Raw genomic sequence first — 261,647 nt, 5'->3', positions numbered from 1 at the left:
AGCTGGAATCAGGAAAAAAGATTTCCCTTGAGTTCATAAAACACAGGGCTGACCAAAGCAACCTCACCACTGTGCTTACAGCTTTGGAAAACCACTGGATATCATAGTGAAAAAAAAAAAAAATAATAACAGCTAAGTTATCATTTTAAATGAAATGCAGATTTTACAGCCAAGTGTTTTAGTAAACACTACCAGATCTGAGGCTACTCATCACAGGATGAGCAATCCTCCCCTCGGTGTTTTCTTTGTGACTTTTGTTCCTTGCTTAACTAGATGAAGTCACTAAGAAGGAATTAAACCTAAAATCAAGATTCCAGCAGGTCTTCAGGAAGAATTGGCTTAGCTGAGGAGATCTCTGTGCCTTCTGCAGAGCACACCCAATATTTGCACGTTGGATAATGACCTGGGGTGCGACTCAAACTGACTGATTGCTTGGGCAGGATCCTAAGGATGCTAAGGCAAGCAATACACATCTCCTTGCTTTAATTCCTCCTCCCATTTAGTATCCAATAGGATCATTATGGGCTTGTGAGTGCATGTTTCTCATCAGAGACCCTCTAGGTGAGTAAAAATCAAATTTTAAGACAGTTGGTGAGTTTTATTTAGCAATCTCTGGGAAGAAATACTATAGGTAGCACAGAGGCAGATTTGACTGAGGTTTCTAGGCTGAAGACAATCTTCTTCCTGAACCTTGAGAAAGTTTGTTTGTTGCAATACTTGTTGCACCATTTTTAATCCAAACACTATTAACACCCCTTTTCTTCCACATCCAGGTGTTGTTTCTCATGGAAATCCAACCATGTGAAATTCAGCCAAGGTTGAGCTCTCTTCTGAAAGCTTTATTTGTAAGGATCCATCAGGCTCCTGACCTGTGGCTCTGCAGCTGATATTGCACGGTAAATGTGGAGTCCTTGAGCAGGTTATTAGCTTAAGGTTAGGGAGCATGTGCTGTTTTGGGAACACCTCAGGAGAGGTAACTGAGGTCCCTTCCAGGATGACTCTTTGCAGCCTGAATGGAAATAATATCTCTGCTGCAGCTATAAAAAATGCATTAAAGGGAGTAGAGGCGATGTCTCAGCTATAACATTTATAAAACATCAAGGATGGCTTGTGAAAGAACATGTGGTTTTCAAGTGCTAATGGAGAAAGGCTTGGGAGCAGGGAATATTCACCAGGTCTTGGTAAATTAGCATTTTATTTCAAGGCTCTCAATGGGTGATAGAACTCAGGGGAAATAACCAAGGTCCTCTCTGGTTTGTGCTACATGAATGTTGTGAATATTTAACATTTCTCCAATAGGGAAGGTCTCCATTTCCTAACTGATCTTTTTGCATGAAGAGTTACCCAGATTCCAACATCCAGAGCTGAAAGGATTCATCCAAACCCACGACTGTGCAGAGAAAAAAAGCTCCCTCTTTCCTGAGGCAACCTCAGGTCTGCCAGAGAGACAAAAGAGCTGCAAGGAACAAAACCATATTTGATTAGATTTTTTTTTTTTTTACCCTTTTTTTTTTCATCCTGAGGAGGAGTCTGATCCCCCTGAACTGGAAGGATGTTGAGAGGAATAAGATCTCCAAAAGCACAGGATTGGGACACTTCTGTCTGTCCAACAAAGCACTGCAACACAAGGTCAGGCTGAAGATAGAGGCTGGCAAAAGGGAGCAGGGCAGCCAAGAAAATGCAGTTCATGGGGAATTTAGGAGATCAGCTCACCAATTCTCCCACCTCAAGTAGGAATTACCCAGCTCTCCCTGAGAGAAGACTGTTGTAAATGCAGGTGAACCCAATGGGAAGAAATGACCATGTCTGACTCAATTCAGAAGGCTGAATGATTTCTTTATTATAACTATGGTGAAATACATTAATATACTATATAAAAGAAGGATAATAAAACTACATACTACTTTCTCTGATTCTAACACAACTCGTGACCCTCTCTGAGAGTCCAGCCCCAGGTGGGTTGGATTTGCCATCAGGCTCAAACAATCCTCACCAGAATCCAATCAAGCACTCACTCCAGGTAAACAATTCTCCAAACACATTCCAGATGGAAAAAACAAGGAGCAGAAATAGAAATAGTTTTCTCTTTCATTTCTCTCTGTGCACCTCTATGAAAAATCCTGAGAGGGAGAGAAATGGGCTTGCCACAGAAGACTATTGCTTGGACTCAATTAATAGCTGGACTTGATGATTTTATAGGTCTTTTTCAACCTACATGATTCTCTGATTCTAAAAAGATGAATATTCTTAAAATTCTCCAATGGCAGAATTTCTCCCTTTGTCCCCAACAACTTATTGCAGCTCTTAACCAGCCTTAGTCCTGGAAAAGGTGTCCTGATGCCAGCCTAAATCCACTTTTTGCAGTTCAGACCCAGGGAATTTTGCCTCAATGGCCATAAATTCAAATGTATCCTAAACTTGAAGGAACTTGCATCTGGCCATTCTTACATAAGAACAACACAAGATTAATTTCCAAGAAAGAAATTGATTGAAAGAGCAAATGTTGAGCATTTCTAGCAGTTCTATCCCTGTCCAAACAGTCACAAACCTAAGGATCCTCTTAGAACCATGGAATGGTTTGGTTTGGAAGTGACCTTAAAGGTGATCTAGTCCAATCCCCTGCCAAGGGCTCACCTCTGCAGGAATGTGGGTGATGTATGACCTCAAGAGAGTCAAACTTGAAGCAGGGACATCATCCCACAGGGCTGGTGGGACCTGTGGGGGTTTCCTTGGTGCTGCTCTAGGAGCTCCCACCCTGTCCAGGGTGAAGGGATGGCCATGCAGAGCAGTGGGCTGTGCCCAGGGGCTGGTCTGCAGAGCTGAACGAGGGGAGGGGAAAAGGGTGAAACGTAAATTTTAAGGAATTTGGAGATTTTAGAGGAGCTAAGATTTTAGTTAGAAATAAGCCTTACTATAGTTAATTAAAATAAATGAGTGGGCCTTGATGAAGTTAAGAGTTAGTAGTTTACTAATAATTGATTGCTTGTCAGCACAGTGTTTAGTTAGCTGGGTTTATAATGAAGAATATAGAAACTGATAAATAGCTTTTAGGAACATAAGACAATTGTGGGGCTCCTCTGTTGAAGACAAGGAATGGGAGTTCTACCGAGAGTTCATTTGTCATATTTGCATTGGAAAGGTAGAAAGGTCAGAAGGAGGAAGACTTCATTTACTTCCTCATTTTGGGACCCCTCCCCATGGAAGGGACACCGACCCATTTCAAGGGACAAACTACGCATGCTTAATAACTTTTAGAGTGATTAGCATACGAAGAGAGGAATGGGATGTACCAAAATTATGAATGTGTATTTGTATTTTGTGTATTCAATACTTGTATGGATAAAAAGACTCTGTAATCACCTGGAAGCTGCTGTGTGGATTTGGGAGCTATCCCACATGCAATAAACACATACTTTCTAACTTTAAACTGTTAGAGTTTTTGTCTGTCACAGTTGGATATTGGTACTATATCAATATTCATATTTTTTAATAAATCAAGGGAAGCTGAAACCTTTCTCTTTCTACCTTTCACAGTTGGGCACGGACCTGCAGGTCACTGTCCCCTGCCCCTCTGGCTTACACAGCCTGGGGGAGCAAGGCTGGCAATATTGGAGAGCCTCAGCTCCAGGCCAAGCACAGCCAGCCAACAACACCACAGGTCCTGTAAAGTGGGAAATTATTCCCATTAATTCCGAGCAAGACACTGAACATCACAGCTAAAGCACTTATTGAAAACAGAAAAGAATTACCTTGACAATTACTCCTTGGAGTATCCTGCAATACAAAGTCCTGGCTGATACAAAAATTGGTGTTGGCCTCTTGCTTATGAATGTAACCTGGAACTGATTGTTCAATGTGCTAGGCCTTGTAAAATGGGTAATTCAGCAAGAATAAGGTCTAGCTACTATTTAATCAGCAGGGATCACTGCTGTTGGCAGCATGAATAAAATCTTTTCCAAGTATCAGCTAAAGGATGAAAGTCTTCCCAAGAGATCTTGTTTTCAGAACTAATTTCTTCACCATGTGGTAAATAAAACCAGATGAAAAATTGACATGAGCATCATCCTGGAAAGGGCAGCTCGGTGTGTCCCCCTCCAATCTACCACAATAACCACTTGCAGACCTGCCACTGTCTTTTCCTCATCCCCACCATCAAGCTGGGGACTCTGGGAGTACAAAACACCTGAGTGCTTTGGGGGCAAGTGAGCTGAAGAAAACAATGCTGTGTGGCTATTGCAAAAATGGACATTGATGCTTTTGTGACTCTTTTCTGACATGAGGCCATTGCTGAGCTGCCTGGAGCTGGAGCAGACTTAATTCATCCAACCAAAGTCAAAGGAAGATGTCCTGAGAGAGGTTATTCCTCTCCACTGGCTATGAAAGGAGGCAGGAGATGTCTTAAAAGGAGACATCTGAAGCCAACTAAGGTGGATCCTACCCAAAAGTAACTTGTGCAGAACAGGGGTTGGATTTTCCATCCTGTGACCATACCAGGACTGCACTAAGGGCATCCAAGGCTATGGCAATGTTACAAAAAGGAGTAGACCTAAAAAAAATAGTATCCCTCTGGATCCCAAGCCAGCAGCTTTTCACAATTAAGTGCCCTTGAAGTGAGGAAGCCTTGAAAAGCTTTGTCCTCCTCTCAGGTCTGCTTTGAACCCAGGCCCAGCCACAGCACAGGCAGCTGAGTGTGAGCAGGTACCTGTGCCGAGTGTCAGATGTGGGCTGGACAATTTTCCCAGTGCTGCAAAACACTTTTTATTTTTTTTAATTTACTTTTTGGAAACAAAAAAAAAATTGACTTGTCTTTTTGAGGCAGAAAGATTCCAATAACTTTATTAACTTTTTCTAACTGTACCAGAAAAGTTTTGCCACAAAGCCTGTTCCTCCAATGATGGCTACTATTTCTGCAGGGTTTCTTCTGGAGGAGAAAAAAATCCCATTTCCTTTCTGTTTCTTATTTTCTCAAATGCTTGCCATTCTTCATTGCTTTCTCCAGACTCCAGCACATCTTTGTGTGATGGCAAAACTGGGCTGAACCCAGCAACTGCCCAATTTTTCTATAAAACTCTCCAGATCACCCCCTAAAACAGGGAGCTGCAACATTCCTCATAACAGCACCTTTTTTTGCTATCCATTCACATTCTGTCTGCAGGACATTTACATCTCCTGATGCTCTTTCCAGCCACTTTCTGCCTCCTTCCTTCCCTACCACTCCCTGCATTTCCTTTTGTTGACTCTGGAACCATCCCTTCGGTTTAACAAAATAATTCCTAATTTTCACCCTAACCTCATGCAGGGTTGCAGACTCTTCTAGTTTGATATCCTTGATGTTCTCCTAAGGGTTTAATTTACCTTTCCCAGCTTCAGATGCCCATCTGAAGCCATCACACTGCTCCTGATGCAGCAGCAAACAGCTTCTGGAGCAGCTGGTGGGGCTTTGTCTGGAGGTGGTGCTCCTGCAGGGCTCGTGGGTTTTACTGGGGCAGCAACACCGTGGCAGGCACATTCTTCTCTCTTTCAGGATTTCTTCATAGAGGAGCACAGAGAGAAGAAAGAGAAAACAATTTCTATTTCTGCTCCTTGTTTTTCCCATGTGGAATGTGTTTGGAGAATTGTTTCCCTGGGGTGATTGCTTGGTTGGATTCTGGTGAGGATTGTTTGAGCCTGATGGCCAATCCAACCCACCTGGGGCTGGACTCTCAGAGTGGGTCACGAGTTGTGAGTTAGATATGGTAGTTAGAAAAAGTAGGTTTGTAGTTTTAATATCTCCTTTAAATAGTATATTAATGTATTATAGTATAGTTATAATAAAGAAATCCTTCAGCCTTCTGAACTGGAGTCAGACATCATTTCTTCCCACTGGGTTCACCTACATTTACAATACAACACAAACCTTCCCCAAGCCAAGATACACCCAGTCATCCTCTCAGAGCAGAACCAGAACTCCCTTGATATGATTTATTCTAGACAAATCCACATTGGTTGTTTTTTATTACCTTATTATCTGCTAGGTGCCTATAAATTGATTATTTGATAATTTTTACCAGTGTTCTCCTAGCTACTGGAATGAAGCTGGTGGGTCTCGGATTCCTCAAACCCTCATTCCTGTCCTCACAGCCAGGCACAGCATTTACCCTTCTCCTGTGATAACCCTGAGGAGCCAGACTTTACCCTGCCCACTTCACAACTACTTTTGCTTAGGTTTCTTCAGGCCCTTGAATCCATCAGTCTTGATTACTCTCATCTTTTAACCTGTTCTTGTGTTATCACTGCTCATATTGCTTTAAGTTAATTTCACTAGCTAATCCCTTTTTGGAAGGATGGGAAAATTATGGCATATTCTGTGGTTTCCATTATTTAGTATTCCATTCTATCACAGAGTAGAATACTGTTGTTATGGAGAATTCACAGACTTCCTCCATCCTTCATTCTTCCTTGTACTTTCATAAATAGCCTGTGTTAGTTTTTTACATTCTTTATCACTTGAAACCACTTTGATGTTTCTGATTTTATGCTTAAGCACATGGCCTAATATTTTAATTCCTTTTTCTTAGGTAATTTTTTTTATTTAATGATTCCTTTATTAAGTTCTACTTCTTGCATAAGTGCTTACTTGACTTGCTTTTTCTTTTGCTGGATGTTTTTCAAATATTAGAAACATATAATGGTTTGGGTTGGATGGGACCTTGAAGATTATCTCATTCCACTCCCCCTGTCCTGCAGGGGGACAGTTCCACTATCCCAGGTTGCTTCAACCTGGCCTTGGATATTTCCAGGGATGCAGGGGCAGCCACAGCTTCTCTGGGCAGCCTGTGCCAGGGCCTCACCACCCTCACAGGGAAAAAATTTCTTCCAAATATCTAATCTAAACCTGTCCTCTGGCACTGTGAAGCCATTTCCCCTTATCCTGTCACTCCATGCTCTTGTCCAAAGTCCCTCTCCAGCTCTCTCAGAGCACCTTTAGATACTGAAAGGGGCTCTAAAGTCTCCTCAGAGAACGAAAAACCTAAGGAGTTAAAAAAACAAAAACAAAAACCAACCAACCAACCAAACAAAAAAAAACCAGGGAGCCAGCGGTGAGGCATCTTAATTGCCAAAATCCTAGGATCAGAATTTAATAATCAAAGCTCTTGGGCTCCACTTGGGATACAGACAAAACTTCAAGACTCTTTGCATGGGTTTAGAAAATACAAATATTTTGAAGTGCAAATGGTGCTTTTGATAAAGCAAAGCTGTGTTTTCACGGAGCACCGACAGCCACTGAAGGAGATCTGCTTCTACCTGCAAGGAGGGGGGAAATCAAGGCTTTTCTGTTTATTGCCCTCCTGGAGCCTGAGTGTTTTCACACATGGGAGGCACTCTGCTCCCTCATAAAACTATCAGCACCTGGAAATAACAACTTTGTCCTGCTGATAAAGCAGCTGGGAGAAATCACCATTAATTGGGCTTGAAGAAAGGGGAGGAGGCAGCACTGGCTTAGTGGGAGTTTTTGAAAAATTGTCCCCTTGGGCAAGACCCTCATACATCACAGATAATTTGTGGGTTATTCACACAAAATGAAATTTTGTTTAAGAAATACTCATCTTGGTTAAATGTCTTTTTTTCTCCCCACTTCTTTTTCTGCAATTGTTGTGCTGTACCTGGGCAAGTAGAGTCCAAGGCACCTCCCAGGGGAAAAATTACCATCCAGCAATTCTTGAAAATGCCTTTATAACAGCAACCTAGGAAATCTGAGAAAATGCAAAAAAAAAAAGTTAGAGCCTGAAGAAATCTCTGTTAAAGTGTGTACTTAATAGATGCTTCCCCACACCATGTGCTCAACTGGCTTATATAAAAGCATCAACTTTAATATTTGATTTAGAATTTAATATAAAATCAACTGACTGCAGAACACAATCAGATTTACCAGCTCAGGGGAATGAACCTTTTTATGAAACTAACAATTGCACATACAAAATCAGCTGAAAATGAGTTAGTGAGATGAAACTTCCACTTTCCTGGCTGGAGTCCTGATTAAACCATGATTAAAGTCAGTGAGCTAAGTGAACAGCTATCAACCCAAGAGTCAAAAAAAAGAGAGGAGGGACTATTTTTGTTATTTCAGTGATGTGCTGACTGAGTTGAGGAACAAGGCTCCAGCCTAAACTGCCTGGCACTAATGACCTCCCCAGAACAGGGGATTCCAAGCCCAGGAACAACACAATTCCCTCCTGTGCTGCAAACTGGACCTATTTGGGAAGCAGGCCAGGTCCCATGATTTTCTTTTCTCATAACATTTACTGCTGTTTATAAGGCCATCCCTCAGAGTCATATGACAGGATAAGATTTGCAGCCTCTCTGGTTTTGTAACTAAACACAAGCTCCCATCCTGCAAAATCAGGGAGGGAAATTTCACCATGTGACCCCAGTGCTCCCTAAAGATGGCCTCAAGTGTGTTGAAAAGAGAGAAAAAATTAAACCTGCCCTCTGGGTAGGAGGCTGTAGAGGGTGGTGGCAGCAGTGTTACACAGAGGAGCACAAAAAGAGATTTGAGGCTGCAGTTTGAGAACACAACCTCATCAGCAGATCCAAAATCCCACCAGGACTACCCCTGGCCCAGCACTCTAAACCCTGCTGGGATCCTCTCCAGCCTGGTACCCCAAACCCCACTGAGACCCTTCATCCCAAACCCTGGTGTGACTTCCCAAACCCAGCACCCCCATCCCTGCTGGAACCCCTCATCCTGGCACCCCAATTTTGATCAGTGTCCCTACCAACCCTCCCCAGTCAAGCATCCCAAAATTTGCAAGGACCTCTTCAGCCAGGACAACCCAAACCCTGCTGGGACCTCCACATCCTGACACCTGAAACACTTCTGGGATTACCTCATTTCAAACCCAGCATTTCATGCAAAGTCCAGTATTTCAAATTCCAACAAAACCCCTATCCACCCTCCCTGGCCCAGCACCCCTATCCCACCAGGACTCCCCCAACCCAGCTCTCCAAAGCTCAGCACAATTTACCCAACCCAGCACCCCAGTTCCCTCCAAGACCTTACATCCTCATCTCCATCATCATCCCCACCTCTATCTCTGTCCTCATCCATGTCCATAACTCCTGTCCCCATCACTGTCCCTGTCTGCATCTCCATTCTGATTTCCCGTTTCATTTCCATCTCCTTCTCCATCACCATCCCCATCTCCAACCTCATCTATATCCACATTGTCACCTCCATCTCATTCCCATCCTCATCCCCACCCATTTCCATCTTCGTCCTAATTGCATCCACACCTCCATCTTAATTTCCATCCTGAACTCCATGCCTCTCTCTGTCTGCCTGTTCCCATTGCATCCCCATCTCTGTCTCTGTCCCCATATTTGTCCCCTTCCCTATCACCACACTCATCCCCATCTCCATTCCATTTCCATCCCTGTCCCCATCACCATTCCCATTCCCATGGCTGCCTCTGTCTCAATGTTGGTGCCCACTGCATCTCCAACCCCTCCCACATCCTCATCTCTTTGTCCCTGTCTTTGTCCCTGTTCCCATCCCCAACGCAACTCCATTTCCATTCTTGTCCCCATCTCCATCTTTATCACTGTCCTCTTTGTATCCTCATCTGCAATTTCTCCCACATCCCAATCTCTGCCTCTGTCCCCATCCTTGTCCCCCTCCCCATCCCTGTCCTGATCCTCATCCCTGTCCCAATCTCAGCTCCATTCCCATCCTTCTGTCTGTCTCTCTGTCCCCTTTGTATCCTCATCTCCAATTTCTCCCGCATCCCAATTGCTGCCTGTCCCCATCTTTGTCCCCTTCCCCATTCCTGTCCTAATCCTCATCCCTGTCCCAAACTCAGCTCCATTCCCATCCTTCTGTCTGTCTCTCTGTCCCCTTTGTATCCTCATCTGCAATTTCTCCCACATCCCAATTGCTGCCTCTGTCCCCATCCCTGTCCTGATCCTCATCCCTGTCCCCAACTCAGCTCCATTCCCATCCTTCTGTCTCTGTCTCTCTGTCCCCTTTGTATCATCTCCAATTTCTCCCGCATCCCAATTGCTGCCTGTCCCCATCTTTGTCCCCTTCCCCATCCCTATCCTGATTCTTATCCCCATCCCCAACTCAGCTTCATTCCCATCCTTCTGTCTCTGTCTCTCTGTCCCCTTTGTATCCTCATCTCCTATTTCTCCCACATCCCAATTGCTGCCTCTGTCCCCATCCCTGTCCTGATCCTCATCCCTGTCCCAAACTCAGCTTCATTCCCATCCTTCTGTCTCTGTCTCTCTGTCCCCTTTGTATCCTCATCTCCAATTTCTCCCGCATCCCAATTGCTGCCTCTGTCCCCATCCCTGTCCTGATCCTTATCCCCATCCCCAACTCAGCTTCATTCCCATCCTTCTGTCTCTGTCTCTCTGTCCCCTTTGTATCCTCATCTCCTATTTCTCCCACATCCCAATTGCTGCCTCTGTCCCCATCCCTGTCCTGATCCTCATCCCCAACTCCATTCCCATCCCTGCCTCCATCTTCACCCCTCTGTTTCTACCTCTCTGTCCCCTTTGTATCCTCATCTCCAACTTCTCCCGCATCCCCGCCTGTGTCCCCATCCACGTCCCTTTTCCCTGTCCCTATCTCCATCCCCTTCGCCATCCCCGTCCCTCCCCTCCCGCCCCGCCCCGGGTGCCGCTGCCGGCGGGGCGGGCCGGGGGGCGGGGGCGGCTCGGGGCCGCCTTTGTGCGGGGCCGTGGCTGTCCCATCCCCGTTCCTATTGCCAGTTCCGCTTCGTTCCGCGTTATCCCGCACCGCATCCCGCATCTCCATGGCCGCCCCCCGCCCGGCGCACGGCTGCGGCAGCGGAGCGCTGCTGGGGCGCTTCGGGGTGCTGCTGCAGGCGCTGCTGGCTCTCTGCGCCTTCAGCACCCTCATGCGTGAGTACCGGGGAGCCCGGGGCACCCCTGCCCGCTGGGGGTGGGTGCCCGTTCGCTTACAAACCCGAGTTTTGCGCTGGGTGGCGGTGGGATCGGGGAGGAAGGGACGCGCTGAGGATGCTGCCGAGCCGGCGGCTGCAGCGCCAGATGCTCCTTCTCCAAAACTCCCGTCCCCGGCCCTAAGCTGACGGGAATGGAGCTCCGCGGAACGCGCGGCTGGAATCCCTTAAAATTGGCTGCGCTTCTGTCAGCCATTGCTCAGTCACTTAGAAAATTTTAATGAAGGGTAAAAAAAAAAAAAAAAAAACAAAAAAACCCCAACAAACTATTGGTATAACCCCGCGAGTTGCCGGGGAGGAGCTGATAAAAACGGGGCGGGTGTCCGACACGGCGCTGCGTGCTGAGGGTGATTTAATTGCGCTGTGATATTGTTTTGTTGGATTGTGGCTTCAGCTGCCCCAAATTTTAGGGCTTGAGCGGCTGCGGAAGGAGGTTAGAGAGGGGAACGCGTTTTTCTGGTTAGTGGGAAGGCGAGAAATCAGTTGAGGAGTGAGAAAAACCACCCGGGGTGTGATTTCCAAGGTCCAGAGAGAACGGCCTTAAGTTACACTGTAGAAAGTTCATAGTGGATATTTGGGAAAGTTTATTCCCCGGAAGGGAAAGGCATTGGAACAGCCTGCCCAGAGCAGTGCTGGAGCCTCCGTCCCGGGGGAGATTTAAAAGACGTGTGAATGTGGCACTTAGGGACGTGGTTTAGTGCAGGACTTGGCAGTGTTGGGTTAATGATTGGATTTGATGATATTAGAAATGCTTTCCAACCTCAGTGATTCTGCGATGCTGTGAAAAGGTGCGGAACGCTAAGGCTGAAAGAGCCGTGAAAATTCACTGTTGTTCTGTGCTGCAGCTGTGTTTTGCTCAGAGCAATGTGTGTGTTGCTGCTCTTCAGGGTTAAGTGGTTTAGCACAAGTTGAATCAACATGCCAGAACTTGATCTGTTTTCCTTGTTTAAAAGCCTGTGGTGACAGTGAACCGAAACTTCCAAGTTTTCTGGCTAAGTAGCTGCAGATTTTGAGGTTCTCTTGCCCCCTCTGCCTTTTGGAAATCACTTTCAAAGGCTCCAGCGCTGCGGTTAACGCCAAGCTGCCAGAGAAAATTGCAGCAAGTCCTTCCCGGGATAACTGATCCCTTCTTCCAGCTGGAGCAGCCCAGTTGCAACATGCCACTGCTTGTGTTTCACCAAATATTTTTCAGTAAGAATAGTGGTAATTTCTCTTTCGGTTCCTGTTCTCCCTAGTGATGTGTGCATGTGGGTTAATTTTCCCATAAACACCATGGGGTGTCCCATAAAATCAAGGACTTCAGTAAATCATGTTGGAATACCTCTGTGGATGAGGTTATATAACCCCTGCCAGAAAGTCAGCGACTCTGGGCTAACTGCTGGTGCAAGGGCTAGTATTTCTGTGAACATTAACAACCTCTTGGTTAATGAAGAGAAAGTGAAAGCTGAACCTTTGTGGTTTTGTTGTGACTCAGCTGTGCAGGAACTGCTGCCTGGGACCGCGAGGGCAGATGTGTTTAGAGCCCTGGAATCCCACCCACAACACCTCCTCTGGCTGCAGCTGGGCTGGTGGTCCCTAATCCACCCCGGCTGCTCCCTACCTGTGCCCCAGTCACACATTTCCAGCTGGAGGCTTCCTTGGATCTGCTGGAGGGGCTGTTTGTGTGCTGACTCTAAGGTGGTAGGTTCATGTTGGGCAGCAGCTTTTGGGTTATTTCTGTGGCACATCCAGCTGGCAGCCTTCTGGGAAGGAGATGGCTCCAGTGCCTGGGAGGTGTGGAAGCCTCTGGAGATGAGACAAAAAACTTCCTGGGAATTTTGGTTGCATTTTCATTTCACCCAGCCAGGCAGTTCCTGCTGGGTGACTTACATCATGTAGGATTTAGGATGTTGCTGTTGTTGGAGTCAGCCCTTTGATACTTCTTTCCTTCACTACTGTGACATTCTTGGTGTGTGTTCCTCTTGGTTTTATTACTGTGATTTTTCTCTTTGCTGGGATGTTGCAGACCATGGTTTAATAAGCAGAAACAAGGTCCATGAGGGTGGGGAGGCCCTGGAGCAGGTTGCTCAGAGAAGCTGTGGCTGCCCCTGGATCCCTGGAAGTGTCCAAGGCCAGGTTGGATGGGGTTTAGAGCAACCTGGGATAATGGAAGGTGTCCCTGCCCATGGCAGGGGGTTGGAACTGGATGATCTTTAAGGTCTCTTCCCACCCAAAACCATGTTACAGAATTCTGTCCAAACCAATGTCTTTTCTATTTCTTCTACTTTAAAGTACCAGCTCGGCTATAGGAACACCTGGATTTGGATAGATAAAATTTCCAAATTGTGCAGAGACTGTTCAGACCTCTTGAAAACATGTTGAGGAACTCAGACTAACAGTAATGTGGCATTCTGCAAAGTTTTGCAGGTGTGTGTGTGTGTGGGCTGTGCTCAGAGTCTCCCTCCAGAATGTGGATCCTAAGCATGGCCATTTCAGGGAGGATAAATCTGATTGTGTCAGTGCAATTTGTGTCATTGAAATTGTGTTTCTTTGGGCTGTGGGAAGATTCTTCTGCCAACCTGGTAGGAAAACCAAATAGAGGAGGAAATTAGTCTTGATTGAGTGGGATGAGTGGAGTGGTTGCTCACCATTGCTGTGGATTTTGTGAAATGGATCCTTTGTGTGGTGAAAACAGGACCCAGAAGTAAATGATGCCCAGCCTTGGCAGGGAGTCAGGACAGCTGTTTAGTGGAGTTTCATTATTCTGTCAACTCCCATGAGCAATACTGGTAAGAGTTCATTTTAGCCTACGAACACTCTCCTGCTGTTCCAGCAAGGTTTTTAAGGTTGTAGCCAAGCCTAATCCCAGTATGAGCAGAGCTTGCTCTGGTTGCAGCTTTGGGAGACAAGTGGCAAAGAGCTGTTTAACATTTCCACCTGCCTGGGGTAGCTGTGGAGGTCCTTTGACTGTAAGGACAGTCCTAGAACTGAGACACAAACACTTGAAAGCAGAGGCAGCTGTGTGTGTGTGGCAATCTGGCTTCCTGTGCAAGAAAGTCCCGTGGGGAGGTCATGGCCCTGAGGAGTGGGATAATTGTGCAATCCCATCAAACTGAAGCAGTTTGCAATGCTTTTCCTTGAGCATCACTCAGCTGAGTGGAGAAAGCTTGTTGCAGTTATCTCAGCTGCAAGGGCTGGGTGTGCTTTGAGGGCTCAGTCCTTGAAATTGCTGCTGTTCATTGAAACTTTTTTTTTTTGGGTGGGGGGAAGGGGTTCTAGACTAGCAAAAGTTGTCCAGGTTTGCACAGGGAACAGCAAAACTCTTTGAAATGTGGGAAGATCTTTTGTACATCTATAGCCTTCTTTGTGAATTAACTAGAGTACAGGAGAAACAGATTTGGGGAGTTGAAGAATTTTTGTCTCCATTGTGAATGGAAAAAGTTTTCCTTGGAGCTGGTCTAGTCGTTTTCTACTCTACCACAAACAGCATTGAGGAAATGCACAAACCTTTGTTTCTCTTCCAGCTTTTTCTGAAACTGTCTTGGCAGCCCTCTGAGCTGCAGAATGAGGTGCAGTAACACTCGTGATGTTGGTATGAAAATAGATGTTGCTCTTGGAAAACACTCGTACTGCCAGGCAAGGAGATCTGGACTGGACTGAGCTCCCATAACCCCATGGGAAATCTGGTTTTCCGCTTTACTTTTGAAAATGTCTTGGCCCTGCCTCATGTGGCAGCAGTGTCCCTCTCTCCTCTTGCATGCCACTGCTGGACACACTCTTCCAGCACATCTTGCCTTGAGCTTACTCCTAAGAAGAGCCAGTTTGCAGTAGGGACCCTGGTTCTGACCCCCTTGCAGGACTTGGTGCTGGAGATGCTCTGTTAGCACCTGGGATGGTCTTTTAGACATTGGTCCAAGTAGTTAGAGGCAAAACCACAGAATAGGAATTTACCAGACTTCCTGTAAAAGAAATAGTGTCTCTGTGGTAGAAAACACTTGTTAAAGAAGATCAGAAATATCCCCTTGATCTGTGGCCTGTGTTTTCTTGATCCCCGTGTCTTCTCCAGCTGAGCTTTTCATGTTGATTTTCTCCTGGATGGTGAAATGGCAGAGAGCATCCTCACGCTGAGAAGTGTCTGAACTTTGAGAGGGACTCATGGAAGCTGTCGCACTCATCTCCACCAGATAAATCAAACTTAACCCACCTTTTATGGCTTTTTATTAGGCTCTCTAGTGATAGGAAAAGGAGAATTTGTTTTAAACTGAAAAAGGATAGATTTAGACTAAATACAAGAAGAATTTTTTACAATGAGGGTGCTGAAGCACTGAAACAGGTTGCCCAGCAGATGATGGATGCCCTATCCCTGGAAACATTGAAAGTCAGGTTGGATGGGTCTCTGACCAGCCTGGTCTAGTGGAAGGTGTCCCTGTCCATGGCAGGGGGTTGGAATGAGGTGGCCATCAAAGGACCCTTCCAACCCAAACCATTCCAACCTGCCCCAGTCCTGAATTCAGGGTGGTTGCTGTACATAGTTTGAAGTGAAGTGCTGTCTATGTGCTTCAAAAGCATCCTGACAGCTTTCTGGTTTGTGTTTTGACTTTACACTGAAAATACCTCATAAGGGTGGGTGGAAGTGTGAGTCCATGTCAAGAAAAAGAAGAAATAAGTGCTAAAGCATTTGATCTGTCCAGACTTCCATTTTGTTCTGAAATACATCTGCCCAAGACACAAAAACACTGCAGGCTTACCATGCCCAAGACAGCCTCTGCTGACTCTGCTTGCTGTCACACAAGTGCATAACTGTGTGCGATTTCAATTATTCACACACAAGGACATGTAAATTCCAACTTCACCCCTGTAAATGCTTTTCCCTCTAGAGAAGAACAAAGCCACAGAGGTTAGCTGTGTCTGGCAGTGTGAAGCTTGGGCCCTTGCTGATTTACATGGAGGTTTGTGGGTTAAGCAACGAGCTGCACATGGCAGGACTCTCAGCACGTTTCTCTTCTGCTTCAGTACACCTGAAAACTGGATGAGCTGGAGAGCATGTGTTGTTGCACTTTGTGGGCTGGAAGGTCTGTGCAGCACTCGGTGTGCCTCATTAAACTGCACACAGCTTCCCACAAAGCTTTAGGACTGCAGCTGTTGATTGCTCTGACCTCTCCTTGGCTGTCACCCCTCGAGCGAGCGGGGGACTGGGAAGCTCCTGGTTTCTGAGAGAACAAAGGCATGGGGAAGATGGGAAATGAGGTGGCAGAGTAAAGCTTCATGAGAAGTTACATGTGAGCCACAGGCAGCTGAGCACCTTGCACCTGGCTGAGTTGGTTCTGCAATGTGTGGTGAGCTGTTGCGGTTATGGGTGACTTAACGCGACAAGAAACTGTACAGGGAAATAAGTCTAATTATGAGGTGGAGCATGCAAAGCTTTAAGGAGTCTCTTAAATTTACAGCTTGTTTTTTTTAAGCAGCTTTTGTAAGAAAACTGTATGGTAGAGAGACTTTAATGATAAAAGCTGGGTTGGGATAAAAAGCAGTCTTTAATGCTAAAAGGGAGTAGAAAGTAGATGATGGTTAATGTGCCTTCCAACCCAAACCATCTGTAATTCTATGCTAACTTGTGCCTCACTTCATTCTTCAGGTGGTGTTCCCTTAGTGATCTTGGATTTTATGGTCTTACTTTTATCTTTGATTGTCTAAACTCCATTTTTCAAGGGACTGGCTTGTAATGTAGTGATGTTTTTTTGGAGGGAGTCACAACTGCCTCCTCCAGGATGCTCTGCAGCTGAGTTGGAGCCCAGCCTCAGTCCAGGTGTCCTGTAGGACCTACTGTGTCAGCAAATAATATGTTCTGTTCTCAATGTGCACAGCACAACTGATGGTTGGTCTCTCACAGCTTTGGTTGGTGACCACCTGGCACTTGGCTAAAATAACAGCTTTAAAAATCTGTGTAAAAAGAAGACAGAAAGGGTAGAGCTTAAAACTGAGAACCATGCCAGGGTCCTCTGTGGCTTTCATTGGGGCAGTTGCAGTCTCCAGAAGGATAAGTGCTCCAGCTGAGGCTCCTGAACAGCCTGGTCTGGTGGGAGGTGTCCCTGCTTGTGGCAAGGAGTTGGAACAAGATGTCTTTAAAGACCCTTCCCATCAAACCATTCACAATCTCAATTTCTGTTCCTTCCTCTGCCAGTTTTGCTGGAGGGGCTTTCACTCTCCTAACACTGGTACAAGGGAGGAGCTGACAAAACACACTGAGTGCAGACCTGAGGATGGAAGTCAGCAGCAGTCTGTGCCACCAAACCACTGACAGCTGTTTTGAGGAGGAAAACCAGCACTTTTGCTGCTCCCTGAATTGATGTGAGATATAAGTTTCACACTTTTCTGTCCAGCAGCACGTTGGCTGCTCTCTGCAAACAGTGGCTGCTGCTTCCTCCCATTGTGTCTGGGGTCGAGCTGTCTGAGTGGCTGCAAGCTCAGGCTAAGAATAGTGCAGACCCCAGGGTTTTGGCTCTGTATCCTGCATGTTGGCTTCTTTCCTGCCTGGGGCTTGGAAAGGGCCTGGGAAAGGGTGTGTCCTGCAAAATAGGTTGAAATGTGTTATTGGAGACTGTACTGCTGAAAATAACACAGAGGTTGGGCAGGGGAAGAGCTTCTGTTTCCTCCCTGGTACAGTAGCTCCGAGTCCTCTTTGGCACAGGCCAGAAATAAAGTCCTGATCCTCTTGCTAGTGGGATGTGGCCCTGGATATGGGGTTTATGGCAGTCAATTTAATCCCCTCTTAAAAGCAGGCAGCAGCATCACCAGTTTGGGGCATTTCAGATTTTATTTTTGATGGACCTTTCACAAGTTAGGTGTATTAATGCATCTATAAGTGCTTCACACATCAGGTTCATTTTTCAGTATCCATCCCCCAGGCCTGCTGCTGAGCTCAGTGGGGTCAGGATCCCTGTAAATCAAATCCCAAAAGTTCTGTCTGTTGAGTCAACACCTCCCTCCCAAACCTCAGCTTCAGAATCCTGTGGTTGGTGGCAGTAAGATTTGCCAGGGCGGTGGTCTGGCTCTAGGCCAAGCATGTCTAACCATATCCTAGGGAGATAATTTCCCCCTGTAATTTTGTAGAAACTTGACTTGGTAGCCTGATCAGCAGCTGGTTGATGCTGCAGCTAATTCTGCTTTATACCTGTGCTGGTGCACAGATCTGCAGCAGATCTGCCTGGATGCAGTGTGGGGTCCATGGGGGATGCAGGGAGGATGTTCCAGCACAAGGGACTAGGGCTGTTGTTGCTACTGTCCTTGTCTTAATCCATTATTAGAATCAGATAATTTGTTTAAAAGCAGAAGTAGGCTGTGGGATATTGACTGTGACAAGCTCTGGTAACTTCACAGCATTTGTCTTTGTGTAGGGCAGCAAAGCTGTCTGTCCCCTTTCTACTGCATCAAGAGAACACCATAATGAATATTAACCTCCATATTACCCTGGAAAAAGAGTGAGGACAGCTGTCATTGTGCTTTTATCTTCTAGCTTTCTGACTATTTCCACATCTATATTGAAACACTCCAGCAATTTTTTTTTTTTTCCTTTTAACTTTTCACAGGTTGTCATTCAGATGTCAGCTTCCACCCAGCCTGGTGGTTCTGAGGGAGTTTCAAGCATGTATGATCTTTTTTGTCCTTGACTGAAGAGGAAGGGCTGGGAAGTATTTGGTTTCCTGTCCTACCCTCTCTCTGCTGTGGGCAGGGGGATCTCTCGAATTGTCACTCATCTTCCTTCCCTTTTGGTTCAGCTTTTTGTCTGCAGCAGCTGGAGATTGTGAGGGCAGGCACCATCCCAGTGCTTAATGGGATAGAACTGGGTCCCCTTCTCCTGGCTGCCAAAATCTCAGAATTCCAAAATGGCTGGGAGCTTAAAGATCATCCAGTTCCACCTCCAGCCATGGGCAGGGACACCTTCCACTATCCCAGGTGGGAAAGCCACAGCTTCTCTGTGAAATCCATTCCAGGGCCTCCCCACCCTCACAGGGAAGAATTTCTTTCCCAGATGTGCACTAACATTGCTTCCTTGCACAAGGCAGCTTGCTTTGCACATGGACAAAGCTGGGAATATTAAAATGTTCAATACTGTGGTTGGAACACTGTTGGGAAGACAAATTCCTGATGCCTTCTGATATAGACCAGCTACATTCCAGTCTCATGTTAATCTAATTGAATGGGGGTTCTCTTCCATCTTGTGCAACTCTGTGTGCAGTAAACGACATTTTTAATTTGTTTCAGGTGTTTTTATGGAGTTTAATTTTGTTGTAAATGTTAGAACTCAAATATCACTTTTTTTTTTTTTCTTTAAAGTAAATATTAAAGATGGACTGATCTGTCTCAGCCAGGGTAGCAAACCCACCTACAGCTGGTGGAAAACTGAGTGGATTGCAGTGATTGGAAACACATTTTGAGAACAGAGGAGATTTTAGCCTTTCTCCAGCTTGATCCAGCTAAGTTGTGCATGCCATGGCTTGGCTCTCTGTAGCATTGGGAAGAGGGGAGGGAAGCTTTGCAGTTGCTGCTCATTCTCCAGAGCCCTGCTGTGCTCACTGAGCACAAAGTGCTGCTTCATGGAGGGCTCCATCATCTCCTGGAGTCTTCAGAGATGTGGTGCTGCTCCTGTGGATTTAACAACCCTGGGTCACAGCTACCAAACAACTCTGCTCCCTGTTTAAGCTCTGGTAATCTTGGCTGGATTTCTGGTTTAATTTGGAGACAGCCTGCTGCAGCTCTGCACAGTAAATGCCCTATTAAGCAGTTAATTATTTCTCTATAATACTAGCTTTTATCTTTAATATAACAGTTTTACTGTCTCTGATAATTACACAGTCTCAGATAACTCTCTTAAATCTAATGAGGCATGACAAGCTGTGTTCAACAAGGCACCACACCATTAACTTCTTACCTCTTACTTGTCATCTTATCATACTGAATTACTGTATTTCTAGCCTCAGTGGCTGTGGATACATAACATGTCACTTCTCATTAAGAAAATAATGAAAACCACCCCTGGTGCTCCTGTGGTTGGGCTGGTGGTCAGCTGGCTGGCCTGGTGGCCTGAAGACCCCTCCAACAGCTCCTCTGCAGCGTTGTGCTCTTTGCCCCCATGAGCTGCGGGTTGCTTTAAACACTTCTGGCCACTTGGTTGGTCCATGGCTCTGATGCTTGTGGATAGGTGAAATGAAAATTGGCTTTTGAAGGGCATCAGTGGTGATGGATGCTGTCTGTGCTGATGGCAGTCCTTGCTGCAGGAATATCTCCTGGTAGGATTCCATTGTAAATGCAGGTGAACCCAATGGGAAGAAATGATGATGTCTGACTCAATTCAGAAGGCTGAAGGATTTCTTTATTATAACTATGCTAAAATACATTAATTACTATATAAAAGTAAGATATTAAAACTTCACACTACTTTCTCTGACTCTGTCTCTTAACTCTAACTCAACTCGTGACCCTCTCTGAGAGCCCAGCCCCAGGTGGGTTGGATTGGCCATCAGGCTCAAACAATCCTCACCAGAATCCAACCAAGCAATCACCCCAGGTAAACAATTCTCCAAGCACATTCCACATGGGAAAATCAAGGAGCAGAAATAGAAATTGTTTTTTCTTTAATTTCTCTCTGTGCACCTCTCAGGATTTTTCATAGAGGGAGAGAAATGTGCTTGCCACAGGATTCAGCTGGATGAGGGAAACTGGTGGCTTTTTTCTGGACAGGGGTAGGACAAGCTGCTGCAGCAGTGTCTGGTGTGACTTGACTGGTGCTTTGTCATCACTGGCAATAATGGATCAGGTCGTTGTGGTGCTGGGTTTCTGTGGATTTGAGACTGGCACCAAATCCCTGCATGTGCCTGACTAAATCCTGGGATTAGGAGAGATCACAGGATTGGGGGATGGTTTGGGGTGGAAGGGATTTTACAGACCATCTTGTTCCACCCCCTGCCATGGGCAGGGACACCTTCCACTGACCCAGGTGGCTCCAAGCCCTGTCCAGCCTGGCCTTGGACACTTCCAGGGATGGGGCATCCACAGCTGCTCTGGGCAACCTGTTCCAGGGCCTCCCCATCCTCACAGCCAAGAATTTGTCCAATATCCAATCTAAATATCTCTTCTTTTAATTGTAAGATTTTCTCATTGTCCTATCACCCCTTTCTCTTCATCTATTGCCCTGTCACCTTGCAGTACAAAGCTGCACTTTTGAAATATCCTGTCAGGGAAGTCCCTGCATCCTTGTTGGATCAGGAAGGCATTTCCCAGGGGAAGGAGCCCAGGCTGCTCTTTGGGGGCAGCCTGAGAGCTCAAATACAGCTGGAGAGAACAGAGCAGCTGCCTGACCTTACATGTTTCAAGAAGTGAAGAGTTCCTTCTCTGTCACTATAATTTCAGGTTGCCTGGGAGGATTATTAGGGCTGGTAGGTGATGGTGACCCCTCCCTCAGCATTCCCTGGGTCCCATGGCACAGGAATGCTGCTGCTGAGGGATGCCAGGAGCACACACCTCTCTCCAAACACCTCTGCTGTCCATCCTGCTGACCCCTGGGTGCAGGCATTGCCTCTGGTTGGTTTGTCCAGGCCAGAGAACAGAATCATGGAATCATTATGGCTGGAAAAGCCATCCAGGATCATCAAGTCCAACCATTAACCCAGCACTGCCAAGCCCACCCCTAAGCTCAACATCTGTGTCTTCTGGACACTTGCAGGGACAGTGATTCCACCACTGCCCTGGGGAGGTCCTTTGCCTTTGTTCAGCTTTAAACTTGCAGATGCTGAGGGCCCTGCAGGATTTTTTGACTGCTTTTGCAGCGCAGTTTGCACACATGGAGGGCTTCATCCGGGTAATGTAACCTCTCTAAATTCTCTTTGCAGTAAAACGATTTAAGGAACCAAAGGCAGAGAGGCGTCCCTGGAGGATATGGTGAGGTTTTTCATTTGAAACTTGAAAAAACTGTGTTTATAATATTTTTTTTCTCTTATACTAACAGTCTTCTAGGCCCCCTGTGTATCCTATATGACATTTAATTGTTAAATGAAATGTGCTGCTGCTTCCCAAGGAAACCTCCATAAAGTAGCTGGTGTTCCCTAGAAATAAAATTCCCTGCATAACTCCTTCAGAAAATCTTGGGTTTTTTCCTCCAGGTTTTATGATACCTCCAAACAAGCCATAGGTGCCCTCTTCATCCACTTTGCCAATGTTTTTCTGTCTGATCTCACTGAGGAGGACCCTTGTTCTCTGTAAGTACACGAGGCACTTTTATTCATGCCCTACATCTGTCTAAGGGAGAATTGTGTTGGGAAGGGTCATGAACAATGGAAATGGGTCCATCTGAAGCACTGCATGGTGATAAACCCTGCTGAGCTTGTTTTTGTGGTCTCTGTTGTCTTCTTTGCTTGTCCTGTTTGAGGAATTTCTAAACTAAACCTCAGAGTAAATGTAGAAGTGCCACCTTTACTTCAGACACTTTGCAGATAAAAATTTAGTTTCAGCATGAACATCATCTCATTTTGAGAAACTCCTTTAGGCTTCAAAATGCTCCTTAAAACCTTCTGGCCCATCTCCTTTTTTATATTAAAGTTCTGCACCTTGATATGTTTTTTTAAGCAGACACAAGTTTAGCTGGGGCTGTACATAACCTCTCAAATGATGTATTGTTGTTTCTTTAAACAGACAGTGTTTTAAAATAAACCCTTTCATGCTTATGCTGTGCCCTTTGGGTGTGTTGTTTATTTTTGATGTGTGTTTGATGTTTCCCTGCACTGCCTGACTTCTCATCCTGAACCAGGCAGCTTAAAACCCTCCAGCCCTGTCCCTGGGCTTTGAGGCTCATACTCTGTGTCCTGCCCAGAATAAACCACCAGAGCTCCATGTTTGTATGGAATGCTCTGATTTTCAGCAGCTGGAAACTGTAAAAAGCCAGTCTGAGTTTTTGGATGTAGAAAAACTTAATGTTATGCTTTCAAAGTGGATATCAAAAGCAGATTGTTGTTTTCAATTTTTTGGTTCAGAGGCAGCATCGAGTTCTGGAAAAGGAAATGTTCACTGCTGTAGCCTTGTGCTTGGCATTTTCTTCATGCTGTAGAAATCTGGCAGAAAATACTGCAATAATGGAAAACTGCATAAAAAAAACACATTAGTCTATGTGATTTTTTTTTTTTTTTTTTTGGAGTTCATTAAAATACCAAGCCCTGGATTAGAGCTTGAACCCTGCAATTCCCAGAAGGTCCCTGCAGGTCTCCTGCCTCTGGCACTCTGCCCAGTGACACTTCAACATCCAGAGCTGCAGAACTCAATTCCATGGAGCCAAAATCTCCTGGCAGGGATGGGTTCAGCTCCTGGATCTGCAGTGGGACCTGAATTTGAGATTTTCGGGACCTCAGTGTTCTTTCTGCTGAGCCAGGGCCCATCCCCTCTCCCAAAACCTACCTCTCACTCTATGTCTGTGTTTTTGGGAGCATCTTGCAGCTGCTCAGAAAAATGGACTTTTTGCCTCTTGTGCTGCCCAGTTTGTAGAGCAGCTGTGGCGCCCGAAAAGCTGCCATTTTCTTGGGTGAAATTTTGGGAAAAGTTTGGTTCTGTTTCCTCTGAATCTTGGGATTTCATTCTTTTTAATTAAAAAAAAAAAAAAAAAAAAAGATGCTGCAAGTGGAAAGTCTCCTTTATGGGGGGTAACTTTTAAGAATATTTATTGCTATATGAAAAAATGAGTAGTGCCAGAGAGTTGGTGGAGCCTGTCCCTTCTCTTCTGAAGAAGCTTTTAAACTAAGAAATTGCTGGTAAGGCTTAGGAAAATGCAATAAAAGAGAAAGGAAGCGAGTTTGGATTGTTAAGCAGGCTTATTTAAAATCTTGGGGTTTTAAGATTAATTTCCATTATGAAATGAAAGATTTTGATTAATACTTAAGAACACAGCTGAAACCTTGAATTTTCCTCTGCTCTTAGCTACCTTATTAATTTCATCCTGGATGCCACGCTGGGGATGCTGCTGATCTGGCTGGGTGTGAAAGTTGTCTCCTGGATCGTGCAGCACAAGAAATACACATACCTGGTCTTTGGGGAGTATGGTAGGTGTCACCTGCTCTGCCCAGGGGGGGTTGGTGTGCTTGGTGTGCTCCCAGCTGGGGATGGGGACAAGAAAATGGCAAGAACTAGAGTCTGGGGCTGAAATGTGAGCAGCTGTTATCCCTTCTTCAGAGAGCTCAGGAGGGTGAGTTAAGTGCTGGAACCACTGGAGTGTGGCAGGGTGGTGATGGAAAGCTGAACATTATTTGTAGAATATACCCCAGGACATTGGTATGGTAAATTAAGGTGTATAGGGTTCTTTTTTGGGGTTCTTCCATGGGTTTTTCCCCATTATCTCCATTCAGAATGTGGAGTTCTTGCATTTGCCTTGAGCTGTGGTAGGGATCAGCCAGGCACAGTGTGACGCCAAAACTTGAGTTCTCAAGTGTGGCCTCTTTTTTAAATTCGTGCCTTGAGATGGAGAAAACGTTTCCAAAAAGCTGCTCTCGGCCAGCCCCACTAGAGGGTAGCAGCTCCCTTCCAAAAGAGCAGAGCCAGCTCGCTGGAAAAGCTGCAGGAAAGGGAAAAATTAATGCTTTGCCTATTTTACATTACATGTCATATACAGATGAGTTCATCCTATTTCAGGAAATAAATCTTATTCATAAAAATTACAGTCTTGCCATTAATCACAGAGTCACAGAATAATGGGCTTGGAAGAGACCTCTAAGATCATCAAGTCCAACCTATGCCCCAACACCTCAACTAGACTATAGCACCAAGTGCCAAGTCCAGTCTTTTTTTAAACATATCCAGAGATGGTGATTCTACCATTCCACCTGAAAAGACAATTCCATTACTTTATTATTCTTTTGGTGAAATTTTTTTTCCTAATATCCAACCTAAACCTTCCCTGACGTAGCTTGAGACTGTGTCCTCTTGTTCTGTCAGTTGTTGCCCAAAAAAAAAAATTTAAACCACTTAAATGCTGTATACAAAAATATCTTTTAAAAACAAACAAAACATCCTACAAGGCATTTCCAGGCATAGAGGAAGGAGAGCAACCCCCTCTCTTCTATGTTCACATTGAGATTAACATTAAGATGTTAATCATTCTGTTCTGAAGGTAGCCTTGTTTCTTTGTGTTTTTAGTAGCTGGTGTGGCATCTGAGCTGGTGAAACTTGGACCCAGCTGGGATTATTTTGGGGACCCCAGTGCCTTGTGCATTCACTCAGTTTGTGCAGAGGGTGAAGGGCCAGGCTGGGTTGGTGAGGCAGAAGCAGCAGCTGCACACTGGGAAGGAGATGATGTGGCAGGGCTGGATCTCCTCAAACCTGAGAGTGGCCCCCAAGGCTGATCTCCAGAGCAGTTTCAGCATCCTGACAGCAGGCATTTGGTGGGGGCAATACCTTTTGTATTTTCCCTGATAACTCCTCCTTTATAATAGATCCCTAAACTTAGTCAGATGAGCCAGCAGAAGAATCCAGATATTCTAAGTTCAGGAACTGGAGTTTTTTCCCTTTGGAGCAACAAGGACTGGAAGCCCAACCACCTCAGGACACAGATTCAGCTTCATGTGCCACGTCTGCAGTTGAGGAGAAGCAAAAAACATGAAAAGTCTGTTGGCAGAGCAGTGATGAACTTCTGTTGAGCTGTAGCTGGCCCCTCATTAGAGCTGTCTTAGAAACTACTCAATCCTTTGAGAAAATCTTGCTTTTATTAGTAAAAAACAAGTTTGTGCTGTTGCTTCAATTTGGTTCTTGGACTGGGGGTTAAATATCTCATCCATCAAGTACAGTTTTTGTGCAGGTCTCTGGCCAGAGTGACCCAGTGGAAAATACAGGTGGGAGCCAAGTGACATGTCCAAGGCAATCCTGTGGCAGGGCTGGGGAAGGAAAACACTCCCGTCCTCATCTCTGGTGTTAACTTATAAAACAGTTGGGAAGACGCTTGTAAACTTTGTACAGTTTGATGCAGGCTCCAGGAATATGATTCATTTTCTGGGCTAATTGCTGTACCAGACTTTGCTCCTCGGGAGAATTGAGGGAAGCAACATAAGTCCTGCAGAGGGGAAAACCAGGGGAGCACAAAATCCATGTTGCAAACAGCAGTTAATGCCATTTCTCCAGCCATCAGAGCAGGAGAGTTTTGTCCCAGTCCAGTAGAGCCAGTACCCATCTTCCTGCACCAACTTGGAGGGGGGAAAAAAAATAAATCTTTCACAGCTGTGTCCTTCCAGCAGCCCTGCAGCTGATGCAAAGCACTGCAGTTGTCCTTTGGTGTGGGCTGCAGCAGTTCCTCTGCTCTGTGGCTGCTTCTCCTGCCTCCACAGCCCTGGCTGGCTCCCCCTGTGCAGCTGCAAGAGCTGCATTGAAGGGGAAGTAAAGTAAAGGGGAGGGAAAGCCCTTAAATCTATGCTGCTATTTTAAGAATGCAGCTGTCCAGAATTGTTTAGAAAAATCAATTTCCATATTTCCAAAATCCCAGGAACAGGCATTCTGTGATCAGCCTCTCTTGTGCCTGAGCTCATGGCCAAAGCCTGCTGCAGCCAGGAATGACCTGTTTTACAGCTAGTAGGAATCAAAGGCTCCTGTTCACTTATGTTCCTCCATCTTTTGCCCAAAAGCTCTGGATTACTCTCTGAATTGCCTCTAAGCACAGGAAACTGCAGTTTGGAAAGTGCTGTCTCTTCTCAGGCTGCCTGGCTCCTGGTGTTCCTGGCACAGGTGGGCTTTGGGAACGAGGGTTGCCTTACACCTACTCAGAGCTAACAAACTCCTACCCCTGGAGGTGCTGAAAGCCAGGTTGGATGGGACCCTGAGACACTCCCATGGCAGAGGGTTTGTAATAACTAGGTGATATTTTTAAGGTCTGTTCAACCCAAACCATTCTGTGATGATTCTGTGGAATTCCACAAACTCACCGTTGCTGTAGCAAGTCATGGTTACAGGAGCTGTCCGTGTAGGGAACCATCACAGGGAGGAGAATAAAGGAGAATTTAAGCTTCAAAAGATGTGGGAGGTGGATACCCAAGTTCTTGGAGGTGCTGTTGGGCTGGGACAGACTGAGCAGAGCATGTGCTGGCTCCAGTCAGGGTGTGCAGATCAAGCCTGACTGAACTTTGTGCCTCGTCTCCAAACTGGTCCAGCTCTCTTCTCCCTCCCCATGGCAATGAGCAGCTCCCTAGAGAACACCTTTGTATGGCTGCAGTACCCTGACATTTTAACTGTGTTCAGTAATTCTTCAGGATTACTTTAGAAATACCCCAGTATTTTCTTTTAAGTCAGCAAATGGGATGAATTTTCATTGAGAGAGATATTTCCTGCAATGTGCAAGTAAATTTTTCTGGAGGAGCATTAAGAAATGAGGGGGAGGAAAAGTGTTCTCAGTGGAAAATGTCCCTCTGGCTGCCCATCTGGATGTTGACTTGTAGCTGTGGTCACTGGCTATCTAAGCCTGATGCTTTGTGCTTGTTCAGTGTCTGGAAATGGAAAGGCATCTTGCTTGGAGGCCTTCAAAGTCTGTTTAGTGGCCTGTTGAACTCTGCTGGTCAAATTTAGTGCTAAGAGAATATGCTCTGTGCCAGCTGCTGAGTTTAACTGAGGACCTGTGTAGGCTGCTTTTGGCCCCGTGGTGCTGTTGTACAAAATTTCCATAACAAATATTCCCACGTCCTGGAGCAGTCAAGGGAACTGGCTGCTAATGCTTGAGGAAATGCTGCTGGAAATAGCTCTAACCTGAGAGGCTCTCCTGTCCTCAGCCTGCTGGGCTTTTCCACCCCTAGGACCAGGGGGGAAAAGTGAGGAGAAGGCTGAAGGTCCTGCTCAGGGATCGTGTGTGGTTGGGTCCCTTGCTCTGAGTGGGTGCAACCTCTGAGCCTCCTGAATTTGGGTGACAGCAGCACTGTTCCCTGCAGTTTGAATATCCACAGGGCCCAAAGGTCCCTAGCATTGGTGTGACACTGCACACTGGGGACAGATTCTAACTGTGCACTCACTTTTCTGTGGTTCAGCAGTGTGACAGGTTGTCCAGGGGAGCTGGGAATGCCCCATCCCTGGAAGTGCTCAAGGCCAGGTTGGATGGGTTTTGAACAGCTTGGTCTAGTGGGAGGTGTCCTTGCTTATGGGGTCCCTTCCAACACACACCATTCTGTGATTTAGTAATTTTAGTTCAGGTGCAGAAAATGCCAGAGAAGGTCTGGGGTGTCCACTGGACCCATCTGCTGCTCTGATGCACCACATTCCTGTCTAGAAACCTGGTTTTGCCCTCCAGGTGAGCATTTCACAGGATTCAACTTTACTGCTATTTCCTACCCTCTGTGCTTGGCACAGGTAATTATCCCTTGGTTTTGGAGGTACCATTTATGTGTCTCCTGAGAAGTTTTTATTGACTTTTCCTACCCTCACCTTGTCACCCAGTACAACTTCCAGTGCTTTCAAATACTTGCCTTTCCTCAAACCACCTGAACCCTTCACTTTGGCTGGGATTGAGCTTTTTCCCTACCTGCTCTGTGCACACAAGTCCCCAGAAGACTGTAAATAAATAAAGCTGTAACATGTGGGCTGTGCTGACAGCTTGGTGCATTAGGCAGCCTGGATTAAAATTAATCCTGTTGTGTGGTAACAGCTCCAAAACCTCAGGCACTGCAGCTCTGGCTCCCCAGCAGCTGGGCTCCCACGCACCAGTGCAATGTGAGAAACATTTGTGTGAGGTTGCCATGGGCTCCAGTGGTTCTTGGGCTGCTCCAAGGAAGTTTTGCTGGAGGTGGGGGCCACTAGGAATGCTGCTGGAGGAGAGCAGTCATAATTCAGTGGGTGCATCCTGCGGGGCAAAGGAGGATATTAATTTCTACAAGGATGGGAGATGGCTGCAGGAAGGTTTTAGCAGAGGCTGTTCTCTAAGCTAGAGGTTTGTGGTAGGCTCAGTGTGGTAGAGCTGAGATGTCCTGGGTTACCTCCCAGCTAGAACCAGGGACAAGAAGCTGGAAGGGTTCAGAGGGAGTGTGATACATATAATCACCCAACAGGTGTGATGTGGAGGCTGCAAAGGCCACTCAGACCAATTCCCCACCCTGCTGTGTTCAGAGTTTTCCTTTCCTTGTAGGAAAGAGGAGAACCTCTATTTTATTCTAATTTTTTTTAGCCTTTAGGTAGCAGATTAGTTTTGGCTGGCTGGCAGCGTGGTGTGGCTGAGTCTTGTGGATTCTCCTTGAGGTTTATGTATAGAAACACTTCCTGTAAGAAGAATCCTTCCAAATTTACAGAGCAGGGCACCTCTGGGGAGCTCTTGATCCACCAAAGACTGAATGTGAGGATGCCTCTGCAAATGCTTTCTGTAGGAAACCAGCACTTACATGAGTTCAGCTCCAGTATTCCAGCCTTTCCCTACTGTGGAAGGAGAAGGGGAAAATTTTTGTCTAGGGACCATAAAGCTTCCCTGATGAGGTTCCAGGAAATGTTGGCTTGAAGGCTCCTGGTGTTGGTCGAAGTTAGGTGAATTAGTGGTGGATGAGTGGATGATGGCCACTGGGGTGAATCGGTGGTCCTTGGGTGACTCCACACCTGCTGAGGTGAGAAGCAGAGAGCTGCACTCCTTGGTGAAGTGGAAATGAGCTGTAGTCTCTAAGTCACCTTTGCAGCCCTTAAGGCCATGCTGCTCTTTTGTTTTCACCTTTGTCTTGAATCATTTTGCTGCAGAGCAGCCTCCTGTCCCTGGGAGGTCAGGATGCAGGAAAAAATAACAGTAGAAACACCTTCTGTTCTCCCTGCTGGGTGAGGAAGTTAAGTCCTGAATACCCAGGCAAGCCCATGCCTAGGGTGGGTTAAGAAGCAGGTGGGCTCCAGTGGTTCTTGGGCTGTCCCAAGGAAGTTTTGTTGGTGGTGGGGAGCACTAGGAATGCTGCTGGAGGAGAGCAGTCATAATTCAGTGGGTGCATCCTTCGGGGTGAAGGAAAATATTAATTTCTCCTTTCTCTTCTTTGGCCTGGTGAGCCAAAACCTGCCTCGGGCTGTGCAGTGCACAGAATGCAGAGCAAGGAACCACAGGGCATGGTTGTGGTGGTGAATGGCAGTGACCTGTCCCTGCAAGGGGGCAGGTATTTGGGAGAGATCTCAGACCTGCTGCTGCTTTTTGGGCAAGCTGAGGTGACAGAGGGAAGTGCTGTCACAGAGAGACAATTCACAAAGGGTGGCTTTAGTCCTGTCCCTCCACGGGGGACAGAGCACAGCTGACAACACAGAGCAGAAGGGAAAGAGTTCAAATGCAGGAAGGATACAACGGATGTATTTGTTTTCCTGGTTTGTTTGTACTCAGAGCTCTGATGGGTGGTGATAATGTGGGGGTTTCTGGGAGAATTGGTTTGTTTTGGGGTACAGGGGCAAAAAGTTTCACTAGACCCAAGGTGTGTGCCAAAGGCAGCCAGGCTTCCTAATCTATTGGGAGAGGCTTTTAGGAGGATCTGATAGATCTTTTAGAAAGCCTCTCTGACACCAGCCTGTGGCTTCCAGCTGCCTCTGACACTGCTCCCATCTCCTCACAGACCACCCATTAAGCTGTTGCCTGCCAGGGAGCAGAGATTCCTCTCTCCAAAATCCTCCACAGGCTGTGCTGGGTGTGCTTCCACATAACCTTCCTGGCTCCTTCTTCCTGCCCTTCCTCCCTGCAGTTCTGCTGCTTTGGCTCTCTCTGCTTGCTCTCCTCATCCCTGCACCCTTGGTCCTTCCCTCTCCTCTTCTTTGCTTCCTTCTCAGTCATGGCTTGAGCAATTAAGAATTTGGGGCAGGAGGTGATCCTACCTTGGACACTACCAGCATGCTTTTACTTTTTAGCTGTAGCTTTGGAACGAGACAGGTGTTTTGGTATGTTGCTACCAAATGACAGAAGAAGGACAAATGTACCTGAAAACCTGTTTTGCACTTGCTGGGAAGCTGATCCCCACAGAGCTAGGGCTTGGTTGGACACCAGCTCTCACCAAATCCACTGGATGTGCTGCTGGTTTTTGTGGCTAGAGGTTTTTATCGGTGTGGATAAATGTCCCTTTGCAGACTGCTGGTGTTGTCTCTCCCTTCCACATCTAGACAGAATTGTGCTGAGAAGTGGGGAAAAGTGGACAAAAGTGAAGCAAGGCTCCCAGCCTGCTGCCATCTGACCTCACTGAGGGTTGGCATCTGTCAGTGCCAACTGCACAGGCTCCCTTGCATGGATGGAATTCCAAATTCCGGGCAGATTATGCTGGGAACGAGTGTTGCCAGAGGTTATCTTTGTCTTTAAATGGTAAGAGGAAATGCTGCAGCTTTCCTGAGCCAAATAGTTTATCATAATAGAATATCTCAGTTTTGCAGACCTGAGATATTCTGGTGAGCCAGGGGAGGTGATAACCAGCTGGCAGGGTGCTCACAGAGGGCTGAAGCAAGCACATGTAACAGATACAGAACCATTATTGTTGTTACCAATACAAATATGCTTTTCCTTATTTCTTGGTGAGTACCCCGTTGGAAACATTCATATTTAATTAGCATTGATTCTTTTTGAGTGAATTGCTTTAAAACCTGGGGTGATGGAGCCCCTGTCTCTTGCTCAGACAGTATCACATAACCAGCCTTCACTTCATCAGCACAATGAAATAATTCTGCTCAGGCCTGACAAGTTACGCTGCTTGTAGTGAAAATAGTGAATTTAAATTTTCAAACTGCTCCTGGTAACTTTGTGGGTAAGGCTTGGCAGGGAGCACATTGCAGATTAGATTTTTAATTATTTATTTGCATTTTTTTAATAGAAGAGTGTGCAGGTACTGACTGGTCATTGTAAAGAGGAGGGTCAGTATCAAGCATGAGGCAACTTTTCTGCAAGACTCTCTCCCCCTGTCCTCTGCCCCAGATTTAATATTCTGTTTTTCCAGGTGACCCTCCACAAGCTGCTGCCTGGATTGGCCAGTGCATCCTCTACTTGCTGATAATGGTTTTTGAGAAGACTGTGATTAGCCTTGTCCTGCTTATCCCTGGCTGGACAAAGGTAAGCAGTATTTTTCTAGCTGTAGCTGTTGTGGTTTCTTTTTGTCAGCTTTGCCTGATTCATGGTTCCCATTATTGAGGGCCTTTAATCCTCACACTTACTGACTTCACTCTGTAATCATTAGCTATTACTTACATTTTGGGAAACATGAATTTCATAATGGTTTGGCTTTTGGTGCATTATCTTGCTAGTCAAAAGCTAATGGAATAAGATGATACTTTAATTTTCTTTTTTGTTCTTGGAAGACTAAAATGGGCTGGGCTGGCAGCTGAGCTCCTTCAGTTCTGCCAGAGGATTTCTGTGTTGTTCTGTCAAGTCAGTCCATGTTGGTGTTTTGTGATCCTGTGCTTAAACCAGGGGATTAATTTGGAAAGTGCTATACAAGTAGTGTGTTGTGTTTTCCTGCTCAGCTGCTTCTGTATGCCAGCACTGTTAATTGTGTTGATCAGAAGCTTATCTTTAAAAACATAAAAATAATAACCTGTGGGGCTTTTAGCCACTTACCTGTTGGCACCTGTGATGGGTGTAAAAACCTAATCCTGAGAGTCAGGGGTAACTCCAGCCTGGAGTCCTCTTTCAGCAGGCACCGTGTGTAACTGAGGAGTTGCCTCCAGCAGTCTGGGAGCACTCATCTCTTTAAGGGTTGTCCTTCAAAGCCAGGAGCCCACAGTGCTCACACTTGGATGTGAACTTGAGCAGCACAAATCCAGATCCAGAGATGCTGCTGGATTCCTCTCTGTGGTTACTGTTCGTGGCTGGTGTCCTTGTTCTGCACATGAGCTCCAGGGAGCCAAGGGAAGTCCCACCAGCTGTTGTCATGGATAGTTACACTGAAAGACTTGTTTCTGTACAAAATCTTGTGTTTGGCAGCTGGGCTAAGGGAATATCCTGTGTAATCTTTTTAAGAGCTGGGTTGAAGCTCTGGCTGCTCACGTAAGAAGACAAGCAGTTTTCATCAAAGATCTTGCAACAGAGCAGTTCAAATAATGCTAAAGTGTTCTAAATGTTTTCTCCTCTGCAGCTTCAGCAGATCCTCCTGGGTTACATCCCAAACCCTCAGCTGGAGCTCGTCCTGGTGATGTTTGTTGTGCCTTTCATAGTCAATGTAAGTGGTGCCTCTGCAGGTGCTGGGTGGGCTGGTTTGGAGATTACATTCAGCCTCGTGGGACTGTGCCCAGGGACTGGCTGGGGGCAGCCTTGAAGTGCCTGGGGCAGGGTGGAGGGGTGTGTGAAGAAATCTATCTTGTCACAAATCAGTCACTGCCACAGTCTCTGTTCCCAATTCCCTCCCCTTCTCTGAGCTGCTGTGGGGCTGACTCTTCACCTCTTGGAATAAAGCTGGGTCTTGTTAGGTGAGAGCTTATCTCAACAGCATGGGGATGCCCAAAACATTTTAATGTCCCATAGGATGGCTCATGACCTTGACAATCCAGTCATTTGGCTGGATGTCAGCTTATTTATTTATTATTATTTATTACAGCAAGACAAGGTGCTCTGAACCCGGAACTGTTGTTTTTCTCAAAATTAGTTTGACAAAACCTCTTAAAAGCTCAGCTCTTTCCTGGTTCCCCTGATTCTGGGTAATCCTTGAGCTGCTGCTCAGTTCCTGCTAAGGTGGGAAGTGGGAGCAAGGTGTTTTAGCACTCAGATACTCCCTGGACAAGCAGGGAGTTGAACTCGCTTTCAGCTCATCCCATGCACATTTCAATGGATGCAGCACTGGCACAGCTGGATTGATCTGCCTCTCTGCACCATCCCAGGCTTCATTTCCACATTGGAAAGCAGATTCTGAAAGAACTGAGCAGGGACTGGTTCAGGCAGATGAACTTTGGATGGAGCTTGGTTCAGTGGTGATGTTCTGGTGGAAACTTGGCCTATTGTGGTCTTATTTAATCTGAAAACAATAGGACTTGTGTAAGAAGGGACTTAAGGAGTTTGACTCACCCAATCCCCATGGACACAATTGATGCAGGGCTGATCTAGATACAAGGATGATCAAGGCTGGATGTCTGGAGAACCCAAGAGGGGAAGAAATATCTGTGATTGAATGACTCTGCATTTTGGCCTCTGCAATCTGTTGATGTAACTTCTTTCTCCCCAAGGCCATTATGTTCTGGGTTGTGGACAGCTTGATCATGAGGAAATACAAGCAGAAGGATACCCTAGACATCAATGGATCCACAGAAACTCCTCGGGCCAGGAGGACTGAGGAATCTCAGGTAAGACCAGGGATGCAAACTTGTTTTTCAGACCAAGATGCAAGTCTGTGGCATGGTCTGTGTGTTTTACCACAATCCTGTAACAGAACATCACATTGCCTGGAGCTGGGGTGGTGCTTCACGAATGTGGGTGATCACCTTGCAAAGTCAAACTCACTCTAACCACGAGCAATGTCACAGCCCAGGAAGTGTTGCTGAAATACTGCCCTGAATGATGACAATATCTTGGGGGATGAGCTGGCTTCTGCACTGATCTGTGTGAGCAGGCTAAAAGTGTCCCTCTGAGCTTTATTATATTTAATTTTAATTAATTTTGGCTGGGTAGAACTTACTTTTCTCTGTTTGATTGTTAGCATCCCTTTTAGAGGACAAGGCTTAGCTGGGAATCCTATTTTTGTCAACATTTGGTATTTTTTCAACCAGATTATTGTTCCTTAGCTGGAGGAGGCTGTGCTTTGTATAGTCTGAGCCCAACAGTTAAAAGTTATGGTGGGGGAGGAAACGCTGCAGTTCCAGCAGACTTTGTGCTTCTTAATCATTTTGGGTAGGTGATGTCTGCATCTCACTGACCTTTGGGCAGAGTCCACAGTCTTGGTCCCTGGGAGGAATTCCCTTCCTTCTGCTGGCACCCAGGCCTGGTTTTAGTGTGTTCTGTGTACAAATGCTGATATCCTGCAGCTCACTGGTGAGACTTACCAAGATAAGATAATTTCTGGCAATCGCAGCCTGGCTCCTGGAGGAGCTTCTGCTGAGGAATTCAGAGGAACAGAAATAGCTCTTGCTCTCTGAGAGTTCTTTCACAAGAAGTAACTCAGCTCTGCTGCTGATAGATGGCATGGCCCATCACAGGTGACACTGCAGCACGCACAGAGGTGGCAATGTTTTAACAGCGTGTGCTTGGCAGCCTGCACAGCAGCCAAGGCTTCTGTGTCCCAGGGGTGCAGCAGGGAAGTGGCCACTGCTCCTGCAGTGTCAGAGGAATCCTGGCTCTGGCAGGGAGGGCAGGCAGATGTCAGCAGCTGTTGAGACAGGAGGGTCGCTCCTGCTGGCCCTGCCTCTGGATGAGCATCTCTGGTGAGGTCGCTGGTGGTCAAGCCCTGCCCTGCTCACTGGATGTCCAAGCTCAGTTAGAATTACAGTAGCTCAGGGGCAGAGCTGGGGAGGTGACATCTCTGAGATAAAGATCTCCTTCTCAGCTTTTGGAACCAAACCTTGCAGCATCCAGGCTCCCAGGTGCTGGCTGCTGTGGATGTGTCACACATGGTGTCACAGGTACTGCTTCTCCGTGGAGATGGAGCTGACCTCTGCCCAGTTCCACTGGAAGTGGAAGTGTTTTGTGACCTCTAGCTCAGTTTTGGATAATCTGAAGGAACAATACCTAATTTCCAGGTGCTAAGAAAGCCTCTTCTAGCAGGAGTTTCAAGTGATGGAAACATTTCCCGTAACCTGCCACTTTCTGCCAAAGGTTTCTCTCATCTTCCAAGAACCTGACTGCTTTTCTCTGAAGACTTCAGCAAAAATTCAACAATGTGCAGGTCATATTTTCATCCTGAAACCCCCTGATCCATCCCTGCAGTGGAGCTACCAAGCGGACTGGTTTCTCCTCTGAGCAGTCTGCAGGGATTGCCTCCTTTATGCTCAGACATGTTCCTGTGCCTCTGGCCTGACAAATATTTTGGGCAGAGTAGGAAACTTATGAAGAAATAGAGAAGTGGGTGACCTGTTTTCCAACTCTTTCTTGGCACTGGGCCTTCAGGAATAGCCTTAAGCTCCTGCTTCAGGTGTCAGCTTCTTAAGCTGAGAACTAAAGATCATGTTGACTGGCTGAGCCCTACAGCTGGATTGACTGGAATTTAGTCTCAAAAGCAGAAAATGTGCATTTTCTGGGCTTGTTGCTGCTAATTTCATGTTTCCCTGCTGCTCAGTGGAGGAGGAAGGGGGGCTGGGGAGTGCAGGGCAGAGCTGATGTGTCCCCCAGGTTTATCAGGGCTCATCAGGGCCGTCTCGCTGCAGGCGCCACCAGCTCCCATCTCGCTGCCGACTTGAATTTCAACCCTCTGCCTATCTCACCAATGGAGTGTCATTATTTTCACCTGAACCAGCAGTTTGTGTTTGGAAAAGGAGGGGGAAGAGATAGGAAGGAGAATGGAAAGAGTGGGCTGGAGTTAACCTGTCACTTTTCTCCAGGGGCAGCAGGAATCCTCAGCTCTGTCCTTGGCTTGGTGGAGCAGCTGGGTAGACAGGAGAAACCCAGCAACAGCAGTGCTGCTGCTGGTGTCGCTTACTGATGCTGTTCCTGCAGCCAAGGAAGTGGCAGCCTCTTGTGGGCTTTAAATCTCCTTTGGTGAACCAGAGGATGAGCTCTTGCTACTTCTTTTACACTGAATCCCTGAAAGGGACAAACTCCCTCTTATGGTTGGAAGAATTTCACCCTTCTTTTCCTTCCATGTCAGTCTTAAGCTTTGTGCTGTTTCAGCCTCCTGCCGTGCCTGGTAAATGTTCATGGAGTAATATTTTTTCCCTCTTGTGGGATAGGAAAGGATCTCTTGAATACCAGTTTGCATCCAGTGCTGTTCAGCCTGGGGAAATTCATCTACAAGGCCCTTATTTTGGCTTTGTATGTGTCCTGCCCTTGGCCAGGCTCTTTTCCCTTGCCCTTGTAACTCCCAATGAACTTTAGATCTTATCAGTGATTTCTTTGTTTCCTCCACTCAAGAAAACAAGTCCGTTTTAATAATGTTTTATTTGATCTTTTTTAAGTTGTTTTTTTTTCCCCCCCCAGGGAGGTGGATGAGTTTCTGTTCCTTTCCCGAAGGCTTAAACTTTTAGAGACAACCCTTAAAGCAAAAGTCCAGTAACAGTGGTACCTGTGAGAAAAATTAAGGTGAAATTTGAGACTGCTGTGAGGCTGGAAGGAAAGTTAATATACTGCATGAGGGCCTGCCTTTGGTCAGGATGGAGTTCACCACCTGCCCTAATTCCCTTCATAAGGAACTCTGTATTTTGGCACTCATTAGATGAAGATGCTGATAGACACCAATACAGTGCTGCTTACTTATAAGTGTTGAAACACTTAGAAAGTCCAACAGCAAGTTGGATTTGCCAAGAAACAATTTTAATTTTTATTTTTTTTATTTTTAATCAGCTCAAACTCGTGGTGAACTCAGGTGCCAGGTCCTTACAGGGAAAATAAATGAAGGTGGACATAGAGGTGCTTTGGGAAGGAAACTGTACCACCTCAGAGTCCTCCTGACCTGTGGCAAATCATGATGTGGGATGTGAGGTGTGTGAGGACTGCTGAGTGAGACAGCAGCACATTGTCCCAGGACTGGGAAACCATATCCCACTCCCAGCTGTGCCATCAACCTGCTGTGATCCTGACCTGGATGCATCTGCAGGGAAAGAGCCTTGTCCAAGTTGTTCTGAAAACTCCCAAATTAGGGTTGGGCTTGCAAATGATATTTGAGGGTGTGGCGATGAGGTGCTCTCTTTTGGTGCTGCTTCCTGGGAATTGTGGCAAGGTTCCCAGGGGACTGTTGCTTGTGTAACTTCCCATTAGTGAGGTGTTGGGGCTGGGTTGGACTTGATGAGCTTGAAGGTCTCTTCCAACCCAGCCATCCTGTGAAATCTGTGAAGTGTGTGGTGGGCAGGTAGCAGCTTGGATGGGTCTGGATGCACGACAATGTATCACCACCCCTGCTTGGCTGCAAAGGGATTTGAGTTTTCAGCTGAAAGCCACCCAAATCACCAGTTCAACAGGCCCCACAACCAGTCTGTTGCAGCCTGTCAGAGCTCAGTGAGTTCATAATGTAACTACACACACATTTCTTCAGGTCCAACAGCATCACAATACCAGTGTGATAAACAGAGGAAATCTTCACGTGAGAGAGATGGAAACTTTCCAATGTGTGTCCTGAACCAAAAAAAAAAATCTGTGGGATCAATGTTGGGGACAAGAGAGCTTAATCTGCTCTGCTGTCCTTTGGGTGTCTGACTGAAGAGAACAGCCCTGGACGGAGGACTGCGGTGTGTATGAGGGTGGGGAGCAGGAAATCTTCCCCTGCGGCTCCTCTGCTGCTTTGAAGTCACTGACTCACTGGAGTTGTGTTTTTCCTGTTTGGTGCTTTTGTTGCTGTGGTGACTGGCCCCCTGGTGCTGCCTGAGCTCTGGCAAGTGAAGGGCATGTTCATTCACAGCTGTGTGTGGAGATGGAGATAGGAGTAATTCCCCCTGCTCCTGATTTTGCCCAAGGAATCCTGAGTTCTGGAATGTTGGGAATGTTCTGTGTGTGAGCTCTGGGCTGAAAGTCCACCAGCCATCCATCCCTTTGAGCTGGGAGGCTGCTGAGGCAGGCACAGGGAGACTTCATAGTGACAGTGCAGCTTCTCTTGCCCAGATGTGGGTGTTGGAGGAATTCTGTGTAGGACAGGGTGGAGCTGGTCTGCAGCACAGCTCTGATGAGGAGCAGCTGAGGGAACTGGGGGTGCAGGAGAAAAGGAGGCTCAGGTGTGACTTTATTCCTCTCTACAACTCCCTGAAAGGAGGTTGTAGCCAGGTGGGGATCAGTCTCTTCTCCCAGGTAACAAGAACAGGACAAGAGGGAATGGCCCCAAGTTGCACCAGAGGACGTTTAGATTGAATATTAAGGAAAATTTATTTACTGAAAGGGTGGTCAGGTGCTGGCACAGGCTGCCCAGAGAAATGGTGGAATAACCATCCCTGGAAGTGTTGAAAAAACAAGTGGATGTGGTGCTCAGGGATGTTTAGGTTTAGTGGTGAACCTGGCAGCACTGAGTTGATGGTTGGATTCAGCCTAGGAGGTCTTTTCCAACCATGAGGATTCAGTGATTCTAACCTGTCCAGCCATTAATATTATCTATGCACCTGCTGGCTGGCATTGGGTTTCAGTTCTTCTGCAGTCAGTGCAGCCATCTCCTGGATAAAATCCAGCCTTTTTCCTCTTCCAGAGGATGTGGCTGAAAAATGCCCACATGTGGCTCCGTCTGCATCTTGCAAATATGCTGATGGGAACCAATTTAGAGTAGGCCATAGTATCCTCAGGTGTGGAGTTAACTACTGAGTTGGGTAAGGGTTCCAGCAAGAAAAAAAAGTGCTTTTTTACCTTGAACACCAGTGAGAGGTGTCAGTGCTCAGCTTTGGCTCCCACAGCTCAGACTGAGCCAGGAGCTGCTGTGTCAGGCAGAAATGAGGTGCTGCCAGGCTGGGGCACCACTCCTGAGCTGGCTCCATGGCTGAAGCTGAGCCTGTAGCCCTGCTTGCCCTTCTGGCTGAGCTGTGGAGGTGACAAGCAGCTGGGGGCCTGGGAAAAGGTCTACATGAGGTACAGCTGGTCACAAAATATGTGGCCTCATTTTTGTACATGTGTGCTGAGGCTTCAGCCAGGCCTGGACATCCAGGTGTGAGTTCTGTCCCATGGGGATCAGAGCCTTCAGCTGCCCATTCTGCTCTCAAGGAAGGGCACTGGGATGGTCGTGGTGCCTGTGCCCAAATCTGTTTGGCTGCTGTTGGAGAGATGGTCTAGATGACCCTGAAGCCTTACCCAAATCTGACAGAGAGGATTGGTCTGGCAGCAGACCCCTCTGTAGGAATGCTTGACTCGTTCAGCATGCAGTATTGAGAAGCTCTGAGAGCTTTGACTCCATCAGCATCTCTCTGTTCTCCTTTCTAGGTATTGCTCTCTCCAGACATGGATTTTGAGCAGTCTGAAAGCGACCAGGATACTTCAGGACTCTGGGGAACCACCCAGAAGATGAAGCAGCCCAGCTATCAAGTGGTCATCTGACAACAGCGGGACAAGGAGGAAGGAGCAGCACTGTGATCTTGAGCTGGCCAAGGAAGGGCAGGGTGGGGAATACTGGGTGACCCTTTTGGATCTACAGAGACCCTTTTGCCTGCCTTACCCTGGACCTATCCTGCAGTTGTCCTGTGGATGCTGTCTGTGCATCCTGTACAAGTTTGAGCAGGATCTGCTTTACCTGTCTGCCCCTCACGCAGGCACGTTGAGGTTGGGGATACAGGGATGTGTTTTCCCTGGCTGGACAACTGGGTGTGTGACTTTTTTTTTCTTTTGTCAGGGCTAGAGGCTGAAATGAAAATACTGTCTGGTTTTTTAATAGATAAAGGAAAACAAGCTCTATTCTGTATTACCTGAACTGTGACACTTTTATATGCACAATGCTCAAAGAAATGGTTTGCAATATGTATTTAAATGTCTTGAATTGGGAAGCTTGTCCCAGCGAATCTGATTCTTTTTACTGTTTTATAAGGAATCAAATAAATATTTGACCTAAATCGCTTCATAGATGAAATGCCTTCATGTGCCTAATGTTCTACACAACCCTAATGCTGTGAAAGGGAGGAAGGGGAGCTGTTGAAATCTTTCCTGACCAGGGAAGATTGTGCTTCTGCAGCAGGGCTGTTCTGGTAAATCTAAAGATGAAGAGCTTGAGCCACAGAGCTTGGTTTCTGTGGTTGAGCTGTAGGAGCTGCTTCAGTGCAAAGCCCTGATGCTGCAGCATCAGCCTTTGCTGGGCTCCAGAATAAACTCAGAGATGGATCCCAGCCAGCACCTTACAAGGGAGTGTTTACTGCAAGTTGACAGCTCGCCTTTTACTTAGCTTAAAACAAACAACAGAAATGTCTGCAGGATCTGATTCAAAATATATCTGAAAGCCCTATTAGCTAGCCCTGGTTTGGGGGTAAGGAAGGACCTGGGGTAGCAGTGCTGCTGGAAAAGACTCTGGGTCACCCCAGGCCTGGCACTGTCTGCTCCAAGTGTGAAGTGCTGGGCTTTGCCCTGTTTGCTTTCCTCTTAGCACGGTGTATTTGTCTATAAACACAAAAATGCAAAACACTTTGCAGCTGTCCTGGGGAGAGAGCGAGCACAGAGCAGCTGCAGCACCCCACACCCAGGCTGGATGCAGACACAGCTGTGAGAGACCCAGCCAGAGTCCAAATGGGGGGACAGTCCTTGGAGCAGGGATCCAGGGCCCACTGGGCTGCTATCCCTGGTGGAGCCATAGCCAGGCTTTGCTTCTTGCAAGACAACTCCCCTTAAGCGATGGATGGGAATGAGCTTTTATTTTTCTTTTCCCCCTTGTACTTTTCCCAAGAAAACAGCCCTTATTAAGGGGTAAAAATTAAAGGATTTGGATTTTCTAACTTGGATGGATTTAGATGCAAAGGCTGAGCTTGGAGCATGTGAAGAAATTTGGTGGGGTTTTTTTTATTTTTTGGGGGTTTGGTTTGTTGTTTTTCTCCTGACTTCAAAGTGGTTTGAAGCCTTAGATGCAAATCAAAGTCTCGGATGCCCCTCAGTGAACTAGACACGCTTGGCTACACTTGCAGCTGTGCAGCTTTAAACTGTTTTTCTGGAAATTAAGTCCTTTTTTGTTTTTCTTCCTTAATGAAGGGTCAAAACCCTACTTCTGCTGGTGCATCAAAAGGCTTTTGGAACACATGGCATACAGCTCTCTGAATAGATTATTTATATTGCTCAGTGCAGTTGGTTTCACAACACAACTTCTGCTTGTCTGGGGGGTTCTGCACTGGTAAGGGTTGGAGTAAGTCCTGTGCTGTACAAGTTTTTGACTGGAAATAGATTATTAAAACAGCTTCCCTCTTAGAAACTTGTTCCCTGCTTTGAGGAATACTGGTATTTTGGACTTTTGTTCTTGCTATGGGCTGCACAGTGCCATCCTGCAGTGGGTAAAGAGTGCAAATTTGGCCAAAGCAATGTCCTTGTTCTAAACTGGACTGCGAGTGACATGATCTTCATTTGGCTCTTAACTGAAGCTAAGAGAAGGTTCACAATTGGCAATAGCAGGAGAAGTAAAATGTGGGGGAAGGTTCTCCCTGCCAATCCTTGTGTAGCCAGTGCTGTTTCAGCAGCCCTGTTCCCTTCCCATCTCTGAAATGGTGCCATGCAGTTGTTTCCATTGCACTCCAGAGTGAGTGCTCAGCCTCCTTCCTGAGCTGTCTGAGCAATGTGCAATCACTAGACACAGCCCTGTGAATCCAAGTGCTCTGTGACACTCTTGGAGATGAGAACAAATGCATCTTACTGCAATAGTTGCACAGAGGTCTGGGAGCTCTCTGGGACAGCATGAAGGGCTGTGAGGATCAAGCCTGAATATATTCCCCCTCGTGAGAGAGGGAAGTGTTGTGCTACCCACTTCAGAGCTGAAAAAAATTGAGATTTACAGTCCATGACCTGCCTTTGCTCTTGGGGCAGCAGGAGCACAAACTGTTTTCCCATGTCCTATTCCACTGCATTTAAAGTCTGTGGTTAAACTCATTTCAATGTGGGAGTAGAAGCCTAGAATCTGTTCTCATCTCCTACCAAGTGCATAGGGACTAAAGAACATCAATGACCTTTAATTTTCCACTGAAATTCATTTGGTTCCCAACTTATTGTTAACTCATGAGTGGTTCTTTCATTCATCTGGTAACGTGAGCCTGTCCAGCAGCATAAAACACACACAACCTTAGCTTCAAAGCTTGTTTTACCTTTGCCAAATGAAAGCTTCACTGCAGTGTTCACTGTAAAATATTTATTGTGAAATGGATAACTGGAGCCTTAAGGAGACCTTGAGTATATTGCTCCAGGTGCTTCATTGGACTTGATCCTTGTTATCTTCAGGCCCTGAAAGAAATGTGTTTCCTTGGCTGGAGGAGGAGAAAGAGGAGCAATGATGCACCCGAATTATTAGCAGTAGGTGTGTGTTTATATATATTATATACATATCTATATACAGAGGAGATGAGAGCCTAAGCCAGTCCCTCCCCTTAGCAATACACATGGACAGCACAATGTGGGAGGAGAGGGGAGGTTTCAGTAAGGACAGTTTGGAAACACCTGCCAAACCCTGGGGTGTCCAGAAATCCCCTGCCACTTTCCTGTTCACTCCCTGCTAGTGAAAGGGGAGGGTGTTTGGGTATGGGCTGTGGGTGATCCTCCTACTCTCTTCTTGGGCGGAGAAGTCAACTTCACAGCTGTTCTTCCTCATCTCTTTCTGGCCCACAAGCAAACTGCAGAGCATGAAACCTCTGTTATTATTCCACACTCAGGACTGTGCTGAAGGTCTTGCCTTCAGCCCTCCCTCACAGGAGAGCTATTTCTCAAGATAGCAGGGCCCAAAGCAGTAGTTTCTTCTTTATGTTCTGTTCCAAAGTACAAGCCTTGGCATGAGTTTTGTGCTAACTGAGCTCTCGGTAAGGATCTTCCAGAGTGCAGTTAAATCTTGCTGGTTGCTTTTGGCTGTTTCCCTCTTCCAGGCAGCAGCACATGGTATGAGTAAAGAAACCATGCTTGCCACCTGCTCTGCTGCCACGGTGCTTGCAGCACTAACAAGCTGATCAAGCAACTGGAAAATCACCACACTACCCCCAGCAGCTGGAGCTCCAACAGCAATAATATGATTTAATTGTTAAATATGAAAAAAAAAAAAAAAAAACCCAAAAAAAACCCAGGCAAGATTGAACCTATTTCTGTAGGTCCCTGGCAACTGTTTTCTCCTAACACATGGATATAATTTAATTCCTGGAGATGCTTCCACACCCAGCCTCTCTCCTTTTCAATTCTGGAAAGGCAGAGTATTCATGAGCTCAGTTTGGCCTTGCCATGTAAATGTCTTTGTGGTTGTCAAGTCCTCTTTGGACAAGTTCTTTGCTAAAACTCCCCTGTGGCTGATGTATAGCATTGCTCAGTGATGCCTCACTTTAAAACACACCACAGCCTTGCAGTTTTGGGTTTGGAGCACCACCTGCAGTGGGGGTGGCTGGCAGACCCTTCTGTAACCTCCTGCTGCCAAATTCCTGCTGCGCACAAATTCCTGCAGTGTAAGGAAGGAGAAGAAGCCAGGGGAAATCGGGATGAAAGTTTTTTGACGATTTGGAATAAATAAAGACTTCCTCCCTGATTACAAAAGCAGCTAGAGTCGTCTAGTCAAAATTCAAGAGGCTGCTTTGTAGGCTCACAAGCTGTTGTGGGTTCTGGTTTGTCATCCCTTAGGAAATTTTTATCTTTGCTGAGCAGAAGGGGCGTGATCCTCAAGGACACGGCAGGTCTGGTAGAAGCTCACAGTGGAACTTTGTTTCTTCCTCAGGGAGTCAAGACTCAAAAAATCACTACCCCTGCAATGTTATTTAAATTGTATTGTGTTGAATTAATTGCTCCATGGAATGAGAGCCTGCACCACTCCTTTTGCTGCTGAGGACCAGAGGTGCTTTTTAAGCATGCAGCCTGTGCACCAAGACAGCAACAAACCCCATCAAGGTTTTCACCACTGTTTTAAGGGTTTTTAGTGATTCAGGGAACATCAGGTTTAGTGGCAAATCCAGACCTCATCCCACTAACCAGAAAAGCAATACCCTCCTGTGGCCTGTTGCTTTCAGGTTTTGATTTTGTTTGATGCTAATGGGTCACTGCAGATGAATATCCACCCACATCTCCTTTCTCTTTTTGTCTTTCTCTCCTTTCCCCATGGACCAAGGTTGGAGCAGGTGCTCCAAGTCACTTCTTTGCAAAGCCTATCACCTCAACAGGCACTGTTCTGTATGATCTGCCTCTTGTGGGGTGACTCACCAGGCCCAGCGGGTATTGCACAGATCCCTGCATTGATTTATTTTAAGGCCAGGAGACTCTGCACTGTTCACTGGCTTATTTCTCCCTCCCTGACCACTGAGACAGCATCAATCATGCCTTTAACCACATCCTTTCCCCCAGCCTTCTTTTTCTTCAGGAATCTGATGAATGTTCATTTAGCATGAGAGAGAGACAGCTGATTTCCAAGGACAAAGTCCTTGGTTTCTTTGGCACCAAAAAGTAAGGAAATGCTCATAAGTTTCCTAGTAAAGGCTTCAGAAGGGACCTGCTGTCACACGTGCTGCTACAATGCATTGCTGTGACCAGTCTTAAAGGCTGTGAATTGTCCCAGAGCTGGTCCCTGTGTCGAAGGGGTGAGAAGCCAGATAGTCCCTATAGCTCCCATCGATCAGTTTGTCCGCGTTGTTTTTGGCAAACCAGCAGTCGACTTCCTGCTGGCCATTGTAGATCCTCCTCTGCTTCCACACGACTGGAACCAGCCTCCCCTTCACCTTCAGGGTGTTTGTGGGGTTTGCCTTCAACGCCTCCGTTTGGTTCTGCCCAACCTCCCAACGACTTGTGTTTAGGGATTCCTGAAGGAGCTTAACTTCATGGTTCAAGAACTGACCTGCAAGGCAAGATAAAATAAGAGTTCATGACTGGCTGATTTGTGCCTGTTTATAAGTTGCTGTGGTTTGGTGGTTTGTTTGGATTTTTTGGTAGGATGCATTTGAGGATTCTCAGCTTATGGATCTCTAAAGGGCTTCTCTGCAAGAGCAGGATGAATCTTCCTGTGATTCATTTCTGAATCCCACAAACACAGAGGTTAGAATAAAACCCTATTTTTTTTTTTTTTCCACGGGTCACTAAAGAGTTAAAGAGATTTTTTAGCTGCCAGTAGTAAGCTCCCTTCTGTGGGCCATGGTTACTCACACAATGTCTTTCAGGAAGCAAAAAGTCCTAGGCCTGAAGATTCAAGTTCTGTTCCCTTGCCTTCATGGGAGAACGTTCTTCTAGGCCAAACCTAAGTGTGGATTTAGAGGTTCGTCCATGAGAGTGGCCTGAGTCCAAAACACCACTCCTACAGGATCATCTCCTGTTTCACCTGGGAGTGTCTGAGTGGCACAGAAACTACAGCAGAAGTTTTAGAGTTCTGTACCTGTACATGACCCAAAACATCAATACTTCTCATTGGCTGAAAGAGCACAACCATCTGGCCATTAGCTGATCCTACCTAAAGCCTAGTTCCTTCAATAGGTAGGGGTGGCTCTTTTTTTATTTCACATTTTAAAGGAGCCACAAAAACTTCTTGTGGAAGATTTGGTTTCTGCCTCTGTACTGGGAGCACCCAAGCATGTGTATTCTAATAGTAACTGTATTGAAAAATCATTAAGAGAGTGGAAATGTGAAAACTAGGCACAGCTGGTATAGGAAGAGATAGCTCCTACAAGAAAAGATAAGAGGAGTTGAAGGTGCTAGAAAGAAAGAAGTTGTTTGAGAGAGGATGTGAAAGTCTCACCTGGGAGCTTAATCCCCACCTACTTTGCTCTTTCCCTCCTGTCTCTGCTCAGAAATAACATTTTTGTCTGATTTACAGCTCTGAACCTGAGAACCTGTCACCTACCCAGTAGCCCATGGGAGTCAGAAGAGAGGCCTTTACTGTTGGAGATGTAGAACCCCAGGTGATTCCTCTGGTATGGGGCAGGCTTCTTGTAGTGGTGGATGAGGATGACGAAGCTGATGGAGTCCCGGATGGTCACGGTGATGTTGGAGTAGGCAGAGATGGACACCTCCAGGCTCCTGCTCCTCACGACAGCACTCCGGCCACAGGACAGGACAAGCCTTTCCCCATCATCCAGGATGACCCTCTTGGGTGTGATCTCCAGGTAAGACCTCTCTGGCTTATTGCTGAGGATGGTGATGGTGCTGAAGTAAGTCCGATGCTTCTTGTGGCCATTGGGTGGTGCAGGAGCTCCAATTAATTGGCCATTCACGGTTACACCTTGCAGGAAAACAATCAGTAAATTAAATCTGGAACCCAGGATCACAGTATCACGGAACAGTCTGAGCTGGAAGGGGCCCAGCAGGAACAGGTCTATTGTCTCAATGACACAAGCATTGTGACTGAGGGCATGCAGGCTCGCCACCTCATGCTCAATTATTTCACTTACCAGTATTCAAACGAGTATAATCAGTCTGTTATGAAATTATGACCTCATGCAGAGCACATAAATTTACCCAAGCTCAGAAATACTGGCCTTCTCTGCAGGCAGGTGCCCCCAGCCCCGTTAATCACAGCATACACAGTGCCACAAAAAGAATCACTTTTGAATATTCTAAGGTGCAGAGCCTACTGAGTCAATTGAAGCCTAAATGTCCACAGTAAGATTCCCAGCCATTTTAATATTTGTGGTGACCTATTGTCCATAAGACAGTGACTCACTTCCCACAAGCTTCTGAAGACCCACTGAAGAATGACAATTAAGGAGGAGGCTTGTTGCCAACTCAAGCCATTAACACTGAGATGAAATGTCTCCATATCCCATTATTCCTGATGGGATCTCTCATTTCTGTCTTCAAAGATTCAAGGTTCTCATGCTACAGAGTCTGTTTTCCTCAAGCTCATTCTGCATTTGAGCCACAAAATCATTCAAGCAGTAGCACAAACAGTCTGTGAAGGAAGTTGAAGGGAAGCATTGCCTGGAGCTGTATTTTACTAAGGCAGACATGAACACAGAAATATGGGGGCTAGACCACTGCCAGACAGAGCAGAATCCTTACAACTTTTTTATGGGGTTTTGTAAAACAAGCCTGTGAATTGTCTCTGGTTTTTACACCCCTTTCTCCCACTGTTGCCCTGAGCAGGACATAATCTGCTTATTAGCTGCCCTGCTTAGAATTCCAGATGGGATCAGACCACTTTGGCTCAGACTGGCTTGGGTAAAGCAGATCCTGAATCATGTGGGTTTTCTCAAGACTGTCATGACTCTCTAGCCAGTTTGATGGTTCTTTACTGAAAGAGCCACGATGCTTGGTGAGCCTGACTTTGCTCTGTCCTAAATCAAATACTGCTGTGAGTAAAGAGGGAAACACCCACAGCAGAGCAATTTTGGTGAGTCCAAAACTTTTATTTGCAAGATGTGACTTTATATCTGGGTGAAGTTGAACCATAGAAGAAATTTTTTTCTAATTTCCTATCACTTTCTTGCCTGTGAGGCACCTTGGTGCCTGGTCTGCTGCAGGGCTGGCTTTACACTTTGATTTTCCTCCACAAGAAACTGCTTAATTTGGCTGCTCACCAGATTCCTTGTGATCAGAGACCAGCCGGAGAATGTCTCCTGGTTCTCCATCAATATTGAAGCAGACAGAGAACTTGCTGGAGGGAAAATCAATGACGAAGTGAGGGTCCCCATCCGCTGAGAAGACATGGAAAAAGAGATAAATGGGAGAGGCTCACACAAAACTGCATTGTCCAAGATTGCAACAAAAATGCTGTTTAAAGTGTGTTTGTCCCTGTTTTTTCTAAGTCCTCCTGGTTTGTTGTTTTTAGAGGGTCAGATGGAGTTTGCCAGGAAATGCCAAGTTTTGCTTTGTTTTTCACAGAGATTGTTTTGTTTTTCTCACAGAAGAGGATGGGTTTTCAAGGACAACTCGAAACCCAAAACAGTCTAGATGAAAATCAGGATATTTTCTTCCCGGAATATAATTTTGGTGATTTATGGGAATTATCATGTAGGTGTTTTAAACTCCTCTTCTCCATTCTTTCTTGGCAAGCTACATCCCCCACAGCACACAGAAATGTACTTTCTGACCAAGGGCTGCTGCATGGCTCCACCTCACACTGACCCCTCCTGGCCCTCAGTATGAGATTGGAGCAGTCAACAGCAGCTGTTGATCCCACAATTTTAATTTTTCAACAGTCCTTGACCTATCATCAACTATCAGACAGCTGCCATTAATAAGGCAAGCCAAAAATGCTAGTTTCTAAGGTAAAATTGACCCTATCAAGAGAAATTCAAGTCAGAGTTCTTGATCTGGACTTATTCTTCAGTGTTTAATGTATGAAAATTTAAGTAAAGGTACAGGATGAACAGAAAAATTGTAAAATACTATATAATTTTCTATTTTTTCCATCTTAAACAGCTTTTTTTTACATTTCAGCATTATTATTTTAGAAAGGTTTTTTCACTATCTCTAGTACTGAGAGAATGTGTTTCTGTTCTCCCCTAACCTGCAGAAGTCTCAAACATGAGGATCATCTGCCTTGCTCACATTTCTTCTCATTACTGACCCTCTCTGTATTTTGGTTTTGTTTTCATTTTCCTCCCTACTCTGTAGGTCTGACAAACAGAATTCTGGCTGGTCACTTGGATGGTTATACCACAGTGATATGAATCTGAGGTTTTCATAAATCAATCACTATTATTTTGCATTATGAAAGGCATGAAAACAGGCACTGACCTGAAGTTTTGGAGATTTTAATTCTCTGTTTATCTTGCCCTCTGCGTATACCTAGAAGTGGGGAAGGAAGGTTGTTACAATTACTTATTGAGCAGCAGAAAGAGATATATTACAATATATTACAAGAGATATATTACAATACAATATACTACAGTTCCCCAAATATTATTCTGAGAGATTATGGGATATATTCCTGCAGCCACTTTAAGTTTGATGCAGAACACAAATTTTTCTCCAATAGTTTCTACAAAGCAGTAAGTGCTTCAAGGGGGTGAGTGAGGGGCCTAAAAGGTTCGCTAAAGGTTACCCAGCTTACCCAGCCCACAATTAGCAAAATTGGTATGAAAATCTCAGCTTTATTCCTCAGTTCACTGTTTAGATCACCCCTGTGCCAAAGTTGGCCATGAGACATTGCCCATGAAAGAGGATTTTTTACCAGAATGAGGTTATTCTTCTCTCATACCTGGTGGGGCCTTGTGCCCCTGCAGGCTCTGCACCTTTTCCCCGATGCCATCAGTAGAAGGGCTGATAAACTCCTCCTGAGATGGCTCTGAGTGGAGTCCAGCCTCTTTCATCTTCAGAACAGTGAAGGGAGTCACAAAATTGTAAGCTAGAGCCATCGACTTGGCTTTTTCCATCAGTTTGTCCTTTTCCTGAGCGTCATCACTCTTCAGTCGAGAGTTGAGCAATTCCTTGATGGTGAGGTAACTCCACGCCCTCTCAATGTAGTTATTGTCACCTTTGCCATCCTCCAGGCCGGGGACACCTCTGATGTCATTTCTGCTCAGCAGGTCAATAGCCACATCTGTTTTGAGCAGGATGTACTTCTTGGAATTGCTGGCAGTCACCTCCACGTGGAGTTTATCCGAGGTGCGGTTGATGAGTTTGCCGGCTATGATAATTTCAGAGCCATTGAAGTAGTTGGGGAAGAAGTTCTGCGTGACCTGTTCTACATCGTCTTCAGGGTAATCAACACGGATGTCAGAGAGAAGGGGTGTCCCTATTTCATCATAGAACCTTAAAGCAAGACACATTTTTCACTGTTAGCACTGTGTGAACACACTCTTGCACTTGTACACTGACAAGGACACAGTCAGGTTATGTAAAATGGCTCTGAAGTCATTCAGGGGTAGTTTGGGCCATCAGAAAGCAAATTTAACTACCACATCCACTCTAACTTGGCCTAGAAAAACAGGGGGGGCTCTGCCCTTAGGGCTTTTTCAAGGTCTCTGCCCTTAGGGCTTTTCAAAGCCCTGAGAATCCTCACCTAAATTTGAAGTTAGCTCTTCTCAGAGCAGGAGGTTGAATTACAGGATCTCCAGAGGTCACTGTCAACCACAGTTATTCTCTGCCTCATTTAGATTTTGGATGTTTAGATGCCTGTTCCTTAGGAATCTAAATGGAGTCTCTTAAGTATGTTCAGAACCATCCCAGCATGGCCTGGGAGTCACTTCCACTACGGTTCCAGATCTCTGCAAGAAGATATTTGTGACCATTTAAAAGTAAATTATTGGCTTCCAAGATTACAGAAAACACCCCGGTTATTAAGAAAAGTACTTAGATGAGATGCTGTTACCCACAGGTTTCTAGTGGTGTTACCTATCCCAGAGCTAGAAACTGTAAGGCCAAAATTTGGGTCCACCAAAGCTGAAGAGATTCCAAACCAAAGCTTCTGAATCTCTGAAAGACTCCTAGATTGGGTTGGTCAGTGTAGGACAGGCAGGAATACAGTTTTCTGAGAGCCAACAGAGAAAGTAAATCAAGAAAGAATCTCACCATGCCCCCCATAAATGAGAACATCTCAGAGAAATGGAGGAATCCTAGCTGCTCAATACAGGCACCCTGGCACAAGAGAACTCATTTCTTTGTGGCTGATTTTCTGTTGGTTAGGGCATGGCTTTCCTGGAGCCAGGGAGCTTAACCCTTTAATGCCTTGTTAACGTGACCAACCACACTTGTGAGAACACCTCACACTGTACAGCCAAGAAAACCTTCACAAGGCTCAAAGCCCAAGTTTACAATACTGTGTTTTCCCCACAGCAATGTGCTTTTGAAGGTTCCTCCCAAGCTGCTCCAAGAATACCATATTTCCCATTCAAATGCCAAACTGCTCATCTCTTGGCAAGTCATTTGAGTTTAATTTGGTAAATAAACAAAGAATTGGCCTCAGCCCTTTTTTTAGTCAAGCTGCATTTATTTGACACATCTGGTTAAACAGACTGTCTGGAAGCTAAAGTCACACTTTCTGCTTTATTCTCTCTCCAAGGGAACCCAAAGCCTGAATTGGTTGACTTTCTTTTAAAGTCTGTCTGAGCGCTCATTGTCTTTCATGCAGAGACCTCACCAGATTTAAAAACATGACTAAATTAAACTTGAGGTCTCTCTGTAAATTAATTTCTGAGTTGTAACAAATGGTGGAGATACACAACCTGTCTTAGAGTACAATTCAAGGAAGTATCTGTATAAAAATACAACCTGCAGAGCATAAAAAAAAAATTACATTGGCACCCATTTAGGTTTTCCCTCCAACCGAGGTTTGAATTGGCCTCCAGCAGTGATTGTGATTTTCTGTATAAGTTTGGCACCAGGTGCCAGATGGGTTTGCCATGACTGAGCTTGATAAACAGTGAGCTGTTCATCGGAGAGAGGCGTTTGAACAAGTTCTTGCAGCACTGGGCTCCTGCAGCCCAATCAATCAGAACATCCTCCATCTGCCAGGGAACGCCACTTGCTATCCAAAATACAGGAAATGGTGTGGGTGGAGTGACAGATGGATCTAGAGAATTTAGTTTTGAAGGAATTCTTGTGCATGCATTACTGCCACAGACGGCAAAGTTCTGGTGGAAAGTGCTTGGATTTATTGTTCCAGAGGAGTTAGGCCTGAGCCAGGAGAGAGGTCAGTACTTAATAACCTTCTCTTTTTGGTTTCTGTGGTTAAAACACTAATATTTTGGGAGTGAAAGCCAAACATTTTTATTTGGAAACGTTGACACATTGCCAAACATTTTGGTCAGAGATGTCATCACACATCTTTCTGCTGTTCATTACCAGGGTCTCCCTTTGGACTACAGCTCCCTTTTTACAGAAGAGGAACATAATCTCTGGTCCTACTAAAGGATGAGGATTTCAGGAAACTTATGAGGAGTTTGAGTCACAAAGAATGAGGAAATTAAGTGACTATGTTATCCCCAGTCACTAAGTGACTGTAGTTATCCAGAAATGATCTTAGTGTTTTTTTCCAAGTCAAATATTTTGGATCTTGGGCAAAAGGTTATAATTTTCAAAAAATAAATAAATAATTTTTTTGCTCCAAATTGGAATCTTCATTCCTGATCCCCTCCATGCTGTTTATGTTGTTGATTTGATGTGTAAAAAGCATCCTTTCATCCTGCAATCTACCTGTGAGGAGTTGAGTCTTGTGGCCCCCAGCTCTCTGGGTCTACATGTCCAAAACAATGATCTGAATTAGGGAAACAAATGCCTTGTTCTGAGGGGCTGGGAAGCTCCAGTACATCTCAGGGGGTCTGCTAAGAAAAAGGAAATTTCTGGGTAGACATTCAGAGTACCTGATTGTACTCTGCCTCTCCCAACCAGAGCTGAGCCTCAGGGAAACTCCAATTTCATGCCATATCTCATTAAAGGATTTTCCATCCTAAAATACATTCCCAGAGAACCCAAGGAACAGAAAAAGCAGAACAAACCCCTTGAGGTGGCTGGCTGCATCCTCATCCTCCTGGAAAAGCCTCGTCATGCCGCAGTTCTCCAGGGCCATCCTCTCCAGCAGCTTGTGGTCCACGTCGTTGCCAATGCCGATGGTGAAGAGGCAGAATTTATCCCGGATGGCGTCCTTGGTGTTGCTGAGGATTTTGGATGACTGTGTTTCCCCGACAGTCGGCCTCCCATCCGTGAGGAAGATGATCAGGGACACGCTCCTGGCGTCGATGTCGTTCTGAGCAATGTAATCATTCAGCAGCTTTGCCCCGGTCTGCAGAGCCCCGTTAATATTAGTCCCTGGGAAGGTAGAAGAATGATCAGAGATAATTTCTCTTTCTAAGAGTGGTGTGAATAATTTCCCTGAGTTCCCTTTAGTGAGGTGACAGCTTCTCTGGACATCAGGATGTCCCTTTTCTCCACATGAAGTTGTTGTAGCCCTTGAATTCAGTTCAGCTCTGTTGCTTAGCACAAGTTTGGCACAGCTGTTTATGGTCTTATGAATTGAAATATGAATTTCAGTTTGTCATGTGAAATTGCTGTTGAATGTCTCAATGTACAACAATCAGCCTGGTAAATAGTCCTACTATGTCTGTCTGGTACAAATAAAAATTGTTAAACTTAATTACAGGACTCTCACAGATGATATCTGAACTAAAAAGTTCAGCTTTTTTTTTTTTTTTTTTTTTCTGAAGGGCACAACACTTGGAGTCAGGAAAAAAGCCTTCAAATGGGAAAACAAGTGGATGGCTTCCTTCTTTACACCCCAGGGTTAGAAAGTTTAAAGGGAAGAGCTTGGTTAGCTGAGGAGCGTGTTTGCACAAAACAACTGGCTAGTGAAGAATAGAACTGCCTGAAGTGGGGTGGGAGGGAGAAAACAAAGTAAATGAGGGAGCAGATGCACATTAGAATAGGCATGAAAAGGATCCAAGCCCACTGAGTGTTCAGAAAAAAAAAAAAAGGAAAACAGGAAAATGAGTGCAAGTATTCACTTTTTCCATGTATTTCTAGTCAAAGCACAGAGGGATTGGCTGTGGGACCTTTGCAAAATCAGCACATCATGGTTAGAAACAGCTCTTAAAAACAAAGCAGGTGAAATGGTTTAAGAACTATACACAGCTACCTCCTGGGGTCCAGAAAGGGAGAGCTAGGAAGGTTATCAACAGGATGTGATAGAAAGTCACCTCATACAGAACATACCTAGAAACTCAGTGTGCACAGTGTGCAGCAAGACAAGGAACAGGAAAGCAGCAAAGGCTTCTGAAAAGTCCTCAAAATCCTGACTGTCTTCTGCAAAATGGTTCTCAACCACAAAACCTGCACCCAAATATTCTAACTCTCTCAATCTCCAGCAAGATCCAAAATTTCAGAAAGAATTTTTTCCCAAAAACCAGAAGAAAACCATGTCACATAGCAGAGTATGTAGTTTTATACTCAGTTGTATCATAGAACTAGTAAGAACTGAAAACTGCCTTTTGCCACGTGTTCAAGTATTTAACAGTATTTAGCAGCAGGGTTTTTCTCCCATTTCTTTGGTGTGTAAGTACAACACAGAGGTGTAGCCAAACCATGTTCTTTGTGTGTGTTCAGGATACTCAAGGAACATCACCTTTATAGGGAAAACACAGAGTCAGCCAAACCTGGAAAAAACCTGAAGCACGTGTGGTGAAGAAACACTGCATCTTCCTATTGAACCACAGTCAATAATTTCCTTTGACTTTTGTTCTCTGGCAGGTTCATGGGCAAACCCAGCTGGTTCCTGTACAGCTCTCTTGGCACTTCAGGAGTAAAAAGCTTTGTTCTCTGAGTTTAGTCCCATTATTGGTAATTGTTTAACTGGGCAGGTCCCTTAACCACTTCCTAAGCAATTCCTCACACGACACAAACAGCAGAGCCAACCATCCTGTTTGCTGTGTTTTTCCATCAGAGGGCTTCCTCTGCTAGGAGTGGTCACTGCTCAGGGCAGCCATGGGAAGGCCCTCCCTGACCTTCAACCAGCTGTGACCACTTCCACGGGGAAGGGTTTGAATAGGTCATTTTGCAGCTCTCTAGGCACAGCTGCTGGAATATGTTTGATTGCAAACCTCACTGTAATGAGGAAATTTGTAGTTGGAGACTTTTTACACTACTGTTCATAGCCTCACAGGAGACCTATGAATCAAATTAAAACTCACACCTGCACTCTGCCACTGTTCTGGGGTTTTCTCTGTTTGCTTTGCCCCAAGCAACAAGGCACAAGCAAAAAGGGCTTAGAAATTCTTAAATATAATTTGGGGTACTCCTTGGTAGAGACAAGAGGACAGTACTAGGTGAGAAGGCAATCTGCAGTAGTCAATCCAACATCCCACAGCGTGTGCTCCATCCCTGGAGTTTCCAGCCCAGACAAAATCATGAGCCTGCTTTCACAGAGCCTTTCAGAAAGTACACAATACTGGCACTGTGTGTCCTTTGCCAGGGTATGTTTGCATCTGCATCCTCAAGAAATAACCTTGGAAGATCTCCCATTTTGAGGGTGTCACCAGATAAGCAAGAGAATGGAATCAAATTTGTTTTAATAAGTGTATGGAATCACAGACTAATTTTGGTTGGAAGGAACATTTAAAGGCCATCTTGTCCAAACCTCCTGCAATGGGAAAGGAAGGTTTCCCTGAGGAAACCTTTCCATCATGTATGTTAATAAAGAAGACATAACCCTGAGCAGAGGTAAAGGGATCCCCTTGTCCCATGACCTAAATCCCAAAGTCTTTTTATTCTATATGCTCCAGGACCACATTCACCACTCACTGTTCCATTGTAGTTAGTCGGACAACACAGATAATGCCATCTGTATCTCTGATCATACCTCCAGTAGGTGACATGTTGTGGATGTACTTTTTGGCATCCCGGATGTTATTTGGAGTAACTGGCACCAGCCGGTCCTGCTGCCAGACCTTTATTCTGTTGGAAAAGCCAATGATATTGAAGTGGTCTTCAGGCCTTAGGTCCTGGAGAATTGTGAAGAGAGCTTCTTTGGTCTAGAAAGAGAAAAGAGAGCAGCAGGCACAGCTGTCAGTGTTTTAGTGGGCAAGAATTTAGTTTTAAGATGTTTGCTGATCTTTTATATATTTCTACACTGTCAGTTTGGCTGATGAAGAAAACTGGGATATCCCCTGTCTCAAGGCCTCTGTGATGCCAGGGGCTGGGCAAACATGAGATGAAAAACAGCTCTTGTCCAAAAGGATCTGTAAGGCACATCTAGACCTAACTAAGCTTAAAAATCAGGCACCACAATTAGGATAAAAGCTCCCAGGCACTGGGAGAACCATGTTCTGAATTAAGGGATGGTGAATAATAATGACTAATAACAAACTCTTAGAGTTTGTCTAATGCCTTCTAGACTGGCAGGAAGCTGCAATGGCATATATTTAAAATAGGTGACTTATAAGTTTAAAAAATCACTAAACATGTCAAAGGATGCACACTTTTTGTTAATAATTAGGATACTATTTGCTACATATACATTCTAATGAAAACTTTCAGCAATTAATAAATGTTTAGGTTAATATATGAAATTAACTAGATATAAAAAGAAGCCCTGACTAGTCATTGCAGATTCTACCTGCCAGTCACTTTTGTCCCAGGCATATTATTTTTCATCAATATGCCAACTGTTCATCATCCTGTGTAAACACAGGCAACAGAGTGATGAAAGCTGATCACAAGATGAGTTCTTAGCAAAGGAGGTTGAGGATCCTGGGTTCTGGGAAAGCCAGATCACTGAGGAAGAGGCAAGAGGAAGACTGCAGAAGTGTCCAGCTCCCCTCAGTGAGACCAGCTTGGATTTAGCAGCCATGCAGCTGTGTTCACATGGAGACAGACTTCAGCTGAGTAAGATGCAGAGAAATTGCCCAAGAGAAATTGCTCTGTCCATGCAACCATGCCCTATATTTGGATGCAAAAATATGAGGCAATATCTAGGCAGAGGAATCAGCAGGTTCTCAGCTCAGCCCCTTATTGGCCACCATTAAGCCTTCAAATTCCAAGAATAGCTATGCAAGAAATTATATTATGGGCTCACTAGCATTTAAAGGTTCCTCTCATGCCTGTCAGGAAAAAATGTGAAGGGCTTGTCCAGAAGAAATGTAGAAGTAATCAGCAATGCTAGAAACCACTTAAGCCCAGGCCTGATGTTGCTATGTAAAGACTGTTTGGAAAAAGACTCAAAGACTGATCAAGTTGTGTCATCAAAATCCCCCTGGATTGTGCATGGCAGATGATGATGCAATGATGCAAACAATTCTAATCCTCACAGCTGGTGCCTTGGCTCCCAGTCCACCTGAAATTAAGGGGAATATTTCCCATAGCTTCAAACATTCTGGAGCCAGGTCTGGAGACTCTCCCTGCCTGTTTATGTCCTCTGTACAAATCATTTTGCTCTGCAGGGATCTCAGGCTTAATCCCTCCACTTGCTTAGCTGGAACATTCCTCCACGTCCCACCACTGTTTCACAGACAAGAATAATAAAGCAAATGTTGGTGGAAAAGGTTCTTTCAAAGAGAACGGGAGATTCCCACTCTGTTCACATCATGATATGCACCAAGCAAACCTTCACAAAGGTGAATTCCTGCCCCAAACATGGAGGCTGCCTCCAGTCTAACAGTCCACAGAAAATGGAAAAGTTGGGCAAAATAATCAGCTGTTTGAAAAAGAAGAGAAGGTTTTACTCTCTCTCATCTGCTCTTTTACAGCATCCTTTGTATTGTAAAAAATGCTTCAGATAATGCATGACATCAGCCTTCAGAGACACCCTCCATCAACATCCCACTTTACAGAGAGGAAAACCAGGCTACTTTTGTAATTATGTCAAAGTCAGAAAGTGAGAGGTTCTGAAAACTTGGGGTTCCCAGCCCTCAGTTCAGTCAGCCAAACCATCCCACACATGCACAGGCAGGAATCACACCATGGAGAAAAGACTCTCAGATTTATTCCATGATAAAAAGGTTGGCCCAAGTATTTGTCCCTCAAAAAATGTGTCAAAATAAGTAGAAAGTGAAAATGGAGAACCTTCTATCCTGTGTGTGAGCAGGCCTCCATGCCAAGATCTGCTGTGGGAAATTTGGGCAGGGTGTTAAAGCAGGGAACAACAAGACCACAACAACTCCCTACATACACATCCCCCCTCTGCTCCCACAAAGGAGAGAAACAGAAGTTCCTAGAGGCAACGAGTTAAAGAAAAACTCTCCAAATCTCATTATCTATATTACAGCTCTGATTATAATTAACATTGCTTGACCTCTCCCATTACCAAACCCCTCTCTTCAGTTTTGTTTTTTTTGTTTTTTTTTTCCAATTCTGTGAAACTGTACTTTTCTCAGAGGGATTTATTGGGCCGAAATAAGCTCTGCTGCTTCTGAGAACAAGGCAAGAGGAGAAATAATCTTGTTTTGGCCTACTTGCAGAGAGGCTGCATCTCACTTCCCTTGTGCTCACAAATTCCTTTTGACGTTCTTGCCTGTGTTCAGCCAAAAGAAAAGGAAAGGAAAAAGTAAAACAACACAAAGCAGAAGTAGCTTGGTGTACACAGCATCCAAGCTAGAATTGCAGAGAGGATCAGGAGGGAACTGAAACACACATTCCCAGGAAATCCAGCACTTCTCCACACCCTCATACAGGGGCCAAATGTGGGCCTGGGACCATCTCTCTCTCTCCCCTTCTTCCATTTCTTCTTTGCTTTTTGTCTCATTTTCGTCACTCCATGGGGTTTGAGTCAATTTTTCCCAGGAAAAAACTTGTCATATTTTAAAGGATATGCATTGACAGCCTGGATTCTGGCATCTGTATCCTGTGCTTGCCTCTGCAACTTAAATTAAAACCCTTTGAATTTATGTGACATGCACACAAACATATGTACAAGTGTGCGTGTGTGCACATGGTTTTGCTCCAAAGCAAACAGAGTGAGGGAGGCCATATGGTTCATTCTCCTGCAGCTTTTACTCCATTCACAGCAAAAAATAAAGGGTGGGATTCAGCTTTGCCAACTCAGTCATCAGAAAGCTGGGCATCACATCTAATCCTGCTCAAAGCAGGGGAAGCCACCTCCAGGGAATAATCCATGCCACCTGTTTTGGAGAGGTTTTAGGGTGGGCTGAGTCACTGTCTGGAACTTCCTGTCTCCAGGCATTGCCTTCAAGCAGAGAAGGTGGGACTTACCTCAAGAATTAATCCTGCCCCATCCTGAGCATTCTGATTCTTGCTGGAGCCAAAAGGAGCTGAACTGTCTCTCCACCTCTCCCAGAGTGCTCTGAATCCTCTGTCTCTTCCTATTTCCGTCTCTCTTCCCAGCTCATGAGGACTCCCAGGTATGTCCTAAAGACCACACTCCTCATGGGGTGGAGCAACATTATTTTCTATCTATCAGCCTTCCTCACCTGTTCATAATCAAAAAATTCACCCACTAATGCCTTATGAGAGAGATGTGACTTCCCTCAGAGTGCTGGATATGATTCAGCAGCTGGCAGGCAAAACCAGCTTTCAATAAGTAGAATATCTTGGTAAAAGTGCACTGCTTGAAATCCTGAAGGACTCAGCCACGACCAAGCGCAGTTGGTGCCCAGCCCTCTCCTCCCATCTCCACCAGACCCCAGCAAGACTTTGCAAAGCTCTTCTGGCTGCAGCTCCAGCTGGGATACAGCAGCAGGTTCCTGCTTCTGTCCTTGCAAGGCCACAGCTGGAACTTCTCCAAGAAGCCAAGGGCTGTGGCTGCCATGGGATTCCCAAACTGCTATGCTGCCAATGGGGTCCTTGCAGTTCCACTGCCACCTGGAACAGTGAGTCATTCCACTGAAACTGCTGCCAAAGAGGCAGAAAATTAACCATTTCTACCCTGCTGAGGGCCAGGTCATTCCTCCATGGCTGTGCACATGACACTTGTTCATTTGGAGATAAACTGGACCCACTCACACTGAGAGAAAAGAGTTTAGGGGTCCAGTGCCTCTATGCCAGGTGCTGCAAAGTGAAATACTTTTCCCAACATGTTTGCCTGGGGAGATTCATTTGGAGCAAGGATTAAAGGAGAGGATGGCAGGAAGTAACAACACAGAACAGCTGAATAAAAATCCTTTTTTACCATTTGGGAATGGTTTGTATGTGTCAGAGTCAGGTTTTAAATGAGGATTTAAAAGAGGATAACTTGGTGGAGGAAGATTCCTCCATTTCCCTCAAATTGGCATGGATAAAATTGAGGTGAGAGGTAGAGACTGAATTGCCACTACATTTGAGAAATTGTACTGGTGAATGAGCTGCCAACACAGCTGGAACCTTGGGACTGAACCAGCCACCTCCAGGGCCACAAAATGTCACCCCCAAAGCTGGAGCAGTACAACCCTGCTCTACAGCTGGGGACAGGCAATGTGACCATGACTGTCAGGGAGTGGCCACAGTTTACTTAGGTCCGTGCTTCATGAATGATGAGAGAGGAGAGGAATTAAATGACTGACGTGCCAACAGTGTCTGCTCAAGCCTACAAGGCCAGAGACAAGCCAGCTCCCAGCCACCACTCTGACCTTTCTTGTCACCTCTGCGCTGACACCTGGACATGCAACACAGCTGCTGCCTGTCTGGTTCTTGTTTGCTGCAGCCCCTGCATCAGAGCCAAGGTGATTCAGAGCTGTACCAGCCCCAGCAACAGCAGAAAGAGCAGAACTCCCTCAGCTACATCGAGTTTGGCTGTGATTTATCACCCTTGTACCCAGCCCTTGGAGTAAGCTCTGGCAGACCTCATCTTGCTTAAACACTGGTGGAGCAAAGCATGGGAAGATACACACTCTTATGAGAAAGCTGAGAGCTTTCAGCCTTTTTTTGGGTCAAAGATCTGCCTCAGAGACATCTGGGATGATGTCAGACCATCTGGGCACCTTTTAGGAGGAATCTGACATTTCTTTCACAGTCCCTTGTTTGTTTGGGGAGCAGGGCGAGGGTGAGGCCTGGCTACCCTGAGAGCTGTGCAGCTCACAGAGACACAATATGTGGTTGTTAGGAGCTGTGGCACTGCCAGACATTGGCCCTGCTGGGCAGCAAGGGGAGAATTCAAGCACCTCATTAAAATGCATATCCCAAGCCCACGTATTCACACTTTCCATTGCCTTAGGAGCACTTCTAAGTGTTTCATCCAGCCACCCTCGCAACAGCTGGGCAGCAGGACTTCATCACCAGTGACACAGCCTCTTCCAGCTCCAGGGAGCTGCTTGGGCTTGGGATCTGCTAGCAGAGGGGAAAGTATTCCCAAACACAGCCTTTAGAAAACAGCACCCACTGACAGGAGGAGACGCACAAGAACAGCCTGCAGAGAGCAGACCTGGGGCCACCTGCATTCATGTGCTAAAAGATCCCACCACTAAAGACAAAATTTCAGCACCCTTTGTCTTTCCAGATTCCTTGTGAGAAACAAAATTTGACAAGAAAGGAGCTAAGGCACAAGATGTAGGCTCAGAGGGAATTAGGAAACCATAGCCCTGTCCAGTAATGTGTCTGAGAGTGCAGCAGTGCAGGGAAGGGCTCAGAAATGAGATGTCCTACAGCAAAAAGGAGAAAAGTACAAGTGAATATATAGTTTGGCAAAAAGATTACAAGGAAATACAGGGAGAAAAACCAAAAGAGCTCCTTCTTCCCCTTCAATATCATCTGTGCTTTGGTTCTTCTCTTTCCCTTTCCAAACACGCAGAGGCAGCTGATAAAAATGTCCAGAGCTGGGTTTTTCAAACAGCAACAACCAAAACCCATCAATGTCCTAATAAAAGGATTAATTAGTACTATGACTTAAGGAAAGGCTGGCATCAAAGTCACACCTGAAATGGTGCTAACAGGGTCAGACAAGGTGCTGCCATAGGTTTGGTTTGGATCCAGAGCCAAGGGGAATGCAGTGGGAGCACCATTGCCCCATTGCAGGGAGCAGCCAAGTCACAGGGAGGGGAGAGGTTTGGGCAGTGTTGTTCCTGCTGAGGTTGGAAGCCACATCACGTGAGTTTTGCTTTCCTCCGTGTCCCAGCGTCCTTTCTGCCCACATAATGCTGGTGACAAGTCACCTGCCAGCATCAGGGACTTCTGTACCAAAACCAGGGGTTAACCCAGGAGTGTACACTTGGATTGTTTTACCTTCCTGCATCCCACTCTCAGAGGACAATTGGCCCTTTCTGCCTCCACAGGGAATGTCCTGCAGCTGAGGAACTGCAACTGCCCCTCTCCCTGTCAATGTATCTTTGTGCTTTCTTCCTGGCAGACAAGAACAGCGTAGCCAGGGAAAACTCCTTCGCAATTCTGGACAACAAGCATTTTGTTCAATACTGACACAGGCCTGTGATGGGAGGGAGTTTGAATGTGGAGTTCTAGACAATAAAGGTCTGTCTCCAGTCCATGGTCCAGTCTCCTCCTGAGCATCCCAGGTCCTTTGCTGGTCACTTGAACATTGCTGACTCCCAGTATGGCCTTAAAAAAAACTGCTTTGTTGTTTCCCGGGCTGAAAAACAACCATACTTTAGAACAAATGTTTGTTCCTATTGCCTTTTCTGAAAAAGGTTTTCTATTTAGCATTGAGTAAAACACTTAGCTGCACATCCATCCAGGACACTTAAGCACTGAATTTTTGCTCAGTAGATGATAAAACTGTCTTCAAGGATGTGAGCAGTTAGGGTAACTCACTTGTCTAGTAAGGATGGTAAGGATAAACATGAAAAACTAATCTGATGATCAAAAGCAGATCTGATTTCTCAGGAACTGGAGTTCCATGGGTCCGGGTGTTCAGTCTTTGCAATCTCACTGCAGCACTGAGGATGTGAATAAATGCCAGTGTGAAGATTTAAGGAGGCAAGTTCTAATCAGCACCAAGCATTGTTACTTGAAGCCCTTATCCCAGTGCAGAATGGATTACAGTTGGAGCACTGAACAATTCCGTACAGTAAATAAGGCAAAGGGAAAAGCTTAAGGGCTGTCCCACAGTGCTACACTGAAATAACCCCACGGGAAACAACGAGGCTGCATGGGCACACAGCCAGACTGACACAGCAGTGTCTGAAGGCCACATTCTTCTCTTGTGCTTAGCTCATTTTAAGTGGAATCAGATCCCAAAACATGCCCATCAGACAGTCAAACCCCCACCCTGTCAGCATGACGAAAAATTTCCATGGACAGAGCAGCAAAAAGGTCAGCACCAAGGGAAAAATGCCCCATGCCCTCTATGCAGAGCTTGACATCTCTCCCTCTGCCCATCCTCGGAAGATGGAGTTCATCCCAGGGCACAAAAACTGTTCCAATAATTGGGTACTGTCATTTTCTCTCAAAAAGATCAGCCCCAACACAATGCTGGGAAGAGCTGACATGCCCAAAAGCTGTCCACAACACATCCCCTCAATTTCAGCACTCATCAGCTGCTGTTCTACAGAGCAGGAATTGAGCTGAGAGCTCATCATGCTCTTCACACTGATTACAACCATCCTTCATCATGTGGCCACTCTCACAGAGTGGGTGTCTCAGCAGCCAGAAGCCTGCCAGGTTTGGAGCTTTCTGGCCCCTACTCAGAACATCCCATCCATGGGTGTGACCTGCCAGGAGAGATGTGCTGCTCCTCCCTTGGCATTTCCCCATTTTCATTTCTTCCTACAGGACATGCAGTAGGGACCTTACAAGTGGATCCTAGTAATAGGACAAGAGGGAGTGGGTTTAAACTAAAGAGGAGAGATTTAAGTTGGATATTGGGAAGAAATTCTTCTCTGTGAGGGTAGTGGGGTCCTGGCACAGGCTGCCCAGAGAAGCTGTGGCTGCTCCATCCCTGGAAATGTCCAAGGCAAGGCTGGACAGGGTTTGAAGGAACCTGATGTAGTGGAAAATGTCCCTGCCCATGGCATGGGGTTGGAACTGGATGATCTTTAAGGTCCTTTGCAATCCACACCATTCTGGGATTCTCTGATCTCCAGTCAGTGAGGGATGGTGACACTGGTTTATTCATTGAAGCAAAGCCCCAGCACTTTTGCTCAGGGTTAGCATTAAGCAATGCACGAGCACTAAATTGCTCCTTAAAGAAGCAAATTTGCCAGTTTTCCCACCTAAGAGTGTGCCACAGGGCCCTCACAGTCCTCTAACACCTGCCCTCTTCCAATTTTCACCATTTCCAAACCCCCTCAGCATCTCCAGCTGCAGGATCCCCATTCCCTCCTACACATTTCTGCCTCCAGCCCTTCCCCTGCCCATTTCCATCCTAAGCCACTGCCTCAGACATGAGAAGAAGCCAATTCTTCACCCAAAACTCTGCAGAGAAGAGAGCAGATGTTTTGGAGAAGATTATGTCACTTCGTCAGGGGTAACTATCCAAGCAAGAGCTCTCTCCTCATGACACAGCATCATATCCCTCATTCCTAAGGGACTTCGAATTACATCATGTGGACCTCAGAGCTGCCTGTGAACACTGTTTGATGACAGTAATGCAGCATGGAAGACTCCACTCCAGCAAGAGGTGCCACAAGCACTTCTGAGCTTCAGCTGCTCTCCACAGCCAGAAACAAATGGCCCCAGTTGAGCAATGTGTGGGACATGCCCTGATTTAGGGTGAAGGGGTATCTGCTTGGAAACAGCAGTGTTGCTGCAAACAGTGCTAATCTAGTAACTTCAGTCTTGACAAAGGTCTGGTGTCTTTTAGGCCTGGGGGATCTTTGTACAGCCATAATCCAGGCATGGGTTTGCCAGCTAAAGAGACAAGACTCTGCAAAGAGACAAGAACAGGCAAAGAAAATAACCTACCTAAATTCACATAAGAGATCCATGATGAAAACACATATAGAAGCCAGGTCTGGCTTCCAGGTGTTGCTCCAGCAGCTGGAAAAAAACCCTTTAATTCAAGCTTGGAAAGGACTACTAAAGAAAGATCTTTCACTTCACTGGCTTTTATGCATTTGCCAGAGCCTTGAGGATACCAAGAGTCTTTAGTAGCTCTGCCCAGCCCCAGCTGGAGCCTCCACCCACTCTCCTGCTCATTTAAGCACCAGCCTGGGCCCTCATCCCAGTCTCAGACCAAGACCTGTTCTGTCTGTAGCGCTGCTACATAAACCTCAATGACCCCAGTCCATGACTGACTTCCCAGCTTCATTTAGCCACTTCCATTTCACTACAGCTTTGTCTGGTGGTCACTGGGCTGTGTCTGGAACATCAGCAGCACCTGTTTCCAGTTCATCCTTTGCTGAAGTTAGTGACGGTCCAACTGAAACATTTGGGAGAGCTCTCAGCATCTTCATGAATTTTCAGTTCAAGCCTCAGCAGCGTTCCCATGCAAACTCTGCCCTCACCTTTGCCTCCTATTTACTCCAAACTCAGTTAAAGGACTTGCACTTTATAGGTGGTCTGGGACCTTCCTGGGAAATTTTGTCTCTGCTCCTACTGCCTCAGCATGAAGCAAAATTGGCTGTGAGTCCCAAGACCAGAAGCAGATGCTCCATGTCCTGGATACTTGAGAGCATCTTGCTCTGAAGGTTGTTTCTCTGTGTGACCCCGTCATTATTTAGTAGTTTTAGGGTTAGGCAGATTATTTTGCTTTGTGCCAAGTACTTGCATTTCTCTTGGAAGAGAAATTTTATTTTCTTTGAACAAATAAAGTCTACATAGATCTGATGTCTTATTTGCTGTAGTATTTCTTATATCCCATATTCACACCTCCAGAGAGGACAGAGATAACACTGCTGTGGTGTATTCCTGAGCAGGAGGCAGATGCATGGGGTTGTTGGTGCTGCAGACAGCTCTTCTGTGTTCTCTGGGGTTGTTTCTTTCCAGCAGAAATGGAAAACCTGACCAAACTTCCCTCGTCACAGTAGCTTTGAATGCTCTGAAGGCTGTAATTGGAATTAACATTTTTTTCCAAAGTTCCCTGGCAATTTAAGGCTGTTCTCCTGGGCAGCAGCTGTTACTTGGACTGACAGACAATGGGCTCACACCCAGTTCTGCAGCCACCAGCAGAAGTCAGGGCAATTTGGAAGGAGAACATTGAGTGCTCAGGTGCTTGTCTGCTCCTTCACCACGCTGAAATTCCTAAGGGGTGTGAGTGCTGAGGCACAGAGGGTGAGGGGCTGGGCACACAGGACCCTCAGATGGGCTCAGCAGTGTGCGTGACTCAAGGGTATCAACAGTGTCCCTTGGACAGGTGCAGGCAGATCAACTGCCTGGGAGCCCAGGACATCCCTCTGGCTGCCCTGGCTGTCTCCAGACCCTGGCAGGGGGCTCAGAAACCTTGGCATGAAGTCAAAAACACCTGTGGCTTCCATTTTAGCCAGTGGAAAAAACTGCCAACTCTGTATGACGAATTACAAACCACAAGGGTTTGAGTAGTGTGATAGTTGAGCTAACACAGGATGGAAAAGTAGAAATTTGGAGCTTTTAGAATGTAGGTCAGGGGGTCAAGATGGAGGGATTTGGACGTGTCCTGGCTTTCTTCTCCTTCTTCTTGTCCTCCATGTCTTGGTGTTATGGTGACACTTTTCTATTGGTTTAAGGTAGAGACACACTGTCTAACATAAATGATAGATATTGGCACAATATTGTAAATATAATACACATAACTTATGATATAAAATGTAAACGCTGCCCAAGGTGACACACAGATTACCACGGCCTCCTTGCTAGACAGAGCTCAGCAGGTCAGAGAAAGAATGTTATAGATAAGGAAAAACAACCTTGAGAAGCTGATCCTATACATTCAGACTCCTTCTTTGGCTACACGGGCTGGGAAACAAGGAATTTTACACTCTTGGGGTCATCCCAGCACAACAGACCCTGAGAGAACTGAAGCCCTTGCAAATTCCCAGCAGGTCCCAGTTTCAGCTGGGTTCCTCCTGGAGCAATTAACCTCAGAGAAAATTACAGTCTGGCACACCACCACTGACAAGTTGCCAGGCTTGCGGTGAAGCCAACTGCTTAACTGAGTGTGTGGCATTTATTGCCTGTGGGAAAGGTAAGGTGAAACAAATCTGTGGTTGAAACAACTCTATTTTACCGTACCTCTGCAAAATACCTGCAAATTCATCCTCTTGTGGACATATTCACAGTTGGGAATGTTCTTGTTCTGTAACAAGAACCTTTCTCACCATGTTCAGTGAAGCTGGGTGCAATGATGGTTATCACAATAAAACTGGCCCCTTTTTCTCCTGGTTATACCAATGTAAAGCTGCTACATCCCCTTCTACCTAGCCAAAGGTACCATAAAATCAGCAGAGTAGACTGCTCAAAGGGCAAATAATTATTCTTCCCAGTAAATCCTGCAGATATAACCTCTTCCCCAGGCTCTCCTGGTTGTTAAAAGCAGCTATTCCACACAGAACTTGCTGTCTCTTGGCAAACGATGGAACAAAGTTCATGGGGATTTTCCTTGCCAGTGGGACAGCAGTAACGATGTGCAAAGCCTTGAGCACATGAATATTTTTTTTTCATCATGCTCAAGAATTTCCTATTCATGAACTTTTTCTCCCTGCCAGTGCTAAAATGAGACTGTAGCAAAGGATCAAATTCACAGAGGAGTTTGACTGCTGCAACACATCTGAGTCTGCTGGACATCACCAGAGTTCAGAGGCTGTGAAAACTGAGGAGAAATATCTTCCCCTCAAAGCTAGTACATCTCCTAGTGACATGAGGGGAATGTATCAAGGGTCCTAATCACAGAACCAAAGAGCTGTTAAAGCTGGAAAAGACCTTTACAGTCATCAAGTCCAATCATTAACACAGCACCACTGTGCTCACCACTAAACCACGTCTCCAAGTGCCACATCCACATGCTTTTAGAACACATCCAATGATTTGATTGAAGCTGATCAATCAGTCTCATTCTATGTGTTTGCAACTGGACATTTGTTGCTTCAAAGACTGAGATATCTTAGGAAAAAAGGGATGGCACCAACAGATAAAAATTCATGTTGAAAAAGGAAAACCTTGGGAGAGGAAAAGATAAATGACTCACAAGTGTGTTGTGGGAACTGTAGGATGCATGAAATCCTGATCCCACTTGAGTCACTTTGCCATTTACTTTGTGAAGACAGGTGACTGAAGAGTCCAAAATCTCCTCCAGCTGCCACAGAAAAAGGTGCACAGCTCATGTTTCCCATCCTTGCTTATACCATCTTAAAAACTGTCCTTTGCCATAGTCACTGCAGCTGACCCACAGGAGCACTCTTTACAATTGCTGACTGTATTTTTAGCTGACCTTGCATGTGACTCAGCAGAGAGAAATGAGGAAAGACAGTCCCATGGGATTTCCCAGCTCTCCACATACCACCACAGATCACCACAGCTGTGAGAGTCCAAGAGAAAAGACAAAAAGGAGACATTTCCTCTGCTCAGATGTACCCTGCCACCAGGGAGTCTGTTTTTAATTTAATAAGCATCTTAATGACATCAACAGCTGGTAAAAAGGACACTGAGCAGACACGGCTGTAACTGATCACACTTTCCTCGAGAACCAAGAGAGGTTTATTATTCAGCCAGTCCTAGATTTTGGTCTTTTCTCAATTAATCTGTGTGGAGGATTTTTGATTTTTGATCTTAACTCCACAAAGTTCTATTTTTTGGAGCAGCTTGAATCAAAGGAAGGTAAGTGCTTCCATCCCATAGCACTCCTCCAATGTACCAGTGGTTTTCCATTAAAAAAAATACATTGAGATACCAGACAAAAAGTTTGGTACAGCCTCACAAAGGTTCTGGACAGACACTTCTCTCACTTCAGGCTCAAGAGGAACCACTCTGTAGCTAATTTGCCTGAGATCCATGTTTAGCAGCACAAACTGCCTAGGCTATGAATTAAACCTTTAGGGGTTAATGGCTTTGTTGTTATTAGTAGGTGTAATGAAAAGAAACTCTGATATTCTGGAGGAAAATAAAAGCTTTCATAGTGCAAGGTTAATCTGCTGACTACTTGTGCAGCTCACAAAAGCACCAAAGCCCTTTAGAGTTTTAATCTCCCTGGTTCAGCACTTGGTCACTGGCTGACTGCTTCCAGCCTGGAGGACTGGGGGCATTTGTGCCAAATTGATTATTCTCAGAGGCAGGGTGGTCATTTTTCAGCAGGAGGATAACAGAAAGCCAAGAGCCAGGCTCTGTCCACAGAGCTTTTTACAGATTCAAAGGTATATTGATTTGAGACCTCATTCAGGAGGACTAGGATTGCTTTTTAACAACTCTCTTGATGAGTAATCTTCTTCCCCAGTCACTGGGGAAGATAAATTTGGATCCATAGAATCCATATTCCATTTATGTTTGATGTGCTCTTCAGCTTGGTATGGTGGCTCATATTAAGGTCTGTGTCCTGGAAAAACATCTGAGATTTGTTCTGAAAGACTCAGATTCCCAAAGAGGACAAAATTACTTTTCTTTCAGCAGAACCTCTTGAGTTATACTTCACTAAGTGTTTTGCCAAGGTAATTTAAAGACAGCAGTGTCTTCTCTGTGCTGTTAGACTGGATACAAGAGTCGGCTGAATGCACTTTGCTGGGAATTTTGCCTGATCTGCCTCTCCTCAAACTGCTCAGAACAGAACTGCCCCAGACCATCCTATGCTCAATTTTGGCAGCACAGACTTTTATGGGGTGATAAATCCTTCCACATTCCTTGTTCCCATCCCATTCCCACTGACACAATCATTTCTCATTGCAGGTAGATCACCTTGCCTTGAGGCATCTTCAGAGCCACCTCTCACCTCAGACACAGCAAATATTTTGCAGGAGAGAAATGGGGAAATCTGAACCAAGATTTGACAAATCTGAGCCAAGCTTTGCCACCTCAGAGCCGAGCATCCCAGAAGAGACACGAGGAGCTCACCTGCTTCAGCTTCGTGCCCACCATGGAAGCGCTGCTGTCCAGCACGAACACCACATTCTTGGGCAGGGGAGGAAGATCCGTGGGGGCGAAGTAGTGCACGAAATATCCATTCAGGATCTGTGGAAGAGCAAGGGAGTCAGGAATCAAAGGGAGATCGTGATGCAATGTTCTACACACATCACTGTGGGACATTTGGGTGCTTTCAGTGGCTCTGTCTGTGGGATTCCTTAAAATCAGAGGGTTTTGGGCACGTTGCAAAAGGCAGGCCTCAGAGACAGCAGGATGATGATTAGAGATAAGCAGTAGCTGTAAGATTTGTCAGCAGTAAAATTATACAAGAAGTAGAAAGAAAGGACAAATAGAACAATGGTCTGTGTATTAACGCTTGGGTAGAATAACTCCCTAAGTTGCAGAAAAGTATATCTGGTGAGAAATTAGGAAGTTCTAAGCTTAATAATGGAGCTCTGTGTGTTGTATCTTAAGGCTTACAAGCAAGTATTGTATTCAAAATAAGCAAGCATTGTTTTAACCAAAGGTACGTGTGCTTATAGTGGTTGGATAGAACTACTGTCAATATGCTTTTGCTTTGTGTGATTGGTCAAAAAGCTTTTAAAGTAAGCTGTAACATTAAGTTCTTGGTCTGTTGCCTGGATGTGAGCTGCTGGCATCTTCCCATTGTCATAACCATGGAATGAGAGTGATGCTAAAAAATAAACAGCTCGAGATGATTTCTAGAGCAATCCCATCCTGTTTGTGATTTGTACGTAGTCCCTGGCCAGCAACAGTGTCTGCACTGGAGGGTATGAATGCTCCTTGGAATCCCTCTGAATTCTGTTCCCAGATACCCTTGGGATCCCCCCTTAATTCAGTTTATCCAAACTGGATGAGCCAGCTGGAGCTCTCCACATCTCCTTCCATGGCTGACATCAGGGTTTCCTTCCAAATGCAGCAAGGATGTAACATATGTGCCCAAGATCAGAACCACAACATTCCCTTGAGGAACTGGCCTGGTATCCAGATATGTACAGCCAGTATGTTGAGAAACTGAAAAGCACACACAAAAAAGAAGCTCCAGGAAGATGGGATTTAAGTACATCTTGTGGCTGCTAATTGATTGGTTTTATTTTAGATAGTTCTTACAAGATGGAGGAGTAGCCTTCACTTGGAAAGCATTTTCTAAGAATTTGGAGCAGGCAAAACAATTGAACCATCTCAGGCACAGTTAATAAGACAGAAAAGAGGAATTATGTGTACAGTACCTGAACATCCCCAACACTCAGCTCCCTGCTGACATCATATCTAATTATGAAGTCTCCCAAAATTCCATTTCGGGCAATCTTGGTTTGCTCAACAACACTGGGGTTGAATGTAACCTTAGCTAAGGTTTTGGTGTGCCCAATGACAGTAGAGGGAGGAGGAGACACATCACCTGTTGAGATAAAACCACAATATTACAGGTTTTTCCTGTTGGCTTACAGATGTCAAAGCACAGCACAGGTGGTGTTGCCATGGAGCCAAGTCAGCCAGCAGAGTGACTTGCTCTGAAAATTCAGCTCTCCAACGATAAAAAAAGAAAGATTAAAAAAAAAAATTAACCCATCTCCTCAAACTTTAAACTGAAACCCATCTTGCAATGCTCTCAGGGGTATAAATGTTTGTGAAAATTCCTTTATTCAGTTCTGTTTGGCCAAACACACAACCTCAGACATGCACATGCTGTTCATTCCAGCCAGCTCTAGACATCCAGGACACAAATCCTACACTTGAAATCCTGACAATCAATGCAGGTATAATTCATTTGACCTGTTTGAACATTTCTTACAGGATTAGATGAATCACACTGCAGATTTTTCCTTATTGATTATAAGGAATTCTTGAGGTGGCATGTTCAGGTACTGCAGGCATGTGGGGTGGGATTGATCTGACTGATCTCTTGATCTGAAAACTCTCTTATGTGTAATGTCTACATTTTAACAAGTCACCTTAGCTGCCTTTATGTTCAGCAAAAGTTATCATTATAACCACTGCAATTGCAATCTAATCCAACACTGCCAGTGCAGTCACACAAATTGCATCCCTAAAATGTAACTCATCCTAAACTCTGAAAATCCTTCCTGAATCAATAAAGAGGGATGTGCCTGGCAGAGGGCACCTCAGATAAAGACAATTATTTAGGTCTGAGTCATCCTGCAGGAAATTCTCCTTGTATTGTTTTTTGTGCTCATTCTCAAAAAGTTGAGGGATGTGGAAGTTCCCTGTTGCCTCTCTGTGTAAACAAAATCCCACCTTACCCTTTTTTGTTTGCCAGCTGTTTCCCTCTGAACTCCATTGGCACCCTTACATGAGATGGATCTGGCCCCTGAGCTTCTCCAGATTTTGAGGGCTTTCACCCTTTTCCTAACTGGCTTTTGAAAACACAAAAATATATTGTCAGCTGAAGTTGCTCTCAGGTGCTTAGCTCTCACAGTGATTATTCCAACAATCCTCTGAGGCACAGAAGTTTTATTTTGTCTGCTCCTGGGCTAGTTAGAATTGGTAGGAATCAGATGCTTGATTATACTGTTAGGGGAAATCTCAAATGTCTGCCAAGAATGCCAAAAAAATCTGTGGTCTGTGGTGTGACAGGGAAATTAGGGATGGGAGAGGTTCAGTTCCAGTTCAGGTGTACACAATGCAAACAGCTACGTATAAGTTTATTTTCTAGGCTCCACTATGCAAGCAGAGATCAGGTCAAGAGTATCAGAGATTAGGGTATGATACATCTGGCCAGACAGACATCTGCTTTAGGATAATTTTAATTAACAATAAATTAACAATAGTGATCCAAATGACAAGGTGCAGGTGGCTGGGAAAGCTCCATTCCAGGGGATCCCATAACTATGTTTATGTAATGAGCAGTGGCACTTCACCTTTGTAAAGGGCTTTGAGCAGCATTTGGGAAATGCAATGTGATATCAGTGAGCAACAATGAGCACAGCCTCATATCCAGACCCCACAGTGATTTACAAAACCAGAAATATGTGATTATGTCCATTTAACAAGTAGGATAATAGAAGCATGGGGTGGTACCTGACTTCCCACAGGTGAAAGTCCATAGAAATGCCAGGATTAGGGTCCTTGTGGGTTTATGAAATGATTAGACAAATCTGTAACTTTTACTGTGAAATGCCATGTACAATCTAGGTTCCTCTAGGCAAAGAAATGAGAGTAAAATTCATAAATCAATAGCACTCTAGGATGTTACTGCCAGGAAAATTTTGCTTTGTTTTTACAGTTGTCCTGTGAGTGCATTTGAAAAGACAGGATACAAGACTGTTCTACTGAGATAGGGAAGGGCTTTATCACAGGCCAAATTTTACACAAGCAAATTATAGTCCGAGCACCTGGACTGTGAAACAAACTCCTCAGCAAAAGCCTTGCCCAAGGAGACTGAATGACAGAGATCACACAATTTCAGTAAAATCAAGAACTGACTCTGCATCACAACTTCTCTGTGAGAGCTCCTAGCCATTTATCCTGATGGAAACAGGGAGAGAGAGGTCCCAGCCAATACACTGAAATCACATAGTTTTGTATCTTAGAGGGGGCTTAAAAAATGATTACCCAGAACTTTGACATTTTTTTTCTAAAATCTACGTACAGTTCAGATTTTTCCTGGCAAAGAAAAGTTATAAATCAACGTCACTATAAGGTTTTACCTCAGTCTTAATCTGTTTTTTATTTTTATAGCTGCCCTTTGATCTGATGAATCAACAGATACAATATGTTTTTAATACAAAATGCACCAGATTTGCTTGTATCTGCCTTCTTAATTTTCCATCTGTCTTCTATTGCTTCCAGAAATCCCCCTTAACTTCCAGTATGTGGGAAAAGCCTAAAATACGTAGAAGTGACTTCAAAGTTCATGTATCATTTCTGATCTCAGGGTTTCACATTACTGCCCCTCAGCTGCTGAAAGGACAGCCTGCTGTGGCTGCCTGCTCATAGCACACCAAGGGTCAGTGAGAACCAGTCAGAAGCTCCCTCCTTATTCCTCCTGCACGTCCGTGGCCTCTGGGCAGCACTTCCATGTTTCTCTGCCATAAATACAGTGATGGGTGAGGACAAGATGCCGTGCCACAGCAGCACAAACTCCAGTCTTAACACTTTGGACCATTGGGAATCAGCTGATTTAGGTAGCAACTCCATGCCTCAGTTTCCCCACCTCTTAAATGAGCATAATCACACGTTTTTTAAAGCAATGTAGAGTCTAGGTGAATCACATTGCCTCCTTCTATTGCTCCTCAGAACACTCTCTGTAGGTGATAAATGTCATCCTTTCTAACACAGACAGTGCTTTAGTTTCCAAGGCTGTCTCACAAGGCCAGTTTATGTGACAAGAATGGCTGAGGAGTCACTCCCATCCTCTTCATAACCACTCGTCTTCATCCCTGGGACAGAAGTAAGAAACCAAAAAATGGTCTGATAGAAAGAGTCCAGGAATTTTTTTTTTTTTTCCTGGAATAACAAAAATCAGGTCTGGAAGGTAACTTATCTAATTCATCCCATGTTCCCAGACCGAATCCCTTCCTACTTAGGTTTTTTTTAGTTTTTTGTTTGTTTGTTTGTTTGGGGTTTTTTGGGGGGTTTTTTTTTGTTTTTTTAATTTTTTGATACAATCAGTAAACACTTCAGACCTCCAGTAATGGAAACTCAGTGCCTGCACTTGCCAGTCCTTTCCAGAACTTCACTTTTTTCACTGTTGAACATTTTCAGTGTCTAATTTACATTTTTCCTTGTGGATTATAAACCCATGACTTCTTTGGGGTTTTTTTGGTTATTGACACAGAAGCCACAGTATCCTTTTCCTTCTTGCAGCTGCCTTTTATGTTCTTGAACACAGTTCCTATGTCTTCCCCAGGTTTCTTTTTTAGGCAGCACTTGATATCTGGATCACAATTACTCTTCTCTGTTTATTCATTTTAAACAAATGGCAGAGAGAGAAAAATCTGTGAGATATTTCAGAGTCCAGAGCATGGATGAGCTCCAACTGCTTAGGCTGGTTTGTGCTCACACTGAGAGAGTTAGTAGAGCCTTCAGACAAACTTTCCACTAAATTCAGCTGAAGAAGTAAACAGAGCAGGAAAACGCATTTTCCAGATGAAACTGTCGTCCTCACAAGAGGAACAGTTAAACCTAAATTATTTTGGAGTCTGGCAGATTCAGGATTAGAGCTCAAATGCAAAGTTTGTCCTCTGCTAACATGTGGAAACTTCCAGACAGCTGTTATAAGAAACAAAAAGCTTTCTGAGACCTTTGACTTCAGAAAGAAACAGTCATCCTCGAGCAGCCTGTGTCTCCTGCCCAAGTCCATGGCTGGTTCTCACAGCTACACCGCAGGAGCAAGATGGGGACAGCATCCAGGACATCATTCAGAAAGTGGCTGCGTCCTGAGGTTGCCAGAGAAGGTCAGGATCACTGGGGTTTCTCCTGTTTTGGGGTTTGTATCTGATAGAAGACAACACCTGCACATGCCAAATGATAACTTTCCAAAACTCACATGCCTAATGCCTTCCTTTGGGAAAAATACAACTCCCAGATGGAGCCATGTGCACAAGACTTACTAAACAAGGAAATATCCTAGAAAGACCTGTCATCACATTGTCTCTGCTCCCCATTCAGAGAGGAGGGATGCAGGACTCTCTGAGAGACAAGAAAAGGACATATCCACGAGATAGACTGGAAGAGACACTGGGATGCTGGTGGCTCAAACACTCAGGAGGAGCTGCCACAGGCAAAGCTCCCACCCAGGTGCCAGGGGCAAGCACAGCCCAGCCCAGGCTGCAGCTGGTGCTGGACCAGATAAGGAAAGAGCTTTGTCCTTATCAAGTGAACTCAGCTGTGATAACTCCCCTGCCCTGAGCAGTGCCAGGACATTCACACAGAACCTGAAGGTGCTCACTCTGCTGATGGGCCATGATGGGACATAATTGACAACAGTGGTAATTTATCAGGTAGCTGTATCTTGTAAGAAGGTGTAAAAAACTCCCCAATTGTCCTCTGATCCACAACATTCCAACATTCAGGTGTCCTTGACCCACAGCATTCCAACAACCTTTACAAGCTCCCCACCCCTGGGCAGGTACCTGAATCTGAGTGAATATAAACCAAACACATTGTGCATTTTCTGGGTTTCCCTAAGATTCTCCTCAGCACATGATGGATCTAGCCTGTGACCACCCCTTTGACCAACAGGCATTGACATTGCAACAACCAAGTCTCCTCACAAGTCTTTCAGGTGGTGAGATCTTTCTACTCTTATACATATTCTTAAGTGATATATTTATGATTTTATATTGTCATATTACTGTAGATAATAAGAAGCAAAACATATCTAATTTCCTGTGCAAACAGGACAATAAATAAAATAAACCTAAATAAACCTATTTGTGCATTTACAAATACTTATTAATGAGTGTTATTTCCAGAACCTGGGTTACCCTCACGTTTTGGGGTGGGTTGTAACAACTTGATGGCACAATATATTTTTCTTCCACTATTCTCAAGGTAATTTATAATTACTTATCAAAATTTCATATTTTATCATTAACTGTGAAATGGTTTAGCTATAGGAAATAGAGGAAGAGAGCTTTCATGACATATTCAACCTCAAACCAGTCAGACAGTACCATTTTCCAATGTTCCAATGTCCAACCAAGTGGTACTAAAGAGTTTTAAGCCATGGGAATCCAAGAGGGAGCAGTCACTTTTTTCTGGCTTACTCCCAGTATACAGACTGTCAGCAAAGCATCTCCTCTTGAAATGTGAAGTTCACAATTCACCTGCCTTTCACTTAAAAATTCACAGCCTTCCCTGGAGGTCTCACTGGATGTGCAAATTCCATCCTTTTTGGGTGTCATATGAGCAAGAAAGCTTCACAGGGAGCAACTAATGGCTCTGATGGTTTGGTTTTGGATCCATCTTGAGAGGTGACAGTCAGCTGGAATATAGTGGACAACTACATGGGATGATTCCAGACCAAAAGGGTCTGAAATTGAATTCTGAACACAGATAAAGCACAGGCAATCTGAGCTTCAGTTGCATTACCCGCCCTGCAATGGAACACCTATTTTATATACATTTTACTGGCTAGGGAGGATTATAGAATGCAACAGCTCAGGCCCATTTTTATATGAGCTCTTTGAAATCTGAAGCATGATGCCAAGAATGTCAGTGCTCCCAGATTGCCATTTGGATAGTGAGTTACATGAGTTCTCCCTGTAGTCATTTACATAGAGGAATTTCCATACTGTGCCGGACCAACAGTGTGTCTGCTCTGCTTAGTCTGTCTCTACCCTTGATCAATGCCAGATGTCTTGCAGGAAACCACATGCCAGCAATGCACTGTGATATTCCCTGATAGGTGAAAAAGGCTTCCTGCCTCTCCTGATGAGGGGCAGAGCACATTTATCACTTGGCATGTGGATGTATGACACAGAGACTAATGAGGTTTGACCTGAAGATAGCCCAAGTCACTGTGAGCCTTAATGTGATTTGGATGGAATCAGTAGGATCCCACTGAGCAATCAGTTTAACTCCAGTTCACATGCATTAGGATCTTTCCGTGGCAGATATGAGCAGCTCCACTGATTTTGCTGGCCCTGTGTCACTTGGAGTGACTGATGGCCAAGTCCCAAAAGACTCTGCATCCTCCTTCCATCCTTCTTTTTTGGTGGTGTTTGACAACATGTAGCAACCACAGTATCCTGAGCTGTTGGTTTGTGGCAGAAAAAAATTGCATTTACACTGTCTGAAGAGTGAGCAAGGATGGTTAGGGGTAAGAGCTGATGCTCAGATAGCACTTAGTGCTTTGGCAAAATATGGATTTTCCTCTTGGAATTTCCCATGTCCTGAAGTGCAGGATTTCCTATCTTCCTTGGCATGGATGGATGGAAAAAACAATTCACTTAAAATAGATAGTTCCCAGGAGATGCAGAGGCCAGGGAAGAGCCTGCTCCAGTGCTGAGCACAAGGCCTGAAGGCCCAGTTCAAAGCTCTTAAAGACAATAGCAAAGAAATAAAACCCCAATTGAGATGAATGGGATCAGCCCTGCATTCATTAGGCTTCAAAGTCCTCACAGGCTGAGGCACAGATTCCACACAGACACAGCCACCCAGAGAAAACAGATTCAGCACTGCCAGGCCACTTCTCGAGTGCTGGAACTCAAAATGTCCCTCAGACATTTTTGGAGGTTCCAAGCCCTGGTCAGAAGCATCTGAGACCTGGCAGGCAGCTGGAAACAGCTGTGATTTTTGGTTTGAACCATGGAATGATTTACCAACCTTGCAGGAAGAACAAGAAGTCACAAAAGTTTAGATATTATAGTAGAAGTACTTATAAAGTAGAGGGAAGAATTTTTAATGTAGTACAGGGGGGGTTTAACACCTATACAGGGGGGTTTTTACTTTGTACATGGGGGTCAGAGGTTTTAGGATGGAGGGATTTGGGCCTGTCCTGTCCTTCCTCTTTCTCCTTCCTCACCTCCATGATCTTGGTGATGTTGGCACTCACAGATTGGTTTAGAGTAGAAAAGCACCATTTAATATAGGCAATAGGCATTGGGGAAAACTGTAAACATGTAACACATTATGTACCACATAAAAGATAGAAAATCACCATTTAATATAGGTAATAGGCATTGGGGAAAAACTGTAAACATGTAACACGTTATGTACCATATAAAAGAGAGCAGCAGCCCTGGGTGGGGAGAGAAGAAGCAGTCGGGGTCAGAGAGGATGTCAGGGTGTGTGTGTGCCTCTGCCTGAGCTGTGAGCAAACCACAGTAGCCAGAGAAGAAAATCTTTTAGATAACTTGCAATAAACTGCCTTGAGACCCAACAACAGAGACTGCTGAGCCTTTCTTGGGAAGCTCGGGTTGGAGGAGAGACTTTTCCACCACACGGAGCCCCTGAACCAGGTCTGGGTTCCATCACTCGAAAAGTGATCGAAGCCCCACAAATAACAGAACCAAAATCTTTCCTTACCTTCAACCTTCCCATTGCCCTTCTGCTTGCTGTTCCGAAGGGGAGGCACCTCCAGGGACACTATTCCTGAGTTCTCCAGGATGTTCACCTCCACCCGGAGCCGCCCCACCAGCTGCTGGGGCCGGATGCTGACGGTGTATTCGTATTTGCCCAGGCGCCTCTGCAGAAGTTCTTCGTAATGCAAAATGAACCTGGCCTGCATCTTGCGAGGAATGAAGACAGAGGCCTTGAATGTCTCATAGCCATTCTCCCTGGAAGGAAAATCCAAAGACAGCTTCACATCCCATGCACATCACACGTTAACCTCCTTTGCCTCCCCACAATAGTTTTGCCTGACCCTGTTCCCTGTAAATAATCAACTGAACGTTCCCATTGAATCTTGTTGAACACCTGTTGCATTTACCATTGAATTTTCTTCATTTACTACTTTATATAAATAAAATATATTCTTGCTTCCCTCTTGAGTGAAGTGGATAACTCTGTTCATGACAGCACCCTTATTTTCCTTTCTCTTATTCAGAAGTAACAAGAATTCTTTCCCCCAGTAGTACATCCTGGAGCATCTTGGAATTTAAAAAGTTGTGTGACAGGATTAGAAAAGGCCACACGCAATTTTTCATGGGTTGGAGTATAGGAATGACACCAGGCAGTGCAGATAATATTCAGTTTAGTTACTCCTTCCTGTAAATCCATGGATGGGCATGCCAAGGCAGCCAATATAAAGATGGCAGGAGACTGCATCACTTCCCAGAACACAGCCAAATGCACAGCACTCACCTTCCTTCTGTGGGGCTTGGAGGTTTCTTGTGCCTTTCTTTGTCATCCGTGCTATTTTTCTTTTCTTTCCCTGTGACCTCTCCATAATAAGTCTTGTTGCCAATGCTCCTGGAGAGATCAGAGATGTCAGCATGGTCACTCTGCACCCAAGCACAGTGGCAGGTGTACGTTTGCTGCGGGTGCATTCACAGACTTGGATGTGAGAAGACTCTCCGAGTGCTGCTGGTGTCACTCTCCTGAGTCCACCCAAGTCTCTGGGATAGAAGCCAACTGAGAAGTTCCCTGGCTGGAAATACCAGCCCAGTACAAATGCAAAAGTCTCTCATTCTTCCTATTCACTCTAAATGGAAATATTTCTTAAAGAGTGGGTCCCCTATCCCTTTGGTCAAGTCTGAAGCTGTGGGCCCAGTATCTGTCTGTAGAGAGGATCTGAGCATGATCAAACCAAACATGTTTGAGACCAAAAGTTTAATTTATTGATCATTTCACTATGAGGTTTCTCTCTATTTGGTTTATCATTCACATCTCCAGCAGCCACTGAACCTATCTGCTGGTTGGAGTTGACTTCTGCTCCATTGACAATGTGGAGAACATGAAATAACAAGAAGATTCTTAGGCATTACAGACAGTCAGGTGAGATAAATATATCTACCAGTGTTGCTGAAACTTTCTCTGGAAAGGTGTTTAAGGTCTTGAAGAGAGTTTTCTCATTCAAATCAGAGAGGAGGAGAAGGAAGTGTTTGAAAGATACTCAGAGGGGAAATAGAATAGTTTCCTCCCTGTTTACACTGAGGATTTGAATTTGGTGTCGTGGTACCCATAGACTTGGTCTGTGCATTACTTACTTACATGGTAAAGTTGGAGATGAAAGCTGCAGCTGGGATCTGCATCTCAAACACGGCTTCCCGTGCCTCGGAGCCGCTGTTCACCATGGTGCAGGACACGGTGGTGAAAGCATACCGGGAAATGATCGTGGATCTCACGTGGAACTCAGACATCCGAGGCCTGGTTTCCTATGGGAATCCAAAAGGTCACCCCTAAACAGGCAGCTGGATAACTCACCCCTTCAGTGTTTCAATGGATTTAAGATTTAACATGGACTAGCAAACTCCCAATGAGTATTAGACCTCCTGACAGCAACAGGCAAAGTGGGCTTGTCCTCAAAATTTCAGGTGAGCTGCAAAGAGTAAATCAGGAATGTGGTATTGCCTTTGTTCATGCACAGAGGCCACAAACTTTGTCCAGTGCTTGGGAAAGTTCTGAGAGCTCTGCTTATGCCACCCTTTAAGCTGTGAAACACCCTGACAAAATCCATCTGTGTCCTAAACTGAAGCCTTCAATTGTGACTGTGTGAGAGGATCAGGATTATTCCCTTGTGGCCTGGGAAGAAAAGCCCAAAATACATCCCCCTTGGGGTCCAGAACTGTGTCACAGACCCTGCTCTATGCACTGTGCACAAGAGCAGATGGAAGACTTGAAAGACTGACATCACCATTTAGAAAGAAGCACCTCCAAATTCTTCCAGTCAGATCCCTGAGTTATGTAAACAGATAAACTGCTGTCAATGGAGTCAGCTGAGTCCTCCTCTGCTCAGAATCCATCCTGGAACTCTGCACCAATGGATGAAGACACTTAATAAAAAACATTGACACTGTGACATCTCAAACAAAATATTTTAAGCTTTTTAGCTCACACTGGATTCCTTCCAGCAGAGAAGCAGCAGAGACAGCAGTGAATGACACATGATGTAGTAATGGAAGCTGAAAGCCAATTTCTGCTTCTTGGGAATGTGTTTTCGTGCACAAGTCCTGAGTTGGAGCATTCCTCCAGACTAATGTGTTTTTTGACAGCACCATCTCCATGGAGCTCAAATGTTTTCTTCCTGGAATACTTCAGTATACTTAACTGTAAGCAGCCCTTGAAAAAGAAAATCTGTGCATCGACTTACACAATCAAAGACCAAAACCTCAAATGCAGAAGGGAGATAAAGGGTAAAATGTGGTGTTAATACAGAGTAGCCCCACTAAACTAAATACAGCAAGACTCTTCCTATTGAGGTTGGTAAAAACTCACAGTCACGTAAGAGTTGTGAGGACAAGAACAGGCTCTTCAGCTGCATGTCCAGGCTTTCTTTCAGAACAAAAATAATTTTGGCAAACAGCTCAAGAAAGGGAGCAAGTGTTTGTGTAAGTATGAAACAAGAACATTTGTGCAGTAGCTCATGGTATCAAAAAAAACTGAGAATCCAACTAAACAAGCTGCTGGGCTAGTGAATTCCAGGCAAATGGAAGAATGAGGATCCACTGGAAACACAGATCTACCAACAGACTTGGCACAAAGCCCTGCCTGCCTACACTTGCAAGGCTTGGAAAGACTGATAATGTGTCTCAGATGAACCTGGTCATGATTGGTATCTTCAGCTGGGGAATGTGCTCTGTGCCCAGGATCCTGCTCAGCTCACACGGAGCACAATGGCAAAAGATTAGAGCTTCTAGGATAGGAGTCACCTCACTGATTTTAGGCAGATCAGTGCAATGGATCGGTGGATCTAGGCTAGAACACCCCTGCACAGATCTAATGTCCCAACCTTAGACCACTGCTTAATTAACTGCTGTTAATTAGAACTAGATCCTGCTATTCTCAGGACCTTCCCTGATACATAGGCATGGCTTCCCAGTCTCATTATCCTGAAGGTGGAGAAGATGGGGAGTTTTGATTGAAATAGAGTTGTAGGAATGTTTTCAGATATAATTAGCTGATGTTTCATTCCATGTCCATCCCACTAATTGCCTGTGGCATAGCAAGGTTCACAGAGGATTTAATAACAGAAGTTATAGAAAGAATCAGACACTAAAGCAAATTCTTTGGTGTCAGACCTTTGGCATTCACCCCATGTGCTGCAGTTCATAAAAAATCTGTGGGTTTATATGTAGCTGATATATGATCAGCAAAAGAGGATCAAGCCCTTTGCCTTTCACTTGAGATACAAGTGGCTGTGCAATGACCTGTTTGACACTGTGCATGCACTGATGGAGTCAGAGGAACTCAGGAAGTCTTTCAAATGTGACAGAGAGCATGAACTTGCTGTTGTTATGACAACAACAGGAGAATGGTTGTGTTGGGTGAGGAAAAAAAAATCCATTCTAACCCTGTAGCTTGTCACTAACAGAGACCAACAGCACATGCTTAGAGTAGAGTGGCAAATCAGTCCAACCTGCACTGATACTACCCTGAAATAGTCTCTCAGTTTTCAGCAATTTGTGGCTGAAGGAACTCCAGAGTCAAGGGTGGTATTTTTGTGGTATATTTGTATTCTGTGGATTTCTCTTCTATTACTTTACACAGCTGCTTTTTGAATCCATGTAAACTTTTAACATCCACAACATCCTGCTGCAAGTTCCGCAGCTTAATGATGTTTTATATGCAAAAAAAAAGTCATTAGGGTTTTTTTTGCTAAATCCACTCTGCTGGCTTCAGCTGATCTCTGTTACAGAATCACAGAACGGATTGGGTTGGAAGGGACCTCTAAAGCCCATCCAGTTCTAACCCCTGCCATGGGCAGGAACACCTTCCACTAGACCAGGTTGCTCCAAGCCTTGTCCAGCCTGGCCTTGGACACTTCCAGGGATGGGGAAATATCTCTATCCCACTGAACAAGCTCCAGTTCTGATAACCTTACAATCTGAGGAATGGCAAAAAAAAAAAAAATACACAACAAAAAAAGACATTCAACATCCTTCCCTCTTCCTGGTGGATGTGAGTTGCTGTTGGGAAAATCAAACACTGAATAAGGGCATCAGATAGAGCTGAGGTTGAAAGAATTGGTTCACCTTCCCATCCTTGGAAGAGATCTGCTATTCCCTGTATATAGAAAATACAAATGATGGGGGCACAGGCATTTCCAAACAGGTTGCTCGGTCAGGCTGGGCACGCAGCCCGAGTTCCACTCTGTGATTCCTGTGCTGCATTCCCTGGAGCTCTTGCACAATCCATCAGTGCCTGGTGCTCTGACTTACAGCTGCACAAATGTTATTTGTTTTCTGCACTTTTTATTGAGGCCTTGTCTTAGGTTGCAAATGGGGGTGTGTATTCTATTCCTGTCTGTTAGAAGTGGGGCAGTTCTCTGCTGTCCATGGGGCAGTTTTTTTCTTGATCTCTCCCACAGCCCATCCTCCCTCCAGGAGATCTCTGCTGTCCATGGCCACTGAGTGTCCCTGCATGGCTGAGAAAATTCCATCATCCATGGGGAGATGCTCTGCCCAGGGGAGGAGCCGAGCATTCCTACCTGGATCCAATCTGACCTGGGAACCCCACAGCAGCCTTTGCCCCCTGCATTCCCAGAGGAGCAGCTTCCTTCCCCCTGCATTCCCAGAGGAGCAGCTTCCTTCCCCCTGCATTCCCAGAGGAGCAGCTTCCTTCCCCCTGCATTCCCAGAGGAGCCCAGGCCCATCTCCCCCAGCCCTGGAGCTCCAGAGGAAAACTCCCCCCTTGTGCAGGATCCTGCTCCAGCAGAAGCACAGCTGGCACTGCAGGAGGGCTGAGCCCCCCTGGGATGGGGCTGAGCCACCTCCCTGACACACAGGGGCTCAGGGCATTGCTGACTCTGGCAGGGGGTTGTTTTCTTTTTTGTACTATTACATTTGTATTTTTAATTTCCCTAGTAAAGAACTACTCGCATATCTTTGCCTGAGAGCCCCTTAATTTCAAAATTACAGTAATTCAGGGGGAGGGGGTTTACATTTTCAATTTCAGGGGAAGCTCCTGCCTTCCTTAGCAGACACCTGGCTTTTCAGACAGCCAGGACAACCTTCAGAAGATGAGGCAGCTCAAAGGAAAAAAAAGAAAAAAAAAAAGCAAAACAAACAATTTATTTAATGTTAATATTACCATGACTTATCATCCCTATTAAAAATTAAGTGAGAGAATGCCAAGGCAGCAGATTAGCACACTGCCATGAGGCATGTTGGCTGGATGCTTTGTGGAGGTGCCCTGGTTATGATGATGAACTGGCAGCGGAGATTTTCTCACCAAACAAATTATGTTATGATTATTTACATGAAATATTTGGAAGAACAGAAAAAAGAGCTGAATATATGAAAGCCATTTAGTATTTTTGCCTTTATCAGTTACTTTCATCAAAACAAATTGACTGTCTCTCAGATTAGAAGAAATAAACTGGTAATAAGCCTGAGAGTTTCTCTCTAGGCTGCTGATTCCAGTATGTCAAAGATGAAGGGGATGAGAAGCTGTTAAGGTGATGGCTGCTCAGTGTCTGAAATGAGTTCCACCAGTTCTCAACTGGGAAGTCCCCCAGAAAAGCCAGAAAAATAACTGGCCATGATCAGCAATTCTACCCTCTGCCTCTCTACATCTAAATTTTCGATTTCTGTGCTGGAAGAATGATATTGGCTTCCTTGTTTTCTTACTTTCTCCAGGAGATTTTGTCAGAGAACAACAGAGATATTCAAATTCCAAAGCAAACTCCATTTCTCTTCAAACTCAATGAGATTTCATCAGGCTAGTGTTCACTGAGTTATTAAGGTTGGTAACATTAGATATTCTTCCTCCAAATTTGGGCTTGAGAAGATGGATTGGGAAGTATTAGAAGAACCTGTACCTGTTGCATTGATCAAAATGAAGATATCTTTTTTTACCTTACTGTCCTGGCTTGTAAGATCAGCATGGATTCTATTTGCCATCTGTTGGAGGTTGGGCAGTTTTCTTATCTCTTCCAAGAACAATGTCTCCCTCCTTAATGGGCCATGGAATGACTGACTGCATGACTGGGAAAGTTCCATCATCCCATTGTGAGATGCTCCACCCAGAGGGAGGAGCCAAGCATTCTTACCTGCATAAAATCAGCACTTTTTGGGATGCCAGGACAGCCCTTCCCTGGATTCCCAGAGGAGCAGCTTCTTCCCTGGTGGATTCCCAGAGGAAGACCAGGCCCAACTACTCCATCACCAGACTTCAGAGAAAACTCCACCCTTCCACAGAATCACCACTTCAGCAGCATTTCATCTGCCACTCCAGGAGGAGCAGCCACCATTTAACTGGACTGCTACCAACATCCTGACTCCTCAGAGTGTCAGGTTTCTGACTCTATCAGTAGTTTTGTTTGTACTAATTACATTTTTTTATTATTTTTTTCATTTAGTTTTTCTCCTAGTAAAGAACCGTTATTCCTATTCCCATATTTTTGCCCGAGAGACTTTTAATTTTGAAATTGTGGTAATTTGGAGGGAGGGGGTTTACCTTTTCCATTTCACAGGAGGCTCTTGCCTTCCTTCACAGACTCCTGTCTTTTCAAACCAAGACACCCAGAATCTCACTCTACCATCAATTAGAGGGATGCACACACACACACACACACACACACACACACACACACATATCCAGGGAAGGTGTAGTTCCCATGAGGTAAAACAAAGACAGGGTGTGATACATACCAGCCTCTGCAGGAATTTGGCCTGTCTTGGGACACGGCGAGCAACCTGCAAAGAGTTAAGGGAGTGAGTGGGTTCTGTTCAGCTTCCAGCAGACATGTCACTTGTTTAATCCCAGACACGGGGCTGTGTGACTGATCACCCATGGCCACGTTCAAATGTTCCTCTGGTTAAAATTAAAACCTGAGTCTCTTCTGTATTAACAGACCCACTGATCAAAGCTCAGCAGTGGAATGTGGCTGTTTCAGGCAAGGAGGTGCTGGCTGTTTGGCAAATGGTGCTTGGCAAGGAACCCTCTATATGATGGCAGGAAGGGCAGCCTTTAGCACTGGCCCTGGATGCTAAGGACATCCCTGGAAGTACTGAAGGCCAGGCTGGATGGGGGTTTTGAGCATCTTGGTCTAGTGGAAGAAGTCCCTGCTCATGGCAAGGGTTTGGAACTTGCATCCTCTTTAAGGTTCCCTCCAACCCAAATCATACAGTGGTTCTATAACTTGTTTAAATTAATCCCATAGCTTCAGCTGCATGAATATTAGCTCAAGAGCAGTTCTGTTACCTAAATACTCTCCATAGGTACTGTGTATTTATTGTGCAGTGACAGAAAAGCACTAGTTATGTGCAAAACAGGAATAAAGATATTTAAATTCAGCCACAGACCTTATTATGAAACAAAGTGCTTCACTTAGGACAGTGCAATTGTACTCACTGTCTCACCCTTCTCATTAACTCCTCTGACTTCTTCTCACATGGTGTGAGACCCAGTTCATCATCTCTAAATCAAGTCCCTTCCCAAAGCAAGTCTTTTGTCAATGAGGGAAGCCAAGTGCCATCTTAAAATATCAGGAAAAGCCCAGAGAGCAGAAGAACACAACAATATGTTTTTACCTGATTTGCCCTTTCAGTTGATTTACTCTGAAATAGCAGCAGCCCTTGCCAAAGAGATGATTTTATGTCTGTTTATATTGTGCATTGAAAAGCTCAGGAATGCCCAGCGGGGAAATTAAAGTTTCATGCATGAGAATCTTTACTATTTCCTTCTGCATCATTTTAGCCAACATCTTGTGAAATTAGAATCAAGGGAAAACAGATCCCTTGGGAAATGAGGGGAGGGGAGAGGAGAGGAGAGGAGAGGAGAGGAGAGGAGAGGAGAGGAGAGGAGAGGAGAGGAGAGGAGAGGAGAGGAGAGGAGAGGAGAGGAGAGGAGAGGAGAGGAGAGGAGAGGAGAGGAGAGGAGAGGAGAGGAGAGGAGAGGAGAGGAGAGGAGAGGAGAGGAGAGGAGAGGAGAGGAGAGGAGAGGAGAGGAGAGGAGAGGAGAGGAGAGGAGAGGAGAGGAGAGGAGAGGAGAGGAGAGGAGAGGAGAGGAGAGGAGAGGAGAGGAGAGGAGAGGAGAGGAGAGGAGAGGAGAGGAGAGGAGAGGAGAGGAGAGGAGAGGAGAGGAGAGGAGAGGAGAGGAGAGGAGAGGAGAGGAGAGGAGAGGAATTGTTTGCATCTTAAGATTTGGAAAAAACTTTCTGTCTGGGTCTGTTATCTCAGACAAACAAAGCCCCTCAGGAGACTACTGTGAGAGGCTGCAGGTTCTTCAGAACAAGACAGATAAATGTCTGTGAAGTTGGCTCTGCTTGGAGCAGAGGCAGGGATGAGAGATCAATAGCCCTCAGTATTTTTTTTTACTGAAGGTTTACCTTTTGGAACAAATCCACCTGTTGTTCTGATCACAGGGGTTTTTAAAGACTAATCAGTGAAACTGGAAACTTGGTTCCTATTCTTATCCTTCCCCACCAAAACCCATTTTTTTTGCTTGCTGAATTGCACAAGAAGGCTCTGTGTGTGACTTCAAGAACCACCTTCTAAAGTCTTGGGGATACCCAGTGGACATCAGTGAGGAGCTAAGGATCACCAGAAAGGTATATCTCGTTTTCTAGGACTTCATGACGACTGCCAAAACATTGCTGTGGGGTTTGTTATCAGTCCATTGGACTGTTCCAATCAGGCAGCTTCCCTGGCATCATCTAATGGAACAATTTCCAAATTATCATCAACATTTAGCTTTAAAGCTTTCCAGCACACTCATTAAAGCCAGATAATTGCTACTAGTGACCCTCTAAGTTACTGCCATCTGTTAGTCCCAGCATGGTGGACATAAACTGTGCAGTGGATTTGTTTCTAGTGCAGTATCTCAATCTAGGGGAGATTCTCAGCCTGGCTCAGGTCTTCAGTGAGGACAGACAGAAGTCCTCTTCTAGATCTCACTGTCCCAGGGCACCAGGTCACCACACCTATTTACACATCACTGCTTTTCTGGTGGAAATGACTGCTGCCACTGACCTGCCAGAGCACACAGCTCCTGTGAAAACACCCTCTTGTGCCTCAAGCAACATCAACCAGATTACTCCAGCACTGTGAGCCAGTTCTTTGAGCTTTGCAACTGATTTTTCCCCTAAAGCAGGTGGGTGATCCCAGATACCACTCCACTGGCAGTGGTGGAGACCCTCCCTCTTGGACAGGTGGGTTTGAAAAACAATGTTGGTTTGTGTCTGAATTCCCCCAAAAGGAATATGCATCCATAGTAGACATGTACACAAAAGTAGACTTTGAAGACAAAGTTTTTGGTGTCCCCACAGGGGAGAGATGAGGATACTTCTGGAGAGAGATTCCTTCTATTCTAAGTGGGATAGATACAGACACACATGAAGAGTTTCACTCTTCCCACCTGCTGCATGGCAGAAAATGCCAAATACAGACAACTACTGACATATTGGACAAAATGGATTGTCCCACCTGACCTCCAGCAAGGCACAGGTATTCCACAGTTCCTGCATTGTGTCTCAGGCCCACATGGGTGCCTCAGTTGCTACAGAGCCTCTCAGATCTGATCAGATTTAGATAAATTACTGATGCCCTTAGTGGCCCAAAGTCACACATGATATCTCTTATGGACCTGACAGATGTGAGCACAGACCTGAAGCCCTCTTTTATAGAATCCGAGTGGTTTGGATTGGAAGGAACCTTAAAGATCATCAGTTCCAAACCTTCTGCCATGGGCAGGAACACTTTCCACTTGAAATAGATCACAGCCTCCCAAACTACCACTCAAACTCTTGCAAGTTGTTCATTGCTCTTTCAACCCTATTTTCTTAGATCTAAGCCACACAATAACACAACATAATAGCCCCCACTTGCAGAATTATTTTTTTTTTTCTTTCATTGTCAAGAAGCGTTTTAGAGGCTGAAATTCATGTGGTTTGTTTCATCCAGCACGAGTTAAAAATCAAGTACAGTAAGAGCATAGGCAGAAAAAACTATCCCCCGAGCTCGGAATACTCGGAATGACTCGGACTGGAGCGTGGCCGGGACACGGCGTTGGCTGCTCTGTGCTGTGGAATGCCAGCTTAGCCCGGCCGTGGGGATGGATGTGTGCCGGACCGAGCCGTGCCGGGGCAGCAGCGCCAGCCCGGCGGGCTGGTCCCTGCCTTAGCCCCTCCAGCACAACCCCGTGCTGCCCGCAGCGCCTCCCACGCAGCTCGGCTGCACGGACAGGTGGAATAAACGCATTTTTATCAGACTGCCCCGCTTGGCAATACTCCTGCTGGAGAGGGGACAAGCCAGCTGCGGCCGCCTGATGCTCTGCCTCAAAACCTACCTGTTCCGCGATGCTGTAATCCGCCAGCAGCTGCTCCTCCAGGTACCTGGCCATCAGCTCCGAGTCGGGCTGTGCCGCCGAGGGGGAGAAGCCCCAGCAGAGGCACAGCCAGAGGATCATGGTGGAGAGGAGCGCCGGGGCTGCTGCCCCGCGGCCAGCGCTCAGCCAGCCCCGCTGCCGGCTGCGGGAGCCCGACAGGAGACACAGCGACCCACCCTCTCCTCCTCCTCCTCCTCCTCCTCCTCCTCCTCCTCCTCCTCCTGCCCGGCTCGGGACCGGCCCCTTTTCCACGCAGGGCGGCCTCCCGTGCCGCAGGGGATCCCTGCAGGGCTGGCATCCCGTGCCCGCTGGGAATCCCTGCAGGGCTGGCATCCCGTGCCGCAGGGGATCCCTGCAGGGCTGGCATCCCGTGCCGCAGGGGATCCCTGCAGGGCTGGCATCCCGTGCCGCAGGGGATCCCTGCAGGGCTGGCATCCCGTGCCCGCTGGGAATCCCTGCAGGGCTGGCATCCCGTGCCGCAGGGGATCCCTGCAGGGCTGGCATCCCGTGCCCGCTGGGGATCCCTGCAGGGCTGGCATCCCGTGCCCGCTGGGGATCCCTGCAGGGCTGGCATCCCGTGCCCGCTGGGAATCCCTGCAGGGCTGGCATCCCGTGCCCGCTGGGCTCCGCGCTCTTCCTCAGCCCCCTCTTGGTGCCGGGCGCTCCCGAGGCGCTGCCACTTTGTCATTTCGGCACCTCCAGCCCCTCTCGGCTGAGGGGACAGTTCCTACAGCTGGAAGGGGCAGGATGGTGCCCCAGTGCCAGTGGCTCCTACCCACGCCCTTGGGGAGTGCAAGCCCAGGAGATGATTCAAGGTTAGGGCTTTCCTAAAGGGTGGTAAAATCCTCTGGTTCCACCCTCCGTGAAGGGAAAGCTTCTCTTGCTCCCCATCTGGAGAGCCCTGGCTGGCTTAGGAAACTGCCCCAGGGCAGGGCAGGGCAGGGCTCCCTCCGCACCCTCACCTTGGCAGCGCAAAGGTGGCCCAGACACGGAATTCCACCTCCCTCTCTCCATCCAGGCTGTGTTTCTCATCTGGACAAAGCTGGGGTGACCTCCTGCCCTTCCTGCCATTTCCCAAAGGCCCCGGGTGAAGGTGGACACTTGTGGGACAGGCTGGATTCTGCCTGGCAGCTGCCAGGGACATTCCTGGGGCATGGCAATGCCAGCTGGCACCGACCTGGCAGCTCTTCCTTCCAGGCGTTCGGGAGCTTGTATCTGCAGCGCTCACCTCACCCCAAATCGGGCGTATTTGCTACTTTGTTCTTCTATGACAGCAGTAACTTCTCAAATCTAGCAAACCTCCTCTTTTTGATTTGTTTTGGAGTTTTGTTTTTTGGTTTTTTGTTTGTTTGTTTGTTTTTTGATTTTTTGGGGGTTTTTTGTGTTTGCTTTCTCCTCTCCTCTCCTCTCCTCTCCTCTCCTCTCCTCTCCTCTCCTCTCCTCTCCTCTCCTCTCCTCTCCTCTCCTCTCCTCTCCTCTCCTCTCCTCTCCTCTCCTCTCCTCTCCTCTCCTCTCCTCTCCTCTCCTCTCCTCTCCTCTCCTCTCCTCTCCTCTCCTCTCCTCTCCTCTCCTCTCCTCTCCTCTCCTCTCCTCTCCTCTCCTCTCCTCTCCTCTCCTCTCCTCTCCTCTCCTCTCCTCTCCTCTCCTCTCCTCTCCTCTCCTCTCCTCTCCTCTCCTCTCCTCTCCTCTCCTCTCCTCTCCTCTCCTCTCCTCTCCTCTCCTCTCCTCTCCTCTCCTCTCCTCTCCTCTCCTCTCCTCTCCTCTCCTCTCCTCATTGCCAGCAGGAGGGAAGGAATAAAAAACCTGTCCAGTCCTTTTCCCATTGGGACCACTGTCAACTCCAAAGGCTTCTGTAGGGGGCAAGCCCTCAATGGGAGCTGCAGAACTGGGCAGCACTGCAAGGAATGGTGGAAGGCTGATGTGGATGGGGAAGAGAAGATGCTGGCAGAAAGCTGGAGGGAGGCTGGACAGGATGCTTCAGGCCCCAGGGACACCCCAAGTGGTTCCTGTACTGATTTTATCCCTGCCGGAAGACAGTTGAAGCATTTTCTTCAGCTTTTCACCATTTCAAAATGCAATAGAAGAGGTCTCAACCATCCATTTGGGAATCAGTGAAGACACTGTGATGGTTCAGGCTGAGACCTGGCTGAAGAACACGCCAACAGGATGGTTTTAACTATCTTTCCTCTGTTTCCCGTTAGTTTTGGCTCCCACATGTCTTGCCTAGCTCAGAGAAGTGCATGGGAGCAGTGTGGGAAATAGGACTGCAGCCTTTTGTGCCCTTACTGCTGACATTAGGATGCTCTCAACCTGCTCTGTGCTTCACTGGCCTGGGGACACAGATATGTAAAAGTCCTGCAGTGGTGGAAATGCTGAAAACAGGCATCCAAGCCATACATATAGCATGATTTCCCTCCTATTCTGGAAAACCTAAAGGGAATTAAAACACCTCTGTAAACGCAAGCCAAAAGCAGCCTGCTAACCTTAGGGGTAACAGTAATTTCTGGTCAGAAAGGGGAGGTGTTTGCCAGTTTGAAATGACCATTGCGCAGTCAGGAGGCATTTGGAAAACCATCCAAATCTCACCAGCTGCAGCATTTGGCCACTCTGCATCTCCCACTGCCCACGTGGGGATCTGAGGTATATCAGAACAGTGAGACACTGCAAAGATGCTGCAGTAAAGCTGAGCCTAAGCAAACCTGGTGAAAAGAGGGAATTCAAGCCAGAACAGGATCCTCCAGCAGGTACAGGATAACCAAGGGGCATGACAGAGTGAGATAGGAAAAGCACTGCCCTTCCTAAAGGGATTAGGAGCAGCCAGATCTGCTTATGCTCCCCTCAGCAAGGGCACGTAAGGACACAGCACGTGGGGAAGACCAGGGTGTGTTTTAATGTGGTTCGGATGCAGTTGGGTTTGCTGAGTGAACATTGAGCCTGGGGTCTTGATTGTTCACATTATCCCCTCTTCCTCCTCCTTGGGATACATTCTCCTGGTTCAGGGTGTGAACATGGCAGGAACTGTTCTGGGGATGCTGCTGGAGTCCGAGACAAGCAGTTACTCAGGTGTGCTCACATCAGACATGTTCAATGCTGACTTTTGCAGACTTAGCAGGATGAGCAGATGTTCTTTGGATGGGAGCTCAGCAAATTAAATTTCCTGATGTGCCTGCAGCCAGCATGAGCAAAGACAGCAGGGAGAGGGGCATGATCCAACAGCTGAGCTTTCACCTGGAACAGATTGTTTTATATCAAGGAAGTCCCTCTGTGTTGACACACAAACATGACCACCTTGGTGACCTCATGCAGGGTTAAATGCCCAACCAGAAGTGTCTGAAACAGCAATTAAATGTACCCAAAGCACCAACAAACTGTACATTTCAGTGGCATTCAGAGCCAGCAAATGGATCAAGAAATTGGCAAATTCCCAAAGGGTTACACAGGTGTAATCATAGAGAAATGTCCTGAGGTAAAATTAATTACCATGAAGTTCAAGGAATTGAATTCCATATTTTCCTTCAGGCCTTAATCTGAGCAATCTCCTCTGAAACATCTGGATGTGATCTGCTGCTCTCCAATTCTGACACTATTGAGAGGTGCCTGTGATCCTGAAAGAATCAAAATGGTTTGGGTTGGAAGGGAGCATAAACATCATCTAGTTCCAACCCCCCTGCCAAAAGCAGGAATGTCACCATCTCTGGGCAGTCTGTGCCTCACCATCATCTGCAAAAATAATTTATTTCTAATGTCTAATCTAAACATCTCCTCTTTTAGTTTAAAACTGTTACCCCTTGTCCTGTCACTAAATATCCAGGTAAAAAGTCAGTCTCTCTGTTTTTTATAAGCTCCCTGTAAGTTCTGGAAAGCTGCAATAAAATGTCTCCAGAGCCTTTTCTTCTCCAGGCTGAACACCCCCAGCTCTCCCAGCCTGTCTCCATAGCAGAGGTTCTCCAGCCCCCAGAGCATCTTTGTGGCCTCCTCTGGACCTGCTCCAACATATTTTTTTTATGGATGAAGCCCTCCAGTCAGGGTTCCATGAAGACAGAGAAGAGTAGAAAGGTATTTTCTGGGGTCCCAGTGTCTGCTGATCTTCCTGCTGCCATTAGCTGTATGCACCATGGCCCAGCAGAGCATTTCAAAAGTTCCAAATCTGGTATTATTCTGCTGAAAATTGCCCAAAGCCTCTGCAAAAGGGCCTTGATTCTGGGGGTGTCTGACTGTCTCTGGGGCACTGCTGTACATTCATATATATAATTTCCCAGAATGGCTGATGTGTGATGGGATTAATGTCAGGGCAGTCGCACCAAGTCTGTTCCTTGCAGGCACACCCTGTTCTTACCTGGATCACCAGAAATTCCCAGATATGGAATTCCTTATGGGAAGAGGATGCTGGTTATCTCATCAGACCAGCATAATATCTCATCAGAAATTGTGACATTTCTCCCCAGGTGCAAGCCAAACTAGCAAAATTTAATTATTCTGAGGGACAGGCTCTGCCCAGCACAAATTCAGATGGCTCAGGGCAGGCAGTGCATTAAAACTTCCTTCCAAATGAATCCCAGCCATGAGAGGACAACTCATGGAACAGCCCAATGGACACATAGCACAAAACATCCTACTGAGATCCTGTCCTCCTCACGAAATTGAAATTCTGAGGAGGTTTACCTAAACTGATGGTAGGGCTCTGAGCATCCTCAGCACTCGTTTCGCGTATTGTCTGAGAGGTTTCAGCCTTTTTTTAGCTCTTTGGGGCAGTATATTTGAACAGTTTGTGCCATCTAGTGGTCAAACTAATTTTCCAAGCTTGATATTTTTACCACCAAAAAAAAAAAAAAAAAAAAAAAAAAAAAAAAAAAAATTAAACCACATTTAAGGGGTGTGAGACAACTGAAATAAGGGGTTGCAAATTTGTTTTTTGATATGAACATTGTTCTAAAGGGACTTTTTCATCTCTTCAGAGCAGCAGGAATTTTCTTCCTGGTCCAAAAGCCCAGGTGACTTCAGAACAGCTTTGAGTTTCTGATGAGACAGGACTAGTCACCCTAAACTAGGGGTACATGTGTGAATAAAAATTAATTTATATACAAAATTCAAGCTAAAGTAGGTACCATCAACACAACAAAGACTGGCTGCTCTGTGCTGCTGCTCTGGAGTTTTGGGCCCCTCACTACAAGAAGGAAATGGAAGTGCTGGAGTGTGTCCAGAGAAGGGAACTGAGCTGGGGAAGGCTCTGGAGCACCATAAGGGAGCTGGAGGAGCTCAGCATGGAGAAAAGGAGCTCAGGGGTGAAGTTCTCACTCTCTTCAGCTCCCTGAGAAGAGGGTGCAGCCAGGCAAGGATCAATCTCTTCTCCTGGGTAACCAGGATGAGAGGAAATGGCCTCAAACTGCACCAGGGGATATCCAGGTTGAACATTATGGAAAATTTCTTCACCAAAAGTGGTGCCAAGCAGTGGAACAGGAAGATCAAGGCAGTGATGGAATCACCATCCCTGGAAATATTAAAAAAATTCATGGATGTGGAAGTTGAGGGTCGCTGTGGTGGGCATGGCAGTGCTGGATGGTCTTGAAGGTCTGTTCCAACCTAAATGATTCTATGATTATTGATAAAAACCCTGCTCCCACCTCCTCCTGTACACTCTCCTCTTCCAAACACATCACTTCTCCCATCTCTCTTACCTGGCAGAGAGCTGAAAGACTCTGCTGGCATTTCTTGTCAACTTCTGGAGGTAAGTTCAGGGCTCAGACTGAGAAACAATCAGTGGAAAAGAAAGGATGAGTAACAGCAGACTTGTGCCACAGAAATCTTTTACTGAAACATCAAAGTGTAACATAACATAAGGCAAGATCACAGAATATTATTGGTATTATATAGTGCTTATCATATAGCACAATATAGTATACAAGAAAATGTAATGTACTGTAATGGAACATTATAATTAATAATATCATATAATATCATATCAATAATATCATATCATATCAATAATATCATATATATCATATCATATAATATAATATCATATCATATCATATCATTAATGTAATATAATATAATATATAATGTAATGTAATAGAATGTAATAGAATGTAATGTAATAAAATGTAATAGAATAGAATAGAATAATATATAATAATATATATTTGGCTGCTCTTCTGTCACAGAGTTCACACAGTAATTCTGTCATTTTCATTGAAGCTGCTCAGGTGTCTCCAACAATCCTTTCTTTGTGGAAAAGTACCCCAACAACTTTTTCCAAAAGGAGTCTTCCTCCCTTCTTTCCCCCTTCTGCTTTGCTCCCTTTATCTCATCACTTTGATCACCCAGAGAACCAGCGAGGCAAAAAACCTTCAAAAGCACCCAGGAGCCATGGAACGCACACCTGAAAATATCATCAGATGTTCTCAAGTGACTGATTTTGGACAACTGGAACTATCCCATCATCAGCTACGATTTTTTTTTCCCAGGAGAGTGGAAAAAAGGCTGTTTGTGTGGGCCAGGTCTCAGGCAGCCCCTGGGGTTGGTGGGTGGGAGGGCCCTTGGAGCAGCCCAGCACCGCTGCCTCCATCAGCCAAGAGCCAAACTTCTCCTGGGTTGCTATAAACAGACACGCTGGAGTTCTTGCTGAGATCTTTTGAAGTTTTTGGATACTGCAAGCTCTGTGCCTAGCAGGAAATTAGCCAAACATCACGGGAAGCTCCAAAAGCAAGGAGTGAGCCTATCCAAGGCAGGGCTGTTATCGAGGGCAGAGGCGAGTGAAGACACTGTTTGGATAACCCTTGCTCAGGCACCACAGCTCGGGCTTGCGTTGCAAGGCTAATATTTACCTACAGCCTAAACAAAGTCAGCATTTCAGAACTTTGCTCAAAATGCTGCACAAACCTGGGCTGTTTCCTTGAACTTGTCTCAGAGAAGGGAAGAACTTGTGTCTGTACCCGTGTGAGCTGTTCTCGGGAGGAGACAAGCGGGAAGAAAATGAATTATCTGAGCAGCTTCCTGGTTTTGTTCCTCATTTCTGGAGTCGAGGGCTTTGATCTGGTTATTGATGACATCCCAGATGTGAGTATTTGGAGGCAGGTCTCCCTTCCTTGCTGAACTCTGGGTGGAAGCAGCAGTGGAAGCAGAATTGTGTCACTGCTTCACAATTCTCTTCTACTTTTAGCTGTGACTATCTCTGATAATTGGTCTTAATTTCTCATTTGTAATGTTGTTTTATTTTTTTAAATATTATTAAAGCTTATTATTATTACTATTTAATATTATTAAAGGGAGAGTGTGAGCATTAGTCCGAATTTCATTCCAAGCAGTTTCATATTTTTGCTTCAGTGTTGCTTTTTCTGGTGTGGTTTTCACCTTTAAACCTTTAAGTGGGCTTCTATACTCAGATCTTCAGCATATTTTATACCTGTTTCCCTGGAATAAGCAGAAACAGGGCACCTAGACATCTTTATGAATGGGGCCTCCTGTGTGGAACACTGTGAACTTCAGCAAAGCTCTGCATGGAATTTGTTTTTTATTAACAGGAATTCAAATACAGAGTGAATATCCTATGGACTTTACATTCCTCAGCAGAGGGGTGAGAGAATTTATAAAAGAGACCATCATTTCTTGGGATAATACTATGATGAAAAGAAGTTTAGTTATAGCTTTGACTCTGAAACTGAGTCTAAATTTAAACCCCCAGGCTCAGGTGAACTTAGATTTGGTGTCTACACCCATTTCCACATTGTAGTTTTGAAACATTTCTGTGAAGTCAGCAGGGATGATATGAGGCTTTCTTTTCCTTTCCAGAATCAATAAAAATCTTCAGTGAGGTGGGATATCCTGTTTTTCTTTATTTTTATAGCCATTTTCTTGACTCAATGAGATTTTAAACCCGGGTTTGTAATTCCCAGGAAAAATATTCCAGATCTGTGATTCTTTCTAATTGTAGATGCTTTATCAATTCAACCTCAACGTGCTTAAACAATTTAAATTAATTTTGTGAGAACCTTTGTGGGTATGCTATCACATAAGTTGTAAAAGAACTCATGCACTTAAATTTCTTTATTACCATAAATTAAAGTCATAACAAAATTAATTAAGTGTGGGTGTGACCCACACTTCTAAATGAATCACTCCAGCTGATTCTGCTGTCATTGAGGGAAATTTAGTTCTCAGGTATATTGGTGTAAAACCAGAGACAATTTCTACTGGTTTGAGGAGAAATTCTCTGTACTTGCTTTGAGTGAGATCAGTGTCTGAAATGCTGTAGTTTCCATGGCTAGATCCATCCTGATGATCATCATCTGCCTCTTGCTCTTGGTGGTCATTTTATATTAAATATTACTCCTTGTTTCAGAAGGAAAGGCTGTAAAGTGATGGTAAAGGTCATGGTTGGTTGGCCACTGAGGGAAAATGAATGTTGAGGATTTTGGTCTGAGATGGTTTGTGCTCCCTGTTAGCATCCATGGGAGGTAAAATTCCCTTCGTAACTCTCCTGTAAAGTTCTAATCAATAATAAATCAAGTTATAAAACGAACAGTGAGGCAGCATCAAGTCTTTCTTCTTCTCCTTCCTCTAGGAAGTGGAAAACCTGATTGATCTGGAAATTGATGGATTTCCCACAACCTCCAAGGCGAGAAATGGCAGGTACCAGGTACAGTACTCAGAAATGCTCCAAAGAGGAGGGAAGCCAGGATGCCTGGGAGCTCTCTCCAGGTGTCTTTTTCCATGTCCAGGGTTGTGAGTGTACAATCATGTGGGATCAGCTGGTTTTTATAGGCATTGAGACTTCCATATGTCTGGCTGGGACAAGAACTGCTGCTCTCCTTTAAGCACAACAAGGCTTTGTTCTGTATCTGTGCTCCCGAGGTGATAAACAATGGAGATACTTGGCTAATTTCATGTCTGGGGAAAATCCCATTGAAACAGGTGAGGTTTTTCCATGAGAAAGTGGAAAAGGACTTCAGACACTGGCAAGTGCAGGCTGTAAACATTCAGTTCATGCATTCATATTTAACTCTGGTCAGAGAGTGACACTCAGTGATGAGCTGGCACCATCTGAGACCTGGGATGAAAATTTGTTTCCAGCACACTGATGGGTTGCAGATTATTTTAGTCTCTTGGCTTGGGAGACAGAAACATTTAGAGCAGCATTGCAAGAGTTTTTCTGTGTTTTATACAGTAGCAATTAATTATAATATTAATGAAATCAGTTGTTTGAATGTATTCGTTTTTCATTGCACTGTATGAAAGAAATTATGATCAGAGTGGACCTTGTCCTCCACCAAGCTCTGGTGCCACTTTTCTTGGCTTGTTCAATGTAGTGAAAATGAAAGATCTGCTTGAGTATGTTGGATTTCCCAGAGTCTTTGAAGTCACACACAGGCAAACATGATTTTCCTTTATCCTAAGGCTTTGAATTGAATTTATTGATACGTAAAGCCTGCATAACAGTGGAAGAAAATGGTAGATTTTAGCACGAGTATGAATCAAGCCTTCTCTCTCTTGCCAGCCCAGTATTTAAATAATTGAATCATGATCCAAACAGAATCATGATCCAAACAGAAATCCCTCCTAGCTGCACTTCTTCAGGGCACCATTTCTTTCCAATATATCTGTATCAGTGCCATATGTATTATGTTGCCTCTCTTCCCAAAATTTCTGGGTACATAGAGGCACAGACATATGCATGCAGTAATTTACAATTCTACCACTGGTTGCATTATACCCTTTATTGCTTTTATTCCCATACATTATTTCCCATCCTTTACCTATCAAATAAATCTCTGCAAAACAGTGGAATGAAGATCTCGGCTACTTTTATATTAGTTGAGTCACAATAAAATATAATAAATTAGATTAAACTGAACTGTGCAAGTCATCTTGAGACAGCAGCTCTTGACCAGCAGAAGGCACACAGTTATTTCCTGTTCATCACTGAAGGAAGGCAGCCTCCCAAATTATTTTTTCACACTATACTTTCCTGCAAAGAGCTCACCAGCCCACTGGCAACAAGGAAACAGAGCTCCCTGCACACCCTGTTGATGGGCTCTAAACACAGAGGATGGTTTTCTAGGTACAGATAAGGTGTTCTGCTATTTTGCTTGTGAGTAATTCTCAAAATGCTGTGCCTCAGGTGTGTGCATGGTCCTCGTGACCACATCAGCTGAGTGTTCCATGGGCTGGAATGCAGGTGACCTTGTGAGCCTCTGCATGGTGGTGCACAGCTGTTATCTCTGTTTGGGAGACAGATAAAGTGTCTAGACCTGTGAGGCACCCTGTGAGGTGGGATGTTCTGCAACACATTGCCCAGATCTGGGTCCTGATCTCTGGCTGTCCAGAGGGGGGTGAGATCACTCCTTTTTCCTTTTCTGCCTGCCTGGTTTCCCCTCCAAAAGAAGCGGCACAGGAAGGATATATGGAAAGAGATAGGGTGGAATGATAGAAATGTGGTATGGTTTGGGTTGGAAAGGAGTTTAAAGCTCATCTCATTCCAACCCCCCTGGAACACCTTCCACACTTTCCACTAGACCAGTGTGCTCCAAGCCCCACCCAACATGGCCTTAAACATTTCCAGGGATGGGGCAGCCACAGCTTCTTTGGACATCCTCTGCCAGGATTTCATCAGCCTCACACTGAAGAATTTCTTCCTAAATCAGCTGGTTGGAGACTCCCCCAGCTGCCAGGGTGTAAATGTAACCAAACAGACAAGGATGCATCTGCAGCACTGTGAAGACAAGCTGCCTTAGGTCTGAAATTTCTCTTCTTGCATCTCACAGTGAAGATCCCCTGAAAGGAGTGTGAAGAGGCTGCAATGGATTTGGAGTGTGTTAAAAACTGCTTAGGAACTTACAGGAAAATAAGTGAATTATGAGGGAACAGCCCCTCAAAGAACTGGAAGGGCATTTCAGGTAGATCATAGAATCACAGAAACATGGAATGGTTTGGGTTGGAAGGTGTTGGAACACTGGTATTCCAACAGGAAGGGCCTGAAAGATCATATTCCAACCCCCTGCCATGGGCAGGGACACTTTCCAGTAGACCAGGTTGCTCTGAGCCCTGTTCAACCTGGCCTTGAACACTTGCAAATCACATCTTCTTTCTGGTTCCTTCTGTGGGGCATCTGCTTTTCAACATTTTTCATGCCCCAGGAGAAAAGAAATTTCTGTCAAATGCAGGACATCTGTGATTTTGCTCTCCTTCTTTTCCAAAATAACTGCAATGTCCATCCATGCACAGTGATTTGAACAAAGATCACTGTGAAGGGTTAAATATCCATGTCCTGCACAGGTTTCAGAAGATGCCTCTCAGTGTCTGAAGACAGAGCCCAGCATCTGTGCTTCAAACAGATGTGGAGCAAAGGCACATGTTGTCTTCATTCTGATTAGCAATTTGGCACGCATGAGATATGGCTCAGGATCCTGGTTTTGTGCAGGGATCAACAGGTCTGGATGTAGTTTAAAAACCAGAATCTGCCATGAATCCTCATGCTGGAAACAGTCTCAGGTGCCACAGGAATCCCTGTTCTCAACAATCACATCAGCACTCAGACCTGAAGTAGGATCTTCAAGGCCAGGCTGGATGGGGCTTGGATTAACCTGATCTAGTGGGAAGTGTCCCTGCCCATGGCAAGGGAGGTGGAACTAGAGGATCTTTAGGGTTCCTTCCAACCCAAACCTGTGTTTCCATGATTCTGGGGCTCAGGTGAAGATAAAGGTACAGCTCTGTCCTCCTGGCCTGTTGGAGTGGCTGCCCTCTGCAGCCTCTGAGTTCCCAGGGGTACGGCTGGCCCAGCCCATGTCTGATCCCTAACAACAGCCTTGGCAGTCACCACAAGTGTCAATGATAAGCTCCCTCTCCTTCAGATACCCCCTCTTCTCCACCAAGAACAATCAGGAGGGAAACCTGGGCATCCTGAAAGCTTTAACCACCATTCCTAAAGTGGGTCAGCAGCCCTAAGCTGAGAACCAGAAAAGTACCCCCAATGAAACAAAACCCCTGTGTTCTAAGGTCTTTGTCTTCATCTTTCCAAAATTAAATTTGTTTCAGTTAATGTTGGTTTAATCTTAATTTGTATTCAAGCTGGTGATGTTCCCTGTGCCAAGGGTTTATGTGGGGCCAAAATATCATTCCTTGTGGTCTGGTCCTTTATCAGGTGTGAAAGTTCAATCCACTGTACAGTGAACATTGTGGGGTGTGACAGGATCAGTCTGCAGAGGGTCTCTAGAGAGCCATAAACTTCCATATCCCGAAATCCCAGCCAAAATGATTCAGGTAGAGGTTTTAGAGCTAGAAAATGAAAACCTGCATCTGTTCTCAGGCTGGGAGAAATCCTCTCCATCTGCCCTTAAAGGGTCCTTAAAATAATGTCTTTAACATGAACTTGCTATGACATCATCATCTTTTATACAGCACAAGATTTCCATTAAACAGTATATTAATTAGCTTCAAATGAACTTAACAATTACAGAGCAATCTTCCAGTGCACCATGGGATTAAAGCTGTTTTCATGAGCATCTTCTGTGGTTTTGGGTCCTCTTGACATGAAGAGCTGAGCTGACCTAGGTGTGATGAGAACATGAAAGTAGATCTCTGTATTAAAAAGTTGCATCTAGGTGAGCCAAATTCCCTTTCAGGGGATTAATAGAAACTTTCCTTATGTGGGGGAGATTTTTTGGGAATTAAAGAGAATTATTTGAATGGCCACAAGATGTCAGCACCTTGCCATAGAAATTTCCAAATGGAGCAATTCATAGGGCAGGGGGAAAGCCACAACCATTAATGAGCAATTTTGTCTAAGTAATCCATGCATAACTAATTTTCATAGGCACAAGCATGTAAATGTAATATCGATTAGACAATGGGTTTCTTAATTTATACAAATTGCATAAAATACATAAATATTTTCTAATGTAAATGACAACAAATTGAGCTAAAGAAGACTGGAGTTTGAGGATGTTTCACTTTTCATGGAAAAACAAAGAGAACTTTTCTGTTAAAAACAAGGGTGTCTGAGGATGACTTTCTGCCAGCGTAATTTGCTTTCAGGAAGAATGTTTTTCTAGAAGAGACTGTTTTCTTTAAAAATAAAATAAAAGACAGAGGAAGAAAGCTGTCCTGTTTATGACAGGTTCTGAGGCACAGCTGGGAGATCACATGCTCTAATATCTCATGTAGGAGTAAATGAATTAAGACAAAAGGAATATTCACACTTTGGGAACCCAAACTAATTTTCATTCATATCCAGAGAAGGGCAATGGAGCTGGGGAAGGGTCTGGAGCACAGATCTGAGGAGGAGCAGCTGAGGGAGCTGGGAAGGGGCTCAGCCTGGAGAAAAAGAGGCTCAGGGGGACCTGGTGGCTCTGCACAAGTCCCTGACAGGAGGGGACAATGAGGTGGAGGTTAGGCTCTGCTCCTGGGTTACAAGGGGCAGGACAAGAAGAAATGGCCTCCAGTTGTGCCAGGAGAGGTTTAGGTTGGTTATTAGGGAACAGTTCTTCAATGAAAAGGTTGTCAAGAATTGAAACAGTTTTCCCATGGAAGTTTTGGAGTCAGTATTGATAGAAATATTCAAAAAAACATGTAAATGTTTAGTGACCCTGGCAGTGTTGACTTAAAGGTTGGACTTGCTCTTAGATGTCTTTTCTAAACTCAGTGGTTCCCTGTGATTCTGTGATTCATAATCTTTGAAAACTGCTTTTAGGCACTGATCCCTGCCTTGAAACAGCCAGTCAATGCTCTTAGCTTTGCTGAAATATCCCCTCCATATTTTTGTTTTCCAGCGGAGCACATCTGACTGGGGGTACGTTGGAGATCTGGTGAGTGTTTTTCTTCCTCTGTGGTAAGTAATACTGAACAAAGTGATTTTCTAGTTAACCATTTTTTTGGAAATCAATCCCTCTGTTTGCTCAGTTCCTTGTTTTTACTGCCGGTTGGGTATTAACCTATTTTCTTTAAACAGAGTGCTGTTTGCACAATATTATTGATACATCTGCTCTTGGAGGGAGAAGGGTATGGTAAATATGAAGAAATAAGCATCAAAACTGATTAGTAAAAGATAATGTTTTAATAAAATGCTTAAATACAGTTATCCCCCTGCTGTGGTTTAACCATTTACAACACTAGGTCAGTAACCAGCGCTTCCAGTCTCCTCTATTTAGGACTTCTATTGAAAGTCCTAAATTTTGGGAAAATGAAACTGTGAGCTCTCTCCTCATTATATGATGTTCAGGATTTCTGTGTAGCTTTTCATGCTTGATTGCACCCATAGAGTCATTCCAAGGACTGGTTACATGGTGAAAAGCAAGGAAAACCTTCCAGCTTAAAAAATACCCTTTTTCAGCTGATATGTTAAAATGAACTATATTTATGTGATTATCCCACCACAATATCCATGTAAAATATGGAGAAGTCCTGAACTTGAGCTCATACCCCCTCTAGATGCCATATTGTAAGGAGCAGCAATTAAAAAGTAGCACTGAGACTGCAAAAATTATTGATATTGCCCTCTAGGGCGTTTTTTCCCAGCGGTGCCCTAAATTTATAGAGGGATTTTGTCAAATGCAGGTGGAGGATGATGACAAGATAGGTCTTTACAGCTACAAGGTGCAATCCACCATCACATCTCGGCTGGCCAACACAATGATCCAAGCCAAGATGGTCAACAACGCCAGGCGGCCCCAGCCCATCGTGTTTGACGTGCAAGTCCCCAAAGGAGCTTTCATTGACAACTTCACCATGTAAGTAGTGGTCAGGTGATGTTGGAATACAAGCCTCTCTGAGTGCCTCACACAGAGAGATGAATATGAAAGTAAAATTTAAACCTTTTTAAAAATTAAGTTATATTAAGCCACATAAATATGAAGTAAAAGTTTGTGTTTAAAGTAAATAGAAGTATAAATTATAATTTTAAATAAGTAGAAGAACATTTTAAGTACCTTTAAAAATTGTGTTAACTAGTAAAGGCCCAAAGGCTAAGTTTAAAGTTCAATAACTTAACTCCAAACATAACAAAAGCATAACAGAACTTTACTTATATCTCTAAAATAGATAGAACTATATGCATAAATAAATATAACTATTCATGTAAATAAATAAACTTATATGTGTAAATTTTAAGTAAGAAAACAAATAATATAATTACAAAAATAAATAATATTATATACATAGTTTTTAAAGTAAAAACTAGCACTACTTTCACACATTAAAATTAAGATTAGACTAGTTTAGAAATAATATTTTAGAATTGTTCTTTTGGATAATAAGTAGTTTTATGTATAAAAATCCCACTGTATTAGAAAAAAAGAACAAGAAAAAAAAGAGAAAAAAGAAAAAGAAAAAAAACTTTAGTTCTGACTTCTACTAAAAACATCAGACTCTATCAGAGAACAACTATCACTACTACCACCACTGTTCCTACACAGAACCTTAGAACTCTATACCAGAAAGTTTTTAACACAGCTTTTAATACCTTAAACTCTTTACCTTTGAAACTAATATATTCATACAATAAACAACTTCATAACAACTAACAACTACTCGTGTCTCTTTGAAGACCCAAGGCCCAACTAAATCAACAAGGTATCAGCCTTGTCTTCTGGAAGCATTCAATGGGCTGGGAAGGAAGTATTTGTAAACACAAAAAGCTCTTATTATTTTCCAGGTTCAGTGTAATTTTTGCAGGCTTTCTCAAGAGGTTCATGTCATCAGTCTGTCTGTCTGTCCAGGTCCTCCTCTCCAGTAATGACTGAGCTGTTGTCAATATCAACAAAAATGGACAAAAGGCTCAAACAGACTAAGCCCCCACCTTGCCAGATCGAAGGAGAGAGACCCAGGCAGAGCCCTCACTGAACAGAACCTGGCCTGGTTCACTTTCCATTCAGAGAGGCAGCAGCCAGGCTGCTGCTCAGGAGATGTCCTGATGCATGTTCCAAACCAGCCATGACATCAGGAACTGCCTTCCCTGCCCAAAGCATGGGGAAAGTGTTAAGGAGCTGGAGGAGAGCAGATCCTCCTCAGAGCACAATGGTGCTGGCTACCTGAAATAAAAATTAGGCAGGGAAAAAGATAGAGCTCTACTGAAATCAGAATTCATTACTTTGGGGTTAAGCAAGAACCTTGTTATTTAATTTCCCACCGACTTAGATTTCACTGATGTAAACTGAAGAAACAGTCCTTGATTGTAAAGTTGTTTCTTTTGCAAGCTGACTGTGTTTCTCTCTCCTAGGGATATCAATGGTATCACATTTACCAGCCATATTCGGGAAAAATCTGAAGCCAGAAAAATGTACGCTCAAGCAAAAGCCAAAGGCAAAGCTGCTGGAATAGTCAGGTATAAACACTCTGGTGTCTGGGTTTTGTCCTGAACTCACTCACAGGAGAACTGAGATGACCCATCCCAGGAGGAGATAGATGAGGGAGAATCCTGGAAAGGAAAATGCTTACTTGCAGCAGCTCTGCTATTTAATTGTCATGGACTTAAACTGTGTTTCAGCTTTCAGCTTGCTGAAACACCCAGCGCTGGAAGATAACTGCAGCTCCCTGACAGAGGCCACAGTTAGAATCAAAAGCCTCAATCTAAGTCAAAGTTCAAGGAAGCTTTTCCTTCTCCTTGTATTTTCTCAAAATAACCCCACAGCTGATTTTTCAGGAGCAATGCCTTGGACATGGAAAACTTCCAAACCGAAGTGAATGTGCCCCCAGGAATGAGGATCCAGTTCCAGCTTCACTACCATGAAATGATCCGAAGGAAGCTGAGCTCCTACGAGCACATCATCTCTGTGAAGCCAGGACGCCTGGCCAAGCACATGGAGGTAAAGCAGAGCTGGGCTGTGTAGGAAGAACCCCACAGGTGAATCCTTGCTGAGAAAGCACCCATGGATTTCAGGGAGGTGTTCCTTCCCATGGCAGGGGGCTTGAAACTGGATGAACTTTAGGATCCCTTCCATCCCAAACCATTCTGTGATTCTGACAAATCATGGTTCTGGAGGGACAACCAAAGATCATCAGCTCTCATAGGACACTACTTCATGAAGTTGGGTTTTTGTGAAAAGCACTGCTCCAAAAAATAGCAAGTACTGTTTGTTTTCCTTCAGTCAGGTTTACACAAGAGTATAAAAATGTCAAAGCTTGTTTGGCCAAGTGGTTCTGATGTGAGTCAGTCACGACTCAGGAGATTTTCAGCTGTGTTTATGAGTGGGGACAGGACACATTCATTCCTCTCTAAACCAGGTTGCTCCAAACCCCATCCAACCTGGCCTTGAAAACTTCCTGTGATGGGGCAGCTCTCCACAATAAATGTGCTCCCTTCCTGCCTTTAGGTGGATGTCCGCATCATTGAGCCGCAGGGACTGCGCTACGTGCATGTTCCTAATTCCCTCGGAGATCATTTCAATGGAATCACCACCATCTCCAAGGGAGAGAAAAAGGTAACCAGTCACAGACTGGAAATAGCCCAAAATCTTCCATTTTCACGCTAACTCTACACAGTCCTGGCAATTTTTTGTACCTGCTAGAAGCATGCAAAAATGTAGCAAAATCAGTCTATATTTCCATAAGAGTAGGGAGGTAGTATTGTTTCCTGATATTCAAAGTCACCCCCATTCCTAGTTTAGCAAATTATTTCAGAGGTACATTGTGTCTATATTAAGTCTTATCGTTTCAGGCAATTTCAAGTTATCCACTTAAAACAGAAAAATATGCCATAAAGTGTGCATAATCAATCACATAACCAATGAAAATGTTTCCTACTATTCAATTCACAGAAAAATGGCAATCCTCTTTTTTTAGGGGGGAAAAAGTCAATTAGAAACCTATTTAAAATGTTGATAAAATGATGGATAGTTTCAACTAGAAAAATGTTAATAAAACCTAATGTGTTGCTTAGAAATGGTTTGCACAGCTCTAGTGGAAATATTTGGTGCTGTAGATGGGTCATGTGGTTTGTGTCTCAGTTGCTACTATTTAATCAAATATATCGAAGCAAACCTTAGTGCTGTTTTTCTTCTGAAGTGACAAAGTCCATTTTCCACAAATAACGAAAGCAGGAAAGTGTTCAGTGAAATCAGACATTTCATGAAGATGTGGAGTCTCTTTGTGTCAGACACCCCCTCTCACACAACACCTGCCTGACTGATGGTCTCCCCTCATTTCAAGGCTCACGTTTCTTTCAAGCCAACAATGGATCAACAACGAAAGTGCCCCAAGTGCTCATCCACAGCCGTGGATGGGAATTTTGTGGTGCAGTACGATGTGAACAGAGAAACCACGGGGGGAGAACTGGAAGTAAGTGTGGCTGCTCAGCTGGGACCAGAGAGCTGTGAATAAAGGAATTGCTGTCCTTCAGCAAACTGTGCTAAACTTCATCCTTCAGGGAAATAAGCATGAGGACGAGCTCTGTATCCAATTGAAAGAACAGAGGGATTTTAAGTGGGCAGAATGGATTTATTTAATTTATGACTAAGACATGGGCTTACATATAGTAGGAGAAGATTCCTGTCATGTCCAAAAGCCAATGCCTTTATACCTGGCAGCACTCTAGTGATTTAATGTAGAATCAGAGGATGGAGTCATTGGATGTTGTACCAATACATCACAAGGAGACAACCAGAACATCACTATTTTTATGTTAACATGAAGCTGAGTTATGAGGTTGAATTATTACAGGCAGAACAGTCTTTTTCAAAGCATTTTTCATTCCTCCCTATGCTACGGCATGGAAGTTGTCTGAGAACCAGGCTCTGCTTTTATTGAGTAAAAATGGTGTAAGGCTACAGAGACATGCAAAGCTGAAAGTTAGAACTGGCCAATAAAGAGAAAAAGACAATAGGGAAAAATAATTAGATCATTAAGAAAATAAGAATTTTCTGCTCTGTTGCTGGCTTGAGTTTTCTGAAGTCTTCACTATAGCTCATTTCACTGTGATTTTGTAATTTTATTTTACAGATTTTTAATGGCTATTTTATTCACTTCTTTGCTCCGGAAAATCTTGATCCACTGCCCAAAAATATTTTATTTGTTATAGATGTCAGTGGCTCGATGTGGGGACTAAAAATGAAACAAGTAAGTGTTTGACCTCTGCTGTAAAATGAACGTACTGCAAACTTTCCCCATGTGCTTTACCTTGCAGCTCTGTAGTACACTGGCATGTAAAATTAGCAGCTTAATTTGGAGAATATTTGGAACCAAATACTTCATGATTTCACACCATTATTTATAATGCTTCTTCCATGCTTTAAGGAAGAGGTGGTGCCAGATTTTAACTCTAAATTTAAATTTTAATGGACAAATCACAAAATATTTTGTAAAGGCTCTGACCCTCTTTTTCTCTAACGCTCCATACTGAATCCTGGGAAAGTCTCAATGGGGATACTACATCCCTGCTTTCCAAACATGGATGAATTGTTGACAGCACTCTGAAGACCACTAAGGGTTGTTTAGGCAACATAACCCATAAAGGGGAAGACATGTTAAAATAAGATATTTTAGTCTGCAAGAGAAAATGCTTCAAGAAATATAATCAGCCTCCAAATATGAAATTTTTCTAAAAGGGAAACTCATCAACTGACTTTCATGCCCAGACAGGGTAGAATAAGATGGAATCAGATGGATTTGCAGCAGGAGAGGCTTTAAGTTATATATTAAGGAAATTATATAGGTCTGAGTGAGGAGTTTGGGAGATTGTGTATCATGTGTCACTGAAGGGTTTTAAGAAGTGACTTGACAAACATTAGCTGGGGATCATCCAGGTATATTTGAATTTCCTTCAGAGCACAATAGTAAAGCTTGGCAGATTGCTTCCCTGGGGAAATCAGTGCTGTGAAACTGGGATACAAGTTAATTGTCACTTGTTTAAATCACACATCTTCAAAGAGATGTTACCCAGCCTGAAACGACTGCGCTGCAGACAGAGCTGTCTCCTGAGCTGATCTGAGCAGTTGCTCTCTCCCAAACCACAAATGTTTCTCCCTTTCACTTACTCTGTGTTAGCAGGAATTAAGCAAGTTGAGCCACATGAATTTATCCTTCATAATTGCAATTTTTCTGTTTCATTGGTGAAAATGTCAACATTATGCAAGAAGTAAAAAAAAAAAAAAGAGAGAGAGAGAGATTAGGACAGGTGATTCTAATTTGGATTTCAGTGCTCATGTGCTTATTCCTCAAAGGCCAGTATTTTCTCCTGGTCACAAGTTAAGAAGAGGCTTTTATAAGCAGGAAGCATAAATCTGTCTTCTCTTAAACTTCTCCTTAGACCATCGAGGCCATGAAGGCAATATTGAGTGAGCTCCGTGCTGCTGACCAGTTCTCCCTGATCGACTTCAACCACAACGTCCGGTGCTGGAGAGATAATCTGGTCTCAGCCACCCCATCACAGGTGGAAGATGCTAAGAAGTACATCCAGACAATCCATCCCAATGGGGGTATGAGGTTTTGATTGCAGGGTGCTCACAGCAGTTGCTTCTCACAGGGATGGGTACCTCAGACAGCCTTCAGACTGTCAGAGTATTCCTAAAAACAGAGTCTGATTCCCAAAGTAGAAAAAGCATGCCTAAAACAGGAGCAAGAATTGCAGTTTATTGTATTAGGGGATGGGATAGCATTTCCTTCTCTGGCAGATAGAACACAGACCACAGAACAGCTGCCTTTAATCCATTTTACCTCCCACCTCAGAGATCCCAAATATCATTGAAAGATGAAGTCCATCTCATAGGCCTGGATTCTCTAAGCAGAGAATCACAATAATTTGCCCTGGGCTGGCAGCCAGCTAAACACGAGCCAGCAGTGTGCCCAGGTAGCCAGGAAAGCCAGTGGTGTCCTGGCTTGGATCAGTCCTTGTGTGGCCAGCAGGGCCAGGCCAGTGACCATCACCTGTGCTGGGCACTGGTGAGGCCACACCTCCAGTCCCATGTTCAGTTTTGGTCCCTCTCGACAGGAAATACTTTGAAAGGCTGGAGAATGTCCAGAGAAGGACAATGGATCTGAGGAAGGGGCTGGATCACAAGTCCTACAAAAAACAGCTGCACAAATTTAAGGACATGGTTTAGTGTTGGACGGGGGTTAATGGTTGGACTCAATCTTAGAGGTCGTTTCCAACCTTAAATATTCAATAATTCTATGAGCTGCTAAATGTCATGTGGGCAAACTGTTTCTCCTTTTTGTGCCTTCATTCCCTGTCTGATAAACAAGAACAGATGCCTTTTTCAGCTGCACAGATCTTTCGAAGGGGCTTACGATGATTTTAATCTGCCACTCTCTGAAGTGCAGTTTTGGATTTGTTATTCAGTTATTTCTGCATCAACAGTGTAGAGATTCTCCCTAACATCAGAGCCTTCTGGTGCTGTGGCACCTTCAACTTCAGAAGTTTTCACTACAATGAACATGAAGTTACAGACTTGTCCAAAATCATCAGTGTGCTGGAAATAGGAAACCAAGCTGGATATATGAGTGACTGACTTTGTAACCTCAAAAAGAATTGACAGATAAACTTAGGGATCCCATCCTGCAAAGCCAGGTTTAAATGCAGCATTTTATTATCTTGTCTCTAGAGCTGCTGATTTTTTTCTTTCTTAACAAAAAAAACTACCTATTTTCTGACTGCTCAGCCTTCGGGTTTCTGTTCCTCTTATCCCGATTTCTTACTCTGCTCCTTCTGTGTCACAAATCAAACCTTAGATAAGCTCAGCAAACATATACCTCTTCTTGTCCAAGGAATGGGCTTATGGCCAAAACAGGACGGTTTTCCATGCTCTCATTCATTCACCTGCCTGTAAACCAAATAATTCTTCCCATACCAAGTAGTTCCCAACACCACAAATGGTCACACTGGAATTAGTGAAGGGCAGTGAAGGAGCCTCATGAAGATGACAGCCGGGGATTAAAAAGGGAACCAGAGTGAAGAAAGGTGTAGCTAAACATCAGAGAGGAGGGGTTTTGCTGCTTTGATCTCAGCTCTTGTCTTTTTTAACTCCACTAGAGTCTTAGAACTGATCTGGAGTCAACAAGAGTAAAAAACTTGTTTTCTTCATTGTGTCTTTGACAGGCACAAATATCAATGAAGCTCTTCTCCGAGCCACTTTCATCCTGAACGAAGCCAAAAGTTTAGGAATGTTGGACCCAAACTCAGTTTCCATGATTGTATTGGTGTCTGATGGAGACCCGACAGTAGGTAAGGATCCTGCTTTGGGTGAGAAGAAAGGCTGGTGGGTTAAGCCTGAAAAGAGCAACAAGTAGACAATTTGGCAGTAAGTTTAAAAAATTCCATTCATCTTTCTTCCAATCCTTTCTGCTGCCCTTTTGCCAAGTGCTAGAAGTGCCACAGGGCTTTGCACTGAAGCTTTTGAAAGATGAGCAGCTTGTTATGCAGGTTAGGGTTTTTTTGCAATTTATAGAAGTGCACAAGTCCTGTAGGACAGGTAATCCAAACAACCTTAGAGAAATTGAGCTTTTGAACAACCTGGTCTAGTGGAAATGTCCTTGCCCATAGCAGGGGAGCTGGAACTGGATGATCTTTGAAGTTCCTTTCAACACAAACCATTCTATGATCCTATGATTGTACAAAAATTTCCTCTTCCTATGAACTTAGCCCACACAGATCTATGCAGTCACAAGCATAACATCAAAAGCAGGAAAAGAGAGTGGAAAGCAAATTAATTTGGATTGGATTTGGTACAGGTCAAAGCAATTGCTGGCTTGAAGATGTCAGGTCCAAAAATTCTGCCATTAAAAATAAGCCTGAAAAAAAACCCAGTCCCAATGATGACAGAGAACATCTTTATGAGAAACAAAGTAAAGTCTTCATGGAGATGCCTTAATCTGCAGAGATTTTAAATAACTAATTCTGGGAGAATTCTAGATGTGCTAGAATTTCAAATCCCCCTAGGATGTTACTAAGAGCCCTGGATATACAATGAAAACACATCAGATATCAAAAAAAAGTGTCCAAAAGAATCATCTTCAGTGCAAACACTTTGTTTATCTCTATCCAGGAGAAGCTTAAATGTTGCTGTAGGCAATGGAAATCTGGCATTGAGCTTGCTGTCTGGATTTCTCTAATATCCAGAGAGAACCAGAGACACGGGGAGAGCAGGAATGTGCTCACCTTGATGGCGACTTTCCTGTTGCTCAGGTGAATGTCACCCTTTCTGTGTCTCCAAGGTGAGCTGAAGCTGACAACAATCCAGAAGAACGTGAAGCAGAGCATAAAGGATGAATTCTCTCTCTTCTGCCTCGGAATTGGGTTCGATGTAGATTACGATTTCCTGCAGAGGATCGCAACCGACAACCGTGGCATGGCCCACAGGATTTTTGGAAACCAGGAGACTTCTCTCCAAATGAAGGTGAGTTTCTGCCTCATTGCCTCTGTTCTGTTCACAGCTGTAACTCCACCAGCAAGTAGTTCTCAAAACCCATCATTTATTCTGGAGAGTCCTGCAAAATATCAATCAATTCAGCTTAAGTGGTCCTAGTTACAGTTTTAAGTATATCTATAACACACACTTCACTTCCCTGTGTAGGATTAATATTCTATAAAACAGCCTTGACTATAAAAAAAGATTTTCTGAATTAAAGTCTGAATTAAGATCTGGATGTTACTTTAGGCCATTTCATCACTAACAAAATCCCTAGATATAAGTGATAAAGCATAATCCAGATTTAGCCAATGTAAGGCAAAGTGCAAGTCTAGCTCTGGATCCAAATCAGTGAGCAGGAATTGTTTCTGATCAAACTCTGACATCCTTATACTGTTACTGTTCCCTGATTTACCAACTATACAAGAATTAGGTGGGGACTAGCTGTGTGCTGACCATCCTGAGGAGGGATTCAGGCCTACATCCATCTGTGCTCAAGACTTTTAGGTCTGGGAACAAAGGCCGGGATGAAGTCCATAGCCCATGGACTTCTGACCATCCTTTGACTTTCACAAGAATTGGACCACATATTCTTGTGTACCCCCCTTAAAAGTGTGCCAAGCATGAAAAAGTCTGCATTTGATGAGATGAGGAAATTCCCTCTTGCTCATTAGGGCTCCAGGATTTGTCACTCGCTGTCCTTCCAGTAAGAGTGGCCTGTGCAAGACTCACTTCATGCACAACAAACTCACTTCTCTGTCTCCTTCCCTCTCAGAATTTCTACAACCAGGTCTCCACCCCGCTCCTGAAGAAGATTCAGTTCAACTACCCCCAGGAGTCAGTGTCAGACGTCACCCAGAGCAGCTTCCACAACTACTTTGGTGGCTCAGAGATAGTAGTGGCTGGGAAGGTGGACACGGAGAACCTGCAGCACTTGGAGAGCATCGTCACCGCGACTGCAGTGAGTGAAGGTGTCCCTGGGACACCTGCTTGGGGGATTTGGGCTGCTCCATTCCCTCCTGTGTGCAGTCTCCCTGCTGAAAGTTAATGCCAGTGGATGGTTTTGTCCTCTTGGGTTCTGGGTGGGAACATGGGGATACTCATGGGAAGATTTTCCCAAGAGCGTTTCACAACAGCAACAAGTACAGTCAGGAATAGTCACTCCCTGCACCCTGCAGCCTATCAGGGGAACTTCCTGCTAATAAATGTACCAAAAAAGATTAAATCTGGACAAAAGTATGGATTTTCCTTCATGCTTTGTGGAGATGCAGGAGTGATCCCCTAAGGTAATTCCTTTCATGACTAAACTTCCCACCGTCAGGGAGTTCAAGCTGGTGGATCTACAGCATATCAAATCCTAGCACTGCCCTTTTATGTGTGATGTGCCTTTCCCATGTTTTCAGGGTTGCTCTTCTGGATGGAGTGTGGTGGGATGGGAATAGTACATTGAGACTCTTCTTTTTGAGGAGGAACAGAATTATCTGCATTCTTACAGGGCTTAGGAGTTATCATTTGTCAGTTGTTGGAAAAAACCCAAACATCTTCAGTATTTTTTCCTGCCAAAGCACAGTGCAGTCCAAGGGTCTGTGTGAGAAAGTAGAATTTGGTTTGTGTTCTTCAGTGGAATTGGATGTGAAAAAGCCTGAGGGGCAGATTACAGAGCTCTGTCTAGAGCCTCTCCTTCTGGCATGAGGTAGCACCCCTTGGGTTCCTGGTAACAGCTCTTTGAACTACTTTAATCCACTGCCACAGAAGTGTCTTTAACAGAAGGATCTCCTGCTGCATCTTCCCTCTCCATTGCAGTCAGGCCAACGGTGCTGGGATTTTCTGATCTAGAAGTGACCAAGGACAGAGCCAGAGTGGGTCCTTAATGCCAACCAAGAGAGGGATTCAAGGCACCCCATTCTCCTGGCTCCCACCCCTGATCTTTCTCTCTCTGACTGCACAGGCAAATGCAGAGCTCGTCATGGAAACCCTGAGAGATGTTGAAGAGCTGGATGGATTCATGAAGAAGGACAAATATGCAGATCCTGACTTCACCAGGAAGCTGTGGGCCTATCTGACTGTCAACCAGATGATGGCAGAGAGGTGAGGAGATTTGTGCTCAACTGGCTGTGGGGCTGAGGAAATGGAATGGTGGAGATTTACCTCATGGAGCCTGAGTGAGAGCCATGGAACAGCTCAGGATTAATCCCCTCAGCCTTTCCTCTTGCAACACCACTTGGCTCTGTGACCCCTCCATGACAGAATTGCCATGGCAGCTCTCCTGTAGAGCTGCTAACTGGGAGTTCTGCTTCTGCTTCCACCCAGAAACGCAGCCCCCACCGCAGCTTTGAAGAGGAACATCACGAAGTCCATCCTGCAGATGTCTCTGGACCATCACATCGTCACCCCCTTCACGGCCATGCTGATAGAGAATGCTGAAAAGGATGAGATAATGCTGGCAGACCAGCCCAAAGATCCCAGGAAGGGCTGCTGCCCAGGTCAGTGTCTCACTGCCAATTACTGTGTCTCTTAAATTGTGTAAAAACAGCCTCTGGTCTGAACTAGACACAATGGTGAAGATGGTGACAGAAATGTGACCTGCGCAATCTTCAGCCCTGTTGTTCTCCCCAGCTCCTGTTGCTCCTTATTCCTCTTCAGAGCAGGGTCAGCAGATGTGACTGTCAGCCCAGCACATTAAACAAACCAAGTTTCATGAATTGTTTAAGATCATGTTGCTTTATGAACTGAATGGGAGAGACACAGGACAAGTTACTTTGTGCTGTCTCCATCATGGCAAAGGCAGAGAGAGTGCTAGTCCAGAGGAACATAATCACAGATATTAAATTATTGCACTTCTCTGAAACCTTTATCACATGGGTGATTCCAGAGCATGCAGAAAGAGTCCTGCCTTTTCTCAGGCACCTCAAACTCAGAACCTAAGTCAGCAAAGCTTTTACCATATGCTGAATTTTTAAAAGTCAGGTTTTTTCTTGGCAAAACTTTAGCCCAAACACTTTAGCCCTTACATTGGAGGCTTTGTTAAAGTGGGACCTGCTCTCATGAATGAGAGATAAAAAGCCAGGCTCTGTTTTTAATTGATAACTTATGGTGTACTATCTAGCCTTATATTTCATTGGTGAAGACACTGGAGCAAATCCAGCCTTATGTCATTATACAAATCCGCTGTAAATGGTGTTGCACCTGCTTTATATTGGTATAACAAGATCAGGCTTTGATCTACTGAAGAGCTCTAAAAATTACACTATAAAATATGTCAGCACTTACAGAACCCTAATTGTGACTGTCATCTAACAGGTACGCTGGGATTAACCCCAAATGCACCCAATAACAACAAAGGGATCCCAGCCTGGGCCAATGTCACAGCTGTGCCAGTCAGCTTCATGCCTGAGCAGAGGAGCCCTCCCGTGTCCTCTCTGAGCATCAACAGAGGTAAAACCTACAGCATTTCCCTGCCAAGAACACCAGACACATCAACCTAATGACTCACCACCATCCCTAGAAGAGTTCAAGGCCAGACTGGATGGGCATTTGAGCAGCTTGGTCTAGTGGAAGGTGTCCCTACCCCTGGCAGGGGGCTTGGAACAAGATGCTCTTTAAGGTCCCTTCCAACCCAAGGTTTTTATTTATAAATCATGGAGTAATTTTGATTTTGAATGGATTAACCTGTAAAAATATGCTGTAAGCTACAAGGATGAAACTATTTTGGATCCTAATAGGATGTAAAGTATCTAAGTGACCTCATAAGCTGCTGTGTGCTTCCCTGAGGCTGAGGCTGTTTGCTGAGCTTAACTTTAGCTTCTCTGCAGTAGCAAAGTTACCTCCATTGTAAATGACAGATGAAAGCTATTGTAGAGTTACTGCTGTTGTAAATGGCAGATAAATGTTCTGTGGCAGATAAAAATCTCTGAGTGCACTGGTGACTGATGGATCCTGTTAATTCTTGGGCCTTTGCCACAGTTTAGTGGCAGTTTATTTGAGCAAGCCAGCTGTGAGACTCACTGCCCATAAAGACGGTGTTACTACAATAACTCTCTGTGAGATGTGTGTATTTGTGTAGTGGTTACACAAAGAGCTCCCAAACTCCTTCTCAGCACAGAGAAATGCCAGACACCACCAGCCCAGCAGGAGCTGGGCAGAGCTCTGCACTGCAAGGCAAGACTGGAAGCAGCTGCCTGCAATGTTGGGTGCAGCTGTTTGCTCATCTGAGGCAAATTTTAAAGGATATATGAATTTCTGAGGGGCCCAATCTTGTCAGGTCATTAAATATACTGTGAGAACCAGTGCTGGATTGTACTCCTCAGTGGGATTAGTAGGCAGGATGTGTCTTTAGCTGGCATCACTATGGTTCACTGCATTTAGCAGCACTCAAACCAGGTATGTCACTTCCTTCCCTTAAACCAGGGAATTGTACGAGGAAGAAGTGTCTGAGGGGCTTTTGTGAGGAGCAGCTGAGAACTTTTTTAGCTACCTTAGGGTGGAAAGGGCCCTCATTTTACTATGAAGAATCCCAAAAAGTGCTTAAAAATATTTTTGAAAAGATTTTGTGTCTCTCCCCTTTAGGGCAGGTGCTGACCTGCTTCTCACACTTGTTTGTTTCCGTGTTTCAGTGGACAATGACCCACATTTCATCATTCACCTGCCCAAGAGCCAAAGGAACATCTGCTTCAATATCAACTCGGAGCCTGGGAAGATCCTAAACTTGGTTTCTGATCCTGGCACTGGTAAGGGAGTAAAACATGGCTTATTTTACAGCACAGTTTTTTCTTTTGGGTTTGAAAGGTGTTTGGAAGGGCATGGGGAAGTGCCTAGAGGGAGAACTGTGTGCTGGCAGGAGTGTGAGCAGCAAGCTGTGGAAAATTGTTATTTCCCTCCACATCTGGAGGGATCCAGTTTGGATCTTGCCAGTACAAGAGATATGTTGACAAACTGGACTCAATTCAGTGGTGGCCACCAAGATGATTTTGGGGCTGAAGCAGAGGACAGAGAGGGAGAGGCTGAGACAGCTGAGTTTGGTTAAGCTCAAGAAAAGAAGTGGTGGATCTATGGTGGATCTTGTTATTCTCAACCATGTGATCAGAAGGTGAAGGTGAAGCCTTGCACATCTCCAAGGTGCACAGCTAAGGCACAAGAGGCTACAGAGAGAAGGTGAAACTCAGAGTAGAAGTGAGCTACTGGGGAAAACCCTTTCACTGTGAGGATGGCCAAACACAGAGAAAGGAGCCAAGCCCATGGAATAACAAGATGGCTGAAGTTGGCAAAGACCATAGATTATCAAGTCCAAGTTTTAACCCAGCACTGCCAACTCCACCATGAAACCATGTCCCCAAGAATCACATCCACAGGATTTTTTTAACATGTTCAGGGATAGTGACTCCACCATTTCCCTGGGCAGCCTGTCCCAGTGACCTCCCTTTCAGTGAAGAAATTTTCCCTAATATCCAATCTAAACCTCCCATGGCCTGTGGCCACTTTCTCTTGTTGTATGCATCCTTTACACTACACCTGAAGGGGTTTTGCTCCCAGCAAGATATAACAGCAATTCCCACCAGATTATTGTGTTAAGGGGTGAACAGTAGCATCATGAGGCAATTTAGTAAATTATTCTCTTCTCTTGGCTGGAAAAATGAGAAACAGGGGGTCAGAAGGGTTTCTGTTTCTGTTGATGCCATGGTGCTCCCTGTTGAGATCAGAACTCCAAGTCTCCAGGCAGTGCTCCAAGAGTGAGGCAACATTTCCTTCTCTGCTCTTCACAGGAGTTGTGGTCAATGGGCAGCTCGTCGGGGCCAAGAAAGCAGAGAATAAGAAACTCAACACATACTTTGGCAGAATTGGGTTTTATTTCAAAAAGAAAGGCCTGAAAGTGGAGATAACCACAGAAACAATCACACTGAAAGATGGCTCGTATGCCATCACACTGACCTGGGCTGACACAGGGCACATCATTCGCAAACAGTGAGTTGATCATTTTTCACCTGCTCCCACCTAATTCTATTGGAGATACCCTCAGGGTTCCTGCCATGCCTGGACTCACATCATCCAGGAGAGCTTCCCCTGCAGGTTAACAGCTCTCAGCCATGCTGGACACCCTCCAGCACTGCTTAGGCAACAGGATCACATCCAAAATCTGTATTCACTGTAGAAAGAGCTTAAATTTAGGGGAAATTAGGTTGCCTCAACATGGGGATGAAGTGCCTGTTTATTAGGCACTGTCCTGCCAGAACTCTGGGTACCACTCCCAAGGTTCAGGGTTTTTAATGGATCCTCTGACATACCTGTCATCCCTGTGGGATTGTTCTGGATGCCTGAGTGAATCTCAAGGGGCTGAGAGCTGTGGTGTGGGCAGATGAACTGACCCTGCCCTTTTGGTCCTTCTCTGCCAGGCTTCTCATATCTGTGAAGAAAGAAAGCAACGTTACCATCACTGTGGGGGAGGAGATGTCCTTCATGGTTTTGCTGCACCGCGTGTGGAAGAAACACCCAGTGAATGTTGACTTCCTGGGAATCTACATTCCCCCAGAAAACCAGTTCTCTCCTGCAGCCCATGGGCTGATAGGTAAGGGCTGGGGGCCGGGCAGTGAGAATGGTGGGACATGAGGAAGGGATTTTGCTAGAGCTTGAAGGGAATTTTACAGACCATAGACTTAAAATATCCTGAGTTGGAAGGGACCCACAAGACCCCAGCTCTTGCACAGGACACTCCCAAGAATCCCATCATGTGCCTGACAGAATCTTGCAAATGCTCCTTAATTCTTGTTTAGTGCTGTGACTACATCCTGGGGAGCCTCTTCCAGTGTCCAACCACCACCTGAGCAAAGAACCTTTTCCAAATATCCAGCCTAAATATCCCCTGGCACATCTTCATGCTGTCAATTTGTTGGTGATTGTGTCCTGATGGAAAAGCTATGGAAATTATTCAAAAAGAGAATAGAGACATTCCTGTAATGTCCTGGAAGCCCCAAGGACATAATGGAACATCAGGGACCAGGAGATTATTCCTTATTTCAGCTGGGGAGGGTGTTTTCAAAACAGACCTGAGTAGACTTGGTGACACTGAGACAGGACTTTCCCTGCCTGGCTAAACTGCTGCATGTTGAAAATAAAAAGACAGAAACAAACTCCTCAAAACAAACCCCTCAAAATTTTCTGGGAAGATTTCTGTGCAAACATCTGTAGTCATCTCTTCCCTAAATGACAGCCCTTTCTGGCAGTGGTATAAAATGAAAGCAAGGCCTCAGCTCATAAGGTAAATCAACCTTCCATGTCCTGGACCCAGGCAGAACTCCTCTTGAGGAGCAGAGGTTGTTTTCCTGATTTGTGAGAGACAGTGCCCTGTGGTCCATGCAGGATTGGTTTGCCTGTTGGAACTAGTTTGATTTTCCAAAAGTGCCTGGCAGCAGCATGGCACTTCAAAGGTCAGGCCACACAAACAGCTCCAAACTCTCCCTGACCAGGTCAGTTTGCATCTGAACCAGAAGTGTCAATCCACCACCAAACACCTGGGCAAGCTCCAGAGAAACCACAAGCCATCATGGAAGTGAAGGGCAACAAGTTCACTGTTACCAGGTATGAAAAATGTGCTTTATTGCTCTTTCTAAATCGGCTCTGTCCTTGGAGCTGCCCAACCTGGAACTCCCTAGAATAGGCCCACGAGGTCACAGAACTGTAAAATTGTGTTTTGTGTTTATTGCCACTTCCTGCTGGTGGAAGGAACATCTCCCCACTTTGGAAGAACAGCAGCAATATTGAGCAGGATGTCTCAGTGACTATTGGCCATGTTGTGACCCTCCTTTGGGTGTCCTCTCCCTGCAGGGGCGTGCAGAAGGACTACAGGACAGACCGTGTGCTGGGGACTGATGTGCTGTGCTGGTTTGTGCACAACAGTGGCAAAGGCTTCATAGATGGCCACTACAGGGATTACCTGGTCCCCCACCTCTACAGCTTCATGAAGAAACCCTGAATGCTCCAGTTTAGTACAAAAAATTCCCATCTGCTCCTTCATGCCCAAACAACTCCTCTGAGCAGCACCTGTCACACCAGGGTGACTGGAGGGGACCCCACCACTGTTTATTTTGTTTTATCAGTATTTCAAAGACATGTAAACTCCCTTTTCTGCTGAGAAATTAAATCTGTAATAAAGTGACATGCTGGGAGGAGGAAGTGTGTCCCTCTTGCTGTGTCTGATTTAATGGGCTGTAAACTCCATTAAAAACTTCCACTATTTTCTAATATCCATTTCATAGTAGAGGTGCAAGATTGTTGTGGCTCCTGCAGTGTGGGTAACACACATGATCAGATTTAATATGTATTTAATACTTACACCTTTATGTTTCCAGACTGCTGGGAAAATATAAGTTCGTACAAAAAGAAGGGCAAAAAGAAGGATGTGCATAAGGAAAATCTAACAGGAAAGGAACATGGGTCTGGAATGGGTGTCATGAGCAGTCTCCAAAATTTAAAGATGGATTAACCAGTGGTGAGGAGGGTCCTTGAAATAATTGTTGCTACTATATTAGCAAGAAATTAATTAGATGAATCTCAGACAGCCTCCAGCCTTTTTGTGAAAATTCAACACCAGAATGGGGCTTCACACACAAATCTTTGAAAGTGGGAAACATTCACACTATATAGAAATAATAATCAGTACTAAAAGTTTCCCTTCCAGAGGGCTTAGATCCCAAAATATCATTTACTTTTTGGGAGCATTCAGCGATGAATGAGATCAGTAGTGAAATAAACAATACCTGTGTGTGTACCAAAAGCTATATTTAAAACTCTGCTTTTTGAACACCTTATTAAAACACATTGGCCTTATCCTTTTCAGCAGCCCTAATTTAGGGAAGGAACTCAAGTAGTCTCCTTGCCCTTCTCAACTTTGGTTTCCTTCACTTAGGCACTAAAAGCTGGTACAGGATCTTTCTTACAGCTGTGTCAGGATCAATGTGGTTTTGAAATGTCCCTTCAAAGTTCCTCTTGGAAGGGTCAGCGACTTCCTACAAATTATTTATTGATTCTTTCAATTCACCCCTCAATTCTGGCCTCCACAACTTTCAGCAGTAGGCACTTCAGTGAGATACCATTCTCTGGTCTTCCCTACACAACTTATAACTTGCCTACTATATTTACTCTAATTCATCAGGTTGCAGAATGTCAAGTTAATTATTTTCAGTGATACAGAAGCTGATCTGTTCTGTCACTTGCCCTCATTACCCTCCCACAAACCTCTCTCTCAGTCTGAGAGAGGGCAGTGCTGTTAACACAGCCCAGGTTGCACAAAGAGCCTGGATTTACAGACAAGTGTTCTCTGCCTTATGCTTGAAAAGACAGCTGATGTCCTGTGTGAGGCTGTTCCAGACTACCTCAGACAGCAGCTGTTTCATTAAACCTCTGCACACTTCCAGTTTTGTGCAGGTTTCCCCTGGAAACCACAAATCAGCAAGACCTGTCTAGGCAAGGAAAGGGAAAACATTCCAGAGACACAAAACCTCCAGGTCATGGGTTTTATTTTGCCCAGGACCACCCACGTTTGTTTTTTTTTTACCCAACTAATGTGGTGCACCAACCCAGCACTTCACTGTGCTCTTTGGTGGACTTAAATCAGCACCTGCCTCACAAATTGGAAAGGTTGGTAAGAACCACACTGGCCTAAGAAAGGTTTCTGTTTATTCCTGAAGTGCCTTAGAAATTAAACATTGCACAAAATGTGACACTTTAAAAAAAATAAAACAAATAATGCTGTATCATTTAGCACGAGTAACATTACTCATGTAGCAGAGCAACAGTGGAAGAAAGGAAAAGGCTTTGGAAAACCAAAGGAGCAACCCCCAAAATTCGTATCTGCACAAGCTTCAGCTGGCATTCCAAGACACTTCACAAGTAACACCCATGGAGCAGGTCCATATGGAGTCCATATGAAGATAAATTTCATATCAGTATTATCAGGAGCCCTGACAAACCTGCTGGAGGTGTAACAACTTGCATTCTATCATCACTAATGTGCTGATCAAAAATAAACTGGCGACTGCACATAATAACCAGACCATTCTTACAGCACCAAGGAGATAACCCCTTGCAGCACTGCTATCTTCCTGCTATCCCCTTAATCCCTTGCCTTGTTCATGCACTCAGAAGTCCATTTTGGCTCTGGATTGAGAAGTGTGTTGTTTAAACTCCACTGGCTCCAACACACACTGCCTCCCTATACGTAATTCTCTCTTCAGGACCTGCCCACATACCCCAGTTTGGAGGTCTCTGCTGCATTTTACAAAAGAAAATTAAAGCAAATATAACTTTGATACAAAATCAGATGAAAAATTTCCACTGATAGTATTTCCATAAACATTTTATGTAACAAATTGATGGCTATCTTTAAATAAATCAAGTTTGTTGTGTTTAATGTCTATATACATTATAAATACATATACACACAATTAAAACCCTGACATGGTAGAGTCTTGTGTCTGCCTGAAAGATGTCAGAAAGAAGGTTTTGAGAAGCAAAATCTTCTCTGATGCATGATTTAGCACCTCAGGCAAGTTTGGAAACATCTTCATACTGGATATCTTCGACTCTGCGCCCTTTTAAAGGTCCCTGGAGAATGACAGGAAAAAAACAACACCACAATATAAAATTGTTTGTTTCTTGAATTCCCAACAGTAGGAGAGGTAAGAGGGACTTGTTCATAATACAATGTTCCTTGATTAATAATTTTCAGCCTGACCAGAGAATGTGACAGGGCCTCAACACCATCCCAGAAATCCTTTCACTTTCAGTTTGCTTTTAGTACCAAAGTTCCTGCTCTCATCAGGGAATCTGCACAGTCTCTACCCAAATCCTCCAGAATCCAACCTGGGCTGAGTTTATGCAATCCTTCTTTGAACTGCAAGCTGTTGTTTAAGAGTTTGACTTTTAGTCAATGTCCTCTGTGCTTTATCAATCAGTTTAAAGACTGATTTTGCAAAGCAGAACAAAGAAAGAGCCACACAGATACATAGCATGGACTGATTGTTAACCATAACTGTTAACCATAAACAAGACAACAAATGAGCATGTAAAGCCCCACATTCCATCTGGAAAGGGCAGAAGAAAATACACATCCTTGCATATTTTGCATTTTTTTACCTTGCCACAAAGCAGTACCACAACAGCCATGCTCAAAATAAACACACAAAATATTTTCAAGTTCACAAACACATAAAATCTCCTTCAATTTCAAAACTTGCTAAATTCAGCACCCTAGCACCTTTTTGAAGATTCTCTGCAAAGACTAAGCCTGCAACAGGTGGGAATATGTGGTTGATAGGTGGGGGGTGTCCACTGAACTCTGCACACCACAAATCCCACCTGTAGGATTAAGGATAGCATGGTTCTTTGTGAAAGCTCTCCATGTACAGATGGAAAGCTCTCTGCAAACAAGAGCTTGCAATGTTTGATACTTACTGAGTCAATGGTTATTGTCACTGAAAACCTTTTCTCATTGATGGATTCCAAAATGCCTTCATTTCCCCTGTAGCCACCATTTAATACCATCACTTTCTTGCCTGAAATAAAAATAGGAAAAGAGTTACACAACAGGGTTCCAAACTTCTGCTGAAAAGTTTTTCCCCATCTTTCTTATCTTTCCCCTTTAAGTATTTAAGGTGGTCGAAGGTCTTCACAGCACCTTCCCTTTTGCAGGCTGAAAAACCCCAACTCTCTCAACCTCAGGAGAGGTTATGGCACTTTCAAGTGGACGAATTATAATTAAAAAGAACTGAAATATAAATTTTGCAGTGGCAGAAGCTGAAAACAGAAGGAAACGGCTGTACCTGGTGCTGGTATTACAGTTTCTAGATGTGTCTGATCAAGCTTCAGCTTGTCCCCAGAGTCAATCACCTTCACAACTGCTGTGTATTTGTCAATCACTTCCTGTTTTGAAAGGCAGAGGCCAATCAGAAATACCAAACATTTTTCTCTACATTTACATTTCCAAGTTAACAAACTTTGGCATTGTGACTCTGCAATTCTGCATTTTCAAAACCAGAAAAACGCGAGGGCTCCAGCCTGGAGATTTTGTGTGCAAATGAGATCCTGCAGCTTAAAATATCAGTGTAGAACTGACTAGTCTTAGGTTAAAATATAACTGCATTGGTCTTGGTCACATCCCATGGACACAGGGATTATTCCCCAAGATGGATGTGTTAATAGGGACAAACTACACAGGTCAAAACCGTGCTTAAGAAAGGACCACTGAATCAATGACATGAAACCAATTCAGAGGTTTCATAAATGACATGAAACCAATTCACTGCCTGTCCAGAATAAGTCCCAATAGAGGTGAGGTGACATTGCAGTCTCCAACATTGTTGTCTTAAGGCTGAACAACCTGTGCAATGAAACAAATCTTCCTAAGTCACCTAATTCCAGAAAAGCCAAACCAATGTTTCCCACGGCCCACCTTACCTTAACAACTGCCTTCTTCTTGTGGTATTTCTCTCCGAGCTTTTTTGTTACAATTTTTACAATAATTTCCTGGGAGATTTGAAAGGAGAGAAAAAATAAAATACAGTGCTAAAACATGCAAACAACTCTACAAACTAAATTAACAGTACAGGAAGTAACAATAGTAAAGATGTGGCTTTCAGGAATTTGTGTATATTGTCAAATAACTGGCTCAAAGCAGCATCTCTCAAGACTTTTTTGGGTTTCTTTGACAAATACAGTTACACTTGAATTCATGATCTAATGTGACAGCCCACAATGGGTCAAGAGCAGGAAAGAGAAAATAACTGTGAATTGAGTTTGCAACCTGCTTTTGGATCTTTACATTAATCAACAATGGCTTTAGAAATGCAGAATTGGCTGTATTTGGTATAATAATAATAATTTTTAAATCACTTACAGGATGTAACCAGTAGTCTCTTCGAGATGTTCTTTTCTTTTCCTCTTCAAGCTAAAGAACAACAACAAATAATCACCATTTACTTCCTCCTTCCACTGCAGCTTCCCCATGGCTTTGAACAGCTTTGAACCAATTCTCCACCCCAGGTCATGTAGGGAACAAAAGCAATCCCCAAACCCTAAATAAGGATAAGTCAGTATGGTCTTGCCTCATAAATCAATTTGATGAATCCAGGAACTCATGATAAAATGATGGTGATCTGTATTATTTTTGGCAAGTGTTTCTAGGTATTTTCTTCTCTTGCAAAATCTGTATTCCTTTACTTCCCAACACCTCAGTCATCTGGGGAATAGGGAGAACTGAGCAGCCAGTTTTATGAAGAAACGAAACCAGTTTTATGGGGAAATGAAATTATTTTGCCTGGTAAGATGTGAAAGTTGGAATTCCATATGAACTGAAGGTCTGAGGTCACTTCAAAAGGATGCCCTGGTGAAGTAGACATTGTCACAGCTACAAGGGCAGACAGAAACAGATCCTGCATGATTATTACCTCCATGATCTCATCCAGTGCAGATTTCTTCTTTTTCTCTTTGGACTGCCCAGAGCTATGAGGTGCTTCTTTTCTTTTAACTGCTCCCTCCACCATCTTCAGTGCATTCTGTCCAAGGACACTACTGCAAAAGTAAGATGGTGTTTTCACAGCAGATCTTACAATTTTTTTCCTCTACCAAGATGCATTTTAAGAACTGCTGTGCTGGTCTGCTTGATTTCAGTTGTCTCTGTCCCTTTGCAGACCCTACACAGCTCCTCCTCTAGAGCTGGTCTCCTTGGGGTGCAAACTCCATGTTCACTGAGGGTCACTGCTGGCATTCCAGCAGAATGGACACAGCCCAATGACCAATTCACCACTGCACAAGCAGAAAGTTGATCAAGGACTTGAGTTCAGTGAAGAAAACAAAAATTGATCTGCAAATAAGGTTTTCAAATTTGAAAGGAGAAACTTTAGAGAAGCCACCTGGACAGACGAACTCTCAGACATAACAGATATTTTAGAATTCCTTCCAGACAGAGATACTGAGTCTATCTGGCAATGGGAGAAAACACCCTGGAATCTGTGGAGAAGAGCTCCACACTCAGCAAACAAATGTCACCTACACAACAATATTCAAAATAGGCAAACAGCCTAAGAATTGTGGAAAATAAAGATCAATCAGCAGAAAAAGTTACATCTCAGGGATGAGGGAACATCTAGGTAAAGTGCAAACTGCCCAGGGCAGCTTCAGTTCAGCCACTTTTATAACAGACATTGTACAGAGTAAAAAAATTGAGATATTGTTTCAACCTAAAAGATGAAGGCAGCTGTTCTGAGGTGAACAGTGATGCAATAATTAATATGGCCTTAGGACAAACTGCATGTTCCGCCTGTGGTAAGGATGTTGGATACACTCCCACAGGGAAGATACCCCACAGGAATGAAACTACAGAAATTGCAGTAGAAGCAACTTTAAGGGAAAAACTGTATTTCAAAGGAAATCTGAATAATCATGGAGTTTGAGAAAAAAAACTGCACATTAAATCACAAATCAAATAGTAAGTATTTAAAAAGCATCTCATAAAGGGCAACATAAAATTGAAAGATAACAACTGCAGTGTCCATATTTAAGAAGACAAACATATCTGGCTGTGATCTTACTATACTACCATTTCAAAGTTTACAGATAAGTATTTTGTATATGCTGTGAAGAAATTAGACTACTTGATATATGATTTCACACTTGGCCAAATTTTAGCAAGGACCTGAAGTATTCCTCACTGAAACTATTCAAGTGAGAGTCTGAATTAAGTTTCAGAGTCATCTTAAGCAGAACTCAATGCTTAGGGATAATTTACAAGTTTTCCTTAAAGCCTGCAATCTGTCTCTATTATTGCAAAGAACTGCTTTACTGTCTCATTTTCTGTCTGGCACATATCCCATCAGATACCTTATCTAAGAGCTGAGTGAGATGAGGGAAAAGCTTTCTTTTTACCTGGAATACATTTAATTACAATATTGCCTCACATGAGAAGATGTACTGTTCAACAAACAGTTCCCCAGACTGCTGTAATTCAGAATTATTTGCATTATTGATCCCTTTTGTCCTGCACTGCTTGTGGTCACAAGATGACAATTAAATTCCAGAGCTCTGGGAAGATTTATTTCAGGTAGATTTAGCTGCTTAAACGATGACCAAAGAAAGCATTGCCTCCAATTAGACAAGGCAATCAAACCTTTTAGGAACTAAAATTAACAAGTCAGGAATATCTATTCATAGAAGGCAGCTGGGACTAGATGGCATCACTGCAAAAGCTTGGCTGGATCCCTTTCCCACCCTCCATGGAGGAACCTGTGACTGCCTGTTACTGTATGGACATCTGCCATGAAGCACAGAGAATTCAAGAAGGCTCCTCACAGCTCACATTTAAGCTACACCCACTCACCCATTTTAAATACAAAACCAACCATGAAGTCACCTAGTCACCCTTCTGAACACCAAGAGAGGATGAGAGGTTAGACTCCAAATATATCAGGACAAGACAATCCTTCCTGTTCATACAAATACCATTGTCATAGAAGTGCTTTGTAACAGTAAAGGTTGGCCTGAAATTCTTTTCTCACCTTGTTTTAGAAGATGCTGCGACTGAAGTACTTGCTCCTTTGTTTAAATTAAATGTAACTAAAAAAATAAAGAGACATTACTCTATTTCTATATTTTAAAATAACTGCATTGAAGGATGTTAACAATTTTTAAAATCTGCAAATAGAAAGGAATCATAAATTTGAAAATATTTACTAATCTATACTTTGGTTTAGCTTTTAAAGTCAATTAAACTTTGTAATACAGAATACTCTGCATTTCCACATTCCAATGCTCTTTATAACTGATCTCAAAGTACCAAGCAGGCTTCAATGCTCATTTCATCTGAATCACAAAAATTACATCCATCAAAATCTAGTTACCTTTTTCTTCTTCGTTTTCTCTATTCAGTTCAGTATAGACTGGCATTTCCTGCCAAATAAAAAAAACCAAGCACATTTAAAAAATCAAACAGAAAACTGAGTCAAGGTATCATAATCATTGATCAGCTCAGTTTTACAGACAGTAACTGTAATATTCAACCTGGCCTGATTTGTAAAAGATTAAAATTGAAAACATCATCTCACTACAGGCTCCTGTGCAACTCTCCAATTAATAGAGATGCTGCCTAAACTCGCTCAATTTCAGCATAAAAGGCAAGTAGCCTTGATGCATCAGTTTCCTCTATCTGAACCAGCATGATCTGACTGGTTTCTGGAAAGACTAATAATTCAAATAAGGAAATTCTGGTATCTTTCCAATTTTTTGGCACCGAAGACTCAGACCATTTAAATTTCAATTAATTTTAAATTAAGAAGCAGGTAATTGCTTACAACAGCATTTAAATGTAACTATCAATACCCAGGATCAAATGGGAGATTTCAGCCCCAGGCAACGCGTATGGGGGTCATAGCATGATGCCAAGTAAACAGATCCCAAATAACCACCAAAATAGAACTTTTCACTAGGTGAACTTGATTATGCCAGATCCCCCTGGTTATTTATCTCAGCCTCCTCAATGCACCAGGTACTTGTTATCTGCAGCCCTACATAGCTGTGAAATACCACAAATTAAGACATCATGCAGCTTAATGGATTATTTGCTCCTGCTTTGTAAATTCTAGAGTGATTTTTAAATCACTAATCACTAGAAGAGCAGTAATTATTTCTTCTTTACTACTACTGCAAGCTGGGTACAATGTAATCCAAGTTAGGAAGCAAAGGAAATACCAGTGCAAGGCTTCCAGGAGCATCAAACTCCCCACTGACTTAACCACAAGAGCTTTGAGCTGAAGGTTCACACAGAGTGCAATTTTTCTCACCAGTTCTTTCCCCTCCAAACCTCTTCTAACTTGTTGCTCAATGAATTTAGCAGTTTTTTCCTCGTCATCAAGGTCCTGTTTCTTCTTCCTCTCTTGTTCTTGCTGCCTGCGAATGGTCTCTGGGTCCCTGTCAATGTACTGAATGTACCAGCCTTTAGGAGTCTCATCAACCTTGCAAAGACCTAAAAGGTCAAGCAAAAACAAAGTAAAATTAACAATATCAAGATCATTTTTAGTCCATGTTCACTGTAGCAATGCAGATACTTCACCAGAGACAAGTGGGCTGCTAAAACTGACTTTGAATTATCTGTACCACGTGTTTCTGCCCTCAGCTACCCAGATGTGTTTGGACACAGGCCAGTGTACATCACAAAGGGCATGAAGTGTTTTACAAGACTTTCCTTATTGAAGAAAATGTTTCCTTCCCACTGTTTTAACAAGGAAGAAGACAGAAATCTAGCATGTATAAATGATATGCACTCACAGTACCATACTAAAGGAAATATTGCAGTACTGTGCTATTGTTACCAACTCTGGCAAGAGACTTTCCAAACTCTGCAACTGCTGGATGTATCCTGAAGAGCAAGGGCATCCAGAGCCAAAGTAAACTTTCTGTCACACCACAGTGCCATTAAATCTCTCTTCCTCCCACTAAACACAGAACTGCAGATCTCCAGCTCTAACCCTTCCACTAGGCCAGGAATTAAAGTGACTGCTTGCTTCTTGTCACCTCAGACATGGAAATAATCTGTAATTTTTAAATGGCAACTGTTAGCAGTTGATTCAGAATTTAGCAGTGTATCCAGTAAATACAGACCAGCAGATGAAAGCAAGAAAAGCTCACAAGTGATGTACTCATCCCAGACGTCTCACATTTTCCACAAGCAAACTCCTAATGGTTAGCACAGAAATATGTTTGGAAATCTTTTCTTGTATATACAGGAGGAGAGGGGAAGAAAGAAAAAAGAACTAACATATTTACTGATCAATTACCAAGAATTCAATTACCCAATAATTTTAAGACTTCCCTGAGCAGGTACACCTACCTTCTCTCCCCAGCCATTTTGTAAAATCAGTCAGTGTCTCCCACTGTGTGGCATTCATGTGGATGTGTTCTCGATGGCTGATGTATTCATTGTACACAATATTATTGTGGACTCTCTTTGTTCCTAAAATACAGAATTATTATTACTATTATGTAGCTTGCACTGAACCAACAAAAGACACTAAGAAAAACAAAAAAACAGCAAAATATTTACCAAATCGCCTTCTGAGCAATTCTAGGAAATCATTTCGGAATTCCCTAAGGAAATAAAAAAAAAAATATCTTTAGTAAGCTTTAACAACTAAGAAGCAATTTTCTGCTGTCATTAAGAATTAAACATCTCATTACTCTTTTGAGCTGAGTGTGACAATATTCAGACACATTTCCCTTTTGCAGCAGACCAGGATCAAACACAGGATGAAACACAATATGATACATGCACACACCTCAAATGTACAAGACAGTAACAGCCTCTCAAAGGCATAAAATGGAGCAAAGGAATCTCAACACTTCCCACTAATTGCTGGTGTTTGGTTACCAGGTGTCTTCCCAGGCTGACAGACACAGAGCAGAGGGCAGGACAAAGGGCAGAGGAGTGGATGGAGCAGATGGATCACTCATCTCCCTGCTAATTCCCCAGGGCTGCAGCATAAAACCTCACTTCAAACTCGTGCTGAGGACAGTTCCAGTCATCCCAGCTGTCACGTAAGTCAGCTGGACAAAGGCCTGGGAGAAGCTGGGGCATATCAGTCCCTCCCCTGACTTGCTCTTTCATTGTTATGGCTCTTTTAGCTTGTGTGTGTGTGGCAGTCATTCAGCAGGGACAGAAAAGTGATGTATTTTTAACACAGAGCAACTTTAAACAGGATTACAACATGAGACAAAACTGAATAAAATCATGAAATCTCTTATCTAAAGTTTAAACGTGGCATTGTAATTTTCAATTACAAGAAGACCTGACACTAACATGTATCACAATAAAGTGTCTTCAATGGGGCATTATTGGATCTTAGGGGTATGGCTGTGCAAACCTGACACAGGCATGAAGATCTGGGTAAGAATATACAGAAAACTTACTCAGAGAAATAATCCATGAATTGCTGAGGATTTTCAGAAGCCAGCAGCAACTGCCTCTGGTGAGACTCAGACATGCAGTGACATTTGAAGCCATTCTATAAAGCAGAAATAAATACTTGGCTTGTCTTCGTCTCATTTTGCAACACTCACAGATGAAGAGATTACTAAAAATCCTACAAATAAACTACTACAAATAAACTCCTACAAGTATGATCGCAGCTCCCACAATGTTCCCCTCGATAGCACTGGGGACATTTACAAGGGAGATTGACAGAACGAGGGACAAGGGCTTCAGACTGATAGGGGGCAGGGCTAGATGGGATATTGGGAAGAAATTCTTCCCTCGGAGGGTGGCGAGGCCCTGGCACAGGGTGCCCAGGGCAGCTGTGGCTGCTTCATCCCTGGAAGTGTCCAAGGCCAGGCTGGACAGGGCTTGGAGCATCCTGGGACAGCGGAAGGTGTCCCTGCACATGGCAGGGGGTTGGAAGTGGATGAGCTTTAAGGTCCTCCCAAACCAAGCCATTCCATGAGATCGGAGCTGCCACAAGAGCTGACCCCAGGAGAACCGGGACTCCTTCCTTAGACGGGGACCGGAGCCGCCCGAAGGAGCGGGGACCCCCCCAGCGCCCGCAGTTACCTCATCACGGCACTGTTTCTGGCACATCTGGCAGTACCAGCGCAGCTTCTGCAGCCCCTTCGACTTGATGCGGTTGGCGATGGCCTTGGGGCTGAGGAAATCCGACTTCCCCATGACGCCGGTCAGGTCCTGGTCCTGGTTCTGTTCCCGGTCCCGGTCCCGGTCCGGCTCCCGCCCCCTCCGGAAATGGCGGCGGCGCCCTGGAAGCGGATCCCGGCGGGGCCGCGCAGGCGCGCTGCGGGCGCGCTGACCTTCAGCGGGGCTGTGGTGGAGGCGCCGCCATGTTCGCCCGGGGCGGCGCGGTCGCGCTGGTCCAGCCGCAATGGTACCGGCACGGGCTGGGACGGGCGCTCTGGGCACGGGGGAACGCGTCCCGATGGCCGGGGCGGCTCTGCGGGGTGAGGGGGGGATGGCTTCCCTTGGCCGTGCGGCGCCTGGGGGCGGCGGGGTCGCGGCCGCGGGCGGCCCGTCAGGGGCTGTGGGCTCTGAGGGGAGGTGGCGGAGCCGGTGCCGGGAGATGAGGGCAGCGGGGACCCGCAGGGAGGGAGGCTCCGTCCTCGGTGGGTGGGAGAATGGGACAGGCAAGGGTTAAAGGGACAAGTTTATACATGGCAGGAGACCCTGCTCTGGCCTCCTCTGCTTCGTTTTAATAGCCTTTAGAAATGAATTGCATTGCACGAAGCTTTGTTTAAAAATATTTCTTTCTAATTTGCCCTTCTAATGCCCTCGTTTGCCCCGTGCCCTTAGCCGAGGCGTTAAACCTTTCTCTGTGCTCGGCGCTGCCGAGTCCTGGGGCCGCTTCGGGGCCCCTCAGCTCAGGGAGGACTCGGAGGTGCAGGGGCGAGTCCGGAGAAGGGGAACTGGGAAGGGTCTGGAGCCCAAGTCCTCTGAAGAGCAGCTGGAAGAGCTCAGCCTGGAGAAAAGGAGGCTCGGGGTGACCTTATCACTCTACAGCTCCCTGACAGCGCAGCGCAGTCAGGTGGGAGTTGGCCTCCTCTCAGCGACATGACAACACAGGTTTAGGTTGTTTCTTCACAGTTTCTTCACAGAAGTCGTGGTTAGGCATTGGAATGAGCTGCCCAGGGAGGTTGTGGAGTCCCTGTCCCTGGAGGTATCTGCAGAAAGACTGGATGTAGCACTCAGTGCCCGTGGCTTAGTTAGGGCACCACTTAGATAAGGTGGTGTTCAGTCATAGGTTGGACTTGATGGTCTCAGAGGTCTTTTCCAACCTAATTGATTCTGTGAAATTATATAAGGTAGGGAAGGATGAAGGTGTGCATGCAAGCCACAGGTAAGAGTGGCTTCTCTCTGCCACACGTTTTGTAAGAAACAGCAACATCACCCTGAAAGGGACTTGCCCTTGGCAGGTGTTGGTTTGCTGGAGAGCTAGTGAATTATCCTAATTTCTCCTGCATTCCTTTTCAGGGGCCAAGTCAGGAATATGGCAACGCTAAAAGACAGTAAGTAAAGGGTTTAACTGCTCTTGAGAGAGGCAAAATGTTGCAGGAAAGCCATATGTTGAAAACCATATGTTAAAGCATACTGTTTAGCCTCTGTTGGGTATGATTGTGATGTATAACAATGATATATAGGCCTGCAGTGCTAATCACATTAAACAAGTGTCCTTCAGAAAAGGAGTTGCTTGAAGTGGCTTTGGCAGTAATTTAAATGTCTTTTTATAGTTTTACTCAAATAGATTTTAAAAATATTTTTACTGTATGTGCTAAACCAGATTTCTGCTCACCTATAAGAGTTAACTTAGTTTATCTTATGTTTATTTCCTTGTGCTTTTGTGCAGCATTTGGGGGGAAAAAGGATTGACTGAATGGTTTCAGTGTGATAATGCTTCCTTAAGCCATCCCTCATAGTTCTTATATAGGGATATTGCCTTGGAATTGTGCTTGTCAATGGGATACCTGTTTTGGTTATTTTTTGCATTAGTGTTTTTATAAATGTCATTTTACCACAGTCTAAACAGAGGAGGAAATTTATTCTGTCTTCACACTATGGGGACTTTTTTGTTTGTTTGTTTCCTCTGCTTGTCATCTGTGAAAGATGACATTATACCTCAAATAATATATTTGTGAAACAGGTAGAGGTGGAAGCAAAGAGAATAGTAAATAGACTTCATGTTGGGATAAATACTAAATGAATGTTATATCTGAAGGAGATAACATCTCTATTGTAAAGATGAATCTGTGTTAGCTACATTCTTAGTCTTACTGCAAGTACCAAGGTCTTTCATGAGGTTTATTTCTGTGATGTTTGTTTATTTATTTCTTCTTCTTTGAGGAACATGGCAAAATATTTTTTTATGGCTCTTGCTGGCATTTTGTTGTTTGGGCTTGAGTCACAGTGCCCAGTACAGCCCATGACCTTCAACTCTTAACCTTGCAGTCACCAGGCGTTTGAAGTCCATCAAGAACATCCAGAAGATCACCAAGTCCATGAAGATGGTTTCTGCAGCCAAATACGCAAGAGCTGAGAGGGAGCTGAAGCCTGCGAGGGTCTATGGAACAGGAGCTCTGTGTGAGAGAAAGATCTTGCACTTAGTGATGGGGGATTAGAAGAGGAGGTTTTCATAGTGGTGATAAAATGCCAAGGCTTTTTAACCTTCCAGTAGTCTGTTTCCAAAAGAATTTGCACAGTGAACTTCACTGAGTGACATCTGATCAGAGCTGTGACTGGCTCTGAATTGTTTATTCCTCACTTCTGGTCTGACCGTGTGCAAACTTGGAACAATTGCAAAGGAGATAAAATTAATCTGGCTGAGATCTGGAGCCCCTTTGGTATTGGTTTTAGTTAGAATATTTCAGAGCATTTTTTATTACTTACTAGCTTTTTTGGCACCCTTGAAAAATGTTATGATCTTTTTTTTTTTTTCAGCTCTGTATGAGAAAGCAGAAATAAAGCCACCTGAGGACAAGAAGAAGCACCTCCTTATTGGTGTGTCCTCTGACCGAGGCCTGTGTGGTGCTATCCATACATCTATTGCTAAAACCTTGAAGAATGAAATTACCAACCTCTCAAATGCAGGGAAGGAGGTTATGGTGGTTGGAGTAGGTGACAAGATCAGAGGCCTGCTTCAAAGGTAAAAAGGATGGGGTCCAAAAGTTTAGTTTAGAGTTTTGTTGTCTCTGGTAGAAATTTCAAGACTGTAGGATTGTGTGCCATTGGCAGGAAATTGCATTTAAGGGAACTGTGTTAAATTCAAGTTCCTGTAAAAAAAAAACTGCAAATACTTTAAAAGTGGTTTTGATAATGTCACAATTTGAGAGACTGCTGCACAGCACTATTATATTCTTGAAATAAAAGCTGGCAACTGATGCTGTTACACATGTGTGTATTGTGAAGCTATTGTAGTTTAACTAAAGGCAAAGTTTCTTTCAGACTCTAATTCAGTAAAATGTTTCATTCTGAACACTCCTAAATTACAAACAGTTATTTCTAGTAAGTCTTGCTGCTCGTGTTTTAGAGCATCCACTTGGTTCTAGCACAGTTTTGTGTTGCTGCAGGACACATGGCAACTATTTCCTGCTGACATTCAAAGAGGTGGGACGGAGACCTCCAAGCTTTGGAGATGCTTCAGCCATTGCTTTAGAGCTGTTAAACTCTGGGTATGAATTTGATGAAGGCTCTGTCATCTACAATCGGTTCAGGTAAGGTTGAACTAAACTTCACTGGAAAAATACTTGGCAGAATGCTTCCAAGAGTATATTGGCCTGATGAAGTTGTATGAAAACTGAAAGGGAATATGAAAGGGAATATATGGCATATTCACTTCTTGATTTTGTTGTGTGTCAAGAACTGGGCTGTTTTTTCTAGTAGCTGTGGTTAGAACTCCCTTTTTGACTTGTGTGTAGTGAACACTGTAACATTTACAGTCAGCACATCATTATATCCATGTGGTATCCAAGATCTTTTCATCAGTGTTATCACAAAACCTTGTGGCATTGCAAAGCCAGAAGTTGTCTATTCTAATTTGATTTGAACCATTCTGTTTAGAGTCAGTTCAGTTGAACTGAAGAACCTGTTTTGCTCTTTTTGTACAGGTCTGTCATCTCTTACAAGACTGATGAGAAACCAATCTTCTCCTTTGAAACGGTGGCTGGCTCTGGTAAGTAGGGAGCTAGAAACCACCAGTTACATGCAGTGATAAATCACAAGAAAAGTACTCTGAAAATGGGACTATGGTATTTTAAAACATCTTATTATGGTGCTTGTATCATAGTTTAACAGATAGTTTTGTCTTGGCCAAGATCAGTCCAAGGCTGGCTCAGAAAGGTGCTCTCCGAGAATGTTTCTGCAGCATTGTAAGGGAAAGTTAAACATAATATGGTAATAATGTATTTTGCTTTGGTCTGACTTTCCTAATATTAAATTGAACTAAAACACATAAAACAGTTAACAGAATTATAAGTAGCATAGAGATTCTGAAGGTACACATAATATGTTCAGGGAGTCTCTCTGTACTGCCTTAAGTACTGAAACAGTCCAGACAAGTAATCTTCTCTGTGTCATTGTATTTTGCTGGAAGTAGCAAATCTTGGATGTGTCTAAGTTTGCTCCTCCATGGTTTGCAGAAAGCCTAAGTATCTATGATGATCTTGATGCTGACGTGCTGAGAAACTACCAGGAGTTCACGCTAGCAAACATTCTGTACTACTCCCTGAAAGAATCCACCACCAGCGAGCAGAGCGCCAGGATGACTGCCATGGACAACGCTAGCAAGAATGCTTGTAAGCTGCTCCCTGGCTTCTCCAGGACTTCAGTTGTTCAGCAACAAAGTGTTGACCTCCCTTTCTGTAATCCTTTCCTTCAAAAATCAGCTATTTCCTGTCTTAATTCCACTTTGAGTGGCTTTTTTTAGCCAGTACAATTGAGATTCTGTTTCAAATGTGAGCTGTATGTAGACTCTGGAAAGAGGGATTGCTGTTGAGAAACAAGCCTAGGACTGGAAGTGAAATAACAGATTATTTAAAAGGCATATGAAATACTAAACTAATCTTACAATGGCTAAATATTCTCTATGCTCCTCTCATGTGGCTGCTCTGAGAATTTCCTGAATTCTTATAAATCTTTACTTACTCATTCAGGAAATATAATTAGTGCAGTGCAATTTAAAGGTGGGGGAACTTAAACAGTAGTTCAATACCACCTGTCATGGAGCAAGTAGAGAATATATGAGTATTCCTTGGAAGGATACTGGTGATTGAAACTGATGTGATGTGCAATTGGGCTGCCTGCAATAGTGGGCATGGCTCTGATGACCAACTTGAGAGAAAGAGGTGATACCTGAAATAATTGAGAAAAAAATAATGGAGAAAAATCTCTCCTTTTGCCACAACTTGAAGGAAATAACAATGCAGTTAATTGACAGTGAAATCTAATTCCAAAGCTAATGATGCCTGCTTGTGTTATGTTACAATAAGCAATGTCAGGCCTGGTATTTACAAGTCTGCCAGCTGTTCTGCAGATGTTTGACTGACAAGCTTAGTTCTCAAGCTGGTTTATAGATGGTTTCTTGGTAATATTACCTGCAGGGAAAAAATGTCAGGTGCACTAAACCTCTTGTGTCTTGTAAACCACTGCAAATAACTTGGATATTGTGCCCATAGAGCTTCTCTGTATCTGCATTTATACACTCATTTTGTGTTTAAACTCCAATCTGGCCTTATTCCAGCCGAGATGATTGACAAGCTGACCTTGACGTTCAACCGCACCCGCCAGGCCGTCATCACCAAGGAGCTCATTGAGATCATCTCTGGTGCTGCTGCTCTGTGAGTATCTGTATGAACGTGCAGTCAGAGCTGTTGCAGTCATGTGCTCTTGTGTGCCAGGGTAACAGGCAAACTTTGGGATTGTAGGTCCTAAAACCAGAGGGAAGGCAGTCCCTGGCATGGCTCCCAAGCTTTTCAGCTTGCGCAGTTCTACTAACCAGAGCGAAGTTGGCAGTTTTTTCTGATCAAATGCAGTTTAAAAGCTGGTAAAATAGATCTTCAGCCTCACCAGGCATCCTTGCCTGGAGAGGTGAGGATTTTCCTTCTGGCCTTTGGTGGATTTCCCCCCTCTTCCTTTTTACCTGGACATTTCCTGCTTTGCCTGGTCAAATAACCCAGTAGTGTTGAGTGGGGGAGAGCAAATGATGTGACTGAAATGCTTTTGGATAAATCAGGTGTTCAGAAGCTGAGAGTTTGGGTCTGGGTTTACAAAGAGGGAATTTCCGGAATCTTTTATATGGAATATGTATTTTACTTGAAATTTAGTATTTTGCTTGTTTGCCTGAGGATGAGGCTTTGTGCAGGTGTGTGCTGCAGGTTACAAATGTGTGGGGTTAGACCACAATTTGTAACTGCATGTAGCTCACATGTACTACTGTAACAGTTAAAAATTTGTGCTCTGTACGGAAATACATGTGTTCATATCCTGTGTATTTACAGAATGCCTGGAATATGTACTTTATATTATTTTGGTGCTGTATTGTGCTCCTCACAATACATTTGTGGTCATAAATCCGTGCAGTTTTGCCTGAATTTGCATGAGTTGCTTCCTAACCTGCTTGTTTTGTTTTTTCTCATAATACCATAACCAGGGATTAATCGGAAAAAGCGGTTCAGCCAAATCCAAGAGGTAAAGTTATGTCATAGAAGTTGGATTGTGTTTTAAAATTAATTAACACAGAAAATACAAAGTTAGATGAGGAAGACAGAATTAAATGGTCTTGGTCAGACAGAAGCTTTCCTTCCTAAAGAGCTGTGAAATTGGACATTTTTAGTTTGAATTTGTCCAAAGAGTTCTTATTTTTCAGTAATTTTAAGGAAAATATGTCCATGGTAGCATAATCCCAGATGAGTTATAATTTTCTGTGGTTTTTTTTTCTCTATTGTTGGATTCATTTGCAATTGCTGTTTGAATATTTGTATAGTGGTCTGACTTTATGCAATTACTTAAAGGTGTCTGTATGTCAGACATACATAAAGAGGTTTCTGTATTAACATGAACATATTCAAAATCTAAAATGTAAGGAAAATTTCAAAATTTAAAATGTAAGAAAAAAATAGATGTGATGAATCGTTGGGGGGTGGTGAGGAATATTAATGAAGTATTCAAATTGGGGAAAATAGCAGTTTAAAATAAATAAATAGATGAAAGGATTTTGATTTGTTTCAATTTTATTTACAGGTGAAGAGGAGCTCTTCTGAGCATATGTGGTTTAGCCTGCCTGTGTCTGTGTTAACAAGACTGCTCTGTTATCTTGTGAAGAAGTGGAAAAGCCCCAGAAATTTGTAAATTCGTACAATAAACGACCTCCGTGAAACAGATCCTTTTGCTTGTCTGTGGAGCAAATGCTCTTGGAGTCTAAATATCTGGGTTGGGCTTGGGTGTGCTTTGAAACTTTGTTTCTTAGAAGTCTGTGCTCTATACTTTTAGTTTATATGCCATGTGAAACATGTAAGTGGATGTTTCTTTTGAAGAGTGGAAGAGATTTTCTAACTTCACCCTGTCTTTGAAAATGATCTACTTTGAGAGGTACATTGTATTGTGGGCTCAAGGAGGAGACTGGAATAACCTCTGCATCACACAGCTAGAACACTGATATCTCTTATTTGAATTTTGTATTGCTACTGTTAGCAGATGTTGAATTTTTAAAATTAAGTGATGTGATTGGTTGAGTCACTACAGAGGTTATTTAGAATGCACAGTTTATTGCATGGTCAGTGTGTGTATAGAAATGTAAATGTTGGAGGACTGGGGCACCTCTCCTGAGGAGAGTTTGTTCTCAAACCCTGAGAGTTTTCAGCCTGGAGAAGGTCCCAGGGAGACCTTTCAGCATCTGAAGGGGCTCCAGGGGAGCTGGAAAGCGACTTTGGATAAGGACATGGAGCAGCAGGATGAGGGGCAATGGCTTTAAACTGATGGAGGGCAGGGATAGATTGGATGTTGGGAAGAAATTCTCTACTGTGAAGGGGGTGAGGTCCTGGCACTCGTTGCCCAGAGAAGCTCATACTGGTCCCAGTATGGAGCTCTGAGGGCACCACCCTCAGGACCTTGAGCTGTTAACCAAACCAGGAGCTTCAGGACTTTGTTCGGGGTCCAGGTCCTGCTCTTCAGGCAGCAGATGTGAGATGTGTGACTGACACAACAGACTACTCATAAACTAAAGTGCTAATTTATGAACTAATTAGGGTTTCATACTGGAGTAATAATATAGTATAATAGAGTTCTGTTATTTACAGTTCTGTCCTCCATGCTCTTGATTAGTTACACACAACTACTGAGTTACAGTTTAGCTCTTGTGTATCTCCACAGGTACCACTGAGTAAGAGCTGCGCTGCTCCTTCTTGCACCTCCTACACCACTCAGTTACTGTAAATTTTGTTTCTGGATCCTTTTTGCCACCGGAGTTCCATCCTTTTCCCTACTTGTTTTTTTTTCCCCAATTAAACAAGTCATCGAGAAACAGTTTTTTCCTTATTGCTGCCAATTTGGTGTTCCATCCAGCTGGAAAGAAAAAAAAAGGAGAAAAATAACCTCCCTGGGCAGCCTGTTCCAGGGAGAAAAATAACCTTCCTGGGCAGCCTGTTCCAGTGCTCTGCCACCCTCTGCGTAATGAAGTTCTTCCTCCTGAGGAGGTGAAACTCCTTGTGATTTGGTTTTCTTATGGTCATTGCTCCTTATCCTGTCACTGCTCATCACTTAGAAAAGTCTGACACCATCCTTTTGACAGCTCTCTGAGATATTTATTTAGAGATATTGAGATTATTTATAGAGACCATAGAATCACAGGATGGTTCGGGTTGGAGGGGACCTTAAAGATCACCTTGTTGCACCCGCTGTGATGGGCAGGGACACTTCACTATCCCACCAGACTTTCAATACCACCACGAATGAGACATCCCCAGCTTCTCTGGCTACGCTGTGCCAGTGCTTCATCACCCCCACAGTGCAGAATTTCTTCCCCATATCCCATCAAAAACTCCTTCTCAGTTCGAAGCCATTGTAAACAGCCTTGTCGCATCCTTCCTGTACGATCCCTTGGGGCAGTGGGGGACATTCAGCGGCGCTGCGATACCGAGAGTGGCCCGTGTACCGTGTCCCGCTGCGGTACCGACGCTGACACATGTACCGTGTCCCGCTGAGGTACCGACAGTGGCAGATTTACCGTGTCCCGCTGCGGTACCGACTGTGGCACACGTACCGTGTCCCGCTGCGATACTGACACTGATACATGTACTGTGTCCCGCTGCGGTACTGACAGTGACCCGTGTTCCGTGTCCCGCTGCGGTACCGACAGTGACACATGTACCGTGTCCCGCTGCGGTACCGACAGCGGCACATTTACCGTGTCCCGCTGCGGTACCGACAGTGGCCCGTGTACCGTGTCCCGCTGCGGTACCGACAGTGACACGTGTACCGTGTCCCGCTGCGGTACCGACAGTGACACATGTACCGTGTCCCGCTGCGGTACCGACAGCGGCACATTTACCGTGTCCCGCTGCGGTACCGACAGTGACCCGTGTTCCGTGTCCCGCTGCGGTACCGACAGTGGCCCGTGTTCCGTGTCCGACCCCGGCGTGTCCCGCGCGCTGCGGGCCGCGGCCTCGGTTGCTGCGGGCGGCGTTCCCGCGCTCCGCCCCGCTCGATGCGCTCGGCACTGGAGCGGCGCTGCCTGGCGGGGGCGGGGCGGCGCCAAGATGGCGGCGGCGGCGGCGGGCGGTGCGTGAGAGCTCCCGCGGCCCCCGGCCCCGGCGGGATGTGCGAGACCTACTCCCGCTGGCTGCTGCGGGTGTCGGTGGCGCAGATCTGCCAGGCCCTCGGCTGGGACTCCGTGCAGGTCTCGGCCTGCGACCTGCTCACCGACGTGCTGCAGCGGTACCTGCAGGGGCTGGGCCGGGGCTGCCACCGCTACTGCGAGCTCTGTGAGTGTGGGCTGGGGCTGGGCCGGGGGGATGCGGCTGGACGCGGTCCTCGGAGGCCTCAGTGGGTGGCCCTGCTTGAGCAGGGTCCGGGCTGAGTGAGCTCCGTGAGCCCTGCCGGGCTCGGCCATCCTGCCAAGGAAACAGCGCTGGACACTGGCGGGCCAGGGCAGGAGCACGGGGTGCGGGGCTTGGGCAGGGCAGGAGGGCACAGGGAGGTGGTGTGGGCAATGCCGGGGCTTGGGCAGGGCAGGAGGGCACAGGAGGTGGGTTTGGGCAGCATTGGGGTCTGGGGGACAGGGCAGGAGGATACAGGGAGGTGCTGTGGGGCACTGCTGGGGCTTGGGCAGGGCAGGAGGGCACAGGGAGGTGGTGTGGGGCACTGCTGGGGTCTGGGGTCAGGGCAGGAAGGCACGGAGAGGTGGGATTTTGGTACTGCTGGGGTCTGGGGGACAGGGCAGGAGGGCACAGGGTGGTGAGTTTGGGCAGGGGTCTGGGGGATAAGACAGACAGAAGGGCACAGGAGGTGGGTTTGGGCAAGCCAAGGGTCTGGGGGATAGGACAGAAGGGTACAGGGAGGTGAGATTGGGCAGGGGTCTGGGGTACAGGGCAGAAGGGCACAGGAGGTGGGTTTGGGCAGCATTGGGGTCTGGGGACTGGGCAGGAGGGCACAGGAGGTGGGTTTGGGCAGCACTGGGGGCCCTGGTTGTGGGGAAAGGCTGTGGGGTAGCATTGTGGAGGTGTGGGGAGGGCTGCTGGAAGCTGCTGCTTGTTGAAGAGTGCCAGGAGCTGGGGATGCTTGGCAGAGGAGGGTCATGGAGGTGTGGTCATTTGGGCAGGGCAGAAGAGTGCGGGGAGGTGGGATTTGGGCAGTGCTGGGGTCTTTGGGTCAGTGAGTGGGTTTATGGAAGATCAGCCCATGGGCTGGGGGCTCTGGGGAAGGGGAGCTGGGCCATGGGGCAGTGCACAGGACTGGGAGGATGGGGAGGGAAGGCATAGGGTCAGTGCTGAAGCAAGGGGGTCCTGGTGCCACGGAGGACTGTGGGGCAGTGGGTTTGGGTATGGGTGAGGAGTTGGGACTGTGGGGCTGGGGTTGGAGGAAAGGAGGCTCTGTGGCAGTGGGTCTGGAATGTGGGAACACGGGGGTGCTGTCCCACTCTCTCTGGCTACAGCGTGCAGGGTGCTGGGAAGGGGGAGAGGGGAGTTTTGGCTCTATTGCTGGGATGTTCTGAATCTGGGAAGAGATTGAACTGGAAGGAGAAGAGGCAGCCAGCCTCTTTTCCTGGTGGGATGTATACATGGGAGGATTTGGTGCTGTGTTGTCGTGGCTCATCTTTGGGTCATCTTTTGTGCCTGAGGGGGCTGTAGGGGCCCACTGCAGGTGGAGATGTGTGTGGGGTTTCCTATTCTGGCCCAAGGGGAAGTGCTGAGGATGGAGGGTGGAAGGCTTGGACTCCCTCCTGCATGGGGAGGGAGTGGTGTGCCTGGAAGTCCTGTTGCTGGGGTGCTCTGGGAATGTTTGTGTACAGGGGGGAAGCAGTGGTACTGTGGGACTGGGGAATGTGTATGGGGAATGTGGGAAGGCAAGGATGCCCTAATGTGTTTTGGGGGAAGTGGAGCTGTAGTGCACAGGATGTGGGAGTGTGGCATGGCTGCACATGGGAATTGTGGAGTGCAGAAAGGGTGGATTTGGGCTGGGGATAATTTAGTGCACATGGCATGAGGTATGGGTGTCCTTGTGTGGAGGCAGAGGAAGAGATTTGGCTGGATGTGTGGGGGACTGGAGTTAGCCAGCTCTGCCATGGAGGTGGTACAGAGGGAGCTGGAAGTGATGGTGGAGGGCAGTGGAAGTGATGCCCAAGGCCTCACTGGATTTGAGGTGAGGTTGTGTTGGGCTGGGAGCATGGAAGGGCTGAGTTTACAGGAAGTGGGAGAAGAGAAAGAGGAGAAGCCTGGGAATCAGTGCCAAGGACTGCTGGCTGGATCACACACAGGAGTGTGGAATGGGATTGGGAAGGGAGCAGCACTGTTGGGTCTGGGTGTATGGTAGAGGATGCAGTGTTGTGTCCCTGCAGAGCCTGCAGTGGAGCTACTGAGGGGTTGGATGTCCTGCTGTACCTGCAGAACATGGGGGGTTGGAGGGTGGGATGTCCAGTTGCTTGCTTGGTCAGTCATGCTGCCAGTGGGGCTGAGAGGGTGGTAGGGGTGTGCTGGGTTTGGGTGGGTCAGGAAGGGGTGGGGAGGTGGCAATCTGCAGGGAGAGGGAGGCTGTCAGGGTCACTGCCAGCTCTAAACACAGGAAATGTGGGGAATGAGGAGCAAGGCTCAGGCTGTGGGTGTGGTGAGAGGGTCATGGGTCTGTGTGTGGAGGCCTTTGCTGCCCTCCATGTGGGACAGGGAGGGTGTCATGTGGCAGAGATTCGTATGCAGAGATGGGGTTGCCAGTGCTCCTGCTGCATCTGTGAGAATTAGGAAGGAGATGAAGGGGGATCTCCATAGCAGAGGGACTTTGGGGAGCAGGTGTACTCCGGAGAGGTGGGTGTAGGCTGTATGCCTGGGAAAACAGGGCTGCTTGTGCCTCCTGTGCCAGGAGGGACATGTTCCCCTTTCCTCTGGCATGCTGGAGAGCTGTGGCATTGTAGGCAGCTGCTGCTCCATGAGTGATGGGGAAATCCTGGAGGGCCCCTGGGGCAGAGGTCAGAGCAGTTGGGTCTGGCAGGGGTTGGAGCTGGGATGGATAATTGATTGCCTGAAGTCCAGGGTAGGGAGAAGGTGACTCACTGGGGGTGGATTTGAGGGCTACTGTAGCCACCACCAGTTCAGAGAATTTGCTGGGACCTGCAGGAGGTTGCTGGAGAGGTAACGGGAGTGGGAGCCCTGAAATGCACCTCTGGGAATATTTGCCAGTACTTCTGTTCTGTGGGAACTGTGCTAATGAGGTGTCAGTCGCAGGTGAGAGGAGCATCAGAGGCATGTTGCTGTCAGCTGGTGCTGGATTGGATGCAGCATTAAGATCCAAGGAACTGTGAGGTCTGGGTGTGTTGGATTCCTCTGCAGGGGTGAATCTGGAGAGTGTGCAGAGCTGGGAGGGGCACTGTGAGTGGCTTGGTTAGGAGAGGAGCAGCCACAGCCTGGAAGTGCTGCTGCTGGAGGTTGTGCTCCTTCTCTGAAGAAGGGAAGTTCTCACTGCTGCAGGGATCCCCCATGAAGCAAAGTGATCAGCTGAGTGTATCTGGTCCTGGCTCTGCTTCATCATTTCAGGAATAATTGAGATCAAGTCTGACAGTGCCAGTGTAACTAAGCTTAGGAACAACTGTGTGCTGCAGACTGGATTTCTCAGGTTGAATAGGTTTACTTGTACAACTTTCCCCAAGTTTGAGAGCAAGTTAGTCTAGAAATGGGACTGTGCAATATTAACCCCTATATCCCAGCAGCACAAGTGCAGCTCTGAAGTTTGTATCCCTGTCCACACAGAAATTATCTTTAAAGCGATTAAAGGAGACAACAGAGAGGGTTTAGGAGTGGAGTTATGGGGTGAAAAAGATGCTCACCTAGGTTTGGCCAGAGCTGTCCTTTCATAGGGTTGTTACAAATTCTCTGGAAGATGCTTGTGGTGCAGTGTTTCTAAGACTGGGAGGAAAAGACATAAAGATGATGCAATTTTTTGGTGCTGAGGATTGGAGTTTGTAGAGCTCAGCTATACCTTTCTTGCTTTGTGTTTGCTTACTGAAAGTGGGGAAAGGCATTTTTCCACTCTATGAATGGGGAAGGAAGCACCACAAGTATCACAGTCTTCTTGTTTGGTGTTTTTTTGTAATTTTTTTCTTTGAGGAGAAGGGGAATGTGCTCTGTTTGTGCCTGTGATGCACTATTTTTTGTACAACGTCTCTTAAAACAATCCCTGTATTTCTTTCTTTAAAAAGGTTTGTAAAAGGACATCTTAATACTGAGCTGACATCTCCCTGCAATTTCAGAATTGTTTCCTTTTGCTCCTGAAATAAGTTACTGTACAAACCCAGCTCTGGATGAATGAGCTTAATTCTGCCATGGTTTTGCATAAGTAGAATTAATTAAATTCCAATTGTAGCATCTTCATTGTCAGGGCGTTATCTCGGAGTCAGACCAGTGGGGTTTGAGTTAGCAGGGCTGTCAGCTGAGGGACATAATCTTTGTGTTCCAAACTGAATGGATTTACTCTGACGTAGCTGAGACACCGTGGTATCGCTGTGAAAAGCCTGTCATCCCTGCTCACGTGTCCTCTCACTTGCAGAAGAAAATGATGGCTCTCCCAGCTGGGTTAGATCTTTGTTCCAGCTGTTACATCCCATTAGGAGAGCTACATTCAAGATTTTCATTACTTTTCTGCTGTTGTTTCTTTGCATTTGCAGGAGCTGTAGTTGATGGGAGCTTCTGTGGCTGCAAAGAGAAGGCAAAAGGATTTGCAAAGCGGGTTTGAGATGTTTTTGGTGCCGTGAAATGCTTCTGAATGCTGTGTTGGGGGCTGGAGGAGAGGCTGAACTTACAGGGAGAAAATCAGGGTTTTCTTCTTGAAGTACACCGTATTATGCTGCTCAAATTTGTGGAAAGCTTGTCAAAGGAACACCATTCAATATGCTGTGAGCTGTTTTATCCTAAAATTTAAACTAAATATTTGAAAACCAGTGTTGGAGTATGTAATTAAGGTATCAGGCTACAAAACAAACTGATGTGGAGTGGTTTCTGAGAGCAGAGTTCTGCGTTGTTGGTTTTAAGCAGAGGTGAAAAGGGAAAGGCTCCCTGTTAGGTGCCACTTTGTTTTGCAGTCCTGTTTCACGTGGTTTGATAGAGGGGTGACAGAGCTGGTGCTTTGAGTTACCTGCTCTGGATTGTATGGGTTGGGTTTTTTTATGCTGGGGAGCTGTCCATGAGGACAGATCAGAATCTGCTTTGTTTGCCATGAATTTAGCTGATGTAGCTTGAGTAATGTGTTATAGACACACAGAATATGTCATGTTTTACCTCTTAACACATCCAGTGAGGGAGTTCAGTTTCCAGTCTATTTATGTGAGTGGTGCTCTATTATGGAGTTCATGGGAGGGATGAGGAGGGGACCTGTTCACACCTCCTAAAGTCTCCTTTTTGTGATACATTTCTCTAAAAAACAGTCAGATAGAAGCTACTTAACTTTATCACATCTGGGCATATTTCAACTGGACAAATTTAGATTACCTGCTGCTACAACTAGAAGTGTAACAAACTGGATAATTAACTTTTTGAATTTAGAAGTGGATTTTCCTTTGCTTTCCTTCAATTTTCAGTGTTGAGTTTATATACTGTGATTTTTTTTTCCTCCTGAAATTTGCTAACAGTTAGGAAATAAAATTTCAAAGTTGGTATTTAGTTTCATATTGTTTGACTACTTTTTTTAAGATTTTTTTTAATGCAAACAAAGAATTGTAGAATATCTCAAGTTGGAAGGAACCCACATGGATCATTGAGTCCAAGTCCCTATTCCTTGCAGGACTACATATTAATTATATATACATAGAAAAATATTAATGACTATATTGAAATTGGTATTATTAATACAGCTGAATTTTTTTTGAAAGGCAGGTTCTGATCTGGGGAGCACAGTATTATAACTGGAAGGAAAAATTGTTGATATTGGAAAATGTTTTCCAAGGCAGAGCTGGCTCCAAAATTGCTCCAAGGTCTGCACAGTCTCCTCTAAACTTCATTATGACAAAAGGAGAATGCAAACAGCAGACCAATATTTTCATTGGTAATTACCACAGAGGAGAGAATTCACCTGGCATCAGCCAATTTTTTATTTCTTTATAATGTCAGATTTACCTTGTATGTTTTCTTTGGTTTTGTTCTTTTTTTAATTACTTCACTCTTACCACTAAACAGTAATAATCTCTATCAAAGGATTAGACTGTTGGTGATCAGTTTAAATGAGATGATTCTCTCTGCTGGCCCTTGAATTTTGTAACAAGGATCTATCCTGGGCCTGTAACATTCATTATAAGTGTGCATTTTATGTCCTGGTAACAAATATTGATGCTTTTAAGCTAATTAACTTCTTACTGGCTACTAATATAAAGAAGGACAATGTGGGTTTTTTTTGCTTGACGTTTCTGAAGTTACTGGGAGGAGGAGCACCAATAGCAAGAAGATGCTTTTGCCTGACTGGTATTGGACCCTTTTTTCCCCACTTAAGTGCATTTAAGTAAGGCATCTAAATTTATTAAATAACCTATTGTGCATGATTATGACTTTGCTGGATAGAAGCTGTGTTGTCTCTATGAAACAGTTATCCTGGAGTAATTTTGTGTGACATGCTGGAGCACAAGGAGTCTGTGATAGAGCCTGTAATTAAAATACCAAGGAGCTATACCTAATAATTTGCTGGTTAAAATAAAATCTAAAAAAAAAAAAAATCTCTTTTACAGCAGCTGTGAGGGAGAATGCTGAGCTATTTATAACACATGTGCATGTTGCATGGGTGGTGACTCATTAATTTTTCTCAGTATATTTATTACAGAATTGTAGTTGCTTCCCTTAAGAAACCTGGCATGAAACTAAAAGCTCTTATGTTCTGTACTTACTCACCTGTTAAATTTTCACTCATTCATACGAACTTTGGGCCAGGAAGGAGGAGATGGAGGGGGTGAATTTGACAAAAGGAAATCATTTATTTCTGAGACTAAATTTAAGGCAAGACAGTTCCCTAACTCCCACAGAACCCCTCACAGTGCCTTTGGGTGACATGAGCACTGGCCAGCTTGTTTGCTGGAGGAATTATTGTGACTTTTACAAAAATAACTCAGCTTTAGGAGCTTCTAAAAATTCCTTTTCCCCACATCCCAAACCCTTGTTTGTAGGGGAGTTTAGTGCTCAATCCTTGTTCTGTTTGATTTGGTTTTCCTTGTGGATGGGTTGGTTCATCTGCAGGTGATGCTGAGCGGTGGGGCTGAGGGCTGGATAACTTTCCACACAAATACTCTGCTCTGCCTGGATTCTCTTTGCCCATCACCGACTTTGCCAGTCACTTCAGTTTTTTGGCATGCAGATTCCTCCTCACCTGGTGCTCCTTCTCATGCCCAGGGAAGCTGAGAGTATCTTAGCTGCATGGGCATTCCCACAGGTTTCTGGTGAGCTCTTTTGAGACCAAATGGTCTTAATTTAGCTCTGCTGCTGGCACAGCTTTACTACTTTTGGGGCACAGTTCCCATTCAGGGAGATAGTGCAGCTTAAAATCTTGTGAGAAAGGTGTTTTTGTAGTTCACTGTTCATAGGGGATAAGGAGGAGAGTTGTAACTTGCTGGATAAACTATTTGCACCTCCTTCCTTCTCATTCCCTGAACAATGATAGTATTTAAAGTGTTGTGGTATAAAGAACAGCAAGAGACTGGAAACCAAAGCTCTGAAGTGTCTGTGATCTGGCACTGACTTGCTGTGTGACATTAGATTAATTATTTCACTGGGAGGCTTCAGCATCTGAATTTTTAAACTGAGGATAGCACAGATACATGAAGAATATTGAGATAAGTTCAATATCCACAGATTAAACTTCTTTTCTTGGCATCATTTGCTCACAGAAGAAAAGACTAAATGAAACACCAGGAGAGAGTATGTTGCATGTTTGTCAGCATTCCGTTTCATGTGCCTGGCTTCTGCTATTTTACTGATTTTTTTATTAAGCCAGAGAAAGAAGGGAAATGCTAAACTGTTGAAATAAAAGTGTAAAGTCTTTATTTGATTAATAACTTGGAAATACATTTAAAGCAATTTTGTGCTGTGATAATATCCAGTTGATAACTGGTTTGATTTTAAATGCAGATATGAATATAAACCTGAAAGTTTTTTCAAACCCTTTTATCACTGAGGACATTCTCTTGAAAAGAAGGGTTAACAGTTCCATCCTTTCATCCTTCTGACAGTTGCAGGTTTAAACATTATTTTTAGCTTTCAATCGAACTTTAAACTTGGCATTGTCTCTTTGGAGGCAAATGTCAAAGCTCTGGGAAAATTGAATCTTCTTTGGGGTTTTTTTGGTCACCTTTTGAACCCACTTTCTAATACACATAATTGTTTTGTGATACAGTTGTTAAATATTTCCATGCTTCAGTTACACTTAGTAGCTGCTTCTCTGCCACGTGTTCTTAAAAAGCACTTGTAGAAAGAATTCATTTTTAGCATTTATCACTTGCTAATCATGTCAGCACACTTTTCTGGAGGTTAAAAAGATCATGTGCAGATCTAGGAAAAGACCTTTGAAAAGTTTTCCCCAGGTTTTTCTTTTCAGCTCTCTGTCAAAGTTGTACCTCTTAAATCTTGACAGCTTAGAAAATGCTTCAATGAGTTCACAGGTACTTTCATAGCCTGCAGAGCAACTAAAAGCAGCAACACAAAATTTCTTAGTGGCGTCAATTACTTGAATTTAATTTTTTAAGCATAAAGCACACTTTTTTCTCCACCTAATAAGTATATAAGGCTTTCATAACTACTCTGAACTGGTGATATCCTCATATAATGATGTGTATGCAAGCCTGGAGTTTGCAAAGCAGACTGGTATTGCACTTACACAGATATTACACAAACACAAACTGCGAGATGCTTCTCACCCTGCAGAGTTCACATTCCAAACACAGGAGGGTAAAACTGGCAGTAACTTGGTCTGATCTCCCTTTTAGCTGTGGAAAGAATTATAACACAAATGAGTCTTGCCCAGAGTCACACAAGAGGCCAGTGTTGGAGAGCTGAGAATCAACCCCATAATCTGAGTATTATCCTTATCTTCACCACAAGACTTAAGAAGGGAAATTCTAGAACAAAATTCTCATTTTCTAAACGTACCTGCAGGCATGTGGCTGGGGGTTGGAATTCGTGCAGTGATGTGAGAACCATCTCGTTCAGCTGCCTTGGCTTCAAGATAAACCAAGAAGAGATTAGGTTAAAGGACAAACAAAAGAGCATCTCCCCATTCTCTGGAGCCAGACCTCCACAATAGCCATTGTGTTCCTTCAATAAGCACAGGCTGCTTTTCAATAATTACTTTTTAAAGTAAATCACAGCTTATCATCATATAGGGATGTAATATCTTCATAAGCCAATTCTACAGAATTGTAATAATTCAGTATATCATTTTATTGAATTAAAAATCACGTTTGGGGTTTACAGCATTGGTTTTGGGTTATTTTTGCTATGAAAAGTCAGTAAGAGACTCGAAGTTTTGCCTTTGCTGCCAGAGCCAGGTGCCCAGTTCTCCCTCCAGAGGCCTTTTGAGGGATTTTCCTCTGTCAAGTCAGGGAAACTGAGGGACTTGGACTTCTGCATATGTAATTTAAAGCTTTGAGCCAAATTAATTGTATAGCACAAACTGCATCCTCTGTTGGACTGTTTTCTTGGAAGTCCTATTAAATAAAGATCCCAACTGCCTGGCCAGAGAGATTTCACTGTACTTTTTGTTAAGAAAGTAAAATTTTTGCTGTAGAATCAAACTTAAGTTGCCCCCCAGGAAATAAGCCCCTGAAGTATAGTATAAAATATTCTGTCCTCATCAGACCACTACTTAATATTCCTCTCTTTTATCCAGGAGGTGTAGCTAACCAGTAGAAGAAGTGGCTCATAGTTTATGAAGCCTGTAGATTTCATCTGGTGGAAAGATAGTTTGTGAAGGTTTTTTATATCAAGAGACTGTTTTTTTCTTTTCTCTCTGTAAACAACAGTCAGTTAAAAAAAAATGAAATTTATCCTTTTTTAGGTTGAGAAATAATGTTTGATCTGTTCCAACTGATAAAGAGCACTTTCTGCATTGTGGGATGTGTGATGTTAATTGACTGTTGCCAGGTAAAGCTGCCTGTTGTTGCTCCCTCATTTGGGCTTGATTTGCTTCCTGGAGTGCAATTCTTCAGTGGTAGAGTTTGAAACAAAGTGATGGCTCAAAACAAAACCCTTCTGAAAGTAAACCTGGTAGAACTGTGGGGCAGTAAATCCACCTCTCTTACTGGTGGTGAGCTGGGGGGCTGTAAGTTCAAAGCATTTTCAGGCTGAATTTTTTAACCTGGATTTCTGTGAAAATACTGTTTTTCTGTTGGTTTTCTTGTTCCAGATGGCCGCACAGATCCAATTTTGGATGACGTAGGCGATGCCTTCAAGCTTATGGGGGTTAACCTGCACGAGCTGGAAGATTACATACACAATATTGAACCTGTCACTTTTGCACATCAAATCCCTTCGTTCCCTGTCAGCAAGAACAATGTCCTCCAATTCCCCCAGTTGGGAAGTAAGGATGCAGAAGAGAGGAAGGAGTACATCCCTGATTACCTGCCACCTATTGTCTCCTCTCAAGAAGGTGCGAAATCAATCCTTTCCTTTCACTTTTGGTGTATTTGGGTATTTGTGGGCGTTCCCCAGCAGCTCAAGTTGTGCTACCCTGTGGCAATGGCTTGGGAAGGGGCCCTGGGGTGTTACCAAAGCAGGGTTGCAAAACAGATAGCAGTGCTGTGGCAGGTTTCTTCTCCACTGTTTTTGCTTTCCTTCCAGATTAATTCGTGCCAAAAATTCACGTTACGCCATATTTCAATAATGCATTCTAAATTTTAAGTTTTCAGATGACAATAGGAATAAATGCTTAGCATTACCTTTTACGTGTTAGCCTCCCCCTTATGCATCCTGCAAGAGCTTCTGTAATTTGGTAAAGGTAGAAGGAAGGCTAGTGAAACTGGCACAGCATTTCCTGCTCCTGATAACTGTTTCTCCTTGTAGCAAATTTTACCATAAAACCCAAACCAAATCAAATAGAAAAACCTAATTTTCCAATTAAAATGAATTCAGCTTTAAGATATAGGAAGTAAGAGTATTTTAGAGGCATTGTACTGGCTTTTAAGTCTCTTTGCTAACATTGATTAGGGTTTCCTCATCACTGTTCCAGCTGCTCCTTCCCTTTTTGTCTCACTGGAGGAAACAGTGAAACCAGGTATACAAGTGCTGTGAAATGCAACTGACGTGAGAATTTTAACTGTGGCAGTGGAAAAAGCATACTTGTTTTGTCTATTTTTAAGCTATATGAGACTTGATTGCTAATAAGATAAACCTTTAAGAAACATGACCTAGTCTGACTTGCCCTTTGAGTAGCGAACAGCACACAAGTGTACTTTGTGTGGAAATAAATATATGTAGGGTTGTGGGTATAAAAATTCCAGACAGAAGAACTTAATTTTCTAGAGGAGTGTAATGAACAGGTGCAATCTGCACAAGATAACTTAATTTAGACTTTTGTGGGGACAGAAGGGATATCATGCTCCTTTTTTAAGAAGTAAGGGCTCAAAGTCTACATGTTAAAATAGGTGTAAAAACTCTGCCCATGTGAGGATGAACATAAGCAACATCACCTTGTAGGGCAAATAAATCCATTGCTGGGCTGCTACAAGCGTGGCAATGGGGCAGTATTCCAGTGATTTAGCAAGCTGTAGGAAGTGTATGTTCAGGCTTTCTTACATCATGTTCAGCTAATGATGTAGTTGCTGTGTACTCCAGTTAGAGCAAGTGAAATTGTGGTCAGGAACAGGTATCTAAGGAGCAGGTACTGGGTTTAGTGTGCTCTGAACAAATATGCTCATTCCAGTAATGAGGTAAGGACTTACTCATCCTGGTGAGTATTTCTGAGGCTCTGTAGACTTTTAGTTTTCTGTTTCCTTTAGTTGTGTTTTATAGATCAATAGCATTTCAGTGTTTTTTGCTTTAATACAAGCCAGGAAATGAAACTGCTGTTCAAAACAGAAATACTTTCTTAAATTAGTAAGGAGGTCCTAAAGGCTCACCCTTGTGAAGTTTGTTAAAAGGATTGTTTTAAAAATCTAACAATGAACTCTCTCAAACCAGGAAGAGGCAAACAAAATGTAAATATCATATGTGTAGGCAGCATATATAAAAGAAGAGTACTGAGGAAGAAGATTTTAGGAAGTGAATGAGGATTTTAGTTCCCCTGTTCTGACTGCTTGCTTCAGCCTGATTCTTCAGGAGGTAAACCAACACCATTCTGTCAGAGAAATCTGGTATCTTTGAAGTGTAAGAAGTTGCCCAGCAGTGTTGCAGTTGTTTGGGTTTTTTTTTTCCCTGGGAAAATAATATTTTAAAATATGCAAGAAAATTCAAATCCAGCGAGGCTGAAAGCAGCTGCAGACAAATAATCTGAGCGTGGGGAGGGAGAGAGGAGAATTACAGATTCAGCCTGGCAATACACGACTAACAAAGAGAGGCTAAAAATTGAAATGGGGACAGTTGTGCTTTTTCTTTTTTTTCTATATGTAACTTTTTATACTCTTTCTCCTGCAAGTTAGATCCAGGAGTTAGATTTTAGCAGTCCTTATAAATAATGTATGAATCCTTTTAACACCTGAAGCAAGAAGATATTATTTCCAAAGTTGGATGAGAACCAGGAAAACTTCTGATGCCTAAGGGTAGTGTATCAGAGGACCTATAGACACACACAACTTGAAAAAAATGAATAAAATATTTTTTAAATGGAAATTTAAAGGAAGTATTAAATACAGTTGCTGAATGCAGATTTGTTGTAGTTGATTTAAAATGCTTACAGTTGAGAACATTTAAATTTTGAATTAAATGTTTTCTGAAAGTGGTGTTTGTACTCTGTGGTTTATTTTTGAAAAGGATGAGGTGGATCATAAAACTTCTGTATATTTTTTTTGTATATTATTCAAAGTAAAATTTGGAAGAAAAACTTACTTTTGGAGATTAAAGGAATGCATGGTAAAAATACTGAAGAATTGCAGAAGCCATTTAAAGACTTTGCAATATTTTATAGTGTAGAAAAAAATGAGGCTGCTCAGATTGTTCAGTCCAAAATATTTGAATTGCTTTGAGTAGGCAACAATTAGAAATGGAAAAAGGCTTTGTGCACATTAGGGTGTGTGATGTAAATCTTACAGTGACTTTAAGGAATCATCAGCAAGACTCCTTATGTCCCATTTTATATCAGAGCCCAGAGCTCAACTCAGTATGAATGAGTTATGAATATTTATTTATTGTTGGGCTCAGAAATTACGAGTGCTGGTATATTTTAGCAATAATATAGCCATGACTTTTAGTAAGAAAAAACTCTTTTTTCAGTATTGTTAATTTAAAAACCAAAGCAGTGTTCAGTCTGCACCACGACCAGTAGGTGTTGCTGCCCTCCTTCTCAAAACTCCTTTAGTTCTGCACATGTAACCAACTTATTTCCACTTACTCCAGACCTGGTGGTGGTTCAGGCTGTGCAGAGGCTGCCCAGCAGCTCGAGAGAGGTCTTAGTTATCATTGCCAGAGAATCCACAAGAGCAGAAAGCCCTTCCAACCTGAGAGGAGCCATCTCCTTCATTGTGCTCAGCAGTAAGAAATTCTGAAAGAACTCTGAGTGACTCCTGAAGTTGTGGGGGAAAGGAAGGAAGGCAGATAAGTTTTCAAGATCTATAATTTGTGTCAGCCAGAAGTTCAGTTCAGTGACACAAGTTTTGTTCCAAGAAAGCAGTAAATGTTTTCTTGCCTTAAATATGGAGTGCATGCTCTAACCAAATGCTTGAGCTGTGAGGATCTGTATATATAATTCTATATATTATAAGACAATCTAAATCAGTATTGCCATGGAAAATGCTGGATTTTTAGCAGTATTTTTACAAAGGACACTGAAGGGATAATTTTATGCCAATGTATCATGATGTTCACTGTCTGCCTATTTTTAATTAGTCTCCTTTTTGTTTTTGAGTTAGTTTAGCACTGTTGTCACTAAAATGTCATGGTAAACTTGTAAGACAGATTAAAAAAGGAGAAAAAAATTAGTTACAAAACATGATGGTCATGCTTTATTTCTTGTGCTTTAATGCAAGAGAACATACATTTTGCAATAATAAATCAACTTCATAGAATTTGTTGATTGTATTTGAAGCAAAACAGTATGTGCTGAAACTAGGCCAGCTGAGAAAGCCCAGATACTTCTCCACAGCTACTAATAATCACTGTTACATTTTGTGATAACGTTGAGAGGCCTGAGTCTTGATGTTGTAAGAACATGCACTATTCTCCATGATTAAAACAAAGAAAAGTGAGATTTGAATCCTGCATGTGCCACGGGATCCTTATTTTTAAGCTTCCTGGAATTAATCTCTACCTGTGCTTGCTGCCTCTTGTTATCACTACATTTTAAAAAAATATCTTTTTTTTTTAATAGCCACTTTATGTCAACTGCTCTCTTTTTGTGACTTTTTGAAGTCTCAGGCAGTCCATCCCTGCTGTTCTGTCTGGAAAACTGAAGAAAACACATAGTTTTTGTATGTGCAGTGCTGTTCATAGTCTGTGGTATTTGCATTAGACCCTTGCTGTTATGCTCTAGGTGTGCTGGTGCATGTAAGCAGGATGTGAGGGAGGAGACACGAGAGTCTCTTCCCACTAGTTTAGATATTTTGTGGGGAGAAAGGTAGCTTTTAGAGAGTCAGATTTTCTCTGCAGTTCCAGCTGCATTTTTTTCTGTCCTCTGCTTCATACCCATTCACTCCCACTCCTCGAGGTTCAGCTCCTTTCCCTTGAAAATGATCTGAGAACAAATGTAATTTTTACCAGGCATTAAATTTTGTTGTCTTTAATTCCTGGGAATGTGTGCTCAAGAGTGGCATTGTATTTCTGATCATTGAGTCAGGACAAGTTCTTGGCACAGTTTACAAATTCAGATTTATTTGTAGCCTTTTCTGTCAGAGCATTTTATTTCCCTGTCAGATCAAAGCCTAAAATTGCTGATCTTCTTACAATCCTGCCTTTTTCCCTTTTTGCTGCTGATGTGATACTAGGACCTGTTACCTACCAAAACCTGATGCTTCCAGCCACCTGGAAGCGTGGAAACCCAGCTGTCAAATTGCAGCTCATCTCAGCACATCTCTGTTTTTTTAATACCATGGTAGCTGCTGCAAATCTCATTTGAATTGATGAGAATTGGGGGTGCTGGTGAAGCAAGGTGCTAATAAAAAGAACACATTTTGGTGTTTAGGTTTTGCCAGTGCTAGAATTGTATAAAGCATTGAGCATCAGGGTGACAAAAAGCATTAGTGTTGAGCTCCAGTGGGAAATAGATCAGAATTTAAAAATTGTCACTGTCCTTTCAGGCTGGCAGTGCTTTCTGTGGCCGTGGTCCAGAAGGGAATGTAGCAAGCTGTGGATCTCACACCAGGGTGATTTCAGTCTCTGGTTTCTCCAAGGGTTAGACAAAGCCAATCCCTCTTTGTAAATCAGAATATGAATGTCTTTTAAAGGGATCCTGGGCTCTCCACTTTGCCACTTTGGTAGCACTGGTCTTGCTGTTGTCATTTTTTGACCTTTCTGCCTTTCTCCAACTCTAGTTTAACCCCACAGATTAACTCTCCCTTATTCTAGCAGCTGCACCAATGATTCTAAAGCAACAGTGATCTTTTCAACAGAGCTTTTCCAGTACAGTTGGTTAGGAAACCACCACTTTTCAAAAAACAGGTACTGTGTATTCAAGCAGTCTGAAGAGTTAAAGCCCTGCCAGAGTGTGAAGATTTTGCTCCTGGCTGCTCCCTGTGCCTGGTTGCTGATACTCACAGGCATCCTTTACCTGTGTGCAGTGCCCTGAGAGTCAGACTCTGATTGCTTTTGTGAGGAGAGATCCTCATGTCTGCAGCAGCCCGGCAAGGAAGGAGCAACAGGAGAAACAGACAAAATGAGAAAAGCAGCCAAGCTTGAGATGCAGCCAGAAGAAAGGCGCTGAGAAGGAGCCAATAAGAGAGGCAGGTTTCAAAGGAAAAGAGGAAAATACGAGACAGGAACAAAAAAAAAGTGTACAGAAAATGTGCCTGGTTTAAATCTTGCCCTTAGACAGAAAACTAATTTTTCTGCAAGGCGTGCTGATAAAGCTGTAGTTGGGAGGACAACTGTATCTCTGCCTATTCTTAAGAAGTTGTATCATAATCAAAAGCATAATTTCCAGTGAAATCCTGCAAAAAAGAATTTAATGAAGCTTATTTTTTAAAAAAATGTGGAGTTAAATAAATTTTTACAGGAGAGGTTCTTTAATTTGCAGCACATAGAGGAAAAAATGCCTCAATGTAATAAGTGCCATAGTAAAACTTTTTCTGTGGCAGGAACTAACTCACATCTATAGACTGTGGAGACAGACACATGCACTATTTTATATTTTCTAGGAGACTAGTACCTTACTTCTAATACTTAATGTCTTTGGAAAAAAGGCCCAAAACTCTTGCTATTTTTTAAGAAACTTAATGGCAGCTGGAAGTGGGGAATGGAGGACACGGATTAAAAATGTTTGTTTTTTTTCATTGTAGAAGAGGCTTGTGATGAATTTTCATGTTTTTGTTTGTTGGGGTCTTTCAAGTGTTTTATCCTTCAAAATAAATAAACCAGGTGCAACCTGGCTATACATGAAGAAGCAAGTCAGAAAATAAATCTTGTAAAGTTGCTGCCTCCATTTTTTTACAAGTAATAGCAAGAAGTTAGTAAAACTAACTACAAAAATTCAGCATTGTGAAAATTTATTTGTTTAGATTCTTAAGCTATCTAGTTTTATTTGCTGCATATAGAAATTGAAATTAAGCTAATGTGACTTCAAGGACATAGCATCCTTATAAAACCTTCTCACAAAGATTTTTCTGTTTTCCAGACCTGTTTAGATAACTTACAAGTTAGTGATTCTTAAGGATTCAAAAATAAAAACTACAAAACACAGAAGTTGCCTGATAAAAGCCAGCCTTTTGCAGTAAATTATTTACATGGAATGGGAATGAAAGTCATGGATCCTTTCACTGCTTTGTGATGTGCAAATTGCAATTTTGGTTCGAATAAAACTGGAGGAGAAAATGGGACTTTGTGATAAAAGGATTCTATTGTCTTGTGTATTTTGAACAGAAATGCTGTCATGATTTTAATTTCCTACTGATCCTTTTTCAGCAAAACTTTTGTCACTTGTCTTGACTCGTCACGTCAGATCAGTTTTTTCCCTTTTCTGACAATGTGTGACTTTGTTTAGTGCCTGTGTTGCTTCCTGCACTGTCTACTGCAGCTATGCTTGAGGATTTTATTTCAGCTGGATCATCAGACACCTTTGTGCCTTTGGAAGCATAAGTTTCAAATTAGGTTATCGTCTGATAGCCGGGTGTTACTGTTCTTGGGCCTTTCAGACTTCCCCTAACTGCTCTTTGGGAACCTGAGGGAAGAGAGTGGGAAGTGGAAAGTCTGCCTGATTCTTTAAGCAGAATAAAAAAGAAGCACAACTAGCCTATTTTAGGGGCTGATTGTGTAACTTTATTATTTTTTAGTATTTTCACTTTATGCAGGAATGTTTCCTATTTTTCTTAAATCAAATGTTTTTCTTTCTCTGTCTTCTGTCACCAAGGATGCTTTAACTTAATGAACATGTTAGTGATTGGTAACAATTCCTGGCTCTTAAAAAAGAAATAAAAATAATTTTAGCTACTGGGAGCAAAGCCACAAATTTCATTTTTACCTCCCTGCATGGGAATTTGTGCCAAACTTCTGGAGAATCGCCTCAGTCCAAGCAAGCCTTAATTTTGTACTAGGATGTAGAAGTAGAAGATGTTGGTTGAGACCTGTGTGTGTCTGATTTTGAGACGTGGCCTTAAGCAGTGCCAGCATCCTCCTGCTGCTTATTAGCAATGGTGGCATTTACATGGACAGATGGAATGGTTCACACCTGGAATTCAGGAGCTGGCCCTCCAGGTAGTTGCTCTGAATAACACAACTGCCCAGAGAACTGTTGCTTGTAGGGTAACTTTTCTCAGTTTAACACCTCTGAAGTGTCTAAAATGTTTCTTACCTCCTGTGAAAAATACCCGTGCTTGTAGCTGTTTGCTAACAGATACTGCTTGGTGTTTTGTGCACATTTTCAAGCATAGCTGAGCCTAGCCTTGATCTCAGCATCAGAAAAAAACATTGTCTAGACAAAGATCATGAGTGGATTCCAGGACCCCATATCTCTCTTGCATTAATCAGGAGAATGACTCATTATATACTTCTGCATGTGGTACAGTCCACGTTAAGTCTAAGGAATTCTGCCGTCTAATTTTTAAAATTATGACTAAGAAAGCTCATTTGAATTATTGTCTATTGCCATATACAGATAAGCACTTTACCATATAGCTCTCAACTTCAGTGACTTCTTAGAATTAGGGTTGGAAGGGACCTAAGAGATCATCTTCTTCCCATCTTCACCTTTTCTACATGCTCCTGTTTACTCCAGCTCTCAGCTAAAGAGAATGCTAGTGACTGGGTAAGTCATTAGGAAGGGATAACTCATTTTTGTGTGTAGGCAATTCCAGTTAATTCTGGATGGCTTGGAGAAATGCAAAGTTGGATGGATAACAGGGAGACTTCAAATGCAGAGGCATTTGAAGACATGACCCTGGTTCATGCAGCCAGATGCTTGGATAATTAAAGTTCATCTTTAGCTCTGTTTTTTCAGAATCTTTCATTTTCGTAATTGCGCTCATTAGAAGCATTAATGGTTTTCTGATGATTTGACAAGACAGTATTTTTCTGTATTTCCCTAGTTTGGATTCTGTTTCTTTGAACAGCGTGACTGGGTTAAATGTAACCCTGTGTGCATGTTGTGTATAAGTGTGCATTGTTTGGGTCGGTTAAGCAAAGCCTACCATAGCATACCTGTGTTTTTGAGGAGCAGTTAAACTTGAGCAGGGCTGGATCTGGCTTGTATTTAGCCCAAGGCTGGAAAACAGTGGGCCTTCAGGTGGTAACACAGTAAGTCACAAATTTCTCTGACTTGGTTTGAGTTTAATTTTTTGGTGATGGTTATAAGCGATGACGCCACGCTGCCATGGGTGGTATTTTATATGGAGAGATAAACTGAACTTCAGCTCTGCATGTGTGTTTGAAAGAGGTCGATAACAACTTAAATGGCCTTTCTTCTGGCCACTTTTCAATCTGCAACATTCTGCCTAATTTATTTTCTTTGGTGAACTTGTTTGCCCTCTGCATTCTCACTGTTGATGTCTGCTGCTTTCCCATTCCAAAGGGTTGTGTTAAAGGAAGACTCTGTGTTTCATGTGTATTCCTACAGTTGGGATGGAGCATACTTTTCTTCAAACGTTATAAGCTCTTTTCCCTGAGGGGAGGAGGATGGTACAGTTTCTGGGTGTCTGAGCAGTGCAGCTTAACAGATTGGCCAAATAATCCATCCTGAACTGGAGAGTGAATAATTTTAATACCCCTTATCTTGCATAGATTTTTATGGATATTCATCTCAGCAAATGAACTTTGCATTTCTAAATATTTAGAGCAGCATGTTCATTCAGGCACAGCATATTTGAATCTTAATATTCCCTGAGTTTCTCCATGTTTCTCTGGGTTTCTGTGCATGTGGGACTTGGGTTCCAGGCTTATTTAAACAAATATTTTGCACTGGCATGCGGACAACGCTAATTACGTCTGACAGTCACAACTGGGAATAGCATGGAGGAAATAATAGTTCTTGACCAATCACTAAAACACAGGAAGTCCTGGTGCCATAGGAAGGGAGAGAAACTCACTTCTCATTTCCTTTGGAGTCCAGTGTGTGCAGATTAACTTTAAAGGGAGCTGAGGTGCAGCTCTGAGGATTTAGGCTTCAATCGTGTGCTCCCTTCGTGTGGAGCCGTCTCAGCAGGCAGCAGGGCACCAGCCAGGAGAGCTCTCACAGCTCAGCTGCTGGGGATCCTATTGCAAATTAAATATGAAACAAGGATGTGTTGGGTTTTGCATAGGAAACTTTTTAACACAGTCACTCACGAGGCTTTCTCTCTGCTCTGAGTATTTTAAATCACAGTACTGCCAGAGGTGATAGCTCATCTCTAGTATTTCAGAAATAGCTTGTTTCTTTTGCCGTTTTAAAGAAATTAGATGATTTTTACCATAGTTTTACTTTACTGTATTACAGGCTTTACCATGTTCAGAAAATCAAAGTTTACATTTATTTTATTTTTATTGGGGTGTATGTAAAATATTCTATATATTTACATATGTATTCAAATATTTTTGGTGTGATCAAAACATGTACATATGTTCTTTGGGGTCTTTTAATATAAAAGGTACAGTGAAATCAAATATCCTTGGACAGGGATCTTGAGTTGGGATATTTTGGGGGGGATTTTAAGAAGCTTTAGAATTACAAGTGAAAATCTTTTTAGATTTGGTGTGATTTAGCCATCTGTTTATCCTCCTGTAACATCAGACCTTAACTTTTCTTTCCAAAGTCCTTAAAACCATGATATTAAATCAAACTGGTAGTGATGAGCTGAAAAAACAAGGTGGAATTTTATTGTCATAGTGTTGCTGTATAGTTCAGTTACACTTAAAAACTCTAGCATGTGAAAGGTTTGGCACGGTATTGTGTCCATTGATTCAATTCAGTATTTTTTCAGGACTCTTGGGAAAGTAACCTTTGTGTGAATTAAAAAGTGATAAGTATCTTAATGCTTACAAACAACAAACTTCCCTCAGATGAGCTGATTTTTACAGAGTACAGTTTATGCTTAGTATCTGTTTAGAATTTCCAGTGATTCAGGCTGAAACACTGAATTTCCTCAAAAGCTCAGTTTTACAAGGAGCACATCTAGTTAGGGAGTTTTTCCTTCACACAGATAATCCTTCTGACATGAGCTCACTGAGCTGAGCTCCTTGCAGGTATGTTTGGACCATCTCTGTTGAGATGAGCTCCCATCACATCTCCTGGATCCCCTGGTGGAATGTCACATGGATGGGATTCCTGGGTACAGCTGTAGTCCTAAAATCTAGCCCTGCTGCCTGGCCCAAGGCAAAAAGTTCCCACTGTTGTGGAAAGTGAAGAATGTCAGATGAAACTGGGGGTTGAATTTTGTAGTATCGATGATCCATATACTCTGTGTGTGGGATATCTCCTGTGCCCTGCTGTTGTGGGCTAAGATTTTTCTAGGTCACAGGCAAAGCCAAGCAGGGCTACTGCAGAACTTCTAACAGGAGACACCCAAGGCAATCCAGAGAAGCAGGAAACTGTTGATTAATAGATGGCAGTCTATAAGAGGCTCGGTCTGCTGTCAAGCCTGGAATATTTCAAATGAGATGAAAAATTAAGTCCTTGCCACTTGTGGTGATTAAAGCCTCAGTGGCTCACTTTTCAAGAGCAGCATGTGAACCGTGCTGGCATGATTCCAGTTGGGTTATAGAGTTCTGCCAACCTAAATGCCCCAAGCAGTTTCAAATTCATGGAGGAGAAACAGCTCGGTGCTGTTCTGTGCCGCTAAGTAGCCGCCACATCCTCCCACCACAATTCCTGTGTTTCAGCAGCAATTGAAGGGATGTTGTGCTAAAGGCAGTCCCATTCACTGAAAGCATCTAGCAAGCCTCTGTTTATTTTTTCAGGGTAAATCCATCACTGCATATGTGTTTTCTAACTTGGTGTTAGACCTCTATGTGTGAATGAAGACAAATAAGTGTGAGGTTGTTAACGTTCTTTAACACCAGGGAGTAGAGCCCATCCTGGTGTAAAATCTGTGTTTACAGAGGAGAGAACCATGTTTGATCCAAAGATGCTGCCATGACAGTGAAAAAACTGAGGCAAATATAAATGTTTATTTTTTTAATCTCAATAATTTTCCTTCTTTCTTTCTCTTATATATAAGGGCTGATTCTGTACATAATATAGAGAGTAATGTAATGTCCATGTAGTGTTTCTAGCAGCCAATGTATAGAAAAGGTGTGGACTTAGAGAAAAATTAAATGCAAAGAGCCAAGCAGAGGGACACGACAACTGGTTACAATCCGCTGTGAAAGAAAGGTGTGGGAAGGTGATGCTGAGTGCCACCAGAAGAATGCATGTTGGGGTTAAATAACTTCCAGTAGGATTTGTGTAAAATGGAATCGTTCTTATCAGCCCCTGGTGGAGCCTCCAACGCTTGTGTTGCTGCTCTCAGACTCCAGTGTTACCCATGTGCTTGTGCTGTGCAGCGGCTTTGGCCTTATCTAAATGGAAAACCCTTTCCAGCTTGAGAACAACTTAGCAACTTTTTAATATCAAAAAGAGCACATTATACACAACACATGTACAAGACTCAAAGGAACATGTATGCTGCCTAAAGTTTTTGGAGCTGGCGTGTGTGTGCGCTAATCTCCTGAGAGTTCATTCCTCCAAGCTTTTATCGGGAGCAAAGGGAGGCAGAGCTGAAGACTTCTGTGCACTGCCACTCCATCTGAAAGAACCAGCTCCTTTTTCCTTAGTTCAAGGCAAAGAAGTATGTGTACATCGTTCCTATCAATGCAGTCACAGGACTCTGACTTCCTTTTTATGTGAAAAGAAATGAAAGTATTCTCACTCTATTGTTAAGTGGCAGAGGAGCTTTCTGCTACAGTCTCATTGTCTTAGATCTGTTTCTCAGTGCAGCACATTTTTGCATTAAGCTGTTATTACCTTTTAATGTCATTGGAAGAGATGAAATATACTGGTAGTGTCTCAAGGGGAAGACTCTAGATGCTGGTTTTCTGAGAAAAAGCTTAGATGTGGATTAAAAACCTGCTTGATTTTTTGGTTGTCTCAAGCTAACTGTAGCTCACACTCCTCGGAGTTACTGCAGCCTCTGTGTGTCCAGTTTTGCAGTTTCTTTGCTGCCTTAATTGGTGTAAGTTTGGCTTTCCCAGATAATCTTTTCTGAAAGGACAAGTGAGATGAGGGAACAAGCGAGTTCCAGAGGGAGAGAACCCAGCAATAAATTGTGTCCACTTAGTATCAGTTTAACAGGGAGAGAACAGGACAGTGATCAGGTAACACCTAAACACTTTTCTCCAGAATTAGATGACTTTCCTTCCCTGCATTTGTTGTCCTAGCATTCTGCAGAAGTCAGGGTTGCTTTTTGAACAGCCACATTAGTGCCATTCTCTTGTGAAGGGTAGGTCATTCCTTTTTGTGGCATTAGGAACGAACTGTAACTTTGTCATTTTAATGAGCCAAAGCTTTGTTAAACCTGGAAGCTTTCCTGGTCAGAGGTACATGGTACATGAAATATCTAAGACACTTCAGTTTCTGTAAGTCTGTGAGGAGACCTGCTTCCTCATGCAAAGAGACAGATTCCTAATTACCACGGAGCTGACAAAGAATGACATTTGGCAAAAATCCAGGGCAATATTCAGCCTCATTGCCTCCTGCTGCAGAGTGAGGCACCTGAGCTGTCCTGTCATCACACCTTCTCATGTAATGTAAGGAAAGCTAGAGATAAAAGGGGAGATTTTCAAGATATTTTTTTTTTTTCTTCACATTTCTATGGAGAGCATATTATTGCTATACTTATTGAGAATTTATATTTTTTTAATGTTAGCTCTTGGTATTGAGCCACCTACCCACCTTCACTATGCTATATCAAAGCTGCAACTTTTATTCTGCAAAACCCAAGTAATTCCTCTCCAGTTTTTATTTTGCTTTTTATGTTCATGTCTCATTTCCAGCAAAATATGTGTTGTTTAAATAACAACAGCATAATCTGGTTACATATGGCAAAGGAAATAATACAAATGAAAAACCTAGGCTTTCCCTAGTCTGAGTCCATGTGGCATCTTATATTTCTATATGTTATATGGCTATAAATTGCACTGCACAAGTGGAATATTTTAAATTATTATGTATATGCAATTAATAAATTATTAGCCATTTTTAAAAATTTAGAAGCACTAAAAAATTAGTAATATTTAATTCATTTTAATTAAAATTAATTAGATGTGTTCATTTCTAAGTTTACTTGAAATTGCTTACTAGCACTCAAAAAGAAAACAAAGGAGCATATATCCAGAGGGAGGGATTACTTGCTTTCAGAATGGAAACTTCAGGAGGGAAGCCGAGAGGAGCCAGATGAGCACATGAAAGGAAAATTAAATGTTTCAGGACAGTCTGAGCAGTGGAGATCAGATAACTACACTCGTGGTGTCTCTTCTTGGAGGAGGTATTAGTAGTTCCTCTGCAGTGATCTCTACTGAAGAACAAGAACAAGTGTGTGATGTACATGGCACAGTTTGGAGCACGAGGTCCAGGGGTTTGCTCCTGGCAGTCCTTGGGAAACAAAAAAAAAGAGACACAACAGTGGAGCCACAAAGGGGCTTTAGCAGGAGCTAGAGTTTGGGGAACAGGAAAGTAACCAGAGCACTAATCCACACTGTGGAGTTGAACCAGAGCCATCAGGGCAGTGTCAGTGTAGCTGACACTCCTTCTGCAGCTCTGGGAAGAGCACGGCACCACAATCTGTCCCCAGCTGCACCCTCATTAATTTGGGGTGCCAAGGACACAGAGATGCTGGGTGACAGGAGATGAGAGAGCCTTGGAAAGAGCCAAGCTCTTCCCACAAACTTGTTACAGTAGTGCATGTGAGGATGTCTGCTTGGACCTCATCATTCAGAGACTACATCCACATTTATTGCACAATTTTCCTTTCTGGGTCACCTAAGGGAGAGCAGGAATCTCTACTGAGAAGCAGAGTGGAGTGTCACGTTAAAGGGCTGCTAGCTGAACAAGAATTTAGGCTACTGGGACACTACTCAGTTTAAATGGGTTTGCAGATGTCCTTTCTCCCTCAACACAAGGGATTTGGTCAGTGTTAGGAGTGTTAATGAGCCTGTTGTACAGAAAATCTATGTTCCACTATTTTTTTCTCTTCATTGATCTTTTAGAAATCCTGGAAAATTAGATGTTTTCCTCTTTCCTCTTAAAACTCAATCAGATGAGATTAGGTGTTTTCCAAAAACACAGCTGTGGTTTTTTCACCCTAGTTATTATATCTGATTTTCTGCTTAATGCAAAATCAGCAATCATAGTTGTTCATTCTTATTCACTGAGTTTTAACATCAGTGTTTTAACAGTAGTATTTTACAAATCACTGCAGAAAGGTGTAAGTTTGCACTCTATTTTCAGAGGAATTTCCAACTTGAAAGTGTGGTGAGCTTTTTATGAGCTAGAAAATCCCAAGGTGTAAAAGCCCAAAAGGTTTCTATCACTCTTCTCCCTTCAGATACCACACGTGCAAAAATTTTACAGCATCGTTCCAAGCCTCAAGTTGAGAGAAGTTAATGACTTAAGGCTATTGGACATGGAATTTTCAGACAGCTGCAAGTTCTGCTATTTTTAAACCCTTCTTCACATGCAACAAAAGGCCTGGTTATTATGCACAATGACATATTCAATAATCTTTGATTTAAAACATTTTTTATATTTTAGCTGCATTCTGGTAATAAAAAAAAAGAATATGGAGGAAATATTTTGTGAGCTCGAATAACTTAAGTCTTTATGGTAGCTTTCTCCCAGAAATTCAGTTTCTAAGTGGAATCCAGGCCTAAGATGTTGTATTTCTGATACAGTTGTGTTTGGGTTTGTCCTCCGAGAAATACAAATGTTTAAATCATGACTAAAAGTGGAAATGGCATCTGAGCCTTCACTGTTGTGTCACTGTATAATTTGGTAGAGTTAAACCATTCAAGGAGATGAAATAGATTCAGTGGAGCTATCAGATAGGATCTCACAGCCTTTCTGTTTAAATGTGCTTTTCTCTTAATGCAAAGAGAGCACTATATATGTGCCTGTGATATTAATGAAATGGACTAAAGAGACTAAATCCTGTTGGTGCTGTGAATTTTGGTTTCTTTATTAACCTGTGTTTTTGCCAACCTCATGTATTCTTTCCCCCAGCTCATGGATTACTTTGTGCAACTGGCATGTTTAGGGGCTTTTTTTTCCTCCCTTAAAGTTCAGTCTTCCCATCATTCTGGAATTTTTAATTTTCCTAAGCCCCTTCCAGTTTGTGTGCCATTTTCCCAGTTGGAGCCTGGTTTTAACAGTTCTATGCTGTTTCCATGCTCTGTTGTGGGTATTCTAATACTAGGACTGACTTAAATGCTATGATCAAATGTGTTCTGTCTTTGCCAGAGCCTTGTACCAGTAGTTCTCACTCCTAAGTATTCCGTGATTCTATTCCTAATAAACAAGTTTATTGAAATACACTAAATATCTTTTTCCTGCATGCCAAGATCTGCTTACATTGTTTTAAGCATGGTAATTTATTTATACATCTGTTTCTCAGAGCTGTCATTTTCTGTGAATATTTTTGCCATGTTTGAACTTCCATTAAGTGGGATCACCCTTGTTTTTGGAATATGCCACAATAAAACCATGCCTAAATCATATTCTTTCAGTTCTTTCCTAGTTCTCCCCACTTATTCATTACCACTTGCCTGCTTTCTTTCAGCATGTTTAATTTTTTGTCCAAGATTTTTCAAGTAAGATTTCGTGATACTGTCAGATGTTGAACTTTAAAGCTTCTATTATGGTTTCCAGTTATCTATTATTTTTGTAGTTCTTTCAGAACAATCTGAAAATTGATCAAGTTGTCTTTTTTTTCTTGTCTAATCTTGTAGTAGGTTTTTTTTCTTAATGCATCCTAATCTGTTATGGGTATAAGTGGTAGTTGTTAGGGTCATTCTTTTGAAGTGTGACTATATTCTGGACTTACTGATAGTAGTAATTAGATATATGTAATAACAAGTAGCTTTAGTAATTAGTGAACTCCTGATAGAGACAGCACAATAGTTGGAGACATTAATTGTCTCAAACAGAAAGACAAAATTATTCAGATGCTCTTTGTTTCAGTATTAAAGGATTGTTTTATGCTATGTGCATGTTTCTTGTGTTTGGGCTACACATGTAATACCAACTGGCTGTTCATAATTCTAAAATTTGATAGTGGTTAAAATCTGAAGCTACTGAGAGTGAATAAAAGGTGAAATAAAAAATGTTGATTTTATATCATTGAAAAAGCTTTTCTTCTCTACAAGTTTAATTACATAAATGTAAAGGTATTATTAAGTAAGCAGAAGCATTTTTCTTACGAAAATGGAAATTGTTCAAGAAGTTCTAAAAATTCAGCATAAGGTGCAGGGAAAGAAGGAGGCTTCAGGTGTTTGCAGTTTGTATTTCCATCCCTGTTTGCTGTTGGGAAAGCTTGCCCTGGCTTTGTGCTTGGGACCAGCTGTGTGTGGCTGTAAACCGTGGCTGCCCTTACATGGAAATATTTTTCTCTAAAGTTCTTGCTAAAGAATAAAAGGAAAATAATTTTCAGTCTATTTTCATTAGAATTTCATTTTATTTCCCTAGTTTGTGTTTGTTTGAGCAAAAGGGTTTTCCTTGCAGAGCTGGACAGTGCAAGAGTCTTTGGGTGTTAATTTTTCTGTCCGGTCTTATACCCAAACTTGATGCCTGCTGTGGCTCAGGTATGAGAAATTTGAAATTTATGTTTCCTTAACATGAAAAAAGTTTTGAACTGGATGTTGACACTGTTGAATCAGTGCTAACTGCATTTTTTTTAAATCAAATAACAGATTTACTATTATATCCTATTATTTTCCCCTATTAAATGTGTTTATCTTGGCTTACATACCCTTTATTCTTTCAGTAAGATTCATCCATTTCCTTAGTAAAGCCTGATATCAGATATTGAGGATACAAGGAACAAAACTAACAACGAAGAATAGCTGAAAATGCTGTAATGTCATTTCTGCTGGAAATAAAATGCTACAGCAGCAGATAGTTTTGTTGTTTTCTTGTTGTTTTGATTTGTTTTTTTTTTTAAATGAACATCTGGCTTAATTTTTATAAACTATTTTTGTGCAGATGGGTAGAAGGAAAGAAAAATGTGACGACTTTGCCAGTGCAGCAGCGTATTTAATCACCTTGATCAGGTCCTAGATGAGCTTTACTGATACTTGGATAGTAAGAATGCAAAAAGCTGGATGTGTCCTGCAAAGATTGATTTCACCCTGATGCTCATGATCTTCCCTGACCATCTTTCCTTGCTGTTCTCACTGCATCTGCAGTGCTGAGAGTGGTTTGCTCTGATGAACAGACTGTTAACAGCATTTGTTACTGCTGTGTATAAATCTAAAAGGACAGATATAATACTAAGGTATCAAAAAGGCAAAATGTTCCTGGTAAGTGCCTCTTAAAGTTCTCACAGTCATGATTAGTTTTCCCTCTTCCAGTTACTTTTTAATATTTGTGATAATTCTTCTCTGTTTTCTCAACTTTCAGGTTTTTTTCTGAACCTTGTAGAAATCTTTCACAGAAGAATGATGCAGTTTAGATCTGTTTGCTAGCTATCACTATTTGGCAAGAGTCTTCTACCTATATATGCAAATTATTTATACTCTGAAATTAGCATTTTTGGAGTTACATTATTTCCTGAATTTAGCTAAGAATTTAATTTGAAAATAATAAGCTGTTCTAGTTCCTTTTTATTAAATGTCCTCTTTTAAGCTGAGTTTCTTTAGAGGGACGAGAGGTGAAATTTCAGTGCATTTCAATACTTTTTAAATCGGCCAAATTAGAGCATCTTTTTGGGCTAAAATATTACATGCATAGAGAAAACATTGTTTACCTTACTGACCAAAGTTTGAATGTGCTTACTCCATTACCTTTTACAGGAGCAATCTGTGAGTAAAAAGTTCTCCTTGCAGTACTTGTTAGTGATACACTGTTTTAGGAAAAGTTTCTTATATTCTTTTACTGAATATGCAAAATGGTTTCTAGAAGATCAAATCTAATACTGATGTCGTATTAAATATTGTAAAAGTATTTCATGTTATAGAAAATGCAACAAAAAAATTAGTTTGAGGCAATGCATAATCTCTGGTAAAAACCTAAATTTACTTGTGGAAAAAAACCCTGCTTTTCATTTTTAAGCCTGAATTTTCCATCCCAGTAAGTATTAAGCACAGAAACTACCATGTACATCCCAGTTGTTGGCAACTGGTTGTTTATTGTGATAGCTTACACACAGAAATTAAGGGATTTTCTCATTTTCATTGATCAGAGAGCAAAATACTTTGACTAATGCTAAAAAAACCCCACTTTTAGGGCAGAGGCCAGGATTTTTGAGATATGGGAGTAAATTACTTTGCAAAGTGCCTTTTGTGTGCTGTGAAATCTATGCTGTACGTGCAGCAGAGTATGTGGGACACTCAGGGGAAGGTTGATTTGTAGTCCCCAGTTTTAGCTGGCTTTGACATCTATGCATCCTCTCTGCCTTTTCATAGGAATCTGTGGACAGATTGCTTCTGAGTAAAATATGGTTTCATTTTTTCCCCTGATTTAAAAGCAATACAGTTGTGTTTGTTGGGGGAAAAAGAAAACAAATGTTCCTGAAATGGGCTCCTTTGTTCTAGAAATTACTTGAATTTGCAGATTGCTGCAGGTTTGTTTGGGCAGTACTGATCATTTGGGGGATACCAGGCACTCCTCATTCTCCTTCCCCTTTCCTCCCCTCTGCTGCCTCCAGAATTCCTTTTCTCCTTATTGTATTGAGGAAGGGAGAGAGCCTGGTGTCTCCCGAGATGGATCTCCAAAGTCCAGGAAATGTCCTTCTCTGGCATCTGAATTGAAAATTCCTGAAAATCTGGATTTTCAGTCTAGCGAATGGATAGATCTGTAGTAAACTGATTATTTGTTCACTGTACTCTCTGTGGGGACAAAAGGTGGGCACATCTTCCCACTTTTAGCTACCATTTTGCTTAAAAAATTCCTAATTTAACCCCAAGTGGAAGAAAATGTTTTTTGCCTTTATTACCTACTGCATCTGTGTATTTTGCATCCCGAACTGTCTTCGTTATTGTGATTATTCAGAAGATTATGCAGTCATCTCTGAAGATTTGTTGACAAGGAGATGAGTTTATGCCAGAGAACTTCTGTGAATCACAATGTGTTGGGTTTTCTTAGAAATACATACTGAATTTAAAAGTCTCCCTTTGGGAAATTAAAAGAAATAACTTAATGTAGTTAATCACTCCTGGCATTACCTGTCTAAAACAACTGGAAGGCAATGAATTGATATTTTAGATTGTACAACTGTCCTGCAAAATTAACATTCCTTTTAGAAAGCCAAAACGAAGCCACCTACAAGTATAATATTGCTTTAAGGCTACAGAATTAAACAGGCAGAAAATGGACCTGTAGGATCCAACTACAGCAGTAAATCTTCCATAATTTGCATTGTATTTTGAGTAAGCAAGTTGTTAAATGTTTTTGTCTAGATTGAACTTAGGGTAATATTACATATCCTTGATATTGCTTTATTAATATATGCTTTTTTATTGTTGTTACTGCACTGATGTGGCTTGAAGTAATTTTATCACCTCCATGCAACCTTTGGTGTGTATTACTCTTCAGTATATATACTGATATATGTGAGTGTGTGTATATATATATATATATTCTTATATATACTTAAATATATGAAGTGAGTGGAGGCTCACCTGCAACATCTGTGCAGTCGTCTCTCTTGAGGAGGGTAGAGAGATTTATAAAAATTAGGCTCATGATATAGATTTGAAATTGAAGTGGTGTGTGAGGAGAGGTGCCAGGCTCCTGAAAAAGACTCACTTTTGATCTCAGCCTTTTCTATACTACTGTGTTTAAGCAGCTAATTTTTCAATGCAGTTAAACAAAATATTCCAGATTTGCTGAAATAAAACAGAGGCCAAATGGAGGCAGAGCTGGATGGAGGAAGCCCAAGGTTTGTCACAGTGTGCAGTAAATAAAAAGACTGTTTGGATTGCTAAGAACACACATATTTCTTCAAAATTAGCAGCACCTTTAGGTACTCTCAGCCCTGGATGTTTGCACCTAGTTTTAGCAGCCTGATTTCAAGCTGCTATGCTCAATAAATGATGGGGAAATCGGTGTCTGTGTCAACAGCTGAACAAGCATCCTGCTTCCATTCTCCAGCATCACCAGCTGGATGAGACTCTTATAGTTTGCCACTTCCCAGGGGACTTGTGAGGTGGTGGGAAAAGTTGCTGTAACCTGCAGGATGTGCTAAAATACCTCACCTCAGGATTTCCAGCCTGCCAGTGTAAAAATTTAGTTTTTACACTGAATGCTCCCTCTTATTTTAAACCACATAAATTTAAGATTCCTCAAGAATAGGGGAGTTTTCTGAATTTCTAATTTTTGAATGAAAGGAAGATAGCCTCCAGATTTCTAAAAGGTGTCACTGAGATAGAAAGATGTGAGTTTTAACTGAGTTTCTTTGCCCCTTGCTTCTCTGAGTACACGGAGAGCACAGAGTCTGCTACTCTGAGGAGCCGAGTTTCAGGCAGCTGCTGGTATGAAACAGGCTTATACAATTCATGGCTATTTTGGCATCATCTTCTTCCTGCAGCCATAAAATTATCTAAATTCTATAGCTACAATCTAATCTGAAATATCTAGGCGCTTGTGGCTGCAGTTTTGTTCAGGTGATAAACTATTTGCCAGTTAATCATTAGAGCTATAGAATAACTTGTGAATTTGGGGAAAAGGCAAGGCTCGGACTTTCAAAAGTATGGTTCATTTATATTAGTGGAAATTCTAAACATTTGGTCAAAGAAAAAGAAAACATTAAAGTAGAAATAAATAACTCTTTACTATTTTTATTCTCCCAGGTTAATATAGGAAAGCCAAGGGGTGAGTTAAGAAAAAAACAACTGTGTTTTCTTTAGAAAAAAAAGAAGGGTGAGGGAGCTGTCAGGAATTTCTGTGCTACGCTTTTCAGTTGTGCTAAGATCCTTCGCCTCCTGTTTTCTTTCCCTTTCCCTTTTTCACTTGGCCACCTGAAACTGGAGTTTTGAAACACATCGTCCAGTCTTTCCTCGGTGCCTAGGATGGTATTAGTTCACTGGTTTGTTTTCAGGAGCCAGACAGCAATATTTTGGGATATAGTTACCATCTGAAAAAATTCATACTGAAATGTATTGAGTAACAAAACAGATTTTTTTGTTATTTGCTTTAGATTATTTCGGAGCCTGTTTGCTTTCAGAGGCGTTCTGGTATCACCCGGTCATATCTGTCCCAATGCAAAAGCAAACTGAGTTGGATTTTAAGAATAGCAGTGCTTTATTATTGAATCCTAACCAGATTCATCTTTGGGAATATCCTCGTTAGATGGATCTTGTGAATGAGACCAAAGCGATTCAGACCTCAGATGCTGTGTTTTGGATGTGTTTGAACAACTACAGAAGGCTTTGAAATTATTAGTTGTCATCTCAGTCATCTCACTGCAAAATGCAGCCTGGCTGCCGTGCTCCACTGCATATGTGACATATTCATCCTGCAGGAATTTGGCTGAATTGGGTTTTGTGAGGTGCTCAATTTTAGGCAGAAATGACCCAAACTAGCGATGCCTGGTTGTGTGTGGTGCTTGGTGCTGGAGCACTAATCCAGCACTATTTGGGAGCCTCGGCAGAGGGCACTGTTGGAGCATTAAAGGCACTTGAAAGGCTCATCTCCAGCTTTTCTTGATTTTTTTTTTTTTCCTGTTTGGAAAGTGTTTAATGTTCTCCATGTAATTAAATTCAGTTCCCTGTATAATTAGCAATGGAGCCTTATTCTTTGTGCCACTGCTGTGGATAGTATTATTTTTGTCTCTATTTGCCCTCAGTCAATGCAAAATACTGTTGCCTATCAAAAGGTAGAAAGTTTTATTGCTATCTCCCAAAGCTAAGCAATATTTAAAGGTAGAAATAGAAAACTATGGAGTTACATTAATTTAGTTGCTCAGAGTAAATAAGAAACCTTTAAAATTCCTGCTCATTGCCTGGGAAGGAGCAGAGTTAATGCACCACAATAATTTTACATTTGTATCTGAATGTGTATTATAGTATTTTTGAATTGTCACTACTTGCAATTTGTCAAAAATATATATGAAACATGTAATATTTAACTCTGTTTGAGACCTATTGATTTTGACAGATTTTTTTTCTTTAGTTTGTTTTCCTCTGGATCTTTGCAAGAACTTGTCTTGTGTTAGTGCTGTTTAGCATATTAAAATACTAATTAGAGTGATCAGGCATAATTATTTTTCATTAATTGCAAATGCAAAGTAATTGCTGTGACCTAGAAATAGTTCTCTTGTCCAAATTCCTATAAACATCCTAATTTTTTTATAATTTATGAGGACCAGCTACAAAACATTGTGTCAGAAAGAAATTTTCTGAGGTACTAGAGTACTTAACACTGACGTTACATTAGACTTGTAAAGGATGGAAGTCTGATGTGTTTGGCTCTTGAATTGGCAAATACACAGAACATTAATTGCAAAAAACACGTTGTAGGTTTCTTTCAGAAAGTGCCTCTTTGTCCGTAACTGGTTGAGTTACACGAGCAACCCAGAGAAGTTTGCATTAAAGATCGAGGGATACGCTCTGCTGCTGACTGGCAGGACACTCTTGCATTAATTTCAAAATCAACCACAGAAGATATCTTCTCCAAAAAATTCTATTGCCTTAGAAATAGCAGGGAATTATTTTTCCCCCTATTTGGAAATGTTAATTAAGTTATCGGCAGCTGAAGGCAGGCCGATTGCAAGGGAAGGAGCACCAAAGAGTTTGAAATGAAATGAAAGTGTTCGGTGTGGGTCCGTACGGCTCTTGGCTTCCAGGGAAATCCCGGGGCTGCAGCCTGATCCTGATCCCGATCCCGATGCCGATCCCAATCCCGATCCCGATCTGCTGTGGGATCTGTGTCCTGCTGGTGCTGTAGGACCCGTAGGGATGGCAGTGCAGGGTCTGTCCCTGCCTGCAGTGGGATTCATGTCTCAAGGCCAATGCCGCTGTCTGCAGTCACCACTGGGATTGCAGCTGGAAAGAGCAACTTTAAATAACAAAGGCAAAAGTTGGTTAGATTCCTTCTTAGTGCAGCCCAAGAAAACTGGTTTTGACTTTCAAAAAGAGAGGTGGTTGCCTCCAGAAAAAAAGCACACTCAGTAATATTGCATTGCAGTGGGTTGTAACCACCTCTGTCATGTATTTTCTGAGGGGACTAATACAGTGCCCAAGAAGACTCTAATTAAATGTACATATTTGTTTTTTACAGCCTTCTTTCATATCGTTTCCTATTAGTGTCTCCTTACATGAGCTCGGTAGGGTAATATTCAGGCAAATTTCTGTTTTGTCTGAAACATTAATACTGATGTTCTGCTCCTGTATCATCCCTGTAGCTGTTATCTGCAGTGTGTTTTCCCCACGAGAGGCTATCGCAGGTTTTTAGTCCAGACTGTTAGTATTCAACAAGGTCAAGATAAGTTTTATCTCTATAGATAAGTCAAGTGCATTAGGATCAATACAGTTACAGTAAAAAACATTGGCAATATTTATTGCCAAGATCCTAATGAATTTTTAAAGCTTGGAAGACTCTGTCAGTGGAGTGAGGATGCCCTAAATGGTTGTTTATAACAGAACCTATATAATTATACAGTTAAATACTTTCTGAAAATAAAAAATTGTACAACTTCATGTTTTTTGACAAGGTAAAGCTTTATACATCTCTTCACCCAAAACCTAACAAATTCTTAGGACTCCATCAAAATAAGTATTTATGTTCCATTCACTTGGGTGTCTCTATAGGGATTTATGAGGCTTGTCCCCTACTCACTTATTGTGATTATAAAATTGCTCTATTTTTAGCACACTAATAGGGTTTTTTTTGAATTTTACCTTCAATATTTTATTGACAAGATAATTGTCTTTGTTTTGGCTTTGACAGAGTGGCTTTGGCCAGTTTCATTTGTGATATAAATTTCCCTAGGCACATATTTATGCAGTTAAATCAATAAGTATTTCATAATCTCTCTAAATACTTATGTAACTTAATAATTCTAGCCTTTATGATGCATCTGCTTAAATATGTATTTTATGTAGGGGCATTTAAAAATGCAAATTATAGGGATTATTTTCCTTCAGGCTTTGTATTTTTCTGTTGCATCAGATAGAGACTAAGAAAATTAACCCACAAAAAATCCTGCTAAAGTAATAATGAAGATCTGCATTCTATCTGGTAAAGATAATTTGTTGATAAGACTTCATGGCTTGCTTGAACTCATTTTGCTTTCTCTGCTTTCTGTAGTTGATCTTTTAAACCACACGACACAACCATGGTAAGGGCTAAGTTAAGGAGAAAGTTTCCACCTTTATAACAGCCACCTACTTTTGGGTCTTTTATTAATCTGTCATCTTTCATAGGTCTGTTTTCTACCCCTCCTGTCTCCAGAGCACCAGAGACTGCTTCTTATTTTTACTGTTAATACTTTGAGATTCAAAATCAGGATTCATAATACCATGTTGGGAAGCTGCTGTGTAGCTTCTCTTCGTCTTTACCGCGGAGGTTTGATACCTGACACTTTTAATTTAATTTAATTAGGGAGGCAGAACCCCATCTTGGTGTTCATTAAGGGGATTATTCATCAAAGTTATTGCTTCCTTGATGGAGAATAACAATATCACTTGCAATGGCTGCTGTTGCTCTCATAACTGTATTACTTTCTACTATTTTTCTCTCCAGGGCTTTGTATTTAGTCTCTTTATTTGAAAATTTTAAATTGAGGGAAGCATAAACTTCTGGTATAGCAAATTCACCAGGGTCACATTTATTTTGGTCGAGTAGCTTTATGTCATGTAAATGATTCGCAGAATATTTTTTTTTCTTCTTTTTATTGGTTCTCTGCACTGTCTTTAAATATTTGTATTTCTTTCAAGCTTAGCTGCACTTCAGCTCAGGGCCTGAGGTTTCTGGCTGCCTGTTTGCTGATGTAGCTGAACTCTGCCATGCCGAAATCCTGCAGAGATCGCTGTAGGAAGGAAGCCTCAGTGGATCAGGGAGTCACCACGGGCTTTGCTGGAACAGAGTGGAACTCTAATGTAAAATTAATAAGGGGGGGTTGGGGGACAGCAGACTGTTTGCAAAAGTTATCTTTTGTAAAGCAGCCCTAATCAAATATTCAGAAAATGACAGCTTTAAAAATAGAACAATTGTCCTTTTAAAACATGACTAGTTTGGTTAATTTACCCCCAAGTATCCGGTGTCTGTGACTCTGAAAAACCCTTATCTACTAAGGGGGGAAAAAAGAGCACTGCAGAAAAGGTGACAAGTTTTCACCTCTTTCCTCAGAGAACATTTTAATTCCACTTTAATCAGCCTGCCAATAAAAGAGTACTTGGCTTTCAAGGGGAAACAAATCAAAATATGCATTTATCAGTCACAAGGCAGAATTCAATCGCTCGCAACTGATGAACTCCAAAAGGAATGAAACTAGTACTATCACTCTGCCTTGGTGGTTTGCTTTGTACTATCAAAGAACTGGTACTATCTTTTCCTGCCACATCCACTGTTTGTGGATCCCTAATTATGGCCTTTCAAAAGCAACGCTTCATAATTGCTGTTAATGATTAAAAAAAAAAAATTTAAAAAATACGCATCTAGATAACTAAACTAGTGTTCTGCAGTGTGCAGATTTGTGTGTTCTGCAGCTGCAAAAATAACTGAAATTTTAAAAAAATTAGCTAGAGATGAGGGAGAAGAAAGAAAAAGAGGTTGCCAAGTAATTTTGTCAGCGTTGCCATACAGGGCTCCTACAAGGGCACGTCACAGACCTGTCTTATTAAAATAAAACTTTATTTCCACTAGGAGAGGAGACTGAGGTTCACGTTGCGCTGCACAGGTGGGCTCTCATTTCAGACTCCTCTCTGCCACTCAGCTCCGGTTAAGAAAGAAGAGCCTGAAGTGGAAAGGAGGTTTTTTTGTATCAAAGCAAAGTTGGATGCTGTTTCACGTATGGGTGTTTCTAGGTTGTGGGAATTGGTTGCTCCGAGTTTTCAGCTCGTTTAGCATGAGGTGAACACATTGCTCACTTTATTGATATTAAACAGAGTTGTCCTGATGGTTACAGTATTTAGACTACAGCATTATACACAAAGCTGAATCTTTCTGGTGAGAGAAACTGCATTCTTCGGGCTTATCTTGCTCCCTGCGCTGGAATTTACATGCGTAACTACCAGTGCATCAAGATGAGTTTTTTGCCTTTGTGTGGTTTGCATCTCAATGAGAGTGTAGAGGTGCAGTCTATTTAGCTTTCCTTCTCCCTGCCCTGAAAAATGGTTAAAACTCACCTCCTGCTTTATTTATGCTTTGTTCCATCTGACTTCTCTTCTGCAACTGAGGATTCATGAGGCCAGAAAGCAAGAGCCAAACTGCTGTTGTGTTTCATTTTCTCCGTTCTCATCCTTGTTTGATTTCTTGTTGATTTTTTTGCACCCTGGCTGCAGACCCCTTTTGGGCCAGGCTCGGGCAGCCCCCGAGATACTCGACTCCCCTAACACAGCCCAGTGCCTTGTTCAAATCCCAGCCTCGACTCCGGTGTCCCGGGATTGCAGCCTGACACTGGTAGCACAAAATACCAGCCTTGGCTGAGTTTGATGTGCAAAACCACCAGGATCTGACCTCTAGTCTCTCCTTTTCCCCTTCCTGTGGTTCCACAGAATCTCACTTGTGTTGCCTGGGTCTGGGGAGCTTTCTGCTCTCCTCTGTCCCACTGAGCTCCATCCTCTCTTCAGATCTCACCTCCTGACCTCCTTTTTTTTCCGCGGGAGTCGATTAGACAAAGGAGGTACGTTGTCATGTGGATGGGATGTACAAATAAATTGCATTGTATTTTTTTCTTTTGGACGGTTGTTTTTAATCCTGTGTTTCAAAAGCGTGCTGGTAGCAGTTTCAGGTAAAAGAAATATAAAGTAGAATTGTTCAAGTGCTTGTTTGGGTCACAAATTTGTGGAAATGAATGTGTTGGTATTGCTTGAATAGACTGGACAACTTGTGATACTCTTAAAATTAAGCGGGGAGAAACAGGGTAGAAATATGATGGGGTGAGAAACTTTCTTCTTCATTCAGCAGTGGTTATATCAGTCATAGTGTGGTAGGAGTAAAAGGTTTTCTGTGCTCAGCTATTCATTTCAGGACTGCTTATATTTAATTGACATGACACTAAGTGTGCTTGATTTAAAATGTATGTTGCAAAGCTTTGGAAAATGAAGTTTAAGAAAACCAAGTAGGACTGTAAATAATAAGTTTATAAAAATACTCTAGTGGCTGCAGATAAATTATTATAATTTGCTATTGCTTAAATAAACAATTGATCATACATACAACAGATAGTACAAAACCCCAAAGTTTTCAAAATAGTTTTTATTTTTAAGTGAGAGCAAAGGAGGATTGTGAAGCTTTGCATGGAGCTTCTCACATTTCACATATTCTTGTGCTTTCATGGTTTTGTCAGACAGACCTTCACATTCTTCACACTCTCATACATGTTGCTTGAATTTTTGCCCCTGTTGTCCAATTTCCCAATAATGCACTGCACTCAGGAAATATTTATTCATTCACTCTGGGAAATATGGGAACATTATTTGTCTGTTAGGTTATTTTGTTCTGGGAATAATCTGCTGAAGGTGTTACTGTGTTATGACCTGAACCACTTGAAATCTTGTACATACAGGCTACTAAATGAAAATGTTCATACTGCTGTGTATGATTATATAGATAGTTCTGTGCTTTCCAGAGAGCTGATTAGAAAAATGATAGATCATTAGACAGAACTAAAGAAGGTGTGTTGCGTGAAGGTTGGAGGAGGAAGAGGGGTAGGATGTGAAGGATGAGTCAGAAGCAAACAAGTTCTTTAGAATTTGGTGAAAACATAAGTGAAAATAGGAGTCATCAGGAGCTGGAATGACAGAAATCTCTTAACTGCTTTTAAGAATGCAGAAATCCAGGTGTTGTAATGTTGGGTCTCTATCCTCATAGAGGATTTGGTGTGTTACCTTCTGTGTGATAGGTAAATTCCAGGTTTATCACAGAACAGTATGAAATGTCCTTTGGAAGGCAACTGTAGAGGAGCTTACCCCCCAAAATACTAGTGTTTTCCTCTATAAGGCTTGCTGGATCATAAGAACCTAGAAATTTTCTTTTTATTAGAGCTTTGGCTGATCTTACTAAATATCTGAAATTGTGTTCAAGTTATTAATGAACTTTAGAGGTTTTTGGCAATGCATTTCCTGCATTTAGTAGTATGCTTTTGGGATGGGGAGAATTAAAGATGCATTTTTATATTTTTGTCTTTGGGAATTAAATGCCTAATTTTGCATTATCTTCTCTGTACCTCCACCTGTACAGTTATTTTTTGTCTTTTTTTTTTTTTTTTTTTTTTTAGTGAGCATGTAAGATAACCTGTTTTATTGCCCTCTTTTCTACTGTTGTGTAAAAGTCACCTATTATTTTTTTCCTGACCCTCCTATAAAGAGAAACGACAATAATTGAAGTGGCCTGTGATTCTGCAGCCCTTTCCCTGGCTGTGTTGGATATGTTACTTTAGTATTTTTGAGTAATTTTTATGACACTTCTCATGGTCAAATCTTGTTTTCTGTAAGATTAGTAGGAAATGTCCCCCTAACTTCTTTGGGGGCATATCTTGCTACTGTGTATTTCTAACTTCAAAGATGACAATAAACCTCTGGTCCCCATCACTGGAGCAAAACCCACTTGGGGTGAAAGGTCAGAAAGAGGTGGAAATGCTAAGAAATGTCTCAGAATGTCAGAATCAATTAAAATATTACTTTGTTTAAATTACTGATTTCATGGCATTATTCTAATTCACGAATTCTCTTTGGAAATATTAGCACTAGAAAGCATTGGGTGCCTGAAAGCTGTGGGTTTAGGGTATTTTATTACTGTTTTTTTTAGGAGATGAATCTGTCTATTTTATGAAAGCAAAGATGTAAGTCATGAAAGACAGATTCAAGACCCTTTCCTTACTGCTTTTTCATCTGCTGCACTTACTGCACATTCTTAACCCTGTAAGTAAAAACAAATTGGAAACTCAACTATCCCCTAAAAAGAAAAAAAAATCAGCAACTCTGATGCCTTGGGTTTCAGCAAGAGACACCCCAGCATCACCTGCAGCGTGGTGGTAACCTGGGGGTCAGGCAAACTTGAACTGCAGCATTAGGGCTGTTGTGAAGCCCATCAAGCTTTTCCTGTGAGCTGGTGCTCCCCAAGCTGCTCCCTGGGGCTCCTGTGCTGCTGCTGCTGAGTTTTCCAAACAGCTCCTTCCTGGTGTGTTTGGCACGGAAGAGAAGAGGGAAACTCATCACCCACTGGATTTGCCTTCTCTGGGCAGAAGGAGCTTTTACCTTCTTGTTTCACACTGCTGACAAGTTTTCCTGAGCTGTTGTGATGGAAGCAATGCCATTTAAAGAGAGAGATGTTTAGGCATGCCAGGTATATGTTACCATGGGAGTTGCTAGTGTCTAACATTGTAGCCTGTTTTTATCACAGGCTAAAAAACTAGATGCAGCATTTCACATTTTATTTGATCCAGCAAACACATTTTTGGTGCTCACTTAGTGTTCAAATCAGCTTTCTCTAAGTAACTGTCTGCTCTTAGCCTCATTCTTCTGATTGTGGTGCTCCATACTGCTTTAAAATACAATCTAGTCTTTGTAGGAGTAGCTCTTTTACAGCATCCATTTAGTAAACACATCCTTTGTTCAAAAACTTACTTGAAAAACTTGGGTGGTAGCTGGCCTGGAGGGCAGACAAATTGTCTTTTTAAGAATTTCCCCCAGTATTGCTATTTGGGTTTACCTAAAACTTAAATTAGAAAAGAAGACAAATTAAAAAAATAATTTTTTGTGAAATACGAGTTTTGGATTTTGAACATTACAAACCCAAGGAGGCATTTACACTTTGGATTTTACAGTTGTGATAATACACAGGATGGTTCAATCAGACTTATCCTGCAATTGGTATCATGGGGTTGTTTTTTGAGCTAGAGGAATCATTATGACATTTATTTCAACTTTCAGTATAACAGGCTGTAGTTTTTTCATAAGCTTGCTTTTTATGGAGTCCAGGATGTCTGGAATTTTAAATGTTATTTTCCCCTCTAGTATTGCCTGTGTGAACTCCTTGCAGCAGGCAAATGCTTTCCCTGGCAGGGCAGGCTGAGGAGCACTTAGATGAGGAAAGTGGCAGTGAACTTCAAAAGAAACCAAACATCAACTCCTAAAACACACAATGTTTGGAAGCCTGACCTCTGCTAACCGGACCCTCTGTTTCAGGGCATTTTGTTTGTTTTGGATGCCAAGGGGTGGCTGTGGGTCTGCAGCAGCACTGAGCGAGCACCAAACCTCATAACTGAAAACTTCTCAGGGATTAAGTCTTGATTACTGGGGAATATCTTGATTATTTTGTTTGTCTTGCTTTTTTAAACTTCCTGATATTGATAACTATGAGAACTATGATAATTGATAACTATGAGAACTGGGAAGTGCACTGACAGCCAGCATCACTCATTCAGTGTCACAGACCTGCACAGAAAGTCTAGAGTGAAATGCAAAATACCCCTTTTTAGAAAAAGAAAGTGGAAAATATAGAAAATGCCTTCTATGTTTTTTTTCTTTCCATCTGTTATTTTCCTTAACTTCTGGAATTAGGAAATTTGGTTGGGACAACTATATATGACTTGTATTTGTAATATTCTAACAGACTATTTACAGAATCAGAGAATTAATTAGGTTGGAAAAGAACTCTGAGAGCATCAAGTCCAATGTAGGATTGATCAAACTGACCCTGGTACTGACTGCCACATCCAGTCTTTCCTTAAACACCTCCAGGGATGGTGACCACCACCATTCACACCTCTCCAGGGATTTCTCAGGAATAACCACCCTCCTGGGTGGACAACCCAGCTGTCTGGGCGGACAAAGCATTTTGTTATTTTTGGAGAAATTTCTCCTTTCCAACTATTGGAGCAGGAACAAAACACAGGTCCTCTGCTTCTTGCTGCCTTTTTGCTGAACAGGATAGGAAAGGACCAAGAAGGAGAGGGAGAGGAGTCAGCTCAGATGTTGGGAGCTGGGGATGGAGATGCTCAGTGTGGCTTCAGGGAGGGTTTGGATCTGAGCTGCAAATGCTCAACAGCAGCACCGGTCTGGTTACTTCTTCTGCCTCCCTTGTGTGAAGGTGTTTTATGCAACAGTTTGTTTAAATGAAAACAAAGCAGCATTTTGTAAAGCTGGAGAAGGGGTAGTGCTGTGTAGCAGGACATCAGACTAGAAATTTCTAAGTGTTGTAGGTAAAGGAAGTGCTGGGGGTGCAGGTCACTTAATCTGCCAGTGATCTCAGAGCAATGGCAGTTGTATTTTGGTTTGTGTATTCCCTGCATTGTCAGATGCCTCTGTGACTGTAGGAGTGGGGCTGCTGCAGGAGCTTCAGAGAGGTATGAAAAACATTCCTTCTAAAAATACTGGGAAGTTCACTCCACCCCCATTGTTTATTGGAAACTTTCCCCCCTCCTCCCCCCCCCCCCCCCCCCCTTAAGATATTTGATTATGGTGTAATGCAGCTAATTTAAGCATCTGTTTATCACTGCCTGGCTAGACTGAATGTGAAATTTCAATTGAATTACCTCCCAAGAGAGCTTTGAGCTCTGAGGGTAAAACAAATCATTTTCTCTCCATTCCCCTGGGATTGTCAATAAAAAGAATTCATCTAAATAGTTTACATGCATTTTGAAATGTTGCATCTACTAGACTTGGATTTGTTGTTAGTGGAAAATTGCCAGTGTGAGTGGAATATTGGCTTTGACTCGACTATGGCACTGTTGTAGCATGGTGGTACATGGTCTGGGGAGGCTACAGCTGTGAAATCATTTCCATTTAATTAATATTTGATCAATAAATGTGTGTGCTTTATTTTAGAACAGAAGGGAGATATAAACCTAGCTTATTACAACCTCAGGCAGAAGATAGCATCAGCCCACTAGCTTAAATTCATAGAAATCTTGAGTTGGGAGGGATCATGGATCCCTCTATGGATGATTGAGTCCAGTTCCTGGTCCTGCACAGGACAGCCCCAGGAATTCCACCCTGTGCCAGAGCATTGTCCAAAAGCTTCTTGAGCCCTGTCAGGCTTGGTGCTCTGGCCACTTCCCTGGGGAGCCTCATGAGTGCCCAACCACCCTCAAGGGAAAGAATCTTTCTGATAGTATCCAACCCGAATCTCCCCTGACACATCTCCATGCCATCCTCTCAGCTCCTAAGAGCTTCTCCAGCCTTTCCAGTTGATCTGTTACAGTGAATTATTGCTGTGGGCTGCTGCTGGGATATGGGGAGCCCCTCATCATCACCACAGCTTTGTCTGCTCCTAAATATTTGTGTGTGCACATGCTGTTAAACATATTTTCACTTATACAAGAAACAGTAGGTTTTCTTTTTTGTTTGTCATCATGACAACAAAGATCTGGGAGAGTGCGGAGTACAGGTTTTTCTTGCTCTGCAAAAAGAGCACTCACTTTACATCTTCTCTGTCATTTTGGTAGTGTGAAGAGAGGAGATTTTCCTTCTCATTTGCATTGCTTGGGTCAGAGGTGAAATCTGCTGCCATCCACCTGCAGAAGACCTGCAGGTCTGATCTGTAGGTGCTTCTACCCTGGACTAGGCTGCTCTGCTTAGGGGCAGCTGCTGCCCTCACTCCAGCTGAGATCAGCAATCCATATGCTGGTGATGCTCCAGTGTCTCCCCAGTGCTCTCCCTGGAGGACAAACAAGTTCCCCTCAGCTGAGTTTGCTGACTGGGCAGGAGCTCTAAACTCTCAACACATAAAACTGTGGAGTACATTTCCAGATGCAAAGATGGTCACAAAGATAAGTTTTCTTATTGAAATATCCACACCAGCCTTTGTGCCCTTCACCTGAGTCTTACCATTGGAGCTTACTTGGAGCTGCAGTGTCCAGGAAGAAATTTTTTACTGTGATGGTGGCAAGACCCTGGCACAGGTTGCCCAGAGAAGCTGTGGCTGCCATTTCCTGGAAGCTTCCAAGGCCAGGTTGGATGGGGCTCTGAATAACCTGTCTAGTCAAAAGTGTCCCTACCCATGGAACAGGGTTTGAAGTGGATGATCTTTAAGTTCCTTTCCAATCCAAACTATTTTGTGTTTCTCTGAGTTTCATTCAGGCAGGAAAACTGCAATTCAGGAGTCAAATTGAAAGGTGAGCTGACAGTGTGAGTTTTTGTACCCCACAGCAGCATGTGGGTAACCTGCACAGTGAGCAGACTGAAGGGAGGTGATGGCAGAGTTTGTTTTCCTGGCACTCTACTGTTGCCAGCAGTTCAGATGAGAGTTTGAAGAAGGTCCAGGTAGCAGTAGAAAGATGCTTCACCTTTACACCAGATTATCTTTTATGATGCAGATAATTTAAAATTTGCTCTTATACAGATATTTAGGCAATGAAAAAGCTTCTTTAAAGATCTCATAGTAGTGATAGCAGTGAGGAGCTTGGAGGTGGCTGTGCAGAGTGAAAGCCTGTTGATTCCTTTGGAGTGGGAACATGCTCAGACCTGCAGGAGCCAGCCAGGTGAGCAGCTAAACCATGTAATCGCCCTGTCACTCTTTCACACTCCTGTCCTACTTCTGTTTTTATTGGTGATAAAAAACATTTCTTTATGTTAACTCAGATAATCTTTGATGACACAGCAGTTGGAATGACAGTCAAAAATCACAGTCCAAAAACCATACAAACAGATGAAATATTTAAGAAATTTTAGAGCTCACTTGTTCAGGAGTTTGGTGTTTCTGTGGTCATTCTTATAGTTGGTCTTGTTTAATGGCAATGCCCAAGGAACTTTAATGCCACATATGTAGGCAGTATGTTTTCTGACAGCTATAATCAGCAGTAGTTTCTGCATTGTCACAGGAGGGGTTTGAAGAGAGAGGCACAATATTGCTTGTTTACTTGTCAGTATTTTCTTTACTATAGGGGGCTGACTATTTAAAGACCTTGTTTGCAAAAGCAATAAAAGTTACTCACAGATGGCAACGACATGGGAATGATTAAAGTTTTAACTTACAGCAACATTCATTGCAAAGAGCAAAAGTATAATTGTGGTAAAGATAATTCTGCATTTTTATTCTAAAACAGTAGTAGACCAGAAGTCTGTAGGTAAGCTGAAGCTTTGGCCTGTGTTTTGAGATGCTAATAGTCCATATTTCCTTTCTGTCTCTAAATATGTAACTGTTTTGACAGTTTAAGTATGCTGTAAAGCGATTAATCCTGACAGGGTTGATAGTAACTTAAGAAAAACATTTTTAAACCCCAAAACTGCAGTTTATCTTAATGAGTAGCTCACACTGTCAACAGCAAAGCCCTGTTACTTTGTGTAATAGGGTTTAGAGACTATCATGATGAGAAAGGACAGGTCTTGTAATTTGAAAATACATGATTAGAAGTAGAGATAGTCCCTTCCACTGAGCCTCCAGCCCAAGGTGCTTCACCTGTGCCTCTCTCACCTTGCTTCTAAAAAATGTTAAGAACAAATTTATTTTTGTTAAAATTATCGTCTCTTAGGAGAGGTGTGCAAAGATACCAGCTGCTTAAGATAAAACAGATGCAAGAGTTTGTGTAATGTTAAAAGTGAGCACCTACAGGAGAGCAATCTTGGAGTGTTTCCAGTTACAAATAAGTCCTGTGCCACAAAGAGTCAGAAGTCTCCCTTGAATGAAGATCATTACCCTCAGGGTGCATGTTGGTCACTCTTTAAAATTCTTATAAAAACAAAGAAATTAATTATCCAGTATAAAAATGGGACATACGTCTCCTGGCAAACATTCAATTAACTTTTTAGTGCTTGCTACTTAATGTTGTGTTTGACCACTCGAGCATTGAGAACGACTTTCCTTTGAGAGGGAGCTGGGGTGGAACGTGGCATTGGGCTGCAGCTCTGCTCCGCTGGCCAGTCGGGGCTGGTCATCAACATTTTTCCCATGATCATTGAGTGTGGAGCTAGTTATAATTTACTTATGCATATGAGATGTAATTTGCTTTGGGACAGGGTTGGTTTTGGTTTGAGTTTTTTTTTTTTTTTTTTTTCCTTAGGCTGGATGATGTTTTATTGAGAATATAATTTAGCTAGTTTTGCAATCATAGACTGGTTCGCAGTGGTTGAGCATGAACTACCAATTAAAAGCAACTGTATAATACTTGTAATTCCCATGACTAATGGGCTGAAAATATGGAGCTCTTTGACCTGGATCCAGTCCAAGTCAGATGAATTATGCCACATAGATCACATTTTCTACTGCTAAAATATCCAACAGTACAAGTGTAAACCCCAAACTTTGAGAAATGTTGACTTCAGAAGGAAGAACTGACATGAAGACAAATATATTTTAAGAATAATGCATGAGAAGAATTTGAATAACTGTGCTTTTATAGAACTTTTACCTATTTCTGTGTACATTGATATAATTTATAATCCCCTTTCATCATTAATCTCCTACTGCTTTACTAGCAAGTGATTATGTACTGAAACAATTGGAAGGAAAAGATTCTCTGGGATTTTTATTGTGTGCGTGATGTTCTTTAGATGGGCAATAAAAATCACACTGCTACAAGGTAAGTATGCATATTAATTTTTTCAAGTGCATCCAGTATGTAGATTCTCAAATTGATCTTTATTTGTTGTACATAATTCTTTTTTCTCAAAAGGATCACTAACAGTGTGAAATTTCTAATTAAACTAAATAGTTTTGTTGTTCTTGTAGCAGAACAAAATTAAATATCTGTGGGTTAAACTTAGTTGGTTGAGCTGCTAAATGATATATAAATATGCAGGGGCCAAAGCTGATGTGAAGGAAAGTGCTCTGCTCGTCAAACGAGGGAGTGATTGTGTGGCAGGGCAGTAGGAGTTCTCTTGGAAACAGGGGAAATTATCAGCGTACCAGGACAGAATGCAAAGGTCGATCTGCTGAATACAAATAAAGTATTGAGCACCAGGTTCTGCCTCATGGAGCTGGCGCTTTTGGAACCGCTGTGATAAATGCACTGATAAATTCAAGGGAATGAGTGCTATTGCAAAAGCCTGATGAAGGCTAGAAAGTGTCCAGCTAGTAGGAATTGCACTGCTTGGTCAGGCACAATGAAATTAAATAGAATTTGCTTTAGTGAAATTGCATCAAGGATGATTAAAGGTGCTGCTGGGAGAAGGTGGCGATCACCTTCCACTGAAACCACTTCAGTGACTCCGTCGTTTACTCCTTATGTGTTTGGCTTTTTCTCATTTTTTGCTCATTTCCTCTGACTTCAAGGCTCCTCTCCCCCTCCTGGTCCTTTCCACCTTTGCGTTGTGTTCCTGCTCCGAGCCTGAAAGCGACACCAGGCTGCTTCAGGGAGCTCGTCAGCACCATTCCTTGGGTCCATGAGTTTGCTCAAATACACCAAGTCCTGCACCGCCCCCCACCCATATACAGCATTCTTCATTCCCCTGTCCTTTGGTAATTATATTTTGGGTCTTTTAGCCCCAAAAAGCTGAGCCATGTAGTGCAGTACTGTGTTCCCTCCTCAGCTGGGTAAATGGGGCTGTGCAGGTGGGAGCTGCTCCCTGCTCTGCCCCAGCTCCGCTGTTCAGACCTGCAGTCGAGATTCTGTATCTCATTTTCCAGCTAAGTTTCCAAGCAGCCTCTGATCCTGAGCTCCTAAAACCACTCTGGTGTGGTGTCACAGGAGTCTCACCTCAAGGACTAAACTGCTCATTGGATGTTTCCTTGAGTAAAAGTCTGCAGAAGAATCTGAGTCAAACTCCCCTTGGTTTTGCTTTGATATGTTTTGCGTTAGTGTTTATAGGCCTTTGGCCTCATGGGTGTTTAAAAATGAATTGTGAGAGAATTAACAACTTTCCAGTTGTTTTACTTTCCTAAAAAACAACAGCAGAGCAGTGGCCAGGGCTGCAGGCAGCACCGAGGCCTCGCTGTGCCCTGCTGTGTTTGCAGGGGAGCTGAGATACCAAATGTGAAGTTTGAGTGACTTGAACTAGATCTTTCCCCAGATGGGCTGACAGTGTAACCAGTCTTTCATGGTAAAATAAAACATGTGGTTACAGAAATACACACACACATGTATATATATAACCATGTGCAACATCACTGTGTTACCAAGATGAGACCATCTCATGACTGTTTTGTTTCCATTTGACACTTAAATAATCCTCTGGCAGAGTCCCATACTCCAAATAAAAAGAGACATAATCAAATTCATATAAGAACACCTCAGCACTCAGTGTATATATTTTCTTGAAGTATTTGTCATTTTACCTCTTCTGCTGCTGGTTAATGCTGGACTAAAGAGTGTGAGGAATATTTTTCATGATTGCAATTGTTGGAGCAGTGCATGTGCAGAGCTGTGTTCGGCCATTTATTCCCTCTTCATTTTTGTAGCAATTGTAGCATGAACTAATTATTTTTTCAGCTTGAGATGTGTTGGAGTTGCATTTGATAACCGTTTATTTTACAGAAGAAGCTTTTTGAAGGAGTGACCTAAGCATGGACATGGGGTCCTCTGCTCTGCTCCCTTCAAAGGCACAGGGAAGATTTGCCAAGGGGAGAAAAGGTTAGACAGTTGATACACCTCCTTTATCCATGTCTGAAGATCCAGGTGTAAAGTTAATGCTGCCACTAATGAAATCATGTTTCTCTCCCTGCTGGCATGTCCCTTGAATTTCCCAGACAACAGCAGTGGTAGCCAAATGTGTCTCAAAGGAGGTGTGGGAAGAGAGAAGTAAAGGTGTTTCCGCAAAGAAATCAGCACTCCATTGGTTTAAATAATTTCTCTTTGCATATCCTGGGAATCAAAATGCTACCTTCTCTCTGCCATTGACTCCTTCCTAAGGGATTTGCTGTTGATCTGTGTGAAGGGATCTTAAATACACCACAGAGCTCGAAACTTGCACCAAAATGAAGTAATAATAATAATGATGGAGTTCAGTTTTCTGCAGATTTAAATTGGCCCAGTAAACTTGACACCACATTTAGTTTCTGAGGTGATAATGCATCAGATTACACTCTGTGGGTATGTCAGTAAAATAGAAACTAATATTCTGTATTGGCTTTTCAGAAGGTGTTTCTTCAGAGGGTGAAGCTTTCAGTGAGGATTTGAAGACTCTTACTGTAAATTAGCTATTCTGTGTATTTTTCATTACAGGCAGCTGACTTCTAGTATAGACAAAGTGTTAACACTTTAATATTTTGGCTTAGACTTATAAGTGTTAGAGTTCTAAAACATAAATAGATATTTTGTGTGGAAGAAAAAATATTAAAATAGCACTTGAGAAAATTAATTATCTCCATATTTCCCTAACTTCATTAGTTCCCTAACTTAATGCTCCAGAAGTGTTTGCTGGGTGCTTTGTGCACAGAAAAGGGCAGTTTTGGCCCTGAAAGCCTCAGTCTTGGGGCATCAGATGTTGGATTTGATAATGCAGGAAACAGTAAACAATGGCCAATTCTGAACAGTTTTAACTGTAACAGCTGGTTAAAAAGTTTTCGTCTGTCCTTGAACAGAAAATGAAGTTCTCAATTGCACTAATACTTTCCTTGAAACAGCTTTTCCTTTCTGTAGAAAACTGCCTTTTTGTGGTAGACCAGAAAACTTTTTTTTTCTCCTTATAGGGAAGAGGTTTTGCATAAAACCATTTTCTGACCTTTTCTGGGCTTCAAAATGCAGAGATAGCAAAGACCACTTAGAGCTTTTTCCTCACCACTCCTAAGGAAACGAAATGCTAAACTATCACTGTTATGTGAGGTTTATTGAAAGCTAGAAAAGGTCCTTCCTGTTTTATCCTCTCTCCATACCCTAGAAGAGGAAGAAAATGAAATAAAAAAAATATATATACCAGGCTATTTTTGCCTCCAGGGTTGCTAGTGTGAGCTTTAGCTGCTTCAGTGCTTTCCTGCCTCCTCTCTGAAGCTGTGCTTGTTGGTCCCACTTGAAGCAGCAACCTAAAGCATTTAAAAACATGTGGGGTGAGAGGAGGGGGAGCGGGAGGAAATTATATCGGCTTTTTCCAGGAAATTGTGAGGTTTGCCAAACATTGATACAACAAAAGCTTTTCACAGGAGAAACCAGTTTCCATTTGGAAATGCTGCTGTGATATTACTGGGTTGACTCCTGTGCCTTCTCTTCCCCACCTGGGTTCTCTGCATGGACTTCGTTCCTTTCCTCTCACCTGACCTTAAAGACCAAAATAATTGGTGTTTTCTTAGAGACTTTAATAAAAAAAAAATCTAAATTGTGTATTTTTTTTATTTTGGCAGTCATCTGGTCAGAGCTTCTAGCCCAAACAAGCAAAATCCTAGTTAAAATAGATGAACCAGCTTTGATGGTGTTCTGTGATATTGGCAGCTATTACAACAAGGGGCTGCCACAGATTCCCTTCCAGTGGCTCTGGTGTGTGCCTGCTTTCCCCATCAGCTAGGTTGGAGCTGCATCTTGCCTGGGAATGGAAATGGGAAAAATATCTTAGCTGCATATTCACCATGAAATTGGGTTTTCATGGTACTTTGAATGGCAAGAGGTATATGTCTGTGTGTTTGGGGATTTTTTCAGTAGCAGTACAAGGTGTCCATCAATTCCCAGAAGTTTGGAGTTGGGGATAACTCCAAGTGAGGTATTTTTTTGTTACATCATCCCTGTGCTTATCTGGCTTGTGCCAAAGCAATGTAGTTCTGTCACTGTGGTGGAGGAACCCTGTTATGCAGTGTATTTTTAAGACAGCAAGATTTTATTTGAAGGGTGGAAGGAGTACACTTGGAATCCACTTCCTTATTATTAACCTCAAAATCTCCTCTCCATGAACATATTGATGGCATGGGATTGGTTTATTCTTTCTGTTTCTAAAAAGTGGCTTTTTCCAATTTTTAGCCAGTTTTTCACTAATTCTAAACTGCTTATACAGGTTGCTCATTGTGCCTATTTCCCTTATCACCAAGCAATTGCTTTTCATGTAGCCTTTCAGATCTTCCCCTCTAGTGTAATGGGAGCATGGTTTTGGAGTGCTCAGCACACCAAAATTTTCCCCATCGGTGTTTATTTCAGTGTGTGAAGACATTCAGACAGAGCCTGTGCCTCCTTTCCAATCTCATGTTGCCCATTCAAATAAATTATGTCTGAAGAGCTGATCAGTAAGAGGTCAGTCCCTTACTCAGGAGGAAATCCAATGGGAAAATTGGTTGTTAACATGGTGCAGTAGAAGTACAGAGACAGAAAAGGCAGTAAATCAGGCTTGGGTTTTTGATAGCTCTTTTAATTTGGCTCCATAGTTCATAAAATGTCCACAAGTTAAATTCTTCTTTGGTTGTAGCATGAATATGGATTTTGGTACATCAAACTCTGGAAATCTGGTTTTGGTTGTGGAAGAGCCATGCACAGAGGACAAAATATTGGGAATAGATAAATGGGGATGTGCTATCAGTACAGGAGAGTTGCAATTGTACTCAAAAACTAACCAAAAACAAAGAAATTTCTGCTGCAAAGTGTATTTTGAGGCCTTGGTATGATTTCTTGGTTATAATCTCATTAACTTTTAAAATTAAACATGGAGGCAGAATTAAACTCTGACTTTTATGTCAAAATATTAGAAAAATTGAATCAAAATGGAGGGGTTTGGTTCAGAACCGACTTTATACTTATATGGGAATGTTTATACTGGCTAAGACAGATATTGAAGTTGTTTGGCAAGTCATAACAATTAGGAATCAAAGATCCCTATAAATCCATTGAACAGACACCTCAGTGAAGATGATTCAAAATGCTGGATATCTAAACTGGATGCTCAAAGAAAATTATATAAATACCTTGGATTCTCCCCTCTTTACTTCTCCACCCTGTTCTTCCAACAGACATTTATACCAATCCATTAGTTAAAAAAAAAAAAAAAAAGCTCTTTCCTACTTAGTTTTGCAGATGGCTTTGGCCTTAAACACTGCACAATCTGCAGAAATGTAATTATTTAAGTTTTTGTTTTTAATGTGGCTCATCATTGCTAAATTGAAGAACCCAGGATTAAAAAAAAGCACGTAATGTGAATTAAATGGTGGTGGTGGCCAGCGAGTGTTTGTGTTACAGCAATAGTATCACAGGTTCATTTCCTTTGTATATCTTACTTCGATTTTGCAAACTAGGATGGGGTTTTTCCAGCTTTTTCTGTATACTTTTTCAGGGCCTTTTGTTTTCAAAGATGTAAATTGAAAGAGATGCCATTTCCACGCAAAGAGATGAAATGTTTATTTTAAGAACACACAAGGACTCTGTTACAATATAACTTGTTGAATCCTTGATGCCAGACTGGCTTCCCTTGGAAGATGAATGGGAATTTGTAAAGGACCCTGTCAAAGGAATTGGGCTTTACAGTTACTCCTTTTAGCCAAAGCTTTGCTTCACGCTCCTCTGTTTTGTCTTTTAAGCATGAAGGAGCAACATGTAAGAAAACAAAAAGTTTGCAGCCTTGGTGCATGTCATGGGATATTTTTGTGGTTTATATACCATTTTCAAGCCTTCCCCGAGCCCTCTCCCCAAAACAAGGGAACAAAACCCTCCATACAAGCAGAGGGGGAAGCAAAATGAGCAAAATTGGGATGAGTTTTCATTAAAGTTTGTTTTTTTTTTTTTTCATGTGACAGTCTTGTAGCTAATTTTCAGCTGGATCAGCCTGCAGGGAATTGTGCTGAGCTCCCTGTGGGCTCATGGATGGGGATGGGGATGGGGATGGGATGCTGGGACTCACGGCGTCGGCCTGCAGGTCCCTGGCTGGGCTTTCAGTCCCCCCAGGCACAGCAGCAATCAGCTCAGTTGTGCTCTCAGCTTGTGTAGTAGAGGGAACTGGTTGTTTAAAAGAGGCTGCCATGATTTTCATTATTTTCATTTCATGCTGTGCCTTCGTTCTCTGCCGAAGTTTTCCAGAAGCAGGGAGTGAGAATATCCTCCTGCCGCCTTTCCAAGGGCGTTTTTAAACCTGTATGTCAGCGTGCATCGGAAAAGCAATAAAACAAGGGGAAGGAGCAGTGCAAGGTTCATCTGAGCTACAGCAGCAACTTCTGAGGGTGCTTAACCTTGCATATTTTATTTTCTTGTGGTCTAACTGGTGTATCTGTAGCTGCAGCCAGCATGCTCTTAATAAAATTAAAAGTGGGAATTAAATATGGTAGCACAGGGTGATAGGGCAAAGCTGAGAGTTTCTCGTGCAACTTCACTTCCCTCTGATCTTTTATTCAGCATTTAGAGATGGCAGATCTGCTGTCCTTTCCCTGGCGTATTTTTTAATACCGGTATGCTTCTTGCTCCCCACTTCCCCATTTGGATTTCTATACTGCTGAAATGGTATGTGGACGGGCAAGAGTTCATAAATATATATGTTCCCTGACGGTTTCAGTTCCTGCGTGTGTTAATGAATATATATCCCTCGATGGAGTTTCAGTTCTGCAGCAGACGCGATGGATTTCTCCCTCTTTATCAGTGGCACCATTAGTAGAGATAGAAATGGAAACTTTTTCAACTAAAACCAGCTGGGATATCATTGATCAAGATACAGTCTAACCCAGGAAAGTGGGGTGTAAGTAGTAATTGGAGCTGTAATGTAGTTGAAATGATGTTTTTCTTGCTGTTTGTTTTTAGGATATTTCATAACCTATTCATTCATTCATTCTCTGTCTCTTGTTTTTCCTTAAAAATAAGAATTTCTCAAAGCTGACAATAAAAAGGGGTTTAGTGCTGCTGAAACAACAAGTAGAAATATCAGAAATATCATTTTGTTCTTTAAAAAATATTTTAAAATATTTAAAAATATATTACAGGTGTGTAAAAGAGGTAATATGACACTCTAAGGAATTTTCAAGTCCATGACATCTTTTCCCTTTAACGTGTTATACTTAGCATTTCTGTTTAAAAGCATAGAACAAGATTTCATAGGTTTGTGTTAAAAAAAAAAAAACAAACTGAACCAAAAAAACCCAACCTTCCCAAGACACAGGATTTACATTTAAAAAAGAAAGCAGGTTACAAAGACTCTGCCTTTAACTGTGCAGAAATGAGCATTTGATGATGGGTTTCAAAGGCAGCAGATTAAGCGATTCACAAGTGCTGTGGCGTTTGGCACAGTAAGTCAGAAAGACACAGATTAAATACTGTCAGGGACCTGGCTTTGTTGCATCTGTTTTCATGATGAAGATCTAATTTTGAATTATTTTGACAAACTAGAAATGCAGCAAATATTTTTTCCATCAAATTTGGAGTCTCAGGCAGACAAATTGACTTGCCTTGACTGTCTCAGTACTTACTCTCCACAAATAAGTTCCTGAGTCAGATCTGGAGACTGATTGACTTTGCTTTCGAAAACGCATTTTAAAGACAAAACTTAAACTGTATTAAATATTTACATGTCATCAGTCACTGTAATTACCACAGTGGTTACATTCTGTCTGAGAGAGGGGAGGGAGGTGGTCATGCAGCAAACATCAAGAGGCAGCTGATATTTACGGGACAATTTCTATCATAGCGTGATCACCGTGGGAATATGACTCTGAAGCAAGGAAATTCTTTTTCCAGTCAGATGCATTTTATTAGAAGATTCAGTCCTCGATCCTGCCTTGCAGTCCTCCTTTCTCACTTGGCTGCTTTGATGTTACTGGTTTGCACCACAGGTTAGCACAGATACGGCCCAGATTTTCCCAATTTCTACCCTCTGTGCTTCTTTCTATTCCCTCCTTCATCCCAAGTAATTCTTCCCTGGATACACCTGTACTGTGTGTAGGAAGGTGATATTAAAACAATATTATAGCAGCCCTTAGTAAATGTGGAGTCTGTGTGTATTGGTTACATGGGATTAGTGGTTGCAGATATGCAGACACATAAAAATAGTTTTTGTACTTCTCTGGCCACTTGACCTCGCTGCTGATCAGTCTCCCACTGGATTTGTAAATTTTAAAAGTTCTGTAACAAATTCAGAAAGGTGAGTTTAAATTGCTCATTATTCAGGAAACAGGAAAATTTCTTACCTTTCTCACTTGATTTTTGAAAGATCTGCAATTTCTCCTGTCTGATACAACAAAATCATGTTCATTCCTATAGAAGTGCTTAGGTTTTTTTATGTGTTCTTACAGGATATCATTTGGAAGGGGTATGAGGCACCAAATTTGAGCTTTTGTAGCTTTGATGTATCAAACAATGCTAATACACAAAAAAACCCTCTTTTCCTTTAAATGTTAATAAAAAAATAAATTGTAACAATGCAAAAAGTGTTTCTGTCAAAAGTTTGATAGTGAGATTTGGCTGTGAACAGCTAGGAGAGATTTGAAATGGTCTGAATCTTTATTTTTTAAAGCTGAAGTATAATCTTTATTTCTAAACACACACACACAGCATCTCAGTTGTGTTTCAACTTTTAATTTCACCCCAAAAAAATGCATTCATCTCACATCAGGCCAGGAGAACTGTTACACAGGTGGTTTTTATGTGTGCATTTGCAGGCATAAATCATGCAGAGTACCTTGGTTTTATCTGAGGGAATCCCAAAGCACCTGGAAAGTCACACCTGAGGAGGTTACACGTAGAAACAGCAGAGCCACCCCTATGAAAAGGAACAGGCAGATGATTCCCAGCCCTTTGCTAAACTCTGTCCTCCTGCACAATGGCAGGAAGAACTTTCTCTTACACACCCCAGTGCTGTGAAAATGTCAATATTTTGAGCAGAATGAGAAAACTTGTTTATTTATGCCTTATTTGCAGTTCCTTCACTCCTATATAGATACATCAAGTCCTAGGGCAGTTATCTTGAGGGTGAAAATCGGGTTGGAAATCCCATTAGGATTCCACATGAGGGTCTCTAAGCACTCCTCAGCAGCAAAAAAATTAAACATTTCAGTCCAGCCCTTGGGATTGTGGAGGCAGCACTGCTCCTTGAGAGAGCAGCTGTTCCACCTACTCTGAAGTGAAGTAGTAAGAGATTTTTTTGGCCATAGGAAATGCAGAACCATGAAACCAGATAATTAGCATTTGAAAGTATTGCCAGGATCATATAAAATGATGCTTTATTTTCTCATTGTTCATAAGAGTTATTAATTTAAATTTTTTTTGGTGGTAACATTTAGAATAAATGTGCTAGTGTTACAAAGAATATAATAATATACTGTTTATATGTGGAAGCAAAGCTCCAGAGGAAATGATGGTTTGATTTTGTGCATATTTTCTGCAGTAAACATTTCTGGTATTCCCTTTTTTTTCTTTGTCTTTTTTTTAATACTTTATTTTTCCTGCTTGGTTTAATGCAGCATAACCTCCTCTAAATTTAGTGGGAAGTGTAAATGTATGTAATGCTTTTTCTGTGGTTAGAAAATACATGTAGCATTAAGTTATTAAAGCTTGACTTTAAACTATGTCTTGGGCTAATGATTTTACAGTATAATTGCTTTAGTTAATTTGAAGGCAGGTATACATACAGCTTATTCCATTTTGGCACTATAAAGTTTGCCATTGGTATTATACCTCATTTTTTATATGATTTACATAATTTGTGAAACAGATTTAATACTTTGTGTGTGAGCTAATTAGTTTCTGGTTTAGAGCCTTATTGTATGTTCATTGGGTTCTGAACACCTTTTACAGTAGCACAGAAGGTCATTGTTGGATCTAAATTCTTTGTAGAGTAATCAATCCCCTTTTAATAAAATAAGTTGCATAATTTTTAATGTAATTAAATTGGGTTCTGCGGAATTGTTTTCAGCTGTAAATTTACTGAATTGGAAGAAATACATGGTGATGTGTTAATTACTGAGTTGTGCTCTTTCCCTTGTTATGGCATAGTTTGAGATTACTGGAATTTACATTAGTGTGATTTTACATTTTTATTTTTACCTCTGAGGAGCTTATAAGGGGTATCCAGCATTTTCTGGGAGAAAAGGAAAAAAAAGCAAAGAAACATTTCTTGTAGAATTTCAAAAACTTCCTGCCTAATTTTCAGAAGATTCCATGTTAATATATCCCTAAGCTTTATTACCATTGCCAGATGACACCAGTGCCAGCGCTTGCCAAGCACGGAGCTCGTCAGCAGGTGACGATGATCAGGTTGGGTGGGTGAACTAAATGTCCCTTTTCCAGGGAAATGGAGCCCCTTCGTGCACAATAAGCATCTTAAAGTCACGTCACACGCCAGCCCAAAGTAAGTTCTTTTCCTCTGGAATGTGATTTTTACATGAGGGCACATGCTGGCTGTTTTCCTCTCCAAGGAATTGTTTTCTTGGCTGCCGCCATCCCGTGTTTAACAGGACTGTGCAGCTTTAACGGCTCTGGGCTTATTAGGAGTCTAAACAGTCTCCTGTATCCTTTGTGTCAAAATGAGTGAAGGCTTTGGAAATCATTTTGGGATTCACTGAGCAGGAAAAGGAGTTGCTCGAAAGAGGCAGACCCTGCAGAAAGGCTGGCTTCCCAAGTTAAAAATGGACAGCAGCAGTTCCCTTCTGAAAGTTTTCTGCATCCATTCCCAGTGCTAACTCAGACTTTTAACTTAATCAAATAATTTCTGTAATCAATTATTTCTAATTTGTGTTTTACTTATCTGTTTCTACCTCATTTTTTCCCTGTGTAGCTCTCACATGCATGCTTGTGCTTTTTAACTTGGTAAAATAGTTGCATTTAGTACAGAGATAAATTAAAGTTAATGAGACAGAACCGGAACACAGCACAGGTATTTACCTTCCCTGTATTTGTGTGCTGTTAGGAACTGGTTCTGGGTTTTTTGTACTCTGTGTATAACCCCGATCTGTTAAACATGTTTTGTGGCAGAAGCAAATATCACCAATTGCCTTCGTAGTCTTGGCCGTGGTGCAGCTGATTTCATTTAACAGCGCACACAAAGTCTCCTATGCAGAACCACCATCAAGGGCTTTTGATTATTTATAAGAACCTCTAACCAAGACTGTGTATTTCTGATGTGTTTACATGTATACATAGCTATAAAAAAATAAAGAACAGGAAAAACTGACTTTTTATTGTTGTATTTGTAACCGTTCTCGCTCAGCGTAGAGCTGTTAGACCTTTGCAGTACAATTACACTAGTGGAAGCCTTTAAGGCATTTATTTCTGAGTGGGAATACTGTTTCTCCTATTTAAACAATTAGATGAAGTGTAATCTCACTTTCTTCCTGTGGAATGCCACACTTCTATTGCTATCATTTATCAGTAGCGAGATGCAAATAAGACGTAAGCTTAGGAGCCTGGCTCAAATAAAACCAGATTGTATTGATTCTTGTGTGGTACAGAATGAAATGGAAAATCATCTGACAGCCAATCAGTGCTCACCAAAGCAATTTTTAAAGAATAAAAGCTGAATACGTACAATATAAATTCCTTATCTTCTTTATGTGATGTACATGTGCAGTTTGAAAGTCAGAAGCCTGATAAAAATTGTGCCTAATTGCATGAGATAGTACTGGTTATTTTCATTAGGGGTTTAAAATGCGAGGTGTGGCTTGGGCTAAAAGCAGCTTCAGAACACACAGAAACTTTGGAAATCATAGAATCATAGTCCTGAGTTGGAAGGGACCCACAAGAAACATTAGAGTTCAACTCCTGGCCCTGCACAGGACAGCCCCAACAATCACACCGTGTGTCTGACAGTTTCTTGATGGACACTAAAAGATGGAGGGGAAAAAACCCAAGCAAAACCCCAAAACTTTCACATCACTGACAGCAAATGAAAGAGACTGAAAAATTGAGGTTTTGTCCATGTAGCAAGTTAATGATTTTCTTTTTTAAAAAAAAAAGTTTCCCCATCCCCCTGCACTGCTCAGGAGACAAGACGGCTGCTGATTTCTTAAAGCCTTAAAGTTAGCTGACCTCCTCGCTGAACCCGACTTTAATGTAAACATTTTCTTGAGATGGTTCGTAGCAGGGCCAGCAAATCTGGAGAATATTAGTGGCGCTGTGTTTGCGGGAAGCAGGAATCCCTTGGTAATTCTCAGGAGCTCTTTTCCAGGCCAAGGCAGCCTGAGACACCGTTGTGTTTTCAGTTTTGCAGGGTTCGTTGGTAATGCCCTGTGTATCTTTCTAAAATGTAATTAGTAAAACACATAATTAGCTTTTGCTTTGAAGTCGAGTTTTTCTTCCTTGCTTTCACTCTGTTAAAACTCTTTATTTCCCCCCACCAAAGGTAAATAGTTTGATAGCCCAATATTGGCGTTGATATAGTTGTCGGCGTTTTGGTGTTGGTTTATGAATCTGAATAGAAGAGAAAAATTAGAGCAGAGCTTCCTCCAGATCACCTCTTTGCAGGAATATTAAGTTCCTTTAAATGCTCCACGCTTAAGTGAAACACTCGGCTGCTGTCTCAACCCTGGTATTTTGAAGGAAAGTTTTATTCTTCTTTGGATGCTTGCATTCCTTCTGTACAGTAGGAGTTGGGTACGTGTGCCACCATGGGGAGTATTTTACAGGTAGAAATACTGCGGCTGCATTTCTACATTTTCCTTGCCTGTGTGCTTTTTTTTTTTTTTTAAGATACATTGCATTTATCAAAAGCTTGATCAGCTGCTGAAAGAAGATATAATACTTAGCACTTCTTGCTTTTCAGCTTCAAAGCACTTGCCACACATTAACTGATCTCCCCAGTGTCCCAGTCTGCCCACTACTCACTGCTGTACAGCGTGCCCAGAGTGGGTGCACAGATGGGTAGCAGCCTGGTGGACATTACTCAGCAGTGCTTATTATCCCCTAGCACGTGTTATATTTCACTAACTATAAAAATCTTATTTTTACCTGCAGAAAAAAAACATGTTTGCCCATATGAAACCTGTGTCTGATATGGGCAGTCCTTGCTGTCACCACATGTTGTGTTTTAATCTACTAATTGGGCTCAGTCTGCTTTCCCAACAGGTAAAAAACTTGACGAGTAGACAGGCTGATGAAAGGAAACTCTGTGTGTAGTTGATTTTTTTTTTTTTTTTTTTTTTTTTGTTCCAAAAAAATACATCAAAATTGCCTTTTTGTTTTGGAAGGCAACTTTACAGTTCTGTTATTAAAGCATCTGAAATCCAGCTTTCACTTTCAGTACAGGGCACAGAGTTGCAAAACTCCCTTTAGATCTCTCATTTAAATTATTGAGAAAACTTAAAGAAAGGAAAGGGGAAGCAGGAGAAAGTCAAACCCTGATGTTTAATGCTTTTACTTTTTTATTTTAACTTAGAAAAGTGTGTAAAAATTCCATCAGCAGCACAAAACTGGTGCTTTTGCAGAGGTAGAGTAGAACCCTGCCAAAATGTTGCCAATATTGGCTGGTTTTCCGAGCTGAGCTGCATCAATTATTTGTTCTTTCACCCTTCTACCCTCACTTTCTGTAGTCATGGACTTTGTCCCACATTTTCTGGAGCAAGGACTCTTTTCATTTATTGTTCTTGGAGCTTGTAGGGTGCATAGAGGAGATTGTGGGGTCCTGGACACTGGTTGGAGCACGTGTAACTTCCTGAAACATAAATAATAGTAAAGACTTTATATTATTACATAATTACTTGGTTGGCATTTCTCTAAGTTTGTTTTTTCCAGGTTTTGATCACAGATATGTTTAATTGGTGTTAAAATTGGCTGCTGCATGTGTTGGTTGTTGTGGCTTGTTTAATACCTCCTGTTTGCAGTTGTCCTAGTTTTACCATCTTGAAAGATGGTTTCTATTTAGTTCCCTTAATGTTTGCCACAGTTTGTTTTAAAACCTACAAATTTAGCTGAAGTGTTTGTTTTTTTACTTAAGAATGTTAACTTTAGAAATAAAGGATTTCCTGTTTATCAGCAAAAGTGTTTCTTCCCACTTGCTGGCATGACTTCGAAGACAGATTTTTTATTTCCTTCTCTTACACCGCATTTCTTTCTTCTGCTAAACATAATAAACCCTGAGCTATGATAAAGCTTATTTAACCCAACTATACCTGCCTCACCTCAAATAAATACAAAATAAATTGGGCAAAAGAAAGAGATAATATTTTTGAATCAGGACACAAACATCACTCTCTGTAAGATATTCATTGTACTGCAGTAAATGGGGAAAATATATTGAATTTATGCACACATGATTGACTTTTCATACAGCGAACCCAGGTTAAACATCTTGAATATGGAATATGAATAGAGCTAACATTTTCATATGAAGCAATAATAAAAATTAACAGAGCTCCATTTCGACTGATAGCAAAGAACATTTGATACTCCAAGGCATAAAAAGTGTTTAGTACTTAGGTTTTGTTAAGCTTGACAGAAGCCAGGAAACGGGACGGTACAACTGCAGCATAAAGGCTGCTTCTGTACCCGATGACAGGCTCGAGGATGGAGCTGGGGGAAAACAATAACACCACCCACCCACCCCTTATTCCTTACAGTAAAAGGAGAAGGCATTCATGGCTGTGTGTCATCAGTGAGATCGTCTCTGACAGCATCCGTCCTTGGGACCTGGGTTTTGTTCCCTGGCGCCAGGCTGCAGGCACAGGAGGGGGAAAAAAACTCCTCCTCGTGGATTTTACAGGAGCAATGCATCTGCTTTTGTAGTTTTTACCTTGTTTTGTTCCGTAATAACCCTGGATGAAATGGGGTTTATTCCAGGTAACAGGAAGGATATCCTGGTGCTTTCCTGGAAGTGTGGGGCTTGCAGAGCAGCTGCAGCTGAAGTGGAGGTTGAGGCATTACCTGCTGTGGGTTCCTAACTCTGCTCTGTCCTTCTCCCTCACCATCAACGCCTTCTAGTCGAGCTGCTCCAACAGTAGATAACAAGCCTGCACTTTGAGGACTTTTTTCCTGCAGATATTTCAATCCCTGTTGAGAGTTACTCGTTGAGTCTGTATGTGGACTGTTTGATAGGCAGAAAAATCAGAAATCAGAACACACAGGTCAAGCAAAAACTGCCAGAAACTTTCTTTATGTTCCCTTCCCTCCCACCCCTTTCACCTCTAGCAGAAGCTGAAGTTGCTTTTCTCTTGCAGCCTTATAAATGCACTTGTTTCCTTGGTTGTAACCCTATAAATGCTCTTGTTTAACATGGGCCGTGTTTGAAGAGTTGACCTTTTATTTGGTTTTAGTGCTTTAAATTAGAAGTTTAAAGGTACCTAAAATCATCTTAAAGAAAAACGTGGCCCAGCAATTAAGGTTTGATATCTGAGCCTCTCCAGCTCCTGTGCACACACAAGGAGACTTTCCTGAAGAGTCACACAAGGGAGAAATCCCTCTGGTCAGTGAATACAAGCCCCATAGCCCTGGAGGAAAGCTTGTCTTCCACCCAATTAAAATAGGTTCTTAACTGGTCCTGTGCTAACCCAAAATGGGAGCTTTTTGCTTTCTTTCAGGGAGATTGAGACAAAAACAAGTGAACAAGGACACCTGTCAGCTTCCAGGCTCTGGGTGTTTTCCAAATCTGTCTGCTGAAAGGATGTTGTGATGCTTATGGCTTAGCCATCCATAATGATGATTTACACTTAATTCCCAGTGAAACCATAACTAAACCTCTACCTAAATTCCTGGGACTGAGTATCTAAATTCCTGACCTAGTGTATCTTGGAATTGTGTATTTTAAATACAAATGTATTTAAAATATTAGAAAACTCTACTCAGCATCCAGGAGAATTTAGAGCCACTGAAGGGGCAGCTGCTTTTGCACTAGCCTAGACATGATCTGTTTTGCTGTTCTTCATCAGCTTCAGCCAGTGTAATTCGAAGGTCTTGGAACAGTTAGATTTGCAGTGACTGTTTTCTGTTGTGTGGAATATGTTAAATTAACTTTAAACAGGTTTCTCTGCACATCTTGCAAGTTTATTATTGTGAATAGAATCTTACTTCAAGAGCTTCTTGAATTTGTGTCAAGCCTTCAGCTGATCCAGCAAACATGCTTCTTCTATCATTTAATCTCAGTTTGTTCACCTGTGAAATGGGTGTTTTAACAGCCTATGTGATGTAATACTTTAAAAATGTACTTAGTACACCAGTATATCCTGCAAATGAATAGAATATTATGTAGGGAGAATTTGCTGTTGGGTGATAGAACAATGGCATATGCAAAATTTTTTGAACATGGTGTAGAAGGGACAGTACAGTTGTGTTTTTAAGTATTGTGTTAGAATAAACCTTTTTAGTCTCCCATGAAGGATAATGTACCTCATTCAAAAAGTCCTTTGAGGTCCTGCACAGACTCTTGGAGCTGTGCTTTCCTTGCTGTGCCAGCTCCTCGCCTCAGGAGGAAGACAAAGAACAGTTTGCAGTTAATGGACTGAGATTCGGGACATGGGGTCATACTTGCTTTGTGACCTTAGCTAGGTCAGTTCCTCCATAAATCAGTATTATTACAGTAATATTTCCTGTCCTTCAGCTTAGGTATGTCTTCCATATTTGATTTGTAAACTGTTCTGACTGAGGGCTTTTCAGTTCAAGTCTGGACAGCATCTACCACAACGGAGATCTGTTGTTAGCTGGGGTTTCCAAGATGCCTCTTTTAATAAAAGCCATCATAAATTCAGTCATACTACTATGTTACATCCATCTTCTAAACACTGACACATATGAAGTTGCACTTGTTGAACTCAAAATGTTCAGGTGAGGCTGGACATAGAATCCTAAAATGTCATTGCATGATGGTGTTACCATCACAATTTATTTTTTCTAGTGCACTGTATCATTAATATTTGACTTATCCTAACTCTGCAAACAGGAAATGATGGTGCATGAAGTTCTGCACTCAGAGCAGTGATTTGCTGGAGCTTGCTTTGGCAAATCTGGATCTGCAAAACTACACTGTATTAGTTTTACTTGGTATTTACATCCTAATGTCTACTTTAGCCCTTGGCGTAGTTTTGTGGGTACTTGTGCATATATGAGATTTTTGTCTCCTTCAATTTTACTCACTTCTGATATTGTACTTTACATGTACATTTACATTTTACTTTACAGTCCAGTGTCAAAGCTCCCCCAGTCTTTCAAGAGTTAGCAGATATCTCTTGTCACTGTCTTGTGATGGTTTAGCTTTAAATTTGTTGAGTGTTGAAAATAAATATATATAGAGAGAATTCATTTTAGCTGCACACCAGCAGATTATCTTCTGTACATGGCCAGAGTTGTGCATTGCATCAAAGTTTGCATGGGTGGGGAAGGGGTTTTCTACTGTATTAAAGTCCTTGAGTGGGAATTTGAGGTCCAGAAAATGCTGCCCCAGATAATTTCTGCAGAGTCGTGTTGTGTTCACTTGTGCTTGATAAAGAGCAAGGCACAGATCCCAAAACCTTGACTTTTTGAAGTGGGAAACCTTGTTTGTTTATGGAAGTGGGGCCAATTAATTTACATATATACATGGTACAGCACAGCTTCAGCCAAGGCCAGGCTGGATGGGGCTCTGAGCAGCCTGGTCCATGGCAGGGGTTGGAATGAGATATCTTTAATGTCCCTTCCAACCCAAACCTTTCTAGGATTCTTGGAGGATGGTGCCTCTCTGTTTCACATTGCTTTGACAGTCATGTAAAATCTCATATTACTTTATATTTTATCAAATAACATGAGTGGATTCAGTGACACCATACCTAGTTTTCACCAAAAGTCTACAAAGCACGATTAAGAGAAGGCACTCAAGTGTTTTTATCTCTGCTTCATCACCAGTGGGGCAGCAAAACTACAGTTACTTCCACTTCTGTTCTGCTTTCCCATAATTTAAGCAGGAGTGAACAATGTGGCCTAAACTTCTTTTTTCCCTAAAGGCTATGACAGGCCAGGCCTGATAAATTTTAGCATGATAGAGAGGGAAAACTATAACCTGCTGACACTGGGGGATATAATTAAAATGTGTAGGAACCTTGAATTACAGCTGTTGCAAGTGTTCCAGCTATCTTAATAATTGAAGACCTTTTAATAATTTTATATGTTCTTTACTAGCTTGGCCTTGAGCTTAGGCAGGACTTCAGTTTCAAGATAATTTTCTTGTCTTCAAAAGTTAAATTGCTTTCTTTAATATAAAGCATACAATAAGGAGTGCAATTGAAGAGCTGCATGCCTACTGAACCTGCTCTTTCAACATGAGACTCCACTTGTTCGAAGCAGATCCAGAGGAACAAACACTCTTTTATTATTAGATGATAAATCCCTGATGCCATATCACTGTTTTGGCTTTCAACCTTATTGAACTTTCAAGAGAAATGCCTCTGTTTATAACATGAACTGCCCAGTAGCATCCAAGTATCTGTCACTGCACTGTGGACTGAATTTTTATTTTGTGAACTGTACTGTGCTGTTGTTCATAGTGTGTCTGGTGCTATACAGCTGAAGTCTGGCTTGTACCCTGATGAAAAGCTGCAGAATGAGATGTGGGGGTTACTATTTTTGTTGCAGAATTCTGATTGCAAGTTAGAGCTTTTAATAATTTTTAATTAAAGGAGTTGACAAATTAAGGTTTTTTCTGAGGAAATATTTCTGCTGAAAAATGTTGGAATACTTAGTTTACTGATGTTTGTTGAGATTTTTTCTAAAATACCACAAAATGTACATAAAGGAGGCTTACATGAAGGCTGGAGGGGGACTTTTGCCCCATGGAGGGGCATAGAATGATATGACATGGGGAATGGCTGCAGGAGGGTAGATTTAGGTTGGATATGAGGAAGAAATTTCTTCTTCATGCCTGGAAGTGTTCAAGGCCAGGCTGGATGGGGCTTGGAGCAGTCTGATCTAGTGGGAGGTGTCCCTGGCCATGACAGGAGGCTCTTTAAGGTCAATTTAAAGATCCTATGAAGTGCCAGTGAAAGTATGAGTTCAAAAATATCTCTGCTGATGGCAAAAATTCCCTGTGCTTTAGAAAGTATTATTTATTACCACATAGAAACATCTCTCCCATAAAAAGTGACATCTCTAGCATTTGACTTTGAATGAAAAAGCAGTTTGAATTTCTGCATGAGTATTTGGCACATTATGTTTCTGTGTTTGGCTTTGAATTCACCATTCTTAAGCAGCTTCTCCAGCCTCTAAAAGTGGGGAAATTGAGGCAAGAATCTGAATTTATTTTGCAGATGACTTAGGTTAGAGGTAGCTGTTAGTGAAGCAAAGATAAAAGATGAAATTCACTGTCTCCTGGATCAGTGTCTCAGGCAGTGTCCTGAGCTTTTTGCTTCCAAAATTTCTTGGGATATCCAGCCTGTTGCTTTGGCAGGAATCTGCTTTTGACACAGCAGTGGGGTATTCTGCCAAGAGACATTTTTTGAATATTTGATATCTTAGCCCACAGCACTGCATTTGTTTAATATTTGGTAAGGTCTCAGCCACAACAATCAACTAGCAAAAATTTTCTTCTCATGGGAGCTTTTTAGTGAGTTCTAGGATATGGTCAAGATCCAATGTTTTGTAATGCCAAGATGTGTAGCAAAAGGCTTTATAAACCATCAGCTCTAAGTGGTGCTTTCTCCTGCAGAGTATCAAATTGATAGTCAAACATAATTTGGTTTTTAAGTTTGTCTGTTGAATGAGTCCCAATTTGTATAGATAATATATTGTGTGTTCAAGTGAGTGCTCTGCTTTTGTACATTCCCTTCCATTAAGAAGATGAGACCTTGGATAACTTGGAGTTTCAGATAATGTGGAGTCAAATACGCTAGCAAGTCATACTGTAACAAATCAGTACAATGACTATTTTATGTTTGAAGTGGAGCTCGTGTTTGGAGTGCTTGTAAATGCCTTGTTGGAAAAAAATCAATTCTGAGCATCTCCTTTCTCCACATTTTGATTCATTTTACCTCAAATGTATTTTGACACTGAAGTTTCAGTCTGCCACATGCAGGGTTTGACTCTCCTGGCTTTTTTTGAGCTTACTCCAGGGCTATATCACAGTGTTGGAAAACAACATGTGAATTTGCAGGGTACATTCATAATGCTTAATTACTTTATAGAACCATATAGTTGCTAAGGTTGGAAAAAACCTTTAAGATCATCACATCCCACTGTTATTTGACTGGTAAAACAGCCTAAGCAAAGCATGTAGAGGAGGCAGCTGAAGAAGAAATGAAGCAACAAATCATACGTCTTGCTTTCTCAAATCATCTCACTAGACCTCAGACTCCATATTTTGGGAGACTTGCACCATGTAGAGTAGTGCTGGTAGGATTGACAGAGCAGGCAAATGAATAAATAAGGTTTCTTGGTACACTCAGAGAGCTCAAGGCACTTGGGGAAAGTATCAATAATCCTCATTTGATAGAGGGTGGGAGTCAGGCATGGAGCTCTGTCTTGTCAAGCACTGGCAAGCTGGTCATTGATAGAGCAGGACCTTCAAATCTGCTTGAAATAGGAAAGTTGATGAGAAAGAGAGATATGGGAGGGCTCTTCCAACCCTCCGAGTCAAGGAGAGGGTTTATAGGGAGATGTAATGTGTTCCTTAGTTTGATTTATTTTTCTTTGCTAAGAAGAGAGTCTGCAGTACACAACATTAGATAGTCTTTGCCCTGGGTGCACCAAGCTTTTGCATTTTCTGAAGGGATATATTTGTAGTATTGTGAAAATGTGACTGTGACCTATTTAGACGGGTTAGAGTGGGGTACAAATCTCTGCACTAGGAAGAAGTATCATTTTCCAGCTGGGCAGAAAATCACATTTATTCTGTAATAGAACACAAGAGCTCATTGAACACCGGAGTGGAGTGGCTGAGCCGTCAGCACTCCACCGGGGGAATGAAGTCTCCACTTAAATATTCCATCAGATAGCAGAAATCCTGGGAGTCCGAAGAACAGAATTACTGGCTTCGGTAGATGACCAAAAAGTTCTTTTTCTCAGGAGAGGCTGTTCAGCTGCAGTAGAGGATTGTTTTTAGAGGAGCTGCAAGACTTTCTGTATGTGTTCTCCTTGCTAGTTGTCAAGGGCTGAAAATAAAAAGGAAATTATTATACATAGGCATAGCCCTGGACTGCCAAAGAGGTGATGTGCAGAGATCCATCCACATTTAAATGAATCTCTCTTAGAAACAGGAACTTTTGAATCAAAGACTTCACTTTCTCAAAAAATCAACCATTTGATCTAAAAGTTCAGAAGTTGTAGGGGACTGCCCAAAATTATCAGGGGTAGAACAGTCCAATATTTGTGTTGTTAATGTTGCAGCCAGGATCAGATGGTTTGTAAGAGGAGGTAGGATCTCCTCTTAGACAAATTATTCTGGTCAGGAAAAAAGCAGCAGTACATGAGCCTCTGTCCTGGCAAATAGTTTGTGCATCCAAAATGATGTCTGGTTTTTCCATCCTTCCTTTCGAGTCTAAGAGGAAATTGCTTCCCCTTATAAACCCAGAATTTGCTGCCTTTCTTCAATAAATACTTAATACGATGGATTTTTCAAATTTATTTAAAGAAGCTTCACAAATTTGCACTGTAATAAAAATACTGACATGCAAGACAGTGAGTTGGGATAGTGTCACTTGGTTAGGTTTGTGCAGGTGCTCGGAAGTGCTTCCCAGTTATTAAATTTCACAATGCAAGATGGGCAAATCTTATCTCTGCCTCATGCCGGCATCACAGCAGCAAACTTGTTGAATTCCCCTAAGTTATAGGAATACCTGGTGTAGAACCTAAACTGTGTATTACAAGTTTTGACACAACTCCTTTGCAACCAATGGGGAACACATATTATTTTCTGTCCTTCAAAGCTGCTTTTCTGTAGAGATAACATTGGCAAGGATAGCTCCGAAGATAGGCGCTCACTCAGCAGAGGAACATTGCTGTATTACTCACAAAGATAAGGAGGTATTAAGAACTTCCTTGGAGTTCTTACCAAAAATCAATTCTATCTTTTATAGTTCTCCAGAGATAATTCATCCTTCTCCCCATCCTAATCCGCACTGAGCAGGGATGGAGGCCAGGAGAAGTATGTGGTGCAAAAACCAAAGGTTAAAATCTCACAGTCCTTTTGTGATTTGTTTTGATATTAAAAATTACACCTCTTCTGGATGGGCATCAGCCATAAAGTGATGGTCATTCCCAAATCAGCTGTAAGTGCAATACAAGGAATTAAACTAGTCTTTCTGGCAGGAGAAACCAACAGTTTCAGTGACAGGAGGAGCGTCCCTCTCCTCAGGAGAGATGCTGGATGAACAAGGTGTCTCCCCTAATTCAGGCAGCAAGAAACATGGACTCTTTCCTCTTCTGGCTCTATTGAAAATATCTGATTAGCCAGATTACACCTTTTCTAAAGTAAAAGGCAAGCTGGTAGTTTCAGAATTTGATTTCCAGACATCCTAGTCTTTGAATTTTCATCCTTGCCATCAGTATTTTGTGTGACAATGACCATACATCAATAACATAACATTTCTGAGCCCTGCTTGTTTTTTCCTCTGTAGATCTAGAGACCTGTGGTGTAGTGGAAGGTGTCCCTGCCCATGGCAGAGGGATTTGAACAAAATAATCTTCAAGATCCCTTCCAACCCAAAGCAATCTATGATTCAATGATTTTGGTTGTCTGTGCAAATTCTTTCCCATCTGTGGATGAAGAGCCTGTAAAAATATGTGGCTATGCCCTGAGCAAGCTGTCCTGAACTATCTGGTCTTAGTAATAGAAAATTCCCCAGACAGTGATTTGGCAAACATTTTACTCCTGAGTATGAATGAATTTCAACTTTTATTCTGAATTGGATATTTTGTGTCCCTAAATACCTGCTATTTTTGAGAGCTTGTTAATCATATTGCTTATGATAAATTATATTTTTGGCCACTCTGTCATTCAGCATGTCTGGTGTATGTCAAAGGTAATATTCTCTTGTGGTTCTGTAGCATATTGCAAATGGAAATACTATCTTTACAGTTTCTCAGGTATCTTGACTAAAATTGTAACTTGTCTTTTCTCCTCCCAGTTCCTTATGCTTTTGACCATCACTGACTTTTTTTTTTCTTTTTAATTTGCAGAAGGTACAGATGCAAGTCCTAACAACACACCCTTCTTACTTAGAGGATTAAGACAGTGTCCATGTTTATGCTTGTTATGGTTATATTTTCTTTCTCCTTGTAAGGCATCTAGGTTTTTTGAACAGCTCTCTGTGCAAATAAGTAAAATATTAGATGTGAGTAGGAAATCTTAGTAAATCTTAAATTTTTGTAGGAAACCTTTTTTAGCCAGGATACAAGATACTTATTCTGTGGTAGCAGACTGTGGCAAAAGGAAACAAGTTGTTACCATGTTAAAATTCCTCATGCATAATTTTTCTTGTTACTTCATCGTACAGTTCTGGAGGTCATTTTAGTTGAACTTAATGAGTTTCTGGGTGTAAAAAGAGCACACCAACCTTTTGGGTATATTTCTCTGGCCCAGAAATGGTGGAGGAGGGGGAGGAGCTCCAAAATACAACAAGAATCTGATGTCTGCCAGAGTCTTATTTAGAGCTTGAAACAAATTCAGATCTGTTTCTGGATTTGAAATTCCTTATAAGAGGCTCTTTAGCTCCCTGCAGAAGAAGTGGTGGCAGATCCGTTTTTGTACATTTCAGTGATATTTCATATTTGAGAGAGATTTCTAGGCATTGAGATTATCTGAAGCTCTGCTGTCTTTCTTGCCACTGGGAGCAGTGACGGTTTGTGGTGGGGGATAGAGAGGAAAGGGTTGGCCATTTCCCACTTCATTAGAGAATAATATGGTGTAAAAACAATCATTGTGTCATAGAATACTCTTGAGTTGGAAGGGACCCATAATGAGCATCAAAGTCCAACTCAGGAAGAGAGGAAAAGAAAAAATTTAGAAGGTAAATTGAGGAGCAATCTCTGCTGAGTCAGAGATGTCATCTAAGAGAAATAAATATATATCCTAGCCCAGCTGGAAAAAGAATCCTCTGCCATAATGCAAAGTCAGTAATCAGAGATCTGAATAAGTCTACTTGTTAATAATTGCCAAGCTACGTCACATCTGAGTAGCTTTTTATCTAGAAGTATCCTCAGGCATTTATTTTATTTTTCTGGATGTGCACAAGAAATGAATCCTCAGTAACTACAGTGACAGGTGTGAGATGGAAAAACTCAGGACTGAAGAGACTCTGCCTAAACAAGACCCTGAGGACCAAAACTTGCAGCATTTAGCATCATGTGATGGAAAAAAACAAACCAGCAAACAATTGCTGCCCTTTTACATTCTGGCTTGTCCCACAGCCACTTTGAGCATGTGTCCACAACAAATGTACTTGTCCCATCTTCCTCATTTTGGTCTGGAAATATTTATTTAGTGTAACTCCTCTTTACATCCTCTTCTTCTTCTTACTACTTCTTATAGTTCCATATTTCATGGGCTTTTTGAGTGTTTTGTCCTTTACCTTTTGCTTCAGTCTGGCCTTTGGCCATCAGTGTCCTCCATGAAAATATCTTGAGTGACACAAAAAGCAAATGTGTTCTTCCCTCTTCTAGTTTTTATCTTCCTGCTAAATGCTAGACAAAGATAAAGCTCAGGAAGCTCAGAGTGAGGGAGAGGAAAAAGCAGAAAAATTCTATAATACAGAAAACCTGTGATTTTCTAGGTTTTGGAAGGAGTAGTTAAGGAATTGTAAAATCACAGAATCCTGGAATGGTTTGGAAAGGATTTTAAAGATTGTCTAGTTCCAACCCTCTGGCACAGTCGGGGACACCTGCAATGAAGAGGTAGAAAAGAGAAAAATACAACAACGAAAGAAAACAGAAAATCAGAACAAAAAGAAAAAAGAATGTGAAAGAAAATCTCCAGTATTTTTCTGTTCCAGATTTATCCGGGCAGCAGTGTGCATAAAGTCCTTACTTTACAAATCTAATTCAGGTCCCTGTCCCATGAATTTGCAACTTGAATTTGGAAGTGGGAAAAATTAATGGGGAAAACCTCCCTCATTTCAATTTATTTCTCTGTAAAGCATCCTAGAGCATATTCCATTTTGGGGAGAGGAGAGAACGACAGATTGTTGTTGCTAATAGGATTTGGGTCAACTGCTGCTCCCTTTTTGGCACGTAACTAAATTAAGAGGAGGGTGTTCTCAAAAATGACATGGCACAGCAGGAGGATAATCCCCTCCCCACCCAATTCCGAGTCCCCTTCATCAGCAGAGATGTTTGGCTGAGTGTATTCTGCAACAATTTATCCATTAAAACTCGAGCTTCCCCACCACTGGCTTTAATCCGGGTTTGGAAGGAGCTCCATTGCCACGGCTGAGCGCGCTTCGTTCTGCCTCAATCCCAAGAATACCAACAGTTTGTGCTCACTCCTGAAGATAAATCTCCCCTCAACTCTCCAAAACTCACAAAGGCAGAGGTGGTAAAGGCCTGGCTTAATGGAACAGGGGGTTAACAAGAGTGGCAACAAGCAGCAGAGCAAATAAAGTTTCGGATGAACTGTGTCAGCTGCAAATGCTTTTGCAAGGTTTCACGAGTAAGGGAAGTTTTGTATCTCAAGTTGAAGAAGTTGTCTTCAGTCTGTGCTTTTTTGGGGGTCTGATGTCCCTGGGAATTGCAGTTCCCTCTCAGCAGGGAGTCACCTGGTAGTGAACCAGCCTGAGGTCCACGAAGCGGGAAGGTTACAGGGGAATCCGACAACTCTGAAATGAAGGGGTGTTATATTTTTTTATGTCTGAGTGGAAAGTTAATGTTACGTAAAACTGCCTACTGAAGCCAATTCCTTCACTAAATTTGTTTTCCTTGGATTTTTTTCATTCCTTCCCTGTGTCCAAGAAAAATATTACTTAGCTAAAAGGCATTAATTCAGTTTAAATCAGAGTATCAAGCCATCTGACTCTAGTACTGATGTGTGCACAAGTTTCTTGTTTAAATTAAGCCTGTTGGTTACTGGCTTGTTTGTTTCTCCACTATCCCTGCTTTCCCTATATTCAGGATGCTTATCTCAAACTAGAAAAATAATAGCCATGTACCATTTTTTAAATAATTCAGATGGAAAAGCAATATCCTGCAGAATTTCTGTAATCAAGTATGTACCCAATCCGGCTCGTGCGGAAACTTGATCAAAATAGATCCTTAACTCCTGGTTAAGCCTAATTAGGATACAGAGTTCAATACAAAGCCACTTCTCATTTTCCTTTGCAATCGGCACATCATTTTTGTTTTGTTAAAGGACACAAGTTGCATCCCTTAGATAAACAGCTTGGGCAAGCTCTGCAAAACAATTAGTGCATCTTTCACATGGTCTAAACTTGATTGAATAATTACTCAAATAATGGTCAGTAATGGAATACATAGGGTTATCTTCTGGCTAATCCTCAGGTAATGGAGTTGGTGTATCTCTGATTTTTCTCTTAGCTGTTCCCAGTAAACAGGAGACTGAGACAAAAGTGATTATGGGAAGTGGAGGGAGTCACTGGAGGCCAGCAAGGAAAAGGAGGCCTTATCTTAAGCAATTAATCAAGAAAACTCCTATTGTGGGACAATTATTCAAAGCTAATTCTAAAATAGCTTTAGAGCCTGAGGTCCTGAAGGTTTTTTAGTGTTTTTTTTTTCTGTTTTGTTTTTGTTTTTTTTTTAAGAGTTTTGCCAAGGTCATTGGGAGCATAGGGGCAGCCCTTGCATTCAAATGAAGGCTGCAGCATAAAGAGGGAGTTGAATCTGAAGTGCAGCATTACACAATGTGGGCCTTGAGGTTCTTGTCAAAACTGTGAGTTTTTATTTTAAAAAATGGGTTGGAATGTTTCTAAACAGAGGTGATATTTTAAAACTTGCTTAATGCTTCCACAAAAGTCACAGACTCAGAAAATTATTTGTGTTGGAAGGGATCCTGAAGCTCATCTTGTGCCGCTCCCCTGCCATGGACAGGGACATCTTCCATTATTTCAGATTTCTCTAAGCCCCATCCAGCCTGGCCTTGAACACTTCCAGGGATGGGGCAGCCACAGCTTCTCTGGGCACCCCACCCTCACAGTAAGCATTTTCTACCCCATATCCAATACAAACCTCCTCTCTGTCAGTTTGAAGTCTTTCTGCCTTGTTCTATCACTACATTCTCTTGTAAAAGAGTCTCCTCTCTTACTGTGTGTCCTTTGCAAGTGACACCACGAGAAGTGTATCACAATCATTTCACATCCGTGCCCAGCTCTACTTCTACAAATGTGGGACCATGGTATCTCTGAATCTCCCTTTTATTTTTTGCTCTGATGTTTTACACTGCTTTTTGCCTAGCTTAATTGTCCTACAAAGTCTTGCTGCAACCTCAGAAGCACAAGATTGTTTTGTGGCTGTTGTCTTGTAAAAGCCCATGAGATCTTTCCAGTTGTCTCCCCAAAAAGCTCCTGTATGGTGAGAACATCTAACTGACCCCCGTGCTGTGTTTTCAGCCTCTGAGCTCCCTTGAAAGTGAGATTTATTTGAAGATGTTGCTGTGATCCATGATGTCCGACGGGAAGAAGCAATAGATTTTAGCAGCTGTCCCTGAAAAATTATAAGGTCACCGGAAAAAAAAGCAGAGGTTTTTAATTGGATGTGGTTTAAATTTTCCTACGGCCTCCTGAATCGGGCTCCTTGCCGGAGTGGGAAGCTGCCACAGAATTATTGCTCAGCACAGTCACCCCATGCTCTCAGAGCACTTCTTCCCCAGCGGAGCTGACAGCAGCAGTTCGAACCCCGGTGGCGTCGGGCCGCCCGGTCAGGTTTCAGATGGCTGTGGAGTGTCGCCAGGGAAGTGCTGCTGGGTAGGTGATCACACTGCCCTGATTAGTTTTCTCTCTGCCTATGGGCACCTTTTGCAGGGAGAGCCTGGACACACATGTGCTCCCATACAGAATAAAGCAGAGAGGCTGGAAGACAAAGAGAGTCACTAATTGGATTTGTAGCTGTAAGAAAAAAAAACTCTTAAAGTAAACATTTTCCTCTCTTTAAGTCTCCGTGGCTTCTTTCGTGAAGACCGCTTGAAAGTATCTGTTTCGGGGGTGAACCCTTCCCAGCAAATTTAATTTTGAGGCTTGTCAGGCTTTATTAAAACCTTATCATCAGTGATTTCCTTCTCTGCTAGATCAAGAAGATTGTATTTGTTATGGGATTCATATTGTGTCTCAGAATTCATCCCAGCATAGGAATGGGGGGTTCACAGATGTACCAGGACACGCCAGTGCCAGTTCAGAGCACTGAAGTCCCATGTTAAGTGGTCGGTGCATCTTCCTGAAGGCTTTGGATGTTGTTTAGACAGAGTTGGAAGCTGTAATTGCAGTTGTGTTTCTGAGTCAGTGGTTGTGAATATAAATTCATTACTCTGCAGAGTAAAAGCAGTCATGATTGCTGCTGGTATCATTAAAGAAATGGGATCCCAGCATCTGAAATATTCCCAACAGCTGGAACGTTTGGTAAGCAGTTTGGGGCATGGTGTGTACACATTTATTAAGGGAGAGGGTGAACATGTGCCTTTTTTTTTACTCTTAAGTAATTTCATTTACATTAGTTAGAGTTTTCCAGTCAATTGCAGAGCTTTTTTATTTATTTTTAATTAAATTTCTGTGACTTCTTGTAATTTGTGCCACTATGGATCAATACCACATATTAGGATTTCACCTAACAGAATAGACAGAGCTTTTCCAATTTATTCTAGAGCACAGGCCCTGGTTAGCTTTTCCTATACCTCTCAATTAATCTGTTGAAAATAAATTTCTCTCTATCCCAATCTTTCTATTTTTTAGAAAATATTTTTGAATTGTTGAGAAAATACTGAATTTCACTTTCTTACCCAATGAAGAACAAAGATGGATGGAGGAGTCTCTTAAATACGTGCTCTGTTTGTTTTTCTTATAGTGCCAGAAGTAAGCAAAGCACTTTGGAAAACACAGATACAGTTCTTGCCCTGAGCAGCTTATCACTGGGATTCAAACATGCCCTTGCAATGCAAGTGATGCACAAGAGGAGGAAGAGAGGAAAGGCAATTAATGGCCAAATGAGTTGTTGAACTAAAAAGTTACTTGAAGGTGATTTAAACACTCAGAGCCTTTTTTATGACAGCAAAATTGCATCTTTGTCCTGCATAGCCAGAGTGATGATGGTCTTTAAGCTGACTTGAGCCAGGACTTCCTTCTGGGAATGCATTTTTGCAGAAGCTCCCTCGTGTGAATAAGAATATAAGAGATTAAGACCCAAAATAGCCCAGGTCTACTTTTGAGGAAATAAAGGAGTCAAAGGCAGACACAGGTAATTGTAGCTGATCACACACACCTTGTCTGCCAGAGGAATTCTCTCTCCATGTGGATTTTGTGCCCCACCTGACAGTGTCTGTGTTTATCCTGTGAATTTGGAGATGAGCTCATGATTTAATAGGAGACCACTGTCTTCATGTTGCCATTTCTTCCATGCAAGACATTTTCCCCATGTTGATCAGAATTGATACGATCTCCCCTCCCATCTCCTCTGCCATGGCCACAAAACCAGTAACGAGTCGCTCTGGGCTGAAGGACACCTGAGCTATTTTTGGCAGCAATATAAGCACAAATATGCTTGTTAGTACAATCTAAAATAGCCCATCATGCCATCATGTCTGCCTCTTACTTGCTCTCACTGGAACTCCTGAGGATGAGAAATGTGACTCTTCAATTCTAAGGGCCTTAAACCATATTTCTGCTCCACAGGTGCATTACACAAAAAAACCCAAACTCTTTGGGGTTAAATTTTGAACTTCTGGGGAGTAAAAGTGGGATCTGAAGTAATATAATGAAAGAAATATGTGATGTGTATGGGATGGTTAGACCTTCTCGTTTCTGGAGTTCTTTAACTCAGTTGCAAAATAAGACATTAAATAATCACAGTATTTTCCCACTGCCAAATCCAAGTACTCAAATATACATGCACGTTGCAAATCCATGAAGTACTAAAATTCTGCAATGCCAGGTAAAAATTATTAATATGGAAGAAGTACAGATACCCCAGTGCAATAAATACCTAGTCTGTTCCTTTGCCAGGAGGTACAAATAGTCACTTCCTAAAATATTTGTAAAAGCCTACAGATTTTCAACCTAGGATTTTATTGAAGGTAGAACAGTATGTTTTCTTATGCAAGACCATATTATAGAAAAGGGAAAGCACTGTAAAAATCCTTCCAGATGTTTATATAGGTTCAGTGTTTTTGTTTTTAGTAAGATTTGCGATACTTGAAAATCTGGTTTGGAAAGCTCAGCCAGGAAGATTAGATACAGAGGTGCAAAGTGAAAAGACTGATGGTCTGCTTTCCTTTTCTCAAGAAAAAATACATATAAACCCCTCTTATTATATCTGAGAATTATTAGATGCAGATAATACAATTATTTTGATTCTTTAGATGGTAAATTTGATCTGTGCAAGAGATCAGTGGTGCTGAATCTCAGTTCTAACAGAAATTCTCATCCAGGAATACTCCTGGGAAGATTATTAAAATCCTACAGGTACTGACATCGGCTACAAAGATCTACTTGTGCATATTTCTTTAAAGGGGGGGAAAAAACACCTTAATGCACAGTATTACCATAGCTAGGCCCTATTATACTATTGTAATCATAGCTGAAGCAAGAAGGGTGATTAACGATGGCAATTTATTGTATCTGACGAGGGGAGAAAATAGGAGATGTTGTCGTTATCATAAATCATATCATAAATAACCAAAGAGAAGCACTCAGAAAGCTTGTGTGGTGTCAGCAGCAAGCCCTTTCAGGCACGTTAGCCCAGGATGTAGCCATAGAAACCCCAAAGTCATATTGTTATCTTAGTCTTGCTGCAGTTATGTGATACAACAGTATTAACATATAGATTAGGCCATTTATAATACTAGGTGTCATTTCAGGTTGGCTTGCTTATATAGCATTTTAGTTTTTTTGTTGTGCCGAATGTTAGGGAAACGCTGCATTTTTACAGGTCAGTATAGAGCCATTTATAATGTACCAGCTTCACACCTCTGTCAGTCTTGCTAATGTACTCTGTTATTGATTGGTTGTACTCTGTGAATTGTCATTGCCTAATTACCTTGTCTTTGCTAATAATTTTATTTTTTAGAAGTCAAAATGTTCCTTTAAAGAGAAAACCACTGCGCCTGCACACATACTCTGGGACAAGTTCTTGGTGCTGTTAAGGATCATGCATCCCAGAGGGAGTAAAAAGTGAAATAAAAAGCATGGAGACAAAGCCAAATTTTGTTGCAGAGGTTTTCTGTCCCTGGCTCTATGTTTTGGTCTAGCTGCAGTGGTTTTCACATTACACTCTGCTGAGTTCAGGGGAGAGATTCAATCCCAAGTAATTCAGAGCAACACCAAAGTGACTGAGCCAAGGCTGCCCTGCTGACAGGGAGCTGGCTGGATCTCACACATTTCTCATTCCAGCACTTCCTAAAGATGCTTCTGGGGTTGTTTCTGCTCTCCAGACCCATTAGCCCAGCACTGCTGTGTGTTCGTGTGTCTGTGCATGAGCTACAAAAAATGTTGGGCCGCTGCTTAAAAGTCAAAGCAAAAATAAAGTCTCCGTTGTTGTATTTAGACAGAAACATGTTTTTGCTTGCTGTAGCAGCACAAATTCTGGACTAATATTTTGTCAGGTCAGACAGAGATTGCGGGTGTAGCAGATAACAATCTGCCAACTCTGTTTTTCTGTCTTCAGCAGGGAACTAGCTGTGTCATTTTAAGAATCCTGTGTAATTTGGCTTCAAAAAATTCCATATTTTAAAAAAGTATTTGAATGAGGGCAGCCACTAGTAACTACTTAGGAGTGTTGTACTCATTGCATCTGGTACCCTAAAACTGCATTGGAAGCCGAAATCTCACATTATATCCTAAGCTAAGATCTGATGCCCAGAGTGATGCTCCTCACAACTCCCCCGGTTTTTTCCACTCCCTTATGCCTGTGTGATCCTGAGGTGGGTTTTTTGCTTTGCCAGCTGGACATAAAAATACTTAATCTTTGTTTGGGTTTTTTCCTTCCACCCTCAGATATATTTCCATTTGAGTTATCCCATTAGGTCACTTCTAGCCCAAACTAACATATAATCTTCCTTATTTTAGCCTTGATTAGTTCCTCATTCTCCTGCACAAATGTTTGAACCAGGACAAAAGAAAGGACGGGACAGTTTCCATTTAAATGTAGAACTGCAGGTTTAGGAGTTATGGTTTGTTTCTGGAAAATTATCAATACTTTCTTCTCGTAATGGTGCTCAATAATTCATCTCCAATTTGGTATGATTTTTTTGGTAGGATTTCATACCAAGATGGGGAGGATGGAGAGGTAACTAAATCAATCTGGAAACTTTTGAGGCCAGAACCTGATTATTACTATCATACATGTTTCCAGATGGTTGGATGTATTATGTCATTAGGGATGGAGGGGTGTTTTGTTGACCTTTTGTAGCTTCTTGGGCAGGTTAATAAAGGCTTCTGGAGGGATTGATAAATGTATACACCAAGTCTCAGTCCTGCTGAACACCTCGAAATTCAGTGCTGGCTAATAGTAAGGACTGAAGGCACCACCCAGCCATTTGGGGCAGCATTTTCCAGTGTGATTACCAAGTTGAGATGTTTAACTTTCAAGCACCTTTCTCCTTTACAGTGTTTTAGTTATTTATGCAAAATCATTTGCCATACCTGAAAGCTCTTTCTTTTTCTTTTTCTTTTTTTTTTTTTTATGTATTGGTGGTTTTTGCTTTTGGTAACATCCTGAGAGGGCACTGCAATGAGCTTGCTGACAATGTCAGTGTTAAAATCTGAGACACAAGGAAGATGAGCACATTGGTGGTGCTCTCTTCCCAGCTCTCTTCCCATAGGAAGTATCAACTGGAAAATGTCAGGGTTTGGTAATAGGTTGGTTGATCTTTATAAAGTAATGGAAAAATCTCTTGTTTTATTGTCTGTTTGGTAAAGAGGTCACATCAGTGATTAGTTGTGTTCATACAGGAGATAAATTATATTTACAATTATAAATATATATATGTGTAACATACACATGAGTATCTATATGAAATCCAGTATTTTAAGCCCCACATGTGTCACAGGTATCTCAATGTGTTCATTTTGCATTAAGGTATCAGGATATTGGCCTGTAGGATATCAGGATTGAATTTTGTCCCTCTTCCATTAATTTCCTTTATGGACTACAAGCACACTTTCTGTTTGTTTTGGGAAAAGGCCATTGTTATTACAAGTTAAAGAGATAAAATATATCATGGCACAAGAAAAAGACTTCAATTTTAACAGAAATCAAAAGCTCCTGCTTATTAGGATATGATAGGGATGTAAGCTCTTGACTTAATGACTTAAAATTTCCAAAAACTTATCTTTGGCTTCATCTCATGCTTTAGCTAGACAATAGGAAAATTATTCTGGAAGTCTGCAGGAAGTTTTTTCCTATCTTTTTCTCACTAAAATGTTTCATATGTCGGCTGGGAACAATCCCTTCCTTCCTTACATTTGAGAGGCTGAGCTGGCTGAGTATAAAGCCACCAGCCTTACTATCCATGTGGTCCTAAGGCAAATATGCTTGGAAATGAAGATGGATTGAAGATTTCAGAGCAGGCACTGCCAGATCACTTCCTTTCCCAAATCCTAATTTTCCTTAAAAACCCTAATGCTTCTAACTTCCATTCTCAGCTACTTGGTACCATGCAGTGAAGAGGAGTAGAGAGGCTGATGTGAACAGAACTATGTGTGAAAGAATTCTGTGATCTACTGATCTTACTTGGTCATTTTGCATTCTCTTAGAAAATAAAATGTTCAAGTTCTGTTTAAAAATAAAAGTATTATGGATGAAATTTAATAGTTGAAAATAGGCATGTGTGAGTTGGATGGAAACATCTGCTTTTTGAGAATTGTATCCTTAATGGGTTTGCTCTGATAGCTGATCCTGTTTATCTGCCATACTGCAGTTAATATCAAATGCCAAATGCCTAAATCTTACATTATTATAATAACAAGAGTTGGCTTCCTCAGGAACTGTTACCTCCCAAAGCTTTGTGCAATTATTACATTAGATGTAGCATTGGAAGTAAGAGCTGCTGCTGCTAAAATCAAGTTACTCTTTCTTCAGCAAGTGGTGTCCAGCTTTAGGCCAGCATGTCTGACTCTGCTTCATCTTGTACATAAGAAATATTTGTTTATTCTTAAATCTGCATGTCTTACCCAGATGGTTTTATCCTGTCACCACCCTGTGACAGAGTGAAATGTTAATCCAGTTCTCAGAAGAGAGAATGGAACTTTACTTAAATTAAATGCCAGCCAACAGACAGGGCAAGTTTTTGGCAGGGTCAGAAGCTGAGCAAAGATTTTGTCTGTCCCAGTCTATGCCATGTTCTTTGGACACCCATCTAGCCAACAATGCTTGTGTTTTCTCACTGAAGCTACCAAATAAAAAGTCTGGTGACAACCAAGATGATGACAATTTTAATTTTATAGACATGTTTATATATGGTAGGTTTTCTTGCTTGAAGAATCCCCATACATAGATGCATTTTTACTCAAATCAGATGAGTTTTGCATCTGTTTTTCTTGCCTTCAGTTTTATCTGACCCGTTGTGCTACATCCTCTGACAAGGCAGCCAGGTGAGCAAGATAATGTGGTACATGTGATTGCATTTCTTTTTCTGCAGAATTTCTGTTCCCTTGTACCCTTGTGTCAGTTTTAGGGACAAATAGTCCCTCAGTTTTCATAAACATGGAAATTCATTACTGAAGTGTTGAGTATTGCTGTCCTGAAACTGAGCTGTGGCTAAATTAAGAAGGTATATATTAAATAACCCTTTGGTCTGGGTTCCCTGCTGTGCTACAGGAACATGATGTACCAAGAAATAGAGTTTGAGCTTATTTAGTGTTTTTTCCTTAAAAAAGGTACAGGAGTTTCAGTTTCTTGCATGAACCATTCAGCTTAAAAAATTTTCCAGCATTTGAAGTGGTGACAGATCCCCATGGTTTGTATTTGGGATTCTGATGCTTTCTGTCCAGATGCTGCATATTTATCAAGTTCAGTTTTTACAGCACTTCTGTGAGATGGAATTATGATCATTTGTCAGATGGGAAGGCAGCAGGATGTGGAGTGACCTGCCCCAAATCACCCTGCAGACCCATGTCAAGAGGGGAGTGATTTCCTTTTCCCCCTAACTTTGAAATCATCCTTTCATAAAAGTCAATTTGCCTTCTGACACAGACACAGGTGATTTTGTTACCCATTTAATCATTTAGGTTGGAAAAGCCCTCTGAGATCAAGTCCATTTACCCAACACTGCTAAATCCGTGTCCCCAAGTGACACATCCACTTTTTTTTTTAACAATTCCAGGGACGGTGATTCCACCACTTCCCTGGCTCAGCCTAATATTCTCAAGTAAGAAACACTGCCTTTCTAACAAGATTTCTCATAGGCAGCATGCTGACAGCTCACAGCTTGTTTTATTTCAGTGATGGACAAATTCAGTGCTGCAGTGGCAGAACTCATCCCTCCTGTAACCCAGGCTCTGCACAGGGGGCCTGCTGACATAATAAACAATTGCTCTCTATAGCTTTAGTAATGTGAGCATTAATATTGATCCAGCACTGACTTCTCTAACGACCAAAAAAAAATGTATCTGTTATCTTGAGAAACCTCCCAAACAGCTCCAGTCTCCTTTCATTACAGGGGAGAGTTATGAGGGCAGATGGTTGAGGTGATATCCATTTGACCTATAGATGCTAACTCAGGCTGGATCATTAATAAGGTGGCTGGAGATGGGGAGAAATGGCAGTAAAGAGAGTTAAAAAGCAATCTTGTGCACAAAGGATGGCATGTCCAGAAGTGCCGGGTGGCAAATGAGATGGACAAAGGTGAGGAAGTGGCCACGTGGTTGTAAATGCTCATCACCAAGTCAGGCAGCAAACACATAAAAGCTGATGTTTTCCCATATTTAGTTCCTGATCTGGTGTGAATCCTTTGGGAGGAAAAATAGCTGTAGGTCTTGAACTCAAGATAGAAATTTCTCTAATTAACTAACCCACCCCACCACCAAAAAAAAAAAAAAAAAAAAAAGCTTCATTGTTTTCTGCCACAGCTGTGGTGGCTCAGGTTTGAAAGCGCTGCCTGGCTGAAAACCAGTCCTTGCTGAGGATCAGACTGTGGCCTTGTTCCAAGTGAAATTTGGATTTCATTTGACCACGATAGGATTCCAGATTGTCATCTGAGCATGTCTGAAAAGTGGTGAATGTGTGTCAGTAGTTAAGTGCTCATGAACTTCCTTAGTCCCTGGATTGTTCAGGACTGACCCAGGCAATTTTTTCCAGATGTTTTGGGGAATCCAAGTCCATATAAAAGGGATGGTAATGCTTCTGCTTCCTTACTAAGTTGTCTTTGTGGCTTGCAGGAATGTGCATGAAAGCTGGAGCCAAGACACCCCGATTTCTTGTCTCACCTCTACAAACTGCACTTTAACCTTTCTGCCCTTCCCTGGCACCTCCACACAAGATCACAGAAACTTCATGGACCCGCTGCAAACTTTACTTGGCCTTATTAAAAAAAAAATAAGCATTGCTTTTTTTTATTGTACAGAACTCCAGTCCCTGTTCTCCAAAGCTCCTCTGAAATTGTTTTTTTGCCTTTGATCCAGCAGCTGCTGGTATTCTGCAATCCTGAGTAGGTAAAACATGAGAAGCACCTTGGGATGGGAAGGAGTTATAAAAATATGAAATATTGCCGTGCCCTTCTGTGAGATACAGTGTAAGAGGGGAGCTGCTTAAATGGACACTGGGCAGAAATCCTTAGCAAGTACATGTTCTGATTTTTCTAGTAAATGTAAATTTTTTACTGTTGCAGTAGTTTGTTTTCTATTTTTATCTCCATGTTTATTGTATTAAAGTGGTTAATATTCCTATCTCTTTTATAATATTCCTATTCTATTCTAAAGTCTATATCATCAAACCGTGTCTTTCCTAATATTTTAATTTGGCTAAACTTTTCATCTTGTGGCTGAGGCAGAAGATTTCTTTAAATCTCAATTTTAAAGTATGATGTTTGTTTTAAATTTTATCTCCTACTTTTAAATGAAAACAAACTCTTAGTGCTGAAGTAGGTGGAATGGAGTTGGGAGGGAATTGCTCAGTAGCAACCAGTGCTGTGTGACGTCTGATGAACGCTGATTCTTCATCCCCAAAACCTTCTGAGTGGGTGAAGGCAGCTGATTTTTGCAGCAGCTTAAACAGAGATTGAAATTACTTCCATGATGGGGAAGCAGATTTTTTTCCCCCATAGCAGGTGCAGTTTCAGTCCACAGTGATTTCTCAGTTATACTCTAACTTTGCAGTTTAAAAAATTTAATGTCAGTGCCCAGCCAGGCAAAACCTAACTCCCTAACATTTCTGTTTTTCACGGAAGGCTAAGACTTTATCCTCAGGCAAAGTCTCCTCTCTGGGCTGGCTGCTGTAAATCCTCTGGGCCCTGGCAAAAGCCAGACTTGCTAGCTCATTTTACTTAATTTGTGATGCTGGCAAGATTTGTGCTGCAGCCCAGGGCTCTTGACTCAACTCTCCTAAATCAGAGCATTGACACATTACAGCAGAGAAACACCAGCGCAGAAAACCTGAAAATAAACTCCTTAAAAAGAGATGTTTCAGAAAGATGCTGTCTTACTGAATTTTAAATAGCATTTAGTGGAAAGTTTCAAGTTTCTTGGTGCTTTCTTCATTAAAGCCACTTGCTCATTAGGAAGTTGGGTTTTAGCCACTGTCCTCATAAATGTTTTTTACTACATATTTCATATGAGAATCTCAGGGCACTGGACAGCTTTCCTTAGAAACCCTGTTAGACAAAATGCCATGAGTTTTTGCAGGAGGGTAAACAGAATCTTGGGGTAAAGTGAAATGAGATTGTCTGTATAGGAATGTTAACCAGCAGAGGTGTAATGATGTAATTACTCCAAATACAAATGTGTCAGGTTAATGCCTGTGTAGACATTCTTATTAAGGACTAAGAATCCTTTTTCCTGCTTGGATAATTCCATTTTGAAAGTGAGGAAGTGTATCAAAAAGGATAAAGTGCTTGGCCGTGGTTGTGGAGATCAGAGGTTCTCTTTTTACATCTACTATGGATTTGTTGGGAGATCTCAAGTGGATTTTCTCCTTGCTCTGCACCATAATGTCATATGTGGGTCTGAAGATGGTGTAGGGAAAAAAAATAATTGATATTAAACAAAAAAACCAGAACAATCACACAGGTGATATGCACATTGGTTTGGAATAGTTGATGTCTGATGTCTACACTGTGTAGATTTCAGGTTTATCTTGTTTTCAAAAGCTGTTTTTTGATCTCAAAGCCCAAGTGCCCACTTACTCTGAAGTGTGCTAGGTGAATTCCTCCTTCATTTTGGTTTCACTGCTGCAGGAAGTTGGCATATGCACTCCAGGATTGTCCCACGATGCAAACAAAACAACAGTAAGGGAGATAATGGGAAAATGCATTTCAAAGGCATGTTCCTGAACTGAACCAACACACACACACACACACACACACACACACACACACACACGATGCTGGGGCGTTCCCATAAAGTCATAACAGATAATGTCCACCTGCAGCAGCTCTTAAGATGGTATCAGAGACAGAACCTGGCAGGTTGATAGGACTTAAGTCCTCTGCTTTAACCTTCAGACTGTGCTGCTTCAGGAAGAATAAACTAGGTTTAGGAAGATGTTTTCCTAGTAGTTAATCTGCAGTCAAACTCGTGTGATATATAAGCAAGAAAGACAGTTCTGGTTAATTTTACTTTGGCACTTTGCTTTGACGCTGTATTACAGCAAAAAATACTTCAACCTCTTTCCCTTAATTTAAAAATGAATGAAGGAGTTATTAGGCTGGTTTTGGGTAGAACTGACACTTTGGGCCTGCTCTGCAAGCTCTGCCATTGATAAGCTCTACCCTCCTCTGCTTTGCTCATAGGTTCAGAGCAGTGAGCCCTGCAGTGAGGGCACCTGCCAGTTCCAGTGGTGGCTGATGTGACACAGGAGCTGCCACATGTTCCTCCAAGGAGCTCTTAGGTGGCCAGTTGTCTCTTCTGGGCTGAGCTGCACATGAATATTTGCTCTGGTGCTTGTTTGTTTCTGTAAAACACATTTCAGTTATCCTAATGCTTTTCTAAATATTCTCTATTGCAGAAGAGGAAGAGGAGCAGGTTCCTACCGATGGAGGTACATCTGCAGAGGCCATGCAGGTCCCACTGGAAGAAGAAGGAGATATGGAAGAGGATGAGGCAATTAATGATGAGAACTACTTGAGCAAGAGACCATTAGAAAGTCCTGAAGCTGAGGAGTTCCCACCTGTGAAAAGGCCAAAACTGTCTGTCTCCAAAGGCGACACCTTGGATGGAACTGTAGAAACACGTGAGCCTCTTAGCTCAATAAATACACAAAAAGTACCACCAATGCTTTCTCCAGTTCATGTTCAGGACAGTACAGACTTAGCCCCCCCTTCGCCAGAGCCACCGATGTTGGCTCCCATTGCAAAACCCCAAGTGCCGACCCCCAAAACTTTAGAGGCAAAACCATTCGTACCCAAAACAAAGTCAAAAACAACAAGTTCTCCAGGACAAAAGACAAAATCACCGAAAACTACACCTTCACCAGTGGTAGCTGGGAGTCCCATTCGTTCACCAAAAACTGGATCCAAAGAAAAAAAGTCACCAGGACGCGCCAAGAGCCCAAAAAGTCCCAAAAGTCCAAAGGTTCCTGCTCATGTTCCGCAACCACCTGTGAAGCCTGAAACACCGAGTAGAACCCCTCTGGCTGCATTGAGTGAGAAGATAGGAAAGGAAAATATCCAAGTGAAACAGGGACAGACACCACCTGAGCCTGCCCCCAAGCCAGTTATGGACAATCAGGTGAAGAAAGTCCCAGTCATGGACAAGACCATTGATGATTCAATCGATGCTGTGATTGCTCGTGCGTGTGCAGAGCGAGAGCCGGATCCCTTCGAGTTTTCCTCTGGGTCTGAATCAGAAGGGGAAATTTTTACCAGTCCTAAAAGACTTTCTATTCCAGAGTCTACAACTCCTAAACCTTCTGTTCCTGCCAGTAATGCAAATAAGACGGGAGCAACTCCAATACCTGCCTCAGGTGGGACTTCAAGTTCAGACATTTCATGGACAATGGATGACTCAATTGATGAGGTCATTCGGAAGGCAAACATGGGGACACCTTCTAATCCACCTACCAACTTCACTTATTTCTCCTCTCCTTCTGCTTCACCTCCAACTCCAGAGCCTCTTCTCAAAGTCTATGAGGAGAAAACTAAGTTGGCTTCATCGACAGAAGTGAAAAAGAAATTGAAAAAAGAGCTGAAAACTAAAATGAAGAAGAAAGAAAAGCAAAAAGAAAAAGATAAAGAGAAGAACAAGGAGAAAAATAAGGACAAGGAAAAGAACAAGGAGAAAGATAAAGACAAGGAAGGAAACAAGGAAGCAAAGTTTCAGTGGAAGGAACTACTTAAAGAGGATGATCCTGATCCATATAAATTCAAACTAAAGGACTTTGAAGATGCTGACACAAAAGTAAAGTTGAAAGATGGCAATACCAAAAAAGAGAGAGAAAAACATAAAGATAAAAAGAAAGAGAAGGAGAAAGGCAAAAAGGACAAGGATAAAAAAGACAAAGAGAAACTCAAAGATAAGAGTAAGGAAGATAAGATAAAGGTGCCATCAGCACCTCTTGTGTTACCTCCCAAAGAAATGTCTATGCCCTTGTTCAGCACACCATCTGCCATGAGGCTTCCCAGTATGTTACCTTCCTTGTCTCCCATGTTACCTGAAAAACTATTTGAGGACAAAGAGAAACCAAAAGAGAAGAAGAAGGACAAAAAAGAGAAGAAGAAAAAGAAAGAAAGGGAGAAGGACAAAGAAAAGGAAAAGAAGGAGAAGGAAAAGGAGAGGAAAGAAAGAGAAAAGAAAGAGAAAGAAAAGGAGAAACACAAACATGAAAAGGTAAGCTGGTTGGATGAGTTGAGATGGCACACTTGCTTGAAGAATCCACATGGATTCCTGTGTTTGCTGCTGAGCATTGTCTAAGAGCTTTGAGGAGAAGTGTGGGTACAGGTTTGGTGTTTCTTAATAATAACACCTCCAAGGAAGGTGTCCAACAAGAGCTTCAGAGATTGTCCCACATCTTTGGAAAGCAAAACAGTGGAATTCTAGTTCTGTGAATTTGAAATGTGAGATCATCCTGGCTTTTGTCAATCTTCTTTTCACTTGAAAAAGCTGAGGCTCAGATGCAACAACAACACACACAGCAAAGGGATACAGTGTTGTGATGCAGAAAGTTTGTTCTGTAGGTTTTTACGAGAAGGACAGCAGCCCTATACCCTTCATATAAACTTTAAATTTTGTTTCTAAAAGTCTGCTGTTTCAAAGTTTGTAGAAGCCTGGAAATTCCCAGGTGGACAGAAATGAGAAGGAGACTGCCTTCAAAGAAATGTTATCTTGCATGCTCAGAAGAGTTGCTGAGTCTTCTCTTAGCAAATCTGCCCCCTTGTTGCTCCAATTTGTTTGAAGTAAGAAAATTACTATCAAATTATGGTCTCAGTGTTCAAATGTCACCTTTCGTTTCAAGTCTTATGCTTGAGAGACAGAAGGGGAGAGCTAATTTTCAAGGGGTTTGAGCTCCTTCCATTCCTGTAACTCTTACTGATTTACATCAGCCAAAGATAATTTCTTCTTTCCAATATCACCTAATCTTGAGAATATATTTAATATTTAAGAAATGAAACCAGCATATTTGCATGTTATCAGATTTGAAATCCCATTAGAAGCAGCTCCCCTAATTCAGGATTTGCTCTAATTTTTTTGTCACCTCACCTTATAATACGCATTAAATTGTTCATATTGAAAAGAAAGAAGAAAAGAAAGAAGATTGTCTTCCTGTGTGATAACCTTGGATTCAAGAGTTCCTAAATCTCTATCCTTAGTCTTAGGAAGCACTGTGTGAGTTCCAGTTTTAGCAAGATGCTCTTTACATCCTGCTTTCAGTGTAATACTCAGTTTGTATGAGCTCAGATTTGGGACATTCCTCACTCTCCTTTTGTTGCTACTCTTATGTTACCTGCTGGACTTGCAACAAAGTGCTGATTTCAAAACTTGATATGTTTTTTTAAGTTTACAAATGGTTTTTCCATGCAGAATCTGTGTGATGTGGAGAACTAACATTTGTCTGCTGTGGATGAGTGGGTGATCAACAAGGTGGTGGCCCAGTTGTCCATGATAATTTCATGTCTGGTTTTAGACACAGATTCTGCATTTGAGACAGATTCCCTATTTTATCTGTCTGCCCCTTGTGCCTGAGTAGTTTTGGCAGTATTTTGTTGAGAATTTCTGCTGAGATTTCTTTTTTAAGTTAAGTATGGGTGTATGTAAAATAGAGGCAATGAGTTGCTTGTTTTCCATATTTTCAGTTTTACATTTCTTCTGCAGTTGTCTGTGTCGTTTGCTTTTAGAGGGATAAACAGACACATAAACAAATACAAACTGGTAAAACTTCAGTATAGACTCACCATATATATATATGTATATATTAGGAAGAGGAGTTCAACACTAATAAAAACTTGGACAAATTAAACTGACAAAACTGCCCATTACCTTGGCAAAAAGTCCCTGTCAAAAGATAAACTTTAAAGCTAGAATGCATGAAAGAGTCCCCAGATAGAATTAAAATTTAAACTGATTCTTGAGAGATAAGCTTTTTTTAAATCCACCTCTTTGCTGCAAGTCAGGATTTTAAAAATAAATTTCCCCTTTAAATCTCTTGAGCGATTTTCATTTTTTGCAAGGCCGCACTGCTGGTGTCCTGGAAAAATGGAGAGTTAGAGCTTTATCAGTTGGTGCCCTGAGGTATGTGGCAAAGAAGCTAAATCCTTGAAGATTAGCAAAAAAAATGCAGCACATGGCAATAAGGGGCTTATATGACTACTAGTATTAGTTCAGGTGAAAGAAGTATTGCTTATACATAAAACTGGACAAATCCACTGACAATGTATTTTTAGTTAGCTACAAAGGAGTCTTATATTGCTGGACTTTACCTCTTTGGTGATTTGGGAAGCTTAGTAATCCACTGTAAATGCTCTTCTGCTGGCCCCAATTCCCAGTATTACTCCAGAATGCTGCTCTTTCGTTTTAACCCCTAAAAGTACATGTTTCCTTAATTTAGCTTTTAGATCACACAATGACTTATTTAGCCAGCAGTTGTGCTGCAAGAGCAAATGATCAAGTTACAGCCTGGACATTTAATCTGGCACAGCGCGTCCGCCTCGGAGGTGTGAGCACAACCTGGGAGATGAGTTTGTGGGCTCGCTGCAGTTTCAGCTCCTGATGGCCAGGAGAAAATATCACAGTCCCATTTCTAAAGTTGCTGTATTAAACAAAAACTGACTCAGCTGTAATATGCCCATTTTTGAGCCTTGTTGTAATTATTACCTTTGTGCGCATCCCATCCTGCTGGGTGATTGAGGCTTTTTATCAAGTTTTTCCTGGAATTTTGCCCCAGGCTGCTGAGAGATACAGAGCACAAACTGAACACTGCATAAATGGCAGAAAACAGAAGCTGAAGGCTTTGTGCTTGGTGGTGGCACCAAGGAGGAGAAGCTTTGTCTCACGGCTTGCCTGCAGCTCCATGTCCTGCAGTGGTGTTGGGTGCTGCCCACGGAGCCAGAAAAGGAGATCTGGGGCACTGCCTTGCGAGCTCCACCAAATGAAAAGCAAACACCTGGAGAAGTTACACCCCATTTGTACTCCAGAGATTACCAGGCATGCTGTAGGAGTGACTGAGCAGCTCAGGGAGCAGCTGCTGACCCAGTTTCAGCTAACCTTAATAAGCTGAGCTGGAAACTAAAGTAGTTGAGGAACTGCTTCATGAGAAATGGAGCCATCCTTACATCAGGGCAGGGCTTGCCAGAGCTGCCCCAAAGTAAGCTGCCCTTGCTCCTGTATCAAAATCCTGTCATCAGTGTAGAGGAAGACCCAGCTCTGCAGGATGTAACTGTGTATGCTCCTTAGTTTTCTCCCTGGTCTAATGATGTAAACCCTTCACACAAACCCATATTGTAGAAAGATGCTTCCTGTCCTCTTGTATCAAAGGATAAAATTTAGCATTTGGGTGGAGCCCTGTTTTCCTCTCCTAGCAGACTGATGTTGGTATCTGAGCATAAAGAAGTGGTTTATGTGCTTTTCTTCTGCCCCGTAAGCCCACACCACCATTGTTTAGAATGGACCAAGAACCTTTATAAATGGTGTGGGCATCTCTCTGTGCTGTGTGCTGGAAGCTGCAGCAGCAGTACCTGTCCTGAGACGTTTTGTATTCAAAGGAGGCACTAAAGAACGAGGAGAAACCTGCAGGAAAAGAGGCAAGATAGGCTGTGCAAAGCCATGGTCCTGAGCCATAGTACCAGGGTTCAGTTTCAGTCTCTAAGCAGTAGGTGATGTTGCAGGTTAAGATGCTGGGAAAACAGAGAAGACTCACCTGTGGAAGATGACAGTGAAATTGTTGCAGGCATTAAAAGCTTCAGAGGAAAAAAGCTCTTGCAACACTCCAGAGGAGTGATGTAACAAAAAATAGTTCTACATAAACAAAGAGTGCAGAGAAGCCTGTGAAATCAGCTAATCCATATCCGTATCTTTGCTGTATGGCAAAGCACAGTTCACTGTGTCAGAGCAGCAGCACCACTCAGGGTGCTCTCTTTCTCTCTCTGGCCTAGACATCTCCTGAAGAGCAGCTTCAATTCTCTTGCCAAAATGCGTGGCACAAGATTTGTTATTACCTTTCTCAAAATAAGTCCCATTGAGCCCTCCCACTCTGGCCTGCTCTCTCCCACACTACATTCTGTGCTTTGCATTGATTTCTTGCCCTCCCTTTTTCTGTGACAGCTTTATGGAATTGGAGATTTGATCAGATTTCCATTTAATGTATGCATATTAGTTTTGTCTATTAAGTTCCTGGAGCAGATTAAGCCAAGTGGTTGTTTTATTAAATATGGTGACACACATACTCAAAATTAGATCAGTCTCCATCTCTCTTTTCATATGTATCTCTCTATATATATAATGTATATATACTTGTCATATATGGTTATAAGTTGAGTAATGAATGCCTGGAGAATCATTAGTGTCAGCTGTAGCATCTGTGGTCGTTCTGTACAGGTTTTGCAAACCAGTAACTCAATGGAAGTTGGTAATTTTGGCATATACTGGTTCCATAAGTTCAAGGACATATTCAAGTAGTCTAAACTAGTCCAAACTCCACCAGATACCAAGATTGGAATCCCAGGCCACTTGAGAAATAGTCATTAAAAACCTCAGCCTAATTGCAGTAAAATGCAATGGCTGTTATGCCTGTGTGGATAAGAACTTTCATAAAGTATTCAGTGTTGGTGAATTCAGCTTGGAGTTTATTTGCTTCCTTTGTCTCTCCCTTTGATTCAAGAGAGTCATGGTGCATTTATTTGATGAACCTAGGAAATAATTGAATTTAAATCTCAGAAAAACATGCAAACACCAATGGGTGCCTGACAAGTTTGAATACTAAGATCAAAGCATTTCATGTCATTGTTTAGAAACAAACTGGGAAGTTTCATGTCTAGAAAAGTACTTAATCAGGAAGATTTGCTAACAAATTGTATCAGGAGGTGCGAATGCAGCAAAATTTCAAGTTGATTTTTTAGCTTAGAGTTTTTATTTTTGAATTGCTCAGCTGCTACCTGCAGACTGAGACCCATCCACGCCATGGGACGAAGTGTGAGAGAACAGTGATTGGTCTGTCGTAGTTTTGTCTCATTAAGTTGATATACTCTGGTTAACTCCATCAATGCTTTCATGTAATTAATATATTCTGGGAGTCTGCTTGCAGTCTTTGATTGATGATTGTGTTCCCCTGTACAGATAAAGGTGGAACCAGTTGTTCCAGCTCCATCACCGGTTATTCCTCGGCTGACTTTAAGAGTGGGCGCAGGCCAAGACAAGATGTAAGTACAAATAAATCCATCTGTGAGGTGTATGCTCACCACAGTCCATCCTCTGGCACTTGTGGGAGCTCTTCTTTTCAGTGGGAAAAGCTTAAAAATTAGTGGCAAATTACATTTATGCAGCAAAGTGTATTCTCCAAGTGAGAGCCATCACCTTCCATCCATCCTCCTGTGTGTCCCATTCCATGTCTTTCTAAGGCATGGATTCCAGGACTCCATCTAGGCTGGTATGATGCCTCCAGTGACATTTAGTGAGGTTTCTGTAATGGTTGCTTATCCTGAGTGTAACCTACAGCTAAGTTTCACAACACTCCCCAGCTAACAGTTGTTTTATGCTTTAAAACATAACAGTTGGAATTCCTTTATACACATCTGTTTTATTATAACTGTTGATGATTATTCATGAGCGTACCTAACGCATTTCAAGTGCTGCTTCATTAGCTCCCTAATTATTGGGTGCTGTTGTACAAATAATAGTTACTTTGTACTGGATGAGCATAAATAGGGTGATCCCTATCCTGAGATCATCCAGCATAAACAGGAGGCTGGAGAGGCTGGGGAAACCATGTGTCACCAGGCTTCTTAAGCTGGTCCTGTGTTGTATGTGAAGGGTTTATTTTAATCAGGTTTTTCGTGTTGATTTCATGGCACAAAGCACACTTTCATGTCCAGTGGTAAAAATGAGCACCACACAGATCTTTCATTTCCATTCCTCACATTAAGTAGTGCTAATGCAGTTGTTTCTCCTATAGAGCCATTATGATCTAAACCCCCTAATCACTAATTTTTCTGCTCTTGAAGTTAAATGAGATTTTGATGATTATTTTTTTTTCTCTGCTGTCCTACTTCTCCCCAGTAGGTAAACCTGGCTTTTACTGGTTTGAAGCTGCTAAGGGACTTCATTCCTTGGTTTCTAAGGGACACCCACACCCCAATTATTAACCATTTTTGCTTTCTTCCTTTCACAGTATTTGAGTGTGATCTAAAATTTCTATGCCTCAGGTTGCTGTACAAAGTTCCAGCTCTCTCAGAATACTTGTCTGTCCTGCTGAGAATGATTTGAATGTGCATGGCTGGACATGCTGTCCCTTGAAAGCCCACAGATCCATTTTCCTCCTTGAGGAGACATGGATACTTTGAAATTCTGCTTTTTAAAGGACTGTAGAGTGTTTATATGGAGGAAATTAAGTCATATTTTCAACTTCTGAATTAAAGTTCTAAAGCCATATTTAAGCACCAGTTATCTTCCAACCTTACCTCACCTCAGTGTTTCTCATACCCACAAACATTTTGAGAGGTGATTTCTGTTTTGAGAGGCTCCATCTGTTTGCTACAAATCATGTGGGTACATCATTGTCATCCCTGCCAGCCCTTAGTGGGTCTGATATCTTGTTTCATGGGCTTTTGGGAAACTCACTTTTCTTCCAGATTAATTTTTGCATCTTTACTGGCACCTTGGCCCCCATCTGAGGATATCATAACAGGCAGAAAGAAATGCTTTTTAATGTGTTACAGTAAGGGAAAGTTAAAGTTATGTTTCCTCTGTGTTGGTAATGAGGTTCTAAATATGTGGCAATTATCATATAAAAATGTTGTTTTTCAATTAGCCTGTCTCTGGAGTTAACTGGCATGGGATTGTTTGAGGATATCATGACTCTCCATGGAAAGGTGCAAGGAAAATTTTTAGGGATTCCTAGAATTTGATATGAGTAGAAATTAGATGGAGAAACTGGTTATTTAAATTTCTCTGTTAGAGAGAAGAGCTGTTTGGAGGCTTTTGGAAGTATTCAAGTACCTGTTCAATTGGAAGTTAATTTATTTGGGGGAGCTTCATATAGAAGCTGTGGCTGCCCCATCCCTTCACAGATTGGAAAGGGCTTGGAGCAACCTGGGATAGTGGGAGGTGTCCCTGCCCATGGCAGGGGTTGGAACTGGATGATCTTTAAGATCCCTTCCAACCCAAATCATTCTGTGATTTTATAATTTTACTTCTTGACTCCTCTGCTTGGACCAGTGTACAAAGGAGTGACAGCAACAGCAGAAAAGTCTTTTCTCTTGTGTTTGTGAATAAAAGTACATATTTTATCCCAGATTCAAAGTAATACTTGCATTCAGGCTTGTCTGGAGTGCAGATATTCCTACAACATGCATCAGCTCAAAAGAAGTGGCTATTAACAACAATGGGTTAATAGACATGAAAATGTATTATTGCTGAAGGATGGACAAACCAATATTGGAAAAACTGCCCTACTTAAGAGTTTTTTTGCAAGTATTTTAACTGCACAGTAAAACAAGAAGAAAGTAGATGATTATCAAAGCATTTCCATCTTAGTTGTAAACAATTACAGCAATACTTGCATGGATGCCACATTAGAAGAAATTTACTGGATTCCATTCTAATGCAATTAGAGCTAATTTTGTTCTTTAAATGAATAAAAGGTCAGCTAGTAAATCTAGTTTATCTCAAGTCCAGGCTTCAATAAATTGTTTTATTTAATTTGTTGTAAAAGATCTTATCCTTAATGGGCCTTGCTCTTATTGGTTTGCTTGGGTTCTAAAATATTTATGACCACTTTTTTAGATATGATTTGAATGATATGTTGGAAGGGTTTTTCACTTTTTTTTTTTTTCCATTCCAGTGTTATCAAGGTAGATTGCTAACTGAGTTAGTATAGGAAGGAACCACTGATGCTATCTTTTTTCAAAACAAAACAAGCAAAACAAAAAACACAGGCTTTTAAATTTTAAATGAACTGCAAATGATGAGTAGGGTTTAATACTTTTATTCAATTACATCATGGCTTCTTTTTGTCTTGTTATTTTTCCTAAGCACTATCATTTTTCATACAAATAAGTTTTTTTAAATCATATCTATTGATAAGGTGTTGACATTCCAGCTACTACTACAGCTGACATAAACTTCAGCAAAAGTACATGCTGTAATGTTTGATACTTCCGATAAATTTATTCTACATTTAAATACAGCTTTTAAGGAAAAACACATGGCTGCTGACACTAATGCCAGACCACAAATGCAGTACTACTCACTGACTGCTGTTTCAGTGTTTCTGTGCCCTGGAAGCAGGATATATGTTTTTTGTGAAATCAGGTCTCCAAATTTACCTTAAATTTCAGACTTCTACTCCAGACCTGTATCATAACTCTGCCATCAGCAGGGAACCTGGAAAGCAGACAGGAAGAAGGGGAAAGACAGGCATTTTAACAATGTTTAACTGGTAAACCTGACCTGCTGCTCTAATGAAATTGCCCCTTCTATATTTTGTAAGTGAGTAGATACGTGACTTTCTCCAAAAAGAAATCACACACATGCTCAAATACGTATGTGTGTGTGCCTATAAAAATGTATCTTAAATAACCTGTGAATTGTAAGATAAAATCCTAAAAGGATGAAGTGATGAAGAAAAATTTGTTACCCAGATATTTAATTGGGCCCACGAAAAATCTTTAATTACTTGGTAGGATATTATCAGTCCAAGGCCAACTTATTTTTGTGTGGAGGCTCATTCAGCTGCACGGTACCCTCATGACAAAAGCATGAGCAGAACCAATTGACATCCTATGTGGAGGATCTCAAAACCAAGGGTTAAGATAGAGAAATTATCCTGTGATCATAGATGTGACCTCTCTTTGTAACATCAGTGATCCAGAAGAATATTTTTGGGACTAGGAGGATAGGCAAACCTAGTTTATTACACCAAGTTTCTTGATTATCCATCTAAGAACGTCTACAACCCCCACAGGAAAGAATTTTTTCCCAATATCCAATCTAACCCTTCCCTCTTTCAGTTCTATTTGTTATTTTAAGTGCCACACAAAGTTGCAGTAAATCAGTTCTTCACTCATACTTTTTGAAATCCCACAGAAATACACAATCTCACCTGTAGCATGCAGAGTGCCACCAAGTGTATGCCCACCAAAAAGAGATGCCTTAATGAGGGATCTTCTATCTACAACTAGCTTAATTTACAAAAGAGTTGAGTTGCAAACTCTCCAGAGATTGAATTTTCTTGGGAAAACTGCAGACACACATACACAATCAGACTTTAAAAGGTCATGGCACCAAGAAAGGATGGAAGAAAAAAGAAGGTTTTAACAAATACATCCATATGCTTCTTATTGACCTGGCTGAAGAAAGAAATTGGGCAAGGACTGTATTGGTGCTCCCCAAAGTTCACTGAGTTGCTGCTGTAACATGAATATATGTTCTTTTAAAACTGTTCAAGCTCTATGTGAGTTATGGGTAAAAAAGCTAGATATCCAAGACTTTGCTGCTATTTTGAGTTAACTAGAATCCTGCCCTATGCAGCTTCCAAGAATGCACCCGATGGTTACAGAATCATCCTTAGTGTATATTCAGGAGGTTCAGTTTTTAATAGGGTTGTTCTCATGCAGATAAATCAGAGGGTGTGAAGAAACTTTTGAACTTTGGGTGCTATTTAGTGGTGCACTAGTCAGACTTTGATAATTTACATTATTGTCTTCATGTGTTTGCCCACAAAAGCTGAATGATGGAGTTCATTAAACTCCCTGTACAGGCATATCCAAATTGTTTGCCTCCAGCCTTGGCTCCCTACGTGTGGCTGGGGAGGGAAGGATTGGCTTTTTATTGACTTGTCAAGCCTTAGGTTTGCATTACCAGCCAAGTAGCTCATGACCCATTCCATTTATTGCACTGTTTTGTGGTGGGGAAACAGGTAAAGGAATCCTGCTGGAAGCCCCTCCTTTCTGCACGTTTTGATGAATAAGGGCAGTGTTTGGAGCAGTTAAGGCACCGTGACCAAAGCCTTGGGCAGACGGAGTGGCAGCAGCATGGGGCCATTGTGGGACACAGCTGTGGGCGGTGTTGGTTACCCTGCGAGACGTTGCTTATTCAAGGGAAAGCTCCAGAGGAGAATTCATTGAGGAATTAAAGAGGAGGGGGTGGAAAAAAAAAGTGATACTTGAGGGAGAAAAATGGAGAAGGGCTAACCACCATTTGGGAAAATTAAACAATAGGGCACAAGCAGTAAAAGTCTGTGTTTATTGCTGTGCTAATGGGCATCCCAATTATTTTAGCAGGGAGAGGCCGTGTTAACTGTGCGTTGACAGAACTGCTGCTCTGGGTGTCAATCCAACTTGTGCTGTAAAAGAGCATGTAATGGTGAAATCATTTTTGATATGATCAATAGACCACCTAAGTGAGGAGGCAGAGTAATGAAAAATGATCTTGCTCCTCTCCAAGGTGTGCTGAAGGAATTCCAGTGATCTTTACAGCTTTCATCAATCTTTGTGAGTGTATTTACTGACATACCCACATTTCTCTGTTCTGTGGTCTTTTAAATTATAAGAGCTGGAGGACTGATTTTTGGTGCCTTTTGAAATGCTGAATGTATTTTAATGAAGATACTGTCTCAGCTATGATTCATATCCCTTTCCCAATTGTTCTTTTTTAGTGTAACATATTGGCCCAAATCCTGCTGTCAAATCCCCATGTGTGGTCCTGTATCCATCCAAAATGCTCTTTCACTTTGGTGGAGGTTCCCCAGCCTCTCCCTTGCTGCAGGATTGCAGCTTTTACATAAAAAAAAAAGTGAAGAACACACATCCCTTTTACCAAACCAAGTAAATTATCATTTTTGTTTATATTTCTAGAGGTGATTTAGCACAGCTTTTTCTTCCTTTAGCATGAATTACATTTACAACTTCAGATGTCGTCCTTAGTTTTTTTTCTTCCTTCTATTTTATTTAATTACTGAAGCCACCCCAACTAATTATTCATCCTGTTTATGGTAGGCAGCAGTCTGTGGCAAATTATTTTCATTTTGCTGTTGGCCACATTGGTGATGACTCCAGAAGTGAATCCATAAAAAGGCTTGAGTCATTAGAAAACAAAACAACTTAGTGTGAGATTCTTTGATTTTGCTGCTTATTGCTCAAGAGTAAAAAAAAAAAAAAAAAAAAAAGCTTGTATACTGTATACCACAATTTAAAAAAATACTTTTGGCAGGTTTAGACACATGAGGGAATTGCTTGTGTAAATGTCCATGAGCAGCTGCCCTTATGAAGCACAACAGAAACTGATCAAATATATGTCAAAGATTAGAAAGGCAGATGGGTATTTGTTTCAAAAATAAACTTTCCATAGAGGATGACTCCAAGAGAAAAGTACTGATTTGTTCTTGTCTTTGACAGAGGTGCTTCTTTTTCCTCGCTCTTTTACTGAGGTATTTAAACGAAAGTGAGGAAACTCCATAGACCTAAGGATTTGTGGGATGGTTCCTGGGAGCTGGATGTGGACAAAAAGACCATAAATAAATAGCCACAAAAGAACAGATGGTCATACCTGAATTCAGTGAATTGTCCTGTTAGCAGTTGATCTTCAGCTGTACAGAATCTCCCAGTCCAGGACTGTCTTGATTCTTTCAAAAATAAGCTTGGTAACAAGCTGAAAATCACAGCTTTAAATATTTTCTAAACCCATATTGGTACAACTTTCTGGTAGTTAATACAATTCATGTTCTATACCAATTCTCACTAAAAAGGGTGGATATAGGACTGGTTTATAGGCAAGCTCCTAGATCATGCATCCCATAACATTTCCCAAAACAAATGACAATAAAAGGCAGTTTGCTGGGAACACAGAAGAGAAAGTTTGCAAAGAGCTCATTGACATAAACATGTTTTACCAGGTTCTGGTTTTGCTCTTGAGAACTCAGCAGAAGGGGTTGGTGCCAGGTGGTTTTAAGATTGAAGATGTTTGTTATTGATGATAAGGGAAAAAATAAGATGAAAGATACCAAGACGCCACGCTACCAGCTCAGTTTTGTTTTGTCAGACTGGCAATGAACCATCCAGAGGTGTAAGTCAGAACGGTGAGAAAATGGGAGGGAGATTTAGGAGTCATCAACTGAAAGGTGCTTGTGGTTGTTGGGAGAAATATTCTGGGTGTAACAGATACAGAGGGTGAAGGCCAAGGGCAGAACTCTGTTTCACTTAAAGTAATGGGAAAATAAACAGTAGAAAATCTGTAATTCAGTTTCAACAGTGCATGTGGCCATAAAGCAAAGGAGTTAGCTGGAAATGTCAGCTGGGCTGAATGTCCAGTTGTTTGTGGGGCTTTACCATAATGTTAGAATACTAGAATCATAGAATAATTTAGGTTGTAAAAGACATCTTAGATCATCAAGTCCAACCATTAAACCAGCACTGCAAAGTCCATCACTGCACTGTGTACACAAGTGCCACATCTACATGTCTTTTAAATACCTTCAGGGATGGGTGACTCCAACACTGCCATGGGCAGCCTGTTCCAGTGCTTCACAACCCTTTTCATGAAATCATTTTCCCTAATACCCAATCCGAACCTGCTCAGGCTCAACTAGAGGCCATTTCCTCTTGTCCTTTCACTTGTTACTTGGCAAAAAAGACAACCCCCAGGTTGTACCTCCTGGTGGGGAGTTTTAGTAAGTGATAAAGTCCTCCCTGAGCCTCCTTCTCTCCCCTCCAGCTCCCTCAGCTGCTTCTTCTGTTCCAGACCCTTCCCCAGCTCTGTTGAAATGGAGAATGAGCTGCTGATCTCCCCATGCACCACTGAAGGTCAACATGCTTTACCTGGGAGAGGCAGGCACCCAAAAAAGTGGATGTTATCTTGGAATTAGTGCTCAAAGTTCATTTTCCTTGATAGAGAAGAATACCACATGGCAGGTGATGTTACAGTGCTGAGGTCTTTTCACTTGCAAAATTGCTTGGGGCTTCATTGGAGGTTTGGTGCATTCTGGCACTCCACAAACTCACAAGTTGTTTGCAGTGTGTTCTTGTGGAGCTTCTGTTTGCCAATATGACTTGTTTGCACAAAATAAAATATTCAGCAGGGCATGAAACAGCAAATAAATTTCCCTTTCTAAAAGTAATATGGGAATTAGCCTACATTACAGAGCTTAAATCACACTGATTCTCCTCCAGGGCTGGAATAAAATTTTCAGAATCACCTCTTATCTTTGAAGAATCTAAACCATATGGAAATTTCCTGATTTCCTTAGGTGTTTTTGACACTCTTACCCAGAGGTCTTAGAGTGTTTAAGTTTTTTTCTGTGTTCAGGTGCAACAGTCTCAGTTCCAGGTGTGAGATTTTTCAGAAACAAAATAGTTACATTGCTTTCTAGCATCAAGAAATTTATATCAATAAGGGAATATCAAAGCTAATAGATAATATGATGATTGATAATCCAAGTGAATTGCACCAGTTTCAGTTATGTCAGTGCAGTTGATTGTGTCATTTTCCTAGACACAGAGACCCATTTAGCTCCTTCTCCTTGCTTAAAAATGGGTCAAAAGAATTAGGACTTTTCAAATGTTATTTTCCTCTGAGCAGAGAAACAGCTTCTGCCTCTGAAAAACAAAGATTGCTGTGATTTTTTTACTAGATCTTTCCAAGTGCTGATAACAGCATTTCTTTAGAGCTCATTGCCCATAGCACTCATTCCACCCTGTGGCCCATATCCTGTTTTTGGAAAGACATTTCCTTCTGGTGCACATCTTTCCCCTGTGTTTAGGTGAAGCAGTCAATGGGGCTTTCTGCTGTAAGGATCAGAATGAAATCAAATAAATTACTTTCAAAAATAGGAAACCATTTCACACCTTGGAGCTTCATTTTGCTCCAGGTGTAGCATGTTACAGCTCCTGCCACTTAGAGCTGATTAGAAACTAACTGACCTGTTGCAACACTTCAAATCTTGGTAGAATTTGCACTTTGCCTGCAAGCTGACACTTGGTATTCATCCCATTTGGGTTTGGAACTATAACTGTGAACAGGGTGCTTGCTCCAGAGTGATGGTTAAAATGGGTTTTTATTCACTCTACCCTCTTGAGAAACAGAAAAACTTCAGTGAAGTTTTCCTCCTTCCCCTTGGAGCAGTGTTGGACACAGTTTTAAACCAATAGATAAGTATTGAATCTTTACTGTAAGGATGGTGAGACACTGGCACAGGTTACCCAGGGAGGTGGTGTACTCCCCGTCCCTGGAAGTGTTCAAGATCAGGTTGGATGGGGCTCTGAAAAACCTGGTCTAGAGGAAGCTGTCCCTGCCCATTGCAGAGGAGTTGGGGCTGGAAGATCTTTAAGGTCCCTTCCAATCCAATCCATCCTTTGATTCCATGAGATCTGGCTCCTCAGCTGGGATTCAGATTTTACACACTATTGTCTTGACCCCAACACAGCCTTGATGTAGTTGAGCAGAAATGGCAATGAGAATGAAGTTCTCCTATTGCATTGAAATGGTGTTAGCACTGGAAAAGATTGTGAGAAACAAAAATAACTTAAAAATGCCTTTGTCAGGAAGCTTTATGGTCTGCTCTTTCAACAAAGGGGTTATAAAAAAACAATATAGAAAAATAATTGGTAATCATGGCATTTAAGGATTTCTCTGTCCTTCTGTCCTTCCTCTTGAAATTTCACATCCCTCAGGTATTTCCCCTTTTTATTACAGTTAGATTTTTTTTTTCTTGTTTACTACCAGGCACTCTGTGACAAATCAGTGCATGTGTTCAATGATAAATACACTGAGGTTCTGGGGGCAGGACAGCTCCTGCTGGCATTTAGAAAGAAATCCAGAGTGAATTTAGGTTGGACACAACCAAATACACAGTACTTACATTAATTTAGGGGTTTTTTTTTCAAAGGGAGTGGTAACTTATAGTCACAATGATCTTATTACCACATCTATTCCAAAGGTTTTCTCACACCCCTTTATTCTGGAGGAACTGTTTTGATTCAAAAACAACTTTTAATTGACCTTTTATCTTTCAGCGTAGAATCTGTTTGTGGTACATTGCCAGGCGAGCAGCCTGCAGAGAAATTCAGTTCTTGTCTCAGGACTCTGATTGTGGTGGTGGTGGTTGATGTTCATTTATGTTTGATTTCTGCAAAAAATACTCATTTAGCCTCAGTTTTAGAGTTCTTGGATTGGTGTGGAGAAAGAGGTGAAAGTTTGTTTTCTGTAGTATTGTACTTGCAGACTAAGTGATGATTTTGGACACATGAAAACACATTTGGGAAAGAAGGTAACAATATGTGTATGTCCCAAGGAAGAGTTTAAATCCCAGCAGGACTCAGGTACCAGGAGGATCGGGGCTCTGCGGCAGTGGGAGCCGCCTACTTGCAGTGAGCTCTGTGCCTCAATTTTCCTGTCTATAAAACAGAGCTCATAAATCTTGCCATCATTTACATAGTGTTTTGATATCAGGTTTCTCTCCAAGTCTGAAGTAACAGTAATTATTAGTCGTGGGACTGCTATTTCCCTTTGATTTCTCCCCACCTCCATATTCTGTGTGTGTAGCCCCTTCTTCAGGACAGGCTAAACCACCCTCGCTGAGATTACTCCATCACCTCTAATGGTGCAGCACAAAACCATTCATTTCTCCACTCTGGAGTCTAAAGTCTCTGAACTCCATTAGCCCAAGGGAGTGGTAGGCCCAAGCGTGCTCTGAAATGCCGATCTCCTGTTTTGATAACTGAGCTCTAAAATCAAGATAAACAAGCTGCCCTATATACTGAACACGTCCTAATTGCACACTTCAGGCACGCCAGCCAATCGATGAGCGTGTGTCGCTCGCTAATGAATATTTGTAGTTTTGGAAGATTTCACATGTGGTGTTCCTTGCTGCTTCTGCAGTTATTAGCAGAGTGGCTTCGAAGACCCTGTGCAGGAGGAGAACCTGTCTTTACACCAAGAAACTCTGTAATTTAATTTCATGTGTTAGCTGGGCATGGTCGCTCTTATTCAAATTGTATTAGCTAACACCTCTTTCAAACTGTTTACACTGTGTGCAAAGTTGTGTTTAAATCCCTATTAGCTAATACATCTCCTAGTCTAGACTTGGGGATGGTTGACTCCCTGAAGAACTCCTAGCAGGACTTTGTTTACTTGCAGGAGGTAAGAGGGGGAGGCATGGAAACAAGAGGCAATGATGTTTGAACCCATACAAATTACTTTTGCTGTGCCAATATTTTGCTGTCAGTCCCTGTCTTTGCTTTTATTGTAGCTAAGGGTTTGTTTATTGAGAGATGGCTCTCCAGTCATGAGGATAACTTTGCAAACCAGGGAAGTATTGGCACCAGCCAAGGTCCTAGGCATTCAGCATTGGGAGCCAGGGCTGTCTGTGGAATGGGGAAGACACAGGAGAAGAGTCTGAGTTGGGTATGGCAAGTCTGGCAGGAGCCCCAGGAGCCACACACTGAGACTTTCACTGAACCAGAAACACATCATGAGCCAAAGAGAAAACTTCCTTGGTGAGAGATAACAGTGGGGTTTTGGATGTTCCCCACTAACAGGAGACGGAGCCTGGTTTTGATGCGTAGGTTGCTCCCAGGATGGCCTGATAGTAGAACTTCCTTCCTTCTGCAAGTCACAGACAACATAAATTAAGACTCCTGCACTTTGACTCACAGTCTAGCACTTTACTGACATGTATACAGAGCCTGAGCCCCACAGAGGTATCTGAAGCAATCCTTGGTACATATGTAGTGTGAATGTCTTCAGTGTTGCTGATGGAGGAATCATCTGTCACCTTCAGATTTCATTCTTGGATTTTCTTCTCCTGTTCATTCACAGAAGTTGTGATGCTGCAGCTGGGGGTTAGGCAGGACTACCAACCTCATTGCTCTTTTTTCCTTTTACCAAGTATGTTTTTACTATAACTTGCCATAGTTCTGATTTTGTAGTGCAAATGGCATATCTTGTGAGAAAAAACACCATTATCTCAGACAGGCATTACATACTGTAGTATTCCCAGCCTTTCTCAAATGGTAACTCGGAATTTTATTGACTTGAAATTCAGAAAATGTCTCCATATAATAATACTGCCATTGGAGTTGCAATAAACTCTAAAGTTGAACTTAGAGTTCCCATTGACAGTGGAGCCACACATTCCTGGTTCTCAGGAGTTGTTGCAATTTGATTTTTGTCATGATTTCTCTATTGATGTCTCAGTTTTTTACTTTCTTAAATGATCCTTGTCCCTGGGATGTCTAATCTTTCTTCCAATCACCCTCTTCGTACACATCATGAATCAATCACACTCCCACAGGTACCATTCAAATAGAAATAAATTAGTTAAATGATTTATGAAAATGTGGTCAAACAAATCAACCTATTATGAGTTTTGTTTGAGGTTTTGGTTGTTTTTTGAGTTGTTTTTGTTCTGTTTTTTTAATATCCTTTTCCTTCTCTTTATGTTTCTAACCTGGAGCTTTGTAGTTAGGGCTTTTTCTGGCTTGTCTCTGAAATTGCATGCACATCAATAATACTGTGCATCAACAGTCATTAATAAAGGCTGGGTCCTCTATGTATCCCCCTTCCTGGGCAAGATTGTGCTATACAGTGTATTTACTAGAGCTACATCCTGTCTACTTCAGCTACTCGAGTAAGTAGCAATATTTTAACTGCTGAGTGTATAGTGTGCGTCATTTATTTGTCCTGACTAGATCCACTGCTGATTCCATAAACATTTGGGGAAAGAAATACCAAACTAGCAAATATTTGCAGAACCCCCTAATATAGGATCTTAACAGGATGATATCGTCTCTCAGGTTGAAGATTAAAATCAGTGCTGTTCACAGCTGATTAACTTTCCTTTCTAATATTTCCCACAAATTGAGCTAATGCAATAAAACTTAATGAAACAAGGTTTAGTAAAGCCACAGAGAATGTTTATACGACAGTGAGGTCCAGACTGGCTCAGGGTGTCCTGGCATTCACTTTGTAATGGCTCTGTGCTTTATCCTGTAAATGGATGGGTGCAGCAATGACAACAGTGCTTCTGTGGGCTTGAAACAACCTCTTTGGTGACTCCAGGGTGACGTGAATTAGCTGCTCTATATTTTTTTTCTCTCTAATGGGTGATCAGTTGTTGCTTTCTCTCCCATCAGCTCTAACAATTCTCAATATTGGTCCTACAGAGTCATCAGCAAAGTGGTGTCAGCTCCAGAGGCCAAACCTTCCACTCCTGCGGCGCGGCCCAAAACACCTCCGCCTGTGCCGTCACCGGTGCCAGCTCCCGTGCACGTCACCCCTCCTCCAGCTCCAGCTCCTCCTCCTCCACAGGCCACCATCTCTCCAGTCCTGATCCCACCACCCTCCCCAGCCGTGGCAGCAGCTGGAGGCTCCAAAGCTCCTGTTCGGAGCGTGGTGACCGAGACCGTCAGTACTTACGTGGTAGGTAACACGTGCTGTGCTCTGTCCCAGTGCCAGGGGCATTCCTCCCTGGAATTGGTGAGCTCCTGGCTGGCTCATCATCTCAAACTGATGGTTCCTGGATTCCTGATGTTGCTCTCTGTTAAACTGCTGTTTATCCAGCCCTTATTTCCACACCTGTATTTTGAGGTGTTAATAACTTAATTGAAACACTACGACTTAGACTGAATTTTTCATTGGTTTCCAGTTCCAAATTTAAGTTCCTTCTAACTAGTCCAGTTATATCCCATATGATATTTTCTGCTAGCTGAGCTAGAGCACTTATTTTTGGAGTTGGAGGTTTTTTATAGGTGCTTTCAAAAGTGCTGAATTGAAACCTCAAATGTCAGACTCACCATAGATTTTGCTGTCAGTCAGGTAAAGTACAAAACCCTCATACAACATCAAGAACTTGACTTAGCCCTCATTTGAAATGTGTAGAGTCCACTAATCTCTTTCCTGGTTTCCTCGACATACAGAAATTGCAATGTTTGTGCACCTCAGAAGTCTGTAGATTGTTCATTGGTCTACACTTCATTTGTGTGTTTGACACATGCTCTGAACTTGGCCTGTGTCTGGCAGCATTCTTCATTCTTTTAGAAAAGTCTCTTGAGTAGCATGGTGTAGGAACTGCATTCCCTAAAAGAATGTGGATATATGTCTGGGTAGGACAAGGCTTGCTGTGCTGCTGAGAATTTCTGCTTTAAATGCTGTGTGAAATGAAGTCCTGAGCATTCCTGATGCTTGAAAAGTAACACAAGGGTAGCAGTGTTTTTATCCTCCCTGTCCTGGCTGAATTCCAGCTTGATTGGTGACACCTTGCTTAGCTGCAGTTTAAAAATCTCACAATTTAAAACCTAAAGCTTACTTTTATTACTGAGTTTGCCATGCTTGAATTGCAATGTATGCATGATTTTTTTTTATTTTTATGATTCTTGTTTTGGTATTGATTTCTAATATGAATCCACCCTGCATTTCTAATGAAAAGGTGCTTCCCTGATGGACTTAAACTGCTGTATCATGTTACTGGTCTCTATTTAAACAGCTGCTACATTTCACTCCTGAGTTAGTTACAGCACTGGACAACGTCACACAGGCTCTGCATATCTTTAGGGTGCAGGACACAGCCTCACCTTTGGTATCACAGGTGTAAACCCACAGTCACTCTTATTATTACAGTCACTAGTATTATTGTCATTATTATTATTACAGTAGTTCCCAAAGGTTTCAAAATTTACTTTAAGGGAGAATCGCTTCCTAAATGCTCTACTACATCCCATTTTTTTCTGTAACTATGAAAATAAATTATTGAGAAATTATGTTAGTTTAAAAAAAAAAACCTAGCACTTTGCCAAGATACTTCCAGTGGTAACACACTTAGCACCTTTATGGAGAACTCAGAGGATATGGAGGCTCCAGGTCATTTTTGCTTTTCACAGAATAGTTTGGGTTGGAAGGAACTTTAAAGACCATCTTGATCCAACCCCTCTGCCACAGTCAGGGACACCTTCCACTCAGCCAGATTATTCAGAGCCCCACCAATCTGGCCTTGAACAGTTCCAGGGATAGGAAGTGCATCACCTCCTGAACAAGCTGTATGGTTTCTCACCACCCTTACTGTAAATATTTTTTTTCCTAATATGCAATCTAAACCTACCTCCCTTCAACTTAAGACCATTCCCTCTTGTCCTATCACTCCAGACCCTTGTGAAAATGATGTTTTACAACATTATAGTTGGAACCAAGGCTCTACTGCATTAGGTGCAGTATGTGCACATGCAGGGAGACACCTGATGTGACAGATTTGTAAGTCAAAATGTTCAGAGAGAGGTTGGGAGAGAAGAGAATTATTAATAACTATTAGCCTGTTGTATGAAGGAAATACAGGAGACAAAATCATTTTCTTCAGATCACATGGGAAAGCTGTTCTAGAGATAAGAGTGGAACCAGTGTGACAGAGGTGCCCAACTCCCTTCTGCAGGGGAGGAGAGTGATTTTATAGTTCAAAAAAGGAAGGATACACATCTCCCTGTTGGATAGCATCTCAGTCCATGTTCTCTGCCCATGAGTTCTCAGTGGTTTGTACTAACACAGCAATCAGCAATCCCACTCTGTGCCTCCTTGCATGACCCTTGGCTCATTGAGGAATGAGAAGTTATGCAATATTTTTAATAACCTTATTCAGCGGCCCAAGTTCTTGTTTAACAAACAGGCAGAGGTTTCTGTGATTATAGACCACCCTGCCCCTCTCCTGCCCCTGAGAGCCTGAGGCAGGCATTCTGCAGGGGAAAAAAATACCTGAAAAACTAAGTTTGGAAAAGTTAGGGTGTCTCTTTAGTGATGGGGCAACATCTGGCAGTGCTCCCTACACCTGGCTGGGCCAGTGCCCAAAACAGGCAGCACCAGAAATGAGGTGCCCGTGCTGGGGGATGATTGGGGTGGAGCCAGGTGTTCAGGCAGGTTTTGTAGCCCTCAGCCCAACATCCCACAGCATCCTTTCTCTGCAGCACCATGGCACAGCATCCCCTCTCTTCCCAGCAGGGCTATCCCACCAAAATGCCTCTGCACCTCTTCACTCTGAGCCGAGACACTTCACCTGGGGAGCAGATGCTTCTCTAGCAACTTAAAATGACTTTGCAGATGTGAGATTAGATGGTAGATAGGAATGATTATTGCAATCAGTCAGCTTGGAAATTGAGTTAATTTTATGATAGTGCCTATTCTGTATCTCTGTTGGGAAGGGGATTATTCTCTGGTAACTATTCCTGGGACTTGTATTTTTGAGTTTTAAACCACAAAAACATTCAGGGCTTTAAGAAGAATCGGGGAAGAGTGATGTGTTGGTTGCAGCTCTGGTACATTCCTATTGATTTTTCAGGAAGTGGTGTAAGATGTACAGACCACCGTGTTGTAGTGGCTTGTTTCTTTTTTTTTTTTTTTTTTTTTTTTACTAAGAACATTTGGGGCTTTTCATCTGCTACTTTTTAATATTGTGTTTGTAAGCTGTACAGATAGCAAAAAGTTATTGCCTGAGATATGTGTAAATGCACAAAAGCTGAGAACAAAACAGTTTCTGCTTTTGAGATTCAGCGATAATGTGCAAATCTTCATAAAGGAGTGATGGAGTCAGGGTAATGCCCCAGACATTTTGTACTTTGTATTGTTAATTGCACTCCTTTAGGTGGATTCTGTGACATTTTGCGTGTATGTTTTTAGCAAAGAGCTGTTCAAGAACCACTGGAAATCTAAAAATACAAACAAATGGTCAAGCAGGATATAAACATTAAAAAAATGCATATGATGAACCCGGTGAGCAGCTGCCCACTACTGTAAATGATCTGCCTTTCTTGTTTCATTTACCCTTTAGTAAATTGTACTGCGACATAAATGTCATAAGGGGAATGGAAAGTTACTCAGTAACAACTTTTTTTATATCCTGATCTTATCAGCTCGTTGGAGTTGAAGACTTTGGCTAATAAGTAATGCAGCAATATATACACACGGTGCTGTATATTTTACATGCACATAAGAACTGTTATCTTACACAGGAGGCTGCCGTGGCTCCTGCTTGCCATTAACAGGGTCGAATTTTAAAAGTATAGACAGAGAGGGAATTGTGTCCTTAAGCCCTGGCTCTGTGTGTGAATGCCTGTGCTTAGGTTGGGTGGTGTAACTGGCTTTACTGGTTTACAGGACAGTGTAGGAAAATACATGATTTTGTCGTCATGAGCAGTGTAGAAAAATCAATTAAGACGTAACACGGAGCTCTCATGATCAGAGAATTCACACATAACAACAGGAGCTGCTGAATGGCTTAGCCAGATAAGCAAGAAACCTTTTTTTGTTGGTTTTTCTTTTTTTTTTTTTTTTTTTAATGTCAATTTTCCTGCCTGTTTAGCCCTGAAAACCAGCTAACTTTGCTTTTTCTTTGCACCAGATCCGAGACGAGTGGGGTAACCAGATCTGGATCTGTCCTGGCTGTAACAAGCCAGATGATGGCAGTCCAATGATAGGTTGTGATGACTGCGATGATTGGTATCACTGGTAAGTTCCTCTCATCCATCCTGCTCTGCCAGTGCCTGGCAGATTGGGGCTATATTATTAAAAAACCTTTTTTTTTCCTAATAGTTCATGACGTTGGGAATATATTTAAATAGCTTTACTGTGTCCAATTTAATAATCTGGAAGATATTTTTATCTCTGTTGCTCTGAAATTTGAAAAGGCAGATTTTAAGCTGTGAAGGAGAGTTACTTTTTAATTAATGGGCATTGGCGATAACGGTTGTTTTTGAAACTGCTGGGAAATATTGCTGATTCCGGTAATTTTGTGAGAACTACAGGATTATGAGCACAGTGTATACAGATAGACAGTTCAAATTATGAAGCATTGTATGAACAGTAATATAAATGTCAGCTCTTATAAAAAGGTTAGGGGAAATTAATCACTTTTTAGGCAATTTTTTTTTAAAGCTACATAAAATCATAAGGGTTTTTGCAGATGTGTTAAAGAAGCATTTGAAATTATTTTAAATCTAGTATATTACACCTGAAAGTGCACTCATATTTTCTACTAAAATAACACTTTTTATCTGAGTATCCTTTTGATATTTCTCCTTTGTTTCAAAGCAAGAGTTCTTAGGTTTCGATCATTGTTTTTTAGGTTTTGATCATTATATTTGTTAAGATAATGATAATTGCTGTATTAATTCAAAGGCCAGATCCTGTCTCCCGCTGGAAAGTTGCATTTTTTAGAGTAAGAAACAAAAGCACTGTTACTCCACTGAGATGATGTGATATTTCCCTGTCCTTCGCAGGCCTTGCGTTGGGCTTACGGCCGCACCCCCAGAAGAGATGCAGTGGTTCTGCTCCAAGTGTGCCAACAAAAGGAAGGATAAAAAACACAAGAAGAGGAAGCACAGGGCGCACTGAAGGCTTGGCAGGGACTGAAACCGTGCGGTCACCGCGGCGCCTCCTGCCCGACTCGGCTGCAGGAGGGATCCACCCTGCCCGCGGCCGCCAGGGCCCTTGGCGGCTCTGCGGTGGCTCGGGGCCGAGGGGATGCCCTTGGTGGGGCTGTTGGGTCTCACAGACCGTCCGAGCCCAGGGCTTTGGATTTTGGTACATTCTGATGCTGTTTCTTTCCCCTGGCAAGGGGAGTTTGCACAGAGCGCCGTGAAGGCTTCGGTGCTTCCTGGGACCGCTCCCGCTCCTGTGGCTCGGCAGCAACGCGGATGAATGTTGTAAATACAGATATCTGTCCTATTCTTTCTCCATTTGTTCTTAATCCCTCTTGAACCTTTGCAGTAAGGTGCTGAGAGGAGGAGAAAATGTAAATTGCAGTAAGTTGTAAACTGAGACAACCTTCTGGAATGATTTCTGTAGTCTGGATACAGTTCAGCCTCGACTCTTGCTGAGCCAGATAATCATAATGTGGAAATAAAAAGTGGCTGGTAAATATTTTTGTGACAAGAATATATGAAGCTTTTTTCCTTGATTTTTAGTACTAACATAAAATAAACATGTTCAAGCTTTTGTGATATATCTTCTATTTTTTAAGAAAAAAAGTTTCTATTGTGTCAATTTTTTTCTTCCGTGTGAATTTCTTTTAGTGGACCTGTAATATATTTTATACTTTGATTTTTTGTTGTTTTTTTTTTTTTTAAGTCTTTGTCAACATAACTTCTCATTGCTTGTACATTTCATCAGTGTGTAAAAACACTTCCCATTAAAAGATTTTCACACGTGTAAATAGCTGATATTTATAAAGTAATTTTTTTTAATTATTTTTTAGGGCTTGAGGATTTTTGTTGTCGTTTGCCCGAGAATTCAAACCTAGCAGCTACTAAAAGCCCGTGTGACAAACGCCTGTCCTCATGGCTGTGAGGGATTGGTGAGCTCTGCCCCAGCTGTGCGTGCACGAGGAGGTGGCCAGCACCATAATTAGGCCTTGATTCAGATACTTAAACATGTGGTAACTTCTTAAGAAGTGAGTAATCCTATTGCCTTCAAGGAGCCTGTTCCCACACTTGGTTATACATGTGCTTAAATGCCTTCTGAATTGGGAGCTTAGGCCAGGGGGGCTCTGCACTTCTGGTGGCAGCTACAGCATTTTAATCTGTAGCTGGAAATGTCTTTTTTCCCCCTTTTTATCTCCTTTTTTTTTTTTTTTAACAAGTGGTTAGTGACTTTGCCAAAAGCATTGTATTTAGGTAGAGGAGATGCAGGTGTGTTCCTCTGCTTTGTATATCCCCTTGGAAAGACCAGTAAACTGGATCCCAGTCACATTCCCCGTTGAAAATGTTGGGGGGAAGGTGCAAAGAAACTGAAATAAAAGTGTTAGATATTGTAGTGCAATGGGTCTCAGAGCTAAGTAAGAATAAATCTTGAAAACAATTTATGCCTTTTGTTTTCTAATCAATTTTAGATTGCATTGGTTAATTTGGGGATATTTGTATTTTAAACCAATGCAGTGAGAACGTCTGATGTTGGAGAAATATGACCCTTTAGCCTGTTGTGCAGATATTAAGAGTTATTTTTTAAATGCATCCAAATTGATACTAATGAGAGTGAATTAGTCATGTTTTCAAAAGTACCAGTCTAGTTAGGGAAATGAGGCTTTGCTGATAGAACTGTTAAATTGCAAATCAGTGGAGATATGGTTGAAATTGGTTTATTAAAAGTGCACTGTTACCTGCTTTGTTCAATGCCATCTCGTTTATATTCCGTCCCTGTTAATTACCAGTTGAGAAAGTTCTTGGGTTTGATTTTTTATTCTATTTTATTTTGAATTGTTGGATGTTGCAATGCTGATTTTTGGTTTTTTCCACATGTAATGTGCAGACATACAAAATACGCCGTCTTTGGTCATTTCTGGTTGCAATAATAAAGAAATTAGCTTTTGATAAGTTGTTTATGCATTTCCTCCTCCTCTCCATGAGTCAGACCTTCTCACATTTAATCAGCTGAATTACTCAGGATGCCATGGGAGGGCTGAACTTACCCTGTTCGATGGCTGTTCAGCTCTTTCTCTACATGCTTGGCCTTGCTGCTGCTGGGTTGATTTCCTAATCTGGCTTTTATGATTTTATAAATTACCCCTGTGGCAATAAAACCAAAGCATCATTTTCAGGAGGCTTGTGTGGCTGAGGGGATTAGTAACGGGAGAAGGGGCCCTTCACCTCTGGGTCATCAGTTTGAAGCCACGCTTGGTGCTGAGCCTGCCTCCCTTTCACTTATGCTGCTGTGGATCAGGAATCAGTGGCATAAATGAATAATCATTCCAGAAATGGTTATGCCTGGACCTTCTTTACAACCCCTGGCACTGAGCAAGCCCAGCTCCTTCCCCAGACCTTTGTATTTGCTGCTGGCAACTTCACAGGTTGGGTGTCTTCTCCATAAACTTGGTGTATGGAAAGTGAGGGAGCAGCTGGGACTGCTCCCTAGAGTCACTGCTTGATTTTGGGGTTGGGCTATGAGTCCTTTTATGATTTGTGTTTTGGGCACCGCCATCCATGAGTAGGGGACACAGTGAGTGGGCTGCAGGTTGGTTTGCTCACTGCATGTCATGGGAGAGCCACCACCAAGCCTTGAATGGTTTTCCTGCCTTGAAATGCAGCTTCATCAAGAGAAGCATCAGTATGGGGCACTGCATCTGGGTGGTTGGAGTAAAACTGGTGTGGAGTTTAGAAAGTAAAGAATTAAAGAGTTTTCAGTGAGGAGACAACTCACCATCTGCTGCACTATAAAGAGTAGACAGGTACAATTTTCCTCCTTTATGGATGTACTGTGTGTAGTGGATTTAAGGAGGACAGTGAGGATGGGTCGTAAATATTCAAGAAAAGAGCACAAAAACTATTCCGTGAGAAAAGCTTGTTGAATCCTGCTGTTACTCTGGGGCCAGATTTTTATCTGGAGTCAGCTGGGAGTCAGTTGGAGCTGTGTCAGTTTACAGCAGCCCAGGAGCTGCCCACTCACACAGCCAGTGTTGGGGCTGGGGAGCAGCTCTATTTGGGGAGATTTTCATCCTTTTTATCTTTTTCATCCTTTTTACCCAGGGTAGCCTGTGCCTGTGGGTCGCTGTGCTGGGTGCTGGCTGTGAAGCAGGTTAGTCATTAGGCAAATTTGCAGCTTGGTAATGAGTTTTGCATCCAGAAAAAAATATGGAGTTGATATCGAGACAGTAAACACAAAGCTCAGATTTGGAAGAAACTATCCTGACTACTCATTTTTATTGGAGGACATAGATAAAAAGCAGAGAGCATCCATCCCTGAAGTAATGGGAATGCCCTTTTCCCAAGATAATCTTCCTTTGGGGCTATATGTTGTGCTCAGAGCATCATTTCTCTGCTTGACAAGGTGTTTCTCTTCTGAAGGTGTCCACAGCTAAGTACAGTGAGGATCTTTATGCTCTGCAACTGATTTGTGATTCCAAGTGTCCTGGAAGAGAAAGGGAATTAAAAAAAAAAAAAAAAAACAACAAATCAGAGGGTATCAGAGCCTGCTGACTTTGTCTGGGCTTTACAGAGATAAAATATAGTGTATTACTTCACTGTATCACCTAAACCTTCTTTGTTCTCCTTTCAATAGGACGATTAAACAAAGACCTACTAACCAAATTAAAGTATAAAATGAACGCTGAGATATGGAAACCTTGCCAGGAAGAATGTTAATGAATGAAGTTCACTAAAGGCATGCTGGCTAAGTTTTCAATACAAATAGTTTTATGGCCAATCTCTTTAGATCATAGCAGTTTTCTTTAGAAGTTTTAAGTCTCAAAAGTAGATGAGTTTCCTTCACTGGGGAATGAATTAGATAATGCTCTGAATAAACTCCCTCTTTGCCGTCTTGTCAGTCATGCTGCTTAGGAAACTCGCCCTTTCTTCTGGGGACTTTTGGATCAGCTGTAACCTCCAAAGTAGAAAGCTCCTATTAATCCATGTGTGCTGTATGGCAGAGGAGGCTGTAACGGGAGATTTACAGCCAGCAAACAGCTCGTACCTGCCTCTTGTGAGCAGAAACCTTTAATAGTGAGCTGTGGCAGCTGAGCCAAGGGTGCTTTCCCTTCCAGCTTTGCAGTGGGTGCAGGAAGGGGGTCAGACTTTTTATTTAACAGGGTCTGTGGTGGTAGGACAAAACAGAAGGAGAGTTCATTCAGAGTAAGTGCAAGGAAAAGGGGTTTTATGATTAAAGTGGTGAAACACTCTAACAGGTTACCTGGAGGGGTGGTGGATGCTCCATCCTTGCGAACTTTCCATGTCAAAGTTGGACAGGGCTTGGAGCAACCTGGTCTAGTGAAAGGTGTCCCTGCACATGGCAGAGGGGTTGGAATCAGATGATTCTTAAGGTCCCTTCCAACCTAAGCCATCCTAAGGTTCTATGATTGTAAGATGCTTATGGGGTGACGTTTTGCACCAGGACTCTAAATCCTGTGATACTCCTCACAGGGAGAGAGGAGAGCTGAGGGCTTCCAGACCATCTGTTCTCCCTTGGCAGTCACCCCTTATATTTTCCTTCTAGTCCTTGTCTGCTCCAGAGTCCTGGCCCCTTAACTCAGGTGTCTGGTGGCCTGTACCAACACCAGCACAGTGCTGGCTGTCTTGAGCAAGTGGGGACTCCATTCCAGCATGATGACACCATGGTGACAGTTGAGGTTTGATGCAATATTGGTTGGAAATAGATTATCTTTAAACAGATGATCCCTTCCAACCCAAACCTTTCTATTATTCAGTGATTGCTGCCTCCAGCTTTGATCAAGAAGGCAGATTTACTTCAGAAAACAAAATGTGAGGTAAACCTGGGATAGATGGAAGATTTTCCATGCAATTTGTAAAACACAATGAAAAAATAATTTCATGTGAACACAACTCCCTGTTATGTTTTCAATATGAATGCTCCTATAATGACTACAAAACAGCTTTACAAAACCAAACAGAAAATAATTTGATCATTTTATTGCCTCAGTGAGAGGATGACAGAGAAGTAGACTTGGAAAACATTTACAAAAATTTAGGTTTTATCAGCTATCATGAGCAGGAATTTGGTTTACAAATTCCAAAGTCCTTCCTGTCAATTCCTCCCTAAGCCAGCATCTCACTGTACCTGTCATTTGCTTACTGTGGGACTAATGACAAGTGTGATGGCATGTCACCAGCCCTGGTGTCACCTGGGGCCTCCAATGCCACTGCTACTTAACTGTGTGCAGGTGACCTTCATCCTTCTTCCTTCAAGGTGATCCCTCCCCAGATGTGAGACTGGGCAGTGTTTGCAGTGGATTTTTTTTGAATTTGGCATCCAGATTTGGAAAAAAATAGATTTTTTATTTTTCTTTTGCATAAATTAATTAGGAATAGGGACAGGAGATAGTGTGCAGTTGTTTAACTGAGTTGTAATTTACAGCACTTTTTGATAAATGCTGTAAGAATTGTCTTTTTAGGTATATTCATCTGCTTGTGAGTTTTTTCTGGTCTACATGGTCACCACTGCATGGATTCAAAGGGACAAACTTGGTCTTGCTACCAAGAAAGCTGGGCACAGTTCTCAGTTGTGCCGTGGTGTGTTCAGGTGCAGGATCAGAGCGTGTCCCACTTTCCATCCACAGGAGGAGGATAACGTTTCCTCTCTGTGAAGCCCAGACATTCCCATGGTTTAAATAACAATAACACCCTTCACAAGGGCTGGATAAAACTCCAGAGCCATTGGGAGCTGCCCCAGCAACAGAACTGTCCTTGAACCTGCTCCTCAGCTGAAAATGTGTTTTCATTGAGGTTGGGAGCCAGAAACCATCTACAACCCTCCAGAACCAAAGTGATCCTTTGACTTTGCAAGCTTTACTTGACCCTCTTCCAATAACTTTTCCAACATGAAACCAACTCTCTTTTCCTCCACTGATTTCAAGCTTTTCTGTGAAAGGAGCTGAGCTGAGCTCACATTAAGACCTTATTCTCCTACTAGCTCTTCTTTGCTTCCAAGGATATCTGGTGGAGTTTATCTGAGAAGCACTTCTTGCTTAAAATTACTTCAGGGATGTCAGAAAAAGCCTCTCATAATTGGTACAATAGCTGCCTTCTCTGGGCCTTGTGGGCTGTGAAATGTCTGTGTTGGTGCTTGGAGCTGGCATGTATTAAGATGCTGCAGATGAAGTGATGCTGTTGTTCTCTGTATTTTCTGCAAAGACAGATGCTCAGTCAAGCCCAAAATCCAGGACTTTGCCTTGATATCCAATAACCTGACCCAACCATTGGCTCTCAGTGTCAACCCAGCCTTTACTCTCTAAAAGGCTGGATTTGCAGTGCCACGGCTCAGGAGGAACCACAATCCTCCAGCCCTCACAGTCTTGTTTGGTTAAATGCTGCATCTTTTGTTTTCAAGATTGCTGACCAAAAAAAAAAGTTTCCCAAAGCAAGGATGTTCATTGATTTTGTGCTGAGGGCTCCACTGAAGGAATTGTAGCTCTCTAATACATGAGATGATGTTTAGGGAATATAACCATGATTTGTGCAATGTCTTGAGCTGAGCCATGAGAGAGTCAGATGAAAATTTGACCAAATGCTTGAATTTGGGGGAATTTGCAATCGAGAAGTGTCTTCCAAATTCACTGAATGTAACTTCATGTGCCACAAGCCCATCCTGTCTGGGGTGATTTTTGAGTCTACCTGGAGGTTTCATAGCAAACATGGCAAAGCTCAAGCAGCCATTGCTGTGCACCCACTTAACTTTTATTAAGACATCATTTACTTACACTGATCAGACCACAAGGATCTATTTTGTAAAACCTTTGTATCCCTTAGAATTGGGAAAAACATCTGCCTACCAACCTCTTTAGAAGCAGATCCTGCTCCATTTGATTCTCTGTGTCCACGGTTTCTCTCATCTGCAAATTTTGGCTACTAAAACACTTCTATGGGGGCCATAAGGATGGGCTGGTTTTGCCTTGTGCACCCAAGTCAAAGTGATTCCAATTCAGATGTGTCTAAGATGACTATTTAGCTATTTGGAAGATCACAGAATCATAGAATTGTTTGCATTGGAAGGGACCTTAAAAGTCATCCATTCCAATCTACTATTCCAGGTTTCTCCAAGCCCCATCCAACCTGACCTTGAACACTTCTAGGGGGCAGCCACAGCTTCTCTGGACAACCTGTGCCAGAGCCTCAGCATGCTCACAATTAAGAATTTTCTTCCTAATAACTAATCTAAGTCTCTCCTCTCTTAGTTTAAAGCCATGTCCAATCACTATCTGTGCGTACGTTTGTCTCTAATTATTCTAATCAACAGGAGATATTTTCATTCTTTCGAAGAGCTTGGATGGGAATAGGATGAAGGAGAGAGCAGAGAGTGAAATGTTTTAAGCTACTGAGAAAACACAGAATAGATGTATTTGTCTGGCTTGATTCCACCTTCACCCCTCTTCACCTCCATTTCAGGCTTTGGTGTTCATCATTTGCAAGTGCAGGGCCAGACCTTCCTGCCCAGCATCTTTGGAAAACTTAATTCTTTAGAGTAAAAACAGGAGCAGTTTGCAACTTCCTGCAAGCACCTCCCAGGACAGAACCACTGCCGCTAATGCCGGCAAGGCCCAAGGTGAGCTTTTGGCTGGTATCAAATCCTCCTCTCAAGCCAAGAAGTTCCCACTACTAGAGAGCAACACTATGGTCTACTTAAGTTTTGTAAGCCCTTAATGAGTCACTCGATATCAGCGGGATCAGTTCGCTTACATGGAAAGGGCTCCTGTTTCTGCTGGTGGCGTTGGCTGCGGCGCGTAGAGCGCGGAGCTCCAGTGACTGATCCGTCCTACACCCGCTTGCACAAGGGTACGGCGCAGCGATGGACTCATCTCGGATTCCTGCAGGAGGTGGTGACAGAGCTCCACCTTAATGAGTTCATCGCCCTGCCAGCATTCTTCCCACACCCAGGTGCCCGTGTTGGCAAGGCTGTGCTGTACCAGCTCACTGGAAAGCATTCCCTGGGATTTTAACAGGGTACAGATCTTGGGATACCCACCTGGCTCCTTGTTTTCAGTTGGTCTTGGTTGGTGGTCTGGTGGTGTTTATGAGCAGAACCAAGCGTGCTGCTTTGGTGTCAGGGAAGGAGGGCGGTGCAGAGACACAGAGGGGACCAAATTAATTTCCAGAGCTCCGACTAGGCCAAGTTTTGTACAAGTCACTGAGTGTGCAGGTGGGTGGAGGGAGGAGCCAGTGCCTTAGCCCGTGCCCGAGGCTCTGGTGAGTGTTAAACCCTCTCTGTTTACCAAAGCCATGCTTAAATGGCTGCAGAGCTGCATCACATCTTTGTTTTTCTTC

The 261,647-nt window shown here is 42.7% G+C and overlaps 6 protein-coding genes across 8 annotated transcripts; 4 read left to right on the top strand and 2 right to left on the bottom strand.

The window, feature by feature from the left end:
- The first annotated feature begins 10,707 nt into the window (after positions 1-10,707).
- LOC110470966 (store-operated calcium entry regulator STIMATE) lies at positions 10,708-40,502 on the top strand. Its single transcript, XM_021531052.3, has 8 exons — positions 10,708-10,905; positions 21,830-21,878; positions 22,100-22,195; positions 23,901-24,022; positions 31,859-31,971; positions 32,993-33,076; positions 34,074-34,190; positions 39,880-40,502. The coding sequence occupies exons 1-8, from the start codon at positions 10,797-10,799 to the stop codon at positions 39,991-39,993; spliced, it is 804 nt and encodes a 267-aa protein (XP_021386727.1). The 5' UTR covers positions 10,708-10,796; the 3' UTR covers positions 39,994-40,502.
- A 2,246-nt stretch (positions 40,503-42,748) lies between these two features.
- ITIH5 (inter-alpha-trypsin inhibitor heavy chain 5) lies at positions 42,749-89,846 on the bottom strand. The gene is made up of 14 exons (XM_021530942.3): positions 89,668-89,846; positions 86,031-86,075; positions 80,431-80,594; positions 79,582-79,689; positions 78,805-79,055; positions 71,040-71,209; positions 69,781-69,897; positions 55,811-55,982; positions 52,959-53,268; positions 49,721-50,274; positions 49,258-49,308; positions 48,096-48,212; positions 46,421-46,798; positions 42,749-45,424 (listed from the first exon to the last, which is right to left on the bottom strand). Exons 1-14 carry the CDS (start codon positions 89,785-89,787, stop codon positions 45,126-45,128), a joined length of 2,856 nt encoding a protein of 951 aa, XP_021386617.2. The 5' UTR covers positions 89,788-89,846; the 3' UTR covers positions 42,749-45,125.
- Positions 89,847-96,531: 6,685 nt separating this feature from the next.
- Positions 96,532-121,196, top strand: ITIH2 (inter-alpha-trypsin inhibitor heavy chain 2). The gene is made up of 21 exons (XM_021530943.2): positions 96,532-96,762; positions 98,267-98,341; positions 103,470-103,505; positions 104,254-104,426; positions 105,914-106,018; positions 106,337-106,499; positions 107,007-107,114; positions 107,842-107,970; positions 108,631-108,747; positions 109,937-110,105; positions 111,725-111,850; positions 112,840-113,021; positions 113,809-113,994; positions 114,982-115,121; positions 115,344-115,516; positions 116,334-116,468; positions 117,647-117,760; positions 118,793-118,991; positions 119,420-119,592; positions 120,491-120,602; positions 120,849-121,196. The coding sequence occupies exons 1-21, from the start codon at positions 96,679-96,681 to the stop codon at positions 120,994-120,996; spliced, it is 2,847 nt and encodes a 948-aa protein (XP_021386618.2). The 5' UTR covers positions 96,532-96,678; the 3' UTR covers positions 120,997-121,196.
- A 1,481-nt stretch (positions 121,197-122,677) lies between these two features.
- KIN (Kin17 DNA and RNA binding protein) lies at positions 122,678-132,798 on the bottom strand. Its single transcript, XM_021530944.2, has 13 exons — positions 132,613-132,798; positions 131,976-132,070; positions 131,113-131,156; positions 130,900-131,022; positions 129,854-130,035; positions 128,915-128,963; positions 128,573-128,630; positions 126,467-126,590; positions 125,917-125,967; positions 125,478-125,546; positions 124,844-124,943; positions 124,476-124,576; positions 122,678-123,626 (listed from the first exon to the last, which is right to left on the bottom strand). Exons 1-13 carry the CDS (start codon positions 132,724-132,726, stop codon positions 123,564-123,566), a joined length of 1,173 nt encoding a protein of 390 aa, XP_021386619.1. The 5' UTR covers positions 132,727-132,798; the 3' UTR covers positions 122,678-123,563.
- A 10-nt stretch (positions 132,799-132,808) lies between these two features.
- Positions 132,809-139,934, top strand: ATP5F1C (ATP synthase F1 subunit gamma). Of its 3 annotated transcripts, XM_021530945.3 has the most exons (10): positions 132,809-132,937; positions 134,038-134,072; positions 135,010-135,141; positions 135,499-135,703; positions 136,128-136,271; positions 136,665-136,729; positions 137,196-137,351; positions 138,296-138,392; positions 139,205-139,242; positions 139,795-139,934. In XM_021530945.3, the coding sequence occupies exons 1-9, from the start codon at positions 132,894-132,896 to the stop codon at positions 139,209-139,211; spliced, it is 885 nt and encodes a 294-aa protein (XP_021386620.2). In that variant the 5' UTR covers positions 132,809-132,893; the 3' UTR covers positions 139,212-139,242; positions 139,795-139,934. The 3 variants fall into 3 exon arrangements, with proteins under 3 accessions (XP_021386620.2, XP_021386622.2, XP_077639813.1); XM_021530947.3 differs by lacking the exon at positions 139,205-139,242; XM_077783687.1 differs by lacking the exons at positions 139,205-139,242; positions 139,795-139,934 and having other exon boundaries at positions 138,296-138,396.
- Positions 139,935-142,299: 2,365 nt separating this feature from the next.
- On the top strand, positions 142,300-255,254 carry TAF3 (TATA-box binding protein associated factor 3). The gene is made up of 7 exons (XM_021530948.2): positions 142,300-142,532; positions 152,626-152,868; positions 228,281-230,100; positions 235,039-235,121; positions 248,076-248,331; positions 252,287-252,393; positions 253,164-255,254. Exons 1-7 carry the CDS (start codon positions 142,367-142,369, stop codon positions 253,276-253,278), a joined length of 2,790 nt encoding a protein of 929 aa, XP_021386623.1. The 5' UTR covers positions 142,300-142,366; the 3' UTR covers positions 253,279-255,254.
- Positions 255,255-261,647: the final 6,393 nt, after the last annotated feature.

The sequence above is a fragment of the Lonchura striata genome, chromosome 5 (genome assembly GCF_046129695.1).
Source record: "Lonchura striata isolate bLonStr1 chromosome 5, bLonStr1.mat, whole genome shotgun sequence".
Lineage (NCBI taxonomy): Eukaryota > Metazoa > Chordata > Aves > Passeriformes > Estrildidae > Lonchura > Lonchura striata.
This window is presented reverse-complemented; position numbering and strand designations above follow the sequence as displayed.

Excerpts from the sequence above, each read along its gene's own strand:
- LOC110470966 (XM_021531052.3), top strand. The coding sequence starts at position 10,797 with ATGGCCGCCCCCCGCCCGGCGCACGGCTGCGGCAGCGGAGCGCTGCTG. Across the intron at positions 31,972-32,992 it reads TTATCCCTGGCTGGACAAAG|CTTCAGCAGATCCTCCTGGG; the intron begins GTAAGCAGTATT and ends TCTCCTCTGCAG. Across the intron at positions 34,191-39,879 it reads GGAGGACTGAGGAATCTCAG|GTATTGCTCTCTCCAGACAT; the intron begins GTAAGACCAGGG and ends TCTCCTTTCTAG.
- ITIH5 (XM_021530942.3), bottom strand. The coding sequence starts at position 89,787 with ATGATCCTCTGGCTGTGCCTCTGCTGGGGCTTCTCCCCCTCGGCGGCA. Across the intron at positions 71,210-78,804 it reads GGGCAATGGGAAGGTTGAAG|GTGATGTGTCTCCTCCTCCC; the intron begins GTAAGGAAAGAT and ends TTATCTCAACAG. Across the intron at positions 69,898-71,039 it reads TGAGTGTTGGGGATGTTCAG|ATCCTGAATGGATATTTCGT; the intron begins GTACTGTACACA and ends GCTCTTCCACAG.
- ITIH2 (XM_021530943.2), top strand. The coding sequence starts at position 96,679 with ATGAATTATCTGAGCAGCTTCCTGGTTTTGTTCCTCATTTCTGGAGTC. Across the intron at positions 115,122-115,343 it reads AACCAGATGATGGCAGAGAG|AAACGCAGCCCCCACCGCAG; the intron begins GTGAGGAGATTT and ends GCTTCCACCCAG. Across the intron at positions 120,603-120,848 it reads AACAAGTTCACTGTTACCAG|GGGCGTGCAGAAGGACTACA; the intron begins GTATGAAAAATG and ends CTCTCCCTGCAG.
- KIN (XM_021530944.2), bottom strand. The coding sequence starts at position 132,726 with ATGGGGAAGTCGGATTTCCTCAGCCCCAAGGCCATCGCCAACCGCATC. Across the intron at positions 130,036-130,899 it reads AAAATGGCTGGGGAGAGAAG|GTCTTTGCAAGGTTGATGAG; the intron begins GTAGGTGTACCT and ends TTGACCTTTTAG. Across the intron at positions 123,627-124,475 it reads TGACAATAACCATTGACTCA|GGACCTTTAAAAGGGCGCAG; the intron begins GTAAGTATCAAA and ends GTCATTCTCCAG.
- ATP5F1C (XM_021530945.3), top strand. The coding sequence starts at position 132,894 with ATGTTCGCCCGGGGCGGCGCGGTCGCGCTGGTCCAGCCGCAATG. Across the intron at positions 135,704-136,127 it reads ATCAGAGGCCTGCTTCAAAG|GACACATGGCAACTATTTCC; the intron begins GTAAAAAGGATG and ends GTGTTGCTGCAG. Across the intron at positions 137,352-138,295 it reads CAACGCTAGCAAGAATGCTT|CCGAGATGATTGACAAGCTG; the intron begins GTAAGCTGCTCC and ends GCCTTATTCCAG.
- TAF3 (XM_021530948.2), top strand. The coding sequence starts at position 142,367 with ATGTGCGAGACCTACTCCCGCTGGCTGCTGCGGGTGTCGGTGGCGCAG. Across the intron at positions 230,101-235,038 it reads AGAAACACAAACATGAAAAG|ATAAAGGTGGAACCAGTTGT; the intron begins GTAAGCTGGTTG and ends TCCCCTGTACAG. Across the intron at positions 252,394-253,163 it reads TGCGATGATTGGTATCACTG|GCCTTGCGTTGGGCTTACGG; the intron begins GTAAGTTCCTCT and ends TGTCCTTCGCAG.